Genomic DNA, 251,632 nt, shown 5'->3' on the forward strand with positions numbered 1-251,632 from the left:
AAAAAAAAAAATGAGTGAAAGTGATAGGACGGAGGAAGCAGATTTAGCCGAGATGCGGTGAAGTTCAGCTAAAATAAACAAATGCCATATTGTGTGTAGGAAGCAAATAAAAAAATTAAAAAAACCGTGGACTTTGATGTTTAGTTGCTGGGCAAATACTGAGAATTTTCCTTCTCGTCAGTTTATAACAGATGAATGGCCTTCAATAAAAGTGTTCAGCTGCGAAGCAAAACACAGCAACCCACTGTGTATTTAGAAAGACATAGAAGAGAAGGAGATAAAGTGCCGAGCAACAGGGTGGACCATTTAAAGGGATCGTCTACCTAATAGGGGATATGGAGAAAATAGTGGAGAGAGCCCCCTCTATAGGCCAAAATGAGAACTGCTGAAAAGCAGCTCTTGCTCTCAAGGACCCGATGTGTCCATTAAAATCAATGGATGGTCCATTGATTTTAATGGGACATGACGTAACACTGTGGGGGAGTCTAGCATTCAGTGCCAGGTTTGCTCACCACTAACAGATGATCATGAAGGTTCCCCCTGGGATCTGATAGCCATCAGGCAACCCAGCAAGAGAAAAGGGGTTGCCTGCTTTGCCAAAACTTAAAGGGGGTTGAGGTCTAAAGTTCGGGAAGAACCTCTATTGGGCAGAGGGGAGAGCCACTACAAAGAGCAATCCTCACTATGATGATATCAGCACTGCCAAGATTTACATAAGTGACCCACTGGTTTATTTGGAGACATGCAATGATTTATTTTCGCCTGTGTTTAGTGAATGCATAGCAGGAACTCCCAGCAGTGCACCCCACAATCAGGTCATCCTCTGTGGAAGACGCCGAGTGACATCATTAGCCACCTGTAATAGGTTATATTGTCCAGGAGTGACATCACTACCCACCTTTATAGGTTATATTGTACAGGAGTGACTTCACTACCCACCTTTTATAGTTTATATTGTACAGGAGTGACATCATTAGCCACCTTTTATAGGTTATATTGTACAGGAGTGACATCATTAGCCACCTGTAATAGGTTATATTGTCCAGGAGTGACATCACTACCCACCTTTTATAGGTTATATAGTACAGGAGTGACATCATTATCCACCTTTAATAGATTATATTATAACAGGAGTACCATCTTTACCAGTCATATCTTATAAGATATATATATGACATCATCACTCTTCAGGTATTAGTTATATTTACCAGGAGTTACATTGCTACATATATTGTAATATTGTTCAGGAGTGATGTCAGCAGTCATCTGTTCTAAGACATATGTTAGACGTGACATCACAGTTAGATCCAACAGAAGTGACATCATTACCCACCCTTTACTAAAATATATTATATAAGAGTGACATCATTACCAGTCACCTCTTTTAATATATATGACACCACTGACCTTCAGGTATTAGTTATATTTTACAAGAGTGACATCATTACCAACATCTTATAGGTGGTATTGTACAGAAATGACACCCTTGTCAGTCTTCTCTTATACTATACATGCATCACCCCTCTTCACTCCTCTTCTTGTATTACATTTTATAGGAGCTACCCACATTTAAAGAGGACCTGTCCCCTCTCCTGACATGTCTGCTTTAGTAAATACTTGTACATCTCATGAAATAATAATTCTGGAACATGTTTTTCTAGGACTTTACTTTGTGTTAAATGTATGGTTAAATTGACAACTGGGTGTTACCATTCCCCTTTTAAAAGGGGCGTGTCCCTACACAGTCTCACAATATCAACACTGATTGGACACTTTCAGGCTGTGTAGGGACACACCCCCGACAGGTAACACTTAGTTGTCACTTTATTCATAACTTTCTAGGAGGAATAATAGAGGAACGGCGCAACGTAGAGTTCAAGAATTGTTATTTCATGGGGAATACAATTAATTACTTAAACACATGTCAGAAGAGCTGACATGTCCTCTTTAATAGGTTATATTGTACAGGAGTGACATCATTACCCGTCAGCTCTTATAAGATATATGACATAATTTCTCTTAAGATATTAGCTATATTTTACAGAAGTGACATCATATCTCACCTTTAACAGATGATAACATCACTACCCACCTTTAATTGGTTATATGGTACAGAAGTGACAAAACGACCCATCTTTATATTGTACAGGAGGGACATACTTACACACGTTTAATAGGCTGTGTAGTACAGGAGTGACCTAACTATGATAGGTTATATTGTACAGGAGTGACATCACTACCCACCATTAATAGGTTATAATGTACAGGAGTGACATCACTACCCACCTTTAATTGGTTATATTGTACAGGAGTGAGATCATTAGCCACATTTAATAGGTTATATTGTACAGGAGTGACATCACTACCTACCATTAATAGGTTATATTGTACAGGAATTACATCACTACCCACATTTAATAGGTTATATGGTATAGGAGTAACATCACTACCCACGTTTAATAGGTTATATGGTACAGGAGTGACATCACTGCCCACCTTTAATAGGTTATATGGTACAGGAGTGACATCACTGCCCACCTTTAATAGGTTATATGGTACAGGAGTGACATCACTGCCCACCTTTAATAGGTTATATGGTACAGGAGTAACATCACTACCCACGTTTAATAGGTTATATTGTACAGGAGTGACATCACTACCTACCATTAATAGGTTATATTGTACAGGAGTGACTACACTGCCCACCTTTAATAGGTTATATTGTACAAGAGTGACATCACTACCTACCATTAATAGGTTATATTGTACAGGAGTGACATCACTGCCCACCTTTAATAGGTTATATGGTACAGGAGTGACATCACTGCCCACCTTTAATAGGTTATATGGTACAGGAGTGACATCACTGCCAACCTTTAATAGGTTATATTGTACAGGAGTGACATCACTACCCGCCTTTAATAGGTTATATTGTACAGGAGTGACATCACTACCCACCTTTAATAGGTTATATTGTACAGAAGTGACGTCACTACCCACTTTTAATAGGTTATATTGTACAGGAGTAACATCACTACCCACCTTTAATAGGTTATATTGTACAGGAGTGACATCACTACCCACCTTTAATAGGTTATATGATACAGGAGTGACATCACTACCCACCTTCAATAGGTTATATTGTACAGGAAGGACATCACTGCCTCCCAAATAGTACTGCCAACTATTATTCACCAAAAAGACGGAGTTAGGCTACGACTTCTTTGGACACACCTAGAGGGTGGCGGCACGTTTCCTGCCGTGGTTGACGGTGATTACTATTGACAATGATATTTTCTTGCTATGTTCAGCTATTGAGGGTAATGCACTCAGAGTGCTGTGATCTATACACCGGGCAGATAAGACAGCCAGAATGAATCCTCCGGGAATGAGCAGCTCAAATGGAAGAGAGGAAGTAACTCAGATGAGAATGGTACATTCGGGAACTTGTCTGGATGACTTAATTCACAGTCTGTTCCCTTCTGACACATTGTGTAACAGAACACAGGGGGTTTGTGTAGGAGGCAGAAGAACAGGCCTGATGACTGCAGAATGATCACTGACGTTTGTGTTCTGGAGGACGGGGATTCCTGAATCACAAAATTGTTCCTTTTTTTATTTTTGAAAGTCTTGCGTGGGTGGTAAAGTGACTCAGTGATTTCTATTCAATTCCTACAAGGGGACAGATTGCGGCATTTACAAACGGCACGACTCCCTCAAAGGGTTCATTCACGTTCAGATTGAAAAAAAGCATAAAAGCAAATTGTATTAATCCCGTTAATTAATTCAGTAGCCATAACTAGTACGCATCAGCCCAAGCTGCTGAAAGATTTGCCCAGGATCTCCAATCAGACCCTCAGCAATCAGATATAATCTGGCAGCAAGTATTCAATTTCCCTGCAGCTCCCCCACAGGGGAAATGAAGCATTACACAGCTCCCATTGAAATCAGTGTTCTGTCCGTGTAATGTACAGAGGTGCATGGTCCTCCAGGGAGAGAGAACCTCTCAGTCTCCACTTTCCACTTCTCTGAAGTCTGAAAGGGCACACTTGTCTGAAAGGGCAATTTCACTTTTTAACAAAATTTCACAGTAACTGCATATATTTTACCTTATTTATCTTCCGTACTGATTTTGAGTTACATAATGTTTTCCTCTCCAATCACATCTAAAGTCACAATTCCACTGGCTTCCTGTTGCCAGAATGCAATGCATTGTGGGTGCTCAGTAAAGGAAAATATTAGCAAATTTATTATAATAGGTCCTCTGTTACTGCTCCTGGCATTGTATGAATAAATTGACAATTGGCCATTATAATTCACTCTATAAGCAGGGTGTGTCAGGGTAAGGCCACACAAAGCGTCACTGACCCAGCCGCGCTGGCATCATGTTCGGAGCGGCGGTCAATTTTTCTGTTAATGGCTGCACGGGTAAAACGGTAATTTACCTGCAAAATCATGTGGCCATAAAGGTTGAATTCATTAATAGCCGCACGATTTTGCAGGTAAAGGGCCGTTTTACCCTCAACAACGCGTAACCATTAACAGGCAATTTGTCAGCCGCGCCGAGCAAGGTGCCTGTGCGGCTGTTGGCCTCATGATGTCCGGGTCAGTGCCGCTCCATGTGTCCTTACCCTTATACTGTCAGTACTGATTGGACCGTGTCAGTGCGTAGGGACGGTAACGCCTAGTTGTTACTTTATTAATATATTTCCCAGAATGCTTACCGTAATGTCACAGGAATTAAAGTGAACTTGTACCTGAGAAAGGCCACAGTTTGTGTCGAGCAAACAGGCCTTCTGTGAGAAGCGCTTATCTGTTTTTGTCCCTATGACAACTCTTCCTGCCCTGTGCTCTGGCAGTGTAATCAATAGCACACTGTGTCTCATAGCAATTGGATCTATTTTCTTTTCTCACCTGCAATTAAAAAAAGCTGGATTTTTCAGTGATAACAATCAGCGGCAAGAGTCCAGGGGCAGGTAGTGTTATCTTTGGGGCAAAGAAGTCCTCACAGAAGATTAGATATAATACATTTGAAAATGCAATTTTATATAATTTGGTAGTTCTCCTTTAAATGTGACCATGATCTATAAAAAAAATAATAAGAAAAAGCGAAATGTAGATTTGTCTTTTAGGATTTTAGGAAATAAAAGTGAATTACAGTAAGATCCAAAGCAGTAAAATATAATGGTATTATAAAATCTTATTAAAATAAATATATTATAATCCTACTGAAACTACAGGAATATTAAAGCAAAGGCAGCGAATATATTTAACCCTTTACAGTGCTTGGGGACAGGTTGATTGTCCCTATGGGTAGAAGGCACTTATGACATAAGCATATATAGGTCTGGTCAGGCAATGTGTATGACATTACTTGATGGTGTTATGATTAAACAGAAAAATATCATTAAAATAATATGTTATCGTAAACTTCACACTTCCAGAAACCAATGTGCTGTCAATCTGGCAGCGTACCAGCTGGAAGAGGAGTCATGTCTGCCACAGAAGAAACAGACGTTCACCCCTACATTATATCAATCTAAGACGAAGGCAAATTCACATTGCCCGAGCATTGCCAAAGAATAAAAGTCCTTACACAGGGGTTGTAACGCAGCTTTTCTCACACTCCCCACATGTACATCTGTCTAGTTATGCAATTACTGCCCCGTATCACTTCTAAAATATTGTCCTAATGTGCGAAAGTATTTTATTAATAAACTACTGCCACCTATGGACAACAATGGAACTACTATAATACTGCTCCTATATACAAGAATATAACTACTATAATACTGCCCCTATATACAAGAATATAACTACTATAATACTGCCCCCTATATACAAGAATATAACTACTATAATACTGCCCCATATATACAAGAATATAACTACTATAATACTGCCCCCTATATACAAGAATATAACTACTATAATACTGCCCCCTATATACAAGAATATAACTACTATAATACTGCCCCTATATACAAGAATATGACTATTATAATACTGCCCCTATATACAAGAATATAACTACTATAATACTGCCCCTATGTACAAGAATATAACTTCTATAATACTGCCCCCTATATACAAGAATATAACTACTATAATACTGCCCCCTATATACAAGAATATAATTACTATAATACTGCTCCTATATACAAGAATATAACTACTATAATACTGCCCCCTATATACAAGAATATAACTACTATAATACTGCCCCCTATATACAAGAATATAACTACTATAATATTGCCTCCTATGTACAAGAATATAACTACTGTAATACTGCCCCCTATATACAAGAATATAACTACTATAATACTGCCCCTATATACAAGAATATAACTACTATAATACTGCCCCCTATATACAAGAATAGAACTACTATAATACTGCCCCTATATACAAGAATATAACTACTATAATACTGCCCCCTATATACAAGAATATAACTACTATAATACTGCCCCCTATGTACAAGAATATAACTACTATAATACTGCCCCCTATGTACAAGAATATAACTACTATAATACTGCCCCTATATACAAGAATATAACTACTATAATACTGCTCCTATATACAAGAATATAACTACTATAATACTGCCCCCTATATACAAGAATATAACTACTATAATATTGCCCCTATATACAAGAATATAACTACTATAATACTGCCCCCTATATACAAGAATATAACTACTATAATACTGCTCCTATATACAAGAATATAACTACTATAATACTGCTCCTATATACAAGAATATAACTACTATAATACTGCCTCCTATATACAAGAATATAACTACTATAATACTGCTCCCTATATATAAGAATATAACTACTATAATACTGCCCCCCTATATATAAGAATATAACTACTATAATACTGCTCCTATATACAAGAATATAACTACTATAATACTGCCTCTATATACAAGAATATAACTACTATAATACTGCCCCCTATATACAAGAATATAACCACTATAATACTGCCCCCTATATACAAGAATATAACTACTATAATACTGCTCCCTATATACAAGAATATAACTACTATAATACTGCTCCATATGTACAAGAATATAACTACTATAATACTGCTACCTATATACAAGAATATAACCACTATAATACTGCCCCCTATATACAAGAATATAACTACTATAATACTGCCCCCTATATACAAGAATATAACTACTATAATACTGCCCCCTATATACAAGAATATAACTACTATAATACTGCTCCCTATATACAAGAATATAACTACTATAATACTGCTCCATATGTACAAGAATATAACTACTATAATACTGCCTCCTATATACAAGAATATAACTACTATAATACTGCCCCCTATATACAAGAATAGAACTACTATAATACTGCTCCTATATACAAGAATATAACTACTATAATACTGCCCCCTATATACAAGAATATAACTACTATAATACTGCCCCAATATACAAGAATATAACTACTATAAGGGTATGTTCACACGGCCTAATTACGGACGTAATTCGGGCGTTTTTGCCCCGAATTACGTCTGAAAATAGCGCCTCAATAGCGCTGACAAACATCTGCCCATTGAAAGCAATGGGCAGACGTTTGTCTGTTCACACGAGGCGTATATTTACGCGCCGCTGTCAAATGACGGCGCGTAAATAGACGCCCGCGTCAAAGAAGTGACCTGTCACTTCTTTGGCCGTAATTGGAGCCGCTATTCATTGACTCCAATGAATAGCAGCGCTAATTACGGCCGTAATTGACGCGGCGTTCAAGCGCCTGCACATGCCGGTACGGCTGAAATTACGGGGATGTTTTCAGGCTGAAACATCCCCGTAATTTCAGCCGTTACGGACCCCCGCCGTGTGAACATACCCTTATACTGCCCCTATATATAAGAATATAACTACTATAATACTGCCCCCTATATACAAGAATATAACTACTATAATACTGCCCCTATATACAAGAATATAACTACTATAATACTGCCCCCTATATACAAGAATATAACTACTATAATACTGCTCCTATATACAAGAATATAACTACTATAATGCTGCCCCCTATATACAAGAATATAACTACTATAATACTGCTCCTATATACAAGAATATATCTACTATAATACTGCCTCCTATATACAAGAATATAACTACTATAATACTGCTCCTATATACAAGAATATAACTACTATAATACTGCTACTATATACAAAAATATAACTACTATAATACTGCCCCCTATATATAAGAATATAACTACTATAATACTGCCCCTAGAGTCGGACACTTTGGGTTACTATTAATGTGGGTAATGTAGCCGATACTGTTATGGGGGCTGTGGCTTCACTGATGGGGCACTAGCCAGGAATGTGATCATTTTCTGTAACTTCACTACATTGTTTTCATAATTACTGGTACCTATTCCTTTAAGTGAAGATGTCATTAGTCTCGGCAATTTCCGGCATGTTTCGTCTCCTTTCGTCAATCCGAGGTGATGCCTTCTCGGCTATTGCTTTGAGGCTGGCGACTGACCACGCCCCCTACTCTACAGCTCGCCCAACCAGAATGCAGGAACTAGGGCAGAGTGTGTGTATGTACCGAGAAGAGAGGGGGAGCGGGGGCAGTTGACACATGCGCAGTTCTTCCCTCCCCCGCTCCGTGCTGTGTGTGTGATGTCTGGGCTTGAGAGTGGATTTTAAAGATGGCCGGAGCGGCTCCCGTCTACTGTGTCTGCCGGCAGCCGTACGATGTGAGCCGGTTCATGATCGAATGCGACATCTGCAAGGACTGGTTCCATAGCAGGTATGGGGGCGCCTGTGGAACTGTGGGGGGATCTGAGCCTGTTGTGAGCTGAGGGGACGGCTGGGACAGGGAGGATAATAACAATAAGGTGGTCTCTGAGCTAATGAGAAGTCAGGGCCCAGGCTGGCAGCGGGCACACTGAGACAACCCGACTACATGTGGGCACTGACTACATGAGAGATGTCTATGCTGAAGATTTGGGGGTACAAGAAGCCATGAAACTATCCAGAGTCCCCTAAAACCATGTCACCCCAAAAGTAACTGCATTATAATGCTGAGATTGTTCAGTAGTAGTAAAAGTCATGACATTTGTTTTTATTTCCAGGTAGCCCTAAAAGTATTGTCCTGTGTCTTTATACTGCTCCCCAAAAGTGTCATGTCTACGATTGTGTCCCCCAGTCAGTGTGCTCTCCAAAGTAGTACGCTGTCTAGTTTATAGGGACCCCAAAAAGTTATTGATACCCCCCAAGTAGTGACCTGCGGCCCCCAAAAAGGTCACATTACTGGTGCCCTCAAAAAGTAGCAACTGCTTAAGGTTTTTGGGTCCCCCAACTATTGACATGTGGACCTATCAAGTCTCCCCTAAAATGACAAGGTGCCCCCCAAAAGTAGTGACCGCTATAAGATCCAGCCCCACTTCTCACCTGTATGTGATCTAGATGACCCATTTCTATGCTATAATGAAGAGATGTTATCGGTTGGGGGGCTTAGGGGACCCCTTAAAGTTTGGGTGACTACTTGGCTGTCAGTAATGAGAAGTTGTGAGTGCAGGAGTCGTTACAATGTGACGGCTCCCTGTATGACACGTGCGATGTGACCTTTTATATGACATGTTCTTATTATACTGTGACATCTATAAGATCCGATCTGTGATCGCTTTACTCCACACCCGCCGATATTCCGGTAGACAATGGATCGGTACAACCCGGGTGCACTTGTTTCCTTGTCTGTTATGTAATAAGTTGTGATCACCTTAGAAATGACAGATGGGAACTTTACGGACGATGATCGGGATAGGACTGCACGTCAAACGGGTGGTCTTTAACGTCCCATGTGGGACTGAGTGGCCGGAGCTGAGATCTCGCCTATAGACACACGTGTGTCCGGCCGGTTTATGGTCCTTTAAACAAAGGAAGTAGTTAGTGATCTGTCCCTGTTGTCCCTGCTGTCCGGGTTTCCCTTGGTTATTGCGGCAGCCGGTTGCGTGTCTCTTTATTGTGCGGCTTGTTTTGCTCCGCTCCGCTTTCAGCTTTGTTTTCAGGCATCAGGCCGGGGGTATTTGCTCAGACGCCGGGGGAGGAGGAGGTTGTGATTGTAATGGGAGCCGCTGATTGACAGCATGGCTGTGAGGACATTTAAACAAAACAGAGTGCACTCTGCTGCCCCCGGTGTTTGTAAGCGTCATTGCAGGCCGCTGTGACAATACTGTTGTTGTGGCCTTTTCCTTGGTGTTTGGCTGCTGCCTGTGTCCTGGTGTGTTTTGTTTTGAGCATGAGAAGAATCTGATGTTTCGCAATAAAGAGACACGATTTCTCCACATGGGTTTCTCTATATTTTTTTGTTTTCGCTGTTGGATTATAGACCAGGTTTATACCGATGATTGTGCGGGGCAGGGTCTGGGCGGCTTTGCCTGATCTTAGTTGGATGTTATGACTTTCACTCCACTCCCTGGTAAAGTGACTGTTGTCCTATGGTGGTGGGACTTTGATCTGCTGCCAGACTCCACTTAGGCAGCAGAATGTAAGGGTTAAGGCTAACGTGACGTGCAGGTTGAGAGGGCTTGACAGTGGCATTCAAGGGTTATTGCAATGGATGAACATCTTGCAAAGGTTTTGGCAGTGGTGACAGGGGTCTTTGTAAGAATTGCCAGGGTCACTTGCCAGGGTTCCCAGCGGGGGCCTGTGTCGGGGGTTCCCAACGGGGGCCTGTGTCGGGGGTTCCCAGCGTACTCCTGCCAGGGTTCAGATGTTGGAAGAAATTTCCATTGACATTCCCGACTTTTGTGCTACTTTTCACATTGCCTTTCGCTCGTATCTCATCTCCGTTCTTTGCTGCGGAGGTCGTCGTCTCCGGTTCTACAACGCTCATCCGGCGCTTCCTCTCGTGTTTTTCCTTTTTTTTTGTAGATATTGTAATTTATTCGTTTATGACCGAGCCTGGTAGCAAATTGAGCAGCGTACGCAGCGGCGCTCTGACAGCAGAATCGCTCTGGTGTGACGGGAAGTTTCTTGTGATTTCAGATGTGATGTTGACTCTGCTCCGATCCTTGGCAGGGACTGAGGCAGTGCTTATGATTTAAGACTAAAAAAGTGGATTTTGATGAGAACGCTTTATGGGGCAGTGCCAGGGACACTAATGATAGACGTCTGGACCGTATCGTATATCCTCAGGCCTATAATATTTCCACCACATTGCTAATTTAATGGGAATTTTTGGATGCCTTCTAGGTGGCAATGCCTGGTGTTACCCTCTCTGAGGGCCAAGCCAATTTAAATGGGTTATCCCATCTGTACAACCCCTAATGTAAGTGAGGACTCACTAATGATCGTCTGATCGCTGCAGGTCCAGCAGCTTTAGTCCCCATTCAGATGGCTGCAATGTGGGCGCATTTTAGCCTCTCTGATAAGTTCCCGGGACTTGTAGCCATCTCAATGAGGCCTAAACCCCAGGCGCTTAACTATTACCACCAGGGGGCGCTGTGGCTGTCGTGTTACATGGTGGCAATGAGCCACTCTTTGCTAATGGTATGGACCCCCCCTCTGATGTCCATATGCCTTAATAAGCTGCAGCCGTTTGCCACCAGGACTCCAATTTGGAAGCCGACTTTGCGAAACGACTGTAAAATAGCGCCCTTTATATCGTCTCCAACCTGCAGATTTCTAGCTGCAAAACTACAACTCCCAGCATTCCCTCATACCCGTAGACCGCATTGGATTTGTGTGAATTTGCTCAGGGTAGAGATCAGTGACAACCGCTGAGGGAGCTGCGCTGGCGGCCATATTGGTGGTCAATATAACTAAGAAACATTGGAAAATTGTCCGACTCAAGGACTTATATGTTCCGCAGACTCTTTTTATTGCATTGACTTTGTGCCTCATCACTATCACAGGGAAAGTTGTTCTTCCCTATGATACCCCCCTCCTCCTCCCTGCCGTACCCTGTGCGCCTGTTTTTGGGGCTGACTGGTCGCCCTGCGTATCCATGAAGGTTTTGTTATCGTCGTTTTGTGTGTTGAAGAGATAAAGGGCTTCCTTTTGATCTCGCAGAAGGGGATAATCCGGCATCAGTTGATCCGTGGAATTACAGTAGCTTTCTATTGTCCATTAAAAAAAAATAAAAAATCACAGTAAAACCTCAATCTCCAAATTTAGTGTGGATTGTCCTGTGGCCGAGATAATACAACTCAGGCTATAAAGATGTTTTGTGGAAGTCACTTTAAATATGACACTTTGGCCCATTATAGATCAACACCAGTTTATAGATAATATATAGAATTATGCTTCATAAAAAGTGTGGTCACTGTGTACATACATTACATTACATCACTTATCCTGTACTGATCCTGAGTTACATCCTGTATTATACTCCAGAGCTGCACTCACTATTCTGCTGGTGGGGTCACTGTGTACATACATTACATTACATCACTTATCCTGTACTGATCCTGAGTTACATCCTGTATTATACTCCAGAGCTGCACTCACTATTCTGCTGGTGGAGTCACTGTGTACATACATTACATTACTAATCCTGTACTGATCCTGAGTTGCATCCTGTATTATACTCCAGAGCTGCACTCACTATTCTGCTAGTGGAGTCACTGTGTACATACATTACTTATCCTGCACTGATCTTGAGTTACATCCTGTATTATACTCCAGAGCTGCACTCACTATTCTGCTGGTGGAGTCACTGTGTACATACATTACATTACTTATCCTGTACTGATCCTGAGTTACATCCTGTATTATACTCCAGAGCTGCACTCACTATTCCGCTGGTGTAGTCACTGTGTACATACATTACTTATCCTGTACTGATCCTGAGTTACATCCTGTATTATACTCCAGAGCATCACTCACTTTACACCGGGCAATGTACAGTAATTTAATATAGGAAAATTTTTCCCTATGAATTATAGGATCTCCGCTTCACTGTTCGGAGTATGTCTGACTACCAGTTTGTTGACTGATTCCAGCGGCAACCAACAGAATTGCGAATGCAGCTCTGGGGTGTGATGATTGTTTGCTACATTCAGATGCATAGGTTTTGTGCGATGGAGATGACCAGTGGAGTTGAGACACAGTAAAATGCACTTGGGGCCTCTACTTCCGGTGCAAGGATCATGGGCCATATGGGGGCCGTGTATGAGATTGTTTAGTGTCTGTGACCGCCGGCTATTGAGCTTCAAACGGGGTCGGTATAACTAAATGTAGATTTTCCAATATCCTGCAAACTGTTTTTGCAAGTAGAAAAGGTTTTTGTTTTTTTTGTCCGTCACAGCCCGATGAGACGAGCCCCTTAATATTTACCTGTACGTGGATTAGAACTGGAGTGGTGATCCCACCAATGGTGCAGCGTTGCTAATCAGCGAGTCTCATGTGCGGCGGTTGCCGTGTGTGTATCCGCATTGATTGTCTGTGTAAACGACACTCAGAATCAATTGCTGTGTAAATATTTAGCGCGCTCGCAAAATGACATCTCGCAGCAGTTGTGCTTTTACATAATGTCCCACCTGCTGCCTCAGTTATTATTTTTTATATTTTTTTTTTTTATTTTATTTTTTTTACCCTTTGCAGATTCACGATGAGGTGCCTTGTTAGCAATTTTTTTTAATCCTTTGCTTAAGCGAGTGTTTAATTTCTGTTGATTGGTGTCAGGATTGAAGTGCAGGATCATTTGAAGACGTTTCGTTACATAGTGCAAGTAACACGGACACTCTCTTGGAATACGCTGGGTGAATGGGGCCGTATGGATACTGTACGTTCTGTGCACACGACGGGAGCTTTCCCAGCACATATGTCGAACGTAGGGCTCTGACGTAATGTGAACGGAGCCGTAGAGTGGTGTACAGTCAGGAGCAGACATATTACTGGCCAGTTTGGCTACTCCAGAAGAGCGGCAAGGAGAACTCCATAGACCTCAATACAAAGAAACCCTAAGGGTAGGAACACATACGGCGTGTTCTGGGCGGATACACTGCGTCAAACTTCACAGCGTATCCGCGCTGAACGCTGCAGGGAATGCTGTCCGAAAAATCTCACCACACTACCATATAGCAGCGGAGAAAAAATAAAAAAAAAAGTTAGTACTTTCCCCCTCCCTCTTCTCTGCTCGCAGTCCGGCCTCCAGGGATGTGCAGGTCATGTGACTGCTGCAGCCTGTGATTGTGACTGCATCAGTCACATGGGATGAAACGTCATCCCAGGAGGCCGGACTGGAGAAGAAGCCGGAAACTCTGGGTAAGTATAACTTTACTATTTTTTTATTTTTTTTTCCCTACTTGCGATCTTTGCGACGGAATCGCTGTGATATCGCCGCAAATGTCGCAACACACACCACTTTGTTGCGGGTTTAAGCACCCCATTGAATTTAATGGGAAAACCCACAACAGAAGAGCTGCGATTCCGCAGCATTAGTTGACATGCTGCGGTTGAAGAAACCGCACTGCTGGTCAATTTATGTCTGTTTTGTTTTTTTGGGCGGAATTTGTTGAAATCTCACCCACACTGCTGCTACTGTAATACGCTGCGGTTTTTCCGTTGCAGGAAATCCACAGTTTTTTTTTTTAGTTTTTTTTTTGCAACGGGTGATGAGACCTGCGCCAGACTGACGTCAGACCTCCAGTTGTCAGGTTGCACAGTACTGCAGCTTGCTGCTACTAGTGCACCAGAGATCCTGTACATCATGAGGAATGGGCCTAACCCTGGCTTTCAAGCTCATCTCCATGTGGGCTATGTTTCCATCGTCTTTTGGTTCCTCCAGTGCAGTAATCTCAATCTCCATGCTTTCTGCAGTTCTCCAGGATATTAAAAGCATGTACTAAAGTACTCTGGTACAGAAGCGGGCTGCACAATGCCAGGAGGGAGGCAGCAAAGGATCACCTAGAACTTTGTTTCTAGCGCCTAACTTTTTGGGTTGATATCTGAGGAATTTTTTGCCACTAAAAAAGTACAATTGGATCTTGGGACCACCGTACTTTGTCCATACCTGCTCAGTTGGTTTGTTGTCTAGCATCGGACTGCGGTTTATTGGACTTACCAGCGGGGATGATTCTGAGCACCGCACTCCTTCTATACAGAACATGTACCATCAATTTTTCATTTAGTTGTAATGTGTTATTGTGCACACCGGACATGTTATCAATACGATCTAACAGGTTATCTGTGAATTGACCTAAAAGAAATAGACCCTAGTGGCAAGTGGTTTGGGTTGTCTTCTTTCTGCTGGGGATTTGGGGCTCGGTTTTTAGGGACCCATTATTGTTTCGGAATCGAGGACCCATTGGAGAATCCTCTGGAGGGCCAGTCCAATCCCGTGTCTGACTATTGCAATACTGTACACTGTATCCAAAGTTTGTCACCTTCTACAGGAGATCGCCATTGGCATACCAACCCCAAAAGGTTTTCTCTTGGCCTTGGTTGGTGTTGGTGGTAGGAGTAGGAGCTCCTGAGTAAGGCCCTATGCACACGACCGTAGAATTCATCCGTGATTATGGACCCATTCATTTCTATTGACCACGGACACCTTCCCTTCCCTCTTTCTTCCATCCCTTTGTTGAACTTGATGGACATATGTCTTTTTTTTTTCAACCGTACCAACTGTGTAACCTTCCCGTATATTCACGGACCAGAATAGGGCGTGCATTGAGTTTCTCGCAACGGACACACGCTCTGTCGAAAAAAAAAAAACAACGGATGTTTGGATAGTCCAAGGGACTTGTATGGGTCAGTGCGCTACCTGTTTTTAAAACGGACAAGAAATACATAGGTGTGAATAAGGCCTAATATAGTCACGACCATCCGCAGAATCCGTGTGTAATTGTGCTTGCGGAACGGTTTCCGATTGTTTCCTTCCATCTTTACGAGTACTTCGCCTGTTTTGGCTTCGGAGCAGAGAACAGATTAGATTGTTCCACTTCACAGTCCCTCGTGGAAACTATTAGTGGTAGAGAGCTTGACGGAGTCGGAACAAGACGTACTTGGCGAATGACTTGCACAATTGGTCGAGGCTTTAGGTCTGTGACTCCTGCTGATCGCCAACTTTTGGTCAAGGTATGTTTTATTGGCAATAGTCCCAGGTGCGTGACGGTACCCCCCCCCCCCCCCCACCCAATGCCGGCAGCTCGTCGCTTGGCCTCTCGAGTATCTCGCAGCGAGTTGATGAAGTAATTAATTTTTATTTTACGTTCAATCCCGTGTCACTCGGTGGAGAAAGACGGTGGAGAAGCTGGACTGTGTCAGAGCTTTTGTCTGCGTGACGGATATGATTTGCCATATTGTAAACTCTCCTATTGGGGAATGTTCACATTTTTGGTTTCTTGATCATCCTTATTTACGGTAAAAAATAAAAAAGTTTCGTGTCGTTTTTTATTTTATTTTTCTATTTTATTTTTTTATTCTTTTTGGTTAATATTGTATAGAGTAGTCCCAGGGTCAATCTTCTTATAAAGACCGTACGTTACTTACATGTATAATTTCGCTTGGCTCACATGAATACGTTTTGTCCTCGTGGAGACTTTACGGCTCTTCACCCCCGCTCCACGCTGCCAAGCCGCCCGTACGACCCATTGTAATATAATCCTCCACGCTTTGTTCATGTGTAGCTCAGGATAGGATCCCGGCACCTTGGGGAGGACACGGCACATTCGGCCATGGCCAAGCCTGACTTCCTTAAGGAAAAAAATTAAAAATCTGCTCCTGAAATCTACAATATTTTGTCCACCCCATAATATATATTTACGCTAGAAAACACCGCACCAGACGTGTAAAACCATGGGGAATTCCCGTGTATTGTAGTGATCTGAGTGTTTTGCAGCGTTTTTGTTTGTGTTATGTGAACCTGGTTTTACTTTACAGCTAGATGGCAATTTTTATTATCCCCTCACTTTTCAGGGTTCATTGGTGCCTAATGAAAGTGACTGCGCAAGGACTTTGGCTACGTTCACACTTGCGTGCTGGTTCCCGTTTACGACTACGCATTGCCGGATCCGTTGTAAGATGGATACTAATGGTGCCTGACGGGCTCTATTGATGTACAATAGGTTTTGTTGTCGTGCCCTCGATTTTATTTTTATTTATTTTTTCTGGAAAAATAGAGCTGCATCCAGCGTTCGTTTTCCTGTCTGACGGAACTTCCGACGGATTTGCAGTACAAGTTGTTTCAGGCTGGGTTCACATGGTGCGCTTTTGTTGCACTTTTTTTTGTATGCTTTTTTTTTTTTCTTGAGTTTGGTTGATGAGCTCTCATTAAGGACATGGGAGTCTTTCTAAAAAAAAACAAACACGCATTCTAAAAACCCAACAAAACGCACCATGTGATCCCAGCCTTTGGTTATGTGCACACTACGTTTTCTGCCAAGCAGAAAAATCTGCCTCAGAATTTCCTTCAGGATTTTTGAGTCTGATTTAGGGCGAGTTCACACTGAGTTTTTTTGACGCGGAAAAAGCGCCAAAAAACGGCCAAAAATGCTTCCCATTGATTTCAATGGGAGGCGTTTTTTCCCGCGAGTGGAAAAACCGTCTCGCGGGAAAAAGGGACATGCCCTAACTTTGGCAAAAAACGCCGCGAAAATCGGCGTGTAGGCAGAGCAAAATCTGCCTCAAAATTCCAAACGGAATTTTGAGGCAGATTTTCCTCCTGCAAAAAACTCAGTGTGAACCCGGCCTTAGGCTATGTTCACACGGGGTAATTTGCAGAGTTTTTTGACGCGGAAACCGCGTCGCAAAACTCGGCAAAAACGGCCCGAGAACGCCTCCCATTGATTTCAATGGGAGGCGTCGGCGTCTTTTTCCCGCGAAGCAGTAAAACTGCCTCGCGGGAAAAAGACGCGACATGCCCTATCTTCGGGCGCTTCCGCCTCTGACCTCCCATTGACTTCAATGGGAGACAGGAGAAAGCGTATTCCTCGCTGTTTTATGCCCGCGGCGCTCAATGGCCGCGGGCGAAAAACGGCGCGATAATCGGCGTGCAGGGAGAGGAATATCTGCCTCAAAGTTCCAAACGGAATTTTGAGGCAGATATTCCTCCCCCAAAATACTCCGTGTGAACATAGCCTAATAAATGCAAGCGTTTTTTGCTTTTTTGTTTTGTTTTTAGGCTTTTTGTAATTAAGCAAATGCAATAAGTGTCAAAAACCACTGCAAATGAACAGCTTTTTTTTTTTGCTTTTTTTCTGGCCCCCGTCGATTTTAATTAGAGGTTTAGAGGCAAAAACCGCTCGACGATATGGCATCACACGTTGTTTTTTTGGGTTTTTCTTTCTGCGAGTGGTCAAAAAAAATGCCTCTACCTCCTATTGAAATCAGTGGAGGAAGCGGTTTCAGCGTCCAAAATAAGCGTCAAAATACGCTGTGCGAACAGGGCCCTAGGCTACATGCACATGTTGCGGAATATGGTGCAGAAAATCTGCATCAAATCCGCAGGTAAAATCCACACCTAACAACAGTTTTTTGTTTTTTTTTAATGTTTTTGGGTGCAGTTTTATTTTGATGCGAAAATTGTTTTGTTTTTATGCTGCGGTTTTTGGTGCGTTTTCTTTAAAACGGATCGGATCACAATTTGCAAGCGGAAACGCAAGATAAATTGACATGCTGCGGATTTCCGTGCAGAAGTATCTCCAACGTGTAGATGAGATTTCTTGAAATCGACTATTACGCTGCGGATTTCTCGCTCGAAAATACGCGCTGTATATCCGCACGTAATACGCATCGTGTGCATTTGCCCTTAGGCTGCAGGGTCGCTGATGCTTCTGGTCCGGTCCATCGATCCTCTGCGTAGCACAAGTAGCGGTCCAGCTGTAGAACGCAGATGGAGTGATATATTTTTAGTACGTTTTCCCGGCAGTGCATTAATTGTCGGTAAAGTGCTCATGAATCTCCTGATAAATCTGACTGTCAGCGTGGTCATTGATCTCTGCGAATATTGCACCTTCCTTCCTATCCGCTTAGACCACAGCTGGACCCGGACCACAGTTCAGCCCTGCTGAGAACATTGACAGCCGTGTTTTGTCTACGGCTGATTTATAGCTGATGCCTTTGTGGACAAGGAGGAGAGATTTTTAACCCTTCTTAATTATTTTCCCATATTTTAGGCTCCGGATGGGCTTAAATTAAAGAGCACCTGTCTCTCCTGATGTGTCTGTTTTAGTAAATATTTGTATTCCCTGCATTGTGCCATACCTCCGGTTATTCCTCCTGGAAATGTATGAATGAATTGACAAGTGGGCGTTTTCATTCGCCTGGTCAATAGGCTGTGTTCATACACACTATACTGTCAGCACTGATTTAGACCGTGCCAGAGTATGTTGATTTACATTTCCAGGAGGAATAACAGAGGGGCGTCATAATACAGATTCTTCAGAATTGTTATTTCCTGGGGAATCCAAGTACTGATGGAGGTGTCCGGAGGCATGACAGGTCATCTTTAACACAACTTATTGAATGGTTATACCTGTGTCGACATTACCCCTATGGGTGTTAAAAAATTAGTTTGCCAGGGTGTGATTCTGTGGACAACATGTTATATTCGCGTGTACTATTGAATTATGGGGAAAAATGTAGACGTATACACTAGTCAAGAAGTCAGCATGTGAGACGTATAATCCTACTCGCTGAACCATGGATGAGGTCATCTCCGATACTTGGACAGTACAGTAATCCATGCATATTCGATGACCATAGACCCTCTTTAGCAGAAAGGGGGTCGCAGTATTCATGTCTATGGGTGACATCCGATACCTATGGTCCACACGTGGTGGGGTTTTTTTTTTTCGTCTTTTTTTTTTTTTTCCTCCATATTATTGAGCGTTATGGTTTACCTCAAGATAAGCTTATGCCAGAGCTGTCTTCATACGCTTCCTCCTCCAGTTTATGTTCTTAGAAAGAAGTGACCGCTTCCTTATAGGCTTATCTGGAGATAAACAATAGCGCTCCGATACTTTAAAAAAAACAAAACGGGTCATTATTTAGCCTGAGTCGCAGATCACAGGCACCTCAACATTGCCTATTGAAGAAAGGAAATGTCTTCGTTTTTTAGGAAAACTTCCAAAAATCCCTAACGGGCATGTGTTCTGTTTCTAGGCAGCTACCTAGCGTGTTCTGTCCGTTGCCAAGCAACAGACACAGCTAGTAGCGGGTGACCACCCCAGAGCCTCTGGTTCCCCTGGAGGACAATGTAGTCACCGGGCCATATTGATGATTTTCCACCCGCGTTTCTACCTTCGGGATAAATGACTGCGTTTCACCGTGCTAGTGAGTGGAATGGAAATCCATAGAGTGTGATATACGGAGGATGCCTGAGGGAACGCAAATGTATTCTCTCGGCTTCTTCATTTTACTGAACGGTATTGACAAGGTTTTAGCTGGCCGGACCTGTTGTGAAATATTTGTTATTGCTGCAAAGAGATCCGCACAGCATCCTGGGTAATGGCGCTTGAGACCGTTTGGTTTTACATTGTGTTACTGCCTACAAAATTGTCGTCTGATTTTCTCGGTGACAAAGTGTGACACGTAATGGATCTGGAAACCATCTCTTCTCTTCAGAGCGTCCTGTTTTGCTGTGGTGTATTCATCGTACAGTCTCTAGGAGCGTCCTGTTCTCGATGTCGGGCCGTGTGATACTATTGGCCTAGTCATCTACAACTGCTTGTTCTTCTAAAAAAAAAAAATTGCAAAAAAAATTGAATACTAGTGCTAAGAATCTGAAAGTGTGAATATCAGATACAGAATGGTTGCTAGGGACAATGCAGTGATGGTTTTATACATTTGTCATACGTTTCCAGGAGGAATAAGAGAGGAACATCACAACACCAGAGTTGCATACGCTCTAGAATTATTATCTCATTGGGAATACAAGGATTTACTATGCCAGACATGGTAGGAGAGCTTACAGGTCCTCCTTAAATGCAGTGACTCACAGGTAACGTCTTCTCTGATTTGTAGGTGTTCTTTCCTTGTCTTCTCCATCCAGTCTAGACAATTCTGACGATTTCAGAGTTTGCTGCCAAGACATGTTTAACTGCTCACTTCTGCAGCCACCCCCAGCCTCTACAGCAACACAGATAAATTTAGACCCCCCCCTGGTCCTGAGAATTGGAAAAGCAGCGATCACGCGGCAACGTTCCGCATCTCAGCCGTTGTTGTTAATCAGATTTTTCAAAGACTAAATTGTGATGGGGAATCTCTTTAATGTTTGGTAGAGCTCATTGTACTGTAGGAGCTTATGTAAGCTGTGAAGGTTCTCTCTGTTAGGACAGTCTCTTGAATGATTTTAAATGACAACCGGCAAAATTTCAATTTGCTGCTTTGGATGCGATTGGAGGAGAAAACAAGGGGCCTGCTCTTGTCCCTCAGTATACAGCAGGAGCCATCCTGAAACGTTGCAGCCCATCCGATGCCAACGTTCAATGAGCTCCATATATGAAAACTCTCAGAGAAAAAGTGGCCCTGTTGCCCGTAGCAACCAGAGTTCAACTGCTTTGGAAAAAATTAAACCTGCACTCTGGTTGCGGTTTGTGACAATTAATTTTTCTCTGACATCGATTTTTATGCGTCTCGATAGATCCGATTCAGTCTTTTGCTGAATTAGTAGCTGTTTGTGCCGTCTGCCATCATGGTAGAGGAATAATTGCCCTTGAGGGGCAGGAAAACATCCCAAACTTCTACCATGTAGAGAAAAAGTTGCACGAAGGTTATAACATCGGACCCCATGAAGGCCGGAATGAGCGCGTTCGGCAACCCAAAAACATTTTTATTCCGAATCTCTAATTGTCCTGTTGTGCATGCAGTGTTTTTTTTTTTGTTTTTTTTTATTTCAAACTTTATTTAATATTTAGTGACGATCTAAGGCAAAACAGAAGTTGTCTAATCAGATTTTTAAAAAAAAAATACATCACTAAGTAACAAGTAAAATACTCCTCACGTGACGTTACCTAGCACTACACGCTGCAGTGCAGGAGACTGGCCGCCATTTTCCGTCCTTGGCATCTGGTGACTAAGTGCTTGAGGTGCATAGTATTGGGATGAATTCCTAATACATGGCAAGGCAGTGAAAATCTATCATCTGCACTATATGACCTGAATTAGCATCTCCCTACTTAATCAGATAAACTATAATATGAAATAAAATCATATCCATACAGACAACGTGGATAATTAGAATTCTTAGGCCCTATTCACGTCCCGTTTAGGCCTTCCATCGAAGGTCTGTGTCAGGAAGGAAGACCATCGACGTGTACCTCAGATGAAAGACCCAAACTTATCCCACTGTATGGCATACATGCATATGTCTCCCGTAGACTGGCCCTGGGAAAACTTCTGATGTCACTGTCCATATATGGACAGTGATGTCAGGAGCTCCCAGAGGTATACTTTAACGTATACCTGTGATGTATGGCATACAGTGGCATCTGTCACCCATAGGCGCCCATGTTATAAAATGTATACCGTGTGGTATACTTTTTGTGGGATCCCTCAGGATGGAGAAGCGTAGTCTACTACACTATTCCATTCTTCAAATAAAAAATAAAAAAGGTATACTGACGTAAACAGTCTGACAGAGGCCAAAATAAAATAAAAATCCGTTATCTCCGTGGGGATAATGGAGCCCTATGATCACGTTTATCGTGTACGTCGGTAGCTTTCCTGACGTACACAATAAACGTAGGGCAATAACGTGATGGAATATGTCATGCCCTTCTTATTTTAAAATCTACCCAGCTTTCTCTGTCTCCTGACCGGCAATTATGTCTAGTTATGCTGTGATATGTCACTGCAAGTCTTGGTTTGGGAGAGCTGCGTTCCCAGAAAAAGATAAACTATAGAGCTATAACTTTTTTTCCCCCAATTTAACCGAAGGCGATTTTTAAGGATTTAAAAAAATAAAATAAAATGATCCATACATTTTTTGTATTTTTATTTTTTTGAGGGGTTTTTTTTTGTCCCTTTCAGTAGAGCCCGTAAGAAGGTGTCATTAGGGCCACTCCGACAAGTCTCGTTAAGATACCATAAGGAAGGGCCATGTGTCTTTGCCACTTGATTACACCTGGCACAATGTACGCCCGGCTTGGGCAGCCAGTTGTGATCGACCAGCCGCTACAGAACAACTGGTTCCTCTTCTGCTGTTTGAATAAAGACTTGAAGTAAAAGGAGATCAAAAAAGAAGCTTGAAAGAGCAATTTAGGTCACTGTGCCGGCTCTGCCCACCCTTCCCCCTCCCTCCCACTTTTTTTTTTTTTTTTCTGTGTGGCGCCCACATTTTTCCTGATCACTGTGGGCGCCACTTACTGTATGCACAACCACAGGTTAATGCGATACGCTGCCATATGGATGTTCATAAATTATTAGTAGAGGTCGGTGCCATTTGCTTTTCAAGAGCTGCTGCCATGTATCTATCATAACCGTGTAACACAAACCTCTGAAATGTTAATGTGGGCCTCATGTCTGTATATCGTGGCGGTCGTCGTTTTCTGGTTGTAAATTGCCATTAGTGAGGCTTAACCTCCTAAAAGTGATGCATTTTGTCAGTTGATAAACACCGTGGACATCCCTGAGGCATGAGACACACCGGGGCTCACGTATGTATCAAAATGGCTGCGACGTAACGGCGCCTTGGAATATGGCATTCGAAAACGTCACCGCCATTTTCCTCAGTAAGCTAAAAACATCAGCACGCATCTCTCTCCTGTGCTGGCGGATAACGGGACAATAGATTGATTTCACCTGCAGAAAAAATGGAAACCGGTTGATGTTTCTTTTGCGAAAGTGACTCACGGACGATACAGATAGGTATTTGTAGGTGATTGACACACACCTTGTTGACCTGGTTTATTACTGGGTGATTAAATGATCATAACTGGTAATTCAACCTCTTGAAAGATGCAGCTTATGCGTGGATGATTCACGTATTCGCTCAGTGTTCGGGTGTAGTATGAGTAAGAAGCGGTTTATACGCAGCGACATTGCAAAAATCCGAATTGTTACGATTATTATGGTGGCTGAGAACTGTTTGACAAAATAGGCCTCGTTGCCCATAGCAACCAATCACAGTGCAGCTTTCATTTCTTAAACAGCTCTGCAAAAGTGAAAGCTCAACAGTGATTGGTTGCTATGAGCCTCAGTGTGTTCAGATAGAGCAATTATTATTACTTTTTTTTTTTTCTTTTTTATAACTTTATACGCTGATTACATTCTGACAGTTGGACACCAGTCATTCCTATACTGACAACTGAAAAAATTCACGTATCCAAGTGTTGATCACTATACGATGGCCTGTCTGACAACAACCATTATAAAAAAGGCAATTATCGTCAATGCAACGTTCTATTCCTGCCACATTCGGCCATATGGCTGGGAATAAAATAAATATTGTCAATGTATGCGCGAAGTGACTTACGTGCAGCGACTATCGCTAGAGATGAAGTTACTATTATCGGGGAGCGGACAATCTTTGTCAATTGAGCCTGAGGGTCCTTTTACACGACCTGATATGGGCCAACGAGCGCCGATCGATGAGAGAGCTCGATCAGCGCTTGTTTGCAACTTTCACGAGGAGCCATGATCGGTAATGCATGGGGGCGAGCGATCGTTTATACTGTCTGTCGTCCCCATACGTTTCCGTCATGTCGGCAGCACGTCCTCCGGTTTACACCATTTTTTTTGGGGCTACGTAGACGAGTAGATCAGCCAATGAATGAACACTTACACAGAGCATCGATCGCCTTTTTTTTTTTTTTTTTTTTATCCTTTATAATATAAGCTTCATCTACTTAGTGGTTATTTCACCTGTTAGGGCATATGCACATTATAGGGGGCTGATTGACGGACCATCTTCAATCTGAAAAGGGGGTGTCCTCAAGATGTTTAATTTATTTTATCACTAGGGTCAGTTCACACGTTGCGGAAATTCTGGTTGCAAAACACCACCACAGTTTGGTGCAGTTTTTCGCCCCGGAATTCCCTGCGGCGCACAGGGCGGATATACGCTGCGTGCTGTTACGCAGCGTATCCACCCTGTGTGAACTCTGCCTAAAGACTCGTCCACACACGGCGGAATTGTCGCATTTTTTTTGGCCGGAATTTCAGTCGGAAAAAATGCAGCAGAATACAGTAGCAGCATAGTGGATGAGACTTAACAAATCTTTTTTTTTTTTTTTACTTTTTTGAGGTATATAAAAGGTGGCCGTAGATCAGCACAGGCTTAACATGAGGACCACTAATTGGGCCCAGTTTTTTTTTAGAGAGATTTCTCACTTTTCAGCTTGCTGTAAAATGTCTATCCAGTACTCCGGTCTTCCAGCCATCGGATCCCTACTATATATCCCTGCCCCCAATAAGATAAGTCTCGCCCAAAGATGGGACCATGCCCCAAAATAGCTCCTAACACACAATTGACCGCAAATCTCCTGCAATCTGCGCTGCCTGCCAGGCTTCACTGATGCCATTTTTTTTTTTTTGTGTGTTTTAAAGGGACGTGTCCTAATTACATTGTGCAGCCTGTTTCCTGTAATTAAGATCAAAGCTGCGGTTCCTTCCCAGCTCTCTTTAGGAAGAGTTCACGGAGGCAGCAGCTTCCCTTTGGCTGCATCTTCAGGATTTTGTTGCTATTTTTACCTGATAATAAGTTTCCTTTAAATTGATCAGATATTTCCATATTTTTGCTGATTTGTTGTAGGGACCCGCACGTTGCAGACTTGACTATTTACGATTGAAAATATCTCTTTGCTTACATGCACCCAATATGGTAGCGATATATCACATTTTATCCTGATCAACCTGTTTCATGAATATAATGCCAGAACTATAGTAAAGACTGACACACGTGCAACGTAATATGGAGGATATGGGGTAGGGTATGCAATTTTGCATAATACAGAATTTTACTCTCTCCTCTTTCTCTCTGTCTCGCCCTCTCCCCTTATATCGACACTCTGCTTTGTCGTCTTTTCATCCACCGCAGACATTCACGTTTCCAACCAGTTTCAGTTTATCTGTCAACGCTGTGCTGACAGACACACCCCTTACACCTTTAAGACCTTGTTCACACCGTACAGATTTTTCATGTATTTTTTAAGTCAAAACCAGGAAACGGAACCTAAACAGAAATAATACATAAAGGAAGGCCTTAAAGTGTCGCCTTTCCTGGATCTAATTTTGGTTTTGGATTCATTTTGATGCAACATCTGCCCTGTGTGAACAAGGCCTAGCTGACATCCGGTAATGTACTGTGTTTTCTACATTGCGCTGTTGTATGTGTCCCGTAAACCTTTCATGATGCACCACAGCAGAGCATGCGAGCCCAGAGAAATGTTAGGGCAGGCAGCCAAGCAGCGGAATTTTTCATGCAGCTCTGGAGGTGACTAGAGTATGAGCCATGATTTCAACTCCGTACCCGTATAGTAAGATAATAATGTAGAGTAAAGTGAGATTTTTAAAGCACAAGTGCTTTATGGATATCCTCATTGAAGTGAGAAACTTTTCTTTGCGTCATTTTGGCATTGTTTACGTCTGGCTAGTTGCGAGACGACATCATTTTCTCATCGGCTAAGTGTTGGCAGGTCCATGGCAAAACAATTTTATGCAGCGCTCTGGAAACAGCTGCTGTCACGTCATGTCGAGGTCTTAACATGCGCCGTGTGAAGGAGAGATAGGACCTGTCATCGGCCCAGCGTGAGGCCAATATCTGGTATAGAAAATGTCTTGTCACTTTGCTGCGGGTGTTATGTCGTGGCTGAATTGTTTTCCGAGTGTGAACCTTATCATTTAAACAGCAATTTACGATCGTAAAACGCGTCCATGACGGTAATTTGTTGGGACGTCCCCCGGATCTGTAGGATACGGCTTCACTCCAGGTGAACTCCAGGATCTTCCACATTCCCATACCAGAAAGTGGAGGCCCGGACGTGCGTGTAGAGTTAGGTCCTGTTCACACGGCGGATTTTGCGTGGCGGGTCCTGCCGCAAAATCCGCCATGGAATTATTCCTGCTGTCGGCAGGAAGATTCCTTTTCCCATTGGTTTGGGCGGAATCCACTCGAAGATCGAGCAGGACGCTTCTTTTTCCCGCTAGCTGGAAAAAAATCAGCTAGCGGGAAAAAGAAGTGCCTGACTCCCATTGGTATGAATGGGGGGTGGAATTTTGCAGCGGAATCCGCCGCTAAAAATTCCGCCGTGTGAACAGGGCCTTTTGGGTTTGACTAGCAGGAATAAATCTGCCTCCATTTTCCTTGCAGAATTTAAATTACACGCAACTTTTTTTTTTTTTTAGAAATTTGTCAAATAGAAAAATCGGTGGTCAAAATAACCAGAAATCTTGTCTGCCAGTTGTCACCACTAGGGGGCATATTTGTTTACAGCTGCATTTCAAAGCAATGGGAGCCACAGGAAGCTGTATGCAGATCGCCCTCTGGTGGTGACAACTGGCAGTTGACATCTTTAGTGTGTGTGTGTGGGCAAAACGGAACAAAAAACCTCATGAGCCAACTATTTACACAGATGGTTTCTTAAAATTAAGAACTTATTGTAAAAGTGGAAGAAATTAACTAAAATTCTCAAATAATTCTGATTTACTAATTTTGGACTTTTTTTTTTTTTTAGCTTGAGGATAAATTGAAACTATTTTTTTTTCCCCCTACAGCTGTGTAAAAGTTGAGGAGCATCAGGCGGCTGACATCGACTTCTACCACTGTCCGAACTGTGAAGTGCGTCACGGGTCCTCCCAGTGTAAGTATACGCAGCGACGGAGTCTCTCGGGGTCAGGTCTGCCGCACAAATTGTTGTAAATTGATCTTCATCGAACTGTTGTATTTGGGGGTATTGAAAATAATTGGGGGGGAAAAAAAAGGTAATTTTTTTTTTCCTTACGCCCTCCATTTTGTCATGCGGATATTTGACGTATTATCTCGGGCTAACTATTTTATTTCATTTTTAATTACACAATCAGGAGAGATGAGTTTTTAATCCCTTTTTATTTATTTTTTTTTTACTTTTTTTTTTTTTTTTTTTTACTACTTCCTATGACACATATATGATCCCAGGTTTCTCGGAGACCTTGCGTGGAGAATATATGACAGGCAGCCGCAAGCGTGTTCATTATATAAGTATGTAAACGGCTGTTTTCGGAGTCAGCCTCAGTCGCTCAGTCATGTAGGTGCAAGTCATCCTGCTATAAACCCTTTGCTGATTTTTTTTTCTTTTTTTTTTTTTTTCTCCTATAGAGACGAACAATAGTTCTTTATTTTAAGTCGCTGCAGCTTGAGGCATTTTAGTTAATCTCCTTATTGCATTGGGTCTGCCTGCAGCGCTTCTTTTTTTTTTTTTTATATATATATATAAAAACCAATACAAAATGCTTCTCATTATTCAATAGTTCTATTGTGGCAATTCTTATATCATCGGCTGTTGCAGCTGCCACCTGGTACTGAGTAGGAAGTCTGTCTAGATAGATAGGGTGATGTTTCGGTACATAACTAGCCAGATTTGCTTTTCAGGAACCTGGGAAAGATGGATGACAACCCTTGGGAGAGCGGCTATATTGGTTGTCGAGTAGAAAAGGGCAAATTTTTATTTTAAAAAAATGTAATTTCAGAATTTTTTTATTTTTTTTTACATATATTTTTTTATTTTAGTGACATTTTTCTTTGTTACTTATTTCTGCTTTAAGAAAACCATAATGTTGTTTATACAACAAGCCATTACTCCGCGGTATGATTCATTATTGCTGTGCGGTTAGTGGTAATGAGTTATTTGGGTTCTTATGATTTGCTTTTTTTTTTTTCTTTTTTTCCTCGTGTGATGACAGTAATTATTTTGACCTGACGGGAGAGTCTGTGTTGTGTTTGCCTTGTGGCAGATGAAGGCAAGTGAGGACAATGCGATCTCGCCGCTTACAGGCATCTCTGGTATTTAAATCGCAAACCCGCATGCTCAGTGGGGGCGCTATCTAGGCTATAAGCCGTCTTCCGTGGTAAACGGATTTTAAAACTGGTGCGTGCTGATAAAATGTTCAAATAAAAAAAAAAAGTCAATCCTAATCACCCCGTAATACAAGATCTTAATGGCCTTGGTCACCTAATGTGTATTTCGGTGGTAGAGCCAGACAGTCTGCTTTCTGTAAAAAAAAAAAAAATTTTTTTTTCCCCCGAAGTAAAATTGATTATTGCAGAAGGTTAAGCACTCAGCTCTGAAACCGGGAGTCACTGTAATGGGGAGATAACTGGATCATTGATTTGGTGACATGTCGGCTGTGGCTGTTAATGACCTGCAGTAGTGTGCCCTGAATGAGCCAAGCCGCTGCGTCTGTCTGTTTCATCATATTAGTATTTAGATCCGTTGAAAGTCTCAGCTGCGAATTTCTGCTGTGGATTTGCCTAGTGAAAATCCTCACCGGTCAAACCTGCTGCCTCCACTAGGGGGTGCTCACTGCATACTGAGTTATTATGGAGTTCAATGTATATTCAGTATGCAGTAAGCTCACAAGCTCCCTCTAGTGGTGGCTGCAGACAGACAGAAACTTATCAATGGAGAAAAGAAAAATGCATCTCCGACCCCTATAAAGATATTCAGTGAGACAATCACCAAAATTGCATTAGTGGGGTGGGTCTCTCAAAAAAGTGGTCAATATACATGGGATATAATGGAACTGAAAATCCTTTTCTTCACCTCTTTGCTCTCCGGTCATTCCCATAGACTTTGAATAGAGTGGCAGCGCGCGTGCTTGACTGCCGGTACTTTCATTGTTCTCCTCCGTGCGGTCGAGCAGGAACGATTAGGGTACGGTACCCTTGTTCTCCATGATCGGTGGTGGTCCCAGCAGTCAGGCCCCCAGCAATTAGAAAATTATCACATATCTTGTGGGTAGGTGATAACTTGTGATTATGGGAAAATCTTTTTAAGGGTTTCAGGTTCTCTACATGGGTTTATTAACGTTACAATTACTTTGCTATTTTGTGTGGTTTTCTACGTTTATATTTTTAGCTCTTCCTTTTTTTTTTTTTTTATTTTTTTTTAAATTTTGCTGGTTGCCCCTGGAAACAGACTGCGGTTTTGTTCACTCCAGTGTCAGACATGTGATCTAACGGCTGTAACTGTAAACTGAGCTCCCTCAATGCCAGGGGCACATCTAGGGTGGAGGTGATCGGAGGGCCCACAGCTACACTACACAAGAGCGTCCTTTATTTTATTGTGGAGGGGCCCCCCATCACCTCTCTGGGACTCTGACTCCACCTGACCACCTTTTGCAGCCACGTTTTTGGAGAAGTGGCTTTGCATGTGCTTGGTCTTCCCTACACCGAAGTCTATGGAGTTATGGAGCCAGCAACTCCCTTAGACTTCAATGGATAGTCGCACGCATGCCTGGCCACTTCTCCACCCCTTCTTGGCTGGATAGGATCACTCAACGGCTACGCGGGACCCTGGTTTTATTAAGAGGTAAGGGTCCCAGAGATGGGCAGTGTTCTTACACTACCCATTCAAAAAAAATTACAGCCAGGCCTGCGTAGAATGAGGACGCATTGTAGGCCTCAAGGTAGAATTAGACTGCGGTCTACAAGGAGTATGGCGGGGCATGGAGCCAAAGTCACCAAAGCCCAAACGTGTTTTTTCTTTTTTTATAATGTGTACATTGCGCACACCCTGCCGTTCCTTAGTCTTGATCCCGGGTCTGACAATGAACTGCTTTCCGCTAACTGGAAACCAGCAAAATTCTGAATATAACTTTATGTAACTGAAAAACTGTATACTAGTGAAGCTAATTATTTACAAAATCAAATTTAATCATGGAATGTGGTAAAATGGTAAAAGCTGAGATTTTCATCAAGGACGCCTGTGTTTTTTTTTGTTTTTTTTTTTTGTAAAATGTTCAAAAACAAAATCTGTGAGTCAGCACAAGGTACAGATGTTGTGTAGCTGCTTGTCTCTGCCTGTCACCTCAACACATTCCTATAACTTGCCTACAGTGTTTTGATTGCCCCAGTTACACAAGGATATGAACGTTGCAAGGTACCAGAGAAACTTCCATTTAAAAAAATAATTAAAATTTATATATAGCTATAGAGCTGCACTCACTATTCTGCTGCTGGTGGTCACTGTGTACATACATTACATTACTGATCCTGAGTTACATCCTGTATTATACTCCAGAGCTGCACTCACTATTCTGCTGGTGGAGTCACTGTGTACATGCATTACATTACTTATCCTGTACTGATCCTGAGTTACATCCTGTATTATACTTCAGAGCTGCACTCACTATTCACCGATTTTCGTTGCTGAAACCTCCCCTGCATTCCCTGCTGGTTCAGTGCATGCACAGCGCTTTCTCTGGTTGGCATTCTGGGAAGTGAGGACTTTACACCAGGCACTGTACACTGTTCTAGGAAAAACTAACTGTCCCTGTGCATTATAGGAGCATGGCTAAATTGTGTCTGTCGACAAGCTTGCTGACTGTTTCTAATATCTATCAGAATTGTGAATGCAGCTCTGGACTAGTAACTCGGCCCTGTTCACACTGAGTTTTTGGGTTTTTTTGCGTTGGAAAACGCGCCAAAAAACGTCCGAAAATGCCTCCAATTGATTTCAACAGGAGGCAGATTTTTCCCGTGAGTGGTAAAAAACGCTCGCGGGTAAAAGAAGCTACATGCCCCATCTTCGGGCGTTTACGCCTCTGATCTCCCATTGACATGAATGGGAGGCAGAGAAAGCATATTTTGCTGCTTTTTTGCCCGTGGCACTAAATGGGCGCGAGCGAAAAACGCCACAAACCGTGTGCAGGCACATCAAAATCTGCCTCAAAATTCCAAACGGAATTTTGAGGCAGAATTTTCTGCCTGCAAAAAACTGTGTGAACTCAAATGACTAAACTTTTTATATTGTATTTTTAATCGTGTGTGTGTATGTATGTATATGTGTGTGTGTGTGTGTGTGTGTGTGTGTATATGTGTGTGTGTGTGTGTATATATATATATATATAATTTTCTAGAGATAATCATAAATTGGACATACATCTGAAATATCTATTATTTCTTTGTATTTGAATTTACTGATGGTTTCCATCACTGCTATGAAATGCATGACCTAGGGAATATGTTCTCGGGCAGATAAACAGCTGGTTTGACTGAGATGTGTAGACAGCTGCTTCCCCCTATATCACGGAGTCCTATGTAAGCAGCTCACATATCTGCCCGTATCCTCGGATTATCCGCTGCATCGGGCTTGGTTTATATACGACGTTGACAAAATCATAGAATGGCCACAAATAGAGGATGTTCACCCAATTATTTTATTTTTAGATCTGTTAATAGAACAGGGTGGTGAGCGGGCGGGTAGTTCTCGCACTCCGTACTTTTATGGGACAGGTGCTGGAGCTGCGCTGGCAGCAGCGGCTGACAGCTGTATCATACAGCGGACATCCTGCCTCATTGGCCCGGGATCGGAGTGGACAGGGGCAAAGGCTCTTCCTGTAAGCCCACCCATGCCCCCACAATCGTTTTGTGGGGGTGCGGATGGCCTTTAGGGGTGTATCACGGACAGGCACAATTCACTGCAATACAAAAGTATTACAATATATTATCTGAGCGATCAAAGGATTGCAGTGTAAGGGCCTCTAGTGGGACTTTAAATAAAGAAAAAAAAAAGGTCAAATGAAGTTCACAGAAAAAAAAAAAAAAAAATTATACAATGTTTTATTTATTGAAAAATTTTAAAAAATAGAAAAAAATCCTACGTAATCGGTATCTCGGCCTCCGTAGCGACTCGTACTATAAAATGATCACACTATTTACTCTGCAGTATGAACTGTGTAAAAAATAAAATGGCTGTTTTTGGTTTATCCCGCCGTCCAAAAACAGCAATGAAATGTAATAAAGTCTCGTACCACAAAATGTTACCAAAGAAAAGAACAGGTCCTCTAACAAAAAACAGGACCCCAAATAATGGTGAACGTCCTCATTGTGGTGAATCCAGCATTTTTGCCATGGGTTGTACTTTTTATTAAATTTTTTTTTTTTTTCTTACAGTGTTTTTTATATACTTTGAATTGGTCAAGATGACTATTTCTTCCCCTGTAAGGGTATGTGCACACGGCCTATCTTCAGGTGTAATGGAGGCGTTTTACGCCTCGACTTACGTCTGAGAAGACGGCTCCAATACGTCGGCAAACATCTGCCCATTGCTTGCAATGGGTCTTACGATGTTCTGCGCAGACGAGCTGTCATTTTACGCGTCGCTATTAAAATACGGCGCGTAAAATGACGGCTCGTCGAAAGAAGTCCAGGGCACTTCTTGGGATGTTTTTGGTGCCGTTTTCTCATAGACTCTATTGAAAACCGCTCCAAAAACGGCCGTGAAAAACGCAAGTTGCTCAAAAAACATCTGAAAATCAGGAGCTGTTTTCCCTTGAAAACAGCTCTGTATTTTCAGACGTATTTTGTTAATCGTGTGAACATACCCTAAGGGTATGTTCACGCGCCCTATTTACGGACGTAATTCAGGCGTTTTACGCCTGGAATTACAGCCGAAAAAAAGGCTCCAAACCGTCGGCGGACATCTGCCCATTGAATTCAATGGGTCTTGCGGTGTTCTGTGCAGACGGGCTTTTCTTTTACGCGCCGATGTCAAAAGACGGCCGCTTCAAAGAAGTGCATGTCACTTCTTGGGACGTAATTGGAGCCATTTTTTCATTGACTCCATAGAAAAAACGCTCCAATTCTGTAATGGACGCCGCAAAAAAAGCGTTCACTTGCAAAAACGTCTGAAATTCAGGAGCTGTTTTCGCCTGAAAACAGCTCAGTAATTTCAGGCGTATTTTACGTGTGCGTGTGAACAAACCCTAACACTTCACACTTCGACTTTCACCTGCTCTCGGTGCCGATGTTCCCTCTGTCTGTCCTTGCAGTAAGTGGATTGTTTTCGCAGAGAGCGTGACTCCATTAAATGCCTTGACCTCCAAACACACAACCATGCGAGCCCTGTGCTTATAGTACAGGACTTTGAAATTGGATTAATTCTTCTATATATATATATATATATATATATATATGTGTATGTATGTCTTTCCTTTTGTTTATTATTCTATATATTTTTTGCAGTTTGTGTTTTTTTGTTTTTTTTTTTGTTCTATTTTTTTTTTTTTACTTTTGCTCTATATATTTTTAGCTTTTACTTTGAGATATATATTATAAATTAATATTTTTTTTTTATGTGATTACTTGACTCGTGTGTGTGTGTGTTTTTTTGTTTTTCTTTCTGATTAGTAGCGGAAAGGTGTGATGATGATCTTGAAATCCCTTTTCTTGACTTTTGAGAGTTTAGAAAGAAGGCAGCGAGGCCCCCGGGCACTTGACCTCTAGTATACCTTGACCTGAATTTGCTTCACCAAATGAACTGTTTTAACTTAAAAATCTCTTGTTCTGGGAGCTGCGGTGCAGAGTGACATAGGATTAAATTACCCTCATTTAACTCCTAGGCGCCAGCGTGTTTAAACGCTCGTTGTCGGCTTGGTGCCAAGAAACTGCAAGGTTGTTTTTTGTGTTTTTATATTTTTCCCTTTTTTTTTTTTTTTTTTTCGTTGTCAAATTACATGCCAGGTGGTTTTTATAGAACTACTGGTTTTGGTTCCAAAAGAAAAATAAAGTGAAATACATTTTTTAAAAAATTTTGAGCCATTACCCCCTCCAGTAATCTACTTACATTAACATTTTATTTTTATTTTTGCTACTTGATTTTTGAAATGTTATGACGACACTACACAAAACGAATTCAGTCTATTACAACAAAGTATATCGCTTATCAAAAACAGCCTTGGGTCGAAGTTGTAAAGGGGATGTGACTACTACAGTAAAGCCGGCCGTACACAACAGAGATGTCGGCATAACACATTTTTATTTAAAGAGGACCCATCACCTCTCCTGACACGTCTATTTTAGTAAATAATTGTATTCCCCATGAAATAACAATTCTGGAACAGATTTTCTTAGAACTGTGTTGGGCCGTTCCTCTGTTATTCCTCCTTTTAAATTTTTGAGTAAATTGACAACTGGGTGTTACCATTCCTCTTGTCAAAGGGGTGTGTCCCTACAGTCTCACTTTGTCAGCACTGATTGGACATTGTCAGACTGGGAAGGGACACACCCCTAACTGTTAACACCCAGTTCTTAATTTATGCATACATTTCTAGGAGGAAGAACTGAGGAATGGCACAATGTAGTTCTAAAAAAGATTCTCAAATTGTTATTTCATAGGGATTAGACATTATTTAGGGGTAATAGGTCCTCTTTAATAGTGGGAACCATCTAATGTGTATGGGCGCCCTAACACCATGAAGTTTATAGGTCCAACATTCTGTACTGAGTCATGTCATTATCCTTATAGCATTCAGAGCTCTGTTTTTCTATACAGAGCTCCAAATCTAAAGAGTTATTATCTAATAAAGTGATTGCATATCACTAGGATATACCATCACTTTATCACTGTTGGGGTCAGACCTCTGGCACCCCAGTAATCCTGATAATAAAGGAGCTGCAGCGCTGATATAAGCATTTTTCTAAATATGCTAATTTGGCTGTACTTGCCAAAGAGGAGGTTACTCCTTTCACTCTGGGCGGTGTAATGTTTTCTGTATGACGCTGACCAATCCGCATACAGTTCTCCTCTGCCCAGCCCAGCAACACAGCGTGATCATATAGTATACAGCTTCCATTCCCGAATGTGTATTCAACTGGTGATACCTCAGGTTGTTTCACAGCTAGGACTGCAATGTCATATGAAAGATTAGAATCTCCTCTTTCATATGCCACCATAACCGCTGTTCTAGGTGGTCCACAGCCGGAGATATGGCTATTTGAAGTTCTCCCCCTTCCCTCCAGCCTCAGTCTCTCACACTGTGTGAAGCAGCTGCATGCTGATAGGATGGTGTCAGGGGCTGTGAGGAGGCTCCACCTCCAGAGAATCTCTGCTGTTACCTCCCACTTGTCTAGTATAGCCTCATTTGCATATTTAGAAAAAAAAGCTCTTCACTTTTAAAATAAACTTTTTGTGACACAATTTTCACTAGTATCAGTGTGACAGTGCTGATCAGATTAGGTAGGAGATGGGGCATTACTAAACTTGAGACAGATACTTTTTAAGCAATTGCAATAACCATGGGCGGTATGTGGTAAAAAAAATGCGTTTTTTCAAAGCTGACTCTAACCCAGTTCCTGCTTCAAATTTGATGCCAAATTACGCAGTGTAGACTGGGCCTTACTGAAGCAACCGGTGTCAGGCAGCTGCTGCCAAGGCAAACAAGGTCATGGGGTGCATCAAAAAAGGCAACATGACAAGAACACAGTTCTACTACTTTATAAAGCACTAGTCAGGCCGCACGTGGAATATTGTGTACAGTTTTCGGCACAAGTAAGACCTAGTAGAGCTCGAGCGGGTCCAAAGGCAGGAAACCACAGTCCTAAATGTAATGGGTAGACTGCAGTGCCCAAAATTAGGGTTTTTTAGTTTGGGAAATAATACGGCTGAGGGGTGACCTATAAATATATCAAGGGTCCAATACAGAGATCTCTCTTATAGTTACAGTCCTGGGTATAACTAGATCATAACCAGGGGCATCCACTACATTTAGAGTAAAGAAGCTTCCACATCAACATAGAAGGGATTCTTTACTGTAAGGGCAGTCACACTATGGAACTAGCTGCCAGAGAAATGGGCCCGTATGCCTTGAGTTTAGTGATATTACTAGTTATATGGATTTGATTGCTGGAGATGACCCAGGTATTTATTTTGATCTATCCAATTTTATTTTTTTTATTTTTTGGGGCATATTTTTGCAAAAATAAAAATCCTGTCCCTAAAAAAATATATATTTTGCAGTACTGACAGCTTTTTCTTTCTAGCATTGGAGCACAAGGAATTCCCGGGGTCTGGAGATTTCTGAGAATGAAAAGCCTCTAATTTGTTCTCTATTCTCTCTCTCTCCTAGGTACATAGTGTGTTCTTAACTCTGCAGTGCCCCCTACTGGCTGTCTGGCTGGATTAACTGCTAGCTACTCCCCAACCCTTATCAGTACTGTCCGGAGGTTCTGTGCTGGTGACCAATCTAGTTTATCTTCAATTTGAAGAGGACCAATATAGATATAATAATGGAGATATGGGTGATTAGTTACAATGATCGGAAATATGCAATAACGAAAGCACTTGGGACCGATTTTTGTAAAGTTGACCATATGTGGACCCCCCGCCCTTAAATTACATTACAACTTATTGACAAATCTATTTTAACAGATGTTTATCATTGAAAGTTATTGTCCATAAAAAACTTAAAATTATATCTGTTGTATTCACAGCCCATGACCAGTCACCAGAAAAAAAAGTTTAATAAATATAATTTTGTCATGTATGGCCAACTTTACCGTCCCTTTTAAGAACAATGTTTCAGTATTTGGTTTTATTTTTGTAAAACGTTTTGGTTTTCAGACAAATGGTTATCTGCCATAATATCTTAAACTGGACATGTTTCAATAATAAAACGGAATCTAGTAGCCTTTGATGGTCATCGTGATGGTGATTAAGTAAAGATGTTTCTGAAAATTTTGGAGAAATTTGTTGTGCTGGACATATAATTTTTTTTTAGTTCATAGAACTTTTATGCATTTGTGGAAAAAAATTATCCGTAAGAAGCCTATGAAATTGTTCATCATTATTTACTGGATTGTATGGAATGGTCTCCATAGTTCTTGCCTCTAGGTAAGATGGGCATCAAAAAATTTTCAAAAACATTTCTTCTCATTGACTTTCCTCCAAGTGCTGGAATCCACTACCTGATTAGAAGGAGCCAGGGTTTCCCCTACTTTTTGGAAAGGCCGTAGGGAACCTTGATAAGTCAACAAAAACCATGAAGTCCTCCAAGCTTTATTTTGTGGCAGTAACCCAGTTGGGACAGGCTTTGCTATCGGTAAAAATCTCCAGAGCCAGTAAAATGGTAACCACTGGCCTCACCTCGTAAATGTTGCTTGAATAGACCATGATCAGCCAAGCGGAGGTCTCGAAACTTGGAGAGGGACTTGGTCTTAAAACTTTTGGGTGAAATTTTTATAATTTAGCTATGCAAGTGCCTGACCTCTGCTTGATATACCTGCACACTGCAGGCAGGTCAATGGTGGGGGTCCATCTTGTGTTACAGTGGATAAGCTCTTGCAACACTACCTAGCGTGTTCCTGTTGTGTGCTTCCTGTAATCTAACAGAGACTTGGGCTTAAAGGGGGCTTCCACTATTGACAATCTCTACTTGTAAGAAGAGTCCCTTGGCAATAAGCAGCTTACAAAGCGTCGTCCTGCTGTGATCCCCAGCGATCAGCAGTTTTCTGTGGGCAAACTTGGCAGTAAGTGTTCAATTTCTCAGCAGCGCCACCACAGGGGAAATTAGGCATTAGTGTCCATTCATATCAATATGACTTCTGTGTCAAACCGGACAGGTCCTCCAGAGTGAGAGACACTCTTTGTATCCGCACTCCACAAGAGATGAGGAACCTGAACAGAGGACCACCCCCTTCTATTAACTCAGAATGATCTAATAGGGGTTATAAAAGTGGGTTTTGTAAGCTTTTAAAGAAGGTAATTGTGCCAACCAAAAATGTCTGATGCCTTACAAGATGATGATCATTTGCATACTACTAGTGTAGGGTCTGGAGATCCAATTCTCCAAACCAAGGTAGGTATATACGAGGCTGGACTTCCCAGGTCTTGGGCGACTTACTTTAATAATGCTGAAATGGTCCTTCCATAGTGGATAGTCTTTGATCTTCTCTGTGGGTTCACCATACCCATACTGGCACCTCAAGATCTATAATGAAATCCCACCGTACCCATGTTTTGGTATTCAAGACTGTGCCAGAAGACATGGGACCTTCTATCTGAATGAAATGCTATCGGGCAGCTCTACGCGTACATCCAAGGAGGGTCCTAGTGTACGGAGCCCATTTTATATAGGTTAATTAACCAATCCAGCTTACTACCTATAGTTTCCCATGTCTACAATGTGTAGATATACCCCCCATGTGACCCCCACATATAGGTTCTTTTCAAAACCTGATGTTTGTAGATGGACGGCCCCTTCAAGCTGCCATTTTTTTAAATCCCTATTGTCCTTTTCATGCTCCAAGTTTAGGTAAGTTTTTATTACTTGATTAGGACTCTAATTATAGATGGTTTAACGACTGATTAGGCCAGAGCCACACGACGACTTTAGCCACGTAGATTTGAAGCCGTCATGTAACATTGCAATTAAAGTCAATGTCGTTGCTCTACTTCATGCGATGTGATGCGACCGCAACCCCTGGATTTTTGGACTCAAAGCAAAAATTTCTAGCATAGGGTTCAATATAAGTTGCGTGCTATAGACACCTTTTTTGTATTTTTTTTTTTACTTTAATTGTATGTTTTTAGATGTGTTTTTAAAAAACAAAACAAAACAAACCATTTAAATGGACTTTTATTAAAAAAATTTAATTGTTTTTGAGATGCAGCTTCTATGTATCATCTATACATAGAAGCTGCATCCTTCGCCATCAGCCCATTCGGTCAGTTCAGCTGAGGTCGGGTCCTTTTGTGTGTCTAACACAGAACCATCATAATAAAGATGACATCTAAGCTGATGAATTTAGATGTGATCGCTATTCTGGTGATCCTGAGTGTTAGAGACACCCATGACGCACTCTTAGCCAAGACCTCAGTTTACTGGTGGAATCCGCTGATTGCGAACGATGCTGCTTCTATGTATAGATGATACATAGAAGCTGCAGCTGAAAAACCATTGACTTATTTTATTTTTTTATCAAATTCAGTTTACATTTTTTTTTAAAAAAAAGCCTACAAAGGTGTGCAAAGCATTAAAAGAAAAATGGTGACATTGAAAAGTGTTAAGGGTTAATGGACAGAGCTCTCTCCTTCCGGCCCCTACATTTTCTTAAAGGTTTTATGTACTTTTGCAACCATTGTGCCAATGTATCTAAAATGAAAAATGAAGCAACTTTGCAATAGGTTTTAATTTAAAAATATTCTAGCGCTTTGGTTTCTTATGTATATCTATACGTCACCATGGTAACAGACAACAAACCAACCCTTTTGTAGTCGCATCCTGAAATTCTACTCTCATCTTTCCCTTACTACTTACAGACCTTATGTATGTAAGTTGGCAAGATGTAGAGGACAGATGGAAGGCAATATGACTGCGGAATTGGGCTACACAGAGTGTGTATGTTGTCTGTTACCATGGACACGCATAGGAGCTGTATACACAAAACTGTATAGTCATTTTTTAATTAAGACCTATTGCAAAGTTGCTTCACTTTTTTTAATTTGGGTGCATTGGGAAAATTAAAAAAATAGATACCCCTATAATTGCCTTAGACGGACATTTTAAGTGTTGGGCACAGCTGCCTCGACCATCACGTAGAATATAAATTTTCGGGCACATGCCCACCACTTTGGGGTTCAGCCAAGTGGAAACCGTTCCATCAACATTTGCGCAATCTCCTCCATGAGGGTCGTAGTCATTGGACGCAGCCTGTTGAATACTGATTTGTAAGCAGCCGTATACAAACATTTGCCGTCCTTGTTGATCAATTTTGCTTGAAATCCCACAAGTAATTTTTTTTTAATAATATATTTTATTTTAGAGTAGCCCATAGGTAATTATTTATCTTGATTACACATAATAGGCCGTAGTCAAATGAACATATCCCATTCATTCAGAATCCAATAGTCCCTTTACTTTTTTTTTTTTTTCCACATGCGACTGCCTGATCGATCGTCCAGAATCATGGAGACGAAAAAAACAAAACGGAGATCACCAGCTAGATTAAATAAATTACAATTCGGGCTCACGTACACGGCAGAGCCACGCGTGCGTAGTCTGTATGGTGCCACGTGTATTACGGAGCTATAGGGGAGGATTACTAAGCCAAAATGTGCGAGAATTCTGACGGAAATTGCGCCAGAGAAGTGTCGTACATGGCGTGCCACGAATTTTGGGTTTGACATTTTTTCGACTGTGCCTAAAAAGAGGGCGTGGCTAAGGGGAGTAAAATCTTCCATATTGATTTATGGCGTGCGCCGTTTTTTCTCTGCAAAATATTGGTGGAAAGTACGCCAGCCCAGAGGTGACATAAGAAAGAGAAACGACTCTGACACGTCATTAACTTGCGCAGGTTTTTTGCGTTCTGCTCCGGAGAGTTCGTCCATCACAATCTATTGATGCCGGATTAAAGGAATTTTAATGAGTAACGTTTTAATTTCCATTGAACCTGCATTTATGGGCTGGGATCTCCTCGAACGCGCCTTGAATGGATGTGTTGATCGTCTTAATCTCTATTGATTCTGTTACTGTGCTGGATGACGCCTCCATTTTCGACTTGCACCTCTCATTGTAGAAGACGGCAGAATCCTCTTCTCCCAGGCAGGAATAGCGTGCACCCATGGAGAATCAATTGGCCTGTATAGCTTGACTGCGCACCATATTCACAAAGGATTACTCGTATTATTATTACTCTACACATAACCGAAGAGATTGGTAGAAGAGTACACTGTAACGAGCTATGCCCCGGTGTCCGTAGTTCAGCCTCTCCAGGGAAAAAGATTTGGAATGTTTCAATTCACTGACTGCAAGCAGAGATATTGAAAAACAAAGGATTTGAGGCGCTAAATATGAAAATGTTGCAATACTTTTCATTCTACAATGATTAAGACATCTCTTGGATTTTGCAGCAGCCGTAGATGGATGTGAGGGAGGAAAGTGAGAAATTACTTGTGTGTTTTGCCGTTTTTTTATTGCTTTTACAACAAAATCTTGAAGAATTCTCCGTCTGTGTGACCTGAATATGAAGTCTCCGCTGTAAAATCCATTGGTCCCTATTGTTTTTCCTCCCCGTTTCACCGTTGTTTTCACTAATTGCTGTTATCACTGGCTCCCTCTAGTGAAGAAGAGGAGGAACTGGCATAGACACGACTACACTGAGGCAGATGATGGCACAAAGCCCGTGCAAGCCGGAACGAGGAGCTTTGTGCAGCAACTCCGAGCCCGCTCCTTCCCAAGGTATGTATGGTGACGTCAGGCGGTGCTGTAGCGAACGGGAACAGTTCTCCTATATTAGTAAATTGGTGTTTATTGTATAATATTTACTCAATAATATCTTGACCGGAGCTACACTTTAAAGTGCATGAAGGAGACTACATAGGGTAGTGGTCACCGGTTAAGAGAAGTCCAGGATTAGAAAAACATGGCTACGTTATGGCAAAAACAGTGACACACCTGTCCACAGGTTGTGTGTGCTATTGCAGCTCAGCTTCACTCACTTCAATGGCGCCGAGCTGCAATACCAGACACATCCTATGGATAGGTGTGGCACTGTTTCTGGAAGAAAGCAGCCATGTTGTTCAAATCCTGGACTACCACTTTTCAAGTGGTTTTCAAAATATCTTACATTTTTTTAATTACTTATCGGTTCTCTGCTCCGGTCCCCTCTACTCTGGTGTTGCTAATCCGGAGCAATGACGTGTCACCCTCGTGTGACCGCTGGGGCCAATCATTGCTTCGTGTGACCGCTGGGGCCAATCATTGGCTCGTGTGACCGCTGGGGCCAATCATTGGCTCGTGTGACCGCTGGGGCCAATCATTGGCTCGTGTGACCGGCTGGGGCCAATCATTGGCTCGTGTGACCGGCTGGGGCCAATCATTGGCTCGTGTGACCGGCTGGGGCCAATCATTGGATCGTGTGACCGCCTGGGGCCAATCATTGGATCGTGTGACCGCCTGGGGCCAATCATTGGATCGTGTGACCGCCTGGGGCCAATCATTGGCTCGTGTGACCGCCTGGGGCCAATCATTGGCTCGTGTGACTGCCTGGGGCCAATCCATAACCTCACTATGGACAAGACTGTAAATTGGTCACTGTGGTCACATGACATGATATCACCATGGGCAGCATGGCTATCTTGCCAGATCCGCGTCACTTGAGCAGCTTTGAGACCGCAAGAGAATTTGGAAGCCAAGTACGTTACACATTTTTCTATATTTTATATACTTAAAATTATTTCTAAAAATCCCACTGCCTAAAAGTTGGGAACTCTAAACAAATTCGAACACATCTGGGATGAACATCGGGTTTTTTTGTTTTTCTTCTTGCTCATTAAGAACAAAATGATATGAATCTATCGGCCACCAATTTTCAAAAATGTTGAGTGATTTTTTTTTTTTTTTTTTTTTACAAAATCCCCCCCCCCTTATCTTGTTTATTGCTTATTTTTCAGCGCCGATGATATTATTTTGCGGATGAACGGCAGCCATCTAACACAGCGATACTTGGAGAAACATGGATTTAACAGTCCTGTCATCGTACCACAGATGGACGGCCTAGGTCTCCGACTACCACCGCCCACCTTCTCCGTTCTGGACGTGGAGCGATACGTTGGTAAGAATACAGTTTTTGTCTTTTATCTTCATTAAATCATTAAGAATCTGAATATATACAGACGACTTCGAGTGCTGGATATATGGAAGTACCTGGTGTTTGAACCAGTCACCAGTAATGTAGGTGTAAGGATTATAGGGGTAGCGTTTGCAACCTGGCACCAATGTCTTAGGAGCACATTGGCCACCCTTGCCGAAAAGCGTACATTTTCGCCTTAAACGAGCACTCCATTTTTGAACGATATTTCACCCTTTTAAATCTTCATAAAAAAACTGAATAACATTGTAAAGACTTTATTTATCTTCAAATTCTACTGGTTCCTTGTTGGAGTCAGAATATGGTTTATGTGACCTAACCGCTTGGCTCTAGCTGTGTGATTGTCACCTTTGCTCCCACAATGCACTGCTCTCATGTGACAGGAAACCAGCAGAATTGTTAATCAGGCATTGATGACCCAGGAGTGTTTCCGCTCACTTTTGTAACAGCGCCCTCTACAGGAGAAAGGTATTACACGACCCCCATTCTTATAATATATGGCTGGGCTAAGTCCACCAGAGCAGGAGTCACTTTTACACTGTGACTCTCCTCTCTGGCTCATAGAGAGGGGTCCTAAATGGAGGACTCCCCATCTGACATCCTAATGGGGTAACCCATTTAAGACATCTGATTCCCCACTCTGGCTCTGCTAAATGTGCATGTCAAGTAAAGAGAAGAGGAACGTGAAAAATGAAATTTTCCGAATTTCTATCGTAGCCCTGCTCTCCCCCCTCCACAATGGAGGCTAAAACCTGATTTTTTTAAAATATGAAATAAGGGGAAAGGGATATGATGAGCAGCCGCCTAGATGCCGCTTATCTTGTAGAAAATTTCTCTACAGTCCTCATATCCCTGGGAAGGGACCGGCAGGTCCATAGACATCCATATCTAATGTCTTACATTGCCTCCTAGCCCCAATCTCCGATCTAGACAGTTGTGCGTAGGTTTTCTTTTTTTTTTATGGCCCCCGTCCCCTTATTCCGGATCCTCGCACTCATAAAATATATTGCTAGTAAATGCGTCTGGTGATTGTGTCGCTGCACAGATGTGAGCCGTGGATGTCCTCTAATTTGATGACGGCATCTGAACCATACGTTCTGTGAAGATCGTCTCCGCGCGCCCGTTCAGCGCCGTTGTGGGATTTCCATAGGATTATTCTGCAATATGTTCTTTCTTCGTTCCACGTTTTGGCGAGGTCCAGGAAGCCGGGCTTTTTAATCTATCTTTGGCTGATTTCCCATTTCAATTTGGCCCGCTTCTTACGTCTGGAATAGGATTCTGCCTCTTACTGGTTTATCTGTACTTTATCGTTGCAATTATTCGATACTCCGGAACGCTTCCTGGCAAACTGTGCCGTTAGGACAGCAGATGGCATAATGCCCATGGGTGAAGCAGCGCGCATGTTAATGAGATCAGTCTGAGATGTGTGCAGATCAGGTAGTGCTGTGTGCCAGACGTAGGTAGGAGTGGGCTCCCGGCCCTGGAGACCGTCAAAATTAAAAAGAGGTTGCCTCGGTCATGACGATTCGCTGCTGTATCCACATCCAACTAGTTCATGGAGTTGAATAAATTGTTTTCGGTCACGTTTCGTGCAATTATTTTGAGCTCTAAGTCTGAAGCCGTTTCACGAGATTTCGAGCTAAAATGAAAAATAAAAAAATTACACTTTTTGTCGCTCAAGAGTCTAAAAAAAAAAAGAAAAAGCTGAGCGACTGTAGAAGGTCAATATTACGTGTGCCTATGTCTTATCTACATGAAGGGACCGGTCTCTAAAGTGGGGGAAGCAGTCTCTAGAGTTACCCCATAAACCAGCAGTGTGGACCCTTTCTTTTTCTGCCAAGGGCCATTTGAATATTTATAACATCATTCGCAGGCCATGCAAAAATATCAACTAAAAAAATGAGCCTGGTATATACGGTCAAACATTTTGGTTGCGACGGTGGGTTTGAACTAGCCGTGTGCATAAAGTGACTGTCGGTCCCAACAGCAGCTTCTCTCCTGAGTAGAAAAACTGACCGTGTAGGTTAAAATCTAACTTGCCCAACCCTTCCCTCCCCTGACATCGGTTGACCCCCCCCCCCCCCCCCCCGTATACATCAGATCGTCGGCCGGTATCCAATGATCCCTGTATGGACTTCGTACAACTGTTTAATTTGCTGCGTTCCTCTCTCTTTCAGGTGGGGAGAAGATCATTGATGTCATCGATGTGGCGAGGCAAGCTGACAGCAAAATGAAGCTCCGAAACTTTGTAAAATACTTCATGAACCCCGACCGACCCAAAGTATTAAACGTCATTAGCCTGGAATTCTCTGACACCAAGTAAGTTCTTCACTGGACAAGAATCGTTCTACCCACAGTGCATGTTTTTTTTGTGCATGCTGCTTATAATTCTTCTACTACATGGATGGGCGAAGTCCACCAGAGCAGGAATCACTTTTACGCTGGGACTCTCCTCTCTGGCTCAGGGAGGGGTCCTAAATGGAGGACTCCCTGTCTGACATATCGAAGGGGTTGCCCTAATGGGATAACCCATGTAAGACGTCTGATTCCCCACTCTGGCCGAAATGCGTAAGATTCGACTAATTTAGAAATTGGCTTACGATCGTCTCAACGGCCACAGGCGACCACTTTTGATAGCCGAAATTTCGATCATGAAATTCGCAAATGGCTGTGTGTATACGCACTTGCTTTGATGGTCTACCAATTAATCCACCCATCTAGACCTTGGTGCCCCGACTGTGCCATGGGATACAATTTTATCAAAATACCAGGGACTCGCCAGATGTAAACACACGTCCGTTCAATTCTTTTCAAGACCAGTAGAGCGTTGTTGGGCGAGTGAGATATAGCCGTATTGTCGAAGTGTGTAAGGCGCCCTCACAGACATCACAAGTTGTTCAATTCCTTCTGATTCCTTCCGTTTTCAGATGGCAGACGGGTAATGAGACCGGGACCGATTTCCTATTGCAGACATAGTAGTGGGGGAGGTCTCCTGCTGCAGTTGGTTGCCTTACAGTGAAGATGGGGGAAGAGCTGATCTCCTGGGACTTATATTGAAATTTAATTTTTTTTCTCACCGTTTTAAATGTAAAGTGAGATCGGGATAGGATTGAAGCAGAGGAGGTTATTGAGGAAGGGATTGCCGGGCAGCTCATTTTCTAGTGTGTTCTGTGTAACTTAGTTTCTCTGTTTTGTCATTTCAGGATGTCCGAGTTGGTTAAAGTACCAGACATTGGTAAAAAACTGTCTTGGGTAGAGAATTACTGGCCTGACGACTCCGTCTTTACAAAGCCCTTTGTTCAAAAGTATTGCCTGATGGGAGTGGAGGACAGCTACACTGATTTTCACATAGATTTTGGTGGCACTTCCGTCTGGTATCATGTTCTATGGGTAAGCGGCGTACATCGAGGTATACTTGTGTGTTCACTTCCTTTCATCCCTCCTGGGGAAATAAGAGAGCCGCATATCTTTAATTTTAAGTAAGAAAATAACTCGGGCCAGAAATGTGCTCAGTGCGGTTGTCGGTTCCCTTCCCCCACTCCACAAAGCCGCTCATACAATATGTAAAAGGCAGGGGGTGACACTGAGCACAGGAGAAAGTTCCTCCCAGGGATAAAGAGGTTATGGGATCTGTGCTCTATCCTAAGGCTTCGTTCACATCTGCGTCAGGGCTCCATTCCGACTTTCTGTCGGTGCTTTTCGTCGGAACGGAGCCCTGACTGACACAAACTGAATCCATAGGTTTCCGTTTCCATCACCATTCATTTCAATGGTGACGGATCCGGTGCCAACGGTTTCAGTTTGACTCCGTTGTGCGAGGGTTCCGTCGTTTTGACGCATGAATACCTATCACCAGGATACACACTCTCTCTATTTAATTAAAAAAATCATTGTTATTGAGTTGAATGTGTAATCCGTATGCAGTGAGCGCCCCCTAGTGGTGGCCCGCTAGATAGCAGAATATTATCATTCTACTTTGTAGCGTATTTGGAGCTCTGTTTTAGAAAAGAAAACGGAGCCCTGACCACTATAAAGGTGTATTAAGAAATATGTGTCGACGCCGGTTGGGACCCGTTGGAGGTCCTGTAGGTGAACGGTCACTTTACGTTTTGTTTTCTTGTGATTTTTGGGGACTGATCTTACGTGACGGTGAAATAACTAGAAACCAATTGTGTGTTTTTGTTTCCAGGGGGAAAAGATTTTTTACTTGATAAAGCCCACAGATGAAAACCTGGCACTGTATGAATCGTGGAGCTCTTCAGTTACCCAAAGCGAGGAGTTTTTTGGGGACAAGGTGGATAACTGTTACAAGTGTGTGCTGAAACAGGGGCACACACTCTTTCTCCCAACAGGTAAGTCGAATTTCTGATATTGATGGTCAAACGCATCACCGGGCCGTCTGTCTGGGAGCATAGCTCAGCGCGTGGGGCCGCCATTAGTCGCATGGGCTAGGACTCCATAACAGTCGTCCGCAATTCACGTTAATATCCCTAACTTTTCCCAAAGGTCAACAGGGTCCTTGCAACTTTTTAGAAATTTTCTCTTCGAGTCGCAGTAATGCTTTGGTTTGGTCGTCGGTGACTCCGTTTCACTGTGGAGCTCTAGTCTTAAAGGGTTTTGCCAGCAACACCTGTCCGTATGCCCCCTGTAGGGCATATGGGCGTCAGCGAGTGGGTCCTCCGATAGATCGGCAAACCTGACTTCAAGCTGTTTAGCTCACAGTGGATTGTCTAGACTGGATACGATTGTAGCGAACTCTCAGCTGTGGGAAGTATTAGGTGTAATGTAAACAAGATGTTTTCCATTCACTGACATCAAGCAGAGATCTTGCAAATGGTGAAGAATTGAAATCTAAAGCATATTAGAATGTTGCAGAACTTTTTACAATATAATTCATTGACATTAAATCGAAAAATAACTTCACTCCTCAAAGTATTTGGTAGACACAAATGGGGGGACATTTATATGTATGTCTAGGTTTTTAACCTGTGGTGTGTGTACACGTCATCTGTCTAGGGGGGGTTACTACTTGTACTGTGTCTCGAGGGGGAGTACTTCTTGTACGGTCTCCCTGGGGGGGGGTACTACTTTTACTGTCTCTTGGGGGGGAGGGGGTACTACTTGTGTAGTCCATCCGATTCCATGGGTCAAATTTTAATTACATTTTTTGTGTTTTTTGTTCTTTCATTGCTAAGTTGCCTCCAGGATCTTGTTAATCGATATATCATTTGGTTACAGGCTGGATTCACGCTGTCCTCACGTCTCAGGATTGCATGGCCTATGGTGGGAACTTTCTGCACAACCTAAACATTGGCATGCAGCTCAGGTAAATTTTATTATTTTATTTTTTTGTCCCTATACTTGTGGATAGATTTTGGAGAAGAAAGCAAACCATGCACGGCGCCACATAGCGCAGATCGCCAAAAGTAATGGAATAAAACTGAGGAAAACTGAGCAATTGAGCTCAGGCACAACGCTGTTGTAGGCTTATAATGGAATAGATATCATTAGACCGCTGGGGGCAGTTACTGCTGTAAAGTATTTGCAGGAAGAAACAATTTGGTGGACCGTATACGGCGCTGCTGGTAATAAAGGTAGAAGCCGTTCCAGTGTTTTGAAATCCAAAAATAAATAATAAAGCCGACGCGTTTCAACACTGAACCAGCGTCTTCATCAGGCCAAGTGTCCATCCAACCTTTATTATCAGCAGCGCCGTATATGATCCAGCACATTTTTTCTTCCTGCAAATGTGGATAGAGTTTGTCCACTTTAACCCGTTCGTGACCGCCCCATAGTGGTTTTATGGCGGCCACTAACAGGCTTTATTCCGATGCAATAGCTTTATTACAGCGCTGCGTCGGAATAAATAAACAGAGCAGGGAGCCGTTAGATCTCCCTGCTCTCCGCTACTAGAGGTAGCTGAGGGCTCGGGGCATCCCTGATCGATATCCGTATCGATCTCACCCATTTAACCCTTCAAATGCGGCGCTCAATAGGGGAGTGGTTTTGGAGAGGGGGAGGGAGCTCCCTCTCATCCCATCGGCACCCGGCGATAAGATCCCTGAGTGTCTGTGTCTTCTATGGCAGCCGGGGGCCTAATAAAGGCCCCCAGGTCTGCCTGTAGTGAATGCCTGCTAGGTCATTCCAGTTTTACACGGACAGGCATAATACACTGCATTACAGAAGTATTGCAGTTTATTATGAATGCGATTGGATAATCGCATAGTGAAGTCCCCTAGTGGGACAAGTTAAAAATAAAATAAAAAAAAGTTTAATAAAAAAATGAAAAACCCGCTTTTTCCCCTTACAAACGGCTTTTTTAATGAAAACAAAGTAAAGTTACACATATTTGGTATCGCCGCGTCCGTAACGACCCTGACTATAAAGGTATTACATCATTTAACCCGCACGGTAAACGGCGTAAAAAATAAAATCATGCAAAAATTGCTGTTTTCCTTGAATCCAGCCTTTAAAAAAAATGTGATCAAAAAGTCACCACTACTCCAAAATGGTACCGATAAAAACTACAAGTCGTCCCGCAAAATAAAAAGCCCTCATACAACTGCATCGGTGAAAAAATAAAAAAAGTTACGGCTCTTCAAATACGGAGACACAAGAACAAATAATTTTGAAAAAAAAAAAGAGGTTTTCACTGTGTAAAAGTAGTAAAGCATAAAAAAATCTATTGAAATTTGTTATCGTTGCAATCCCAACAACCCGCTGCATAAAGTTATTATGTTATGTATACCACACGGTAAACAGCGTAAATTTAGGACGCAAAAAAGGGTGGCGAAATTGCAGGGTTTTTTTCTATTCCTCCCCCCCCCCCCCCCCAAAAAAAGTTAATAAAAGTTAATCAATAAATTCTATGTATCCCAAAATGGTGCTATTAAAAATTACAACTTGTCCCGCAAAAAACAAGACCTTATACAGCTGCGTCGATGCAAGCATAAAAAAGTTATAGCTCTTGGCATGAGACTATGGAAAAACGTAAAAAATGGCTTGATCATTAAGGTCTAAAATAGGCTGGTCATTAAGGGGTTAAAGTCGATCTCCACCTTTTTTAAAAACCCAGTGATTTTTAGGTCCATATTCTGTGCTGATTAATTTCCTAATACACCTTTTATAATGTTAGATAATTCAATTCTGACTGCCGCCACTAGATGGAGCATGGGAGCTGACTGCATACCGTTTTTATGATTGACATCAATGTATGTACACTGAGCTCCCCCTAGTGGTACCAGCAGGTAAGCAGAATTTTTATCATTTAACTCTGCCTATGCTGAGGATTTGGAGCTCTGTAACAGAAAAATTAAGCTCCGTCTGCTACAAAGATATATTAAGAAGTTCATCATCACAGAATTCTGCGCCCGTTAACGAAAAGGGTCGATATTCCTTTTTAAGCAAACTGTTTTATAATAAAAATGGGGTCATGTGGACGTCTTAGAGGGTGGGGGGGGGGGGGTGTTCAATCCCTTTGACTATCCGTCTATTAACGCCTCTTCCCAGACCATAACCGCTGGGGATTTCTGAAGCCGGACCCTCTCATCTGCCAATAATTCATTCGTACTATTCTCCTTCACATTCACCTATAAAAATTGCAGCGCCGTGACTAAGTTTGATCGTTTTTACCAGGTGTTACGAGATGGAAAAAAGATTGAAGACCCCAGATCTCTTCAAGTTTCCTTTCTTTGAGGCAATTTGTTGGTTTGTGGCCAAAAACCTACTTGAAACTTTGAAAGGTAAGAGGCCCGCCGCCGCCGCCGCAGCCTCAATCTGACGTTTGACCTTTTGAGAATATTACAAATCTTACCAGAAATAATTGCGAGCTTATCGATTTTCACTTTCTCTCCCTTCTTCAGAGCTCAGAGAAGATGGTTTCCATCCTCCAAATTATTTAAAGCAAGGTGTGAAGGCATTAATTACTGCTCTGAAGAGCTGGATGAAAAAAGAGGTAAGTGACGTTCATGGAGAAGGAGATTCTGGGGAGGGGGGGGGGGTTATTAAGGAGATGCAGATTAGAAATGTATTTGTAAATGTAATGTATTTTACGGAAATGGCGCTACACCTGTTCACAGGTTGTGTCTGGTATTGCAGTTCAGCGCTATTGAAGTGTCTGGGATGCGGCTGCAATACCAGGCACAACCTGTGGACATGTGTGGTGCTGTTTGCAAAAGAAAGCAGCCACATTTTTCTAAGGCCCCATACACACGACCGTAAAAATCCTTCGTAATTGCGGGCCGTAACACGGTCCGCAATTACGAACCCATTAAGTTATATTGGCCGCGGCCACATCTCCGTATCGCTATAGATGGGTGTCCGTGGCGTAGAAATGTTCCGAAAATAATGGAACGTGCCTGTTCTTTTGCATTTTATGTGCCGTGCTCCCATACTTTGTATGGGAGCACGGCCCGAGAATGCGGGGTGCCGTCTGTTCCCGCAATCGCAGGGCCGTGATTACGGGCACGGCCGTGTGCATGGGACCTAAACCTGCACAATCCCTTTAACGCATAATCACGTACATGCGCGACACAGGAAGTGTCCCATTCCCGCATTCTGAATTGCATGTACGTGATTGTGTTCGGTTCCTGCTACAATGGCAGAGATCGACGTATCCTCCGATCCCGGCCGTTTAACCCCTTGTTTTTTGTTTTTTTTTAGTCTCCAGAGGGACTAAGAAAAAAACAATTTAAATAAAATTCATTAAAAAATGTAAAAAAATATTTGCACAGTAAAAATAAAATCCATTTTTATTTTGAAAATAAATACAAAATACGCATATATAAGGTATCGCCGCCATCGTTATGACCCAATCAAGAAAGTTATTAGTTATTTAAATCGCACGATGAACGCCGAAACACAAAAGATGCAAAAAGCAGCGAAATCTGTTTTTTTTGTTTTTTTTCCCCCGTTTTCCTATACAAGCTCAGTTGGGTGATATTTTGGCGGGTGGTCGTTCACTTTAATGTGACCCTTCCTTCTCTGTATGATCGGCCCGCGCTCTCCTGACACTCGTCTCTCTCTCCAGTCTGTAGCAGAACACGCTTTTGAAATCCCAGAAAACATTCGACCCGGGAATCTTGTTAAAGAGCTGTCGAAAGTGATTCGCTCTGTCGAGGTAAGAACCGGATATTCTGTTATTATATATCGGGACATTATACAGGGTGAGGAGAGGAGCAGTTACACTTCTAATCAGACCAATTGTCAGCGCCGTAACTGATGTGTACCGGCATCTTGATCGCAGAGATTTTGATCGCTTTAGTTTTTGGTGATTTGGAAACGTATAAACTGAGTCCTAAACTGTAACATTGTGTAACACAAAAGTTAGATACAAAAGTGCATGAAGGCGCCAATGATTGTAAAGTGTACGTTTCTGTATTTTATAAATCCAGTCTTATTTGCGTAGATCAAAAGTGTGAAAATTGATAAAGCAGCGAAAGGATTCGTTTAGACTTTTCTTAATATTTGAAATGTTGTTTTGGTTTTCTTTGTTATACTTTTTGTTTTTCATTTTGTGTTCTAAGGCCAGACCAAAAAGGTCCAAGACCAAATATAATTTTTTTTAAATTAATATATATATATATATATATATATATATATATATATATATATATATTATTTTTTATTTTTTTATGACAAAATTTTCCGGTAAAAGCTTAGATGCCGCAATTCTATGTAAAAATAAAACCAAACTGTGATTGATACATGATTTGGGATTTGGGGCCATCCCTGTGACTGACCGGCACTCCAGTTATTTTTCTATTCCTTGCCTCGTGTTCGTTGCTGCAGGTTTTTCAGCCCCTGCTGAACCTCTTATATACGATGATGTCTTTTCCTTCGCGTATTGACTTTTCTGCTTCCTGCGTTGCTTGTCTATCAAGGGACTTATAAATTCAATTACCTTCTATTGACGAATACAGAGATCATGCAGGGACCGTGAACTCCCCGCACAATACTGATTGTGAAATCACTTTCATTATGCAACCAAGTCGCTTTATGGAGCACGGTGTTCATCGTTCTGCTCGACAAACACTGTTTATCGTTGTGAAATACTTTGGGGTAATGCCAAAATGCTTTAGGAACAACTTGATAAATGTTGGAGATTCACATCTGACCCCCATCGTCCGTCTTGGGGGGGTTGTACAATTCGATTACATATATAACAATAAGTTTACATTATACACGGTTAATCAAGAATTACCCTTAATTAGGGTGGTCTAGTAAAAGGGTATGTCCACCCTTGAACACAATTGTACACTTTATATAAAATAATTGACATAAAAATAAGTGTCACTATGTACATACATTACAATCCTGTATTATACTCTAGAGCTGCGCTCACTATTTTGCTGGTGGAGTCACTGTGTACATACATGACTTATCCTGTACTGATCCTGAGTTACATCCTGTATTCTACTCCAGAGCTGCACTCACTATTCTGCTGGTGGAGTCACTGTGTATATACATTACATTACTTATCCTGTACTGATCCTGAGTTACATCCTGTATTATACTCCAGAGCTGCACTCACTATTCTGCTGGTGGAGTCACTGTGTATATACATTACATTACTTATCCTGTACTGATCCTGAGTTACATCCTGTATTATACTCCAGAGCTGCACTCACTATTCTGCTGGTGGAGTCACTGTGTACATACATTACATTACTTATCCTGTACTGATCCTGAGTTACATCCTGTATTATACTCCAGAGCTGCACTCACTATTCTGCTGGTAGAGTCACTGTGTACATACATTACATTACTTATCCTGTACTGATCCTGAGTTATATCCTGTATTATACTCCAGAGCTGCACTCACAATTCTGCTGGTGGAGTCGCTGTGTACATACATTACATTACTTATCCTATACTGATCCTGAGTTACATCCTGTATTATTCTCCAGAGCTGCACTCACTATTCTGCTGGTGGAGTCACTGTGTATATACATAACATTACTTATCCTGTACTAATCCTGAGTTACATCCTGTAATATACTCCAGAGCTGCACTCACTATTCTGCTGGTGGAGTCACTGTATAGTTCACTGAAGTAACAATAAAGTAAAAAATACCTTTTAATTAGTAACTAGTTAAAAACAGGGGTAACACACCACTGTGACATAAGCCCCACCGTGATTGTTAAAAAACGTATTAAACAAAAAACACTGAGTCATTGTGATACATCTAACTCGGTGTTTATAACAATATTATGTCTGGAAACAGCATATATCCAGGGCACATCAGTAGTACAATCCCAAAATAAAGCACAGGCGTCCGAATAGATCGGGTCTCCTAGTACTGGGTGTAACACGATATGACTATCCCCAATGCAAACATTCCATAAACAGTACAACGACCCTACGCGTTTCAGGTACTCATCCTCAGGGGTCCGTATAATGGTAACTCTGGCCTTCACACCAGCGATAGAATCCTTTAACAGCAGATATTCTGCTGTGCGTCACGGCAAAGATGCACGTATTGATGTCAACGGCATACTTCATTGCAGGCGCTACGTTACTATAAACGCTAAACTCCACCCCTCGTATTCTAGCGGCAAACATGAACTGACCAATCCCCACACCCTCACGATTAGTGACACCTGCCCATGTGACCCCCCGCCGTCAGCTGACAACCAGGGGTCATCATCGGCCGCATCAAACCGCACGCGCAGGCGCAGTAGAAGTCAGGGACAATTCGCCCAGACTGCCAAAATAGGAGAAGGTAAGCGCTACACGATAATGGATTGTAAGTAAATCTCGCGGGACAGTTAAACACCGCAAGTAGGCTACCTCACAAAGCAACTAAAAATGTAATTAATCACATGTAGGGTGGAAGGAAATACGATCCCTCATGACATGGGGGACCGAGAGACGATCGCCGTTAAAAAACGGCAGACCAATAGGGCCATCTCAAACCTACATGTGTTAGGCAAAAATGAACTCACCCACCCCCTGGGCAACCCAAGGGAGATAGGTCGTCCATACGGAGTGTTAAATAAAACATGTATAATTAGTCTGCTCATTTAAACCTGCTGGATGTATGCATTCCAGTCTGTGGATCCATTGTGCTTCTTTGCGTAAAATCAGGTTATCCCAATCACCTCCTCTTTTGGGGGGTCTAACAAGTTCAATAGCTTGAAACTTTAAACATGCTGCCTGGCCTTGGTGTTTGGCATGCACATGCTTAGATATTGGGGTATCCCTATCATGGACAATATCTCCAACATGCTCCCTAATACGGCGACGAAATTGTCGTGCTGTTTTTCCCACATAGTTAAGGGGGCATGGACATGTGATTAGGTAGACCACTCCCGCAGTCTTGCAATTGACATAATCCCGAATAGTGTATTGTTTCTGTGTGGTGACGCTAGTGAAGCTATTACCTTTAAAAATGAAATCACAGGCTTTACAACTACCACACCTAAAGGTGCCTGGTATTTGTCTGTCCAGCCACGTGCCCCTAGGTGAAATGGGGTCAAAACAGCTGTGCATGACTCTGTCCCTTATATTTTTCCCTCTCCGATAGGTGACAGACGGCCTCTGTGTGATTTGATCTACCAGATCTGTATCAGAACTGAGAATACGCCAATACCTATTCAGTATCTGCATAATATCATTTTGTTTGGAATCATAGGTACCTATGAGTCTTGTGACCTGTTCTTCTTTCCGTTTTTTAGGGACCAGAAGACATTGCCTATCAGCATCCCTTGCTCCCTCATAGGCCTTCCTGATAACCCTCTCGGGGAAACCTCTGTCCTTCAATCTTGTTTTGAGCTCCTTGGCCTGGAACTCAAAATCACCCATAGAACTACAATTCCTACGTACTCTCATAAATTGGCCTTTTGGTATGCCACTTTTGAGGGAATGGGGATGACAGCTATTCCATTGCAGGAAACTATTTGTTGCTGTTTCTTTCCTATGTACCTTAGTGTGGATTGTGCCATCTGATGTTTTTGTGATTTTCAAATCTAAAAAAGACAATTCTTTCTCACTGATCTCACATGTGAATTTAAGTCCTACATCATTCTTGTTGAGGGCTGCTACAAAATTATGGAACTCATCCGCTGTAGAGTTCCAGAGGATCAACACGTCATCAATATATCTAATCCATAATCCAACAGATGAAGTCCAATTGACAAATTTGTCCCCAAAGACAATTGTCTCCTCCCACCAGCCAAGAAATAAATTTGCATAGGTGGGAGCAGCAGGACTCCCCATTGCAGTACCACATTTCTGATGGAAAATTTTGTCTTCAAAAATAAATATATTTCTTTCAAGAACAAACTGTAATAACTGCATGACAAACTGGGTGGGAAACATAAATTTAGGGGAGGAGCAAGAAGTAGAAATAGAGGCCGTGGGAGAGCCTCTTCTAATAGTGGCAATAATTTTTTAGCCAACAATCCTCCCATTTCCCGCTATATGCTGAGGGGTCAAAAGGATTAGTGAAGGGGAATAACATGGATAGGCTTCAAATCATTAACCTTTCTGAATATAATTTGAGTGCATCAGAGATTACACTATTAGAAAAGGGACTTTCCTTTGTCCCTACAGTTAAATTTGACTCATTTTCGTGGATAAAAGATCTCAATTTATTTGCTCGCAAACTTAAATGGATAAAATTTTTTAAACACCATAATAGAAAAAAATGCATGGAATTAGGCCTAGAGGAGTCTGATATGGAAGGTCTTTCGGTCCTTGAGGGGCTATTAGAGGAATCTGGACGCACTCCAGGTATAGGTCCCTTCACCAACCTTAAAATGAAGAGTAGGAAATTGCCACCTATAGGAGACTTTACCAATGTGGATTTATTTGTGGATATGGTGGGAGATGAGATCAAAAGTCTCAGTCAGGATAGCAGGGGAATGGATAATAATTTGTCTTGGTCTGAACGATTAGCTCTGACCACTTTAGAGAAAAAAGAGAATATTGTTCTCAAATCATCCGATAAAGGTGGGAACATTGTGGTCATGAGCAGGGATGGCTATAAGAAGATGTGTGAGGACATTTTATTTAACCATGACTGCTATACCATTTTAAAGGATAACCCCACGGCATTATTCAAGAAAGAGTTGCTGAGCATTTTGAGTGATGCAAAGAGCAGATCTTTGATTAGTGCAGGGGAATTTGGGTTTTTATACCCACAATTTCCTGTTATGGCGTGTTTCTATAGCCTGCCCAAAATCCACAAAGGTTATCCTCCTTTACGTGGCAGACCTATTGTTTCAGGCATAAATAATTTAACTCAAAATGTGAGCACGTATGTTGACCAAGTGTTGCGTCCCTTTGTTTTGAGTCTCACATCATATGTGCGTGACACAATGGATGTCCTGAAACAGATTGATGGCATTTCCCTGGAGAAAGATACAATTTTGGCGAGTCTGGATGTCGAGGCGTTGTATTCATCCATACCGCACAAATGTGGCTATAAAGCGGTCGAGTACTATTTGGGATCTAGAGGTACCCAGTTTGTAGCTCATAACCAGTTTGTCATGCAGTTATTACAGTTTGTTCTTGAAAGAAATATATTTATTTTTGAAGACAAAATTTTCCATCAGAAATGTGGTACTGCAATGGGGAGTCCTGCTGCTCCCACCTATGCAAATTTATTTCTTGGCTGGTGGGAGGAGACAATTGTCTTTGGGGACAAATTTGTCAATTGGACTTCATCTGTTGGATTATGGATTAGATATATTGATGACGTGTTGATCCTCTGGAACTCTACAGCGGATGAGTTCCATAATTTTGTAGCAGCCCTCAACAAGAATGATGTAGGACTTAAATTCACATGTGAAATCAGTGAGAAAGAATTGTCTTTTTTAGATTTGAAAATCACAAAAACATCAGATGGCACAATCCACACTAAGGTACATAGGAAAGAAACAGCAACAAATAGTTTCCTGCAATGGAATAGCTGTCATCCCCATTCCCTCAAAAGTGGCATACCAAAAGGCCAATTTATGAGAGTACGTAGGAATTGTAGTTCTATGGGTGATTTTGAGTTCCAGGCCAAGGAGCTCAAAACAAGATTGAAGGACAGAGGTTTCCCCGAGAGGGTTATCAGGAAGGCCTATGAGGGAGCAAGGGATGCTGATAGGCAATGTCTTCTGGTCCCTAAAAAACGGAAAGAAGAACAGGTCACAAGACTCATAGGTACCTATGATTCCAAACAAAATGATATTATGCAGATACTGAATAGGTATTGGCGTATTCTCAGTTCTGATACAGATCTGGTAGATCAAATCACACAGAGGCCGTCTGTCACCTATCGGAGAGGGAAAAATATAAGGGACAGAGTCATGCACAGCTGTTTTGACCCCATTTCACCTAGGGGCACGTGGCTGGACAGACAAATACCAGGCACCTTTAGGTGTGGTAGTTGTAAAGCCTGTGATTTCATTTTTAAAGGTAATAGCTTCACTAGCGTCACCACACAGAAACAATACACTATTCGGGATTATGTCAATTGCAAGACTGCGGGAGTGGTCTACCTAATCACATGTCCATGCCCCCTTAACTATGTGGGAAAAACAGCACGACAATTTCGTCGCCGTATTAGGGAGCATGTTGGAGATATTGTCCATGATAGGGACACCCCAATATCTAAGCATGTGCATGCCAAACACCAAGGCCAGGCAGCATGTTTAAAGTTTCAAGCTATTGAACTTGTTAGACCCCCCAAAAGAGGAGGTGATTGGGATAACCTGATTTTACGCAAAGAAGCACAATGGATCCACAGACTGGAATGCATACATCCAGCAGGTTTAAATGAGCAGACTAATTATACATGTTTTATTTAACACTCCGTATGGACGACCTATCTCCCTTGGGTTGCCCAGGGGGTGGGTGAGTTCATTTTTGCCTAACACATGTAGGTTTGAGATGGCCCTATTGGTCTGCCGTTTTTTAACGGCGATCGTCTCTCGGTCCCCCATGTCATGAGGGATCGTATTTCCTTCCACCCTACATGTGATTAATTACATTTTTAGTTGCTTTGTGAGGTAGCCTACTTGCGGTGTTTAACTGTCCCGCGAGATTTACTTACAATCCATTATCGTGTAGCGCTTACCTTCTCCTATTTTGGCAGTCTGGGCGAATTGTCCCTGACTTCTACTGCGCCTGCGCGTGCGGTTTGATGCGGCCGATGATGACCCCTGGTTGTCAGCTGACGGCGGGGGGTCACATGGGCAGGTGTCACTAATCGTGAGGGTGTGGGGATTGGTCAGTTCATGTTTGCCGCTAGAATACGAGGGGTGGAGTTTAGCGTTTATAGTAACGTAGCGCCTGCAATGAAGTATGCCGTTGACATCAATACGTGCATCTTTGCCGTGACGCACAGCAGAATATCTGCTGTTAAAGGATTCTATCGCTGGTGTGAAGGCCAGAGTTACCATTATACGGACCCCTGAGGATGAGTACCTGAAACGCGTAGGGTCGTTGTACTGTTTATGGAATGTTTGCATTGGGGATAGTCATATCGTGTTACACCCAGTACTAGGAGACCCGATCTATTCGGACGCCTGTGCTTTATTTTGGGATTGTACTATTGATGTGCCCTGGATATATGCTGTTTCCAGACATAATATTGTTATAAACACCGAGTTAGATGTATCACAATGACTCAGTGTTTTTTGTTTAATACGTTTTTTAACAATCACGGTGGGGCTTATGTCACAGTGGTGTGTTACCCCTGTTTTTAACTAGTTACTAATTAAAAGGTATTTTTTACTTTATTGTTACTTCAGTGAACTATATAATTTACTCATATTGTGGGAGCACAATTAGATTTCTATCAAACTAGACAGTGAAATTTGGAGTCACTGTATACATACATTACTTATCCTGTACTGATCCTGAGTTACAGACTGTATTCTATATACTCCAGAGCTACATTCACAATTCTTCTGGTTGTTGTTGGAAACTGACAACAAGCTTGTTGTCAGACACACCCCTAACAGCTTAGCTAAGCTTCTATAATGCAGGGGCGACAGTTAGCTTTTCCTGCATCAGATTACTGTACAGTGCTTGGTGTAGACAACACTTCCCATAATGCAAATTATCAGAAGTTATGTGCAAACCATTGAACAAGCAGGGAATGCTGGGAGATTCCAGCTCTGAAGCTTGCAGAGTTGTAAATGCAGCTCTGGAGTATAATACAGTATGTAGAATGATGGTAATATAAGCTACGGATAAGTCCTAGTAGAAAGGCTGTAAAATAGACTTGTGCACTTGGTTGCAGGAGGAAGGAAGCAAGCCAGTCAAATCTCAGGGAATCCACGAGCTGTGTCCACTCTCACGATCCTCGCACGAGAAATCATCTCATCATTCCAAGCGACAAGCAAGGCGGCTGCGGGACCATGCCAGCAAAGCCCCCTCGAACCTCGATATTCTGGAACAACACACTAGGGAGGTGTTGAAACGGTTGGAGATGTCTCCATGGGAAGAGGTAAGTGGCCATAGATTCTGATCATGAATCTCACATGTCCTGATGCCGACCGTTACCCTGTCTGATCTACTTGTGAATGGAGAAGATGTTGTTTTTTGTTTTTTTTTAGGGTTAATCTTTTATCCCTTTTTTCAGGACATGGGCACTTACAAATTAAATATGAAGGCATTACAGCCAACTTCAACGGTGCCGGACAAGAAAATGAAAGACAATGACTTCCGTCTGCTGCTTTCTAATGGAAGGATAGTAAGGTGCGCGCGCAAAATCATTCCTTCTCTAGTGGGGAACTGTTTCTATATTGTCAGAGCTAATACAATAAAATTCCTTTAATCCGGCGTAGATGGTTTCTGGATTATCAGACTTTATGAATTTTCAGATGCCAGATCAAGAGTTTCGCTGTGTAGCTTTTTCGATTCTGTACAGTGTACATCTAGTTAGTATTGCAGCGTGCCATAAAGTAACATTTAGCATCCTGGAAGAATAGTATTCATGAAATGATCGGTTACACTTATTGCTATTGATATACAGAGAACACTACGAGGCTTTGCTGTCTATTGCCGGTTATATCCTGTGGGTCGAAATCCTAATTGGGGGACGCCCTTGGCCCTAGTACGGAGGCATGCTACCATTTTGTGCTCCTCCTGGCAACTAACAATAAAACTTACTCACTAGGGTCTTATTTCCATTTTAAAGCATTAATTCCCCTTTAAGCACCGTTCTGCAGTTTGTATATAGGTATGATCTACATATAAAGTTGAGTAGCTTTCCCATAGCGTTAATCATACTTTACTGATACTGAGTTACAGCGAGAGGTGCATTCAGTTTTCTCCAGGTTACTATTGGAATCAGTCGACAGGCTTGTTGACAGACACACCCTTAGGCGTTTAGATGAGTGGGAATAATGCATTTTTCTCTGCTGGGAGAATTGAGATTACTATATTGTAATGATGATAATTACCAGAATGGGAAAAAAATAAACTATGAACAAGCGGGGAATGCTGGGAGATTTCAGCTCTGAAGCCTGCACAATAGTGAATACAGCTCTGGAGTATAACACCGGCTGTAACCCAGGATCAGTACAAGAAAAGTCGAGTCACTTTTTGGTAATCCGTTCCCTTACTTGTATAAGGTGCATACAGAGGGTAACTAAAGGTGACCCTACTAATAATAATCGAGCTCTAGGTTTTCACCCCTAATAAATAAAAAGTTTGTGAATTCAGCAGGATTCCTATCCAACATGACTCTCTTCCTTCTATACAGAGATGAGAGACAGCCATTCACTGACCGGAGTCTCTACACTGCGGATAGCGAGGATGAAGACGATCGGGCCAGGTCGAAAAACACAAAGGACTTCAAATTGGAGAAGCCGTGCTCCAGCTCCGAGGCGGATGATAAAGGCGAAAATCAGAAACCACTAAATAGTACGTGTGACCGCTACATTCCTGGCCGTCCCTCCATCCAGCCATCCGCTTTTATTACCCTCCCCCTGCAGACGCTACAGTGTTGACTGTTTCTAAATTATTTTTTTCATTGTATTTTTTTTAGTGTTTTTTGAAAGTGTCAAGTCAGAGCTCAGGTACGGGACTTCCGAATATTCCGATATTTCTGATTCTGAAGGATCCGAAACCAGTTGCACTAACCAGGTAGGTGTGGATAACAGTTGTTGACTGCATTGTTACGGGGGAAGGGGCGCGCTCTGGCATAAAACCACCAAATCGGTGCTGTGCTCCTTCTGGAGTAGCTGAAGTGGTAGCACTATTATGGGGGTTGGCACAGTTATGGGGGACACTGTGGCCTCCTAGAAGAAATTGCTTCTTTGCTGCTCCAGCAGTAGCCAGTAGTGTATAATACAAAATCCTGTTGCTGCTTCTTTTTTTAGGTCAGGTGGGTGGAGGGATGAGCATCGGTCAGATGACCAGTCTGTAGGCAAAGCGGAACTGAATTGCGCTCCACCAGTGCTATCAAAAATATTCCAGTATCAGTCTGGCTGTTACTTCAAATTCCTGTAGAGCAATTTTGTCTCTAATTAGAGAGGATTCTGGGTAATTATCAGGACGTGAGCTCTGCACTTTCTAGAATGGGAACGGAAAAATCGCTTTTCCGCCATCCACACCACCGCCAACTCCCAGCCGCCCCTGTCAATTACCAGGGTGATGCATAATTCAGAGCCATGTGCGGTTTTTCACTATACGCTTATGTGAAGAAAAAGGATCCTCAGCCGATCAATATATCATTGTTTTATTTTTTTTACATCATTTAAAGGTCATTAGGTTTCATGATCTCAGTTTCCTTTCTCTGCCAATGTCCCATGTTAATGCCATTACGGGAAATGTTCTCGGCTGTTCTGGGAATACCTAGGTTCCAGAAGTGAAATCTACTTAGCGTTGTATATCTGCAATTCCCTCAGCGCCACCTAGTGGATTTATCTTGTTTTTAATGACGAATGTTTTATTCCTGTTTGGTGTTCGGCATTGTCTCAATATTTAAATCCGTTGGTCTCCGCAGAAAAGCGTCTCAGAGGATTCGGACAGCTCAGGTGACGAGCAGCGGCAGGAAGACACCGCGGATGTGAAGGAAGAGGACGCAGAGACCACCTGCGATGAAGATCACTACTGGTCTGCTACGGAAACGCCACGGAAAAGGTAAAAATCTAAATGTTTTTTCTTAAAGGGCCCCTTTGTTTTGGTTCTCCGTGATGTTCTTGCTATTGGTTCCCCCCCGGCAGGAAATGTAGTATTACCCGGCACCCGCTAAAGTTAATGGCCAACCATGTCATGTCCTACATGATCAGTCCGAGTGCTCCAGATCAAGAGCTGCTCTTTGCATTGACTCTCCCCTCAGGCTAATAGAGAGGAGTCCCCCCAACTATAATGTCCATGTGCCATAAACTTGGCATATTGACAAGGGTTGTCCTTAGATTAAAGCGGTTGCCTCCTGTTCCTTAGTTGGTGGGTAAACCCAGATTGTAATTGTGATCGACTCCCATATGTAGAATCTGAATACCGTAATATATATTTTTCGTCTTGCAGTCAATTTCCAAGCTCAACCAGCATGGTGGAGGATGCAGTCGAGGGTATGCTCACAATGGCATCTTTGCACTACCCCTCTCGGTCACCGGCAGAGGCAAAAAGCGCGGGCTGCATAATCGGGCGGGTTTATCCTCAGTTGCACATAAAGTTCTCTCAGGAGACGTCAGACTCGGAAGAGCCGAAGTTGCTGAATAATGGTAAGAAGGGTCAACGTGACACAAACACATCTGATCCCCCTCAGGTAGCAGAAATAATTATCTGCTGGAAGTAAGACGAAGTCCACATCTGCGATAGAGGCTCCGCTAGTTAAACCAAATAAAACTAGTGCCATGAAAATATGGACACCATGACGGAAAACATGACTAAACCTATTAAAGTCAATGGGTTCCGTCAGGTACGGTGGTATCTGTCATGCGATTGATCTGGCACGTCCAGTCCCCCCTCCCCTGTTCCTATGACCAATCAGAAAAATTAATGCAGATGAGAAACCAGCTGAAATATAGGATAGCAGTATAACCGGCTCCCATCAGGAGTGTATACGGGGCATGCTGTTTCTCTGACTTCATAAATGATCGCTACCTGCAGTCACCACTAGGGGGAGCTCACTGCATATGAATGTATACAGCTAGTATTAAACTCAATGGAAGCTCTATAAATCTGTATGCAGAGAACTCCCCCTAGTGTCCACTGTATGTAGATATGTTAGATCAAGAACATCCCTTCTCCACATGAGCTCATCACATGTCCGGAACTAATACGTTTAGTTCTCCGCATCTAAAATTAATAAAGAAACCGTGCAAATTTCCTCTTGTTTTGTGTATTCAGCTCCTATGCTGACCTATGTGTCTCAATCGTTACAGACTATAAACTAGACTGATCCTGTAGTCCTACTCCCTTCTATTTCGTGTGATCAGCCATAACATTAAAACCAGTGACAATCATGGTTACAATGGCGCCTAACAAAGAGGGGGGGTGAATATATATATATTCGTCAGCAAGTGACCAGTCCGTTCTTGAAGTTGATGTTGGAAGCAGGAGAAATGGAAAAAATGTAAGAATCTGAGGGACTGTGACAAGTGCCAAATTGTAATGTATAGACGACTGGGTCAGATCAACTCCAAAACGGCCGGTCTTCTGGGGTTCTCCCGGTATGCAGTGGTTAGTACCTACCGAAAGTGCTCCAAGGAAGGTGAACCGGCACCATGGTCATAGGCGCCATGTGTGAGGAGCGAAGCCTAGCCCATCTGGTTCGATCCCACAGAAGTGTGAATGTAGCACAAATTGCTGAAAAAGTTACCGTTGGCTCTTACAGAAAAGTGTCAGGACACGCAGAGCATCGCAGCTTGCTGTATATGGGGCCGCAGACCCATCGGAGTGCCAATTCTAACCTCTGCCAAAAGTGCCTACAATGGACACGTGAGCATCAGAACTGGAGCAATGGAAGAAGGCGCCTGGTCTGATGAATCACGTTTTCTTTTACATCATGTGGACGGCCGGGTGCGTGTGCGTCGCTTGCCTGGGGAGGAAATGGCACCAGAATGCATTATGGGAAGAAGACAAGTCGGCAGGGGCAGTGTGATGATCTGGAGAATGTTCTACTGGGAAACCTTGTGTCCTGACATTCATGTGGAAGTGACACGTACCCCCGACCTAAACCTTGCTGCAGACAAGTGCCCCCTTCATGGTAACATATTCCCTGATGGCAGCGCCCTCTCATCAGGATAATGCCCCCGCCACACTGCAGACACTGTACAGGAATGATGAGGAACATGAGAAAGACTTCAAGGTGATGACTTGTCTCCAAAATCCCCAGATCTCAATCCGATTGATCATTTGTGGGACGTGCTGGAAAATCAAGTCCAATTCACGGAGGCCGCACCTTACACTTTCAGAACACTTCTAACATCAGACGTTTTGATGGGTGGGGGTCCGAGCACCGGACCCCCACTGATTGCTAAAATGAAGCGGCAGAATCGCTCTGGTGAGCGCTGAGCCGCTTTTGTTTCTGAAAAGCTTTTCTCGGTGTACGGGCTCATAGACTTTCTATTGAGTCTGTACTTCGGCTTTCCGATAAAAAAAACGAAGCGGCACAGCGCTTACCGGAGTGCTCCTGCTGCTTCGTTTTAGCAATCGGTGGGGGTCTCAATGCTCGGACCCCCACTGATCAAATCTGCTGACATGTCACTATGATATGTCAGACGTTTTCTGAAAGTTTAGTTACCCCTTAAAGGAGTCAATGCCTCGATGGGTCAGGGCTGTGCATGTGATCTGGGGATGACTGCACAATATTAGGCGGGTGGGTTTAATGTTATGGCTGATCTGTGTTAGAAGCAGGAAATACACAGAATAGGCCTCGGTAGTATTTACTTTGACTACGTTATTTTACATGTGTTTATTTTCAGGTCACCATGGCAATGAAGACACCGGCCTAGACACTTCAGCTTGGATTAGTCAGATGGATTCGTCCTGCAGGTCGGATGGTCAGGTAAGACACGAGAAGATCTGAAGTTAAGAGTTTGTTTGAAGGCTCAAGTTGCGGCTTATTTACCAAGACTTGTGCTCATCGCAAGCAGTCATGACAGATGGGATCTGATTAGTTACTTTTGGCGGTACATTTTACGACTCTTCCTCGTCTTACCACAGGATTTCTGCCAAGCTGCAAAATCTCACCGGCGCGAGCACTCATCAGAGTCCAGCGGACACCCTCACAAGATTAAACGCTATTCTGAAAGTGAAGGCTGGGACTCTCCAAGATACCACCACGATGAGAAATATGACCAGGAGGGCTGCTTGAGTCCTCGGGACTGTGACTTTAGTGAAGGAAGCCTGAGTCCAGACAGGATATATGGAGACCCCTCACCAACTGTGCCCCTGCACCCAACAAAGAGACCTGCCTCAAACCCACCCCCTATTAGTAACCAGGCAACTAAAGGTATGAAGATCCCACAGGTGTCCTTAACAATGGTCACACGGTTCCGTGGCTTAAAGGGACCGTCTTAGGCCTGATTTACATTGCGTCTGAACAATTCAGTCATTGATATAGATCGGGAGGAGCCTCGACATATACCTCCTTTATAGGCATACGGTGGGATACGTCTCCCAGGCTCCATGGGCACAGCGCTACTTGAAGCCTCTGACAACACTGTCCATATATAGAAGGTGATGTCAGAGGCTTTCGACTATGGAGTCCCCAGCCAGAGCATCGCAAGCACTCTCGCCAGGGGATTCTCACTTGGGAAAGCCCTTGATGTCACTGTCCATGATAAGGGTCGTCTCCAGTCCCCGGGCAGGGCGTTACCGCTGACATCACTGTAAATATATAACACTGACGTCCGTTGCTTCCCCAAGGCTGGAACTCCGAGGCCAAGTGCTGCTTGATTCTCTTCCCGGGGACTCCGGCCCTGGGGAAACTCCCCGAGGTTAATGTTTAAAGGGACGCTGTCACCAGTTTATCCATTCCCTATCTCTCTAATCTAATAGGCGCTATGATGCTGATCACTACAGTGTCATTTGTTTAAAATATATATATATATTTGCAGTTATGAGCATTTTTTCTAAATATGTTAATGTGGCTCTGATAGCCCAACAGGAGGTGACTCTTTCTTGTCACTCTGGGCGGTGTAATGTTTTCTGTATGACGCTGTCCAATCATCATACAGCTTCTCCCCTTCCCTGCCCAGCAACACGGCGGGATCACATAGTATACGGCTGCCATTCCTGATTGTTTTTTTAAACTGCCGATATCTCCGGTTGTTTCACAGCTAGAACTGCGATCCTGGCGTCATATGAAAGATTAGAATCTCCTCTTTCAAATGAACCGCTGTTCTAGGTGTTCCACAGCCGGAGATATGGCTGTTTGAACTGCTCCCCCTTCCCTCCTGCCTCAGTCTCTCACACTGTGTGAAGCAGCTTCATGCTGATTGGACAGCATCAGAGGCTGTGAGGAGGCTCCACCTCCAGAGAATCGCTGCCGTTACCTCCCACTTGTCTAATAAAGGCTCATTTACATATTTAGAAAAATGCTCATAACTTCTACGAACGTACACCAGCCCGACTGGGCCCTAAAGGACACTTTTGTTTTTCTTTACACAGGGCTTCATTAGCCCTGTGGACACTTTATCGTGTGTCGGGGGCTTTCCTGATGTACACGACGAACGTAGGGCACCGACATGATGTGAACTGGGATTTAACTGGACAACCCTCTTCAGATTTCAGCCATCCCAGAAATAATACTCCTCACAGCATGGGGTTTGCTACAGTTTTGTCATCTATAGTATTTTCTGTGTGATAGACGTGCTAGACTGCAGACTGGTACATTCTACCTGCACTGATACACTGTAACAAACAAGACAGGAGAGAGTTTGGTGCTGCCGATGTGTTTTAGATTAGGGGATTGTCTAGAATGGATACATTTTAGGCTGTGAGGAGTATTGCGTCTATATAGGCTTCTTGTGGGGTGGATATGTCTGTCAGGACATTGTCACCAACCTGATCGCACCACGTCACAGACCTTCTAGTGCCCCATCAAAGGCTTGTAGTAGTTAAGGTAGACCTCTACCTGGGGACTACATTTTTTATTTTTTTTTACAGACCTCATTGACCCACCATCACAAATACAAGAACCCAATGGTTCCTAAATTCTGATGAGACCACTCCTTAAATAACCCTTTTCATATGGTAGAGCGACTGATCGACGCATGTCTGGCTTCCGACAGGCAAGCAGTTGATTTTGCCTGCCAGACATCTGCTCTGCAGTGGCCCCTAGAGGGGATATGTAGTATTACATAGCTGCCATTTAGATGAACTGGCGTCTATGTAATACATGGATGGCTCGTGTCTACCAGAGCGGCAGCCACTCGTAAAGCGGTTCTCAAAGAGGGAGTCCTGAACAGGGGGACCCCCTCCTATGAAGGACATGTGCCCTAAAAGGGCATATGGACAGGGGTTGTCTTTGTGAAACAACCCTTTTTGTTATTTTACCGTATTTGGACGGTGTATTGAAATGTATATATTCTACCTAACTTCATGTATTTTTTGTTATACTACTTGCAGGTAAACGGCCAAAGAAGGGCATGGCAACTGCCAAGCAACGCCTGGGTAAAATCCTGAAACTCAATCGGCACGGTCACACACGTTGTTTTGTTTGACGACCGATTTTTTTTATTTTTTTGTTTTGTTGCTATTTTTCATTCATACAACAGTATTGAGGAGCGGAGGCCTGGAGCCTTTTGTCTTTCTCCTACCAAGGGTGGACCTACAAGTACCACACCAAACACTGCCGGATGAACAAAGATGGTTTTAAGATTATTATTGTTTTTACATAATATTTTTTTTTTTTTTTTTTTTGCTTTCACTGTGCCACATCCACTCAGCAATAACCGGAGAATTGACGAATCAGGATTCTTACGTGGTAGTTGGACCGTTCTACCTTTTGGAATTGGAATATAATTTGTTTGCTCTTCTGATTTTTTATTTTCTATGTGCAGCTGGGAATGGATTGGGCGGAGGGCACGCGGGTGCTTGGTGTTCTTCAATAATTTATTGATACAGATTTTTTAGATTTTTTATTTTTTGTTCTCGGTTATTTGTAATTATTATTTATTTCAGAGAATTTCTGAGGGTCGTTTTAATTTTTAGATTTTAAATAATGTGAACTTTTTTCTGTTATGTTTTTTTTTTTTTTTTTTGTGGTTAAAGGGAGGGCCACAAATTGGGGGAGATTTGTTTTCTTTTACTTGATATTCAGGATAGTCTTAAACAGGGATTTGATGCTTTGTTTTCTTTGTAAATGAACATGAAATACTATTTTATTTGCGTTTTTTTTTAATCGTTTTATTTTGCTATCGATTTTTTTTTTTTTTAATTTTTTTTTGTTTGTAAACTTTATGTAAGCTATTGGCAGTGTCGTGGCCAAGCAAAAAGTCAACACTGTATTTTATTAATAGGTGGGAGATGATCTTTTTCTGGAGATCCCTCTATGATCTTCCTGAGAGTTAAGGGCTAAGCTAATTTTGCTGTTTTTAGGTTTTTTACAAGTCATATTTGCATATTTTGAGCTTTTCCTAGTATTCATAGAGTATACAGTCTGGTGCTAGAAAGATTTCTGGGTTTTTGTTATAGAATGTTATTTTTAGTTTGTGGGATTTTATCAATTTAATTTTTTATAGCAATTTTTTTTTATTTTTTATTTAGTGCACCCTTGCAAAAATGTCTCCTTATAATATTGCAGCCTTTTACTGTAAGGAACTGGTGAGCTCACGCTGCTTTATTTGGAGTGTGGTCAGGGGATCTGGATTTACTCATTTTTATTTGAAATATAAAAGCTTTATCGATCTAGACATTGCATCAAACAAGCAGCCTTTCAATAAAACTGCATGGATCTCAGGGTAAAATTAATTTGGAAGTTGGCAGAAAAATGCCAGGTGCCTGTGTTCAGGTTATGTCAGCCCCATCACCAATCTTCCATACCCCACCCCTACTTGGCATTAAGTGTTCCACCATTGGCTCAAGCGGGAAAAAAAAAAAAAGGACTTTCATACATTGAGCCGATCTCATTTGTTGTATATGTTTTTTGTTGTATATGGGTTTTTTTTTCTGTATATGTTTGCATCAACTTGGTCCCTTTTTCTGTGCCAGTCTCCACAATTGAAAACAAATGTGTTTTAATTCACTTGTATATAAAGCCGATTTTAGATTTTGTATTTCTTGTAATATAAAATTAAATATTTAACATTTTCCTCATTTTTTTTAAATTTTATGTCTGTACTATATATTCTTTTCACTGTGTTTGGACAATGGATAGTAATTTGTAAATCCATAAAAAAAAAAAAATCAATGCCACCATTCCCATTATTAATTATACCAGCAAGTTAAAAAGCCATTTAGAGCTTTCATATTTCATGTTTTTACCATTTTCTCACTAAAGGCCTAATTTTTTTTTAAATTTTTTTTTTTACCTAGAATTTTTTATTTTTTTTGCGTTTAGTCAAAAATGTTCTTATTTGACATGAATTTTCTCCATATAACAACATAGCGAACCATCAAAAGATGTAAATCTCTCACCCTTTTTACCCCCACAAAAGAAAAAGTTTAATATTTGCATAAAAAAAAAAGTATCCCCCCCCCCCCCCCTCCCCTTAGGCTATGTTCACACAGAGTTTTTTTGCAGGTGGAATTTCTGCCTCAAAATTCCGTTTGGAAGTTTGAGGCAGATTTTCCTCTCCCTGCACACGTTTTTCGCCCGCGGCCATTGAGCGCCGCAAAATATGCTTTCTCTGCCTCCCATTGAAGTCAATGGGAGGTCAGAGATGGAAACGCCCGAAGATAGGGCATGTTGCTTCTTCCTCCCGCGAGGCTGTGTTACCGCTCGCGGGAGAAAACCGCCCCCGCCTCCCATTGAAATCAACGGGAGGCGTTTTCGGGCCGTTTTTGACGAGTTTTTTTTGCCGCGGTTTCCGCGTAAAAAAACTCAGTGTGAACTTAGCCTTATTGTAATTGGCAGTAGATGGTCTTCTGATTCGAACCTTATTTTATTATCTGTATGAGCTTTTTCAATCCCATCTGTTGTAGGAGCAAAGATGAGATTGGATTTCTTGGATTTCCCACAAAATGAAAGAAAGCAAAAATTCTTTAAAAAAAATTAAAATATAAACCAAAGAAATCTATTCTCAGAGAATTCCCATAGTGTTAAAGGATGTAGACTGGCTTGCTTTACACCATTATCTACACACATCACCCACAGCCGGTGTCCTTTTTGTAGTTGCTTCGTTTATTTATTTTTTAATACCCTAAAAATCATGGCAGGCAAATTATTTACAAAGACAAAAAACAAAACAAAACGTAAGACGACCAATTACAGCAAATTTTTTGGTGGAAAATTGTAAGAAAAAAAAAAGGTCTTCGAGTTCAGGTCTTCTGAATAGATGGATTCACAAAACTATTTATTTTAATTATTTTTTTCATCCTTTCACAATTTTTTTTTTAATTTTTTAGTAGTTGGAGGGGGGTGGGAAACTGCTTTACCGCCAATATTTGACTTACTCTTGTTTGCAGGAGTTATTTGCACTGATCATACAGTAAATAAGAATGGAGGACATTATGGAACTTTTTTTTTTTCTCATGATAATGGGATTCTGAATTTTATACGGAATATACCAAATGTGATTCTACAAACGTTTATAGCGGTGACCGAGATGAACCTTTTTATCCAAGAAAGTAATTTATACTCTAGAATTTCTCCTTTGCCCTTCATATGACTTTCTCTTGAGCGTCAAGGCTACGACAAAGCACCTCAGTTACTTACCTATGCAGCGTAAAAGTGTCTACAAATGCCTACGTATACATTGCTATTGATGAGCCACAAATAAGCAAACTGTGTCCTGAGTTTCTGTATTTTGTAAGCGGGAGAGGATTTTTCTTTTTTTCTTGTATTGTGAAATTTAAAAAAGTTGTTAAAAAAAACAAACAAAAAGGGACTCGCGATGGATTAACCATTAATCTTGCATCGGTCACTCATAGATAGGGTGGGTTTCATGACCAGCTGACTGTGGCTTTGCTATTTACAATACTTTGCGAATTGTAGGTGAACAGGATATTAAGTACCCCCCCCCCCCACCGCAGATCTGCCACCTACATTTATTTTTTAGTTTTTTTTTATATATATACAGTATATAAATTTACACTTTTATATATTGGTCTTAATTTTTTTTACATTGTATATTTATTTTTTAAAATTTTATGTCCTTTAAAAGAACAGGCCTCAAATATCAGTCAAAAATAAAATGAAAAACAAAAAACTAATTCCCATCTCTGAATTTTTTTAATTTAAATTTTTTTTTTAAGTGAAAAAAAACCCCACAGATTTAAAGCGTTAGTCTGCGTAATTAACCACCGTTAGTACCGAATATTAATGTAGTCTATTTTCTCGTCGTCCTTTTTGGAAAGCACCTCCGTATTTCTCCCCAACATATGTTGAACCTACTGATCTTTGTGCTGTAGACATAGGGAAGGGTCTTTATGAATCTAGCTTTAAAGACAAGTATTTAAAGTTGTGTGTTTTATACCTATCCTGTTCACCTGCAGGCAGGAATTAGTGTATATAATATAGAATTTATAGAGCTCTCCTTTTGTATGTTTTTTACAGTGGCTCAATAAGCACACAGTCATGGGTGTGTTGTTTTTTTTTTTTTTTTTTTTGTTAATATCTATTTTCCTCACGTTATATCCGTGTTGATTATGCATTTTCCGTGTTCTATGAATTTCAATGAATTATTGTATTTTTTTTTTATTTATATGTAGCTTACAGTTGTTGTTGTTTTTTTTTTTCCCTCTTTTCACCAGATTTGTGTGCTCTTTTATCTTTGAATGTGTAAATATCAGATTTGTAAATAAGGGCTTGTTTGAGGAAAAAAAAAATTCTGAATCCTAGTTTTTGCTGTGTGTTATTATTTCCTAGTTTTATTATTGCCTTAGGGACTTCTTACACGACCCAACATGGGCTGTAGAAATGAGCGCCGATCAATGAGACAGTTCTTTGATCTGTGCTTGTTTGCGCCTTTCACAAGGAGCCGGTATAGGGGCGAGCACTCGTTACTCCGATCACTCGTCCCCATACATTTCCATCATGTCGGCAGCGCGTCTCCCTGTTTACACACCAGGATCTGCGGCACACAGAGCGGATACGCTGCACGCTTTTATGCAGCGTATCTGCCCCGTGTGAACACTGCTAACTCTTGTTTGGTTGGAGCCTCCACAGTCCTCGATCCAGCCCTAAATGTTAGTCCCATTATCCAAAAAGTTTTGTCTCAAGCCCTCATCCAAAATTGTTGGAAGTGCACAATATTCAGGTGTTGGTAGATAATCCAGTATAGAGCAGTTAATGAATTGAGAACTGTGAACACAACACCGGAGCAAGGTTCATGTCATGACATAAGCGACCACTAAAGTCCATGTCACTACAAGCCTCAATTACCAGTCTGGCAATCAGGACCTCAACCCCTCGGGATGTAATGAACAAACATTCACATTGGACTGGAGGGAACTTTGTAAATCCTCAGTTTACGACAGCCTTGCTTCAGTCCAGTAATTACCAGCAGGGCTGGCCTTAGGGGTGTGCGACCTGTGCCATTGCACAGGTTGCATCACTTCAGCAGGTGGAAGGGGACGCTGTGCTGGCTCGCTTCCCCTGCTCGTTTCAGAAGCGCCCAGGCCCGGCAAATTAGCAGCCACCTCTCCACCCGGGCGCTTCTTCACCTAATGGCATCACTACTGCTGTAGCAGAAATAGCGACTGCTAGCTGCCACACCGGTTTTGAAGGTGCCTGTGCCGCCGTGCACCGCTGTGGACGGGGATTCCACTTCAGGAGTTGCCCCTGATGTCACTGTCCATATATGGACAGAGACATCAAGCGGAGCGCTCCACGAGCAGCTTCCCCGGCCACAGGGGGATTCCGCTCAGGGAGCTACGTTGGTGCCATCTACAGGAAGGGGGGTGGTGCTAACTACAAAGGGGCTGTGTGGCACCATTTACAGGGAGAATCTGAGCGGCGGGCTGATGGTCATTTTACTGTGAATGGCGGGCTGATGGTCTTCAATTAGTTTCCACCACTGAGCTCCAATTCAAATGAATAGGAGGCAGAATACCTGCGGCGCTCGTTTGGAGCTTATTTGCCCGCGTCTTTTGCATTCGCTTCAATGACTTAAAAAAAATGAAAAAACAAAAGGTCAAACAAGGCTGGCATTTTGAAGCAGATTTTTTTTGCCTTTATATAAATAAAAAAAACACTGTGTGAACATACCCTACGAGTGTAATGCTTGTTTTTAGCTGTTTTCTGGGAAAAATTTTGGTAGGAGTGCCCTGAGGAAACTTTATTTTTCCAGTGGTGCCTCTGGTCTGAATAGGTTGGGAACCTCTGTAGTAGGCTACAGGATCACGCTGGCTGACGCAAGGATCTCGTCTTGGAGCAGCTCAGTACGTCGTGGGAACGGGGCCTAGGTGAATAAAATATTTTTTTGTTTGGGGGCACTGTCTACAAGGGGGAGGTGGGGCTGTGTGGCAGCCAGGGGAATTATACTGTGTGGGGGCCACTAAGCGGACATACTATGAAGGAGTACTACAAGGGGTAATATACTATGTGGGCACAATTAGAGGACAAAATACTGTTATAATATATTATTATACTGCATGGAGGGGGTACTAAAGGGGCATTATACTTTTTGGTTTTATGGGGCATTTTTTTTTTTTTTTATCAGGGGGATGGGGCGCTGAAAGATAATTTTACACGAGGCGCCATCTATCTGAAGGCCGGACCTGACTACCAGCACACCGGTTTATTCAAATTTTTACCTTTTGCATTATCTATATTTGTTTTTCTTTTTGCAGCTCTTCCTTCTTGTATTCTGCAGGCTGTGGTACGAGAGGTTACCTGGCAGCAATAGTCTTCATGTCTGGGTGACTAACATTTGAGTACTTGTAACCCTATAATAATCTAAATTTGGATCAATAGAACCAGTTTAAACTCGGTCACTTTGTTTTTTATTCTATATGAGGTTGTATGTTGAGAATAGACCTGGTATCGCTTTTAACAAGATTCAATGACTAGTATGTCTTTATTTCTTGAGGGATAACTTCCATCAGCACTTGCATCTTCAATGTCAGGAGATCTGGAATAGTTTAAAATGTAAAAGCAAGAGAGACTTTTGATTAATAGCAGCGCGTTCCAGCACGTACCTCCCCCCCCCCCTTAGCTCAGCAGGTTATGGATTCAGCAATACAAAACCATGGGAAGCAGGTAAGTCTTTCCTTTCAAAGATATGTCAACCTATGAGTATTACTTAACTTTTCAGGGTTAACCTATGTATAAACTGTAGTCACTCTGTAAAAACATGATTTATCCTGTACTGATCCTGAGTTACATCCTGTATTATACTCCAGAGCTGCACGCACTATTCTGCTGGTGGAGTCACTGTGTACATACATTAGATTACTTATCCTGTACTGATCCTGAGTTACAGCCTGTATTATACTCCAGAGCTGCACTCACTATTCTGCTGGTGGAGTCACTGTATACATACATTACTTATCCTGTACTGATCCTGAGTTACATCCAGTATTATACTCCAGAGCTGCGCTTACTGTTCTGCTGGTGAAGTCACTGTGTACATACATTACATTACTTATCCTGTACTGATCCTGAGTTACATCCAGTATTATACTCCAGAGCTGCACTCACTATTCTGCTGGTTGTCATGGGAAACAATTGAGGCGGTTGCGGTCAGACACATCACTAACAACTGAGCTCCTATAATGAACGGGTGGAAAGGCAATTTTTCCTACGTGAGATTATTGTACAGTGACTAGTATAAAGACAGTCCCACAGAATATACCTTTCTTACGAGGCACTGTGGTCCAATGGCTTCGAAGGTCGTATGATAGGGCAAAAGGGGGCAAATGCCCTATGGCCTCCACCACCCTCCTTAGGACTTCTCACAGCAACTATAAATCTCTCTTACTTGGAAACCTTGGATTGGTAGACTCAGCACTGTTAGGCAGCATACGTTGGTATCATTGTGGCACCATGTAGTTCTGTTATATGGTTGCATTATTTTGTGCATTGTAGGGCAATATTATTTGAACACCAATAAAAAAAAAAAAAAAAAAATCCAGGTACCTTACAGAACCCCTAATCCAGCCAAGGTAAAACTAATTTTCCGCCTTCCCCAAAAATTAGAAAGGGGTCCCATTTATGTTTTTCACGGGGACCACCGCCAATATTAATCCATTTTTGCTTAGAAGACAAAAACAAGAATGTCCAAAAACCATGTCCTACTTACTGAAGATTTTCCTGAAGCTCTGGGGCAGTCGCTGCTTCTGAATAGTTAGGTAATACACTGGTAGGCCACTTAACGTGATGAGGCATCCGATGCCGGTATTCACTGGGTCAGAGTATAGAGACATTGCCACAATGAAGAGGCACATTGTGCTGAACACAATGGGTATGATGAGCGGAACCTTAAAAAAAAAAAAGGGGCACAGATGGTCAACACGTACCCCCCCAAAACCGTTCAAGGTAGAAATACAGCAGTTTGTGGCGTGATGCAACTGACCTTAAAGGGTCGAGGTAGATCAGGATATTTTCGACGATGAAGAATTAGGCCAAAGGTGACTAATCCCATAAAAAGCCAACGGGAAAAGCTGTAGAAGTTCAAGAGTCCATAAAGGTCCCCAATACCAATCATAAGGAAAACCAGCGGCATCTGCAGAAAAAATACAGACTTGTAAAATATTTGGACGTCTGCTGCATAGCTGTAGTAATGCGAAAATATATTTAGGGTCCAGAGGTGTAGCTTCTGGGCCCCAATGCCTAGTCTATAACAGGGCCCCCAAACTAGCACGTCATTTACAGCACTGGTCTCATATGGGAAAGTGGGAACTTTTTGGGCCCAAGTGGAATGGCTACTACCTCTGCACCCCCTATAGCTACGCCCCTCTAAGGGTCAAATGGCCTAGAGGGGAGAGATGACAAGCCAAAAATGCTCCAACTTAGCTCAGCCCAGGGTGTGGAGTGGTGAACAAGTTATTACAACCCCCCCCCCCCCCCAACAAAAAAAAAACATCCTGTATATCATACCATTAATAACAAGGCTGGAAGAGGTGTGTGTCTTCTGACGTGGATCATCGAGAACAACTTAGGCCAATGCCCTTCCCTGGAGGCCGCAAAAAGCATCCTAAAAATGAAACGCAATATGCAATGAGCTTCATCCCTCCAGCACGCAATGTCTGGACTGGGAGGGGACTACATGTGGCCCTCAATGTCTTTCTGTGTGGCCCTCGGCAAGATGTGCACTTACAAAGCCTATGTTTCGCCTGCCCTGCGATGTACACAAAGGCATGCCCAGCCGAGTACAGATAGTTTTGTTTGGAATGTTCCTTCAAAAAGAGATACACTGTGCAGGGGAGGAGCATAGTACTTTTTTTATTCTTTTTTATTTTGTGTGTCATGCTCCGCCCCTACGGGTCCTGCACTAGTCCAAACATAGTGTATCAGTTTGGCTCTGAGTGTTCCTTTAAAGCACATTGACATTCCGCTGTTGAATATAGAAGTAATTAGCGATGTCACGATACCAGAATTTGGACTTGGATACCGATACTTTGTGTAGTATTGCGATTTCGATACCAATTCGATACTTTGCCAACAGTAATAAAAAAAAAAAGTTCTTCCATTTTCTGATGTGAGGCGCGTGGTGTGATGATGAATTTAACCTCCATGTGATTCACATTAATAGTAATTAACCCCATCATGTTTCTCAGTCATAATGGGTTAATTTGTAAGGAACATGATGGAGTTAATTACTATTAATTTGAGGCACATGGATTCATCACACCTCGTGCCTTACATTAATAAGTGAAAGAAAGAAGTATTTATTTAATTTTTTTACAGCGTACAAATCATAAATGACACAAAAAAATTGTTGTGTAGGTTATTACGGCCGCGCCAATACCGAATGCGTATATTTTATGTATTGAGACTTATTTTGAGGTTTATTGTAAAAAAAAAGGTGTATGTGTATTTTTTTAAATTTTAATATTACTTTGTTTTTACTTTTAAACTTTTACGTACTGGCATATATATATATATGCCAGTACTTTGGCCTGTGTACGGATAGTACACAGGCAGATGTTAGGACTTATCTAAGTATGCCCTAACAGGAAATATGGTCAGACAGCTCTGGGGTCCTTCAATGGGCCCTGGGCTGTCTGCCCATATATGGTGTGTCCCTCAATCGCGTCACAGGGATTCCTGACGCGATCCAAGGGACATCCCACCATTCTCATTTTCCTCTTGAACGCTGCAGTCAGCTTTGATCGCAGCATTCAGGAGAATAGCAACTGAGATGAGAGGTTTCTCTGATCTCCACCGCGGGGCTGCGACTGTGTAATACAGCCATTGCCCCACTCTTGACAGGAAGTGTGCGCGCGGTCAGCATGAGGAGATGCGGCCAACGCTGCACTAATGAGCGGCAGTTCAAGCACTGAAGACAGAACATGGGGGTGTTTTGTAGTGCGCCCACCGTGTTCTGTCTTCAGTGCCGCCGCTCATTTGTGCAGCGCCGGCCGCATCGCATCATCCTGACGGCGCGCACATGTCAGGACTCAGGAGCGGGACAGTGGCTGTATTGCAGCCCCTCTCTCATACATTCATGTGTTACTATCGAAATACATGAAATAACGGTATCGGACCGTTTGGGGGTGCACAGTATCGAAACAGTATCGAAGTTTCGATGCATCATGCATCCCTACAAGTAATTACATGGTGTTTTTCCAGAAGATCCCAAAAGTAGATCCGAAGCTTTAAAGTATATGATGAACTAGGATCCTGCACACACACAAGATCTATTCAAAAGTGTGAAACCCTAAAAATTATGTGCACTTGTCCTCGTAAGCCAGCAGTCTGGTCCCAAAATCATGAATGGTTACCAAGTAAAATGCCCAAAATAAAGGACCTTGGCTCTAGTTCACATACCTGGACGAAGCAAAAATTCCACCATTCAGGGCCCCAAAACACGACATGGCCACCAGTATGGAGATCAGAGGGGAGATTTGTTGCAGAGTATGTTCAGCGAAGCTCTTACAGGAGAAAAAGTGGAGTATTAAATACTGCCGATACAGGATGATTCTTCCAGTACAATCTCTTTCCTTTTAACACCAAATCCTTTTTAGGTTAAAAATGATTAACATCATAATATATATGTATAGTGCTCATAGCGCCAGTTTTCTGGTACAGAGTTCCAAATCCCCTGCTTCCCTTCACACAGCCATGGAGTGAAATGATAAAATCACTGGCTTCCTGCAGTCCCCACTAGAGATAGCTCACTGCAGACGGATTGATAATTTACTATGTGATTGATTAAATCTGTATGCAGTAAGCTCCCCCAAGTGGTGGCTGCAGGTAGCCAGAATTTTATCACTTACCTCTGTGTCTATGCAGGGTATTTGGAGCTCTGTATCAGAATAATGGAGCTCCGACTGCTATTAAGATACATTATGAAATTAATCCATACAGAATTTAAAAAAATATTTTATACTATAAGCTGGTCATAGACCATATATTTTATCAAGCTGATCCTATACATTTAGTCATGTGAAGAGGATGGATTTGTCCTGTTGTTTCCCTACAGATAAGTAAAGCCAGAAGTGTCTGGCGGCTGCTGATCTTCCATTGCTCCTTTAATAGGTACATATGGCCAAGCTGGACATGTTAAAACGTACAATGATGGCCGACAGTAATAGTATGGGCAGCGCTGCATCCAGTATGCTTTGCGCTATATCATAATTGACAACACTCACAATGGCCACAGCCTCCGAGGTCAGAACTTCACTGGTTGTCAGGATGGTGTAATAGGAGACATTAGTGAGCAGGTAGCAGATGGTGACGATGATAAGTGACACGATCACAGTGATCGGGATATTCCTGGAAACAAAACATAAGTTAAATGTTGCTCCTATCGATATTTATAAAGTTCGTTCTGTCTCTCGGAAAGTTTTTTTTATAATTCCCCAGTGACTTACCTCTCTGGGTTTATAATTTCTTCTGTAACAAAGGTAATGTAAAACCTGGGGGGGAAAAAGTAATAAAATGTCAAAAATGCCTAGTGTTTGTGGCCAACCTGGAGGAAGAAATAATCCCTTGCAAAAGCATTCACACAGATAGGTGCAGTTCACACTTTGTGGTTTTGAGGCTGTTTTTTTCATGCATTTTGTTTTTCTTTTGGGGCTTATCAGGAGGCGAAGATAAAATTGTTTGTGCTGGTGTAAAGCATTTATTTTGCCATGATCCAGCGCTGTCTGTCCCTGCCGATATGAGTCTCTTGGTGGGATGTCAGGTGGTGCTCACGCTGGGCGCTCTATTTGAATTTCTGGTACACTGGCCTCAGTGGCAGTTCTTACGTTTTTTACCCTCTCCTGGTTGTGTCTCTTCCTGTCCATGGTTTAAGCTTGATCTAGTGTTGACCCGGTATATTCTGGACTACTGTTTGGATTATTCTTTGTACTGCAAACCTGGCTGTGCTACATCTCCTTTGTTGAACCCTAGACTGTCTGGCTACCCTATTGCCTACCGCCTCACTACTTCATGCCCGGCTCTAATGCATCTCTATTGCTGGATCCTGGACTGCCTGGCTACCCTCCTGTTCATAGCACAAGTACTACGTACTCAGCCCTGCTATTCCGCTACATCATACTCCTGGTACGTGTATAGATTATTCTTTGTTGTAAGCAAAAGCAATAATCGTATCTCCAACCTTCCCTACCTGCTCTGGTTCACCTATTGCTAATGCATATCCAGAGATAAGAACTACTGAGTTGCCCAGCAGTTGTATGTCCTGGCGCCAACTGAATACTTTAGACCCTTACTGAAGTCAAGAGAAAAGGGGCGCTAAAGGTGAATTGTGCTGCCCGGTAGGTTCTAGCACTGGATATCATAAGAAATGGATCAGAACAGCTGGACAACAAACCGTTACATGTAACCTCTTTCTGTCCATCATAATGATGTCTGCTGATGTAAATTTTCTTGATTGCGATTCCCATTGAATTCAATAAGAACGGTTTTGATTTCCAGTTCTGACCATCAGTTCTTTTCGGGTGATAAACGCTGGAAATGTTTAGGAGGTTGGAACAGGTCTTTATAATTCTGAAATCAATTATATTCACCACTGGAGCCAATCATCAGCTTTCATTTCACGCTTTGAGTCTATGGCACATTTTGTACATCGTCGATGTACCACACCCATTTACAGATGGCTGTTTAAACACAATGCTAACGCAATGAGAAGAGTTGGGATGGGACAATTGATGGTTTAGCTCAGTAGTCACCCATAGTTAAATTAGCCCTAAAGTATAAGGCTGGGTTCACACGACCTATTTTCAGACGTAAACGAGGCGTATTATGCCTCGTTTTACGTCTGAAAATAGGGCTACAATACGTCGGCAAACATCTGCCCATTAATTTGAATGGGTTTGCCGACGTACTGTGCAGACGACCTGTTATTTACGCGTCGTCGTTTGACAGCTGTCAAACGACGACGCGTAAAAATACAGCCTCGTCAAAAGAAGTGCAGGACACTTCTTTGGAAGTTTTTGGAGCATTTTTCTCATAGACTCCAATGAAAACAGCTCCAAAAACGGACGTAAAAAACGCCGCGAAAAATGCGAGTTGGTCAAAAAACGTCTGAAAAGCAGGGACTGTTTTCCCTTGAAAACAGCTCTGGATTTTCAGACGTTTTTGGTCACTACGTGTGCACATACCCTTACAGAACAGAACCACTTACCAGCCTCCAAAGGCAAACATTCCTGAGTAAAACGCCAGTGGAATTTTGTCGAGAGCCAATGAGCTTGTATCAAACGCATCCTGGAAGTTCTCGGTCTGTCCTGCAAATTTAATATGTCCAACAATATAGAAAAATATTTAATGGTGCAGATTAAAAAAACATGTACCCTCCCCCCTTCAACCCACTGCTCAGTAAGGAAAAATACTACTTCTTCCAGCTCTGAAGATAAGCATCCAACTTATTCTGCACAAAGCAGGGGGCAGTAGTGCTGATGGAGCTTCCTCTGCAGAATAGGACGTGATCATGTTGGGGCCATACAAGAGTATGCAAATTCTTCATGGTCCTCTCTGCCTGATGCTGGGCAGCTGTTTGAACCCATTCATTAGGGAAATTTACAAATCTCCGAGCAGTGCCAAATGCACTCTATTGAGCCTTTTTTCATTTAACTTTTCTAAGGACTTAGATACAATTGAAAGCACTGGCTGCCCCAGGAATGGCCGCAGTAACATAATGGCATAATGTGGGCTTCTGGTTGTGCACCCAATATATAGGTTCTAACAGGATCGGCCTTACATTGGATGGTGCCCTGTGTGGTACCTTCTGTTGGCACCCCCTCCCTCCATATGGTTTGCTGTCATAGGGCGTAGAAAGAACCATACCAAAACAGAGCCTAAGTGCCATACAATATAAAATACTGTATGGCCCAAATAACCGTGTCATATTCTGGCCAAATAACACTTCCATACAGTTGCCTAAATAAAAATGCTATACAGTGCCGATACTACCATGGAGTCTAAAAATAATATACTGTACAATTCCTACGTAAATACCACATACAGTGTTTAAATAATACCGCCATACTGTGAATAAATAACAGCCCCATACATAAAGCAATCTAGTAACGGTACTATACAATGTCGAAATAATACTTCTATACAATTCATATTGAGATTCATAGTGTGCCAAGCCTTATGAGTGGCCACTTTACGCAGGGGCCGTTGATGTGCCTTGTTTGACCACACAGGTCACACACCCCATAGGCCGGCCCTAGGGTTTACCGGCATAGGCAGAGATATGAATTATTAGATTGCCTGTATAGTGTTGTCTAAGGCTTGTGGCTAGCCAACCACTTGCGTAACACACTTCCACATAGCCTTTGTTTAAATTAGTCATACTATGTGATGTTTTTGCAAATAGTTTTTGAAGCCTTTTCCCTAATTTTTTCATATAAAATGAATTTTTGTTGTGCCTTAAAAGGCATGAAAAATGAGTATACATGTGATCTTCCAGATCTTACCACACACCTTTGGGGTTGTCTATGGCTAAGGCCCTGGTTTGTATATACACACATGGCTTACCTCTTGCTAAAGCCATCATTCCAGGTATTATAATCAGTCCAATAGCCACTAACTTTAGAGCTGTAAAAGCGGTCAGGAGATTTGCTGACCAGCTAACGCTCCAGCAGTTCAGCGCAATAATGAATGCTGCAGAGAAAGAGAGGTCATATCATAAAGATGTGTCTGCCCCTTTAAAATGTACCTGCCATACGATTAAAGGGCAATACCAGCCACACATGATATTAGCATCAATGGTGAAGTCAACATTTCTAGTTTCTCCTACGAGTTCATGTTACAAATTAGAAAAGAGAAATAAATCATGTCTCAGGGTGGAGCACAATTTTTATATTATTATTATCATGGGAGGAGCTTTCTCTTCTGCTCATTGTCGCCCTCTGCTGAGAAGAAAAGACAACTGTTCTGTTTCAGATATATTCAGTCAAATTCAGCGATTGGCATGATAAACTGACTAGAATATCCTTACTATAGCACTACTATACTAACATAACTGCTATAGTAAGTTGTAAGCTCATATGGATAGAAATCTCCCTTCTATTATATCTTGCCATAATTTATATATACATATAGTTACTCTATAAATGTTTGTAAATGAACCTGATTTGTGTTTATATATATTTTGTTTTGCACTGTAAAACACCACTAAATGTAATGATGCTACATAAATTACCAAAAATAATTATTACTGCCACAAAGCAAATATTTAACTACTATAATACTGCCCCCTAGGTACAAGAATATAATTAATATAATACTGCCCCCTATATACAAGAATATAACTACTATAATACTGCTCCTATATACAAGAATATAACTACTATAATACTGCCCCCTATATACAAGAATATAACTACTATAATACTGCCCCTATATACAAGAATATAACTACTATAATACTGCCCCTATATACAAGAATATAACTACTATAATACTGCCCCCTATATACAAGAATATAACTACTATAATACTGCCCCCTATATACAAGAATATAACTACTATAATACTGCCCCCTATATACAAGAATAACTACTATAATACTTCCCCTTTATACAAGAATATAACTACTATAATACTGCTCCTATATACAAGAATATAACTACTATAACACTGCTCCTATATACAAGAATATAACTACTATAATACTGCTCCTATATACAAGAATATAACTACTATAATACTGACCCCTATATATAAGAATATAACTACTATAATACTGCCCCTATATACAATAACTACTATAATACTCCCTCCTATATACAAGAATATAACTACTATAATACCGCTCCTGTATACAAGAATATAACTACTATAATACTGCCCCATATATACAAGAATATAACTACTATAATACTGCCCCCTATATACAAGAATATAACTACTATAATACTACCTCCTATATACAAGAATATAACTACTATAATACTGCCCCTATATACAAGAATATAACTACTATAATACTGCTCCTTATATACAAGAATATAACTACTATAATACTACCTCCTATATACAAGAATATAACTACTATAATACTGCCCCTATATACAAGAATATAACTACTATAATACTGCTCCTTATATACAAGAATATAACTACTATAATACTAATCCAATATACAAGAATATAACTACTATAATACTGCCCCAATATACAAGAATATAACTACTATAATACTGCCCCCTATATACAAGAATATAACTACTATAATACTGCTCCTATATACAAGAATATAACTACTATAATACTGCTCCTATATACAAGAATATAACTACTATAATACTGCCCCTATATACAAGAATATAACTACTATAATACTGCCTCCTATATACAAGAATATAACTACTATAATACTGCCTCCTATATACAAGAATATAACTACTATAATACTGCCCCTATATACAAGAATATAACTACTATAATACTGCTCCTATATACAAGAATATAACTACTATAATACTGCCCCTATATACAAGAATATAACTACTATAATACTGCTCCTATATACAAGAATATAACTACTATAATACTGCCCCTATATACAAGAATATAACTACTATAATACTGCCCCTATATACAAGAATATAACTACTATAATACTGCCCTATATACAAGAATATAACTACTATAATACTGCCCCAATATACAAGAATATAACTACTATAATACTGCTCCCTGTACACAAGAATATAACTACTATAATACTGCCCCTATATACAAGAATATAACTACTATACTCCTGCTTGGAAAGAGAATATATACATTACTTACCAATGCCAATAGCACTGATGATCTTGACAGCTATGGCCGGTGCGTTGCAAGGTACAAATAAAGGTTCTATTAAGTAGCGTCCAAATGCTAAACAGACCACGGCGATATTTGCTGGCCTGGAAACCATCACAACAGTAAGACTCGGATCGGGAACAGATATTACATCTCCACAGTTTTATTAGTGATCCACAAATTCATTACAGTGAGCTGAACAAGGACGGTATAATTGGCACCAAGTCAAAGTGCAATCATTACATATTGAAAAGTTCTACAACTTTCTAATTTTTCAGTTCCTCACTATTTTTAGGATCTTTGCTTATTGCCAGTGAGTGGGAACATTCTTGTTTATATTCTGAGCCTGGATATTGGTGCTCTAGATACAACTGTAGCAAAACCTCTGCTGGTCTGTATAATCTTTCGACCTGCGGATGTAATAAAGAATGTTCCCATTCACTCAGAGCAAGCAGAGATCTAGAAAATGGTAATGAATTGATAGTTATTAAACTTTTTTTTGCATAAAAAAGGAGATCTCTGAACATCACAATTCAAATAGTCTAATAACATAATATACATTCACTACCGGACCCTGTACTATCACACCTTTTGTTATCTTAAACCCCGCCCCCTCTTGTAGCCACACCTCTTTACATAAACATAGGAAGAACATGTATGAGAATGAGAAAACACATATGTCTGTGTTAAGAGAGCGTTACCGGATCATGACAAATTCGGCCCATAGTCGTAGGAAGGCTGGGACAGGACCGAGGGTCTCCAGTAAATAGGTGTAGTGCCCACCGGACTTTTTGATAGTGGTGCTCAGGTCTGCATAACACAACGCTCCTAGAACACAAACAGAGAATGAAGGTCATTAGGATCCCATACAACGGTTAGTAGGGTGAAGAAAATGTGTTCTATTATTTTATATTAAATTGTGCTTAAAGGGGTTGACTAGTTTGGATAATCCTTTTTTGGTTAGAAGGGTCCTCCGATAATAAATTGATCACAGGGTGTCCTATTGCTGGGACCTCCAGCGATCAACTGTAAACTATGAGGGATCCTGGCAGCAAGTGTTCAGCTTCCCTGCAGCGCCACCACAGGAGAAATCGAGCATTACATGGTGCTTCTTAATATCAATGGGATGTATGTGTAATGCACTGACATGTTGGGTGATCGGGTAAACGAGCGTTCATTTGAATGCTCAGTCCCGACCATTGTCCTGTGTGACAGCGCAACGATCAGCCGATGAACGAGCAAACGCTCGTTCATCGGCTCATCTGGTCTTTTATGCAGAAATAAAAATCATCGTTGTCGGCAGCACATCTCTGTGTAATCAGGGAGATGCGCTGCTGACATGATGAAAAAACGTATGGGGACAACGATCGGAGTAACGATTGCAAGGTCCCTATATCTAAGCAATCATTGCACCGTGTGAAAGGAGCAAACAAGCGCTGATGAACTAGCTGTCTCGGTGATCGGCGCTCGTTTACATGGCCCATGTCGGGCCGTGTAATAGGACCCTTTACTATTAAATTTGGTCTTTTCAGGGCTGTTTCTTTTGTCAGCACGGCCGATTTGCCATTGGCACCACCCAGCACCTGGGTCACACCCAGTCAGTCCCTCTCTAATTGCGCCCCTGGTGTAGGGCATACAGATTGCTTTCTGGGGCTCTACAACCGTTACCCTTTCAAAAAAAAAAAATAAGCATATAAAATTGCAATCTTCAGGTCTATTGTTGGGTCCAGGAAGTTTTGCAACTGGGGCAAAAGAGTCACCCTGTCAAGAAAGGACCCAAAATAGGGAGGTGGCCAATGCCATTGTTTTGGGTTGGTCATCCGTGGGCCATTACAGACACCTTCAACAGCTCATGGCCAACATGCAGTTTAGCTGGCAGATGCCAAGCCATGAAGCTGTGTGGCCCCCTCGGATCCCATTGTGCAGCTCTTATCCCCATCTGGTCATTATTTACATATCAGGGTCATCTAGAGTTCCCTCCAAAATTATTTTTTAATTTTAATTTATTTTTCCCGTCTTGTACTCTTATTTGCATCGACTTGAGGAGGAGTCCGGTCTGGAGTTCATATAAATTTCAAGCTGAGCGTTTGTTATGAAAACGTTTTGGCAGAAGAAGAAAAGTCGAAGCCGAGAGCAGCTGTCTGACCTGCGAGCGAAGAACAAAAATTTCACAGGGGGGGGCTCAACGAAGTGAAGGCATGATCATTTATCTAACATCACCCCAGAAAGAAAAATCAACAGTATATGACTGCACTTTAAAAACTTTCTGAAAAGTTAAAAAAATTGGTTATTTTTAAGATGTCCCCATACGCTTATCTGCTATTGTTTTCTTCACCGCTCGACTAAATTTTTTTTTTTACGCTCTTCACCTTTAGGGTATGTTCGCACGCGTTTTACGCCTCGAATTACGCCTGAAAAACGCCCCTAATACGCCTACAAACATCTGCCTATTGCTTTCAATGGGAATTACGATGTTCTGTTCCCACGAGCCTTTATTTTATGCGTCGGTCAAAATACGGCGCGTAAAATGACGGTTCGTCAAAAGAAGTGCAGGACACTTCTTGGGAGATTTTTGGAGGCATTTTTCATTGACTCTATAGAAAACGGCTCCAAAAATGGCAGTGAAAAACGCGAGTCGTTAAAAAACAGTCTGAAAATACGGAGCTGTTTTCAAGGGAAAATAGCTCCTGACTTTCAGACGGTTTTTTAAGCCACTCGCGATTTTCGCTGCATATTTTACGGCTGTTTTTGGAGCCGTTTTCTATAGAGTCAATGACAAATGCCTCCAAAAACGTCCCAAGAAGTGTCCTGCACTTCTCTTGACGAGCCGTCCTTTCACGCGCTGTATTTCGACAGCGACGCGTAAAATAAAGGCTCGTGGGAACAGAACATCGTAATTCCCATTGAAAGCAATGGGCAGATGTTTGTAGGCGTATTAGGGGCGTTTTTTTCAGGCGTAAGTCGCCTCGACTTATGCCTGAAAACACTGCGTGTGAACATACCCTCAGGGCACAGCTATGATTTTTAACTTCAGCTTAGCTGCATTGTCTATAGGGAATCTTGGGTAGTCTTAAATTTACTCTCCTGGTTTATCAGAGACTCTGGTTACTGCTTTGTCCATACCCCCATTAAAGTCAATGGGAGGTCAGAGAGACCAAACCGCCTGAAGAAAGGGTAGGACGCTTTTTCCCCCATGAGCGTTTTTTTCTGCTTGCGGGAAAAAACTCCCTTACTGTAATAATTTTCAGCCGTTTTTTTGGCGCGTTTTTTTCCAAAAACAGCGCCAAAAATCTAAGTCTGACAGTGTGAACAGGGCCTTACCGCTAACGGGCAAAATCCACCTGGGAAAAAAAGCAGATCTGCCTCCCATTGAAGTGCGCGATTTTGGCGCTGATTCGGACACGGTTTCTGTGTAAAAAACTCTGTATGAACTGACCCTAACACTTGCACCTAGTCCCTGGTGCCAGAGAGGGCCTAAATACCCTTTTGCCTTATAAGAAACCGGAAGATTTAAAAAATGGCACATGGTAGGTGGGCAGACTACATGAGGGAATGCATGAAGTTGGATGTACTCACCACACATAGAAAGAATACCAGAGGCCACCCAGACCATGAGGGACAGTCCTATATTACCAGAGTTTTTCAGGACCCCCTTAGGAGATATAAAGATGCCACTTCCGATGATTGTCCCAATGGTCAAGGAGATGGCTCGGACCAAGGTAATCTTCTGCCTCAGAAAAACAGCCCCCTCCATCCTCTGGCCCCCATCTCCTGAAGTGTCCCGAGAAGCCCCCATCCTGGCGTATAGCGAGAGCTGCCTGTTCAGCCAGCTCTTCTCTCTCTTTCGATGTGAATGTTCAGTGAAGAGTCAGGGGTGTTTTACAGGAGTTTAAAAACAAGTCTTCCTCTCTGTGTATCCCGGCCCCTGATCACAGCCCCCGTGTTGCAGGAAGCCAAAATAAAAAAAGTCCAAGTCTCGCTGCTGGGTCATTCATAAACAAGACGGGTCCAGACCTACAGTTCAGTCCAGATATGGAGGAACTCTGATGAAGTAACTAAAGATTTTTTTTACATGCTACATACACCCTTAAAGGGGCCTCCGGGAATATTTTTTATTAATTAGTTAATTTATGTTTTGTTTTTGAAAGATTCTTATGAATAGATTAAGATTCAAATGTTTGCTCCTGGCCCCTGCCACCCACTTTTGCCAGGGGTTATGTGACCGCATGGTCTAATGGGTCTAGCACTAAACATGTACAGCATAGAGTGATTGGGTGACACAGCTACGGGACTGATGGACATGAAATGCCATTGGACAACACCTCACCCGCAGGATTTTGTGACTAATGAAATGGGCACGGAGCAAAGTTTTCAAAAACATTAAAGTTTTTAAGCCACAACTTGTCTACAATGAATCTTATGCAAGAAGTTTTTGAAAAATCAAAGCGGGCCGCAGTTTTGAACAGGATTATACAAAGTCAGTATAATGTGACATCACAAATAAAACCAAACCTAAAGGGAAAGAATATAAAAAACCGAGTTACCCATTGAAGTTCTTACCGAACACAAAAGGAGAAGGGGGTTAGGACAGGTCTCAATTAAAATAGTTCGTCCCATCATGTAATTTTGTTATATTGCTGGGATATGCCATAACATTATCAGTGGTGGTCAAGTGAAGAGGGCACAGCGGGCAGCCAGGAGCGTCACTGTGCAGGTAACATCAATGAAGAGGCCGCCGTCTCTTGCAGCCCTTTCCTTCTGAGGATTAGTGGGGGTCCCGACGATCAGACCCCACTGATCAGTAAGCAGCATGCCATCAATTTCTATAACCTTATTATGATACGCCACTTTCTATCGGAAACTAATAAAGGATCTACCACCGGAACCCCCCCCTTTTTTTTTTTTTTTAAATCAACAGGGTCCACGTTCATAAGGTTTGGATGACTGTTTATATATCATTTAAATAAACTTATATGCTGTGCACCTTTAAGGGTACGTTCACACTGAGGTTTTTTTACACTTTTTTTGACGTGGAAACCGCGTCGGAAAACGTACCAAAAAAAGGCCGAAAACTGAGCCGTTTTTTTATTCGCGAGCGGAAAAACGGCCTCGCGAGAAAAAGAAGCGACTCGCCTGATCTTTGGCCATTTAGGTCTCTGAGCGAAAGCGTATTTCGTTGCGTTTTTGCCCATCGGCGCTCAATGATCGCGGGCGAAAAACGCAGAGAAAAACTGCGTGCAGGCAGAGCATAATCTGCCTCAAAATTCCAAACGGAGGCAGATTTTCTGCCTGTAAAAAACTCTGTGAACCCAGCCTAAAGGGTGTGCATACTTTTACAACCATTTTCATTGCTCCAACGCATCTAAAATAATAAATAAAGCAACTTTACAAATAGTCTTCTTTAGAAATCTCTTCTTGTTTTGTGTATACAGCTTCTATGCAGACATGTCTCCATGGTAACAGACTACGACCAAACCCTGTGTAGTCTAACCCTGCAAATGTACTCTCTTCCATGTACTCTCTGTAGGCGATCAGGAGGGGATTGACTGAAGAAAAGCCTTTAAATCTTCCATTCATTTATATTTCTTTCTAGGGAAAGCTGTGTGACAAACAATATGGCTGCCATTGCAATTCATACACGGACTCTCACCCAACTTTCCTGGTGAACTTAATGACAATCGGCTTAGACATGCATCTCCTGTTTAGCTACAATTGCATATCTAGTTAGATTGGCCATTCATTAGCCTGGAAAAGCTGAGTGACAATCCCTGTGGAATCTGTAGTGGCGGCCATATTGGACGTTATCCTGTTTGCCAGATCTTAATGCAAATTTCCGAAAATTTTAGCAATCTCGTGTTCTGGATGCAAAGATTAATTGTGCCTCTGTGATCCCGGGAACAGTGGGGGCCTGAGAGGCTTTGTGCGACGCCGTCCGTCAGTGTTTCCTGGTCACTTTATGTTTGTGCATCTTACTCCAACCATCTGGAAGGAGAGACGCGCAGCCCTGTGTCCACATAGCGGGTTCTGTATTCTGCCAATTATAATCTCCCTGGGGTACAACTGCCCCATACAACAAAACAAGGAGATGTTTGTTACCGGAGACCGAGCGATCTTAATGACCAAGCACAAAAAATACGTTCCCCTCAGACCAAAATGACAAACTCGCTAATCCGCAGGGGGACAAAAATTTTGATTATATAGAATTGTAATAAAAAAAATAAAAACAAACATAAAAAAAAGCCTGCAGTTGTTTTCTTCTATTATTTTGAATAAAAACGTATTGACACAATGCGGTCGAAATGCGCTTTTGACGCGATTTTGATTAGGCTGCCCGTACCCGTAGCAGCGGTAGTGTACCACGATGAGGTTTTAGCCTGCGCGGCTTGTACAGGTGAAGCGTATGAAGCAATGTACTTCATCTGTACAAGGCACACAGTCCAAAACCGCAGCAATTTGTGGTAAAACCGCGGTTCTTGGCCACACAGCACACTATCGCCACACAGTCGCTACTGCACACTTAAAATGATGAAATTTGTAAAAATTAGGTTATGTTCACATGCAAAGTCAAAAACGTCTGATTTTCAGCCGTTTTCGAAGCTGAAAATGTTTTTGGGTTTTTTTTTAGGCGTTTTTTTCTGGACATTTTTAGAGCGGTTTTCCTATTGATACAATGAAAAACCGCTCCAAAAACGGGTCAATAAGTGACATGCTCCTTTTTACGGGCCATTTTTTACAATGGCGGCGCAAAGAAACGCCCCTTCCGATGAAAACGCACTTTTTCCCATTGAATTCAATGGGCAGATATTCGTAGGCGTTTAGCTAACGTTTTTTCAGGCGCATTTCGAGGCGTTTACGCTTGCATGTGAATAAACCCTCATAGCTTAAAATATCGAATTATATATTTATGAATATTAAGTTTTAAGATTTTTAATAATATTTTATTCGAAATTGTAATAATTAAAATAAATGTTCTAAATTACTTGGATATTTATCTTTTGGAAACCTAGTTAATATGGCCGACATTACAGCTCCCACCGCGGTTTTCACCCGGGAGTCATGAATAGCAGCTTTTCCTAATCGGATATCCATATGAGAGATTTGCTATCCAGGAGTTTTGGGAAGTTGGGTGGCGGAACATACGTGGCAATGTAAAAAGTGGTACCGAGGAAAAGTGGTTGCTATGGGCAACTGCTCTAATCAGATTCCAGCTCATTTTTCAGCAGCTGTTTTGAAAGTGAAAGAAGCCATCTGATTGGTAACTATGGGCAACGGCTTCACTTTTGATAAATCTTCCCCAATACGTATCAAGACCTAAAAAACAGATTGCGGGACATTTTAAGCCCCCGCCATTCCGCCGAGGAACAGCCCCCCCCCCACACACGGTCAGAAGCCCCCCATTTAATCATTGTAATAGATTGGTAGACGTTCGTAGTCAACGTAATAAACATAATATATATTAATAGAAACTAAAAAGGGAAAAAAAAACACAAAAAAAACGCAAGAATATATATCCCTATGGCCCTGAAATTTTTGATTTTTTTTAATTTCCTATACAAATACAGTAAAATATCTGAAATGTATCATTACTGTGACCTGATGGGTGCCGGATTATCAGATATTCTGGAGGATTGGACAGTCAGACATCGTATATAAAACTAATTTATAAAGAAAGAATTAAGAAGAAATTAAATTAATAATCCAAAAAAATACAAAAATTTGGTTCCATCCGCTGAACCCTTAGGGCATGTTCAATTGTCTGAAAATACGGAGCGGTTTTCAAAACGGCGGCGTAAAAAAAAACGTCGGAACAGAACACCGTTTTTCCCATTGAAATCAATGGGCATGTTTGGAGGCATTCTGCTTCCGATTTTTCGGCCCGAAAAGCGGACAAAAATAAGCCGTGTGAACATACCCTTAGGCCAAATGAACACGATGCGTATTACGTGCGGATATGCCGCGTGTCTTTTCATGCGGCAAATCCGCATTGTAATACAGTACTAGCAAAGGAAATGAGATTTCAAGAAATCTTATCTATGCGTTTTGGATTTTTTCCGCATGTAAATTGACCTGCGGTGCCTATTATAAAATTTGCAGCGTGTCAATTTATCTTGTGTTTCCGCTTGCGAATTGTATCGGACTTTAAAAAAAAAAAAAAAAGAAACAAAAATCGACAGCATAAAATTGCAACCTATTTCCGCATCAAAATGTAAAAACCACACCCAAAAAAAAACAACGCACTATTAGGTGCGGTTTGGATGCGGATTTTGTGCACCAAATTCCGCAACGTGTGCGTGTAACCCTAGAGATCATCACTGCTCGTGGCGGTATCTTGAAAGTTTTCACATTGGAATTTTTTCCGAATACAAAATGATCCTGTGAGTTTATATCACAAGTGGTATTACAGTATCGCATCCCCCCATTTCGGAGGTCCCCCTTCTGTCCAGACACCTATCAGACGTGTACAGCTGGGGGACGGGTGACCGGCTGTGCGATGTTTTACCAGGTGCACAATGGTGGGAAGAATCCACGTACAAAAGCAGCACCACAGAGGCCGCTATTACCACAGCTGGGAGAGTGTGGTCAGTGACACAGCCGGGCCCCTCAACTATGAACCCTCACATGTGGGGGACAATTGGCTATAGGCCAGAACTGTACTGTAGGAGTCTCAGGATACCTGCTATAATACTATTCGTTTAGGATATACAGTGTGACTCAGTAGCACAATAGTTGCTGCTATGAGAATATGCTCACCTAGGTTGATCCATTGTAACAAATCCAGCAGCTGTGTGGGCAGAACCTGGTCAAGAGGGGGGGGTTTCCAGCCTATAAATTTTTCCAGTCACTGACGGCAAGCAGAGATCCTAAAAAATTTGAAAAATTGAAGCCCAAAGTAGAAGAGCAAGTTGCAGAAATTTCCAGTTAATGTATAGGAGACTGGAGGGCACCCTTATTAGCAGATGTACCTACATTAAAGAGCTGAATAAGGCTTCGTTCACATCTGCGTCAGGGCTTCGTCTGAGCTTTCCATCATGGGAACCCATGAACGGAATCCAAAATGAAACAAACGGAAACCATAGGTTTCTCTTTACATCACCATCGATTTCAAAGGTGACGGATCCGGTGCAAACGGTTTCCATTTGTCACTGTTCTTTAAGGGTTCTGCCATTTGGATGGAATCAATACGGTAGTCGACTGTGGTATTCATTCCGTCAAAACAACGGAACCGTTAAACAACGGTGACGAATGGAAAACATTTGCCCCGGATCCGTCACCATTGGAATCAATAGAGATGCAAACGGAAACCTATGGTGTCCTTTTGTATTCTGTTTACGGGTTCCCCTGACGGAAAGCTCCGACGGAACCCACCCAGAGAGTCCCGACGCAGATGTGAACGAAGCCGAACGTTTTTTTTTCTGCACAGCCAATTACCGCTCGGCAAAGCCACACGCGTTTTACCACAAATTGTCACTGGGTTTTGGCTCACACGGCTTCCACAGGTAAAACAAGTTGAGAACTGATTGCCATAGCGGCTCCTTTCTGAAAGATGGTGAGGGGAATTTATTAAGACTGGGACTTAATATGGCAGTATTAATATAAAAAGCCACGGAAAAAAAATGTGCTGGCGTAGAGTATAAAGTATAGAGCAGGCTGACCTGGGCCGCGGGTGAGCCTGCCTCTCTCAAAAAGCCTCAACTTTTTAGAAAAAGTGCCATTAACAGCGGAAACGGTCAGAAAGGCAAAATTTGAGGCTTTTGATTTTTTTTTTTATAATTTTTATAATTTTCCTAACAACGACTGGACATAAGTGTAACGGATATGTACACTATTTAGTACACGGTTTTTTTTCTCCTGCACAGAACACATGAAAATTTACTATTTGACTGCTACAAAACAAAAATGATCTACGCTAGAGAACTTTTTAGTTTTTCACAATTTTTGCTTTATGGGGAAACAGCACCACCGTGTGGCCATGAAAGGAACAGCTAATTAAAAAAAAATCTCAGAACTACCAGGGTTCTCCAGTTTCTAGTAAATAACCATTATCTTAATAGCAATGACAACTCCCTTATGTACGTTTAGAGAAATAGATATTGTCGTATGATTCATTTTACGAAATGGTTAAAATTGGGCCACATTTCTCAAAATGGCGCACGGTATGATAGAAGGGAAGATTGCTTTCTTCTATTGGTCTTTTCACGCCCGGACGGTGGCTGCCGCTTACTTTCCCATTGCCAGTGTTGGGTGGTCACTGCCCAAAGCCTTCAGTTTCATAGACACATAAATAAACCGGCTCCTGTTGGGGCTCAATGGGGAAGATTTATGAAAACTGGTGCAAAGGAAAAGCAGAGCAGTTGCCGATAGCAACCAGATTATAATACTCATTTTTCAGGCGCCTTTTGGAAAAATAAAACGCAACCTAATTGGTTGCTATGGGCAACTGCTTGACTTTTTCTTTGCACCAGATTTGATAAACCTCTCTCAATGTCTCTTCCAGCTCGTATAAGCGATCCCGGCACCATAAGACCCCGTTCACACAGAGTTTATTGTAAGTGGAAAAATCTGCCTCAAAATTTCTTCAGGAATTTTGAGGCAGATTTTGACCTGCCGGAACTCTCTCTCTGCGGCATTTTTCGGCTTTCTCTGCTTCCAATTGAGGTCAATGGGAAGTCAGAGACGAAAACGTCCGGAGAAAGGGCATGACTATTCTTTTTCACCGTGAGCGGGAAAAAAACCGCCTCTGCCTTCCATCGAAATCAATGGGAAGTTTTTTGGTGCGGTATCCACATAAAAAAAAAACCACTAAAAAACTGTGTGAACAGGGCTTAAGGGAACGTCCAAATACTGCAGAATTTCCATCCGAATTTTCCGTGTGGAAATCCCGCTGCATATTACAGTAGCAGCAAAGTGTAAGTGATTTGAACAAATCTCACCTGCGTGTCGTGGAAAAAACATGCAGAAAATATGTCCGTAAATTGACGTGCGGATTTCTCTTGCGAAAATGCTGCAGAATTACCCCAGTGTTTGAACTCCACGCTGTTATATTAGTTTAGATCCAAAACCCAAATCAGATCCTTCAGTGGATAGCAGGGAATCCTTGCGAAAAAAGGTTTTAATGCCGCGATTTTACCATGACTTCCGGGCGACTAAAAGCCGCCATGCAGCCCAAGCTTAAAAGGAGGTTCTCCGATAATCGATGAATTTTAGGGAGTAACAAACAGACACTACAGTAAAAGTCAAAAGTTTATTACAATGGATTATATAAAAACGGATATAAAAAAAACACATACAAATAAACGCTACAGGTATAATTATTATAAATACAAAAAGCATCAGATACAGATCAGCGTTTCCAGTTCGCCTTATTCACAATAGCTGCCCACAAACTATACAGTTTGCTAGAGGTATCAGAGGATTAGTAAAGCCCGTCTTGTCTGAAGGAGTCCTAGGCCGGGTTCACCAACGGACTCCGATCCAAAAACAAACAAACAAAGCCAAGTATAAAAGAAATGACCACGATCAGCGAACCCGGCCAATAAAGTAATGATGTTCATAAATCTCCCACCCGACACCGCGGTCACCGTTACACAACAGGGGCAGCCATTTTGCGAACCAAATCTTGGAAACGTAATTTTCTTTTGCCCTAACCCTATGTAGCTATGAGCCCGGACCACCAATGATATCCAAAATGGAGGAGCCCGCGACGTTCTTGGCAGGGCCTAAATCCTACTGGAAAGGGTTCAGATTTCAGCACAATAATGGGTAAGGACTCTTTAACCCCTTCCCGACATTTGACGTATAAGTATGGAACATGCCCTCGGAGTGAAACTGCTCCATACTGTATGCTACAGCCGACACTTCACAGTAACGAGCGGGAACGCGCTCGAGCGCAATCCCGATTGTTTAACCCGTTAAAGGCCACGTCAATAGCAACCGCGGCATTTAAATAGTAAGAAAGAGGGCGGCGACCCCCTCTAGCAGTTCATCGTGCCCCCCGCAATGCAGTCGCAGGGTGTCAATGGTTGCTATGGCTGCCTGGGGGCCTAATGAAGGCCCCCAGGTCCGCCATCTTTGTGCTCCTATTAAGCCCTGCCTCCAGCAGGGCTTAATAGAAGCCTGGCAGAATCTATCGTGCTAGCGATCCAACGATCGCTGGTTGAAGTCCCTTAGGGGGACTAATAAAAAAAAAGTAAGAATTTGTAAAATAAAGGGGTTTTTTTTAATGTAAAAAAAATGTAAAAGTTCAAAAAAAAAAAACAACCCCTTTTCCCATTTTGCCCCTAGAGAAGAGTAAAAAAATAAAAAAATAAACATAATTGGTATCGCCGCATCCGTAAAAGTCTGAACTATCACAATATATCATTATTCCACCCGCACAGTGAACGCCGTAAAAGAAAAAAAGATTGTTAATGCCAGAATCTCTATTTTTTGGTCACCTCATCTCCCACAAAAAATGGAATAAAAAGTGATCAAAACGTCGCCCCAAATGGTATTATTAAAAACTACAGCTTATCCCGCAAAAAATAAGCCCTCATACTACTTAATAGGCGGAAAAATAAAAAAGTTCTGGCTCTCGGAATTTGGCAACACAAAATAAATGTTATTTTTTACACTTTTTTACTAGTAAAATATAGAAAAAACTACATATATTTGGTATCGCCGTAATTGTATTGACCCTCAGAACACAGTTAAGGGCCTGTTCACATCACCGTTCATTTCCATTCCAGGGTTCAGTCGGAGGTTTCTGTCACATGAACCCCGCAACGGAAAGTGAAAGCACAGTTTCCGTTTCAGTCACCATTGCTCTCAATGGTGACGGAAACATCGCTAATGGTTTCTGTTCGTCACCATTCCGGCAGGTTTCCGGTTTTCCAACGGAAACCATTAGCGATGTTTCCGTCACCATTCAGATCACTTCATTTCACTTTCCGTTGCAGGGTTCACCCAACGGAAACCTCAGACGGAACCCCGGAACGGAAAGCGAACGGTGATGTGAACAGGCCTTAACATGTTGTTTTAATTGCACAGTGAATTCCGTAAAAACGAAGCGCAAAAAACAATGATGGAATCGCTGTTTTTTTTCATCTTCTACCCCACAAATAATTTTTTCCCCGTTTCCTAGTACATTATACGGCAAAATAAATGGTGCTACGAAAAACTACAACTCGTCCCGCAAAAATCAAGGGATATATCGACAGAAAAATAAAAAAAGTTATGGCTTTAGGAAGATGGGGAGGAAAAAAAACAAATATTAAAATCTGAAAGTTGCTGACGACGGGAAGGGGTTAAAAATGTCTGGATATAGCCCACAAAATGGCTGCCACCACTGTATACAAGTGACCAAAAATGAATGTCCGTAATGGATAAAATATTATTATGTAGCTTACTGACCTGAGGCAGGTCAACATATTGTTCCCACTGAACATCAGGGGTCATCGAAAATAAAAGAGAACACGGTTTTAACCGTCTACATTAAGCATTGCCCATATATGCACTACGGTCGCGGTTAGGCCCCATTCAAACGGCTGTAGCGCCGGCCTCTCCAAAGCTCTTATGAACTGAACTTCAATCACCATCAAACCGTATGGTCACCTAAGTTTCATTTCACTCGACCCATTGGGGGTCCCCGGTCTTATAGTCATAATGCTGACGCGAACATACAGCCGCATTATGGCCGCCTGAACGAGGCCTTACCGATACTGCCATTAAACTGGTGTACGATGAAGAGGTATTGTAGCTATAGAAACGAGCCGAGATTTTGGTTGCTATGGGCAACAACTAGTTCTTCACATGAGGAGACATAACAGCGCAGTAGAGCAACCTATGTCTCGTTCTATAAAAAAAAATCTAAAGGCCCTGTTCACACAGAGGATTTTGACCTGCCTGCACTTTCTTGCTGCGGCCATTGAGCGCCGTGGGCAAAAAAGCAGCAAAACACGCTTTTCTGCCTCCCATTGATTTCAATGGGAGGTCAGAGGCAGAACCGCCATTGTAGCGAATGCAAGGACTGTGGGGAAAAAAACGGCACAAAAAATGCTCCGAAACTGGCACCGCAGATTTTTTTCTGCCTCCAAATTCAATGGTTGGTCAGAGCGGACATGCCGCTTTTTTCCCCCCACGAGACAAGAGCCGCTTGGGATGAAAAAAAAAACCAAAACGGCTCAGCCTTCGATAGAAATCTATGAGGGGGGGCGATTTTCGGACCATTTTTTGGCGACGATTTTGACGCCATTTTCACATCAAAATCAGCGCCAAAAAACTCTGTGTAAACAGGGTCTTAGAAATTTCAAGGGCATGTTCACATGCAGATTTGTTGCAGAAATTTCCATACATCTGATGTACGGTTAAGGATTTTCAGTCGTGCCGCACGTGAATATTCCCTTTTAGGCCGATTATTACATATAGTAAATGAAAAAACAACAACGATTCATTTAGACAAAAATAATCTCACTGTGTTGGGTAATGATCACACAAAAACAATACAAATCTGTTTGAAATGTGGAGACAGACACTGGTTGGCAGTCCAAATTTCCACAATCCAGACTTTGGTTGTCCAAAATGGTGCAAACACTGCACAACATCCCATCCACGGAGTGTAGTGAAAGGTCATTAGGAATGCATAGCCAGCCTAAGGCAACGGGGGGGCAAGGCACGTCCAATGCCGTCCTGAGAAGTCCTGTATACAGGAACGGGCGCTCACCAAAAGTTACATTGTAACATACGGCAACCTCCGGCGAGATTCCAGTCCAGACTATACGTGTTGCTGGTTCCTATACACCTCATCCAGTTCTGAGTTTTCATTATAGTCCATTAAAGATACAGTCGTAAATATCAGAAGTTACATGTGTCCTTGTAGCAGGATAAAAAAAATAAAAAAATAAAAAAAACACAAAAAAATAAAAAATAAAACAAATTTCAAAAGCCACAAGACAAAATAATCTTTTATATCATAAAATGCATAAGGAAAAAAGGAAAAAAAGCGCAATATACATATAAAAATACTACCCAACTTTATACACCAGTTGCGATTCAGCCCATGAATTGGGAGATTGTACAGATTTAGAAGGTAAAGTTCCTTTCTATTATTTTGTATTAATCTGCAGCAAGTGGCAAACCGTTCGATTAAAATGAAAAAAATATATAAAATAGGAAAAAATAAAATGGGGGACAACGGCCTCGTACATATATCATACACGTATTAAATATATTTCATATCTACATACACAAAAACTGCATAAAGTACAATATAAAAAAAGTGGTGCGTTAAAAGTTCATGGCAGAAGAGCCTGCCCCTGAATAGGTAGCGTTACATACTGGAACATCCCATCATCTTGTGTCGCTTTCCTCCGTTTTCTTATTACTGCAGCATGGTTTGTATTGTTGGGCGTCGATAAGAATTTCGCCATAACGACCTTTGTAAATAATCCCACAGCAAACTTTCTGCCTGAAGGGGACGTGGAAAAATAAAAAGTATGAAGACAAATGGTCAGAGAGGATTGTCCTGCTTGGAACCCTCCACTATTAGCCAGAGGGGAGAACCGCTAACAAAGAAAGTCTCTCGTAGACCAGTGATGTTCATTTATTCCGTGGTCGGCCAGTCATTTATAGCAGGAATGTAATATTACATTTCGAGCCGATGCAGGGGAAATGTACGTATGTAAATCGGCTGATTGCCAGGGTTTTTAGAAGCCGAATCTGCAGCGATTAGCTGCTGGCCGGGCCAGCTTCACTTAAAGGATTATCTTGAGAAGACAAGCCCTTTAAGCCTTCGTGGCCAGTGAGTAGCTCAAAAAGAGCTTGTCAGACTCATTCAAATTACTCCGAACAAGTCTAAATGCCTACATGAGACCTCTTAGCACTTTTTAGTTAGCAAAAAGGCTCCATTGCATGCTCGGTCATCTAAAGTTGTGGCAGATTAGAAAAAAAAAAATTCTGCTTTTATTCGTGGCTTCAAGCACCTCTCCGGTCTATTGGTCAAGTCTGGTACTGCAGCTCACGGCTGTGCCTGGATAAACAATGAAGCGGAGCTGGACGTAGCATGCGGACCCCTTTATTTAGTTGATTGGCAGGGGTTCTGACCCCTCGATCAAAATAAAGGATAGGCCATCTATAATACAGTCTCAGAAAACCCCTCATCATAAATACCCCCCTTCCCAATTTGTACAGAGCCGACTAATTAGTGCAATAATACAAGTCTATTACCTTTTCCAGTATGTTGGATCCAGGAAGGAAAAAGTCGAGTTTCTGCTGGGTGCGGTCCGGAGCTCAATGTCAGTGTCTGTGTCCGAGTGGTTACTACAAGAGGAGGAGTGTGTGGGTGAAGCACTGGAAGCCGTGCTGTGGGCCCCAGAATCTGCAAAATCAAAGGAGATCAGTCAGATCTTTTTTTTTTCCAATAGCGCCATCTAGTAGGCCAAATGAAATATCTCTACAGAGAAATCCAGCCGTCACTCTGCGATGGAAGTGTACAATATGGCAGAAAGCACTTGACTGGTTACCATGGACATGCTTTAAAATTCGATGACTTACAAAGGTTTTTCTTCATCTTTAAGACCTGTCTGTTCTTCATCCTCCGTGCTGCCAGAGCCCTGATCCTTTTAGGTCTGATCCGCAGAGCTTTCAGGTTGGGCCCACCACGGGCATCCACAACCTGCAAAAAAAATAAATAATAATAATAATTCACATACATGGTAATGCAATACATACAGGTCGTATCATACTTGCCTACAGTTCAGAATATAAATTTCAAGAAGATTTGAGATGCTATTTTTTTATGCAAAATAAACATCTCATAAATACAGGTCTCACCCCCATAACAAGAGCCAAAGTGCCATTAACAGTGCCCACCCTTCAAACAGTTCCATGATAGTAGTTCCCTCCACATAAGTACTGTATGAAATCAATGATAAACTTCTGGCTGCCTGCAGCCGCCACTAGGGGGAGCTCCCCTTTGGGAAGCAGTATAAATACATATGTGGTGAGCTCCCCCTAGTGGCGGATGGCAGTAGCCTTTTCTGATAAACTTGCAAGTACACATATAAAAAAAGGGAAAAAAAACTAAATAAAAACATACATGATTCCAGTTTTTCTTTGAGCCAGAGGGGAGTTTCTTCCATCTTTTCACCAGCAGGACACAGGCATTGCAGATATCTCCCGCCCGCATCTCATGAAGTCTGTAAACAAAAAAGGGGAAGGAAGATTATTTCTAAATTATAGCACACTTTTTAGAAACTACAACACCCAGAATGCCAATCCAGCCTCTGTTAGGAAACACTGGTGGTCGTAGTTTCACCTCAGTTCATCAATTCTTACCCAAAGCAATTCTGGAAATCGCCCTCATAGCGTTTGCTATCTGTAAATCGGCTGCTCGAGGATTTGGCTTTGCAGATGCAGCAGCCTCTGGAGCTTCTGTACGTCTTTGGTTTGTAAAATCCAATCATTTTTTTCCTTGAATGAGACAAAGCTGAAAAAGGAACAAAAGGTTTAGAGAATTTTTTCAGTAATTCGATCATCACATACACGGCTCTGCTACATAGGAACGCTGTGTGGGTTCTCTCAATGTGATTGGCCGTCAGGGAGTCAGAAAAACTAGTGAGAGACAGGACATTCTGCGTGACCTGCTGACAGGAAACACAGCACCACGAGAACCAATATGGCCGTCAATGGTAGATATCAGTTAGCTACTTCCTATCCTGAAAAAGTCTGGTGTGGGCAGCTTCTCGTGTCAGACAGATTCCTAAAATCCATAAGTACTGGTGTATATATAAAATACTGTTTAGACGGCCAAGTATTTGAGTTTAGCATTGTGTGGTCGGTCACGTGATGTTCTCGGTACATATAAAATATCACACAATGGAAGTTGAAAGCCACAAAAGCCATAAAGGCTCAACAGGGCATCACAGGAGGAGATCAAAGCTTCTTACAGACAACAGTGGATGGGATTAGAGGAGCTGTAAGACAATGAGCCGCCGCGCCTTAAAGGGTTTCAAAGACTAGGAATCTGTGCGTAGAACCTCCGGCCCCGTCTGCGGACCCACTGTTTGTAAGCATATATAAGCGACCGTAGCCATGGCTGCCAGATATCCTCTTCAGCCAGCGCAAGTCACAGCAAAATGGTTCTACAGCACTGAAGACGTAGCGCAATTGCGTTTTTTTTTACTACAACTCTTAAGTGATGCCCCAAGTTTAAAAGGGGTTGCACAGAACGAAGTAAAAAACGTAAAAACGGCGGTTTAAAAAGAAAAAAAAAATAAATAAAAAAAATAAAAAACAACAGCGCCATAGCTGTACAAAGGTTGTGTGTGGTATTGCAGCTCAGAGCCATTCACTTTAATGGAGAGCAGCTGCAATACCAGAAACTACCCATAAAAAGGTATGGCGCTGTTTTTGGAAGAAAGCAGCCATGTTTTCTAATTCTGTACAATGCTTTTTAATAACTGCGCTATTGATTCTGTCAAAAAAAACGGACCACTTTCGCTACGGTGACAAACCTAAACCAGTAGCAAAGTTTCCATCAACATGGAGATCAATGGTGATGCAAACGGAAGCTGTTGTTACAGTTTGCCTTTCCGTTGAGGGGTTCCCCGACGGAAAGCTCAGACGGATCCCCTCAGTGGAAAGCAACGCTGATGTGAACAGGGCCTTAGAAGACGGGTTCTGCAAGGAAGAAGGAACTATATCTTTAGCTGCCAGAGGGGGGTGAAGACTGATTCTGCTCAGTGCCCCATCCCCATCTTTTTTTTTTTTTTAATGCTAGAAACCCCTCAAATTGCTATGAAACAGCGGTTAACGGGATTTCAGGACTTTTGGTATGAAAATGATTCATGGGATAACCCCTTTGAGAAAATCAGACAGATTTGCAAATCTGATGATCTCAGTCGCGTTCACACGTGGTTAGGAGTCCTGAACTAGTCATCTCCCTCACGCGTTTCGAGGCTGGTAAGATTACGGAAGCACTCCGGTCACTAACATTACAGGGGTTTTCCCGATTTATGTAAATAAAGCTTAATCATTGTAAAACAAAAAACTCTACAACTTTCTAATAGGCTTTACGTTTAAAGTCCCCATTTTCAAGATCTCTGCTTGTGGTCAGCGAATGTAAGCATGGTTTTACATTTATTGGCTGAAAATCTGTTTCCGTGCGACCATTGGCTCCTGAAAGTGAGCCAGGCTTCGGGCCCCCTCTATGTGGTAGCGTGCCCTTTGAAAAATAAAAGGAGCATTATGCTACACTTCTCCTGTGCAACAATTTTTAGAAACATCCCCTTAGGTTTGGAGATCACTTCCCTCGATTCATATACTTTAACTTTATATAGAATTGTTTTTAACCAGTCGACCTTATCGCGTGTCTTTTTCCCTCCATTAATTTCAATGAGTAAAAAAAAAAAATCTTACAAAAATTTTTTTTTTTTTTAGGACTTTGTATGAAATTATTTTGGTCAAATAAAAGTTTCATTTTTTCACAATTATAGAATAAATTAAATTAGCAGAACTGTGTGAATTTAGCACCCAGTTTACCACACGTACCCTTTCTGACAGCCTCTTGACACTGAGCGGTTAATGAGTTGACCAGGAGAAGTAATTCATTTGCACTTTGGGTGATCACCATGACCACTGAGAGATAAGATCTGACCAAGATAACCGCAGGTGTCATGACCTGACAGTGTGACGTGTGACCACCATCAATCCCACCCAATAAGAGACTACAACCAACATACAGCTCAGTCAGCGGGACCTGGTTATGTAGTCAGCGGGAGCTGTACCTATAGAAAACAGGTCGTCAATTGTACAGGTGCCTTCAAAAACAAAAAATTCTTAAGAAAATAATAAATAAAAATTAAAATGTGTAACCCTTTAACCACCAAAATCGGCTACGAATACAAGAGGCTGATTCCTTTAATCCAGCATTCAGTTTGTCTGACAATCCAGCACTTGATTCCAAGACAAAACGACAATATAATGAGGAATCTCAGACTTTGCGGAGATAACCAGTTAGGCCTTATTCACAGAAACGGGTGTCAAATCGGCCGTGAAAAACAACCGTTTTTCACCCGTGCGGGACCCGAGTCCGCAAATCCCTCTTAGGCCCCATGCACACGAACGTGCTTTTGCGGCCGCAATTCCCCCGAAAATCCACGGGAGAATTGCGGCCCCATTCATTTCTATGGGGCCATGCACAGGACCGTGGTTTCCACGGTCCGTGCATGGACCCGGAGCCCGGACCGCAGAAAGAACGGGCATGTCTTAATACGGCCGTGTTCTGCGGTCCAGGCTCATAGGAAATAATGCACGCGGCCATGTGCGCAGCCCGCGGGTGACACTCCGTTGCCGGCCGACCCGAAAATCACGCCCGTGCACATGGCTTCGGTCGTGTGCATGAGGCCTTAGACTGGAGTCTATTGAGGGATCCGTGAAAACGGGCAAAAATAGGACCTGTCCTAATTTTTCACTGGTCGTTCACACGGTGCGTAAAAAAATTAAAAAAAACGGCCGTGTGAATAGGCCCATAGAAGTACATTGATTTTAATGCTGCTGTACGACGGCCGTTAAGAAAAAAAAAAAACAAAAAAAAAAACGTCACCGGCCAATTCATTGTGAATAAGCCCTAAGAGTATTTTCTGACGCCCAGTAGTCCAGCACAGTCGATAATCCAGCACCCGATATACTACTACAGGTGAATATGGCCTAGAAATGTGCAATTGACCTAAGTTTTTGCGTTGTATTCATGGCTATGAAAGTTCTTATTGGCCAGAAGTATTAGCCGAAATGTATTCATCGGCTTACGTCAGTTTTTGGCGTACACTATTCCTTAAAAAGTTGCAATTCATTGCGCCCGCCATATTTATGCAAAACATCCTTCACTTTTTTTGGCACTTGCCAGATATGAAAAGTGCTTAAAAAAAATGGGTGTGGTTTTGTAGGAGTGGGTGTGGCCTCAGCGGTTTAAATGAAGCCAGAAAATGGCGCAAATCTACGCCTGCTCATCATGTAGAGGATTAAAATGCCCTATTAAAGAAAGGGGAGTCCATATGCCCTAATAGGTGGTCGCCCCCCATGTGTACGTTACTAACGCCCTCTATTCCAACCAATGCAATAGATACCAACACTGCCCCATCACAGCTTATAGGCCGCGTTCACACAAGTGTTCGACACGCGCAAAACGCACTTTTAAAGCCTCCAATGACCATACGTTCCGTTAGTGAATACAGCGAGTTAATAAGTAAATTACGCTTCGTGTAAAAAATAAAATAAAAAAATGCGTCATGTCAATTTGCGCTGAAGTCCATGGGTTTATTAAAACGCCTGCTTGCTGTTTTAAGCGTCACGCATTTATAGGTCACGCATTTTTAAACACCCCAAAACGTACAGGTATTTAAGAAATTTGCGTAAAAAACACGCTCGCGCAGAAGACGATTTGAGCAGCTTTACATAGAGGCAATCTTTCCGATCGTGGCCATTTTCCACTTTACGCCCGCAAGTCGGATCTGGCATCAAATTGTCCCATCCAAGTCCAGCTACAGAAATCCGGGACATTCCGACAAACACCCCGATACATTGTTGCAGCGCGGATTCCATTGCACCCAGTTAAAGGTCTGATGCTTTATGCACAGACCACATGGACTGGATAGGGGGGGGGGGATATAGGACCCCCAATACGCAGTTATTTGCAGGGGATACGGAGGCGATCTTGCAGCGCATGGCAGGTAATGAGGACATGCTGTGACTGCTGGGTGTCCGCTGCTCTGTGCATGCCTTTGTTTTGCCTACCAGCAACCCAAGCCAAGCAGCCCGGCCACCCACAGGGCCTCCCAACCCCCACCCATCATCCTCCTGCACCCACAAATAACTACACATCTGCAAAGACACCCCCCCAATGCTGGAGAGCGCCCCAAAAGCATAAATCTATGAGACAGGGGTGACTACTGGGGGGCACTTTTACACAATAAAGCTATAACTCCACATCACAAACAATGCAGAGGTGACATCTGTTGCTTTGCAGCCAGGGGATGGTTCGCAATTCAGTTTTGTCCCAGGGGGTGTCAAGAAGTGCCCCCCCAAAATCGTGCAAATCATTCACCTTGCATTATAGAATGCAACCACCACTTGTCAAAGAAACTACATTCTACTCCAACTGCACACCTAAGCAACGATCAGACGAGGCGATACCCCGAGGAGACATGAGGCCCTTCTAGTGACACTGAACAATGGAGGAAACGTGCAGAGCTGACACATGGCACCGACACTGCATTATGTGAGCCAAACAGCCGTGCAGAACTAACAGAGACTTTGTGCGACTACAGCCAAGTGCGACTACAATAAATACATTAATAAAAGCGCTGACAAGTGACAAGACAGGAGCGACACGATGCACGGGGTGCAGAGGCACCGTGCGCGCATGATGCACCGCTACTATCGCCGGAACCAGTCTATTGCACGGTATATCGCGACATATCACGGAGCTGAACATGCACACAGGTTATTACGCTCTTACTTTAACTTATGTTGCAGCGTCCCGGTCACAGTGTTGCAGAAATCAAACTCTTCCAAGATCCCGCTTCTACTGCGCCTGCGCGGTTCCCACGCTCAGATTCTCTTCAATCAAGCTCATTTGCATGAGGGCGGTGACGTCACTCTTCCCGCTTCTCTATTGTCCTTTTATGGGAGAGGGTCTGGGCGGGAAAATGGAAGAGGAGGGATGAGGGGGGAATTGTCAGTGCCACCAAACAAGGAGGAGGGCTCGACGGCTTCACAACAAAAGCAGTGGTTGGTCCAGGCAGGACAGTATTACTGGAGACATGGCTGACAGGGTGGTCTATAGAGCGCTGCATAATAATCACAAGCCACATTCATTGGGCCATTGTACCCATTTCTGGGAAAGCTGAGTGACAACCAATATGGCCGCCATTCTAAATCCCTCAGGGGTTGTCGCCCCACTTTTCCAGACTCCTGAGTGGCACATCTGCCTAGTCATGTAGGGTGGGGGTAATTATTACCACATAACTAAGCAGATTTGTCATTCTGGAGGATAACCAGGGCCAGTTTTAGGTGGTGTCAAACTGGGAAATTGTCTAGGGCCTCCGAAGGACTGGACACCTGGGTGCAACATGTAAACCATCACTACCCTAGACTACCAGGGACTTTATAATTAAACACGTTCATATTGTGCTATAATATGGCAGTTTTATTGGGGCATTGAATGGCAGGATTGTTCGAGAAACATGGCGGTGTTACGTGGGCACTATATGGCAGTGTTTGGATATTGTATGGCGCTACTATAGAATTGGCCCTGGGGATAACGCTCGAGGAGGATGGTTTGTTGACACCCAACATTAATGAAAAGCATCGGAGAAGGACGACTCAAAGGCTTATAACTCTGTGTTGTGCCGTTCCCCCGTTATTCCTCCTTGAAATGTATGAATAAATTGACAACTGGGCGTTGCCATTCCCCTGGTCAATAAGGTGTCCCTACACAGTATGACACTGGCAGCACTGATTGGTCAGAGTGTGTAGGGGCACGCATCTTTGACAGTTGAATCTCTTCATACATTTCCAGGAAGAATAACAGAGGAACGGCACAATGCAGAGAAAGGGGTTGTCCCAAGAGTAAATATTATCCCTTCACCCCAGCATAGGTGATAACATGCTGATCAGTGGGGGTCTGACCGCTGGGACCCCCACCGATCATGAAAATGGTGGTCCCGTTCCTCCAAATGGAGTGCCGCTCCACTCACGGCCTATGGCACTGCTGGAGATAGCCAAGCGCTGTACTCGGCTATCTCCGGTAGTGCCATAGAGAATGAATGGATCGGCAGTGCGCATACGCAACCTGCCGCTCCGTTTGAAGGAACGCGACCCATGTTTTCCCGATAGGTGGGGGACCCAGCGGTCAGACCCCCACGATCAGCATTTTATCACCTATCCTGTGTATAGGGGGATAACATTTAATCTGGGGACGGCCCCTTTAACTCTTCCTTCTCTGCCTTACCGCAGAAATCGCTGTAAAAACCGTAACAAAATGCAGCTTGCGCTTTTTACAACGGATTTAATGCTCCCCATACAAGTCTATGAGGGAAAAAAAACCGCAGAATCTTCGCTCAGAACCCGCAGCACAAATTGACACGCTGCGGATTATAAAGTCGCACCGCAGCGGAATTCCTGCGCGAATGATGTGCACGTCAATCTATTGTGGAAAATCTGCGGCGTATCTGAACATACATTTTATCAGTATAAGGCTACGGGCGGGGAAACACGGACAAATAATCACACCAAATCGTGCTTTGATTTGGTGCGTATATTCGGCCGGATTGAGTGCGGAGGAAAACATCCACCAGAAAGAAAGGTCTTTACTCGCCTCTTAGTGTTGCCATAGCAACGGGTCCCTGCTCTTTCCTGCTGCTCTGTGTCCAGACGGCCTCCAGTGATGGAGTTTCATCACGTGACCTCTGCAGCCTATGATTGGCTGCAGGGGGTCACATGTAATAAAACATCACCACAGGGGGCAGCCTGTACGCAGAGCACCTGGAAGTGCCGGGACGCGTTGCTATGGCATTGCCGCGAGAGGTGAGTATAGGCCTTTTTTTTTTTTTCCCGCAGCAAATTCCGCAAAACAATCACATTCGCTGCAGAATTTGACAATCCCCATTAAACTAAACGGAAATTCTGCAACAAATGTGACATGCTGCAGATTTATCATCCACACTGCAGGTGATTTTATGAAAAATTTCGGCAGCGTGTGGATGAGATTAAAATCTCATGCACTTTACTGCTACTGGAATACGTGGCGGATATTCCACCTGTAAATCCGGAGGGAAAATCTGCAGAGTATACGCTACGTGTAAACATCCCTTTAGAATTAGATAAAGTGTCAGTGGCACACAAGAGCCGCTATCAGCCGAGCCGTCAGTCCAGCTCACCGACGAATTTGGCTGACAGCAGCGTTCTGCAGCTTCTATGGTCAGCGAATACATAGAAGCTGCAGAACAGAAACAAAGGACATTTTTTAAAATAAAAGTATATGAAACAAGTGCTTATTTACTTTAGACAATCCTAAAAGTAACCAGCCACGACACCAGGCTAATATATTATACTCACCCTGATACACTGTAGCAAACTATCAGGGCAGGAGAGAGATTTTTGCTGCTGATGTATTTAGCTCAGACTATCGACTGGACTGGGTGCAATTAAAACAAACCCATAGCCGTGAAAAGTATTAGGTCTGTACAGGTTTTCAGCCCCTTGATGTAAATAAGAATGTTCCCATTCACTGACAGTAAGCATAAGTCTTGAAAATAGCAATGAATTGATGCACAAAGTAGTTTTAGAAAGTTGCCGAATTTTCCTTTTAAACGTTATGTATATTCAGAGGAGATAAATATACTGACCAGCAGATGGAGCTCTGTTCTGAACAACTGCAAAACGGTTGTGCGGGACTGTACCTGGACTACGCGTAGAACGGCTTCTTGGTCTGTATGATAAAGAGGGAAAGAAAATTCATTAAAATACCTTACAATTGATTAAAGGACAGATAAATTGCCCATAAAGAGCACCGATCAATCATATAGCGATTGATCGGCGCCTGTTTACCACATTTATTTGCGGCTATCCCCATAAGGTTCTTCTTACGTGCGATCGTACGTTTATACACTTTACATGATCGTCGACAGCACGTCAGTTTACACGAGGGGATGTTCTGCTGACAAACTACTTTTAGGTCATCAGAAAAGATGCGATCATCGATGAACGAGCAAATTATCGCTCGATATGTTCACGCAGGGCAATGATCGGGTACGATCATTCAGACATTTATGGTCTGGTGTAAAAGACCCTTAAAGGGTAACTAAACCTTCAAACTTCTGACATGTCATAGTGACATGTCAGAAGTTTTGATTGGTGGGGGTCCGAGCACTGAGACCCCCACCAATCGCTAAAACCAAAGCGGCAGAAGCGCTCGTGTGAGTGCTGAGCCGCTTCGTTTCGGCTTTTTCCGGAAAGCCAATGTAGCGGTGTAAGGGCTCATAGACTTTCTATCTAGTCCGTACTCCGCTACATCGATTTCCGGAAAAAGCTGAACAGAAACTAAGCGGCTCAGCGCTCACACGAGCGCTTCATTTTAGCAATTGGTGGGGGTCTCAGTGCTCAGACCCCCACCAATCAAAACTTCTGACATGTCACTATGACGTCAAAAGTTTGTCGAACGTTTAGTTACTCTAAGTATACCTCTGGGAGCTCCCAACATCGTTGTCCATATATGGACAGTGACGTCAGAAGTTTTCCCAGGGCCAGTCTACGGGCGACATTGTGACATGTCAGAAGTTGGTTGAACGTTTAGTTACCCTTTTATTGTGATCAATACAACAGTCACGAGGGCCAGCGGCATTTTCCAGTATGTAAATCGTAATTTTATGTCAAATTGTTAAAAAGATAAATCCGCTACATCTTCATTAGATCTATTACTGAATAAGCAGTGTGACGGCAACAAGCAGCATGACCGCCAATAACGCTCCTACAGAGGTTTCGAGCAGTTTTTCTAAAGCCCTGAATCTTAATGCAGGGGGGGGGGGATGCAGGACAGTATTGGGGTGACCTCCTGTGGGAACTGTCATACTTGTCACCCAGCCTTCCCCAGAAATAAAATCTAGCTAAAAATGATATTTAAAAATAGCTGAATAGAAGTTTCCAAGTAGTATATTTTTATGCTTTTGGACTTCAATATCCTTTTTTGAAACCAGATCCTCATGGCAAAGATTGCAACTGGCTCTGCTAAGGCTCTGCTAAGTGAATATCAGTAATTTAGCTAAATTCTGCAGGCTTTAGAGCTGAAATCTCCCAGCATCCTCTGCTGGTTCAGTGTCTGCAGAGAACTTCCTCTGTTGATTTCTATTCTGAGAAGTATCTTCTTCGCTACCACCCAGCATTAAAGGGACTCCGATAAACTGCTATGGGGGGGGGGGGGTTCTCTACAAGCTTATTGACTGTGGTCAGTGACAACCAGCAGAATTGTGAATGCAGCTCTGGAGTATAACACAGGCTGCAAATTACTCGGCTTTTATAAATACATATCTAATATATCTATCAAGGGAGATGCTTCCAATGTCCCATGATTTGGGATTGATACAAATGTTGGGAGGTATGGTTTACTTCATTGTGTAGTAAGTCATTACAATTATGTCCTACCTACTTAGGACACCCAAGGGTGGCTTATGTGCTCCCAAGAAATCGGGGTCCGGTTGGGACAGCTACTGCCATTGCTACACCACGGACACTGGATTCTCCGGGCTTCCTTCCAAGACATACTGATAGGTTACTTGGCTTCCTGATATATTTGAGATATGCAGGGACATATTTCCCATAAGGCACATGCCTATAGGCGACATTTTGGGTTCAGGAGGGGATTATATTTGATGCAGTAAGAGTTGGTCTAGTAGTTTTTTTTGTTTTTTTTATGGTCAACTTTGCATAATATTTTCTATAGGGGGCATGGTTTTGGTGATGAGTCTATTATTGAGAGAAGCTTAAGACACATAAGCCCATGCCATGGGGACGGTGACTGATGGGACAATCGTTGTAGAGAACAGTGAAATATGTCAGTGCTTGTTGCCCTAGTAATCAAGACTTCAATATTTCCCTATGGGGGGGGTATAGATGTGGAACAATCACAAGAAATCCTATATGGTTGCAACTTGCCATCTGGAAATATTAAGGTCACTGTAACCAGTGATTATAACGGGATCATCGCACAACCAAATAGGGAGTTTCTCTACCGTTATATTAGAAAACTGCGCTCAATGCAATTCCGTAAACGCAGCTTCAACTTAAGTACCGTATAAGAAATAAGGCTGAAGAAAACATGGCCGCCGCGTGGAAGAAACACACTCACTTTATACAGTGACGGCCGTATTTCTCACCCGATTCTCTCCCCATTTCCAGACAAGCATGTGAAGAATGCGGCCTCTCACGTTACACACTTCTCAGGGAGCGGAGGTGCCCCATGTGGAGGTTTCAGTGTAATCCATCAAAGAAAAGTACAACAGACAAAGGAAACAGTCAAAATGATAAGAACATAGAACTTGTAAGTTTGCGGCTGTTCACCCGCAACACCGCACAGCCATTAACAATCAATTTGAAAGAATATTGGCGTACTTTTCGGCCACCGAGTCAATGCCGCCCCCAGGGGCCTTACCCTTACAGGGGTGGATAGTTTTGCGATTATTTTGTGCAATTACTAAATAAACCCATTGTGATTCAATGCTAGGGTATGTTCACACGGCTTATTTTCAGGCGTATTTTGGAGCAGAAAACTCTCGTATTCAAAATACACTTTAAGATACTCCCGCAAACAGTTTCCCATTGATTTCAATAGGAAATACACTGTTGTTCATATGACGCGTATTTTTACGTTGCTGAATTCCAAAAATGCTTTGTAAAAATATGCTGCGTAAAAAGAAGCGGCATGTCACTTCTTGAAACGTTCTACGAGCTGATTTTCTATTAAAAACAGAAAATCAATTAGTCAAAATGATATATATTTATTTGCATTGTGCACAGAGAAATAAGTATTTGATCCCCTACCAACCATTAAGAGTTCAGCCTCCTCCAGACCAGTTACACGCTCCAAATCAACTTGGTGCCTGCATTATAGACAGCTCTTACATGGTCACCTGTATAAAAGCCTCCTGTCCACAGACTCAATGACTCAGTCTGACTCTAACCTCTACAACATGGGCAAGACCAAAGAGCTTTCTAAGGATGTCAGGGACAAGATCATAGACCTGCACAAGGCTGGAATGGGCTACAAAACCATAAGTAAGACGCTGGGTGAGAAGGAGACAACTGTTGGTGCAATAGTAAGAAAATGGAAGACATACAAAATGACTGTCAATCGACATCGATCTGGGGCTCCATGCAAAATCTCACCTTGTGGGGTATCCTTGATCCTGAGGAAGGTGAGAGCTCAGCCGAAAACTACACGGGGGGAACTTGTTAATGATCTCAAGGCAGCTGGGACCGCAGTCACCAAGAAAACCATTGGTAACACATTACGCCGTAATGGATTAAAATACTGCAGTGCCCGCAAGGTCCTCTTGCTCAAGAAGGCACATGTACAGGCCCGTCTGAAGTTTGCAAATGAACATCTGGATGATTCTGAGAGTGATTGGGAGAAGGTGCTGTGGGTGGTTAGATGAGACTAAAATTGAGCTCTTTGGCATTAACTCAACTCGCCGTGTTTGGAGGAAGAGAAATTATGCCTATGACCCAAAGAACACCGTCCCCACTGTCAAGCATGGAGGTGGAAACATTATGTTTTGGGGGTGTTTCTCTGCTAAGGGCACAGGACTACTTCACCGCATCAATGGGAGAATGGATGGAGCCATGTACCGTCAAATCCTGAGTGACAACCTCCTTCCCTCCACCAGGACATTAAAAATGGCTCGTGGCTGGGTCTTCCAGCACGACAATGACCCGAAACATACAACCAAGGCAACAAAGGAGTGGCTCAAAAAGAAGCACATTAAGGTCATGGAGTGGCCTAGCCAGCCTCCAGACCTTAATCCCATCGAAAACTTATGGAGGGAGCTGAAGATCCGAGTTGCCAAGCGACAGCCTCGAAATCGTAATGATTTACAGATGCTCTGCAAAGAGGAGTGGGCCAAAATTCCATCTAACATGTGTGCAAACCTCATCATCAACTACAAAAAACGTCTGACTGCTGTGCTTGCCAACAAGGGTTTTGCCACCAAGTATTAAAGAGGCTCTGTCACCAGATTTTGCAACCCCTATCTGCTATTGCAGCAGATAGGCGCTGCAATGTAGATTACAGTAACGTTTTTAATTTTAAAAAACGAGCATTTTTGGCCAAGTTATGACCATTTTCGTATTTATGCAAATGAGGCTTGCAAAAGTACAACTGGGCGTGTTGAAAAGTAAAAGTACAACTGGGCGTGTATTATGTGCGTACATCGGGGCGTGTTTACTACTTTTACTAGCTGGGCGTTCTGATGAGAAGTATCATCCACTTCTCTTCACAACGCCCAGCTTCTGGCAGTGCAGACACAGAGCGTGTTCTCAAGAGATCACGCTGTGTCGTCACTCACAGGTCCTGCATCGTGTCAGACGAGCGAGGACACATCGGCACCAGAGGCTACAGATGATTCTGCAGCAGCATCGGCGTTTGCAGGTAAGTCGATGTAGCTACTTACCTACAAATGCTGATGCAGCTGCAGAATCATCTGTAGCCTCTGGTGCCGACACGATGCAGGACCTGTGAGTGACGTCACAGATCTGCACTGCCAGAAGCTGGGCGTTCTGAAGAGAAGTGGATGATACTTCTCATCAGAACGCCCAGCTAGTAAAAGTAGTAAACACGCCCCGATGTACGCACATAATACACGCCCAGTTGTACTTTTACTTTTCAACACGCCCAGTTGTACTTTTGCAAGCCTCATTTGCATAAATACGAAAATGGTCATAACTTGGCCAAAAATGCTCGTTTTTTAAAAATAAAAACGTTACTGTAATCTACATTGCAGCGCCGATCTGCTGCAATAGCAGATAGGGGCTGCAAAATCTGGTGACAGAGCCTCTTTAAGTCTTGTTTGCCAAAGGGATCAAATACTTATTTCTCTGTGCACAATGCAAATAAATATATATCATTTTGACAATGTGATTTTCTGTTTTTTTTTTTATATAATCTATCTCTCACTGGTAAAATTAACCTAGACTAAAAATTCTAGACTGTTCATGTCTTTGACAATGGGCAAACTTACAAAATCAGCAAGGGATCAAATACTTATTTCCTTCACTGTAGGTAGATTTTTCCACAACGAAATCCGCATCACAGAAAATAGTCTTGACCTATCTGGACTCGGAATTTGCCCGAAAGTGGGAAGCAGAAAAACGCTGTTTTGTGCGCTTATTTTATAATGTCAGAAGTCCCTCTCATCACCGTCAGGGACTGGCACTTTTCCTTGCAACAGTAGAAAATGCAAGACCTGTACCAACATCTTGTCATCAAACACCATCCACATATCAAACACGCAACAGGCTATAAAATCACTGGCACGTTCTCCTGCACATCCTCCAATGTAGTTTACATGATCCTGTGTACAGTGGCGGATTAAGTAGACCATGGGCCCTGGGCTGTTACCCAAACTTGGGCCCCCCTTCCTCACCGCCGCCCTGCCGCGCCGTAACTATTTTTAACACTACCTTTTTGGGCAAGCATTAACAGTGTTACGATTTCCCTTGTCACAGCGCGGTGTCCCTACATACTGAGAGTATCACACTGTGCAGGGACACAACCTCCTGACAAGGGGAATTGTCTATCAGTCCTGGACTGCAGAAAGACTTTTTGTTAAATACAAGGATTCCTATAATAAACATGTCAGGAAAGGTGACAGATTCTCTTTAAATCTAGTGACTCACAGGTGACGACGTCTCAGATTCTAGTAGTTTTTTTCCTCTTTTCTTCTCCATCCGGTCCAGCGCTCATGACGACTTCTCCCGGCCATGACTCATTTCTGCAGAATTTGCCACTCAGACGTCTCCTCACTTTTCCAACATTTCCACACCTATAAACGAAAATAAAGTTATCATGGTGCCACATACTGTGCCCCTAAATATAATAGCACCAAACACTGCGTGCCTGAATATAATAATACCACACACTGTAAAACACCACATACACACAGCCCCCTGTACATAGTGCCACACACAGCCCCTGTAGATATTACACACCCCCATAGATATCGCCATACACAGCCCCCTCTATATATCACACATCCCCCTCGTAGAGAGCGTTACACACAGCCCCCTATAGATAGTGCCGTACAGCCCCCCTGTAGAGAGCGCCACACAGCCCTCCCCCTCTTGTAAATAGCACCAAAAAGCCCCCCCTATAAAGAGCGCCACACACATACCACTGTGGATAGCACTACACAGCCCCCCTTGTATATAGTGCCACACAGCTCTCCCCCTTGTATATAGTGCCACACAGCGCTCCCCCTTGTATATAGTGCCTCACAGCGCTCCCCCTTGTATATAGTGCCTCACAGCGCTCCCACTTGTATATAGTGCCTCCCAGCGCTCCCACTTGTATATAGTGCCTCCCAGCGCTCCCACTTGTATATAGTGCCTCCCAGCGCTCCTCCTTGTATATAGTACCTCACAGCGCTCACTCTTGTATATAGTGCCTCACAGCGCTCCCCCTTGTATATAGTGCCTCACAGCGCTCCCCCTTGTATATAGTGCCACAAGGTTATGTACACATTTAAAAACTTTATATTATAATTATATATATATATATATATATATATATATATATATATATATATATATATATATAGTGTATGTGTGTGTATCAGTGTGATTTATGAAAAAATATTTTTACTTTTTGAGATACGGCTGCTTTGTATCCTGTATCCGTCAGGTCAGCAGGACTGACAGGATCAGTGACACGCAGGATCCACCTCAAATCTATCACATCTAAGATTATAATTTAGCGCAGGGCCCGTTTCACTGATCCCGTCAGTCCTGCTGACCTGACGGATACAGGATACAAAGCAGCTGTATCTCAAAAAGTTAAAATATTTTTTAATAAAACGTAATTACAAAGTTGCCCCAAACACACATTTTTATTAAAAAAAAATAAAACCGACGTGATTTTTGCGACGTTTTTTCCGTAGATAATGCAGGTTTCGTTTTTTTAGCGTTTTTATACACACCTTTTTTGCTATTTTAGAATTTTTATTCATAAAGTTTGAAAATAATAGTAAAAAAATAAGCTTTTTTACGTTTCAGCTATTTTTTTTTTTTGGTAATAACATAGTTTTACCCTAAAATAGACCTTTTATTTGTAATCGTCATTGTCTACCGTAAATTTTAATATATTACATGTCTATATTAGGGTAATTGGGTCAGCGCTAGCGTTACAACAATGATTGGCGGGGGGGGGGGAGGGCGACGTTTTTATTGGGGTGGGTATTTTATGTGTATTTATTATTACATTTTTTTTTGCACTTTACTTTATTATTTTTTATTACTATGGTCTGTCTCCCAAAGGTCAAAAAAGACCTTTGGGGAACTTTATATATTTTTTTTCTTTGTTTTACACCATCTTTTCCACTGTAACTGGAGCTGCACAGCAGCCCCAGTTACAGGGGAAATCAGCCCTCTCATAGTGACGATTGTCACTAATAGGGCTGTGCTGGGTCTAGTAAGACCCAGCAACAGTCTGCCACTAACGGCACCCGGCGATCATGTGACCAGTCACATGATCACCGGGAGGAATAGAGACAGCGCCGCTGCTGCTGTCTCTATTCCTATACACAGCGTTCATTGAGCGCTGTGTAAAAGAGATCAGAGAAGACAGAAGCAGCGAAAGCTGCTCCTATCTTCTCCTCAGGGTCCCCGGCAGTCACTGACAGCCGGAGACCCGACATTCAGCTGCCCGATCGCGCGGGCAGCAAGTTAAAACCCGAGCCGTAGAAAGTCTATGGCTCGGGTTTTAAGGACCCGTCCCTGACCGCTGGCCGTAAAAATACAGCCAGCGGTCGGGAACCAGTTGGGCAGGAGGATAAGCCTATACTGACCTCAGCGCCGGTGACCGCCCGCCCGGCTCTTCTCCCTCCTGCTGCTTTGGAGTAACAGAACAGCCGTCCGTCGCTGTTCTGTTACTCAATGGCGGCGGCCCGCACTTGTCAGGGAGGCGTGTCCTACCCCTTTCCCGGCCAATTCCCTGCTCCTCCTCATCTTCGGCACTTAGCAGCGCTAGCGCGCTGAATAGATTTAGCAGATGATGTGCGGTTCGGGCTGCCATGGGCCCCCTGGGAGCCTCGGGCCCCGGGCGGCCGCCCGAAACGCCCATATGATAATCCGCCACTGCCTGTGTACAAGGGGCATCAATAAAGGAATTTACATTGGAGAAACAAAACAAAAACTATAAACCAGGGTGAATCTTCAGACCTACAATAAAGAAGCAGCTGGATACACCCGTGGGAAGACACTTCTCTGGACCTGATCACAGTTTGGCAGATTTAAAGGTCCTAATACTGAAGGGTCATTTTAAAAACAGAGAAAGAAAAATGTGGGAATTCAAGCTGATGATAAAATTCCAGTCATTGACACAAGGCCTCAATCTAACACCAGGATTTATGAGCCACTACATGGACAGACGTCACATCCCCCAGACTGACTCCAGATGCCTTAAAGAGGTTCTGTCACCACATTATAAGTGCCCTATCTCCTACATAATGTAATCGGCGCTGTAATGTAGATAAAACAGCAAAGGTTTTTATTGTTAAAAAAACTATCATCATTTTTGAGCAAGTTATGAGCAATTTTAGATTTATGCTAATTAGTTTCTTAATAGACAACTGGGTGTTTTACTTTTTTACCAAGTGGGCGTTGTACAGAGGAGTGGATGACGCTGACCAATCAGTGACCTATCCGCGTCATACACTTCTCTCCATTCATGTCCATTTGTACTCCCAGCACAGGGTGATCTCGTGTGATCACGCTGTGCTGTCACATACACCCACAGTAACTTTACTGAAGTGTCAGGAGTGTGAATAGACATCGCGTCCTGGCTGGAGGTGATGTCTATTCACTCTCAAGACACTTCAGTAACGTTAATGTGGGTGTATGTGACAGCACAGCGTGTTCTCGCTAGATCACGCTGTGCCGAGTACAAATGGACATGAATGAGACAGTGCGTGCTGCGTAGGGTAACCTGATTGGCAAAGGGGAGGATCTTAGTGCTTAATATATCTGTATACCATGGATTTATATAGGTTTTTAACTATATTTGGTGCTGTTTTATGTGCTAATATTGTGTATTCGTAACAATACATACTCTGGAAGAAGAGGGGAGTTTGTATTTGGGTTGTGATGTTGTATCACAAATGTTTTATTTTTTGTTGAAAATGAAAATAAAAAATTACCCAAAAAAAAAAAACCAACAATTGGACATGAATGGAGAGAAGTGCATGACCCTGATTGGTCACTGATTGGTCAGCGTCATACACTCCTCTGTACAACGCCCACTTGGTCAAAAAGTAAAACACGCCCAGTTGTCTATTAAGAAACTAATTAGCATAAATCTAAAATTGCTCATAACTTGCTCAAAAATGATAGTTTTTTCAAAATAAAAACCATTGTTCTCTACATTACAGCGCCGGTCACATCATGTAGGAGATAGGGCACTTATAATATGGGACTTACCGAAACAGCGTAGCAAAGAGAGCAACTCTTTTATCGTAATTCACGGTCGGAAATCACACACTTCAACCACAACACAGAGCAGGAGAACGGGGTTTAGGGGGCCTCGTTATAGAGATGGGACGGACCCGCATCTATCTGACTTTTATGACATATATCCTGTGGATAGGTCATAAATGTCTCATGGGAAAACCCCTTTAAGCTTTGGTGACAGAAATGACATGGTGTCCATTGATTAGAATTTTTTTAAAATCTGTGATCCTCAAAAAAAAAAAAAAAAAGGGAAATAAATTTGAAGCCGTTATATAAGGGAGTACGACAGCTGAGAGATAAAACATTTAATACTGAAAATAACGGTGACAGTGATGTAATAAAATCATACAGTACAGGGAAGTTAATACTGATGTGGAAACAAAAGCAGCGTTACTCAAAGCAACTTTCCCTGGTTACAGAGGAGACTGTTAAGTAAACAGATCCATGATAGATACATTTACTACATGAAAACATAAAAGAAAAAAATAATTAACACTTTCACGGGTCCTGAAGTACATGTAATGCACGAAAAATGCATAATGAATAGTCTTAAATACAGCATATGCATTATTGTATTGCTCAGGCAAAGACACTTTTTGTCGTCTGGAGTCCAAGTGGTTTGACGGTGAAGGATTCCTTTAAGGGGGTGGAAAATGCCGCTGCTTCTTGAGTATCCAGCATTCGTCTATTGCAAATATCGTGCCTCGGAGGCGTTATTGAAGTCCCAGCGTGCCTTACCAGCCATTAAAAGTATCCTAATACACAAAGCTTTTCACGATACAACGCCCCAAAAAAAACCAAAACAGGCCATCTGGATAAAACAGTGTTGCCAAATTTTAACCAGCCTGAACTAATAAATCATAAGCGTCCTAAAAAACATGACAATGACAAAAAATAATGACTGAAAGGCGCAAAAAAAAACAAAAAAAAAAAAACATATACAATTATTGAAAGTTTTACTTTAACACAGTACAACCCCCTTATCAAATGTAACAAGTAGTGCAAAATATCTTATTCAACCCCTTCCCCCAAAATCTCAGTGTATGCAAATAAATAGGTAGATTTACAGCAATATAAAGTTTATGGGACAAAAAAAAAAACCGGACATCCCCCTTACAGTGAACGCACTAAAGTGAAAAGAAAAAAAAAAAAAAAAGCAAAACCAAAAAACACTTGACAAGAAGAATCCCACCATAATGAGTAGTTGCTATAGAATTAGTAATATATGCAATGAATGCATAACTTCGTATTGCAGCTTCTTGCCGTCAGTCTTCCCTCATTACGGGTCTACTGAATTGTATAACAGTTTTCAGTCATACAACGAAATCCGTGAGTAGGACAAGGGGAAGCGGGAATGTTCTAGGTCCCGGATAGGATTTACATTCACGATATAGAAGTACAGACCGGGACAAGGGATGGCCACGTCATAATACTTGCAGTGTTTTGTGTTTTTTTTTTTTTGCAATATAACTAGGAAAATAGTTACTTTAGGATTCTCAAGATATTTACAACTTGCGCCATTTCTTCAAGCATGCGTACGTTTTATCGGCTTGGAACATATAACATGACGTCTGAAACATGTACACGGTAGCTGTAGCCATTTCGACTATAGATATAATTGTGAAAAATTCATCGTGATATGCGAACAGAGACATTTTGAGGATCAAACCCATACCTATGCAATGCCAGTACTAGTTCTAGTGAAGAGATCGGTGTGCCTAGTGATCTAAGTGTCACTTAGTGACATCACTTGTTCTAGTGAAGAGATGGGCTGCGTGCTTAGTGACATCACTGGTTCGAGTGAAGGGATGGGCTGCGTGCTTAGTGACATCACTGGTTCTAGTGAGGGTAAGGCTGAATGCTTAGTGATATCACTGGTTTTAGTCAAAGGATGGGCTGCGTGCTCACTGACATCACTGGTTCTAGTAAAGGCATAGGCTGCCTGCGAAGTGATGTCGCCAGTTCTAATGAAGGTATAGGCTGCAAGCTCAGTGAGGTGATCGGTTCTAGCGAAGGGATGGGCTACGTGCTTAGTGACATCACTGGTTCTAGTGAAGAGATGGGCTGCGTGCTTAGTGACCTCACTGGTTCGAGTGAAGGGATGGGCTGCGTGCTTAGTGACATCACTGGTTCTAGTGAGGGTAAGGCTGAATGCTTAGTGATATCACTGGTTCTAGTCAAGGAATGGGCTGCGTGCTCACCGACATCACTGGTTCTATGAAAGGCATAGGCTGCATGCGAAGTGATGTCACCGGTTCTTTTAAAGGGATAGGCTGTAAGCTCAGTGATGTCACTGGCTCTAGTGAAGGCATAAACTGCATGTTCAGTGATGTCACTGACCAGCAAGCCTATCCCATCACTAGAGGCAGTGACATCGCTGGTTCTAGTGAAGGGATGTCTGAGTGACGTCACTGGCTCCTAGTAAAAATTATTCTACTAAACAGCAGTTCAAGATGGACGCAAAATGAGAGCATCTACCGTGTACATGCGGCAATTATGTTACAGCTCAGAATTTTCTACATAACGGAAACAAATGAGCATCTGCTGAACAAATAATCAAAGCACCGTGTTAGGGAGAATAAATTCTTGAAATCAGTCCAGGAAGAAAACCAGAACTAGAAACGGATAGACGGTAAATCCACCTGAAATATATTCTGTCTCTTTAAAAAACTACAGCAGTATTTACAGACAACAGGAAAATACTCTATTGTACTAAATATCTGATTCAAATTTACTATGCAACAGTGTCGAGACGCCTCGCAGCAAGGCTACGACTCAGGGTCCCGCTGGCATGACGCTGACGCGTTTCGCAAACGGCTTCCAGTGACTTGCTACTATTCAGTGTATTGCACCACAGAACTCTGTAGCACATTATAGAGGTTCAGAGAAAACTCTGAAATGGAAAAAAGAAAATCCAGAAAAAGTGAAATCTATTATTGTACAGTGTCTAAAACGCAGTCCTAAACGTCTACTCCTTTAGTGAGTGACCCTTCCAGAACGATGTTGAAGTCTTGTAGAGTCTGTAGGACCCGCACGAGAGAATTCACCATCATGTTGTCCCTTAGCAGAGCAGTCTCCTCATACATCCGAGTGATGGCCGGACACTCAGCCAGAAGAGGGATCCACTGGGCGAGTAAGTGATCCCTGAAAAATGTGAAGAAGAAAATACAGGATTACAAGTTTAAGACACACGGCTCCAAAGACAAATCTGAATCTCAAAGTGGAACTTTAGGGGATGAATTTAAAGGGGTTCTCTCACGACAGAATACGCTTTAAAACGTCAAATAGATTTCCATAACTTCCAAAGAAGTTACTGAAACAGTGTAGCACAGCGAGCTACGCCGTTTCCGTAAACCCTACCACCTTTTTACAGTCTCCGTCTGGATGCCAGCGGCACCCTAACAAGGTGGGGACGGGGGATCCCCTTTCTCAACATAGGTGCATTTATGGCATATCCTGTCCCCTCCTCAACTATCTGTAGGTTCAGACTACACAGGGTTTGTTTGTAGTCTGTTACCATGGAAACACATAGGCCTACAAAAGGAGCTGTAGACACAAAACTAGTAAAAAAAAAAAATATTTCTATCAAGACTTTGCAAAATTGTTTCACTTTGTTTTAAATGCATCGGGGCAATAAAAAAATTGGTTGTAAAAATGTACATACCCTGTAAAAGGGATCAATTCCCTTGAAAACCAGACTATGTTTAGCCTTTAGGAAAATTTTCATTTTTAGTTTGCCTCTTTGCATTCTGACGGTCATAACTTCTTTTATTTTTTCATCAACGTAACCGCACGAGACCTTTTTTTTTAAATTTTTTGCAGAATGAGTTAGTTGTACTTTATTTACGTCACATCGTTTAATCGTAACAGCGTTTAATTGACATAAATTTCTATTTTGGTAAAAATGTGGGGAAAAAAAGTACTTCTGCTGCAGCTTTTTTTTTTAATTTATTTTTTTAACACTGTATATGATCACAAATGACGCTATAAATTGAACAGGTTGTTACGGTTACGAGGTTACTAAATCTTATAGGTCTTAAAAAGGCAAGTTTATTTTTTTACGGTAATTTTTTTTTTTATATGCCAGTACATTAGCCTATGTACAGGCAGTTGTTAGGGCAGACCTAAGAATGCCTTAACAATAAGGAATATGGTAAGACAGCCCTGGATTCGTTCAATGGACCTGGGCTGTCTGCCCATACAAGGTATGGGCCGATCCCTTCACAGGGATTCCCAGTGATGCGATTAAAGGCTAAATGCGATTAAAGTCTTCTCCTCGGTCTCTCCCGTTGTATGCCCCAATCGTCGATTGTGGCATACAAAGAGATATTACTATCTTATAAAGCAATGGCATATCGCTATAATATGACATCACTTTATGATCGGTTGGGGTCTGACCTCTGGGACCCCCACCAATCCTGAGAATGTTAGCTCCTTTGTCTTTCCTTGCAAAACGGCACCCTGGTCACCCGCTGTGCAGGAACTGCGGCAATAATCAAAGCGATTACATATTTTAGGGATCCTTTAAGTGGTGGAGATCAGTGCCAGAGCGATCAGCACGATGATCATGCTCGTCATATGTCGGCAAGCGGTTAAAGAAACGCAGTTTCTAGGATTTGCCTTGACTGGTGCCCCCTCCTCCACCGGGGCACATGCTTATGGTCTGACTTGTGTAAGAACTATTCAGGAGTCTTGCATAGCTGGGTATATATTGGTTGTTACCCAGCTTTCCCAGAAAAAGATGCTTGGATAGGATTTCTGATAGGATCCCAAGACTATAAACAGCAGCTCACCTTGCTCCGAGGCACACGAGGAGCTGGAACTTCCCGTCCTTGCCAATGTTTCTGGGAGCTGCTACTATGCTGTTGACATAGTGGCTGAAAGTTTTGCAGGATGACCTCAGGATCAGCAGCTGGTCTTCCTCCCCGTCTCCGATCTGATCAGTAGCTTCAAAGTAAACCACAGCTTTTTCTGCAGGGAAGTAACACAGCGGTTAATTTTTTTTTTTGAACAGACCTGATTGGATGAGAAGAACAAGGAGTCTGCTTTTTTTCTGCCCCAGAAACACTGCCACCATGGGCTGTGTCTGGTATTGCAACTCAGCCCTATTTAAATGAAAAATTATGTTCTGAATGCAGCTTTGGCTGTGAATGGAGTATAACCCAGGATGGAACTGAAGATAGTATATGATAAGTAGATTATGATGTTCAGAATTTTTTTTCAGGTGACCTTAAAATACCCACATAAATACCACGCGCCATCTTTCTTGTCACAACAGCAGGTCCCTATGTGCCCGGTTTATTAAATCGCTTACAAAAAACACAATTCATTACCCAAGGGGTGAAAATATATAAAGGCTTGACGCACTCATTGCATGAACTGTCTACAGTATCAGGATGCAATAAAACTCACTTACAATGCATTTTGGGAGAATGTGACATTTAATAAAATGTCAAGCGGAGACTCGGCATTAGTCATCAGAAAATAACCAAGGATGTGACATTTCTGACATTTTAGCTGTTAAAGGGTAGATTCTAAACAGCGTAATGACCAGAGGACGCCTACAGGTGGCAGCACATAGTCATGTGGATGGATGTTCTCCGGTATAAGCACATACATTCACAGTACATTACATGTCTGGGATACAGCAAATGCCTCTCGTCTTCCTTCACGTAGCACTGCTGCCGCGCTGTTGGGGGAAGATACTTTTGATCTTCAGCCACCACTAGAGGGAGCTTAGGCTTCGTTCACATCTTCAGGGTTCCGTCTGAGCTTTCAGTCAGGGGAACCCATGAACGGAACCCTGACAAACAAACAAAAACCATAGGTTTCCGTCTGCATCACCATTGATTTCAATGGTGACAGATCCGGTGCAAATGGTCTCCGTTTGTCACCGCTGTGTAAGGGTTCCGTCAGGTTGACGGAATAAATACCATACTCGACTGCGCTATTCGTTCCGTCAAAACGACAGAACCCGTACACAACGGTGACAAACGGAGACCATTTGCACCGGATCCGTCACCATTGAAATCAATGGGTGATGCAAACGGAAACCTATGAAGTCTGTTTGTTTGTCAGGGTTCCGTTCATGGGTTCCCCTGACGGAAAGGTCCGATGGAACCCATGAACAGAGTCCCGACGCAGATGTGAACGAAGCCTTATTGTACTCAATAACACAGCATGCATTTAGCTCCCCCGGTGGTGGCTACTGGTATACAGAATTTTATCATTTACCTCTACGATGGGGATTTGTAGCTCTGATATTAATTACACAAAAGTTTTTGTATTCGTTTTCAAAAACGACTTTAAATGGGTTTTATTTCTCGGGTCCTGCAAGTACTCTGATGAGTCGCAGTCATTATAAGGAGATAATGGATGACAAGTCTACACACCATTAAATTTGACTGCGCCTGTCTATGCAAAGTTACAGGAAAAGTCGGTTCCAAATCACACGCCTGGACCGAAACAGCAATGATGGCGGTGTCCTGGTGTAGGGGACGTTCAGGACACCAGCCTTTTGATTTTACCTATGAAATCCCAGATGAAGACGCTCTTGTGGAAAATGCGGGCAGATTTAAATCCGTGATGAAAGACTTGCTCCAAGGCTGAGACGAGGCCGTTTTCTCCGCAGAGCAGGATGGTTAAACTTCCTCTCTGCAGGGAAACAAATCGCGTAAGAGGCTTTGAAGAGGCGCCACTAATGTGGATTAGAACTGAAGACCTGCACTGCATATTAACAACCCACGAGGAGGTGGCACTGAACCAGCTCAGCAATGACACAGTAAAGACAGTGAAGCTCATAGAAAATATACACAGCTGGGGGGGGGGCTTTACCAGTATAGGGGGGTTTCTATGAATATCAGCAGCTCTCACTAGTCAATAGTTTCCCTTGGTCATAACCTCTATCTCATACCAGTGGCCACAGATGGGCATTTGTCCCAATGACCCTGAAAGATGAGAAACGGTCATCTTTGGCTCCCCCTAGTGGTCTGATGATGGCCACAGGGAAGTATCAGTTCATCATATGGAATTTTCCCAACAGTTCCTTGTGCAATATCAAAGGCTTCCTTGCCATTTCCCAGCCATAGCCGGTCTGGGAGTTGCAGTTTAGTACCAGGTTGGATAACACTGCTCTTATTAAAGGGCCACTACACATAAACAGCTATATAATCATAGGTTGTGCAGCTGAATACAATCTATTGTTCCCTGTTATCAGAAAAGATCGGGACGTTTAGATTTACAGCTATGAATGATCCTGTGGAAAGTAGGTTAATCCTACTAAAGTAAGATGGCATTTTCAGGTCAGAGAGAAAGCCGTTCTCTGAACTGGGAATTGCTGCAGACAATGCCGCCTCGTTTGCTACATATCAATGCAGAATAAAGATTGCGCATTTATATTGAGAGTTACCTCTTTTTCCGGCTTGTGGAAGTGTTTTACAATATTGTTCACGGCTTCTCCGATACCTTCCTGAATCTGCCCAGCATTTGGTTCTGTAAAGGATCACAAGATGATAGGATTTATACTCACAATCTGTGACAGAGCCCCCCCGTGACAGAGCCCCCCGTGACAGAGCCCCCCCGTGACAGAGCCCCCCCGTGACAGAGCCCCCCCGTGACAGAGCCCACCCAAGGGGAGCCCCCCGTGACAGAGCCCACCCAAGGGGAGCCCCCCGTGACAGAGCCCACCCAAGGGGAGCCCCCCATGACAGAGCCCACCCAAGGGGAGACCCCACACACATTAAAAGGCCGATAGTATCTGCAGTTGGGGAGCCACGAGTAGAGGACCGGAGAGTCCCTTGTTTGGAAGTACTGAATCAGTATTTATGTCCAGAACAGCCGATATTCACTTACTGGAATTCTTCCCAGTTAGGGAGGTAATGCTCAGCCTGCGAGCCATGGTGGGGGATCTCTGCATAGGTGGAGTCCGACTTTGCCTTCCAAGATCATCGTCGGACACTGGTGTTATTAGATCTCCGATTAGGATTCTTTCCAGGCTTCCATCATCTACTCCTTTCCCCAACCAACGTCCACATGGAAACCTAGAGCCAAATGTGAAACATGTCTTAAATTTGTCTAAATTAAAGCACAACTCATAAATGGAGGCAAAATCTCATAATGTGCTGCTGCATTGCATTTTGTGTACCCCCCCCCCTCCTTATTCCTGCATCACCAGGCACTATAGAGTGTTCGGTGTAAATACTACATCTTCCACAATGCAGAACATCCCAGAGCACTCTGTACAGACAGAGGACCAACAGGGAGACGAGAGCTCCTGTGGCCTGAAAGGAACCCAAAGAATTTCAAATGCAGCTCTGGCTGTGACTGGAGAATAGAACATAAGTAAAAAGCGCAGCACAGGATTTGCTCACAATGACACGACGTTGGAGGATTCTTAAGGTGGCCATATACACATTAGATGTTTGTTGGCAGAACTCAGATGGATTCCCACGTGCCCGACCCCTTTGTTTGCAAGGACATAAGCCGTTGCCAGAGAAGTCTTGTAGTGGCTTCACTCCTTTTCCCTATTGAGATCACTCAACCAAGCGTGAATGTGTATGGGGGGGGGGTCGGGAGGAACAGCTGAATGAGTGTTCGGCCAACAGCTATCTGAAATCTATGGCCAGCATTAGTTTTAGTGTAGCAGGGGCTGATGTTACAGCGACTGGTTAACAGATAAGGACTTTGGCCTCTACAGACACCGCAAAGCAGAAACAAATGACCCAAGTCCAAGCGGCCCCAAATCTGAAGAGATACTAAATCTATTTACCATTTCTCTGCATTACACCGGTGTGTCAGATCAAATCCGTAAAGCAATTACTGAACATTAATTTTCATAATGCTCGGAACGATAAAAATAACGTGCAGAACAGTCTGTACTTTACTCTCCCTGCTCTCTTGCCACCAATGCAGCATGAATGAAGTGCCAGTTGCAGGACCTGCAAGTCCTGTATCCTGCGTCTCCCAGGCAGGGCTTCATACCCTCAGAGAATAAATAAATAATTTTTTTAAAACCTCATGTCTAATAGAGAGCACAGTGACACCATGTGGGTAAAGAGATCTTGTTCATGTAACATCACAGATTTTATAGGGTTAGAAACAGACAAGAAGCTGACCCTCCTACAGGCGGAGAAAAGCAGCTGCTGCTCTCAGCATGCAAACATGCGGGTCTCCTTAGGCTGGATTAACCTAGGTATAGGTAAAGATAAACTCAAAGCTTCTGGAAAGACTGGGGTCCAAACACGGAGATCCTTCAACCTCGTTCTTATTCCTTATCTATACTTCTGTGGACAGGGGAAATGCCAGCGTGTTCTGCAGGAAAGCCGTATGGACGACATCATGGATGTCCACAGCTTGGGACTGAAGTCGCTTTTTGGAAATTATTTTATTGCTTGAGAACATTTAATCTTCTAGTATTTTGTATCTACAAGAAAAGAAATCCAATTCCACAGATTGCTTACTTGTACGTGTGCCCAGTTATTTCATTTCTGACCATGACGCAGTCGACCAACCATTTGGCCAGTAGTCCTGAGTTGTCGTGCCCCAGCTGGGCTGTAGTGAGTTTGCCCAGATTCTGACACTGATGTAGAAATGATATAATAAGTAAGAATGTGAGAACACATACAACCCCTTCTAATCATGCATTAATTTAAGCACGATACTGCCAGTAGGGGGAGCAAGCCGAAGACCGATTTATACAGCTCCCATTAAGTGTGTAAAACAATTCATATTCAGTTTGCTCCCCCTAGTGGCAGCCATGTATGAAGTTCTAACACAATTAACAAATGTACCTGATCACATGTTGTGCGGTTATCATGTATCTTGTTTATATTTATAATAAGTGCAACGCAAAAAAAAAAAAAAGTAAACATTATAGGAGACCATGCATAAGCTGCTGTTTACGGACCTAATTGTGTCTTGTGATCCAGCTCATTAACATATACATCTGATACCTATGCATGCATAAAACGGCAATGACTATTTCATGGCTGCAGGGTAGATATTAGCGATTCATGTCCACAGCCCATTTACAGCAGGACACTATAAGGCCCGGTTTACACTGGTTTGACTTCTGTTTTTACAAGGTCCCTGATCGATATAATGGATCAGTGTTTTTTTTTGTACCCCAATTCACTTAAAAAGGGTCTGTTATGTTTCTGTCGGGTATCTATATACAACCTGATCGAATACAGTCGTATGCTAGGACATTCTGACAACCACAAGCAACAAAAAAGAATTCTAGAAAGTGTGAACAAAGCCTTATACACGTAAACTAAAAAAACAAATTTAGCGAATAAGAGATCCGTCAACAGCAGTTTATTGAAGGTTTTTACAGTAAACATAGTAAAAAAGAAAATAAACCAAATTGGAACAATTTGAAAAACAGCAAAAAAAAACACCAAAAACTAGAAACGAAAAATACCACAAAACAGAGGGATTACATCGGTGTAGACTGGTGATGATATATTCAGTAGAGACGCATTATATCCTGAACATAGCCGTTTTAAATTAATAATTAGGATGACAATCTCCTTGAAGATCAGGCAACCGGCATTATCGGAGGTCAAGAAACCAACAGGTTACACTACAAACATAATAACCGTAAGCATAAGTCCCTGTGGAGCCCTAGCCTTAAAGGGGTTGTACAGGGTTAAAAAAACATGGCTGCTTTCGTTTAGCAATAGTGCCACACCTGTCCATGTGTCCAGTATTGTAACTCAGCTCCATTAAAGTAAAAGGGGCTGAGCTGCAATACCACACACAAACTGTTGACAGGTGTGGCGCTGTTTCTGGAAGACAGCAGCCATTTTTTTTTTTTTTAAAGCCTGAATAATCCCTTTAATGTGACAGCTGCGGGTAAGTGACAACACCGTTCCCATGGCAACAAACCTCAAATGTCATCTCCAGTAAGTTCTTCGGGATCTGCATGACTCCGGTGTCCCCCAGCTCTCCGGAGACGCACACCCACGGGTTGGATGTGGTGATTGCATTGCTCAGCTTCTTGATAGGGATAATCAGAGCTCTGTACGGGATCACTGGGGACAAAAAAAAAAAAAAGATACATTATGTCAGATAAAGTGGTCGGACATCCTTTTATGCATAAAAAGTGGGTCAGCGTCCTGGCAGACAAATTATTTCACCAAGTTGTCACTGGCCTAATGAGTGGAAGATATAAAACCCGGGGGGGGGGTGTTCGAAAGACACCACAATCTGTCGGGCCGGCAAAGCTAGAATTTTATACTTCCGTTTAAAGGAGCACTCCGAGCAAAACGGATACACTCTGATATGTCTAGTGAAGGCCTGAGGGGGCGGAGCATGACACAGATTCGAGGCGTACCCGTGTGTCAGGTCCTGCATTTTTCATAATACACCGGCAGCTTTACATGGAGAGTTATTGAAAGTTCAGATATTTTATGTGAAATTCAAAACTTGGCAAATCCGCTGCTGCCCACGGGTGAACTTACTGATGGTGGTGAATACACTGGTAAAGCAGAAGTAGTCCACAGCATTCAACGAGAGGAGATGGTAGAGAAACTGCTCCTTCTCCTCCTCGCAACGCAGGAAAGCGTAACGCTTGTATAACTTCCTGCAAAAGAAAGCGAAGTCAGCACATCTAGAACCAGAAATCAGACAATAGGCCGCACATCTAGAACCGTACATCAGACAATAGGCCGCACATCTAGACCCACATAACCACCTGCAAATCAAAGTCAGCACATCTAGAACCATAAATCAGACAATAGTCCGCACATGTAGACACACATAACCACCTGCAAATCAAATAGTCAGCACATCTAGAACCGTACATCAAATAGTCAGCACATCTAGAACCGTACATCAAATAGTCAGCACATCTAGAACCGTAAATCAAATAGACAGCACATCTAGAACCGTAAATCAGACACAAGTCAGCACATCTAGAACCGCATAACCACCTGTAAATCAGCACATCTTAGAACCATAAGTCAAATAGTCAGCCCATCTAGAACTGTAAATCAGACAATAGTCACTACATCTAGAACCGTATAACCACCTGAATATCAGACAATAGTCCACACAGCTAGAACCGTAAATCAGACAATCGTCCGCACAGCTAGAACCATATAGCCACCTGAATATCAGACAACAGTCAGAATAAGCTAGAACCACACAAGATCAGAACCTAGAACGATAATAACTTTTTGCAAACCAGATAGCAAATCACATGGGGGAACAACGCCCCCCCCCCCCCCCCCGCAATGTTTCCAGCTTCCTACAGGATTACTTGTATCTATATTGTCCGGCACTCCGCGCGGTCTCACTCACTTGGTGAGCATCTGGTTGGTTAGAAGCTGCTTGAGATGCTGGGATAGCAATTTCTTCTCCAGGGAAAGTCGTATCCAGCCCCGAGCTCGGCCCACATCCGTCTTTATAACACTCAAGTTCTGGATATGTCTGGAAATTAGAAATATAAGAGAGAGGTCAATACAGACGGCTGCATTTTATTAGAGTTCCTCCAGCGACGCTTCCAGATGAAGGAGAAGCTCAAGATTTGGCGATTGCATAAATCACCTGATACACAGAGATGCCCATGGTCTCTGACTGACAGTCATCCTCCATGCAGTCACCACTAGGGGGAGCTGAGCCGCTTTTTGCGTACTAATGTATTATTAAATTCAAGAAGAAAATGACAGAAAACATGACAGTTCTCGTCTTCAATAACGTGTATGCCCCTTTAAAGGACAATATGCTGCAGATTGTAGAAGAAGAAAAAATCCCACAAAGCCCTTTGACTTGTCAGTTTTCTGATCAATGCTCAATAGTACCACTATAAATATTTGATGTCTGAAAGAGTGCCAAAATAAATTATTCATACTCCGCTTTCTTAGCCGGTGATGTGAACATTTAGTAGAAAAGATAAAGTACAAGCTGAAACAAGTCTATTAATATCCAGCAGGAGAGCTCCCTCTCTCACCCATCAGCGGCCCGCAAATGTAACCGCAGGCCTCCGGTGGGGTGCCATGGCAGCCGGGGGCCTGATGAAAGCCCCCAGGGCATATGCCTATTAGGTCATGCCGGAGGCATGTCCTAGTAGATTGCCTGTCAGATTTACACAGACAGGCAATAATGCTCTGGTATACGAAGTATACCAAAGAATTATAGCAGCGATCTAAAGATCGCACAGTGAAGTCCCCTAGTGGGACTAATAAAATAAGTAATAAATGAAATATAAATGCTTAATGAAAATGACAGTAAAAAAAAATAAAAAAATGTCGCCATAAAAAGTGGTTTTATTTAGTCAAAATGTAAAGTTTAATAAAACTACACATATATGGCATCGCCGCGAGCGTAATGACCCAAACAAAGTTAATGTAATTTAAACCGCAAGCTGAACACGTTAAAAAAAAAACAAAACGCAAAAATCAATGGCGAAATTGCTATTTTTTTCCATTGCCCCCCAAAAAGTCATAATAAAAGTTAAACAAGTCCAATGTACCCAAAAACAGTACCAACCAAAACTACGTCTTGTCCCACGAAAAACAAGCCCACATATCAGTACATTGACGAAAAAAATAAAATAAATTACGGCTCTTGGAAAGACGATGCAAAAAGCAAAGAATTTTAGTTCAAAATAGTTTTTATTGTGCAAAATTAGTAAAACATAGAAAACCTCTAGATACAATGTATCGCCGTAATCGTTCTGCCTCCTAGAATAAAGGTAACATGTTATTTACGCCGCACAGTGAACGGCATGAATTTAAAACGCATAAAACAATGGCGGAATTTCAGGGTTTTTTCTATCCCCAAAAAAAAAAAAGTTAATAAGAGTTAATAAAAAAATGTATATGTACCCCAAAATGGTGGCATTAAAAAGTACAACAAATCCCGCAAAAAAACAAGTCCTCATACAGCTTTGTCGATGGAAGAATAAAAAAAAATAAAAGTTAGACCTCTTTGAATGCGACTATAGAAGAACGAAAAAAAAATGTGCTTGATTAGGGCCTAAAATAGGCTGGTCACTAAGGGGTTAAAAAAATAATCAGCGCAGAATGTAAGACCTAAAAAAAACATGATGGTAAAAGGCCAAAATTCACTCAAAGTTACAGCAATACACGCTCCGCTCATCTACCATCTGTATGTCCCCCCAACGTACCTCATGTCCTGAATTAGGGACACACGCAGGGACGGCATGGGTGCACCAGTGTCAGATTTTCTCCGTTCAGGTCCCAGGGAAACTGTAAGTTCAGAAAAATAGATCACAGAATGCCAGAACTATGAAAACTGTCACACAGGCAGAGGAGGGGGTTAAAGGTAACACACTGCGGCGTGCCATCTCCTATGGGCACAGTAATGGCTGCCGTTCCACCATCACCCAGAATCGGACCGACCGAACCGGCTGCATAGATAATTATGTATTACAGGTACCCCAGGAATAGCGCTCTCAAGCACCACTTTGATTTTAGAGGGACTCACTTGGTGATTCCAGATTATGCTCACGCCTCTCCTCCCTTTCCTGGTACTTGAGAAGATGAGACCATAAAGCAGATTTCCCCTGAAACCAATGCAGAAATGTATAAAATCAGACCAAACCTGCGTCAATTTTATTATTTCAATTAGTGAATGTCAGAATCCCCCGCTACACATCACTCAGTTAAATGATAACATTTTTACTGCCCGCAGTGGCCACTAGGTGGAGCTTACTGAAGACATTCACTTTAAAGTGTAACTAAATTTTCGACAAACTTCTGACATGTCATAGTGCTCGGACCGCCACCAATGAAAACTTCTGACATGTTACTATGTTGAACGTTCAGTTACCCTTTAAGGTATACAAATAGTGGCTTTCAGATGCCCCCCTTCAACCTCCACTAATCGCCCGTTCAGGGGGACTCTTTTGTGTTGCAGTCCCACTGATTGGAGGGGGACTGATACTTCCTGGGCACTTCACCTTCTCACCTGTGTTCCAGCAGCCCCTCTGCATCACCCTCCCATGTGGCATGTCATTTCCGTTGCTCTCCCGGCATACGCCTGGCGACACGTTAGCTCTAGTAATGGAGTCCGGCTCTCCGTAGATTACCTGTTTGACCTGTAGGCCGTGACTCCAGATTCTCTCCAGCAGGTCACACAGGCTGGCGATCAGAGTGTTCTCTTCTAATCCGGTTATATTTGCATCGGCGTGTCCCAGCTCCACGGCTTCATGTCCCATCTTCTCTACCAGCATGCGCTTTGTCTAATCAGACAGAAGAGACCGTCAGCGTCACTCATCCCAGTAGCGCTGCACACATTATACCCCCCCGATAACCACTCTGCTCAGTGTAAGGTTTACCAGCCGTTACTTTCTAGCATTGACCCAAATAGACATTTAAGATATAGAAGAACATCAATCCGAGTGGAAAGATTGTTTATATCTTAGAAAAAAAAATTCCTGCCAGTGACCAAAATGGGGGTTTTCCTGCCAATATCCATGTACACAGTATAGTGAAAGGACAGATAATGATTGGACGAGATAATTACGTGTCCAACTAACTCTCTGCCTACAGCATTTGCGCGCCCCTTCCCTCTGCCTACAGCATTTGCGCGCCCCTTCCCTCTGCCTACAGCATTTGCGCGCCCCTTCCCTCTGCCTACAGCATTTGCGCGCCCCTTCCCTCTGCCTACAGCATTTGCGCGCCCCTTCCCTCTGCCTACAGCATTTGCGCGCCCCTTCCCTCTGCCTACAGCATTTGCGCGGCCCCTCCCTCTGCCTACAGCATTTGCGCGGCCCCTCCCTCTGCCTACAGCATTTGCGCGGCCCCTCCCTCTGCCTACAGCATTTGCGCGCCCCCTCCCTCTGCCTACAGCATTTGCGCGCCCCCTCCCTCTGCCTACAGCATTTGCGCGCCCCCTCCCTCTGCCTACAGCATTTGCGCGCCCCCTCCCTCTGCCTACAGCATTTGCGCGCCCCTTCCCTCTGCCTACAGCATTTGCGCGCCCCTTCCCTCTGCCTACAGCATTTGCGCGCCCCTTCCCTCTGCCTACAGCATTTGCGCGCCCCTTCCCTCTGCCTACAGCATTTGCGCGCCCCCTCCCTCTGCCTACAGCATTTGCGCGCCCCTTCCCTCTGCCTACAGCGCAGGTGCTCCTACTCTACCTTTTTATTCATAGCATACGCACTCTACACACACACACACAACAGACTCTCCCTCCACTTATAGCACCCCCTGTCTTCCTGCGGCGTGCGTCCCCCTCATGCTTTTTATCCATAGCGTCCGCACTCTGTGGGTGCGCATGCTTTAAGTACTCTCCCTCCACCTATAGCATACACTGTCCCTCTTCACCTATAGGACTTGTTCTTTATCTATAGCGCACGCCGTCTCTCTTCGTCTATGGCATTCTCCCTCTGATAGAGCAATTTCCGGTGCTTAGTGTATGTATATCCATATCTGTGACCCTATAACCCGGAATCTCCGAATACAAACACAGAATAATATCCCTTATAATTAATATCCGGAAAAAGCCTCATTTCTACCCAGAGTTCTTGTCCCAAAGTCATAACAAGCACAGGGTGTATATGGAGGGTGACATAAATAGCAGATCTCACCTTCATCCGGCATTCCTTCAGTAATCCTTCAACAAACTTTGAATTAGTCTGTGCAATCACCGCCGGGGACAGATCGGACAGTTTGGGCTGTCGAACCGTTTTCCCCAAGCTCCGGGCTTCCTGCATATATTTCTGCAATTATTAGAAAACAAAACAATAACTATCGTCTTCACTTATTTATTGTACTCGTTATTTATATACAATAATGGTGGGGGCTGGGAATTCTCCATTTTGGACACGCTGTAGGTAGAGAGGCAGGCGATGGGAGCGCTGTAGGCAGGGAAGGATTCCTGGACAATAAGTAGATCATAAAGTGCCCCCCTGCTGGGACCCCCAGCGATCAACTGTAATCTGTGATTAAACAGGCAGGAAGTGCTTCATTTCCCTGCAGCGCCACCACAGGGGAAATGAAGAATTACACAGTGTCCATTCATATCACGATGTTGTCTGGAGGACCGGACCTGTATTACACAGACGCTCTAGGTAACCGCTCTCCAATCTGGCCAAGAGAGGAGGACCCTGAACAGAGGACCCCCCTCTATTAACCCAGAATTCACTAATAGGGTGTATGTATGAGCATGGGTTTTCTAAACTGGACAACCCCTTTAAATCAAACGAGAACATATAAAATCCTTGAGTTGCCCTCATCTGATATGTTTTGCTAAATCTATTCAGGTTAAAGCTAGATGCCAACCAATATGACAGACATTTTGGTTCCAACATGGTGGTATAACCCAAATTTCAAACACCCGAATGGTAAGTTTGTGTAGTTCTGCAATTATCCAAATATAGCTAAACAAATGTACCATTCAAGAGCAACGGGAAGCAAGTGACAACCACTGTGATGGGAGCATTGGTGGTTGCCACTTTTTGAAAGCAATTAGGGATAAATCTGATATAAGTTAGAAATACTTAAGTACAATTTTTGACAGAGGAAAACAACTCCAGGACTTCTATTATCTGGGTATCCTTTGAAATTAAAGGGGCAAATATTTGAATAATTTTATAATCCGTATTGGAGGAAATTCTGGCTACTTAATTCGCCCACCTGAGGGAGCTAAAGAGCTAACTGCATACTAATTAATTAGAGAGTCGAATGGGAGCTGTATAAATCCGTATGCAGTGAGCTTCCCCTAGTGGTGGCTGCTGGAAGCCAGAATTGTATCATTTAACTCTGTGTGACGTCGAAGCAGAGGATTTGGAGCTCTGTATCAGAAAACGGAGATCTGTCCCCTGTAAAAATATATCATCGAATTAAACAGCACCAAATTTTGGCACCACTTAGGAATATCAGTAAAAATATCATAGTAATAATAACATTGATATCCAGGTCGTTCTGCAGAATATAAATTTTACAATAATGAAATATTGGCCCCGGCATATATCACAGAAATTGACTTGGGGTCCTATACAGACTAGTGATTTTGACTTCTGCTCATCCATCCATGGTTTGTAGGGAGTTGTGGGGGCAGGGTCATTTTTGGCGGTCTTTCATTTAGTAACAATAGAGCAGAAGGCAGCGCTATTGTTCCATAATGAAAGTGAACGACAATAAAGAAACGGCTGCTTTATTCATCCTTTTTCCATCGTCATCTGCACCTTTTTTTTTTCTTAAAGGGACACTGCTAAATATATTCGCAGCATTTACCATGACATCCTCCGCTCTCTTAATCTTGTCCTGTCCCATATTGCAATCCAAAGTGAATGGAGATAAGCTCACGGACAAGCGTCGCACTGTTTGCAGAACCTAATTCTGCTCGACCTGTGTACCACAGATATTACGGTTAACCCCTTCACCACCATAAATCACTAGAGAAATTAGGTATTGACCCCTAAAATAATAAATAATATTACCAAGTGCACTAAATTCTAAAACCCCATCACATCTAAACCCGTACGGGCAAAGAGGGCGGTATTTTACCATCTACCTCGTGGGCACCAATGAAAAGGTGATTTAAGGGAAATTTCCACCTTCGCAATCAATATTTTTTGTATCGTTTCAATCCATCTAAAATGAAGAATAAAATCAACTTTACAAATAATCTTAATTAAAAATTCATCGTTTTGTGTCTACAGCTCCTGCAAAAACCTATGTGACTCCATGGTTACACACTACAAATAATACTCTTACATCTGCAGCCTACTTCTTGCTAACCCACTGAATGTATATTAGCAAAAAGTAGGTGACACATGAAAGGGAGCGACACTGTAGGATCAGACTACACAGGTTTGTTTGTAGTCTGTTACCATGGAGATACATAGGTGTGCATAGGAGCTGTAAACACAGACCGGTATGAAATATTTAATCGAAACTATTTTCAAAGTTGTTTCATTTGACAAACATTGGCACAATATAAAAAAAAATTGGTTGCAAAGGCGGACCTAGTCCTAGTAGAGTGATTAAAAATGAGGAAAAAAAAAAGGACCAACGGCGCTGCTTGGGTAGAGGTATTTAGACGACCATCTCAGTGGGTAAGAGTAGATAAAAGGACTCTATTGTCGATAGGGCTACGCGTTTCGACACCGAACCGCGTCTTCCTCAGGCCCTAGTAGAGCAACCTAAGCCCCTCTCTCTTACCAAAAACGGATACCCCCAGGAACACAGTAATAAGCGGGTTTTTTTTTTTTTGTGTCATGGGGTAGAATAGGATCAAGGAAGAGAAGGATATCATGGCGAGTGCTGCTATATATTCTCTTTTACGTGGTGTCCCTTTAAATATTTACTAGCGCAAATCTTATTTCAGCATGGATTTCTAGAGAGCGTGTAATGAGGAATATCCAGCAAGTGGAAATGTTTCTTTACTATTAGGAACAGTTCCGTGCGTGTGAACATAAATTCTAAAAAAAAAAAGATAATACATTAAAAAAAAAAAAAAAGACCGTAAAATAAACATTGTGCGTCTAATACAAAGGCGGGCAAGGCTCGGATGTGATTGACAAGAGCATCAAAGCGTGGGGAGGGGGTTCTAGACAAAGCAACAAATGCATTTTATAAAATGAAGAGCGGCAGGTTCAAAGCGCTCGACACTACAAAGCGTTTCGGTGGCAGATCTGGGGTCGTAGGCGTCCAACAAGGTGCGAAGCGGGTGTAAGTGAGCAAACAAACAGACGTACCAGGCAGCACTCAGAGAAGGATTTTTTGGGAGGCCGCACTGGAACGGGGGACCCCTGATCCCACTCCCAGAATGCCATAGAGTTCTGACGGAGTATGTTCTCCTCTGATGGCTTATGAGGAGACCCGGGCACAGCGAGAGGGACAGAAAGCAAAGTAAAAGAGGAGACAGGCAGGCATGCACAGACCCGGAGCAAAAGAAAAAAAAAAAAGACAAAGTAAATACAGAATAGCAACAAAAAAAAGCTGCAACAAAAGAGACGCAAATAAACACAACGTGACATCATGTAACAAATCAGGATCCCTTAAAGGGCCACTCCCCACTAAATAATGAAACGGAAAAGTCCTTGAGGTCTAAAGTGGTTAGAAATAATACAAAAATACTTAATTTATCTGTTTCCGGGAAAGCTGGGTGACAACCAATATGGCCTTAAAATACAGCACCAACATGGTTAGCAGTTTTCCCGAGTTTTAAAATAGAAAATCTGCCTCGTTATGCAACAATAAGACAACGGAGTGAATAACAAGGCAGATAGGACATTCAGGAGTCTGGGAAAGTTGGGTAACCATCAATATCTCCTCTATTATAGATACCGCAAGTAGAGTCACCCAGCTTTCCAAGGGTTCCTAAAAGCAAATCTGCCTAGTAATGAGTGTGTGTATAAGTAGTCAGATCTACAATTCAGGAATCTGGGAAAGCTGGGTGACCACACCTGGGAGAGCTGTAATAATGGTTATATCCATTTGTCAGCATCAGATCATTCTTTACATATTGATTGTCACCCAGCTTTTCCACATGACTGAATGGAATTTGTAACTTTTCCTCGTTTTCGCTTACAAATACTGACCAAAATAAACAAGTGTGAATGAGGCTAAAAGCAGCGGCCCCTCTAGTGCTTTATTTTTGGTAGGAACTGGAATTTCAGTCACTTTGTTTAAAGGGTTCTCCCCACTTTAGACACATATGGCATAACCACAGGATATGCCATAAACGTCTGATCGTTGCGGGTCCCAGCACCCAACCCGCCCGCCTCCAGGAAGAAAACAAAGAGGTGGCCGCGCATTTTCACGGCTCTCTCCATTCATTCCCATGGGAGTTACAGAAACAGCCGAGCATGCGTGGTAAGCTGGTACCGTGACTCCCATAGACGTGAACGGAGGAGCTCTCTATTCATTCTCCACCTGCATTCGGCAGCCGCTTCACCAGATGTGGTCACCTGACCCCGTTTTAGAAATCGGTTCAGGTCCCATAGAGGAGACCCGCATCTATCAGGCATTTATAACATATCCTGTATGCCCTATAGGTGGGCATATCCCTTTACGGCACTTGTGCAGTAGCCCCACCCATCAGACAGACTGCTTATCTAATCAATAAACCATCAATGTATATAGGGGGGAAAGCCCCTTTAAGTACTATTGAAATAGGCACTGTTCACATAACGCCTGAGCCTTCCATCAGACGTATACGGACTTATTGCCTGACCTATAACTCTGGTGTATACCACGGTATAGGCATATAGTGGCATACGTCGCCCATTGGCTCCCTTTTAAAAAACGTATACAAGGTATAGTTTTTTCTTTTAGAAAAGCCATGGTCCGCTACGCTTTTCTATAAAGCAAATAAAAAGGTCTATTAACCGGACAGAGGCCGAAGGGACAATCTTTTGGCCTCCGTTAGGTGAATGGAGCCTTCGGGATAAGAGTCTTTTTATACCGGCGTATTAAGGCCGTAAAAATGAGCGCCGATCAACGAGACCGCTCATTGACTGGCGCTCGTTTGCTCCTTTTATAAGGAGCTACGATCAGTAAAGTATGGGGGCGAGCGATCATTACTACGATCGCTCGTCCCCATGCATTTCAATCATGACGGCAGCGCGTCTCCGTTTACACGGAGAGATGCGCCGCCGACAACGATAATATTTTGTGCTGCATAAACGACACGATCAGCCGATGAACGAGCAGTCAATCATCAGCGGATTGTCGTCCTGCCAATGATCGGGAACGAGCGTTCATATGAACATTGCCCGATCATTGGCCCGTGTAAAAGGGCCTTAGGCTTGGTGTATACACCAAAGTAAAGACTGAAACGTGATGTGAACAGAGCCTTAAAGGAGGCTCTGTCACCAGATTCTCAAACCCCTATCTGCTATTGCATGTGATCGGCGCTGCAATGTAGATAACAGTAACGTTTTTGTTTTTTTTAAAAACGTTCATTTTTGGCCAAGTTATGAGCTATTTTATATATATGCAAATGAGGTTTGAAATGGACAACTGGGCGTGTTTTTATTCGTATGTCCAACTGGGCGTGTATTGTGTTTTTAACTGGGCGTGTTTACTTGTTTTACTTACCGGGCGTTGTGAATAGAAGTGTATGATGCTGACGAATCAGTGACCAATCAGCATCATGCAGCCACATACACAAGTGTCCTGATAATGAATACACATGACCTCCAGCCTGGACGTCAGGTGTATTCACAATCCTGACACTTCTGAATCCTTTCTGTGAGATTTCCAGCAAGGGAAACGAAATCTCATTTACCTCGTAATCTCGCGAGATTACGCACGGCTTGCTGGAATCTCACAGACAAGAGTCAGAAGTGTCAGGATTCTGAATACACATGACGTCCAGGCTGGAGGTCATGTGTATTCATTATCAGGGTATGTGCACACACACTAATTACGTCTGTAATTGATGGACGTATTTCGGCCGCAAGTCCCGGACCGAACACAGTGCAGGGAGCCGGGCTCCTAGCATCATACTTATGTACGATGCTAGGAGTCCCTGCCTCGCTGCAGGACAACTGTCCCGTACTGTAATCATGTTTTCAGTACGGGACAGTAGATCCACGGAGAGGCAGGGACTCCTAGCGTCGTACATAAGTATGATGCTAGGAGCCCGGCTCCCTGCACTGTGTTCGGTCCGGTACTTGCGGCCGAAATACGTCCGTCATTTACGGACGTAATTAGTGTGTGTGCACATACCTTTAGGACACTGCAGTAACGTTAATCGCTGTGTATGCGGCTGCACATCGCTGCTGTGTAAATCAATGTAGAGGAGTGTATGACGCTGACTGGTCACTGATTGGTCAGCGTCATACACAAACACGCCCAGTTAAAAACAATACACGCCCAGTTGTCCATTTCAAACCTCATTTGCATATATATAAAATTGCTCATAACTTGGCCAAAAATGAACGTTTTAAAAAAAACAAAAACGTTACTGTTATCTACATTGCAGCGCCGATCACATGCAATAGGAGATAGGGGTTTCAGAATCTGGTGACAGAGCCTCTTTAACATAGACACGTTAAACACCATGCAGTTTTCCTATTGTGCCAAGGTGTAATATAGGTGCGGTGGATGAGGTGCAAGGCACGGGGTGGCACAATGAGGTATGAAGCCCCCTGTGACTCTTCCCTCAGGGTGTTAATAGTCTGCGCGTAGTCCGCCTGCGCTGTGTGACACGTACATTTCCATACAGACACAATTCAGTAAACTATTAGTCGTCACACTGTCAGGCAGCAATTTCCTTGTCGGTCTCTTATAGCAATCAAATTGGATTTAGCAATTTCAATATTCCAGGCATGTCTGCCGACTGTCTGAGGCGAGGGATGGAAACAGATGTTCTGGAGGAGCGCGCGGCGCTATATACACGGATAATACAGACCCCTGAGCTATATATATATATATATATATATATATATCTCTGCCTGGAAAAGCCGGATGACAAACCCCAAATGGTGTGGAGATTAGTTGCCACTCAACTTCCCCAGATACCTGCATGACTAATAAAGCAAAAACAGGCAAGCTCTACAGCTGAGCACGTTTGTCATTCAGGACTCTAGAAAAGCATGGTGCCGATCCTGGAAATGAAGGCCGTGTTTTCTGCCGCCCGCCTTTCCCAAAGACATGACTGAACAGATTTTTATTCAGTTTGACCGAAGAGAACGGCTCTTTATAGGGATTTGCTCTTTCATTTGATGTGGCTTGGCTTCGTATTATGTATGCAGGACAGCTGCGCAATCTTATAATAAACCCGCAGATGATGGAGGAAGGAAATGGAAGGTGAAGCACGGGGAACATGAAATATGGAGAGAACTACAGATCAGAGGAGAGAAATGTCACAGCGGAGAGGACGGATTATCTGGTAATGCAGGAATCTGGGAGAACAATTCCAAGTATGAGGCATGGCCCACTGACACCACACGAGCCTCTCGCCAAGCAGACAATAGACGCCATTCACACCCGGCATGTATCTCAATGTGACTGGATCGGGAATTTATCCCAGGACGGATGCGATGTAATCTCCCCTCCCCCGATCAACGACAAAATCTGCACTGGATGTCAATCATGTGGTGACACTCGCCCAGGATTACACAGGAGAGGCGTGGGCTTCAATATACTCCCCAATGTCGGCCTCTCTACAGCGCCGTTTATTTTTTTCTTCATATAAACAGATCATTTCTTAATATATCTTTATTGCCGTTTTTGTTACGGAGCTTCAAATCCCCTGTATAGGCCTCATTTATCAAAGAAACCGGCCTTGTTGCCCTTAGCAACCGGAGTTTAGCTTTCTTTTCTTGAACTGCTCTGGTAAAATGAAAGCTGAACTGTGATTGGTTGCTGTGGGGAAACCGTTTAATACTAGTTGCCTGCAGCCACCACTAGAGGGCGCTCACTGCATACGATTTATACATTGAACTCAATAATAAAATAGGATACAGTAAGCTCCCTCTGGTGGCGGCTGTAGGAACCACGAATGTTATTTTTTCCCCATGTCGGATATATGGAGCTCTGATCCCTATAACGATATATTAGGAAATGAACATGGACCTAAATCCGACACTTTAAATATGGATTGCATAAATAGAAATTCCCTCATATACACCTCTTATCTATAGCGCCCCCATTACAAGCAGGATAGTCATACTCTCAGCAGCTTTCCCAGTCAGCAGACACAGGCGGTTTACCTAAATCCAGTGCATGCTGTGGCATGGTCGGTATACAGGCTGCCATAAATGGCGGCTGCATACTGCTCACAGACTTGAAAAAGCGGCGCCAGGGAACTTTTCGCTGTAACCACGCAAAGCGGTTCTTAGCGTAAATATATCTATGACTTATTCTACCCGACCCCTTCTCCACCATCTTGAATCTAACTTAAAGGGAACTGGCAGAGTCCGGACGTGACTCATCCAATATATAACATGCGTGCAGTAGACATATTATATTCATGTGAACTCAAAAACACTGAACCGTGCCTTTAAGAGACTCGTAAAATGTATTCATCTATTCCAGCTCATTAAACACGGCGATCAGCATTGATTTTATTAGTGATGAGGCCCAAATTATATTACGTGCTGGTTGTATTGAGGATGTTGTTTGTGAGAAGTATTAATGTCGGAGGAGCAGAAGCCGCAGAATTAATCATTCAATCGCCGTCCGTAATCGGGAACCGGCGCCAGACTGTGACCTAAGCTGAAGTCTGCAGGAGGAGTGACCTCCACCTCCCCAGACAAAAGGGGAATCTCCCAGACGCACGGGGCAGATGGCACTAATGTCTCATGGAGGAGACGCATCTGTCACCGTCATACACGTGGCATGGAAACCAGCGAGATGCTCCCGACCTCAGCACTGGCCCGGGGATCGGGAAAGGGTTAATATACGGAAGCCATGATCACCATCAACAACCGCAGTGACTATGTCTATCTATGAGCATACTGTAAAATTCCTTTAATCCGGAACCGGATGATCAAACATTCTGGATTATTGGACAGTCATAAAAAAAAATGTTAATAAAATTTACCAGTAAGAGTCGAGAATCTCAGGGAACACAAAATAACGAAATACAGTCCAACGCCAAATATGCTGCTCATGCCGATATATTGGTTTTAAATAGTCATCCTCACTTTTTTTTTTTTTATGGTATTTCTGGACTATCAGATACCCGAATCTATGGTCACATCAGTCTTGCTCCTTCGCCCCATACACCAGGAGAGGGGTTACCAAGGATGAGACTGTCCTCTAAGGAAGGAGCCATAGAGCCCAGTCTGGCTGTACCTGGACCACCCGCACATATGAAGCAGAGCCCAACACGTTGTGCCCAAAAATAAATCACTGCATAGACAGATCATGCGGAGGAGCATTAACCCCACAAAGAGAAACAAAATTCTGGGAGTCGTTCTCAAATTAATAAAAAATTTCTCAGTTTCATCGGTCTCTGGAAAAGCTGGGTGGCAAACAGCATGGCTGTTATTTCGCAAAGGTTGTTACCCAGCTTTTCCAGAATCCTGAACAGCAGATCTGCCTAGTTATGGGGGAGTAAAGGAACATTCCAGCTAGGCAGATTTGCCAAGTAGAAAGTCAAGATAAGATGGGTGGAAGAGGGGAAATCAAGGTGGTCACCCAGTTTTTTTGAGACTTCTGAATGACATATCTGCCTAGAAATAAACAGATTCATTGCCAGAACTCATACGTGGGCACAGTGGATGCTTGGACAGCTGGGCTACAACTCCTGGAAGCCATATTAGTGGTCACCCAGCTTTCCCAGGATCAGATGTAAACAAGGAAATTTTTTCTTTTTTCTTATTTGGTGGGAAATGCTCTGCGGGGGTTAAAAGAGGTGAATTTTGGACGTTCACAACTAATTACTGAAGAAGAGGGAGGGCAAACTGATTATCCCATAAAATAAGAGGAGCACTTTGCCATCTGCTGCTTCATATAAAGTTGGCAATCACGCTGTGACCACTAACCTCCCTCAAGTCGTTGTCTAATCCAAGGTGCTCGGAGTGCTGCCGCTGGCGATCCTTCCTCCGCTGTGCCGTGGCGTTACGACTGACCCAGCGACTGTAAACACAAGACAGAGAATAACAGGAGGACATACTAGTGTAATAATAGGGCAGCAGGCATGGCAGAGTCATCACCATACAGCTAGGTATCACATGTCCCCAGCAGCCGGCAATTCATTATGTAAAACGTACTCTACTAAGGGGTAGAAAGTTTATTGGAAAAATTATTATTCATGAGGGTGCAGCATTTACATACAAAGTGCCTCAGTGTCACCACCGTTGTATCGTGCAGCAAAGTGACAATAAGTCGTCATACCTCAAAACGATCTAACTCATTAACTTTATTATAAGAGAAATCAATTTAACTTTAGGGTGTAGTACTCTATTCTTGTATATAGGGAGCAGTATTATAGTCGTTATATTCTTATATATAGAGGCAGTATTATAGTAGTTATATTCTTGTATATAGGGGCAGTATTATAGTAGTTATATTCTTGTATATAGGGGCAGTATTATAGTAGTTATATTCTTGTATATAGGAGCAGTATTATAGTAGTTATATTCTTGTATATAGTAGCAGTATTATAGTAGTTATATTCTTGTATATAGGGGCAGTATTATAGTAGTTATATTCTTGTATATAGGAGCAGTATTATAGTAGTTATATTCTTGTATATAGTAGCAGTATTATAGTAGTTATATTCTTGTATATAGGGGGCAGTATTATAGTAGTTATATTCTTGTATATAGGGGCAGTATTATAGTAGTTATATTCTTGTATATAGGGGGCAGTATTATAGTAGTTATATTCTTGTATATAGGGGGCAGTATTATAGTAGTTATATTCTTATATATAGAGGCAGTATTATAGTAGTTATATTCTTGTATATAGGGAGCAGTATTATAGTCGTTATATTCTTATATATAGAGGCAGTATTATAGTAGTTATATTCTTATATATAGAGGCAGTATTATAGTAGTTATATTCTTGTATATAGGGAGCAGTATTATAGTCGTTATATTCTTGTATATAGGAGCAGTATTATAGTAGTTATATTATTGTATATAGGGGGCAGTATTATAGTAGTTATATTCTTGTATATAGGGGAAGTATTATAGTAGTTATATTCTTGTATATAGGGGGCAGTATTATAGTCGTTATATTCTTATATATAGAGGCAGTATTATAGTAGTTATATTCTTGTATATAGGGAGCAGTATTATAGTCGTTATATTCTTATATATAGAGGCAGTATTATAGTAGGTATATTCTTGTATATAGGGGCAGTATTATAGTCGTTATATTCTTGTATATAGGAGGTAGTATTATAGTAGTTATATTCTTGTATATAGGGGGCAGTATTATAGTCGTTATATTCTTATATATAGAGGCAGTATTATAGTAGTTATATTCTTGTATATAGGAGCAGTATTATAGTAGTTATATTCTTATATATAGAGGCAGTATTATAGTAGGTATATTCTTGTATATAGGGGCAGTATTATAGTCGTTATATTCTTATATATAGAGGCAGTATTATAGTAGTTATATTCTTGTATATAGGGGGCAGTATTATAGTAGTTATATTCTTGTATATAGGGGCAGTATTATAGTAGTTATATTCTTGTATATAGGGGCAGTATTATAGTAGTTATATTCTTGTATATAGGGGGCAGTATTATAGTAGTTATATTCTTGTATATAGGGGCAGTATTATAGTAGTTATATTCTTGTATATAGGGGCAGTATTATAGTAGTTATATTCTTGTATATAGGGAGCAGTATTATAAGCAGTTATATTCTTGTATATAGGGGCAGTATTATAGTAGTTATATTCTTGTATATAGGAGCAGTATTATAGTAGTTATATTCTTATATATAGGGGGCAGTATTATAGTAGTTATATTCTTGTGTATAGGGAGCAGTATTATAGTGGTTATATTCTTGTATATAGGGGGCAGTATTATAGTAGTTATATTCTTGTATATAGGGGGCAGTATTATAGTAGTTATATTCTTGTATATAGGGGCAGTATTATAGTAGTTATATTTTTGTATATAGAGGGCAGTATTATAGTAGTTATATTCTTATATATAGAGGCAGTATTATAGTCGTTATATTCTTGTATATAGGAGGTAGTATTATAGTAGTTATATTCTTGTATATAGGGGGCAGTATTATAGTCGTTATATTCTTATATATAGAGGCAGTATTATAGTAGTTATATTCTTGTATATAGGGAGCAGTATTATAGTCGTTATATTCTTATATATAGAGGCAGTATTATAGTAGTTATATTCTTGTATATAGGGGGCAGTATTATAGTAGTTATATTCTTGTATATAGGGGCAGTATTATAGTAGTTATATTCTTGTATATAGGGGCAGTATTATAGTAGTTATATTCTTGTATATAGGGGGCAGTATTATAGTAGTTATATTCTTGTATATAGGGGCAGTATTATAGTAGTTATATTCTTGTATATAGGGGCAGTATTATAGTAGTTATATTCTTGTATATAGGGAGCAGTATTATAAGCAGTTATATTCTTGTATATAGGGGCAGTATTATAGTAGTTATATTCTTGTATATAGGAGCAGTATTATAGTAGTTATATTCTTATATATAGGGGGCAGTATTATAGTAGTTATATTCTTGTGTATAGGGAGCAGTATTATAGTGGTTATATTCTTGTATATAGGGGGCAGTATTATAGTAGTTATATTCTTGTATATAGGGGGCAGTATTATAGTAGTTATATTCTTGTATATAGGGGCAGTATTATAGTAGTTATATTCTTGTATATAGGGGCAGTATTAGGCTATGTTCACACGGAGTATTTTGGGGGAGGAATATCTGCCTCAAAGCTCCAAACGGAATTTTGAGGCAGATATTCCTCCCCCAAAACACTCCGTGTGAATAGCAATCATCGCGCCGTTTTTCGCCCGCGGCCATTGAGCGCCGCGGGCATAAAACACGCTTTCTCCTGCCTCCCATTGAAGTCAATGGGAGGTCGGACGCGGAAGCGCCCGAAGATAGGGCATGTCGCTTCTTTTTCCCGCGAGGCAGTTTTACTGCTCGCGGGAAAAAAAGACGCCGACGCCTCCCATTGAAATCAATGGGAGGCGTTCTCGGGCCGTTTCTGCCGAGTTTTGCGACGCGGTTTCCGCGTCAATAAACTCGGCAAAAGACCCCGTGTGAACATAGCCTTATAGTAGTTATATTCTTGTATATAGGGAGCAGTATTATAGTAGTTATATTCTTGTATATAGGGGGCAGTATTATAGTAGTTATATTCTTGTATGTAGGGGCAGTATTGTAGTAGTTATATTCTTGTATATAGGGGGCAGTATTATAGTAGTTATATTCTTGTATATAGGGGCAGTATTATAGTAGTTATATTCTTGTATATAGGGGGGCAGTATTATAGTAGTTATATTCCTGTATATAGGGGCAGTATTATAGTAGTTATATTCTTGTATATAGGGGCAGTATTATAGTAGTTATATTCTTGTATATAGAGGGCAGTATTATAGTAGTTATATTCTTGTATATAGGGGGCAGTATTATAGTAGTTATATTCTTGTATATAGGGGGCAGTATTACAGTAGTTATATTCTTGTATATAGGGGGCGGGATTATAGTAGTTATATTCTTGTATATAGGGGGCAGTATTATAGTAGTTATATTCTTGTATATAGGGGCAGTATTATAGTAGTTATATTCTTGTACATAGGGGGCAGTATTATAGTAGTTATATTCTTGTACATAGGGGACAGTATTATAGTAATTATATTCTTGTATATAGGAGCAGTATTATAGTAGTTATATTCTTGTATATAGCGGCAGTATTATAGTAGTTATATTCTTGTATATAGGGGGCAGTATTATAGTAGTTATATTCTTGTACATAGGGGGCAGTATTATAGTAGTTATATTCTTGTAAATAGGGGACAGTATTATAGTAATTATATTCTTGTATATAGGAGCAGTATTATAGTAGTTATATTCTTGTATATAGGAGGCAGTATTATAGTAGTTATATTCTTGTATATAGGGGGCAGTATTATAGTAGTTATATTCTTGTATATAGAGGGCAGTATTATAGTAGTTATATTCTTGTATATAGGGGGCAGTATTATAGTAGTTATATTCTTGTATATAGGGGACAGTATTATAGTAATTATATTCTTGTATATAGGAGCAGTATTATAGTAGTTATATTCTTGTATATAGCGGAAGTATTATAGTAGTTATATTCTTGTATATAGGGGGCAGTATTATAGTAGTTATATTCTTGTACATAGGGGACAGTATTATAGTAATTATATTCTTGTATATAGGAGCAGTATTATAGTAGTTATATTCTTGTATATAGGGAGCAGTATTATAGTAGTTATATTCTTGTATATAGGGGACAGTATTATAGTAGTTATATTCTTGTATATAGGAGGCAGTATTATAGTAGTTATATTCTTGTATATAGGGGGCAGTATTATAGTAGTTATATTCTTGTATATAAGAGGCAGTATTATAGTAGTTATATTCTTGTATATAGGGGGCAGTATTATAGTAGTTATATTCTTGTATATAGGGGGCAGTATTATAGTAGTTATATTCTTGTATATAGGGGCAGTATTATAGTAGTTATATTCTTGTATATAGGGGGCAGTATTATAGTAGTTATATTATTGTATATAGGGGGCAGTATTATAGTAGTTATATTCTTGTATATAGGGGGCAGTATTATAGTAGTTATATTCTTGTATATAGGGGGCAGAATTATAGTAGTTATATTCTTGTATATAGGGGGTAGTATTATAGTAGTTATATTCTTGTATATAGGGGGCAGTATTATAGTAGTTATATTCTTGTATATAGGGGCAGTATTATAGTAGTTATATTCTGGTATATAGGGGGCAGTATTATAGTAGTTATATTCTTGTATATAGGGGGCAGTATTATAGTAGTTATATTCTTGTATATAGGGGGCAGTATTATAGTAGTTATATTCTTGTATATAGGGGGCAGAATTATAGTAGTTATATTCTTGTATATAGGGGGCAGCATTATAGTAGTTATATTCTTGTATATAGGATCAGTATTATAGTAGTTATATTCTTGTATATAGGAGAAGTATTATAGTAGTTATATTCTTGTATATAGGGGGCAGTATAATAGTAGTTATATTCTTGTATATAGGGGGCAGTATTATAGTAATTATATTCTTGTATATAAGAGGCAGTATTATAGTAGTTATATTCTTGTATATAGGGGGCAGTATTATAGTAGTTATATTCTTGTATATAGGGGCAGTATTATAGTAGTTATATTCTTGTATATAGGGGGCAGTATTATAGTAGTTATATTCTTGTATATAGGGGGCAGTATTATAGTAGTTATATTCTTGTATATAGGGGGCAGAATTATAGCAGTTATATTCTTGTATATAGGATCAGTATTATAGCAGTTATATTCTTGTATATAGGAGAAGTATTATAGTAGTTATATTCTTGTATATAGGGGGCAGTATAATAGTAGTTATATTCTTGGATATAGGGGCAGTATTATAGTAGTTATATTCTTGTATATAGGAGCAGTATTATAGTAGTTATATTCTTGTATATAGGGGGCAGTACTATAGTAGTTATATTCTTGTATATAGGGGCAGTATTATAGTAGGTATATTCTTGTATATAGGAGGCAGTATTATAGTAGTTATATTCTTGTATATAGGGGCAGTATTATAGTAGTTATATTCTTGTATATAGTGACAGTATTATAGTAGTTATATTCTTGTATATAGAGGGCAGTATTATAGTAGTTTTATTCTTGTATATAGGGGGCAGTATTATAGTAGTTATATTCTTGTATATAGGAGCAGTATTATAGTGGTTATATTCTTGTATATAGTGGCAGTATTATAGTAGTTATATTCTTGTATATAGGGGGTAGTATTATAGTAGTTATATTCTTGTATATAGGGGCAGTATTATAGTAGTTATATTCTTGTATATAGGGGCAGTATTATAGTAGTTATATTCTTGTATATAGGAGGCAGTATTATAGTAGATATATTCTTGTATATAGGGGCAGTATTATAGTAGTTATATTCTTGTATATAGGAGCACTATTATAGTAGTTATATTCTTGTATATAGGGGGCAGTATTATAGTAGTTATATTCTTGTATATAGGAGCACTATTATAGTAGTTATATTCTTGTATATAGGGGGCAGTATTATAGTAGGTATATTCTTGTATATAGGGGGCAGTATTACTGTAGTTATATTCTTGTATATAGGAGGCAGTATTACTGTAGTTATATTCTTGTATATAGGGGCAGTATTATAGTAGTAATATTCTTGTATATAGGGGGTAGTATTATAGTAGTTATATTCTTGTATATAGGGGACAGTATTACAGTAGTTATATTCTTGTATATAGGGGAGCAGTATTACTGTAGTTATATTCTTGTATATAGTGACAGTATTATAGTAGTTATATTCTTGTATATAGAGGGCAGTATTATAGTAGTTATATTCTTGTACATAGGGGGCAGTATTACTGTAGTTATATACCTGTATATAACTAGCACTGTTAGCAGGTGGTAACTAGCTAATCAAAAGAGAACAATTATAAATTTTTTCCTTTTACATAACAGAACTTTGGTAATTGTTCACATTGACATTAAAACAAGATTTGAAGGTTAATCCGAAACATGAAAGGATTACGCGAATTCTAAGAAATTCTCTGTGTGTTGTGCAGATCAGGCTCTTACTTGTTGTTGATCGGCCCATTCACCAGAACGTCTGATTGCAACTTGGGGAAGAACCCTCGCTCGTATTTTCCTTGTCCGATTTTCATGTCCAGCAGATGAGGGTGGATGGCCGTGTGATCCATCTTTGTCAGACGCTGCTCGATGGAGACAGCTGGAACAATAAAAACACAATTCAATCATCTACAGAATGTAAATGTCCTGCCGCATAGCGATACCAGGGGATCGAACTAAAATAAGCATTGAACCTAAAGTAAAAATGAAAGAACTCCTCATTTGTAAGTATCAGCTGTATACAAATAGCGCCACCTCCTGGCCAGTCACATACACCAAAGAGCTTATATGTCAATGTGTCACCACCCATCATTTGAGACAAAAAGTGGTTCGAAAGGGCGCTTCTGATTGGTTGGGAAGGCGAAGAGGCAGCACACTACGCTTCACTCCCTCAATCCGTCCTCTAGAGGGAGCCGTTTAGCGGGTACGACTGCATCCTCTAGCGTGTAGCTTTGTCATCTTATAGATGCTTTCAGCAATTTTCTATCATTACATATTACTGTATTTTCGCCATATAAGACGGTGGGAAGTAAAATACAGACACGTAGCTATAATCGGAAAATTGTCAATTACAGAACGTGCTAATTTTTCAGGTTTCGCTCGTTTCTAGAGACGACTCCGATACAAGTGAAGTCTGCCAATTGATTCTCAGCCCTCCAATACATCAGATCCCTCAAACACCGCAATCCCGATTGTCATATCAAGAGAACTGCTATTTAAAAAAGACCAATCAAAAGACGAGAAAAAAAGATCCTTTATTTTACATAAAAAGAGTGAAAACGGTTCCTTTATATCTTACTTCAATGCGGAGATACGATGGCTTGAAGTTAAAGGCCCAAAGCCTGAGACTGCACTGAGATTCTGATGACAAAATTTCCTCTTCTGAGGTGTTAGCTGCGATTTTGTCATGGGATCGAAATCACCAATTACACGTATTGACATTATTTGACAAACTGCACCCGACAGAAATCAGAAAGGGATATGATGTCATCGGAATCTCTCAGTAGTGCAGCCTCAGGCTTTGGCTCTAAAACTCCAAATCATCATATCTCAGCACAGAAAACGAATATCCCAAAAATATTTTCACATTTTTAATTCACAGCAAAGGGACTTTTAAATTAACGCCCTAATATAACCCTCCAAGCAGGAGGTTCGCTTTGCTTTACATCATACACAATACACTTTCCTTGACCCGGTTGTTAGAAGTCTGTGTAAAGCTGTAATATAAAGTGACGGTGAAAAACAAACCAACCAAGAAATATAGGAAATGTGAATTTTAGTACTTGTGGGGGAAAAAAACCCAAAACACATTTACGGTCAGTCGGCTTTCCTTCCGCGCACAATGCATGTGGCTTTGGGGCTTCAATGTGAACAGCAGCAAGTCTCTGGAGAACCAAGCAACCTAAAAGGAAGCATTATTTGTAGCGTTGAAGGGCAGGAGCGTGGTATCGAGCGCAGCGACTAACACTGAACACTTCAGCCGACAAACAAGTTATTACACAAACAAGAGCGTCTCCTCCCAAACGGCGAGGACGATAATATGCGGCCCCTGCAGCTATAGAAAATTCCAAGCCGGCTAATGCTTCACTGGAAGTCAATTGTCATCTTGTCCAAACTGCTTACTGAGCAATCTGTTCTGTGTGAGGGGCCGCGTAACCCTCACTTATTCCGATTTCCACTGTAGCGTGAGAAATAATACAGAACAAGTCAACCTTCCATAGTAAAGCCTTATAACCAGGACAGTGCTGTGCGATCACATCATTCTGTGCACTGCAACACCTGCCTATCTGGTATGAAGCTGCAGCACTGTTCATCCTGAGCTTTCTGGTTCATGAATAGAATGCCAGAATTGCAGTTAAGACTGACACATAATAAGGTAAGGTAGTAAGTGGGATCATGTGGAGAAATTAACTCTAAATGGTATGTAGATCTATATTGTGATGCAAAGTCTGTGTGAAGCTGGGTGACCACATCTAGGGCAGAGGTGGGGGAAGGGGTTTAAGCTTTACCATTTAGGTGCTATGCTACAATGGTCCAATCCAAAGCAGAAAATCACACACCAAAGCTGGCTCTATCATCTAAAAGTGGCAGAACCCACCATTTTAGGTGGGATCAGTCGACGATCTAAAGTGAATGATCCACCCCCCATCATCTCCTAAGACTTGGCTGACACTAGATAGAATGTGCCTGGTGCCTGTATCATCCAAATACAGCTGCATGTTGGTGGTGTATAGACGTGTGGTCACATACCGGCTTCTTTCAAGGTGGTACACGACTGGTATGTAGAGGTCCGAATGGCTGGTGCCCTCACGTTGTAAAGCCGGATCTTCTCAATGCGTGAATCAAACACCCGGAGCAAAGGTTCCTTCTCCTCCCACAGAGACATGATTTTATTGTCGATAAACGTGGCGAACATCTGTGTCTCAATAAACCGAGAGAGGAACGGGAGGTATGGCTCAGGCTGATCAGACAGGAACGAGGCCTACAAAAGACAGACACCAATTATTGTCATTCAAATGTATTCTAATCTCCACTAATGCACAAGAGAGACATGTACTGATCCTGAGTTACATCCTGTATTATACTCCAGAGCTGCAGTCACTATTCTGCTGGTGGAGTCACTGTGTACATACATTACTTATCCTGTACTGATCCTAAGTTATATCCTGTATTATACTCCAGAGCTGCACTCACTATTCTGCTGGTGGAGTCACTGTATACATACATTACATTACTTATCCTGTACTGATCCTGAGTTACATCCTGTATTATACTCCAGAGCTGCACTCACTATTCTGCTGGTGGAGTCACTGTGTACAGACATTACATTACTTATCCTGAATTACATCCTGTATTAAACTCCAGAGCTGCAGTCACTATTCTGCTGGTGGAGTCACTGTGTACATACATTACATTACTTATCCTGTACTGATCCTAAGTTATATCCTGTATTATACTCCAGAGCTGCACTCACTATTCTGCTGGTGGAGTCACTGTATACATACATTACATTACTTATCCTGTTCTACTCCAGAGCTGCACTTCTTGCCAAAGTCGCTGTGTAGCCCTAGCCTAAATCAAATAATATTATAGACCTTACCTTGTCAAAGTTCTGCATCTGCTCTCGGTTTGTGAGCCAGGACTCCATATCATGCGCGGCTTGGATGACGAAGGCCTCATAGTCGGCAAACATCTGTGTAAAGCGATTAGCAAAAACTTCCCGGACCTGCACATTGAGTTTGTAGTCCTTCAATTCGGCCTCCGCACACTGGAGCTTGTGGACTTCCTCCGTGTCCGTAAGAGGAACGCTAATACTGATCTTATCCATTTTTATCCCCGTCCTTTTGGTGAGCGCTTCCAGTCGAGCCATGGTCTCGTTACCCTTCAGCAGCTCGTACATGTTTATGTTGTGACTGGAAACGTTTCCGTTCTTTTTGTCGTTCACCAAGTCGTCCAACATCAGGCTCTTCAGTTTGGTGGCGCTCTCGCTGCAATGTAAATTTCCCTCTGGGGGAATCCCATAGTTCAAGAGAACTTCAGAGATTTCCTGGATGAATTCCAATTTATTTGGGAACTGGGGGAATTCCTCTGGTAGTTCAATAAAGTGGTTATCGATATCCACAAAACACAAATTCGCCTGCAAGAAGGTGGAGAAAAAAAATGATTAAGAAAGAACAAAAAGAAAATGCTAATTTGTATCAATTGTCTTGTGTGGGAGGGACCTAAACAAGTCTGTGTCACAAGGAGAGGCAGTCTACTGTATAGAACTTCTTGGTTTTCACCCAGACAGGAATTCAGAAGGCACCCTGATCTGCCGCTACTTACAGCTGAGAAGTTGTTACAGTTGTATCCAGTCCAAACAATGCTCTGTGAGCTAAATACCTCAGCAGCAGCTGCACAACTCTCTCTGGTAGTTTGCTACAATGTATCAGTCTGGAGTCTGAGCTCCCAGAACATTGCCTAGACTGATACAATGGTCTCTACCTCTGAGCTGATGTATCATTTGCCTCTGAATGTTAGCGAGAGTTTTCATTCACTGACAGCAACACATAAGTCATAATTATAACCACGATGCAGAAAGGCCATCTGTCCACAAAGTAGACGGTGGCCCCACCCCGCGCATGCTCGGCTCTGCAGCGCGGTAATCAAACCACTTTTTCCATGCAGTCATATGACGACATTCTCCCGGAGAGCAGCCCCATTGTCATTAGTCGCCCATCTGTTGTCTGTATCAATAATGTATTCAGCATCTGAATCCTCAGTAATACTGGTGCACTAATGTAAATATGAAAGAGGATCAAGAAGGACCCCCTCCTCAATCTTTGTAGAGGTTTTTGCTTTGGAGGGCCCTGTGGATCTGGACTTTACACAGATCGTCCATTGACTGCAATGAGCACCATGTAATGCGGCATCACTGCACGGGAGTGGAAGACTTGCCGACCGCTTCCTATGATGATAGATACTGAAAAAATGAAATATTGCCCCCCCTTCCTCTTAATCATTGAATTCAGGAGTTTCCTTCAGTCCCATTCACCCTGTTGTATAACGTCCAGCACCTCGGCCTGCAGTCACTTTACTACGACCCGTTCTATCACTAATGTCTGTAAAGAGATCACTGAATTCCAGCGCGGTCCTGTAATAGGACGTCACCGCTGTAACAATTCAGATCTGAACATTTCTCCCCTCTTAGATATTCCACCAACACCTGTGAGTGATATTATTGTAAAGTGGAAGAAACCGCTGCAACTCAGCCACGAAGTGCAGACCACGTAACGTTACAGAGCGTAAAACTGTATAGACCAGCCTCTATCAGCACCACTAGAGCTCGTCTATACAGTTTTCCAGCACGGCTCAGTGCCTGATGAAGGTCGCTTAGACCGAAACGTCGCACTCTGCCACTGGCATTAAAAACAAAATAAAAATACCTTTTGTTTCAAAATTGGTGTGCCGGATACTCTTTTATACTCCTCTTCGGTTTGGGCCCCTATCCGTGCAAAACGCCATCCTTCCACATATCTGGTGCTGTCTGAACCCATACACAAAGTGTTCTGTGGAGTGACGCTTCTCTATCTGGCGTGTTCTGTGGAGTGACGCTTCTCTATCTGGTGTGTTCCGTGGTGTGACTCTTCTCTCTGGCGTGTTCTGTGGAGTGACGCTTCTCTATGACGTGTTCTGTGGTGTGACGCTTCTCTATCTGGCGTGTTCCGCGGTGTGACGCTTCTCTCTGGCGTGTTCTGTGGTGTGACGCTTCTCTATCTGGCGTGTTCCGTGGTGTGACGCTTCTCTCTGGCGTGTTCTGTGGTGTGACACTTCTCTATCTGGCGTGTTCCGCGGTGTGACGCTTCTCTCTGGCGTGTTCTGTGGAGTGACGCTTCTCTATCTGGCGTGTTCCGTGGTGTGACGCTTCTCTATCTGGCGTGTTCCGTGGAGTGACGCTTCTCTCTGGCGTGTTCTGTGGAGTGACGCTTCTCTCTGGCGTGTTCTGTGGAGTGACGCTTCTCTATGACGTGTTCCGTGGTGTGACGCTTCTCTATCTGGTGTGTTCCGTGGAGTGACGCTTCTCTATCTGGCGTGTTCTGTGGAGTGATGCTTCTCTATCGGGCGTCTGATGTGGAGTCTGGGTTTGATGAATACCAGGAGAACGTTACCTGCCTGACTGCATTGTGCCAGCTGTAAAGTTTGGTGGGGGACGGTAATGCTATGGGGGTGTTTTTCAGGGGTCGGCTCCTTAGTTCCAGTGAAGTGAAATCCTAATTCTTCATATATCAAGACATTGTGGACAATTGTAGCTCCAACTTTGTAGGAACAGTTTGGGGTTCAGACCTTTTCTGCTTCAACATGACTGCGCCCCAGTGCACAAAGTCCATAAAGGCACGGTTTGTTAGTTGGTTGGTTGGGGGAGTTTGTGGTGGAAGAACTTGACTGGCCGCACAGAGTCCTGACCTCAACCCCATTTAACACCTTTGGGATGAACTAAAATAGAGATTGTGAGCCCGGCCCCCTTCCCCCAACATCAGTGTCTGACCTCACAAATCTTCTGGATGTTTGAGCATAAATTCCCACAGTAAAGGGGGAACCAACTCCATATTAATGTCTACGGATTTAGAATGGGACGTCATAAATGCTGCTGTAGGTGGAATGTGGAGGTGTCCCAATACTTATGTCCATATAGCGTATATAAAACTCGACGGACGTTCTAATCATGTGTCTGGGAAAGCTGGGTGACAACTCCTATAATGAGAGCCCTACTGGTTGTCACCCAACTTTCCAGAATGAAATAGAACTTCAAACCCGCTCATGACATTCGTTTCTTGGGAGGTTGCGGGATCGCCCTATCAACAGGACACGTTACTTAAGATCTCACTTGAAGGACTTATTTTTAACGTCTGGATGGGAGCGTGAAATTTGGAACAGGGATGGGGGTAGGGGCGCACATGGTCTTCCTCATCTGAAGCAGGTGGTGATCCCGGCAGATATCAGAGGGGATAATGGCGGCTGGTGATGTGTCGCTCGCTCACGACACTTATATTTAAATAACACTGATCTTCGGCCTGGATCGTTAGACGCGGTCTGTATGACAAGATAATGAGAACTCATCCGTGAGTCATCAATAAAGTTACATCGGTGGGGGGTCCAGCCGGTTAGACCACCACCATAGAAAAACACACGACGGGCACCTTTTCTGTTGAAATCAATGGGAGTTACTGGAACATAAAGGGCAGGGACCTACATTATGGTGTGGAGTTCAGATTCAATAGTAAAGAACCCAAAAAGTTACGAGCCAGTAGAAAATGACTAGACGCATTGGTTACCCGGTTCCTTGCTGGGATCCTCACCTATCGGGAGAACGGTGGTCTTGCGGGTCATGTTCCCCGATTCACGCCGGCCGCACTTCTCATAGAAGTCAATGGAGACCTGGTCGCCCGGACTTTCACATTGAAATCTATGGGAGTCGCAAAAAAAACTTGCCCTTTAAGGATACAAAAAATGAGTTCCTCCTACCGTTACTATAATATTGGGCTCATACATCACAGGGATTTTCCTGTTTTATCTAAATTAATAAAAATTTTCTGCAACTTTCTAATAGACTTAGTGAGTAATTTTCTCACCATTTTCAAGGTCTCTGCTTGCGGCTAGTGAATGGAAATTTTTTTGTTAAATGTTGTTGTTCTTTCAAGAGACCAGATGAGAGATAAGCGGCTGTCAACCACTATGGCCGCTGCTTATCTCTAAGGTAGACTAAATGAATAACCCGATCAGCCTGCCATCTGGATGAAACTGCGGTCTATGAACAACCTTGGGGTCCCTTTAAAACGCGCATCCTGTGATGTGCACAACGAGAACGGCACGAAACTAGGCCGGGAACTGGCAAGGAGCGGAGATGGCAGGCGCTCAGGGCAGCTGAATCACTTTCTTTTGCATCCACACAATACAAATGAATCCTTGACATAATCTGCCTACTGTATACATACATCATCCCACCAGACAGAGGCGGGCGACGTGACTCACTCGTGCTGATGCCCACATAAGACCGCAGTGCTGGAGCACACAAGACTTAAGAATTTCTAAACCACCACAAGCAAAATATAAAAAAAAAAATTAAAAAATCTGAAGAAAAATTCTACTAAGGTTTAAACAGACAATAGCCTTAAAGGAACACTCCAGATAAAATCGATACATTGTGTTATGCCTAGTACGGGGCCTGAGGGGGCGGAGCATGACACAGGGATTCAAACAAAAGCGAAGGGAAACCCTGTACAGGGGCACACGCAGGGGGCGGTTTCCAGTTGCCCGGAAACCCCCCTGTGACCAGGGCCGGAGGGCTCTTACATATTATATGACTCAATTGTATCCGCGGATACAACGGACAGCACTGGCGAGGCAAGGGAACTATTAGTCTATTTTCTTGTGATGCAGGCTGCGTGATTAAGGGTCATCGCGCCCCCTGCGTCCTTCCGCTGGAGCGGGCCTGATCAGAAGAGCCAAGGCCTGCAACACTAGACGAGAGGATGGCATGAGAATGTGGACACGTGAGTGTGGCGTTATCTACATGGGGGTACTGTGGAACTACCTACAGGGGGCAGTGCGTGGCACAATCTACAATGGGTTCTGTGGCACTACCTACAGGGGGCAGTGCGTGGCACAATCTACAATGGGTTCTGTGGCACTACCTACAGGGGGCAGTGCGTGGCACAATCTACAATGGGTTCTGTGGCACTACCTACAGGGGGCAGTGCGTGGCACAGTCTACAATGGGTTCTGTGGCACTACCTACAGGGGGCAGTGTGTGGCACAATCTACAATGGGTTCTGTGGCACTACCTACAGGGGGCAGTGCGTGGCACAATCTTCAATGGGCTCTGTGGCACTACCTACAGGGGGCAGTGCGTGGCACAATCTACAATGGGTTCTGTGGCACTACCTACAGGGGGCAGTGCGTGGCACAATCTACAATGGGTTCTGTGGCACTACCTACAGGGGGCAGTGCGTGGCACAGTCTACAATGGGTTCTGTGGCACTACCTACAGGGGGCAGTGTGTGGCACAATCTACAATGGGTTCTGTGGCACTACCTACAGGGGGCAGTGCGTGGCACAATCTTCAATGGGCTCTGTGGCACTACCTACAGGGGGCAGTGCGTGGCACAATCTACAATGGGTTCTGTGGCACTATCTACAGGGGGCAGTGTGGGACAATATATATAGGGGGCACTGAGTGTGGCACTATCTACGCTGGTTTTTACGCTACCAGTAATGGTCAGCACTTATCCACTATCTTAGCCCCTTTAGAGCTTGTAATATAAAGGGCTTGGCTGGCATACCAGTGCAGACCACTACTCATAGCGTAAATACGAGAGGGTAGCGGGAATGTGGGGAAAATAACTTGGTTTGAAAAGTATGCGTTTGGAAACCCCCCCTTTAAAAATTGTGTCTGCCCCCACGTTAGTTCCTGCACTAGGCATAACACACTATCAGTTTGGCCCGGAGTGCCCTCTTAAGTTTGCTACAAATATCTGGGTGTTTCCCAATTTATTAGGATTCAAGAAAGTCCCCTGAAATTTGAGGGGCGAGGATGGTGCATGGAAGCAAAGCACAGACACAACTACATGCAGGACACGGATTGGATTGTTGGCGCTCATGTAATGTATAGTAAATGTCCAATAATCCAGAACATGATGATAGGTGGCGGATTATCAAATATTCTGAATTATTGAATGGTCATAGAAGAGTACACAGAAGATAAATAAAATATTGCCGCTACTACAACCACCACTGTGTTCTTTTCTGGCTTCTGCTTGGAAACTCCTCATTATACTGAAGTTCTGGACACAGGTGATTATCAGACTTTCTGGATTATAGGGGACCGGTCACCTCTCCCAAATACTTGCATTCCCCATAAAATAACAATTCTGGAACATATTTTCCTAGAACTCTGCGTTGTGCTGCTCCTCTGTTATTCCTCCTGGTAATTCATAAATAAAATGACAACTGGGTGTTACCAGTTGGGGGCGTGTCCTTACAAAGACTGTCAGCACTGATTGGACAGTGTCAGAGTGAGATTTTGTAGGGAAAGGTAACAACCAGTTGTCAATTTACTCATACATTTCTAGGAAGAATAACAGAGGAACGGCACAATGCAGAGTTATAAGAAAAGATGTTCCAGAATTGTTATTTCATGAGGAATACAAGGATTTATTAAGCCAGATGACATGTCAGGAGAGGGGACAGGTACTATTTAAAGGGAACCTGTCAGTAGGTGCTGGGGGTTTAGTGTTCAAAAGCTGCCTACCTCAAAAACGGGCATAGCTAGTACAGTAAATCACAACTTACCGAGAAAAGACCGGGAGCAGCATTGGGTGCACGCACATTGCACACGTAAAGCAGACGACATTCTTACCTGGACTTTTCGGTAATTTGTCATTTACTTTACTAACTATTCCCTAAATGTTTTGAGGTAGTCGGGTTTGGGACACTAAACCCAACTCCATATCATCATGCTGGTGGTTTAGTGGCTCCAAGCCTACTGAGAGGGTCCCTTAAAAGGGGTTGTCCAGTCAAAGAAATGAATGGCCTTTCCTCAGGATAAGTCATCAACATCTGATCGGTGGGGGTCCGACTTCCGGCACCCACGCCGATCAGCTGTTTTTGAAGGGTCCACGAGTGCTGCTCTAGCTTCATGCCCGTCACTGCTCGTATTGTGAATCGCCGACACACTTGTAGCGGCAGCGATTCACATTACGAGCAGGTAAGGAATTAAGGGGAAGCTGCGCTCGTATGAACGCCGCGGCCCCTTTAAAACAGCTGATCTGCGGGGGGCCATCAATTTCTTATGACTGGACATCTCCTCTAAAGGAATTTCACTAATATGGAACCTAATTTGGTAAACTTATCTTACCCTCCTAAATTAGGTGGCTTTCCCCTTTAAGAGACCGCACCAACAATCATATCATGTATGACCTAAGAGCTTCCCATCCTTGGTTCAATGTCCGCTGAGGAGAGAGAACGTTCTGACTCACAAACTAAGTAGACGACAACTAGGGTAGAGGTCAACACGAAAACACGCCGATCCCGGCCCGGCACAGGACGCCGCTGTGACCTCGTACATCACCGTTGCTTTCTCAATCCTTCCTTCCCCTAACGCACAAGACTCAGCAAGAAACTTGTACATAAGCGTCTCAATCCACACACACCACTTGTCACCCAGCTTTCCTACACTCCTGAACAGCAGATCGGCCCAGTTATAGGAGGATACATCCCTACCGCCTCAATTTTTACATAACCAAGCCGATCTGCCATTCAGGGTCCCGGGAAAGCTGGTTGTGGCTTCATCGTGTGAAGCTTAATAAACCGGGTCACCTACCTCCTGTGGGAGTTCCAGTTTGGAGCGGTCTGTGCCTTCTTTTGACTGCAGGCCCATCAAGTATGGCACGGGGGCATCGAGGAAGTGGAGCAGAGAGGCTGGCAGGATCGGGACGTACACGTGCTGCCACTGGAAGGGGAAAAGGAGCGACGTTATCCCCTCCGCTACCGTCATCAGCCGCTGGTAATCTGGATAGAAGACGACAATATGCAAAAAGCATGACTATATGAAGATCCCATCAGAGTCCTCCATCACCGTCCCCTCTCTTTCTGGGAAAGCTGGATGACATACAAGCAATATGGCCGACATTACAGCTCTCCATGACAGTCTAGATTACTAAACAGTAAATCTTCACAGCTATTCAGTAATGAAAGCGCTGGATATAGTAATGCAAATCTAGACAAACTTGCCTTTCTGGAGTCTGGGAAAGCTGGGTGGGCACCCTTGGGTAGCGGTCACGGTTAATGATATCACCAAGATTTCCCAGAAACAAATAAAACATAGAAGAGGAGGTTGGGGGCAGTGGACGCAGATATTTTTGGGCGCTGAATTTGACGCGGATAAGGTGCTGAAACCAGCTCTAAAAAAAATCCCATGTAGTCCCCTATAGATTTCAATGGGAGGCGGAGACGGGGTAGAAAAGAAACCTGCAGCGCTCGTTTTGAGTCTTTTTGCTGACAAAAAACGCCCCCCCCCCCAAAAAAAAAAGAAAAAAAGAAAAAAGGGCCTAAACTACGCTGGCAAGTCAAAATCTGCCTGAAATTCCTACATGAATTCTGTCTGCAATAAAAGTCTGTGTGAACTAGGTCATAGGCTGGATGCACACCTGATGTATCTTTCCTACGCGGATTGCCCGCAGCAAAATTAGCATAGGTTATATGCGAATTTGCAACGGATTTGAAATCTGCATCGTCAGCCTCATAATCTGCATGCAATACATGCAGATTTTATGGTGGATTTGCTGCGGCCGAAAGCGCAGGGGGAAAATACGCCATGTGTGAACCCAGCATATAAATGTAGGATTTGGATTCGGATTCAGCGTTTTGTTGCATTTCCAACACCCAACTCTGTTCCCTTTCAGACATCCCGGAGCTGTCACTTTCGCAGGACGCTGATGTCATGGCGATGATGCCGGTGAATTAGCCCTGCACGGAGAGCCTCGCAGCTTTCTGTTAACCGCAGATAAACATCTTGAATTGTAGAGAACCTGTCACGTCGCAGCTACAGGACATCTATCATGGAGCCGCCTGCGCTGCGCGTCTGCTGCCAGGTCACAGAACCACATCAGCTAAATACAAATGAGGTGCCACCGTGAATCCTGCATGCCATTAGCAATACATAGGTCTGCTTTCTTCCAGCAGCAGCGCCACTCTTGTACATAGGCCGTGTGTGGTATTGCAGCTCCATCCCAGACAACCCCTCCCAAATTGACATAAAACCAGAAAGCCCCTTTAGTCATTGATCACGTTCTAAAACTTTCTTGTACACTCTGTACGTGCTTTTAATTTCTCACCACTTTCAAGATGTCCGCTTGCTGTCAGTGAATGATTTTTTTCAAAGGTTTACATTGAGAAATTGAAAACCTGTCCTGGTCACACAGCCGAGAGAGCTTGGATACACTGTAATGAGTAATGCACCTGTGTGAGCGGGACTCGATAAGGAGAGGTTTTCAGATTTATTTATTTTTTCCATAAAGCAAACAGGGATCTTTAAAATGTTGAGGAAGGCAGAGGGGGTTGGACTCAGGGGGGCGCTTTTAATTCATGTCTGTGCAGCTCTGAACTACATCACCCAGCAGAGCCTAAAAGTTTTGAGCGAAATAATTATTATTTTTTGGGATCCTATAGTTGGGGCGTTTCTCGCCTTTACTTCCCTATATGAACCGGCCTTACGGTTCAGATAAGCGACGACGTCCGATGCATCCACAGGAATATATTCAGCTGCAATCCGACACTGAATGGGAACCTGCGGTTGTTGGGACATGCTGGGAGTTGTAGTGTCCAGTCAGCCTGGTCTACAGTATATAACACACACCTCCGGCCGGTTGGAACGGTCTGTATAAGGGGTTAATCTCCGACTCTGCTGAACGAGGGAACAGCGTGGCCTAGATTTACTAATGTGCCGACGCTCAGAACTCGCTAATTCCTCCCGACATAAATAAGAGATAAGACGCATTAAACCTTCACCCGTCTGACGCATCTGCTGGAGAAGTTACAAAAGGAGAAGATTTAAAAGGGAAAAACCCGACAGAGCACATTTCACGGATCAGGCCCAGGTCATTATGGGTAATATTGTAATTTCCGACACTTCATTTATAGAACGGGATAAATGAAACATGAACTTCTGTATGAGGGACGGCGGGTTCAGCCATTCTCCAACCTGTTCTAATATCAGATTCGCCCTGGATAATACAGAGAACTGCAGCTGTGGGGAAACCAAACCCCCTGCAGTGTCCCCCAGCCGACATCCCAGTGATGGGCCCCCATCGTTGGTTCTACACTTTACAGACCATGGAACTCCGAGGAGACTCCTAATATTCTTATCATTTATGTTTGGGGTGAAGAAAAAAAGGAAAAGATCCTGTCCACCAGTTACTGATATAAATCCTTTTCAAAAAGGTCTATTAGGAGGTTGTGCAGCAGCTGTGGATTGTATTGTGAGGTTGTGCGGCAGCTGAGGTGTGTATTGTGGGGTTGTGCAGCAGTTGAGGTGTGTATTGAGGTTGTGCAGCAGCTGAGGTGTATATTGTGAGGTTCTGAATCGGCGGAGGTGTGTATTGTGAAGTTCTGCAGCAGCTGAGGTGTGTATTGTGGGGTTGTGCAGCAGCTGAGGTGTGTATTGTGGGGTTGTGCAGCAGCTGAGGGGTGTATTGTGAGGTTGTGCAGCAGCTGAGGGGTGTATTGTGAGGTTGTGCAGCAGCTGAGGTGTATATTGTGAGGTTCTGAATCGGCAGAGGTGTGTATTGTGAAGTTCTGCAGCAGCTGAGGTGTGTATTGTGAAGTTCTGCAGCAGCTGAGGTGTGTATTGTGAGGTTCTGAATCGGCGGAGGTGTGTATTGTGAAGTTCTGCAGCAGCTGTGGAGTGTAATGTAAAGATCTGAAGGGGCTGAGGTGTATTGTGAGGTTCTGCAGCAGCTGAGATCTGCATTGTGAAGTTTCTGCAATAGAAGCGGTGTGTATATTGTGAGGTTCTGCAGCGGCTGGGACATAGTACTGTATAACAGACATAGCAACTGCTGAAGAACCTCGTCTTGAAATAAACAGCATATCAGTCAATCAATTGGGGGGGGGGGGGGTAAAAGAGAAAAACTTCCTGACAGAAGAGATGAGTAGTTCCTATTTAGCGCTGATCATCTCTGTGTAATCATCAGAATTTGATGTGTTGACAAACGGTATTTACAGGCATGTCAAGAGGCTCAATTAGTGCTCTGTCCCTAATGCTTTACACTGCAGCTCTGCTTGCTCAGACTGGCGGTTGTCACCATTGCACAGACTTCCTTTTTAGATGGCTTCCCTTACAGAAGGATACGATTAAAAAACAATAAAAAAATTAGGATCCGCTAACAGGCGCACATCCTGGGGTAGAATAACGGGTTGGACACTCACCCTGAGAGTACAGCAGGATCTGCATCTCCAGTAAAACACAAGTGAAGAGCTGGACGAGGTTCTCCAATCCTAGTAACTCGAAGGTCTCCCTCAGGGGGTAGTCCGACAGGGGCAGCTCATTAGGTCCCGGCCGTTGACAAACAATAGGCTCGTACACACCGTAAAATTTCAGCGACCTCCCCGGAGGCGGCAGCGGCACCTCATAGAGGATATTATGGATGTAACTTTCCAGAGGTAACGGTGGGGGTTGGGGGGACGTAACGGCTTTGTAAAGTTGAGTCAGGAACTTCTTGCAGGACTGCATGAACGGCAGGGGAGTGATCAGACATATACATTTGGACACGTAGAGAGTGTCCCGGTTGATGTCGTAGGAGTTGTAGCGCTGGAGCTTGGCTAGAGACGTGGCGTCGGCATCGTCAACGCTGCTCGCCAAGGAGTCCATGCTGCACGAGGACGACGCGTACACGCCGTTATACTGCTCGGCGTTGTGCATCTGGTATAGAGTCTGCATGGCCGTACAGATCTGCTTGCTGGTCACCTCCTCGAAGAACGTGAGGACAAATCCGTAGGTTCTGGAGCCGTCTTCTCTGGTGATGATGAACGAGTGAAACTGGGGGTCCCGGTTGTCGGTCTGCGTCCTGAAGGACAGGCCTTTGGGCATGCAGAGCTGTGGAAAACAAAAGGCATCTCCGTTCAGTATTCATTATAGAGACCACTCTGGCGTAAGTCAGCAGCTTATAATAGAGCAGTAGCGTTATAAAAGGAGCGGCTGAAAAAAAAATACTCAACGTTTAGTGTCCCTTTAAAGAGTCTCTGTCACCACATTATAAGTGGCCTATCTTGTACATGTGATCGACGCTGTAATGTAGATTACAACAGTGTTTTTTATTTAGAAAAACGATCATTTTTGACAGAGTTATGACCTATATTAGCTTTATGCTAATGAGTTTCTCAATGGACAAGTGGGCGTGTTTTACTATATGGCCAAGTGGGCGTGTTTTACTGTATGACCAAGTGGGCGTGTTTTTCTATATGACCAAGTGGGCGTTGTACAGAGGAGTGGATGACGCTGATCAATCAGTGACCAATCAGCATCATACACTTCTCTCCATTCATTTACACAGCACATAGTGATCTTACTAGATCACTATGTGCTGCCACATACACACACTATAACATTACTGTAGTGTCCTGACAATGAATATACATTACCTCCAGCCAGGACGTGATGTCTATTCACAATCCTGACACTTCGCTAACACAATACCGACACTACAGCACAGGAAGCGTAATCGCGTTTGAAATGACAGTTTACAGCGTAATCTCGCGAGATTACGCTTCCTGTGCTGTGGTGTCGAGATTGTGTCAAGGACGCAGCAACAATAAAAATCAATGAGACGATGCCTGGAGTCTGCAGAGAATTGCACCAGTATATCCCTCCGCGTCTGTAGTGCCTCATCATTTAGTATTATGGACTAGCAATGGGATTAGAGCTTAATCTGCAGCCCAAATTGGCAAGACAAACTAATTTTCTTCCCCTTAAGAAAGTAAATGATTTTCTCGCAATGTTTTAGATTTGATTTCCCAAAATATAATTACCCGAGGTAAAACAACTCATCAGAAGCGGAATACATTAAGGAGATTATCTCCGCTGCATTTTGTCACTTCTTGCCCTCAATGAAATGTGATTTCCAGAGCGTCATTTTACCACGTCAGCCGTTGTAATTAGCGCACAATGATAATTGAGATGACGTCAGCCGGCGACTGCCAACGACTTTAACCAGTGAGAAAACTGAAGGTAAAAGTTCAATAAATCTCTTCAATTATTTAAAGGGCAACTCGTCTTAAAATAAACTCGCCATGAAATAGAAGTCGTCAATTGGTTTACTATTCTATTCTGCCATTCCGGAGTGATCATAGTTTCCACGTAACAGAATCCAGGTGACAACGACTAAAGCAGCCATTACAGTGGCCAAAGAGGTAGTCACCTAGTTCCAGCAGACCCGGACCCCTGGCATATAAATCTGCAATGAACTTGCGAAGTTACACTTTAAAGGGGTGGTATAGGATTAGAAAAACATGGCAACTTTTCTCCAAAAACAGCGCCACACCTGTCCACGGGTCGTGTTTGGTATTGCAGGTCAGCCCATGCTAATTAATAATTTTTTGGGAGGCTTGGCACCGAAGGCTTACCATAAACGTCGAATGTATAAGCACGCAGGACAAAATCTAGGTCGTGCTCTGCCCCCTCAGACCCTGCACTAAGCAAAATGCAGCGTATCAGTTTTACATGCAGTATTCCTTTAAATCTGGGTAAGAAGCAAGTTTCTGATGTGTGCCTTATCCCTAATGAAGCCATCCGGTGCCGAAGGGGCACAGACTTTTTGAAAGTGCCCCCACCCCTTTAGTTTTAGATATAGGCGATGTCATCACCTGGATTCCACCAATGAGAACGTCTAACATATCTCCATGGTGCTTCTCCAGGATGTTATTCTGCATCTGTACGCTTGAGGCGGTGAAGATGGTTAATAGACTACCACCAGACACCAGAACCCGTCCAATCACAGACTGGCTTAGTGACAACCAAGGTTCGGTCTACCATCATTTAGGTCTTACCATGTTGACGGCATCTTGATCAAAGGGATTCCACTCCACGTTCTGAGGGTAGTGGGCGAGGACTTTTGATTTAAAGGTTCTTCTCACAGGGCTCTGGTCAAAGTTTTCACCTAAATCACAAAACAATTAGATATAGTACAGATCATAGTAGTCGTCTCTATAGGTAGACCCAGCCTAAATCTTCAAAAATAAGCCTCGGAGACATTATAGGACCACACATGAAGTCATGTTCTACCATGGTTATAAACCCCATGAGATGTGGCTACAATACAACGTGTTTGACAATGGGATAATTGTACTTAAAGGGGAGTTCCATCATAAATTTTTGATCGTGAAACAGGTCAGAAGATGAGGTGAATGAGATTATGAGCTTAAACCCCAACTCCTAAACCCAAGTGGCTTTGACCACTCAAAATCTGTGACAATGCTCCCAATACAGGGTAATTTGACATGATTGGGGCTCTATTTTTAGAGAGGTTTGTTAGATTTTCAGCTCTGAGCAGTGTTGAAGGGGTTTGTCTTCTCTACAGAGTACAGATGCCACTTGATTTCAGGAATCGGTGAGGGATTTGAGCTCATTGGCTACCACGGATGTCATTTTCTGATATGTGAGAAGCTCAATATAGATGGACTACCCCTTTAAATATCGAGCCATGAAAATTCCCATTAGAATCGAATTGTTGAAGCAGTAAAACATCTCGGCAGCGGAGATCGCACAGCTGCCTGTCCGTACATGCGGTGCTGTGTAGCTCATTTCAAGGCATAGCGCCAGGGCTGACATCAGAGGACAAACGACTTGTACACAGGAGTTTCTGTCCTGTGCTTGGTAGGTTAATAAGAGAAATAATGCAAAAGAGAGAACAAAAAACAAAAATGCACAAAAATTATTGCTGTAAAAATGCAAAAAATATAATTAAAAAAAAGCAAGAATAAAAAATAAAACAATGCAAATATAATTTGATCCAATTTTCCCCTTGTAATCTGTTAGTCTTCTATGTACTTATCACATGTTTGAGAGAAAGAAAAAAAAAGAAAGAAAGAAAAGAAAAAGAAAGAAAGAAAAAGAAAGAAAGAAAGAAAAAGAAAAAGAAAACAAGCACAGACAACTCCGCCTAGATGTATCGGCCACCTCATCTGACAGGGCTGGGTCGGGGGACCCCTGTTCTTGACATAGGTGCAGGTCCTACTTGTGGGGTATACCGTAAATCTTTGAGATGGGAAGACCACTTTAAAAACGTAGAGTGAACACTTTGCTTTAGCTTTTTTGTAAATATTTGAGTTTGGCTCTGTTCAAATCTGCGCACATATTTCCGTTATTCTATCAATCATAGAAAGAGAATAACTGAAGCGCCAAATCCATCAAATGACGGACACCAATGGTACCTGACGGAACCCATTGACTGTAATGCGATCCGTGAAGTTTGAGTAAGGCTACAGGCACACGTTGCATATTTTGCTGCGGAAAATATGCAGCAAAACCGCAGGGAAAAACAACGCACCCGTGTTTTTCGGTGTGCGATGTTTACGTTTTGCTGCGTAAATCGCTGCGTTTTTATGCTGCGGGTTTTGCTGCGTATTTTTGTAGAACTATAGGGATAGAATTCGCAAGCAGTGTCGTGGGATAATTTGACATGCGGCTGTTTCAAAAATACGCACTGCGGGTCAATTTACGTCCCAAAAAATACTGCAGCGTGGACATGCGATTGCCTGGAATCACAGTCTATGCTGGCACTGTATTACGCTGTGGTTTTGCCGCACGTAATACGCATAGTGTGCTTTGACCCTAATGGTTTCTGTTATTTTGCCAAACAAAATAGCGCGCTGCTCTATTTTTTTCGGCTCCGGCGCAGATGTGAACAGAACCTTATATGAGGTTTTCTTCTCCATTCAAGTCTAAAGCTAAATTCAGAATTCTCCTGGCTTCCTGTTAGCAGAGAGCAGTGCATTTTGGGAGATCAGATGATAGTAACATGTATGACAGAGGGGAGGAGCTAAACTGCAGTCTGTTTCCAAGGGCAACCAACCGAATTTTAAAAAGAGCAGCTAAATGAGAAAAACCTGACAAAAAAAATAAAAAAAAATTTGCAGACTTAATCACATTTTAATATGATGAAAACTCAGCATGAACAACAATACTTACCCCATAATAATAAAAACTGTAAATACCTATCAATATTACTGACATGAACATATAAAAATGATAAAACAATCAAACTGGAGATTTTTCTCACGAAGTAAAGACGGTGACTGACAAGTACAATATAATAACCCCCAAAACAGCAATGTGTTAAAGTGAAACTTCAATGTAACGTATTTCTTCACTTAGTTCTACTCTATATCGTAGAAAACAAATCTGTTCCTACCTGGAAACCATCAGCAGGACGAGTATCTACCGCTGACAGATCTGATTATATTCAAGCGTACAGTACACCATTATGTAACCGGATTTCTAAATACAGACCGCTAATAAGATAGCAGCTGACATTCCTGCTGATGGTTTCCAGGTATTAACTGAAAAATCAGTGAAAACTTCATGAAGGACGGAGGTCATCTGGTATGGAAACTAAATGATGGCCAACTCCGACGTTTATCCGGCTGCTTGACCATTAGATCAAACGTGGCAGTATCTGACCGGACACCTGGCCTAATACTTGCCTAAGACCCAAGATGGTCGCCAGCGTAACCAGTATTGGGTCATTAACCCCCAACTCCCTTATGACCAGGCACATTCAGCTTGGCATACTATTTCAATAGGGGAAGAGAGATAAGCGGCTGCCGGCTCTTCTGATGCCAACAGCATAACACAGGCATCGTTTATGGGTACGCCATTGCCCGACACAATAATGAGAAGGCCAGTCACTCTTCATTTGCATATTATTTACGACCACAACGTATATAACGATATAAAGCAAGTTCACTATTACTGGTAAACACCATCTAATCACCACCACCAGATTACTGGTTATGATAGCCACACATGAACTGACGGACTGACTGATTTAATGACCAATATACGGTCAATCTCGTAAAAATAATTGCAGGAATGCAAGGTTATGGGAGAAGGTGGTAATTATGTGCCACATAATTAAATATGGGTGGAGCTGTGACACCCTTCTTGAATGCCCTCCCCTTTTTCATGCTCCACCCACTCTACAGTCGTTTAATTGAACCGCCGATTGAACTGAAAAAAGGCAGAACCGAAGCTTAAAATGTTTATGGAACAGCAATTTAAGCAGTTTCATGACTGGAAATTTCAATTCACATGTGGCTGCCATAAAAACGGAGGCCGAAACAGGCCCAAAATCAACAACTACCTATCAACACCAGACGAGGAGGAGGAACAAGAATTTTGTAACTTTATTTAAAACCCACAGGGAACAATTGAGCAAAACATCTTGACACATGTCAGGAGGATTATATACATCAGTACAGATGTCCAGGTGGAGAACTATAAGTCTCAGCAAGTCCTGCCCGCAAGTAAACGTAGCTCGGGTAGAAAACAAAAGTGATAATGATCTGCCAAAAAAAAAAACACTTGTGAGGGGATGCCCACGATAAAAAGAACATGGCTGCTTTCCTCCAGAAAGAGCACCACACCTGTCCATTGGTAGCGTCTGGTATTGCAGATCAGCTCCACTTAAAAGAAAGCAGCCATTTTTTCCTAATCATGTAAGGGCTCATGCACATGGCCATGCCCGTAATCACAGTCCGCGATTACTGGCACAGACCGCTGCACGCATTTTTGAGCCGTGCTCCCATACAAAGTTTGGGAGCACGGCTCGTAAAAAGCAAGAAGAACAGGCACGTTCCATAATTTTCTGAACGTTTCCACAGCCCGGACACCTTCCCGCAAATATACGGGAAGGCGTCCGTGGTCAATGTGAATGGGTCCGTAATAACGGTCCACAATTACAGGCGATTTTTACTGCCATATCTAAAAGTATTTTCACACGTGACCATTTGCTGAGTTTTTTTGCAGCGATTTAAAGAAATCCGTAAAAAATTAGAATTTTGCTAATTTGTCTATGTGGCGAAAAAAAATCACCAAAAAAACGCCACAAAATTAAAGTCGTCCTCTACTGTCAAGTCGATAAAATTCCTCATCTGTTTCTTAGTTATAGACATTTCTGGGGAAGCTGGGTGACAACCAATATAACGTGCATCAAGGACGCCATATTGGTTGTCATCCAGCTTTTCTGAGACGTAACCAAGAAATGGCCGAATAGAATTCCTTGCCTAAGAAAAACGTGCACAATTTTTTTCATTATTATAACTGGTTGGGACTGATGGTTTTAGTATCACGTTGTAGTTACCAATACTCGACACTGAACATTTTGGATAAAAAAAAATTATTGGTTTCCTTTTCTAAAATGGTCTCCTAGTAGAAACTGGCTTTGTTGCCTATAGCAACCAATCAGCGCTCAGCTTTCATTTTCTAAACTGCTCTGAGGTAGATTAAAGCTGAACTGCCCATAGCAACCAATCACAGTGCAGCTTTCAAGTACCCTAGAGCAGTTAATAAAATGAAAGCAGAGCTCGGATTGGTTGCTATGGACATCAAGGCCATTTTCTTCTATCATTCGGTTTTAATACAAAAAGCCTATTGGGCCTCAATTATCACCATTTTCTGACAGAAACTGGCCTTGTTGCCCATAACAACCAATCACGGTGCAGCTTTCATATTCCACAGTGGAGATTCAGAAATGAAAGCGACGCTCTGATTGGTTGCTATGGGCAACAAGGCTGCTTTTCCTCTCAGACAGAGAGATAGATATATATATATATGAAGAAAAAGTTAAACCATCCACTAATCATTCCTTTAAATGCTTGAGACACTAAGGTTTGCGATGTTTACAAGATGCTTTAGCTCATTTTTAAATACAGCGGCAATTACGCCTGACGAGACAGAATCATGGATGCGGTAAAGAGGCCTCGGGGGTGGGGGAAAGGGGGTGAAGCAAGCGACAGATCAAAAAGTGAACAATCGTGATTCTGAGAGGGATTAAGAGTGCAGAGAGGACTTATCGTGTGGAGCCTAAGGTTACCTGCGCCTTTATTCTCACCATCTTGGCTTCTGCCATGTCGGTCTGCTTCTAGCCACTGGTATAAAACTAAGTGAACAAAAAAATGGACGGATGAATATAGTATGAGCGTCCTGAGTGGTAAGCAAAACAGCAAGGTTAGTAACATGGAGACAAAAAGAAAACAAAAGAAACATAAATATGCAAATATGATATACATGGAACACGCGGCGCCAAACACTAAAAGCTGCAGCTACTCAGACGCTAAGAAAATAAAATAAAAAAAATGCCACAAATGATAAAACGGTAGATATTCACTACTGATCACTCCTTTAAGGAAAGGTTTCCATGGCGATTTTAAGGGGTTGTCCAGGAACGCGACACATTTCGTATAGAGGTGTGGACAGCCGCAGTGCTTATGCAGCCATTTTCCATATAGATGAATCGGAGGGTTAGAAAAAACCTGAGTGAGGGTGCTCGGCTCCGCCTGGCGCTTCCATTATGGAGATGCACATATGCGTTCCTATGGGTGTGACTGTCCCAGGCCTGGCATTACGAACGCATTTAGAGGCTTGTCCCATTACGATACCCAATAGAGCGTCCTAGAGAAGCTTTCACGCTAGAGGACTTGGCACGACCGCGTATTCGTAGTCGCCTTCCTCAATGGGTGTCGTGTACCACTACATGTGGAACGTGGATGCGCCAGAAGCTTTCCACAGCAGTAACCGCTGGTCATCATTGAAGAAAGGGGGTTCTCAGGATGGTTTCCCAGCACGCACAATAATGACACACCAACAGCATATGCCATAAGTGTCGCTATCGGTCGGGGGTCCCAGTGGTCGGACCCTTACTGGTCATATAACGTGAGTCCAGTGCCCTGTATTTGAAGGGGATAGAGGACCACGTACGAGCTGGCACTCGCCATTGACACGGAAACAGGAGGGTGATCTGGTGACAACCAATAAAGGAAGCCACTCTACTCTGATGCCAATAAACGTAGTCACCAATCTTTTTACACACCCTAAATGGCATGCAATTTTTTATTGTTTTGCTCACATATAATCCCTGCAATTTTTTTTCTCCCATTATCCCGACTGTGTAGGTGTCAGTATTTACTGTAATTTCTAGCATTCTATTCTTGAATCATAACACAGAGCTGTAAGTCCCCGCCAAACAGGAAAAAAATCACCGCTGTATCTATATCTATGGGGCCTCCTGGTAGATCTCTCTTCTTGACACAGACCCTAGAAAATTCCTCGCATATTGTAGACCATCACATGCCATCCCAACAAACATTATCGGAATGCGAGAAAAATGCAACAATCTTCACAATGCAACAAACAAACAGCGGATTATGACCTTGCTGAGGAGGAATCTTATCTGTGGTGTAATTTTAGAAGCCCTCACCAACCGTGTCAGCGTCTTTATATAGCCGCGCGCCCAGTAGCGACAGATAATTGATACATTTGCATACGGTACCAACGGCGACGATAAGAAACGATTATAGATGGTGCAAAAAGCTGATGCGCGAACAAAGGGTCAATGTCTCCTGTGAGAGGGAAATAAAAATTCACTGCGTGTTTTTTTTTTTAGAGGGGGGGGGGGAATTCAGTCGAAGTATCCCGGCTGCCGGCGGCGGAACGCATGCGTTGAATAATTCATGAGGAAAGTAAAATAAAACTAGAGTCAGAGGCTATTTTCAGACGTTGGCCGCGGTTGGGTCGGCCTTCATATAAGATTGTGAGCAGTCTCCGCTGGTAAGACGCACAGTGACGGGAATATAAAATACCAATATGGCCACCGATATCTTCCACAGCTTTCCTAAACCTCGCTAAATCGGCCTAGTGACGCAGCAGTGGAAAAGCAGGGAATAACTTTATGCACAACTTGACTACATATTCCGTTCAGGACTCTAGGAAAGCTGGATTAAAACCCGTTTAGGGGCTGTAATGACATGCTGGTGGTCAAGTATAGAGAAGCTCCCACCGGTTTATATTTTTCATCACACGGGTGAGCTAACACATTGGCCGCTTGGTTCCTTGTGTTACACGGCCAGATTCAGGATACTGCTGGGCCGGGAAACCCATAATCTGCTTAAAAGCGGTTGAAACATTTTAAAAGGCATTGGGACAATAAAAATAAAATAAAAAATTTGTTGTGAAATTGGACATAGCTGATCTATAGGAGTTATATGTTGGAATCTTCACTGTCCCTGCTCCTGCTCTTTTAGGGCATATATCACATCACAAACGGGTGCCACACAATTAGGACTCCCTTGTATTAGCCAGAGAGGAGCGGCGCCTGAAGCCTGTCTAAACAAGAACAGCGGATTGCCAGCCGGTCTTCATTTAGAAACTGGGTTGATGATGGGACAAACACTTTAAGGCCTTGTTCACACAGAGTTTTGCAGGCAGAGAATTCTGCCTGGAAAAATCAGCTGTTTTTTTTTACGCGTTTTTTCCCCCTCTCTCAACAGGTAAAAACCGCGAGCGGTTAACAAACCGCGTCGAGAAACGCGTCAGCATTTTTTCTGTCTCCCATTGATTTCAACGCCTCAAGACAGGGCATGTCACTTCATTTTCACACAAGCGTTTTTTTTTTCTGCTCGCGGGGGAAAAGAAAGCCTCCACCTCCCGTTGAAAACAATGGGAGGCAATTTCGGCCGTCTTTTGCAGTGGTTTCCGAGGCAAAAAAAACGTGTAAAAAAAACTGTGTACAGGACCGAATGAAAAAAGCACCCGTTAAACAGGTGCATCTACATGGTCTTTCTAGAGGGTTAATTAATCCAGCGAGCATAATGTCCGCTGTAAAGTTAGGGGGCGGCGATGACTGACACCCCCAGCATCCTACTCTTTTGACCCTTCAACTACATCATATTGTTGTCCCCATTATTAGTCACGGAAAGTAAATTATTCTAAGAATTTACCCTTCAAGTGCCCAAGAGTTTTAGCTCTTATGGTCCTACAAATGTCCCCACTTTCCTGACGTTGTAGGACTTTACCCTTCTCATGCTGCCCGAGTATGAGGGGTCTGAAACAAGTCTGTGCAGCACAACAAGGCAGTCCACTGCACAGCAGATAAATTCCAGAGACCACTTCAGTACAAGTAGATGCATGAACTGAAATGGTGGTCACCCAGACAAGACGACAAGTTGTTGCTAGGAACCCTTAAAGGGGGGGGTGGGGTTCTGTTTTCTTTTTTAATTCTATTATTTTTCTATCTAACCTTCTCATTAATGAAGATTAAGGGGGCTTTCAAATTACATTTAAAAAAAAGTTGCCCTCTCCTCTGTCCCTACGGCGCCGACTGACCCGAGCGCCACTGCCTGTAGAATTGCTGCGACGCTCAGCACTCTGGCCCGTACTTGCCCCCCTCTCACTGTCATTGCACAGAGTGTTCCCCCATTGTGAGCGGCCCATTGCTTAGCAACCAAGACTTCGGCTGGCAGGTGACAACCCCGAACCTCCATGCTGCACAGGTGAGCGGATGTTGGACTTGAGAAATCACGGATGACGATCCGAAACCATAAGTAACCAAGAAATGAAGAAGTGAAAAATGCAAATTCTCAGCTGCCAGGGATCAGCGGCTTCACAAACCACAATTACCCAGCCCCTTCCAGATACGAAGAGCGGCGCAGCTCGCTGTTTCCTCGTCTTTAATTGAATATTTAACATTTCTGACTAAGTAGGTCAAGTCTTTAGCAGAAGAACAAACTTGTTAGCTTTTCTAAATAATTTTTTTTTTTGGGAACCGCTGAATAAAGAATTTGCCTTTTAATTGATACGCTTGTTTTATCCCCCTCCCCTTTTAACACCTTCTAAAAGGGTTCCCTGGACTCGAACATTGACGGGTCTATCCTTAGGATCGGACACTTATGTTTCACCGTTGGGGGTCTGAACTCTGGAACCCCCACCAATCAGCACAATAAAAGGCAGATTATAAAAAGTGGGGGGGGGGGTCCGACCTCCGGGACCTTCACCGTTTCCGAGGTGTCCTGATGCTCAGCCTCTCTCCATAGCCGAAGATGTGTCGGAAATTGCTGAATGAGTGTGTTCGACTATTTCCGTCACCCCTTTTTAGCCTGTGGGTGACAGAGCACACTCGTCCTCCTCTATAGTCAAGAACAGGGACAAATGGCCCCTAGCTCTGGGCAACGCTGGGGGTCCTAAAGGGCACTCCTTTCCCCCCCACTATTACCACCTGTTAGGCCCCGGACTATCAGTATAAGCACTGCCCCGGCGATCACGAGGTCAGGACTGACAGAAGTTAAACAGCAGTGATTGAGCACGGTTGTTAGTACCATCCCTCCTGCGGGTGATCCTGTGGGCACAACTGCTGTGCCCCCATAAGATCACAATCATGTACGCCATTTCAAAGGGTTCCCAACATACATGTACGTGATTCAATATTAGGTCTCAGGACCCCCTTGATTACATTCTCATACCCAAATTGGTCCACTACGGCCTTCCCTTTTAAATACATTTACTTGGACCCATTCCAAACCTTATGTAAATTATAAGGAAAACGATGATCCAATGCTCAATATGAGAAGTATCAGCAGTCAGGCATGCCATGTATTTACACCAGTGCCCACCGCCGCAGGGCAGGATTGTGCAGCGTCTTTATGGCCGATCACTGCTGACAATTACAGCTCAGGTTCCCTGCCAGGCAGGAGGATGAGCGAGATCAATGTGTCCGCGGGGCGAACGACGAGAACAGGGGCTCAGATTTCTCTTTTATTAGAGTCTCTTCCTTGTTTTCGGAGATTAGGCCAAATTAGCGCAGCGTGGGACGGCGAGGAAGCGAAACGCAATTTCTATGGTAATTCAGTGACCGAGAAATGAAGAACCGCGCAGGACGCCTGCTGATCGGGGACAGATATCAGATTTTATATTCTACAACATACAAGACTGTACATCTAAAGTCAGAGTCGTCTTCAGTGAAGTCATCACCCGCCGCCATTGCAGCTCCCACAGGGGTAGACACCCAGCTTTCCCAGGATTCTGAATGGCCAACCATGCAGTGACATTTACCATGTTCCCCTAACCAGGCAATCTCTGAAGAGATTCTGACAATAACACATTAAGGAATAGGTAAGAACTAGAAATACAAGCCACATCCGAGTTGTCCACCATTGACATTGATACGCAGTTATTCTCCGCCCTGCCCGGATACGGTTCTCCCTGTGTGTCAGTCTTTCTTGCATTCTATTCATGAAACATTAGGTTCAGGATGACTATTGATCTAGCTTTCTGCCTGTGTGTCAGTCTTCCTTGCAGTTCTAGCATTCTATTCATGACACAGGATGAACACGGACATCGCTTTCTGCCATTTGTACTTTTAGTTCTTGCATTCTATTCATGAAACAGGGGGCTCAGGATGAACTCAGACTAATTTACAGGTTGTTTTTTTTATTTTAAGGGGAAAAGCCCTTCAATATCGGTTATCTGGCCCTTCCTACTAGTGGGTGTCGGAGCAGTATGAGGTGCACACAGGGCCGCAGCGGTCCCTCTACATGTACCGCAGGACGCTCTATATTACATATCCATACATGAGAGCCACATAATAGAGGGAAGCGGGTGGCCTACGTGAATTATTAATGGCAATAACGATTACCTGGCCTCCCGGCTTCTATAATTAGATGGAGGCAAAAAAGACGGAGATGAGGGGGATATCAAATTGTGAGAGGACAGCGAAACAAAGGATTAGTCCTGTCTGACTCATGCCGAATTGTGTCCATCTTGACTTTTATCTATTGATTTAGCGGGAAAACAAAAAAAAAAAAAAAAAAGTTTTAAATGGATAATAAATCATAAAAAAAGCAAATATAATATAAAATATTCAAATTCATATTCTAACCATCTGTCTTTATTTACTATCGGACGCTTAAAGGGGTACTCCAGCATAGAGGAGCGTCTTACTGGGGTTCCCATCATGACCACCCGTCTTTTTATTCCAGATTAGTAGGAATACTGGTTAATAGAATTCCAAATATACCAAAAAAAAAAATATCTACTCTCAATTGTCCTTACAATCTATTGTTCCCTGTTATCAGCCATTTCATCCTGGGAAGAGGCGAACAAGTCTTGATGATGAGTCAAACCCCCTTCTCCATCACTACATCTTGTCCTGTGCGGATGACGCCCATCTTATATCGCGGCTGCTTATTACAGGTCGTGGCCCCTTTAAGATCGGCAGGCATGCTGACAACACAGGGCAGTGCCCAGCCGCCAAATAACAAGGGACTTTGGGTTTCCTGTATATTACATTTTGCCCGAGCACCTGTGAGTTTCTGGTCTTAGTACGTGGCCTCACAACACTTGGGTGTTTGCTGCTGTCAGTCTCAGCCGCTCGTCATCTACTTGTTGCGCCGCTGATCCTGTACAATTACAGGTTACAGAGCGGTGTGTGGATCAACGCAACGTCTGAGCCTCCGAGTCATCTGTCTCTTCTCATTATACGGAAAGCAATATGCGTCCTGCTGGCGAGCCGCACGTGAGGCTCTGCAGAGAGCGGAGGGCATTGCAAGAGGCAAACACAGTGCTGCAATGCGGACAGAGCACAGGGAAAGCTGGATCAGCACGGAGCGTCCCAAATATATGGATTCCTCCCTTCTGGACTGGACCAGAGTACGAACTTATCTAGATAAGCCAAGTCCAAGGCCGCATTATAGAGCAATAGTCCCTAAAACAAAGAAAAAAAGATCAACAGTATATAGTTCCCAAAATGTCATCACGCTTTCCCAGGATCCTGAATGGCAAACCTGCCTAGTTATACAGTGATAAGGGAACGAGAGCCTATCACAACATTACCAGTGAAGTCTGGCAGAATAATACTCCCATATCTGGTAAGATCACCCAGCTTTTCTATATTCCTGAACGGCAAATCTGCCTAGGTATGTCGTGATACAGCTCTACTTCCATATCACTGCAAGGATATGTCATTCAGGGTGCGGATTTCAGCAGGACCGATAATCTTAAGAGTATATTGTTGGCGCGAGATATCGCCCGATGGCAGGGGACAAAAAGGAAATCCAACATGTCCGATCCTGTCTGGCAGCGGCTTATTCTCCCGTCCCCTTTGAAAAAACACGCACACTCGGCATGTATATAGGAATGTCGTATGAGATGCTTAAGAAAGTAGGTCGACAAGCCCTTGTGGGAGCTTTATTGCAGCCATATTGGTTGCCACCCAGCTTTCCCAGAAACGGATAAGATATAGCTGAATAGAAATTATAGCCCATGCGGATACCAAATATATGAGGGTTACTGTGTTATTATATACGGGTTCTATTAAATAAATTATATTCAAATTTAAAAAAAATTATGAAAAAAATATATAAAAAAAATTGGGAAATATATATATATATATATAAAAAAATAAATAACCTCAACTCAAGTTAATATAAAAACATAGTAAAGAGATCAGTAAACAGAAAAAAAAAATAGTTCTATCCGGCGGCTATTAGAGCCATTGACTCTTTGCGGTGCTTCTAGAAACAGATGGTGACTTGTAAGGCCTGCGCTGCCATTGTGGGAGATGGCGGAATGGAGGTGGCTCTGCCCGTCAGTGTCAGCGGTCTCATTGTGATGCGCTGACCCACACACATCCATTATCCGTTACCTCTTTACCAGCGAAGCTCGTGTGGACAAAAAGCCCTGCAAAAACGCTGCAACGCCAACACAACAGACGTGGCGGCCCTCTCTGCAGCCAGAGAAATCTATAGTCTGCAATAGACTCCTCTCTCACAGCAAGCAGAGATACTTTCCTCTAGGAATTCCCACCATCTGAGTTTGTTTCTCCGCCACGTTTCCGTTTACAACCCTGATCCATGATGTATGGTCCATAGTGACGACACCACAGCGGCCGTCATTGGTTGGCCCGTTCACGTTATGTGTTATATCTATGAACTACTTATCACAGTGGCGGCCATGAAACGGTGGAGTCCTAAAGGCAAGTATACGGGCAGGTTTATTATTTTAACATAGTCTGGTGTCTGCTCCTATGCAGACGTCCATGTGTCTCCATGGTAACAGACTGCAAGCTAACGATGCGTAGTCTGATGCTGCCGTCACATTCAGGACAAGTGACAAGAAGTTGAGGATAGACGAAAGGCAGTATGACTTTCTTTGTATTCTAACCATGGAGACGCATAGGTCTGCAGAGGCGCTGTATACACAAAACGATTCTTGATGAAGACTACTGGCTTTATTTTTAATTTTAAAAGTTGGAGCAATAAAAAAAAAAAATTTAAGGCGCTGTTTATATCGTTTTTATATACTAAGAATAGGGTAACATGGCTGATAACAGAGAACAATAGACATTTAACAACAGCAATTTAAAAAAAAATAAATTCTATTTTAGCTGCAGAAACGAGGAAGGAAACCCCATACAATTACGGGATGAAAATAGATGCCAACGTGGAGAAGACATGGCGTTACTTGATTACTACCGTGTAACTGAGCCGCTACCATTTAAAGGGACAGGTACTGAGAAATGCCAGTTCTCTGTACCCAATAGCCGGATGCAAAGGCAATAGATATTAGTTTATTTTTTAGGATTGCCGGGTAGTGTTTCCCTTTAAATTTTAGCGGATACTTAAAATGAGCGCATCCAGCAGTTGCCCCTATAGGGTTAAACCAGCAGGCGATCACGAGGCCCTTTTGGGCTACACAGCGACTTTTGCTCGCATGCAAATTGACGTAAAATCTTCAAATCTCGAGACTGTCGCAATAAAATGCAACCTGCAACTTTTTATTAAAAAAAGAATAGTATTAAAATGACGGTAATCCCACGATTTGACCGCGTCTCATTGCGCCATGACGCTGTGGAACCCCATATTTCTAGGACCATCTGCTAATCCAGAAAATGTGGTAATCTGGCACCTAGTGAATACCGTTGATATCAGATTAATGACATTTTACTATGTTATTATTGTTGTTACCAGATCTATATACAATACAGAAGTTTGTAAAAACTTGAACTGCATTTATATAATTTGTCCATCCAATAATCTAGAATATTTGATAATCCAGCACTGGATTATAATACAGATCAGGGGTAGACAAGAGGCAAATTTCCTTTAGTGGCTCGGCAATGAGAACGTCCATAACCTCCGGCCCATTGGCCCAGTCCCGTATATATACATACTTACTCTTTTGTGTCAATTCCTCATGTTTTCAATAGCTCTGCTTGCAGTCATTCATTAGGAATTATTATGGTTTACTTTGAGTGGATAAAATCTGTCCTGGTTGGACATACAGCTGTGTATCGATCACATAACCAGGACAGATTATTATCCCCTGGGTGCAAACAATGAAAGACTTTTATTGAAGGACAGCAAGCAGAGCTCTTGAAACCATGAGATTCATACTGACATTAAAAATAGCGCCAGACAACGTTCTGCTTTACAAACAAGCCCTAGAAAGTGTTAATCAAGGAGGACGATAAACAGAGACCACCGGGGGCCGGACTGCTGACCGTCCACCTTCCATTCACTGACCGCAGGCAAACACCCCACAAGCCCCCTCCCCGATTCTATCCATCCGTACATAAAACTCAGATCAGCATTGTGCGAGAAGTCAGCGCCTAATAAATCAGTATGTAACAAGGGGACTGGGGGCTGGAAGACCAACAATGGTCAGCTAGGCAAGGCCCGGGGGCGCTGCAGGAATTTCTATTACATTCACTCAAAGAGGGGGGGGGGGGGAACGACTTTGGCTATTAAATTCTTTATTAAATTCCTCCGATTCCACGAAGGTCAACGGGAAGAGAAAACCTGAAGACAAGGAGTGAAAATGACCAGAAAACCGATCCGAGCAAAAAAAATAATATATATATATCCCTATACCCAACGCCAGAATTATACTTCTAGAACGTACAAATGCTTTGTCGAAAGTAACGTAATGTCACATGACCACGTTGACCAATGGCAGCGGGGACATTAGAAGAATCCCACCAATGAGTATATTAAGGCCTATTCACACTGCGTTCGTAGCGTCCGTCGAAGCTACACCCCCAACATATGCTACTGTGTAAGCTTCCATTGTAAAAAACGTATACCCCACTACCCCTAAATTGCTGAGAGAGGGGCAAATCATGCTTCATCCCACCATCGAGTATCTGATGGGTACAGCCGCATCTTCTAGAATACCACTATTAGGACATCTAACCTAATTTAAAGGGGTTCTCCATATTTAGACAAATCCAGTTAACGCCACAAATGGGAAATGATGGGGTGAAACGACTGCCAAGATTCCTTCCCCCCCCCTTCTCGGATGTCGTCACCGTTCCGATCTAGGTTTGAGTTGAACAGCGATGTCACATCTGACAATATGGTTACTAGGGACACCCTGCCTAACAACCACAGATGTTCTATATTAAAAACAACCCTAGTGACCGGTCTGTCACACCTTACTCCAGGCCGAATGGTCACGGAGCTGGGAGAGGGGGCTTTTTTAAATCAAGGGACCCTCGTTTTATGGTGTATCCTGTGGAAAACTCATTTAACCAGAATGTTGGCAGTCAGTGCGGTGACGAGTTACCTATAAAGGAGTTGGATGGAAGAATTATAACGTTGCCCAAACTTTCGGACACGGAGGAGACCGATCTTTGTTGATCCTCCATCAGACAATTAGAAGGGAAGATAACGAGGGATTCCTGGCAGGAGTCGTAATGAACGGCTCCAGGTTACAGAGCAGATGTTCAGCTCCTTGCCTTGTTGGCCCGTCTCCAGTTTTACACGACCTCCAACAGTGATTTACAACCATATTACCTCGGGGGAACCCCTGACTAATGTTTTCCCACAAGGAGAACCCCAACTTCAGAGGTCAGTGTTGTTCCCTTGATCTGAAACCAGAGCCATGTTTCTCCTGGGTAGCCCCAACTACTTCCGAGAAGTTCAGCGTTGGCGCGGACAGAGTCTTACATAACTCTCAGACCGGCGCCACGTTCCGTACAAGACTGCTGTACCTCCTCCGACACCAAACACCGGTAAAACTCTGTTCACACCTGCATGGTCGCTTGTTTATAATGGAAGCCACAACACCGTGACTAATCCATCGCACGACAGACACATGCAGCGCTATTTTTTCAGTCCGAAAAAGCAGAATCTGCGCCGGAGGCTCCAACGCAGATGTGAACACAGCCTATGTGACGGCTCTCCGACCACGAACCACCCACAGACCCCCGAATGGTGTGGGTGTATGTATATATATATATCTCTATCTCGATGTGTACGTCTTACAGTAGCTCTAGGCATCCTGTATTTGTGGTATTATAGTCATGTACACGGGGGCTCAGGATGAGCAGGACTATAAGGTTCACCCAAAAATATTCAGCACTACATCTATGGTTGCAATGTATAGGGGCCTCCTGTCAAAGATGGCACCTAGAGCCTATATATATATATATATATCTCTATCTTAATTCATCAAAACTGTCTAAAGTAAAAAATAAAAAATAAAAGTCCTTGTTGCCCATAGCAACCAATCAGAGCTCAGATTTCATTTTTCCCGAGCAGTTCAAACAAATGAAAGCGGAGCTCTGATTGGTTGTTATTGGCAACAAGGACAGTTTTGATAAATAAGGGAGAGATAAGATAGATAGATATGAGAGAGATAGATAGATATGAGAGAGATAGATATGAGAGAGATAGATATGAGATAGATATGAGATAGATAGATAGATAGAGAGATATGAGATAGATATGAGATAGATATGAGATAGATATGAGATAGATATGAGATAGATATGAGATAGATATGAGATAGATATGAGATAGATATGAGATAGATATTCTCAGTATGAAACACAGGTCACGCCTCACCAAGCAAAACAGTATTGGGGGGGGGGGGGGGTTTCTGTTCTCTACAGTCTGTGGTGGCGTTTCCGCCGCACCTGGCGCTCTTGTACTGTGGTACGCGCTCTGCTGCCATCATCACTACGTGGCAATCCTGTACATATCCCATGTGGCTGCATGTGGTGGTAAGAAAACGTATCGTTGGATAACAAGGCAGGCATCCCATTCAGGAGCCTCAGAAAGCTGGGTGACAACCTGTGACGCCCCAGTGTATGGTTCGTTGCTGACCATAGTTTACTATCGATTGGAGAACCCAATGGAAAGTACAAAGGTGTCTCTGTGGACTGTGTCACACACCACAGCAGAGCTCGTCACAATGTGTTTGTACACGGTTGACCTTGTCCTTTATATTGTAAACAGCCGCTAGAAACAACCGCAGAGGTTACGCTCCAGTCCGGGCAATAAACGATGACTATGCACGCATCTTACGAGGACACGTCAGACAGTCATTCAGGGTTAGAGGAGAACTCCTCTCCAAAGTAGAAAATGGACCTAGGGTTTGTATCTATTGTTACAGTATGGTTTCTACACAGCAGCAGCTCGCGGCTCATCTGCTTGACACCTTTTTCCCCACAACAGGAATATGGTGTCAGCTATATGCTAATTACCATTCCCTGCACAGGTGTCAAGTTCAGAGTCAGGTGACAACTAAGCTCCACCCAGGGTAGCCGAGAATAGTGCATTATGGGACCTAACCAAAATAAAAAATAAAGGCTATATGTATTTCTACTCTATAATTATCTAGCCAAATCATAACCATTTCCTATACATGTGACTTTATATAATGGCTGAGGTTTTATTTGATATATTTAAAAAGGATAATTCCATCTAAATTGACCTAAGAAAAACTTCCTAGCCTAAAAAAAACTTTTTAGGTGCCCCATTGGTGCTGCTTGGAGATTTCAATGGCTAGAAAATAAAGCAAGCACCATTGGCAGCAGTAGTATAGTACATATATAGGTGTTATTTGTTGTGCTTTATTGGTGTCAACTAGTAGGGTAACTGCATTAGAGTGTACAATGTGTATATACACTCGCCAGTGTTGTAATCCTACCTATCTAGTCTCCAGCAGTACAGTAGATCTGTCAGTGGTGTAATCCTGCTTATCTAGTCTCCAGCAGATCTGTCACTGGTGTAATCTTGCCTATCTAGTCTCCAGCAGTACAGCAGATCTATCAGTGGTGTAATCCTGCCTATCTAGTCTCCAGAAGTACAGTAGAGCCATCAGTGGTGTAATCCTGCCTATCTAGTCTCCAGCAGTACAGCAGATCCATCAGTGGTGTAATCCTGCCTATCTAGTCTCCAGCAGTACAGCAGATCTACAGATCCATCAGTGGTGTAAGCCTGCCTCTCTAGTCTCCAGCAGATCTACAGATCTATCAGTGGTGTAATCCTGCCTGTCTAGTCTCCAGCAGTACAGCAGATCTGTCATTTAGTCTTATCAGTATCATCTAGTGATAACACGATGACCCATCTGATATTAGGAGTCATAGTTGCTGTCCTTGAGCGATCCCTATATTTCTCCTCTGAACCGTTCCCAAGAATTATGCAAATGAGCGCAAACATGACAGGAAACCCCAAGCCACCGGGTCATCTGAGAATCTGATCACTCCTATATCACTCTGCTGGAATACACTTCATCATTATTAATTTATTGCTTAATTAATCTTCCTTTCTGAAGCAAACGATGCAAATGACATATTAAGTGGCTTTAGAAGGATGGCCTCGAAGGGAAGACCGCGGCTGACGGATAGACGAGCCTTTGATGGAGCGCAGAATACTAATACGGGAGCTAACGAAACAAGAAAAATGGGCCGAGAATGGAAATTAGCGAGTTATAGCGGACACGAGATAATTGAAGCCCCCCCTATAGTCTTCCATTAATAGGTAACGATCTTTCCTCCAATAGACTGACTACCAACAATCTGTCCCAAAAACTGACCCGCCATGCCCCACCCCCGACTACCCTCATTAAGTGGGGTAATATATTTTGTCAACCCCTTTTATTAGCCTAGGGCTCCAAGCAATACGACGTCAACATCGACACAGAATTTTTGAGTTGGTCGGAAGGCGACTTTAAACATGAGCCTACGGCAGGCACTCCTGATTTTGTGGGTTCTTGTTGTTGGGACACCCCAAAATCTTAAAGGGAGCCACGAAGAACCTAAAATAAAGCATTACAAGGTGCCCATTAAAATTAATGGGCACCAAAGTGATGAATAAATGCTGGCCGCGCCCCAAAGAAAGAGCTCTTCTCTCCAGTGGCTCCATGATCGGCTAATAATGGGGGGGGGGGGGGTTCTAAAAATGAAATACAACTCCCATCATTCACAGCAAGAGAGCCTGGACGTGTATATATACACTATGGCCATATATCCATGCATCGCCCATAGCATCTGACAGAATAATTCATACCTTTGGGAACGTCACCCAGCTTTTCCAGATGCACGAATGGCAAATATACCCAGAGTATGGCAAATTCAGGGCTCTAAGAAAGCTGGGTGACAATCCGTGTGAGCTCTAATGGCGGCCATAGTGGATGCCATCCGTTGTATAGCGCTGACCCCTGCTTCCACCTAATTAATCAATTGACTGCTGTCTCTAGTAGCAAAGTCGGTTAACTCTCGACCGACCCCAAGAGCTGACACTCTAATTGATAAACAAGAGACTAGAACCACAAGTCGTGCCATCGCAAAGCCTCATTTATAATGTAGATGAAGTGGAACAGAATTGTAAACAGGCCAAACTCATCATTTACCTGCACCTCTAACACATCAATGGCAATTAAATGGTGCCTGTGGATTAATTAGCACGTATATGACGGCGGCGGCACAGCGGTGCGAATACATGAGACGGGAAGTAAAACACAGCACTAAATCAGAGCCGCTGCTATGAATATATATTTACAGGAGGAAAACCAAAAGAAAATGTAAAAAAGATATAGCAGAGCTGAGTTTGTCATTCGGCACCACTTATGGAATTAGTATTTTTACATAAAACTACATAGAAACTGCCCCAGATGCAGCAGAGCTGTCCATCAGATGACTTAGAGCAACGTTTGTAATGTGTGATCTTAAGATACTGCTGTAGGTTTATGTGCAGTCCCATGTAAAAAAAACAACAAAAAAACATGATTTTTGGAACATCTTAATTGTCCCTTGTAGTTGAGGATTAGACCAGAGCTTTGCAGCGGAGGCCGAGCAGCCTGGGAAGCAGAACGTGGGGGGTTGGGATAGAAATATCAGGACATCCCCAGATTATATGTATGATATGGCCGCTGGTTCTCCTCACTACCAGTCACATTTGCTCCAAACCAATACATACGCCTATATAGCCGTCAACGATAGGGGTATGTTCACACGGGCTATTTTCAGCCGTTTTTTGGGCCGTAAACGTCCCTAAAAAAAATCGGAAGCAGAACGCCTACAAACATCTGCCCATTGATTTCAATGGGAAATACGACGTTCTGTTCAGACGCCTCATTTTCAAATAACGGTGCGTAAAAAGAAGAGCATGTCACATCATGAGCCGCTTTTCATTGAAAAACCACTCCGAAAATGGCCGTAAAAAAAGGGGTGAAAATCAGGAGCTGTTTTCTCTTGAAAACAGACCCGTATTTTCAGCCGTATTGTGTTCAGCGTGTGAACATGGCCTTAGTCTCACCAGAACAAGGATATAAAAATAAGGATATGAAGAGTTTTCGCAAAAGTCCTGGTCGTCGCTGGACTAGCTCCCCGAGAAGTTGTCACCCCCATCTGCTGGCTTCATCTCAGTCCAGTCAATCACTAGTTGACTAGGCCAGTTTACCAAGCAGGGTTCTAGGAAAGCTTGGTGGTAACCCACTATGGGAGATGTAATGGCGGCCATATTGGTTGTCACTCATTTCTCAGAGAGACGACCCGAGGACTTCGATTGACTGGTGATTGTGATTGGATAATTCCTGTTCTGACTGATAGATGGAGGTCCAATCTACTAATGTGGTCACTGGAATTTTTATTTTTTTTAAAAGTCCAGATTGGTTGCTATGGCAACTGCGCTGCGTTTATACATGAGGCCTAGATTGTTTTTGAGGTCGCAGGGGGTGGAGCTTAAGTCGCCGTGCTGTTTGTTTTGAGTTGGCGAAAGTTTTATCAGGTGTCGTAAATCATTCATTGATGATCAGGACATTAGAGCTGCAGGAACCTACAAATGTCACATTTTACATCGCAAGCGCCAAACTTCAACCGGATGGTGCACAACAGAGGCAGCCCAAGACAGAGAGCAGTCATTACTCAGGGGACCCCAAAATAATCTGCAGACAAATGCCGGTCACTGCGTTTATCCAGACAACATGGCCCCATCGTATAACGCCTCACGTAACGAAGGGACCTCACAAAACTATCAGAGAACTTATTACCATCAGAACCCACACAATAAACTTGGCACCCCACTAATAACCCTACACCAGCCGGGCACCCCACTGATAACCCTACACCAGCCGGGCACCCCACTGATAACCCTACACCAGCCGGGCACCCCACTGATAACCCTACACCAGCCGGGCACCCCACTGATAACCCTACACCAGCCGGGCACCCCACTGATAATCCCACACCAGCCTGGCACCCCACTGATAATCCCACACCAGCCTGGCACCCCACTAATAATCCCACACCAGCCTGGCACCCCACTGATAATCCCACACCAGCCTGGCACCCCACTAATAATCCCACACCAGCCGGGCAACTCACACCAGCCTGGCACCCCACTGATAATCCTACACCAGCCGGGCACCTCACTGATAACCCTACACCAGCCGGGCACCCCACTGATAACCCTACACCAGCCGGGCACCCCACTGATAATCCCACACCAGCCTGGCACCCCACTGATAATCCCACACCAGCCTGGCACCCCACTAATAATCCCACACCAGCCGGGCAACTCACACCAGCCTGGCACCCCACTGATAATCCTACACCAGCCGGGCACCCCACTGATAATCCTACACCAGCCGGGCACCTCACTGATAAACCTACACCAGCCGGGCACCCTTTACATAGTGCAGCCGGGCACCCCTCTACAGGAGGACTACAGCCGCCCATGTACTGATGACTGCCAGGCTGCGATCACTGCCCTCCGCTCATGCCCAGTCTGATCACAGGAGGACTCCATCCAGCCGCAGCATCCCTCCGCCATGTATCGTCCCCATATCCCTGCGCTCATCTTACCGGCCAGCTCATCAGGCTCCAGCCCGCTGTCCGCATCCGTCCCGCAGATCACGAAGTAATGGGCCAAGCGACAAGGAGCGGCGGCCGAGCCCGAAGCTGAGCTGCCCCCGCTCATCCTGACTACCCGCGTGTAATACGTGTAAATATCCCGGGCCTGCCGCTCTCAGCACCGGCCCCGTCCACAGTCCATGTCCTCCGGCAATGAGCGAGCACCGTCTGTAGCCCCGGACACCTGAATGAGAGAGTGCGAGTCCCCGGGAGATCAATTCTATCTCTGCCCGCTAGGTGGCGACCCAACAAAATAACACCGCCCACCGCCTGGAGCCAAGGATAGCGATCTAAACATCAAAGTGGAGAAAACCACGCCCACTGTCCGTGGCTCTTATCTCCGCCCAAACTATGGAGCAAAGGACAAGGCGCTGCCAATCACTTCGTGAAAGCGACACCCATACAGCGGGAACGGCATAATATGACCCGCCCACATCATGGAGCGAAGGATGTGAAGCTGCCAATCACGGCGATAAAGCCACGCCCATTTGGGCAGCGATATATAAAATAACCCCGCCCACCCGCTGTGATTGACAACTAGAAAGCAAAGGCTTCCCCAGACTGAGAACTAGAAATAATAGGACTAATAATATCATTATAATAATAATAAAATAATAATAATAATAATAAAAATAATATCAGTATATAATAATAATAATATGAATAATAATAATAATAATAATAATAAAAATATCAGTATATAATAGTAATAATAATAATATGACATGGGCTGTGATACATACACATCTCACAACTGTGATGACCACAGCGCCCCCATAGTTCACACTTGGACATGCATTACATGACCCCATAAACTGAGCCAGAGCACCCCCATTATTAGAATCAGACCGCCCCCATTATTATCAGAGTGCCCCCATTATTATCAGAGCACCCCCATTATTAGAATCAGAGTGCCCCCATTATTATCAGAGTGTCCCCATTATTAGAATCAGAGTGCCCCCATTATTATCAGAGTGCCCCCATTATTATCAGAGCGCCCCCATTATTAGTATCAGAGCGCCCCCATTATTAGTATCAGAGCACCCCCATTATTAGTATCAGAGCTCCCCCATTATTATCAGAGCACCCCCATTATTAGAATCAGATCGCCCCCATTATTAGAATCAGACCGCCCCCATTATTAGTATCAGAGCGCCCCCATTATTATCAGAGCACCCCCATTATTAGTATCAGATCGCCCCCATTATTAGAATCAGATCGCCCCCATTATTAGTATCAGTGCCCCCATTAATAGTACTAGAGTGCCCCATTATTAGTATCAAAATGCCCCATTATTATCAGTGTCCCCATTATTAGTATCAGAGTGCCCCGATTATTAGTATGAGAGTGTCCCCATTATTAGTATCAGTGTCCCCATTATTAAAATCAGATCGCCCCCATTATTAGTATCAGAGCGCCCCCATTATTAGTATCAGTGCCCCCATTAATAGTACTAGAGTGCCCCATTATTATTATTATCAGAGTGTCCCCATTATTAGTATAAGAGTGCCCCCATTATTAGTATCAGAGCGCCCCATTATTAATATCAAAGTGCCCCCATTATTAGTATCAGTGTCCCCATTATTAAAATCAGATTGCCCCCATTATTAGTATCAGAGCGCCCCCATTATTAGTATCAGTGCCCCCATTAATAGTACTAGAGTGCCCCCATTATTATTATTATCAGAGTGTCCCCATTATTAGTATAAGAGTGCCCCCATTATTAGTATCAGAGCGCCCCATTATTAATATCAAAGTGCCCCCATTATTAGTATGTGTCCCCATTAATAGTACTAGAGTGCCCCCATTATTAGTATGTGTTCCCATTAATAGCACTAGAGTTCCCCCATTATTAGTATGTGAACCCATTAATAGTACTAGAGTTCCCCCATTATTAGTATGTGAACCCATTAATAGTACTAGAGTACCCCCATTATTAGTATCAGAGTGTCCCCATTAATAGTACTAGAGTGCCCCCATTATTAGTATCAGAGTGTCCCCATTAATAGTACTAGAGTGCCCCCATTATTAGTATCAGAGTGTCCCCATTAATAGTACCTCCATCAAACCATCGCCCCAATAAAAGCCTCTTCATTCAGAGTCGGGCACGGGAAGACGTCTCCTTGGTAGAAGATCTATTGCTGGTTTTTGCCACTTTATATATCATCAGACAGTTGGAAACTAAGGAGGGCCACACACCCCGGATATCTGTCGGCCGACCGCTGGACCCCCATACATCTTCATATGTACTCAATGGGGAGAGGGGAATAAGTCGCTGTCAGGCACATCTTTAGTCGGGGCCCCCCATACACATTAGATGGTCAGCCGGCCGGCCGGCAAAGCTGCACTGACTGTATATTCAGATGTCGCCGGGCAGATCTCCCATCACTTATCTCAGGAGAAACAATAGGATCAGACAGGAACAATCTAATCTGTTCAATTACCCCAACCCCCCCGCCCCATAGACATTACATTGTCAGACATCTGATTGACTGATATCTACACAGTCTGGCAGTGCAATCACTTGGGATCCAGACAACATTGTGGTATCAGGTGAAGATGATGCCCCCTGTAGTCTCTGCATTGTATGTACAGAGGGATTGACAATGAATGGGCTCCATATATATCTCACATTATTACCCAATTTATCAGATAATCACTAAGGACAAGGACAGCAGCTGAAGATTACAGATCGCCTCTCATCACGTGCCCCCTTGTGGTGAACAGATGAACTGCAGGCATTTACTCTACTTCACCTTTATAAGGTTATATGTCAAAACTGGGACTTCAAAGCAAGCTGAGAAAGGTCTTGTGAGAGGACTGAAACGTAGCTTGTTATTGGACATGGAATAATAAACCACATCTTTATTTGAAATCAACCTTTGGAGTGCTGCGATCATTTTTGCATATATCTGTAGGACTGTTTGGATCGAGGTCAGGACCGCATAGCGCCCGCCAATTTACTATGAAGTGCTGCTTTTTTCTACCTAAATCTGTATATATATATATATGACAGCATATCTATAGCACTACAGCCCTATATGGATAGGATTAGATACATTGGCCCAGCAGAGTATCACACATGATAGTATTAGATACAGTGGCTCAGCAGACAGTATCACACATGATAGTATTAGATACAGTGGCTCAGCAGACAGTATCACACATGATAGGATTCGATAGAGTGGCTCAGCAGATAGTATCACACATGATAGGATTAGATACAGTGGCTCTACAGACAGTATCACACATGATAGGATTAGATAAAGGGCCCAGCTCGCTGACATTGCAGCTCCTGCGCTGGACCCAGGAAAGGTAAGTATAAGAATTGCTTTCCTTTTTGATGTGTTAGGCCTCGTTCACACGAACGTAGCCATGTGCACGGCCGTGATTTTCGGGTGTCACCCGCGAGCCGCCCGCAAATCACGGTACGTGCACATGGCCGCGTCCATTATTTTCTATGAGCCTGGACCGCAGAACACGGCCATAATAAGACTTGTCCGTTCTGTCTGTGGTCGAGGCTCCTGGCCATGCACGGGCCGTGGAAACCACGGTCGTGTGCATGGGCCCATAGAAATGAATGGCGTCGTAATTCTTCCGTGGATTTTCGGGGGAACGCCTTACTAATTATTTTTGTGTGCTTGTGTTATTTTACAGGTTCGGTTCTTGGACTACGTCGGATTCGAGGACTTCGATGGGGCTTAATGTTAGACATGAAGAGGCTGACACTAACCCCCATTATTACCCCAGTACCCACCACCACCAGTGGCGCCGGGAAGAGCCTGGTACGATCCAGTACCCGACCATCTGTAGTGACGGAAGGGCAGTGGCGCGGTGGCAGGCGGTTATTATCAGGCTGTGAAAGGCCAAAAACAGTGACCTCCCCACCCTGGTAATGCCAACCTGCTGCTGCTATGTTGTATCTGGCTGGTTATAAAAATGGGGGGACGCGACGTCATTTTTTAAAAATAAATAAATAAATAATTGGAAAGAACGATGTGGGGTTCCATATTTATTTATTTATTTTAAAAAAAATGACGTCGCGTCCCCCCATTTTTATAACCAGCCAGATACAACATAGCAGCAGCAGGTTGGCATTACCAGGGTGGGGAGGTCACTGTTTTTGGCCTTTCACAGCCTGATAATAACCGCCTGCCACCGCGCCACTGCCCCTCCGTCACTACAGATGGTCGGGTACTGGATCGTACCAGGCTCTTCCCGGTGCCACTGGTGGTGGTGGGTACCGGGGTAATAATGGGGGTTAGTGTCAGCCTTTTCACCGGCTAACACTAAGCCCCGCCTTAGTAATGGACGCGGTCAGTCAGCGGCCATTACTAAGGCGGTAGCGATAAAGTTTAAAAAACATACAAAGACATACAAAAAATAGATTTATTGAAATAAAAAAAACACCCCCACACAACCCTCATTAACCATTTTATTGAGAATAAAAAAAGCCGTCATCGAAGTAGTCCTTGAATCCTACGTAGTACCTGTAAAAAAACACAAACCTCACACCGGTGAGGTCAGATGACAGGTCAGGTGACTGGACTGGTCCACTCCCGGGCAGGCATCGATCCCAGTCAGAACACCGCCGCAAGACTCCTGCCTTCTTCTGATCGCTGCTGCAGACGTCTGGCATGCAGGGCGCCTGTCAGCAGCGATCAGCTGTTTCGATGCAGCGCCCAGCGGGACATTTTGCAGACGGCGGGACAGCGGTGAGAAACCGGGACTGTCCCGCCTGATCCGGGACGGTTGGGAGGTATGACATAGGCCCCAGTTACTATACTAACTTTTCATTGATGTGGTGCGGGCGCTGCAGGCCCCCCTGGCTTCGGGGCCCGGTCGCAATTGTGACCGCTGCGACCCCTATAGTTACACCACTGATCACCAGATTACAGGTCCGTACAAGTTCTGAGTTGTACAGAGTTGTGATATGGCACCCAAAGGACTCCCAATCTCATAGACACCCTGGGGTCAATTATATATAAATCCAATTAACACTTGTGTGTCCGACAGTTATTCCTCCCTACCCCCCATACACATGAACACTCCACTGGGCCAGGCAGTAATGTGTATTCAATAGGAAGAGGGAAATAAGCCGCGGCCAGTTCGTTTTTCTTACATCAGATGACTGAACGCGCTGTTTGTAACTATAAGGCCATGTTCACACGCTTAACAGAAAATGGCTGAAAATACGGAGCTGTTTTCAAGGGAAAACAACTTCTGATTTTCAGCAACTTGCGTTTTTTGCGGCGCTTTTTTACGGCCGTTTTCGGAGCGGTTTTTCTATTGTGTCAATGAAAAACGGCTCAAGAAGTGACATGCACTTCTTTGTACGAAGTGTTTTTTTAAGCGGCCGTTTTTAAAAAACGGCCGTGTAAAAAAACGCCCCGTGGCAAAGGAACGCCGTTTTTCCCATTGAATCTATAGGCAGATGTTTGGAGGCGTTCAGCCCCCCCCCCCCGCATTTTTAGCCGTTTACGGCCCGAAAACGGCTGAAAATAGCCCACGTGAACATACCCTGACACTATGCAGACACTGAACAAGCAGGTAAGGCTGGGAGATTTTTAGTCTGAAGCATGCATAATTGTGAGTGCAGCTCTGGAGTATAATACAGGATGTAACTCCGGATCAGTACAGGATAAGTAATGTAATGTATGTACACAGTGACTCCACCAGCAGAATAGTGAGTGCAGCTCTGGAGTATAATACAGGACATAACTCCGGATCAGTACAGGATAAGTAATGTAATGTATGTACACAGTGACTCCACCAGCAGAATAGTGAGTGCAGCTCTGGAGTATAATACAGGATGTAACTCAGGATCAGTACAGGATAAGTAATGTAATGTATGTACACAGTGAGCCCACCAGCAGAATAGTGAGTGCAGCTCTGGAGTATAATACAGGATGTAACTCAGGATCAGTACTGGATAAGTAATGTAATGTATGTACACAGTGACTCCGCTAGCAGAATAGTGAGTGCAGCTCTGGAGTATAATACAGGATGTAACTCAGGATCAGTACAGGATAAGTAATGTCATGTATGTATACAGTGACTCCACCAGCAGAATAGTGAGTGCAGCTCTGGAGTATAATACAGGATGTAACTCAGGATCAGTACAGGATAAGTAATATATGTACACAGTGACTCCACCAGCAGAATAGTGAGTGCAGCTCTGGAGTATAATACAGGATGTAACTCAGGATCAGTACAGGATAAGTAATATATGTACACAGTGACTCCACCAGCAGAATAGTGAGTGCAGCTCTGGAGTATAATACAGGATGTAACTCAGGATCAGTACAGGATAAGTAATATATGTACACAGTGACTATATGACCCACATGACCTCTCTGTATCACGTGACTCGTACGTCACTACCCCTTTACGGTAACCATGCTGCTGCTGCGCAGATCTTTGCCTCGACCCTACACAGTGAAATGCTTATACCGCGCCGCCCAGCACACCAGCGCCACCTACCTGCAGAGCTTCATACTGCACAACACGGAGGTGGTAACGGAGCACCTGACACCGCAGATTAAATTGCTCCTGCTTACCCCACGTTGTAAATACTGGCACCTCCGACCCGAGCACTGGCCCTATGGAGATCCCTACTGGGCTATATACTGGCCGGGAGGACAGGCGCTGGCCAGGTAAGAACGCAGAAAAACATATGGCTGAATGTTTAGTGATGGGAGCGCGCCCTCCTGTGGCCGTATTGTAGAATGACACAATAGCTATTTGCAATTGATTCATCGGACACATTTTAAAACGCATTATTTTGATAGTTAATTATTGTTGCAATTAGTATTTCCACATTATTACTCATGCTCTGTACTGTACTGGAGGGTAAAGGCTGGCTAGATAAAAGCGCAGTAGGAGCCCTACTACTATATAGTGATGCCCTCTTGTGGCCGCATGGCGAATGACATACTGTAGTCTTTGTGCTGTAATATATATATATATATATATATATAGTGAACAATCATATGAAGGATTTTGTCATGAGGGAGGGGTTCACTTACATACACAAAAACAGCCCCCCATAAAAGTGGCGGGTGTGAAGGAAGTGAATGGCGGTGCCGGCGGCTTATCTCCAGTGGGAACAAAGGTTCGGGATGTTAAAATTCAGCATGCCCGATCCTTTTTTTTCCAGGACATCTGTCGAACAAACGTCGGGCGAACATTTAAGGGCTCATTCACACGAACATGAATCTCGTCTGTGTGACGGCCGTTAAAACAACGCCCGTCAAACGGACCCATGCATATCAATGGGGCCGTTCACACGACCGTTGTTTCAGCGGACCATGTGAACTCTCCATTAAAAAATAGGACATGTCCTAATTTATGTCACGCATCCCTCCATAGACTGTAGTCTGTGGGGGATCTGTGACATCGCGGCCCGCACGGGCCCACCTCGGACTTGGAATCGGCAGTTTTTGATGTCCGAGGTGGGCTACGTTCGTGTGAATGTAGCGGCTCTGTTCACATCTGCGTTGGTGAATTCCTTTGTTCGGCTCAGTCATAGGAGAAGAACAACGAAATTGACGGAGTGCCAGGTCCGTCAAACATGGTCTGACAGGCCCCATTGACTTTGATTGAGTTCAGTTGTGTCCGTCGTTGTGACATTAACAATAGCGCTGCGTTCTTCCAGCAAATATGAAGGAGACTCCGAACGCAGATGTGAACGAAGCCTAATACACATTAGTTGGTTGACCGGTCGTGCCTAAATCAGCGGGTTTGGCCGAGGATTGTCTAATGTGTATGTCCGCCTTTATAGTCAGGAAGAGGTGTAGTTAAGACGAAACAGGACTTCTTGTAGCCCCTTGCTTAAAGGGATCCTCCGCTTTGGACAATCCCTACTTCTTAGAAGGGTCCCTTGACAATAAGTAGATGACGATGTGTCCTCCTGCTGGGACCCCCAGCGATCAGCTGTGATCTGTAGGGAAACCTGGCAGGAAGTGTTCAATTTCCCTGCAGCGCCACCACAGGGGAAATTAAGCATTACACAGTGTCCATTTATAAAAATGTTTGTCGTTTGTGTAATGCAGGACCGGAAAGAGCCTCCAAAGTGAGAGATGAGGATCCTGAACAGAGGACCCCCCTCTATTAACTAAGAATTCCCCCAATTGAGTGTGAAAATGGGTTTTCTAAAATGGACAACCCCTTTAAGTGATATATAAATTTGGACGAACTGTTTCAGAACATGCCTATAGCCCCCATATGGTGCCAGTCACAGTGCCACTATATCAGCACCAAGCTCAGCGGCCCCATGTGGCAGCATTTGCAGTGCCCCTAAATCAGGACCAGGCATTGCAGAGGACTCCAGCGTACGGAAGCAATCTGCACTGACGGCTCTGCTGAGATAAATCCGGCGCACCAGTCACGGAGTCAAATTGCTGCAAACTGTTTGGGCCTCTTATCAAAACGATCTAAGGCCCTGTTCACACAGTGTATTTGGTGCGGAATACGCATTTAAACACGCTTGATTAAGCTTCCCATTGACATCAAAGGAAAAACGCGTGGTTAGTACATAGAACACAATTTTTTACGCGAGCCTGTTTAAATGAGAAAAAAAGGGTCATGTCTAGGCATATTTGACACGTTTAGGCCTTGTTCACATCTGCGTTGGAGGATCAGTTAGGGTGCTGCGCTATTGTCTCTGGTAAAATCACGGACACCCCGATGGAGAACCGACGGAACCCATTAAAGTCAATGGGTTCCGCCGGCCATGTCCGTTGCGCAACTGAACCGTTGTTTGTTATTCCCTTGCTCTGCTCCTCTGGGCAGAACAACGGAACGCTCCGATGCAGTTGTGAACATCGCCTAACACGTCGTCTTTTTTTTTTTTCAGCGCCGTGTGAACATCCCCTAACAGTAAAATTGTCTTTGCTGTCCATAGCAACCAATCAGATCTCAGCTTTCACTTCATAAACTGCTCTGGAAAAATGAAAGCTGAGCTCTGATTGGTTGCTATGGACAACAAAGACAGTTCTACTATTAGACAGTTTTAATAAATGAGGCCCAACTGACTAATTTATTAGCAAAATGGAGGTTCATGAAGACTGGCTCTCAGCAAAACTGTCTTTGTTGCCTATAGCAGCCAATCACAACGAAGCCTTCATTTCTCAAAGTGCTTTTGAAAAACGAAAGCTGCACTGTGATTGGTTGATGTGGGCAACAAGGACCGTTTTGCTTTAAGACTATAAAAATGTGATGAAAACGACAGGATAATGCGCTCAGGTCGCAGTCCTGCAGATTTTGGAATTTATCGTACCTCCCAACATTCCCATTCGTACCGACGCCCACTTTCTATGGAAATTTACATAAACTCCACCCACTTTGTGGGACAATCCCACAAAAACCGTGAGGGTTTAGAGGTATGAACATATTAGGTTGTATTATAAATTATTTTCAGTAAAGGTTTTTTTACTTTTGTTACCGTGTGTTTGTAGGTATCTCTTGGATAATCCGGACGTCGCAAGACGCAGGCGCGTTCTAGATCTCGGAAGTGGTTGTGGGGCCGTATCCATTGCTGCTGAGATGGGAGGAGCCTCTTACGTTCTAGCCAATGATATTGACCCAGGTGAGTGGTATTTAGTGGCGCGCTGGCATAAAATCTGTGTGGGGGATTTCCATTCATTCTCTGCCCCGATGCAGCGGCGGCCTCGCAAGGCGGGATGTGCGACCTCTTTCTGGAGATAGGAGCGGATTCCAGAGCTGGGACCCCCATCTGTCTGACTAGCCTGTGGAAATGCCATAAATGTCTGAAGTAGGAATACCCCTTTAACACACAATCGGTCCATACGATTCTCACATAAGAGTTCTTAACCCCTTCAGGACACGGCCAATTTTGGCCTTGAGGCCAGAACAATTTTTGTATATTTCCCTCTTTGCTCTCGACGCTCATCAAATTTTTATTTTTTTGTACGACGTAGTTGTATGAGATTTTGTCTTTTGCGGGACGAGTTGTACTTTATGTAGGCGCCATTTTTTCGTACAAATACATTATCGTTTAATTTATATACATTTTTATTTTTGGCGAAAAGGCAGGAAAAAAAAAAAAGCAGTTCCGCAGCAGTTTATTTATTTTTTTACACCGATCATGATAAATAATGGTATACATTTGTTGTACAGGTTGTTACGGTCGTGGCGATACCAAATATGTCTATATTATTTCATGTTTTGGGACTTATATTTTAAAAAGTTTATTCATTTTAACAAATTTGTGTATTTTTTTTTAATTTTTTTTTTATTTAACATTACTTTTTTTTAAAATTAATTTAACTTTTTTTTAATCCCATAGTGGGATTTTTCATTTTAATTTTTTAACTGTTGTATTGGCATATATCTTCTTTGATGACGATACGGCTCTTTGTCATGTGACCGATCCCGCTGTACTCTATGTACTCACTATATTACTACTGCTTGTGTATAGCGTACAGCGGGCCCGGTCACATGACCGTATCGTCATCAGCGCGAAGGTGACTGGAATGTATATTAGCGAGTGTACTCGCATACTGCAGGGACTACACGGATAATTTTTGGTCCCCCACATAACCCCTTTAAGTCTTTGTTCACGGAACAGAGCCTAAATATTTCAGCCATAAGATTCAGGACCCAAATAATCCAGCGCATATATAATATCGCCATACAATACATAAACAGTCCTGATATAAAATTTCCCAAATAGTGCCGTAAAGTGTCCATATAATCGTTCTAGAAAGTCCATAAACACCACCATACAGGGCTCAAATAATAATACGCGTTTTGTTTTTGGTAATTTTTCCCATTTTTATGTAAATCTCTCATCTCTCCAGTTGCAGGTGCAGCATTTGGTCTGAATTGCCAACTAAATGGAATGAATCATTTGCCCTTTTACCCAGAGAATATAGTGGGGGAAGACGCGGGATTCTGGGATCTGATAGTACTGGGTGACATGTTTTATGACGAGCGGCTGGCCGATTCTCTCCACCGGTGGCTCAGACGTTGTATGGACCGGCATGGGACCACAGTACTTATCGGAGACCCAGGGAGAGGGCATTTTCTGGGGCACCCCATACAGAAACAGCTGCGGAAAGTGGCCGAATATTCATTACCGGAATCGAGTAAGCAAGAAAACTACGGGCTGACCGCCAGTGTGGTGTGGAGATACGAACCGGGATTTTCATGACTGGCACGCAGATGATAGTCTTGAAATTATTTAAAGGAAACCATCACTGATGTATAAGAGGTGCCCTATGGAAGCGATACTAGTGGACGGAACTATATCCCTCCCAAAGGTGTTTAGTCGGGCCAGAAAAAGTGAGCTCCGCCTTCCTGACTTCTTAGACTCAGACTCTTTCGGCTTTGGTAAATGAGAGGTGGATTCTGATTGGTTGTTATGGGAAACTACTTCACTTTGCCTTTACATTACTTTTGATAAATCTCCCCATGTATTTCTTATTCATAAAGTATACCCCAAGATTTCTACATAATACTGGGATGAAGGGTAATCCTATATGTAATGGATGTAAAACTGAGCACGCTGAGTGAACCTTTTATTGGCAGAACATACAACGATACAAAACCAGCAGAGTTACAAGAAAATACCAAAAAGTGCAATTTTTCTAATATAATTTTTCTAAAGCCTGTGCAACGAATTGCAATAAAGAGCAAATATACCCCTCCCCTTTCCTCAAACTCCTCCCATTATTACACATGCACTAGAACAGGAGGGAGGTGGACATATAAGACTGTCAGGGTAAGATTGTCCTTATTTTACCAACTTCGCAAATTCTGCTAATCCTTTGAACGAAAGAATTTCCATCATTTGCGAATAGAAATTTAGATCAGCCTGCAGCCACCACTAGGGGGAGCTCACTGCATACAGATTATACATTGAGCTCAATAGTAAAGCAGTATGCAGTTAGCTCCCCCTAGTGGTAGCTGCATATAGCCAGAATGTTGTAATTTATCACTTTGGCTATACAGGGGTTTTGGAGCTCCGTATCAGGAAAAAAAAGAGCTCGGCCCTCTGGAAAGAAAAGAAATGAATCAGCACAAAATGTGGGATCTAAAATTGACCTAGTGTTAAAAGGGGGAAATTGACTTTAAAGTGTAGCTAAATGTTTAACAAACTTCTGACGTGTCATAGTGACATGTCAGAAGTTTGGTTTGGTGGGGGTCCGAGCATTGAGACCCCGACCGATCGCTAAAACAATGCAGCTAAATCTTGTGTGATCGCTCAGCCGCTTCGGGTTTGTTCGGCTTTCTCCGGAAATAAATGTATCGGAGTACGGGCTCATAGTCTTTCCATGGAGCCTGTACTCTGATACATTCATTTTCGGAAAAACAGACATGAGCGTTTTATTTGCTTTGTTTTAGCGATCAGGTCCAACGTGCGCTATACTTTTATTTTACCATTATGGCTGATATACGTCAGTGTGTGCTATACACTGGCAAACGTCGAAGGTATACGTCAGGGAATACTCCCAATATATACCTCCGAAGTATAGCCCTAGCGTGATGTGAACAGAGCCTTATCAAATAGTGCAACGCTCGCTTCCAGTGCCTAAAATTTGGAGTCCCGCGAGTAAAGTTACCCAAATGCTAAAAGCAAACTGTATACCTGGGCTGCAGCCTGTAACGAGGATCGGATTGTGGATTATTTTTCTTTACTTATCTGATAACCTGGAACTGTTTCTAAGTCTTCACCTACTGGATTAAAGGAACCAATAGCGGACACAGAAGAGAGGGGGCAAAGATCAAAATGGGCTTCCCGTTATGGTGCTTGGTTTTGCCACCCAAGACCGATGAGCCTAAGGGTATGTTCACACGCACTAATTACGGACGTAAATCGGGCGTTTTTGCCCCGAATTACGTCCGAATATAGCGCCTCAATAGCGCTGACAAACATCTGCCCATTGAAAGCAATGGGCAGACGTTTGTCTGTTCACACGAGGCGTAATTTACGCGCCGCTGTCAAATGACGGCGCGTAAATAGACGCCCGCGTCAAAGAATTGACCTGTCACTTCTTTGGCCGTAATTGGAGCCGTTATTCATTGACTCCAATGAATAGCAGCGCCAATTACGTCCGTAATGGACGCGGCGTTCAAGCGCCTGCACATGCCGTTACGGCTGAAATTACGGGGATGTTTTCAGGCTGAAACATCCCCGTAATTTCAGCCGTTACGGACGCCCTCGTGTGAACATACCCTTATTTTTGTTTCCCCCTCAACATCCTCACCAATTTTCCAACCCGCAATGCAATGGAGAGGAAAGTCCTGCACTGGGTCTTGCCATCCAATAGTAAATAGACGGGACCAACCAGGGCTGAACCCCCTCTTCCCCAGGGCCCCGTATGGTCCGGTATATACACCTATAAAGGGAACATGGATATAAGAAGTGACCACTCAGACTGTCCACACACATCACCACCATTATCATTAATGTGCATGAATCTCTATGGAGGGGGAGCGGATGCCCGAAACTAATGAAAATCCACCATCAACCTTATATATCTATGAGCGGCGTCACATATACAGTATACAGGACAGACGTGGAACACAATACAACTGGAGAGTGCTTGTGTGTGCGGCCCCCGGAGCTGACGCTCGTTATACAGTCCATGTGACCTGCTTCAGCTTTTTCGATCCCAATAGCTGTTCTAGGGCGACTGCCGAGCGATCTGGAAACGATAAAGCAGAGAGAATTAAGAAAGTTTTGCACGACGCCGACGCGTTTCATGTTTTCTGCCACGTTCGGCCCATAAAAATTGCTTATATTTTGTTTCTGTGTTTCTCAGCTTTCCCTAAACTAAATCTGCCAGTTCTACCGTCAAATCCTCATAACTATGGAGTGATACATAGACGGCTTCCATATTGTTGAAGAAATAGTCATGCTTGCCATTCAGTAGTCTGGGAAAGCTGAGTGACGCTCCCTGTGGGAGTTGTAATTGCAGCCGTGTTGGCGGTCATCCAGTTATCCCAGCTGAATAGAACTATATGACTGATCTGATGGGGGTGGGGGGCGCTCCTCACCAACCTATCGAGAGAATGGGGAATGTATGGCCGGCCGCGGCTGCCTGTGGCAAAAACAGTTAAGGGAAGCTGCGGCCGACCATACACCCCCCCCCTGCGGTGACCCCCGTCCTCTGACAAATAGGGCTTCCTGAGGTGGGGCGCCACCTATCAGACATTGATGGAGTATTCGGTGAATATGCCATAAATGTGTATGGTGGGAATACCCCTTTAAGGATTAATTTCCCTCTTATTTCAGCACTCAGGGGGTTAAACTCTAATCTCAACAGAAGGGACGATCTCCTCTCCTTTGTCCTTGATCCCGCAATCCGGCAGCTGCGGACATCACAGTCTGTACTTTCTAATCTCTCATTTTCCCCCATTGTCTGCCCTTCATATTTGCAGGCGAGATAATCATTGAATTTTTCTATATTATAGGATTAACCCTGTAGCTGCCTGTACGGAAACAGCTACAGGTTTCAACCAATGGCCTACGTCAGATTTTGAGCTCAGCTCAACTCAGGTGACTGCAATACCAGTCACAGCCTATGGACAAGAGTGGCGCTGTTTCTGGAAGGAACCAGTTATGTTTTTTTGTAATTGAATACAACCCCTTTTAAACTCTTTTCTCCTGACCGGTATGTTCTAGTAATTACTTGTATTCCCCTTAACAATGTTGGAGCAACTTTTCTAAGAACTGTGTTGTGCTGTTCCTCTGTTATCCCTACTGGAAATGTAGTATATGAGTGATTCATCCTCACTACAGGGTTTATAATGATCGTCCTCCACAGGGTTTGATAGATAATCACTGGAATAGGTCTGCGGGGTTTCTTAAAACATAACTTTTACTGTAGAAAAATTACTTAAAAACAATATAAATGGACAAAACATACAAATATTGGTTTTGCATCAATCGCAGTGTTCCCTTAAGGTCCTGTTACCCCGGCCGATAAGCAGCCGGTACAGTGAGCGCCGATCAAGGGAGACATGGTTGATCGGCGCTCGTTTGCTCCGGTCATGCGGAGCTATGTATGGGGACGAGCGGCCGTTACTCCGATCGCTCGTCCTCGTACATTATCATCATGTCGGCAGCGCGTCTCCCCTCTATACAGGGAGATGAACTGCCGACAACGATAATATTTCACTTTTTAAAACGATACGACCAGCAGATGATCGAGGGGATTCATCTGCTGATCGTTCCCTTGTGTAAAACCCCCTTTGTTTTCATGCCATTGTGGTTATGACTTAGATGTCTGGTCGGTGATACGATCGTTCTCTTATTCCCCCTCACAATGATTGATCTCATGAGCGGCGCGCGACATTAATACAGCAGAAGACCGCAGTGCATGTTCCAATATTCCTCTCCATGTAGTACATGTGTTTAAATGTTCATTTGGTTCCCAACATGAGGTACATATATGAATGGAGCTTTTTTTTTTTTTTCGGGGTGCTGCTTACCCTCCTACCCGTTTGGATTTTAATTTTTTTTCTGATTTTGGATTTAGAGATTTCAATGGGATCACTCCTCTGCGGTTTGTTATATCTCTCCCAACACGTTTCCTCGTGTCTACAGATTCCTCAGGGGAGGTGAAGCCCCTTCCCTTTTTTCCCATGTGGAGGGGGATCCTGTATTCTGTGGCTTCTTCATTGTTTAACTTGCAGTGGGAAGGGAGAAGTGAAAACTTTCTGTAGCCACAAGGAAACTATGGTCGGGAGTCACGGAAACAGCGCAGCTCAGCAAGCTAAGCTGTTTTCACCTTCATAGTCGGAAATCAGCCCACACAGAGGTAGAACGGGGTTTAGGTGGCCTCGTTCTAGAGATAGAGGTGGGACCCGCATCTATATGACATCCTGTGGATACATCATAAATGTCCCTCGTGGGAAAACCCCCTTTAAAAATATGTACTACATGGAGGGGACTAAAGGAATATTGGAACATTCACTGCGGTCTTCTGCTGTATTAATGTCGTGTGCCGCTCATGAGGGGGAATAAGAGAACGATAGTATCACCAACTAGACATCCAAGTCATAACCATAATGGCATGAAAATAAGGGGACTCTGCAATTGACTGGCATCTAAAAGATTATATGGCCGGTATGGGTGATAACTCTGCTGATGTCGCGGGCACAGCTCCTGAACCCGTGCCGTTATGGCGTTGTGCGGAGAGGGGTTAACACTCAGTCGGTTCACCTTCACAATAGGACGTTTGTAATATCGGCTGACCTGTGATTTGGGGGCATCCGTGGAAGAGCAGAATGTGGATATTGGGGCAGCAAGTAAGAATGGCCTCCACCGCGTCATCCGTCACGTGCATGCAGCGGTCGATGTGAATTTCCTGCAGGAAATAACGGAAGGCTGTGACTTTATACCTCAATACAGGACGTAATGGGGTCCCGTAAAGCAGATTTAGAGGCTATGACTAGTACTGCACGGTTTATTTAGGATGAGGTGTGCGCATGTACATTTCTGCGGTCTTGGGGTAGGAAAAGAAGCCGAGCCGTACTGAACGTCTAAGCCTGCAAAATCTGCTTGGGGGGGGGGGGCCCAAATAATGGCACATTATCAACCTGACACGGGTACGTGGCTCGATACAAGAGGGAGCTCCGATACAGGTTCACGGTTTGTTACAGTGTATCAGTAAGACATGATCGGGGGCTGACTTTTAGCCACTGGATAGAAACCAGAATGGTTCCATTCACGGTCAGCAAGCAGAGATCTTGAAATGGTGTCAACATGAAATACAAAATATAATAGAAATTTGCAGAACTTTTCATTATACAACGACTAACCTTCATCAGAAATAATAAAAAATAAAAAAACAGTTTCTCCACCCTGCAGGTTCCATATATAGGACAGAGGTGCTGTGTATAGTGTACTGAATTTCTGTGAATTGTTCTCTCTAAGGAGAAGCCCAATGACACCAGTATTCTGATGGCGGCGCCTGCAGGGACATGCCTTGGTTGGACACTATTTGAATGCTTCTGACCTGTACGACTCTTGATAATAAAATTTTAATAGGGAATCCCTCATAATGTAATTCCCTATATTATAGCTAAATGAGTCTGAGATAGGAAAAAAAGGTCTGGTTTCTTTTTCTTCCAGAAACAGCGCCAGACTTGTCCATTGGTTGTGTCTGGTATTGAAGCTCAGCGCCATTCAGTTGAATGTGTCTAAGCTGTAATACCAGACACAGCCTATGATCAGGAGTGGCGCTTTTCCTGGGCAGACCTATTTTTCCACTTTCAGACAACCCATTTAAAGCTTTACTTTTTCACATACCCCGTCCATTGTGCAGATTCAAGACCGGAGATTCTGCAACTATTATATCACATATAGGGAAGCAAATAAAAAAAAAAGGCTTTATAATGCACCTACGGACATAAAGGTCGTGGAATTAAGACGCCACTGGTAACGTGTGACTATACCTTCAAGTTCTGTGAACATTTGCCAGACACAAGAGCAATGACACCGTCATCAGTCACCTGCGGGGAACAATAGTGACATGATAATAGTCGCTTCTTTTACGTCTATAGCCAGTGACAAAACAAATAGGTCTACGTAGCTCTTACCATTGTAGCAGACAAGTCCACGCTGTGCAGCAGAGGACAGTTCTGGCCCAGAGCCCGCAGGGACACATCACCGACTCCTAAGCAGCCGCTCAAATTAACAATCTGCAGTAGAGGACAATTCAGCGAGAGAGCGAGGACTCCGGCGTCAGTCAGATTGCGACATTTTTTAAGAGTGACCTCATGGAGGTATGGACAGGACTGGGCGACCGCTGTGATTCCTGGAAGGAAAGGAGAAGTAAACAACAACATAAAGCCACCACTAGGGGGAGCTCACTGCATATGAACTTATACAGCTTCTATTGAACTCATTGGGAACTGTATAAATCTGTATGTAGTAAGCTCCCCCTAGTGGCAGCTGCAGGAAAACAGTTGAACCCAGTTCCAAATGGCCATTATCTTTTGGCATCACTGTAGAAAAGGCTTATGAGCGATCCTATGAGCTGTTACTAACATCTCCTATACTAAGAGCCGTCTCCTGAATACAGCTGGGATCAGAGGTAACTCCAATAACAGATGTTTAACCCTTTGATCGCCGCGATCTGTGACCGCGGCATGATCAAAGGAGACTCCCCTCTTTGATCGCGTCACCGGAAATCTGGTGACGCGATCGGAGACTGGAGGGAACCCTCTAAAGTCAGCCCGGGGGACCTAGGAAGGACCCCAGGGCTGTCTGTTCAGTTTGCCTGCTGTTAGAGCACATGTGATGTCATAGTGACACAGTATAACGTATTAGTATACAGGAGTATGCGAATACATTATGTATAAAATAAAGTTGTAAATAAAGTTATAAAGTTATACAAGTTTCCACAAAAAAAAAAAATTTTTTTATTTAGTATAAAATATATTTTATTGCCCCTACATTACATAAAACCAAAAAACCTACACATATTAGTGTCTACATGTCCGTAATAATGGGTAGGATTCATTTAACGGGTTATTTAGCATAAATCAGGACCGGTATTCAAAAAAAAAAAAAAAGCCAAAGACGTCAAAATTTAGCTAGTCATTAAGCGGTTAAAAAAAAAGCAAAGAGGAATGTTAAAAAAAGTTAAAAGAAATGAAGGCCAGACTGGAAACTTCCAACAAGGGGAGGTTGTTTGTTTGTATTGTCTCAAGGACTGGGATTTTTTTTTACAGAAAACTCCCCCTGTGAATCTGTCTGTGGGAACATGCCGGGGACTATGACAACACTGCCTTCCCAAACGGCCTCCCACAAATGCAGCGGGCCTCCATATCGGTCCTGCTTGGCCATGAGCGGACACGGTCCCTGGTCACATACATGTTCAGCTCAGCTACATATTTCTCAAAAGAGGTGGAGGGGTAGAATGGTTGTCAGTGAACCTGGACATCTGAGGTCGGGGTGTTTTTCACGTCCGAGTTGCACCCGTGCGTGACCCGTTTTCACGGATCCTTCATAGACTTGAGTCTATTGAGGGATCCGTGAAAACGGAAGAAAATAAGAAATGTCCTATATTTCAACGGACCCTTCACACTGTCCGTTAAAACAACGGCCGTGTGAACGGCCCCATTGAAATACATGCGTCCGTGTGACGTATACTACGGTCGTGTGAATAAGCCCTATGTCTGATAGAACTAAAAAAAATAAAAATAAAATATTTTTTTAAGGAACACTCCAGGATTAACATATACACTGTGTAATGCAGTGCCGGGGGTGGAGCATGACACAATTGTTCAAAGAGCACCAAAAAAAATCCCTGTGTCAGGCTCCGCCTTCTAAGACCTTTGTAGCTTTCTTACTACCAGCACCTTGGCCAGTTCCAAGCAGAAATGGGACATCAGCCAGGTGGCGGAATAGGACGACGATCTAATGAGTATGGGGGGCCCCCGGCTCCCCTGACGGCAGAAGTCAGGGGATAGAAGGGTTGGGCAGGTTTAACATCTCCAAGGGAGATAAGAGTCTGCCAAAAGGTGTCTGGCAGCTGCTTATCCCCATCTCCCCATTGACAAACATTCAATACCCCATGTTTATGGGGGGGGCAGGGAAAATAACGGTCAGCCGAATGAGGGCACAGTTATTAAATGTGTTTGGCCAGTTTAGGAGTCTTTGGTAAGGAATGGGAGACAATAGGTGCGTGTCCCTGACCCCATTCAATCATTAACTGGATGAAGTTCTCTCATGTTTGTAAAGTAAAAGAACATAAAATTCCTTTAATCTGGCATCCAATAATCCGGAACGATTACAGGATGATCTCATGTCTCACTTCTTCTCCCAATCGGGAACGAGCGTTTGTAAGAACACTCGTTGGGGCCGACTATTGGCCGTCTAAATGGGCCTTAAAAGGTTCTCCGGGAATTTTACATTGATGACCCATCCTAAGGAGAGGCCGTCAATACGAAATATCTAGAGAAACTCTCTAAGACCTGGATAAAGGTTTTGATCACATGACGGGCGTTCGGACTTTTACCTTCAGAAGTGACCGAGGTTCTCTCCTCTCCTTTGCTCGAGTTGAGGTTTATTTTCTTCAGTTGCCGGCAGCAGGATATCAGCCTCAGAGCGTTGTCGGACACGTCACAGTCACGGAGGTCGAGTTTTTTCACAGATGGATGCAGGATCTGGGGAAGAGTCATCATCTCAGCACAACATGGCAGTAGATTTAGTGGAGATCACCACCTCTTTTGGTCCGAGGGCCACGTTCTCAGATTGTGCCGCTCCCACGGGCCGCAGTAAAACCTCTGGGGTGTTCCCATCTGAGACGTCTTTGGCAGATCAGGATAGGACTGTAAACGTTTGACATTTATTGTATATCGTGTGGATAAGTCATCAGTGTATCAGATAGGAATAGCGCTTTAAAGGAGAACTCTAGGTAAAAAGTACACTGTGCTATTCCTAGTGCAGGTCCTGAGGGGGCGGAGCATGACACGAGGATTCAGAGAGATATTACCGCTCATGGTCCGCACTAGGCCTAACACAGCAACGGTCTTGCCTGGATTGTAAATGACCTTTGAACGGACTTATATTTTGAGTTTTGCCTCGGAGCCTAGGTCCCCGGTTTTGTCACGCGATTCGCCCGCCTTATCTTCTTCGTGACTGTGACATCACGTACATTGGTTAAATGTCTTTCCCACAGTAATGGAACTGCCCCAATGTACACCACGTCATTACTGGCATACATGGGCAGTGCTATCTTTCTGAGCTACTGCACTTGCACCGTAGTAGCTCCAACGCATGCGCCGTAGTATTCCTGCATGGCTAAGAGGTGTAGTGGGGGGTAATCAGGGTACAGGGAGGTGTAGTGGGGGGTATTCAGGGTACAGGGAGGTGTAGTGGGGGGTATTCAGGGTACAGGGTGGTGTAGTGGGGGGTATTCAGGGTACAGGGTGGTGTAGTGGGGGGTATTCAGGGTACAGGGTGGTGTAGTGGGGGGTATTCGGGGTACAGGGTGGTGTAGTGGGGGGTATTCGGGGTACAGGGAGGTGTAGTGAGGGGGTATTCAGGGTACAGGGAGGTGTAGTGAGGGGGTATTCAGGGTACAGAGAGGTGTAGTGGGGGGTACTCAGGGTACAGGGAGGTGTAGTGGGGGGTATTCAGGGTACAGGGTGGTGTAGTGGGGGGTATTCAGGGTACAGGGTGGTGTAGTGGGGGGGTAATCAGGGTACAGGGAGGTGTAGTGGGGGGGTAATCAGGGTACAGGGAGGTGTAGTGGGGGGTATTCAGGGTACAGAGAGGTGTAGTGGGGGGTATTCAGGGTACAGAGAGGTGTAGTGGGGGGTATTCAGGGTACAGGGTGGTGTAGTGGGGGGTATCCAGGGTACAGGGTGGTGTAGTGGGGGGTATTCAGGGTACAGGGTGGTGTAGTGGGGGGTATTCAGGGTACAGGGAGGTGTAGTGGGGGGTATTCAGGGTACAAGGAGGTGTAGTGGGGGGGTATTCAGGGTACAGAGAGGTGTAGTGGGGGGTATTCAGGGTACAGGGTGGTGTAGTGGGGGGTATTCAGGGTACAGGGAGGTGTAGTGGGGGGTATTCAGGGTACAAGGAGGTGTAGTGGGGGGGTATTCAGGGTACAGGGTGGTGTAGACAGATGAGACTGACAGACATGTTTTTCTGAACCATGAGGACAAAACCGAGCACGTGAGGGTCCTGATGGATGGGACTGTACAGTAGATAAATGACGTAAGGAGCAGCAAGAATTTTTACTTTAGATGTGAATGGAGAAGAAAATGACAGTCAGAACAAGATCAGTAAAGGAAAGTATTTGATCAATGGTGGAGTTCCCCTTTAAATTGACAGGGATTCTGTTAGAAATGACATCTGATTTCCTTACCCGTCCGATGTTGGAGTCTGTGAGGAGCCCCTGGACACACAGAAGTCTTATCAGCCTGTCCTTAAGATGTGGAGGAAGAGGCTCCAGATCGGACTCGTGTATGGAGAGGTTTTTTGATAGACAAACAAGGCACCTGCCAACACAAAACACATGCAGAATAATGAATACAGCTCCGCAGCACACCTGCCAACACAAAACACATGCAGAATAATGAATACAGCTCCGCAGCACACCTGCCAACACAAAACACATGCAGAATAATGAATACAGCTCCGCAGCACACCTGCCAACACAAAGCACATGCAGAATAATGAATAAAGCTCCGCAGCACACCCGCCAAGACAAAACACATGCAGAATAATGAATACAGCTCCGCAGCACACCTGCCAACACAAAGCACATGCAGAATAATGAATAAAGCTCCGCAGCACACCCGCCAAGACAAAACACATGCAGAATAATGAATACAGCTCCGCAGCACACCTGCCAACACAAAACACATGCAGAATAATGAATACAGCTCCGCAGCACACCTGCCAACAGTGCCGAAGCCAAAAAGGGACGCCAAAATTTGTAATTTCTAGGTAGTTTTGGGGCACTCTCGGTGAGAACAGGACGGGGCGTAGATGTACTAAGATTTGGGTTTCAGTGGGGCTGAATTCTCCCTGTAAAAAGTTAATAACGCCTGAAATCTAAACTGTGTGAACCCGGCCTTACAATAGCTTCCTGGTAAACCTGGCGCCGGAGTTACTATTATTGGGCCACCGGTTTGCCCCTGGATTTAAAGGGGTTTTCTAGTCACTGTATAATGAAAAATTCTGCAACTTTCATCATTCTGGCAGTGAATTGTGGCAAAAAAGTATTAGGTCTGTATGCCTCGTGATGGCTCTATTCACTGACAGCAAGTTGGGCTCTTTCAAGATGACACATTTTGGCTCCATTGAAGTTGCAGGACAAAAAAAGAAAAAAGAAAAGTAATAGAACAGGGGAATATAATAGGGGCAGTTTGGCAGTCCACGGCCACCCGAACCGTGCATCATCTTACAGACAAGCGGATTGATTTTACGACCCGCGGCTGCCATTGGAGTCTCGCTGCGATTCACCTTAGCACTATTCAGAGGTAAGGGGGCTGAGGGTCACATGTTCCCGGCAGTCCGGCCTATAGCGCTTCTTATCCAGACAGGCTCCGGCCCTCCACCCCTATGTACTTGATGCCCTGCGGCCCGTGGAGACCGCAGTCCTGCGTTGAGTTTCCCAGAGATAACCCTTATGTTACTGTATTTATCTTTAGATGTAGCAGAGCCGAGTTTGTTAAATGTACATTCACATATAGAACTTGTACTGCGGTTATTATCGAGCAGCCCAGAACCGTGCTGCAAAAAACGTACCTGGTTTACTGCTAATTGGCACGTGCAAGTAAAGCGCGCAAAAAACACGCGCTTCACCTGTACTTGGAAATAGGAAAAACGATCAACCGCGTGCATTTTTTGAGGTTGAAGTGCAATACCAGACACAGCCCATGGACAAGGGTGGCGCTGTTCCCGTAGCGCAACATAGGCCAACTATTGTCGATGACCTGTTGTTCGTGAGCCGGCGATATTTAAAGGGGCACTCCACAAGATGAGCTCAGACTGACTAGCGGAGCGAATACATCCTGGGGTGGGGAGGGCAGAGATTCAAGATAACTGCCGCTACACAGCCAGGGACCCCAAATTCTGCTCCCAGGTACCATATATATTACAAACTGGTTGTTTCAATAAACTTTATTTATACCAAACAGGAGAACCAATGTCAGAGATCACTGCACGGGTTCTTGTAAACACACCCCTCCCCCACCAGCATCCCTCATTGTCATATGTCAGTACTAATATCCTCCTGGTGACATCACGTACAAGTCGTCGTCCCCCACCCTGTGTGACCCCCCAGGACCCTCTCACCTGTCTAGCAGAGGGTCTACCCGGCTGCAGCTCATAGTTACCACAAAACAGTCAGTTCCAGAGTCAGGGACCGTGTACAAAGACCTCACACAGCTACAAAGTGTAACACCGTCCTCGGCTACGCGCTCACTCTCATGCGTTACCTTTGAATGTTACCCCGTATATATTCAGTATCCTTCAGTAGCAGTTAACAGTCACCCTTATGCCCTATAATACAAAATGTGAACAATTTCCATAAAATAAGTGTCAGTTTGTAGACGATCCCTTAATTCAAATGGCTTCTGGGAATTGTAGTTTTACTATGCTCTGACGCAGATTTTGCTGCTAAATGCTCCCCCTAGCGTCCAATGTGGGAATAACTGGTTGAAGATTTCCCATTATTATTATTATTATTATTATAATTATTATATTATTATTATTATTTAGAAGTGACTTTGTGTGATTTTTTTTCATTATCAACTACCTCAATCTGTCACTGTAATTAACCCCTTAATGATTGCCAATACGCCTTTTCGCGGCGGTCGTTAAAGTATAGTTAAACGTTCGACAAACTTCTGACATGTCGTAGTGACATGTCAGAAGTTTGTATTGGTGGGGGTCCGAGCACTGAGACACCCACCGATCGCTAGAACGAAGCAGCCGAAGCACTCATGTGAGCACTTCAGCTAAAAAAGTTAAAAAAAAAAACCTTTCCCACTTTCCCCTGTAAAAGAAATGAACTCACTCACCATTTTGTCTGATTGTTCCATACTTTATTTTAACTTCAATATCAAACTTTTTTGCTGTGTTTAAAGAAAATTTTGCTGAAAACCCAAAAATGACTTGTAAACAGTGGGGCTCGACTGCGCCCTCCACACCCTTCTGTAATGAGAAGATAAGGCGATTACTATGTACAATGTATTTTGCAAACGATGGTCTCCTGACCCTACAACAAACTAAATCCCGGCACGCACAAATGTAGCATGCAATCTAATCTTTCTTTCTTTCTTTTTCAATGACGCGTTTCGGGCCGTACTCCGCCTTTTTCAACAAGTTAATTCATACCTCCCAACTTTCAAGTATCACAAAAAAGGACAACCAATGCAGAGTGTGTAGCCCCCATAGATGCACCGATACAGTATAATGCCCATACAGATGCCCCAATACAGTATATTGCCCATACAGATGCCCCAATACAGTATAGTGCCCAAACAAATTCCCCCACACAGCATAATGTCCCATAGCTGCCCCATACAGTATAATGCCCAATAGCTGCCCCCATTCAGCTTAATACCCCTATAGTTTATTTATACTCATTCTATATTCATGCAATACCATAAGACAATAAATATCATACAAGACAGTATTTTGGCTAACATACAGTAACATAACAGTTGGAGACAATCAATCCTTCACCTTTAGTACAATTCTAAGAACAAATGTTTTTCTTCCTCTTTTTACCCCCCCCCCAGTCTGTATATTCAATCCATCAAATTCTTGCGAAACGATAACTAACTCCTCCCCCCCCTCCTTAAAAACAACATCTGGAGAACCGTTGTCCAGATTAACTCTTAGAATTACTTTAACACCCCCATACAGTATAATGCCCCCTAAAGCTGCTCCTAGTGCCAGAGCCCTTGTAGATAGTACCACAGTGTACATGTTGATAGTGCCACACCACCCTTGAAGAAAGCGCTACCACCCTGTATATAGCGCTACCCCCCCCCCCTGTAGATAGCGCCATTGGGACTCCCTCCAGGAGCAAAATCCCCAGCCAGGGCAGACGAGGGAAGCCCTGATGTCACTGTCCATATATAGACAGTAATGTCAGTGGCTAATCCCTGAGCAGAATCCCCGTTGCCGACTCTGGCAAGTGACCACAGTGGTTTCCTCTAGGAGCGGAATCCCTGGCCAGATCATCGGCCGGGGAGTCTGGATATATGGACAGTGACCTCAAGGGCTTCCCCGAGCACAGCGCTTAAAGTAGCATATTTTTTTCTTTGTAAACGTAGTAAAATATTTAAAAAAACCAATATAAATTTGATATCACCGTGATCATATTGACCCTGAGAATAAAGTTAACATGCCGTTTTTACCACACGTTGAACGACGTAAAAACAAAACCCAAAACACAATGGAGGAATCACAGTTTTTTCCCATTCCACCCCACAAGTTTTTTCCAGTTATATAATACAATAAATGGCGCCATGAAAAACTACAACTCGTCCCACAAAAAAACGAGCCCTCATACGTCTATATATCGACGGGAAAATAAAAAAGTTCTGGCTTTGGGGAGGCCGGGAGGAAAGACAGTGCCGACAAAGTCCATACAAAAACCCTTCTATAAAAACCTAATGCTGACAGCGATCCCCTAATAGTAACATAATCAGAGCACCCCTGACATGAGGAAGGGACGGGCATAAGACAAAATGCGCATATAATTCTGGGCACCCCAGAAACTTGACCTTAAAATACCTTTTATCCTATGCGACTCTGCTGCCTGGCGATGTTCAATCGTGAATGCGCCAGTGGAGCAATTTGCACCCACCATGCCAGAAATAACGTTGGTCTCACTACATCTGTGACCTCCAGGCTTCACCAAAATATTGAGAGTAGTTTTGCATTACAGGAACTTCTCTGCTTCCCTGGCCATACAAAATAATCTTCTCAGGAGAAGGCCCCAAAGTATAATGCTCCCCATAGCTTCCCCCACACAGCATATTGCCTCCATAACTGCCCTCTACACAGCATAATGCCCCCTATAACTGCCCTCTACACAGCATAATGCCCCCACAGTAAAATTGCCCCCCATAGCTGCCCCCATAGTATAATGCCACCCAGAGCTGCCCCATACAGTATAATGCCCCATACAGTATAATGCCGCCCATACAGTATAATGCCCCATACAGTATAATGTCTCTCATACAGTATAATGCCCCATACAGTATAATGCCTTTCATACCGTATAATGCCCCATACAGTATAATGCCCCTACAGCTGCCCCATACAGTATAATGCCCCTACAGCTGCCCCATACAGTATAATGCCCCATACAGTATAATGCCTCCCGCACAGTATAATGCCCCCCATAGCTGCCCCATACAGTATAATGCTCCCGCACAGTATAATGCCCCCCATAGCTGCCCCATACAGTATAATGCCCCATACAGTATAATGCTCCCGCACAGTATAATGCCCCCCATAGCTGCCCCATACAGTATAATGCCAGCCATACAGTATAACACTCCTATAGCTTCCACCATATCAGCCCCCCTCCCATACCAAGTATAATGCCTCCATATGTGCCTAAAAGAAAAATTATAAAATAATTACTTACCTATCCCATTTCCCACGATGACTGTGCTATGAGTGACCTGGCGCAGACCGGTGCGATGACGTCTCGACATCGCGCCTGTCTGCGCCGAGCCGCTCATGGCTCACGGCACAGTGAATGCTGGAGCAAGGAGACGTCAGCTCCTTGTTCCAGCATTGAATTCAACTGTATCTGCGTCTTGAAGATTCAGATACATTTGGGACCAACGCGGTCAGCACTGTGTGGCAACGGGGGCAACTGCGACCATTCCAACCCCTATAACTACGCCACTGCTCCCGGTGTTTGAATACATACGGCCAGCATGTGACTGCTGCAGCCAATTAGAGGACTCAGTGGTCCAGTACTGTATCACTAGCATGAACACTCAGGGATGGGCACCATGATGCCAGGAATATGACACATCACCACTAAGGTGTCTTATGGCTATAGTGGGCACATGCTGGCTGCATGTAAAAAAATATTGGGAGAACCACCGGAGCGTCAGCGCTGGATCGTCGGGCAAAAGAATACAGATTTTTTTTTAATTATTTTACACAGGGAGATGTGCTGCCGACTAGTGACCATTGTATTGGCTGCACAAATGAACCGATCAGCCGATGAAGGAGCGTTTGCTCGTTCATCAGCTGATCGTTGTCCTCTTTACACAATGATCGGGTTCAGGCGATCATATGAATACTCCTTTGCCTGATCATCGGCCCGTGTTTTAGGGCATTACTTCCGGCTGACTCCCATGAAGGCACGATCTCTTTCAGGGTCAGGTGTATGTGTAAGTGGGGTCGGGGTCGCCACATTGAATCCTTTACCCCGGGTGATGGAAAGCTACAGCTCTATTATACGCTTTCTACCAACAGAGGAAATTCGACACAATATAATGGGGTTCATACAAAAGTCACAAGAGCTGCAGGATCCCGGCTGACTCACGCAGACCCTCCTCCATGCACATCCAATTGAAGTAGAGGTTTGTGCCAAATCAATGGAATTAAACCGGACTCCTTATAACGGTAAACGATGTCACAGATAATGCAGAATGAGAAAACTTTTCCATAATGCCTCGCACTAACGAAATGCGGAACTTGTGGTTAAGAGGGACAATCTTTAAATAAAATTAAGAAATACATGCGTGGAGCAATATCTCATTTCTGCTGGACCCGACTTTCTAAAATGTAATCGGGTGCTAGTGCTATATACTAGATGTGATAACATAATACAGATATTACAGTGTGAAAGTGATTAAAATACCTTTATTGATTCCATTTTTGTAAGTATGACTCCATCTTGTATGCTAAAAGTTTCCATTTTATGGTTAAGAAGTCATTTGTTCCTTTAAGGGTAGGGCCACACGGAGCGGCTCTGACACGGTCGCGACGCGGCTGACAACCACGCCGGCACCATGTTTGGTGCGGCTGTCAAATGGCCCGTTAGTTGCCGCAACCATGAATTAATACACCCTTTATGGCCGCGCGATTTTGCAAGTTACAACAAGTTACCCCCTTCATTCTCTATGGAAAAAGCCGAATACTGCACTTTGCTATCTCCGGCGCTCCCGTAAAGAATGAATGTAGCGGCAGTGCGCATGAGCATGTAACTGGAATACCCCTTAACAAGGTATTTGACAGTCGCGCCTACATAGTGCCAGGGTGGTTGTTGGCCGCTTTGCGATCGTGTCAGGGCCGCTCCGTGTGGCTGTACCCCAAGACAAAATATAATTATGCTAGGATTGTTTAAAGGGGTTGTCCACTACTTAACAACTGATCGGTGTATATCATCGGTGCGGATCTGACACCCGGACCCCACACCGTTAAAGTGTAGCTAAACATTTGACAAACTTCTGACATATCATAGTGACATGTCAGAAGTTTTGATTGGTGGAGGTCCGAGCACTGAGACCCCCACCAATCGCTCAAAGAAGCCAGAGAAGCGCTTGTGTGAGCGCTCAGCCACTTCGTGTCTGTTCGGCTTTTTCTGGAAAGCCGATGTATCGGAGTACGGACTCAATAGAAAGTCTATGGGCCCGTACTCCGATACATTGATTTTCCGGAAAAAGCCAAACAGAGACAGAATTCTCTGTCTCTTATCTGAGTCTCCGTTGCAAGAAATGTTATGTTATGACCTTGTATTTGTAACTTGTAAAAGATCTTTCATGAGAGGGAACCGGGCAAGAGATAACATTGTATTCTTGCTTGAAAAATGGTTTTGTTCAAATTGCTGGTGCTAGCCTGATGTAAGTATTTCATGAGAATTGTGATTGGCTCAATATGAAATATTCTCATTGTATGCTATTGGCTGGACCAGAGTCATGTCACATTGTAAATGCTTGGCTGAAATCAAGTCTACACCCTTTTTGAAAGATATTATTGTGGTGACATTTTGGCAATAAACCGGACAAGGATATTTGAGTATACAAGCAGTGTCTCTGTGTCTCTTGCTTCTCTCCGATATATCGATATAACCTATGTTTTGGATCTGGATAACTTTCCTGGGAGGGTATCGGTTGACTTACCCATCTAAAACTTCAGTCTAATATATATTTTGGCCATGATTGCGTCAACATACAGATATTACAGTCAGCACTTATCTCCGAGCCTCTTCTCTTCTACTACTTGTCAGCGTGGAAATGCAGAGCAGGTGTGTAATTACTGGGCATGCTATTCTGGGGGCTCTTTGGAACGGATATTATGACGAGGAGAGCTTTATGGCTGGCACTGTTGTCAGGGTACCATGGCTTTAACTGTTAGGGGCATGCTAATTGCTTTGGGGCAACTTTGGCATTCACTGCTTTGGATGCAGTGTGACGAATACTGTTATTTGGACACTTTGGCAATCACTGTTAAAGGGGGACTGTGGCTGTCACTGTTGTGGTGGAACTACTGGTGTCACTGTTATGGGGGGACTATGGCTGTCACTGTTATGGGGGTCCATTGCTGTCACTGTTGTGGATGGCTATGGCTTGCACTGTTGCTGGGGGACTGTGGCTGTCACTGTTGTGGGAAACTGTGACTGTCAAGACTGTGGCTGTCCCTGTCGTGAGAGGACTGTGGCTGTCAGTCTTGTAGGGGGACTGTGTCTGTCACTGTTGTGGGGAAACTGTGGCTGTAACTGTTGTGGGTGGCTTGCACTGTTTTGGGGGACTGTGGCTGTCAATGTTGTGGGGGACAATGACTGTCACAGTTGTGGGGTGACTATGGCTGTTACTGTTGTGGGGGGGACTATGGTTGTTACTGTTGTGGGGGGGACTGTGGCTTCCCTTCCACATTGTTATGGTGGCATTGTCAATAAATACATATAAAAGCTCGCTCACCGCCGTCTACGAGTATTTCCTGTGCTCATGACTTTACCTTTGGCCCGGCTCGCTTTACAACAGGAAAAGATTTCTCCAACACATTTGATAAAAAACAATAACTCTTTAGAGGATTCCTTTAAAACTTCATTCTAAGGTTACGTTGCAGACTGAAGAAGCTGAGGAGATTATTATTACTCCTTCTTGTTATAGACATTAATGCTCCATCGTGTGACGAGAACTAGAATCCCCAAGAAGGGTTTTTTATATTTGGGAAATCCAGTCACTAAAGGAAATCTTAAAATGTGAAATATGGATGGAACCCCGGGACACTAGAAATATATGGCGCATTATAATCAGATTGCCTTTATTTATATCTCCGTCAGAAACAATATCATGGCCGGGCAATCCTGAGAAATCTGCATAAGGCTATGTTCACACAGAGTTCTTGTCACGTGGATTCTGCACCGAAATCTGCCAGAAATCCACCCGCAAACCGTTTGCCCTTGTTTAAAATTTTCCGCTGCAAATTTTATATCCACGTTGCAAAAATATGACATGTCACTTCTTGATGTAGGCGGATTTCTACACGCGGATTAATCCCATTGAATGGTGCTAATCTGTGTGGGGATCCGCATTGCATGGAACCGGAAATCCGTGTAACTATATCTGGAAGTAATGCATGGATTTCCCTTAAAATCTAATTCGGAATTTTCCTTTTACCATTCCGTCATGTCAACATAGACTAACGGGGGTGACACAGAATCAGAGGGGTATCTAGAAGCCCCAATGCAAAATCTGTAACAGGGTCCCCCAACTATCAAGCATCAAGTGTAGCATCATAGTTGCCAACATTTGAATTTTTTTTCCAGGGACATCTTTCCACTGTAGTGTGCATGAGGCTTTAAAGGGGTGAATTCTGGCAATAACAAATTATCACCTATCCACTGCATAGGAGATAACTGCTAGATTGGTGGGGGTCCGACCGCTGTGATCCTCACCATTGAGCAGAACGTGGGTCACGTGTTCTTCGTCCCCCCCCTAGTCGCAAGACTGTGGCCTTGGGAATTTGAATGGAGCAATGTTCGAGCATGCTCTCTGCTTCTCCATTAAAAGTCTACCGCACTGATGGAAACTGCCTGGCGGCGGTCTTGTGGCTGGCGGGTACGGGGACACAGGACCCTCATTCGGCAATGGGTTTACGGAGAGAGGGCGTCCTCAGTAAAACCACTTAAGTGTTGTGGTTCCTTTTGACAGCGGCATCTAAGGGGTAAAAAGGCTGGGATTGGAGTAATCTCAGATTCCGGCCATTAAAGCAGTGTGTCAGCTGTATATTATACTCCACCTCATAATACAGCGATTCGGAGGACCGACCCGCTTATGCCATGTACTATTATGAAGCAGGGCAGAAAGGGGTTAATATTGCTCTCTTTTTTTTATTATGCAGCTCGGTCTCAACAGGAAACAGCTGCAACCAGAATTAGGAAGGAAGTCAAGCTGATTGTGGTTTATTCTCACTCCAAATATCAAACCCTCTAACTGGCGTAGAAAAGTTGCAAAAGGGCCCAAAACGAATGGCCTTTTTGCGCCACGCGCACCACTTTTGTGGAAAGGGGTCTGGCTTTGGGCCGCCTGACATATTTATTATAATTTGGACTAGAAACCTTGACCCCCTCCTGATCAGAATACCCCCCCCCCTCTCCATTGGATAGTTAAATAAAAAAATTAAATACATTTTTTTTTTACTCACCTTACTGCTCCTCTTCTTCCCTCCGGCTCCCTCATCACTCCAGCGCACTTCACACAATGTAGTTGTTGCGCAGGGCCCGGCCGGAAGATGCGACACATTCATTAAGAGACTTTTGACCTCTTAATAAATGTTTCACATTTTAGCTTTTACTTTACCTTCACTGGTAAAGTAAAAACACCCGCATAGCGTTACCCTCATCCACCAAACTTTATAGCGGGCACAATGCAGTCAGGCAGGTAACATTCTCCTGGTATTCACCAAACCCAGACTCGTCCATTAGACGTCAGATAGAGAAGCGTCACTCTACAGAACACGTTTCCGCTGCTCCAGAGTCCACTGGTTGCGGCTTTACACCCCTCCATCTGACACTGGGCATTGTGCCTGGTGATGTTCGGCTGGCATGCAGCTGCTCGGCCCCCATGCCATGAAGCTCCCGGGCACAGTCTTTGCGCGGATGTCAATACCAGAGGAGGTCTGTACTCTGCAGTTATTGGGTCAGTTGAGCGTTGGTGACTTTTCTGCACTTGCTCCTCAGCACTCGGCGCCCTTCTCTGTAACGTTACGTGGTCTGCACTTCGTGGCTGAGTTGCGGCGGTTTCTTTCACTTAACAATAATATCACCCACAGGTGATGGTGGAATATCGAGGAGGGAAGAAATATCCAGAACTGACTTGTTACACCAGTGGCGTCCTATTACAGGACCGCGCTGGAGGTCAGTGATCTCTTTACCATGACCTGTTCTATCACTAATGTCTGTAAAGGCGACTGCATGGCGAGGTGCACACCTATATACACCTGGGGGAATGGGACTGAAGGAAACTCCTGAATTCAATGATTAAGAGGTGTGTCCCAATACTTGTGTCCATATACTGTCTCTATAATCCACTCCAGGCTGCAGCCAAACCACGGGCCTAATAAACAACAATAACCGTCTCTTTCTGGACATTCTGCCCACAATTTTTGTTGGACTCGTCCCTTCCACGACCCTGAACCATGCCATTGAAACGCTGCCAAAAACCGCTTGCTTGCTATTTTGAGCCGATACATTTTTAAACACCAAAAAACTTGCCAAAAAGGGCAAAAATAAAAATGTGTTAAACTATGTGTGTTTATTAAAAACAGCGTAAAAAAAGGTGCAGTCATATTTGTAAGGGTAGGCTCGGGACAGGGATGTAATATTACCACTTTACAAAGCATTAGTGCCACCTCATCTAGAATATGCAGTCCAGTTCTGGGCTCCAGTTCATAGAAAGGAGGAAAAAATATGTAATGACGGGGTAGGGAGACAGACAGGTGACCCCTAATCTACCCGCCACTCAGTCCCTGCCTACTTGCACGGCCCATCCTAGGCGACGGCGTACAACTGGGCGACGGTCCCTACGCTGAATATGTGCACGACAATTTTGTGTTTTCCATGAAAACTCACACTTATATTTATCAAATGAGTTGCAAAATGACTAGAAAATATAGTCAAGACATTGACAAGGTTAGAAATAATGATTTTTATTTGAAATAATAATTTTCTCCTTCAAACTTTGCTTTCGTCTTGGAATGCTCCATTTGCAGCAATTACAGCATTGCAGACCTTTGGTATTCTAGCTGTTAATTTGCAGAGGTAATCGGGAGAAATTTCACCCCATGCTTCTAGAAGCCCCTCCCACAAGTTGGATTGGCTTGATGGGCACTTCTTGCGTACCATACGGTCAAGCTGCTCCCATAACAGCTCTATTGGGTTGAGATCTGGTGACTGCGCTGGCCACTCCATTACAGATAGAATACCAGCTGCCGGCTTCTTCCCTAAATAGTTCTTGCATAATTTGGAGGTGTGCTTTGGGTCATTGTCCTGTTGTAGGATGAAATTGGCTCCAATCAAGCGCTGTCCACAGGGTATGGCATGGCATTGCAAAATGGAGTGATTGCCTTCCTTATTCAAAATCCCTTTTACCTTGTACAAATCTCCCAATTTACCAGCACCAAAGCAACCCCAGACCATCACATTACCTCCACCATGCTTGACAGATGGCGTCAGGCACTCTTCCAGCATCTTTTCAGTTGTTCTGCGTCTCAAAAATGTTCTTCTGTGTGATCCAAACACCTCAAACTTCGATTCGTCTGTCCATAACACTTTTTTCCAATCTTCCTCTGTCCAATGTCTGTGTGCTTTTGCCCATATTAATCTTTTCCTTTTATTAGCCAGTCTCAGATATGGCTTTTTCTTTGCCACTCTGCCCTGAAGGCCAGCATCCCGGAGTCGCCTCTTCACTGTAGACGATGACCCTGGCGTTTTGCGGGTACAATTTAGTGAAGCTGCCAGTTGAGGACCTGTGAGGCGTCTATTTCTCAAACTAGAGACTCTAATGTACTTGTCTTGTTGTTCAGTTGTGCAGCGGGGCCCCCCACTTCTCTTTCTACTCTAGTTAGAGCCTGTGTGTGCTGTCCTCTGAAGGGAGTAGTACACACCGTTGTAGGAAATCTTCAGTTTCTTGGTAATTTCTCGCATGGAATAGCCTTAATTTCTAAGAGCAAGAATAGACTGTCGAGTTTCACATGAAAGCTCTCTTTTTCTAGCTATTTGGAGAGTTTAATCGAACCCACAAATGTAATGCTCCAGATTCTCAACTAGCTCAAAGGAAGGTCAGTTTTATAGCTCCTCTAAACAGCAAAACTGTTTACAGCGGTACTAACATAATTGCACAAGGGTTTTCAAGTGTTTTCTAATCATCCATTAGCCTTCTAACACAGTTAGCAAACACAATGTACCATTAGAACACTGGAGTGATGGTTGCTAGAAATGGGCCTCTATACACCTATGTAGATATTGCATTAAAAACCAGACGTTTGCAGCTAGAATAGTCATTTACCACATTAACAATGTATAGAGTGTATTTCTGATTAATTTAATGTTATCTTCATTGAAAAAAACTGTGCTTTTCTTGCAAAAATAAGGAAATTTCTAAGTGACCCTAAACTTTTGAACGGCAGTGTATAAATATATGAATGGCACAAACAAGAAATATGGTGAAATCCTGTTCCATGTAAAACCCCTTAAAAAAACAAGGGTGCACTCCCTTCGTCTGGAGAAAAAAAGGTTCAACCTGCAGAGGCGACAAGTCTTCTTTACTGTGAATCTATGGAATAGTCACCGCAGGAGCTGTCACAGCAGGGACAGGAGATGCTGCAAAAAAGGGTTGGATAATTTCCTAGAACGAAAAAATATCAGCTCCGATGTGTAGAAATTTTTTACTTCCCTTTTCCCGTCCCTTGGTTGAACTTGATGGACTATGTAACTATGTAACTTTCATCTCATACACTCCATCACGGAGTGAACCTTCATGGTTTTATATTTTCACCGCCACTGAACATTCGCAGGCTGTGACCGTACAAACAAACGGACGCCCCCAACCTCAAACCTCATCTGACATAACCATGTAAACTATCCTCGAACAGACCGAGTGTGCTCCCAATCTTCTATGATCCTCTCCTGTCCCTTGGATATAGACATATATTTTCAATCCTCCTCAAGTGTTATATTTACGCGCAATATGAGATCTTCCATTACTCCTGGTACCCTTCGATCGACGCCTAAAGGTGTCATCCAGAAACAAGGCAAGGGCAAACCTGGAACCATGGATTCCTCTTTGAGCACAGTAGACCCCCAACCTGGTGCATCCATGGAGACCCCAGGCTCTTCACCTTCGTATTCTCTTCCTCCAAGTCCATCAGAACAGTCTACTTCTGAACGATCACAAGCTGCAGTAGTAGCTCAGGAGGTGTCTCGCCTACTTAGTCCTCTTTTTGATAGGTGCCTAGAAGCCCTACATGCTTCTATAAATAACGCTCTTTCCCAAATCACCTCTAATACCCAACGCCTTGGTGAAGCAGAACTCATCATCAGTACATGTGAAGATAACCTCACCTCGCTACAACAAACTACTACCCAACAGGTGCAACTCCTCCTTAGCCGCCTGGAAGACCTTGAAAACAGGAATAAGATGTGCAACCTAAGCTTCATTGGCATCCCTGAGTCTGTCAAGGTGGAAGTTTTGTTTCCGCTTCTTATCGCATGACCTCACGCAGGCACTCGATTTTCCTGCTGATCATCCTATGCCCCCAATAGAAAGGGCTCATCGTTTTGGCAGGGAATCTGAGAACCAGCAAAAAAAAAACTGCCCGTCCATAGCCAAATCTTTTCTCTTCTTGACCAAAGAAAATATTCTTCAAAACTCCCGGAAGAGGAGGAACTTGGAAGTTAATGGCCACAAGATCCTAATTTTTCAGGACTTCTCCGCATCTGTAGCCCTTAAACGAAGGGCCTTCTCTGAGATCTGCAAACATCTAGTAGAGAAAAATACTCAATTTCAGCTGAGAGTGACTGTGGACGGCCGCTCTCTCTTATTTGAAGACCCATCGCAAGCTAAACAGCACTTCCTCCCAGTGGACTAGTAATTCTACTTTTGGACCACTGTCTAGTCTGATGCTCGCTGCTCCTTGCTACACTGTATGCACTTTTTCCATATAGCGAATTTGTACAATCCACTGTACTGACTATTTTATGTTCTATGTTGTTACCTTTTTTCACCTATTGTTTTCCCTCTTTTAGGTGGACGTGCGTCACCACTACAATTCTTGCGATCGGAGGAGTGAGCTGACTGGGACAAACATCTCAGGTCGTACACATTTTCTTTTCCTCTCTTATACCCATGAACAGGTATTAGTTAATGGTTCCTCCACAACCTATCACACACACAACCACAGCCCAAATATATTTAAAGGTGATTTTCTGGAACGTCGCATTGTTAAACACCCCAATTAAACGAAAAAGAATCGTATCTCATCCTCATAAATTTAAACCCCATGTTGTCTTCCTTCAAGAGACGCAATGGAAAACAGGTGACCAATGTATCTTGAAAGCTCCCTGGATAAAACACAGAATATCGGCCTTATATCACTCTAAATCCAGGGGAGCGGCAATTCTAATTAACAAAAATGTTGACGGTACAATACGCGATACATACCGTGTCCCTGAAGCTAGGTGCATTTATTTGGATGTCACACTAAACTCCCACAGGTATTTACGCTCCAAATCTTCGGACTTCTTCTCACACTTATACCAGTTCCTCATCACAAAACCGCTGAATATGGTAATATGGGGGGAGATTATAATACAGCGATAGACACCTCTCTTGACAGATCGCAACCCCCCACTGTTGATACACCCACTTCTAAAATCCTGCCAACCATGTTAGCCCACCTACAACTTTGCGACCCTTGGAGGCTCAATAACCCAGACACTCGTGACTACACATTTTACTCCATGGTCCACGATTCCCACTCCAGAATAGATAACTTTCTCGTCTCCTCTTCACTTTTTCCTGACATTGTGGATTCCACCATACACAACATAATCATCTCATACCATGTACCCATCTCTATAACTATAGACTTACGATGCACACGAACTACCACAGAAACTGGCGTTTCCCAGAATATTTGCTGGACTCAAAAGACTTTAAAAAATGTTTGACCCGCGAATGGGCAATTTATACAAACGATAATCTACAATACGCTGAGGATGCCAGTCTCTTCTGGAGAACCTCCTAGGCCGTCCTACACGGTCACATTATAGCATATGTATCGCATTAAAAAAAAAGTTTTCAGACAGAAAAATATGACACCCTGTACAAATCCCTCACTGAGGCACATGCCCAACGTATCGCTATACCTACACCAGAAACTAAACAACATTACATAGATTCCCGCCACTTGCTTGACGCAATCCTCTTGGGCCAAGCAAGATGGTCCAATGACTTAAAAACAGGTATTTCAGGTGGGGCAACAAAATGGGACGTTTACTTTCCAACTTTATTAAAGCCCCCAAACCTATCTACAAAATCCTAAAAATTAGACACTCTCCCTCGACCCCACCAGTCACCGACCCCTCTATCATAAAAAATACATTTTTAGTTTATTATAAAACGTTTTATGTCCCCTCCCCCCATGACCCACAACTCACATGGGATTTACTGAATACTGCATCCCTTCCCAAATTATGCTTGGAACAACAAAGCTAATTTCCCAACCAATTACTGAAGATGAAATTCAATTGGTGATTTCACACCTCCCGAACAACAAAACACCGAGCCCGGATGGTTTATCGGGGGAATATTATAGAATGCGCAAACCTCACATTGTACCCGCATTAACATCCCTATTTGACTCAATTTACATTAGACAACATAAAGGTCCCCAGAACAATTTTAAGCCCAAAACCGGCAAAAGACTTATCCTAAGTACAATCCTACAGACCCATATCCCTTCCTAACCAGGACTATAAAATACTCACCAAAATCCTTTCGACTGCAACGAATCCTCCCCTCTATCCTCACTTCCTCACAACTAGGGTTCTTACAAAACCGCCACTCCTCCAAAGTTTGGCAGTAGCAGCCACAATAGCGGCTCAATCCCGATCCTCCCCCAGGCTATGTTTCTTAGCCTTGACGCTGAAAAGGCTTTCGATAAAGTATCCTGGCCGTTTATAAATACATATCTTAGCTTCAGAAATTTTGGATATATTTTAAAAAATTTTATACAATTGATGCAGATAGATTCCTACGCAACCATTACAATAAACGGTCTAAATACAAATCCTATACAACTCCACAGGGGAACACATCAAGGTTGTCCCCTCTCCCCTCCCCTCTTTAGTTTATCCCTAGACCCTCTATTACGAATAATACACTCTAATATTAGCATTCAAGGCATTAAAATCCACTCCCGGGACATACGTGTCTCGGCTTTTGCCGATGACGTCCTATTATTTTTATCTAATCCCAGACAAACGCTCCAATTTACCCTATCACTCATAGAAACATATGGACCACAATCGAGTTAGTTTCACCAATCGCCTAGATAAACCAGAAGCCCTGTTCCTTAGAGGTCCCCCGGCTACTTGACTAGAACTCAAATGGACACGAAGTCACATCACCTATTTGGGGACAATTATCACGAAAAACTCACTTAAAATGTATACAGAAAACATAAAGACCCATATCGCTCAATTAAAACAAATCGTACATACCTAGCAATCCTCTAGTCTCTCTCGTTTTCTGGTAGAGCCAATCTTCTGAAATCGGTAGCTTTCCCCAAATTACTTTACAACAATTACTACCGATCTACCTCAAGCCCAGAGATGAGAGGATTATTAATGCCCTATACAGAAATTGTATTTGCAACAATGCCCGTCTCAGAAAAGCCATGCAAGCCTTACAACAGACCAAATTCCATGGAGGTCTCAACTAACCGAACATATGCAACTATAACCTAGCAGCCCTCCTGGGAAAACAGGTGGACTAGACCCACAACACATCACATTGCTCAGACCCCTCCCTCGAAGCCCAATTTGTCAAACCCTACTCCCTCTTATACATCCTACATGCTCCTACTGAAATGCTGCCAGAGGACGTGCTCCTCAACCCCCTCCTCTCCACTGCCATTAAAGCATGGCACACAATACGTAAATGGGCCAGCCTAGACCCACATGCCTCACTGTTGTTGCCACTACTTGGTAATCCGGGTTTCCAAAATGGACATCCGGCAGCAATCTTTGGTTTGTGGGAGAGGAGTGGTGTGAGGTGTCTATCTGAACTCATGTCGACGGATAACTCCCGTCCATTGACATTCTCGGAAATTCCAAGACAAATTTTACTTCGACTCCCAATCATTATTCCCTTTTTTGCAGGCTTCTAGTTACGTGACAAAAATTATAAACCAAATTCCTCCAAACACCCCACATGAGCTTGTAACCAACTTACTTACCAAATCGAAAAATACATATGGGAAAACATCACTGTATTATAATTTTCTAAGTTCACCTATTGACTATGCCAATCCCCCAACAGGGCTACACTCTTGGTTGCCTTACTTCCCGGACCTAGCCATCAAGGACATCATGGATAGTTTATATTTAGCCTTGAAAATTTCTCCCATCCACATCCTACTGGGATATAGAACTCAAAATTACTCATAGAGCCTATATATCACCATTGAAGAACTACCTTATGGGTAGATTCCCCTCCTCAGCTTACCCGAAATGTGCAACATTGAACGCTGATCTTTACCACTGCTTCTGGAGTTGTCCTTGTATACAGCAGTTCTGGAAACGTGTTGAAACCTTCGTTGCAATGTCACCTACCTGGACCATTTTTGATATGTTAGATCCTAGCGCTCCTCCGTGCTCTCCTATTGCAAAACAAATTACTCTTTATGATTTAGAGCGCGGCACGTAAGGATATTTTACAGGCTCTCACCACAACACCCGTCCTTAAAACTATTTCTACAAAAAATGTCTCATATCTTCAGGATGAACTGGGTGGATGCCACCGTAGATAAAGAGCTTAAAGTTAAAAAAGTCTTTACCGTATGGGAACCATTTATCGATATACTATATACTATCGATATACCGCCACACATAAAACAAAAACTCTACCCATGCTTTCAATATACCACGTGGTATCTTGAACAAACAATCGTAGGAGTCTCACCAAAGACGTGGATTATTTCGGTTGTGTCGATAACACCCGTATATTAATTTCTCTTTCCTCTTCACTTATTTGGGCAAGCTGTGCTCAGCAATTCGTGACTGGCACGTCCTTATCTTGATCCTGAATATCTCACCCCTCCTCCCCCACGTGCTTGACTAGTAGCTTATCGTGACCTTCTCTTATTGAAGCTGACTTTTGCCTAAAACAGTGCCTTGTATAGATCTTATTCAACCCATTGCCCCCCCGCAATCGTATTGTTGGGTGCCGATGGTTGTCATAGGCCCCCAGGTAGGTCTGCCATCTTTGTGCTGCTATTAAGCCCTGCCAGTAAAAAAAAACTGTTAAATAAAGTTTTCTCTATGTACAAAAAAATCTTACAAGTTAAAAAAAAACTTTTCCCATTTTCACTAAAGCAATGTAAAAAAAAAAAGAAAATAAACGTAACTGGTATCGCAACGTCCGTAAATGTCTAAACTATTATAAACCCGTGCATTGAACGCCGTAGAAAAAAAAAATTAAGACGCCAGAATCACAGTTTTTTGGTCACCTGCTCTCCCACATAAAATGGATCAAAAAGTTTCACGTACCCCAAAATGGTACCAATAAAAACTACAGCTCGCCACAAAGAAATAAGCCCTCATACCGCTCAATCGACGGAAAAATAAAAAAGTCACAGCAACAATTATTTCTTTCCTTGTAAAAGTAGTAAAACGTAACAAAAAACATATCAATTTGATATCGCCGTAATCGTATTGACCCGCAGAAAAAAGTTGACTTGTCGTTTTTACCGCCTTGTGAATGTTGTAAAAATAAAACAAAAAAAACGTGGAGGAATCATTGTTTTTTCCCATTTCACCCCACAAAGATTTTTTTCCAGTTTCCCAGTGCATTATATGGTAGAATAAATGGCGCCGTGAAAAACTGCAACTCGTTTTTGCAAAAATCTAGCCCTCATACGGCTTTATTGACGGAAAAATAAAAAAGTTATGGCTTTTGGAAGGTGGGGAGGAAAAAAGCGAAAATGAAAATCCCAAAAATGGTTATGGCGAGAAGGGGTTAATATAACCTTTCTATAATCCTATAGATATCCTTGTCATTTGGTATATTTTATATAAATCTCTATAGTGTAGGGAATAAGATTATATATTAAGAGTTCATATACAACTCTTATAGATGACGTCATTTCTTTAGACTTTGGAAAAAAAATGAACAATTTCTGCCGCAATTCCGCAGGAACTAGCGGACATTCCGCTGCGGAAAAACCGCACCATTTTCTGCATTTTTTACTGCAAAAAATGGTGCAGATTTTGCGGCGTTTTTTTCAATGCTGGGAGATATTCTGTCCGCAATTCCAAATGGAAAATAAGCAGCAATTCCGCCACGTGTGGACGAGCCCTTTATGTTTATTGTAGTAGTGGCCACAGTTTTGTTTGATGTTTTGTGGTGATTTATTGTTTCCTGTACATCTGGGATCCTTGTTTGAGCGCGTTCACCGGGTCACCATAACCTTCACTTATTTCACAGGAATCTATTTACTTATAATGAGGGGATGTTTTGTTAACTGTTTGTGGACCTTCCAACTTATGTAATTTCTTATCTTCCTAATTAGAATTTTTTTTCCGAATATTGGTGCATTGCCAAAATTTGGGGTATAACAAGTATGACGCTGTTTCATAATGTTGTCACTCTGCATATTCCTGCTCCGTGAACCTTTCAATGTATTGATCGCTCAGTAAACTTTACGTCAAGCGAGAATCCTGGTGTTTGTCTCTATTTGGAGTATCGACTTTATACACCAGTCTTAATAAATTGTCTCCTGTTTACCCTGATTCTCAAAATAAAAGGTCTTGGAGTATCCCAGGCACCTCTGACAGATGCTAAATAGGAGTGTAAACAATAAGGGTAATCTTAAGGCCCTTTTACACTGCGACCGCGGCTTATAACCTGTTAGAAATAGGGGGCGGCCCCTGTGACGTTGCAGCCCCTCCACGCGATTGTGGTGTGCCAATGGTTGGCATGGCTGCCTGGGGGCCTGATGAATGCCTGATGAGGGCCCCCAGGTCTGCCATCTTTGTACTCTTATGCCTCCGGCAGGGCTTCATAGCAGACTGTCAGTATAACGATATACTGCAATACATTAGCATTTGCAGAGCCCCAGAGGTATCAAAGCAATGGAAACCCACCAGAAGTGACCCCATTTTGGAAACTACACCCCTCAAGGAATTCATTTATGGGTGTTGTGACCATTTAGACCACACAGTTTCTTTACAGAGCTTATTTGAATTGGGTTGGGAATTAAAACAAAATTAATTTTTTCCAATAATATGTAGTTTTGGCTGAAAATTTCTTATTTTTACAAGAAATAAAATACCCCATTTTGTTGCCCAATTTGTCCTGGGTGCGGCAATACCCCATTTGTGGTGATAAACTGCCGTTTGGGCCCATGGGAGGGCTCAGAAGGAAAGGACCACCATTTGGCCTACTGGGGATTTTCTGGTGCGAAGTCATGTATGCAGAAGCCCCTGAGGTACCAGTACAGTTGAAACCCCCAAGAAGTGACCCCGTTTTAAAACTACACCCCTTAAGGCATTCATCTAGAGGTGTAGTGAGCATTTTTACCGGAGACATACACCCCATAAACTGTAATGTGGGTTCTCCTGGGTATGGCAATACCCTACATGTGGCTGTTATCAGCTGCCTGGGCACACAGCAGGGCTCAGAGGGGAAAGATGAGGGGGGTAAGCTGTGCGGAGTGCATCAGGGTAAGTAAAACTGTGGTAGATTAAAAATCAAGGGATGTATGATACATTTTAAAAGTGTCCTCCCTTATCCCCCTCTTATAGCAGACTTTGCACCTCTTTTGACTTTTTCCCTTCTTGCCAGTTTGGGGAACTTCTCCTGGAAAGTGTTGCCGCCCTGGTACGATGCGTGTAGCCTCGCTTCCAGAAGTACTGGGTGTCCCCCTTCTTGGTCCCTAAAAATTAGTTTCTTGATAACCACCTCTTGAAATTCCAGGAAAGTTCCCCTCTGGCCTGTACATCGATGTAGCACGTACGCATTGTACAATGCCATCTGTATGATGTGCCCGGCCAGCTTCTTATACCACACCACATGGCGCTGTAGGGCTTCGGGACTTGATCTGACAAGTCCATCCCTCCCATGTACCTATTGTAGTCCAGGATGCAGTCTGGTTTGGGGGTCTCTGTACTGGTACCTCGTACAGGTGCATGGGTACTGGTGTGGCATTTCTCTTGTCCTTGTACTTGACACACAATATGTTGCTGCTAGAATGTGCCCTGCTCTCACCCCTTCTGAGTGTTTGCCCTGCAGAGTCTTAGGGAGGCCTCTCAGATTTCTTCTAGCAGTGCCGCATGCCGCAGGACTTCTGGAAGCGTGGCACTTGAAGAGCGGGACGCTGGTATAAAAAATATCCAGGTAGAGGTGGTAACCCTGGTCCAGCAGTGGGTGCACCAAATCCCACACAATTTTTGCATTAACTCCCAGTAAGGGGGGCATTCTGGGGGTTGAATACTGGTGTCCTTCCCTCCATATATCCTAAATTTGTAGGTATACCCTGATGCACTCTCACAGCTTATACATCTTCACGCCATACCTTGCCCTCTTACCCGGCAGGTACTCGCGGAATTGAACCCTCCCTTTAAAACCTACCAAGGACTCATCAATAGAAATACACTTCTCGGGGGTGAATGCTGGGAAAACCGGGCACTGAAATGGTCTAATAGGGGTCTCCGTTTATACAAACGGTTAAAACTGGGGCCATCTCGGGTGGGCACGGCTCATTATCAGTATAATGTAAGAAGCCAAGTATTGCCTCATTTATTTATTTTTTTAGGTTCCAGTTCAGTTCTGAAGTTGCTTTGAGGGGCCCATATATTAGAAACCCCTATCAAATACCCCATTTTAGAAACTAGACCCCTCAAAGTATTCACAACAGCATTTAGAAAGTTTATGAACCCTTTAGGTGTTTCACAGGAATTTAGAGCAAAGTAGACATATTTATTTATTTTTGTCAGAAAATCCTTTTTATACCATTTTTTTCTATAACACAAAAGGTTATACCAGAGAAACGCAACTCAATACTTATTGCCCAGATTCTGCAGTTTAGAGAAATATCCCACATGTGGCCCTCGGGCGGTAATGGACTGAAGCACCGGCCTCCGAAGCAAAGGAGCACCTAGTGGATTTTGAGCCCTCCTTTTTATTAGGCACCATGTCCGGTTTGAAGAGGTCTTGTGGTGCCAAAACAGTGGAAACCCCCCAAAAGTGACCCCATTTTGGAAACTACACCCCTTGAGGAATCCATTGTAGTTTTCTTGGGGTGCATGCGGCTTTTTGATCAGTTTTTATTCTATTTTTAGGTGGCGTGGTGACTAAAAAACAGCAATTCTACTATTGTTTTTTTATTACATTTTTTTTACAGCATTCACCGTGCGCTATAAATGACATATTCACTTTATTCTGCGGGGCGATACGATTACGGCGATACCAGATGTTTATAGTTTTTTTTTATGTCTTATGGCGTTTGCACAATAAAATACGTTTTGTAAAAAATCATTCACTTTTTGTGTTACCTTCTTCTAAGAGCCAGAACGTTTTTATTTTTCCATCAAGAAAGCCGTGCGAGGACTTGTTTTTTGCGTAACGAACTGTAGTTTCGATCAGGACCATTTTTCGGTACATGCAACTTTTTGATCTCTTTTTATTCCATTTTTTGGGAGGTGAAGTGACCAAACAATTGTGATTGTGGTACGGTTTATTGTTATTTTCTTTTACGCCGTTCACCGCGCGGGATAAATAACAAAATAATTTTGTAGTTCAGGCCGTTACGGACGCGGCGATACCAATTATGTATCGTTTATTTGTTTGTTTATATATTTTTATTAATAATAAAGGACTGATAAGGGAAAAAGGGGGATTTTTACTTTTATTACTTTTAAAACTTTTATTTTCTTATTTTTACACATCTTTTTTTAACTTTTTTTTAACTTTATTACTTTGTCCCACTAGGGGACTTGAGGGCAGGAGGCCCTGATCGCTATTCTAATACACTGCACTACATGCGTAGTGCAGTGTATTAGAACTGTCAGCTACTCACTGACAGCAAGCATAGTGGGTCCTCACTTTGTCAGGACCCTCTAGGCTTCCGTCGATGGCATAGCCGGACGCCATTGTTAGGCGTCCGGTTGCCATAGTCACCATCGCTGGTCGCTATCGTGTAGCAAGCCGGCAATGGAAGCTTAACCCCTAAAAAGCCACAATCCCTATTGAACGCGGCTTTTAAGGGGTTAATCAGCAGGGACACTGCTCCTGTATGTGTCGGGAAGACGGGCGAAACGGGCGAAACGGCCGTTACTCCCGTGACATACTATTAGGTCATGGAGCGCGAACGATACAGCTACCATGACCTAATAGTACGTCCAGGAGAGGGAAGGGGTTAATATATAAAAAAATACTAAAAGTAAAAAAAACAATTTTTCCCATTTTCCCCCAAGTACAATGTAAAAAAAAATAGCATAACTGGTATCGCTGCGTTCGTAAAAGTCTGAACTATTACAATATATCAATATTTAACCCGTACGGTGAAAATGCCTGAATCCCTGTTTTTTGGCCACTTTTTCTCCCACAATAAAAGGATCAAAAAGTCTCATGTATCTCAAAATGGTACCAATAGAAACTACAACTCGCCCCGCAAAAACTAAGCCCTCACACCCCTCAATCGACGGAAAAAAAAAAAGTTATGGCTCTCAGAGTATTGCGACAAAACACAAATTTTATTTTTAACAATCAGTTTTTCCTTGTAAATGTAGTAAAACATAAAAAAAGATATAAATTTGGTATCGCCGTAATCGGATTGACCCGCAGAATAATGTCAAAATGTCAATTTTAAAAACGAAACTCCAAAAAACTGGAGGAATTGTTGTTTTTTTCCTATTCCACCCCACTATATATTTTTTTTCTTGTTCCCAATGTTACAACAAATGGTGCTGTGAAAATCTACAACTCGTCCTCATACGGCTATATCAGCAGGAAAAATAAAAAGTTATGGCTTTTGGAAGGTGGGGAGGGGGAAACGAATGTGAAAATCTAGAAAGTGGCGGGAAGGTGTTAAAGAAGGTCACGCGATGTCACGTACTGCCGGCTTTTATCCCTAACAAAGACATTCTTCTTAAAGAGAACCTTTCACCTCCCCATACATGTGAGTGCAGCATGTAATGGGCAGGGCTGTACCAACCCTGGGGCACTTTACATTTTTTTCCTATCTTCCTTGCCAATTACACGCCCCATTGACATTTCAGGGGGTTATTTAAATATCGGGCACCAAATAGAACGGCACCGATATCTAAATAACGGAGGAAGATAGGAAAAAAATGTAAAGTGCCCCAGGGTTTGTACAGCCCTCCCCATTACATGCTGCACGTGTATGGGGAGGTGAAAGGTTCTCTTTAAGACCAGATAGAACCAGCCAGGACAGTCTTATATAATGTCTTTTGCCTCATGACTAATGAAGTGAATCAAAGTTCAGGCTAATATTAACTCACGTATGCATTATACATCAAAAAATACACTAGATATATGTGAATACAATAGAAACAAATTAATATACTATTACAGGGTTTTTCCGAATTCTCCAAAATGATCCGGGACTACCACTGATCAGCAGAATGAGTGGGCACTGGCTGCAGTACCAAACACAGCCACATGCGTATGGACGTCACTGTGTCAGGTTCTCCAAAGAGCGCCGCTGCCTCTTTGCTCTGCTCATCATGGGGGTTAGTACCCCACCAATCATGTATTGATGGCTTATTATATTGACCATACATCCTGGCCTGTGACAAAATTTTCTGTACTGAATGTGGTACCTGTATGGTGAGTGGGCTCTCAAGTACAGCATGTGCTGCTACTCCTCTGATGCATGATGCCCCCCTGATCCCAGGGTCTAGATGTACAGAGTTGTACCCCAATGGTGTTAGTCCCATGTAGTTGTGTAAGGACGCCTTGTGCATGTTCTTATGTCTCATGACAATAGAGGTTAAAGGGTTTTGTGTAGTCTGGTATGCCTATTAGACGGGCCAATGATTGGGCAAATGAACACTCGTTCCCGACCTTTGCCCTATCGTTTTAAATGCTGAAAATATTACTGTTGTCGGCAGAATATCTCCCTGTATAAACATGGAGATGCGCTGCCGACATGATGAAAATGTATGGGGACGAGCGATCGGAGTTAAGAGCGCTCGTCCCCATACATAAGCAATCATTGCTCCGTGTGAAAGGAGCAAACGAGCACCGATCAACGAGCCATCTCTTTGATCGGTGCTCGTTTTCATGGCCTATATCGGCCCGTGTAATAGTATCCTTAGACTGATGCGGCTAAAATTGCTTCCTTGAGCTACTGAAGTATTGCCTATTCCTCAGCTGTCAAGTGAAATTTTTCTGATATTAGTTCTATGGCTACTTCTGCCCTTTTTTAGAACTGTTCTTGCTGCTCCAGTTTCCACTATTCAGCGTAGGACCTTGCCTAGCGGACGCGTTCATTCCACTTGGGCATCGGTCCATGTTCGGCCGGTGAATAACCCAGACCCACATTGCTTAGTGTATCGTGCAGATTCCGCAAAACCATGGACTCCGATTTTATTTATCGATTTGTCAGGGAAAGGGTTAACTGGGCCCAATCGACCCTCGTCCATGTCTCCCGAAGTTCTGATCAGGTGATACAATGTCCTCACAGAGAAATCAGACACAGACACGGATGTGCTATGAAACTGAGATCTGCTTTAGTGGAACTTGGGTCACCTATATATAGGATCACAAACAAAAAAAAAAGGCTTTATGCTATGCGCAGTACAATATATTACACCGCATAACCTTCGGCCTTGTTTATACACGAATCTCATGACTGCGGCAGACGTACATGGGATAAGATAAAGACTTACTTATGTATTTTATTTGCTGAGATGACATTTCTACATCTACGTTAACGCAGCGATTTCAACATCTCCAGTTCTCCGTCAGTATCATTATAGAGAAACTTTGGTTCATTCCTTAACATTCCATTTGTAGATAATTCTATGTTCAATGGGTATATAGGTCGATACTAATTATCGCCTCGTGTCTTTCAATTATTGTCTTCCCCTCAGTTCCCCATAGGTTATCCTACCTCAAAATTCGGACTGTCTCTGGAATGGGTCGTTGCTTGAAGTTTCTCCTGATCTTGCAATATACCCAACAGTTGACCAGAGTCATTAAGGGAAACAAACAAATAATACCACAAGCCGGGAGAATACTCCTTTAACAATTTGATTGAATTTTGGAGAAAAACCTTCAAAGATATCATACCAATGATGAACAGTTATATCTCTTATTTTAGATGCAATATTAACAATTTTATCTTTGACTATCTCTACTAGAGCGTGCTGTAGTGTCAAGTTTTGTGCCTTTATGTGTTATGTTATGCGGTTTTGTCAACATTGCCATCATCCGTCCTCGTGCCATATAATACATGGTGTAACGTCTGTGGTCGCTGACCACAAACTCCTTCCATCCAGTCGACGCCCTTCTCTCCAGAGATGTCTGCACATGCGGCCGTCCTGCTCCACAGTAACCACCAGGGTGCGCTCGTGAGCTCAGTCCAGACTTAAGGAGCCAAAGCGCACACAGGTGGGAGATTGAGCTGATTGCTCCCAGAGCACCATGGGCTGTAAGAAGGGCTGTGCCCCTCCCTGCAATGCCTGAGCGTTGTTGTCGTTATCCTAGTATGTCTATGCAAATGGTCTCCTAAGTGTTTTCCAGTTCTCAGTGTTTCCCGTTTCTGCTACCTGTAACCTGTATCCCGTGCTATCCTGGTCAAGTGCCGTGTTGAGCTGAAGTCGTGCTGTGCTGTGTCCCAGCCGAGCCTGTCTTGCTAATGTCTGAGCTACCATAGGTACACTATACGAACTATAGACTGTGACCTGTGTCCTGTTGGCCAGCTGCCATACCGTCAAGGCGGTACCGCCCAGTGGGTCCACGTACCCAACGTGACACATGGCCAGTCCTCCTGTCCAAGTTATATTAGCTATGTCATACCCCTGATTCGAAACACAGGTGTATTTCCCTTAGGTTGGCTGAGTGGTTGCATTTCACCATCCCCATTGTGCCGTCCTTTGGTTATATGGATATATCCTCTGAGCAGAAGTCGTATCCTTATCGTCCATACAGTCAGTAGAACCCCCAGGGTCTATAAACACGTCATTGTTCCTCTTGCTCCATTTTGCAGTGACTGTTGTGGGTCAAATTGGCCTTTGCTTCAAGTTTGACTGAAGTAGATGTAGTCAACAGAACTTGAAAAGGACCATCAAAAAGGGGTTCAAGAGTTTTCCTCACATGTCCCTTTATCACCACCCAATCACCAGGTTGCAGAGAGTGCGTTCCCTCTACTGAATCAGGATCTGGAAGGGAATCAAAAATGTCTTTATTTATCACATTGACGTTTCTGCAATGCCTGGACCTATTCCGTGAAGGCATTGTGTTGTATTTGCAGCACTTGTGGAAAGTACATGAACACCTAGCTATGGTAGTTGTATGTAGTCAATCTGCAGTCGCTGAAAGGGGTAAAGTGGCCTCGGGGTATGCTTCCTGGGGGCCTTAACCACTTTCCCTACATTGTGTTGAGCACAGGTTAGACAAGCCTGAGTGAATCTGGCAGCCAGAGTACTAAACCCTGGTGCTATCCGCCCTTTCTGTACCAAAGAACACACGGCTGCCTTGGATTGATGAGTCACACCATGAGCTGTTTGTGCCATCATTGGGCATAGACTGCGTGGCAGACAGAATCGGCCACCATTGCTCCACAGACCATCCTCCTTTTGTGTTCCCCTGGCTGTTCCCAACTTACCTGCTCATCCTCTGAGCTTTGTTTCTGCAGGGTTTTCAGTACATCCATTTTTACAGGGCTAGAAGGACTTACCAGCTGTGTTTGGATTGCAGTCGGTCCCCTAGGCTTTTTGGCAGCTTCCTTCGCGGCTTCGTCAGCTCTGTCGTTTCCCCTAGTTTCAGGGGTATCCTGTGAGGAGTCAAGACTTTCTAAGATCACTTACACTTTCTGCATTCTTTATGGGCTTACCAGATGAGGTCATAAAATCCCTTGCCTTCCATATCGGGCCATAGTCGTGTGCTGTGCCGAAGGCATATCTAGAATCTGTATAGATATTTGCGGTCTTACCTTCGGCCACTTTACACGCCTCGGTGAGTGCCATCAACTCCGCCTCTTGCGCTGACTTATGAGGTTCAGCTTTTATTACCTCGTGCTGTGTGACCACCGCATATCCGGTGTAGATGCGTCCATCCTCCTGGTAGCGGGACCCATCTACAAACAACTCAAGATCTGTGTTACCAAGTGACACGTCTTTTACATGCTCAAAACCAGAAGTTTCCTGTTCAGTCATGCGGGTGGAGATTATCCTGCTCATCGATGGTTGTCAAAATTTTTGAAAATAGGATCTTATCATTTACATTTATGTCCTCGTTATTCCCTCCTTTTGAATACAGCGGAAGCAACGTAGCTGGATTCAAAACTGTGCATCTCTTAAAGGGTAACTAAACATTCAACAAACTTCTGACATGTCATAGTGACATGTCAGAAGTTTTGATTGATGGGGGTTCGAGCAATGAGACCCCGACTGATCGCTAGAACGAAACAGCTGAAGCGCCCGTGTGAGCACTGGGCCGCTTCGTTTCTGTTCGGCTTTTTCCGGAAAGCCGATGTATCGGAGGACGGGCTCATAGACTTTCTATTGAGCCCGTCCAACAATACATTGATTTTCAGAAAAAGCCAGACACAAAGCGGCTCAGTGCTTATGTTGCTTCATTTTAAGGATTGGTGGGGGTCTCAGTGCTCGGACCCTCACCAATCAAAACTTCTGACATGTCACTATGACATGTCAGAAGTTTGTCAAACGTTTAATTAACCTTTAAGTTTAACTTTTGGAGGCATTAAAAGAGCATATTGGAACCTCAATTGTCTGGCCAGTGAAATGTGATTGGACTGTACTTGGGACAGAATGCCATGCACGTCATGGACCGTAAACTGATAATCCAAAATTATTTCAGAGGCTTTTATCCAGCATGAACATGACTGCAGCCACTGCTCTTACACAAGAGGGGGCTCCTCTAGCCGCAGGGTCAGGGCCGGCAGAGTAGTATGCTACTGGCCGCTGCTGTTGACCATGAAGCTGAGTGAGGACTGACGTAGCATGACCCATCATTTCTGTAACAGAGACAACAGTTTAGAGTAATCTGGAAGACCCAAAGCAGGTGATGACTCAATTAACTTTTATTCTCTAAAGTTGTTATTTTCTGCTTCTTCTGAAATTGAAAAAGTTTGGCTGGATAGACAATAATACAGGGGCTACGTAAGCTGAGATGCCGACCTTATCCAGGGACGACAGTAGGAGAACAAACCAAAAAAGGTACGTAATTGGGGCGGTCCCTTGGGCAGAGGAACGTCCTGGACTGCCTGTATTCTATCTGGAGTCGGGTGTTTCACTCCGAGAAATACAATGTTCTAAAAAGATAACCGTATTTAAACAATACTGCAATTTTGCTGCTTGAGGCTAGGAAATTGAGGAGCGATATACTAGCCTCTGGACAATCCTGCAGAGTGAGACAACGCAACAAAACGTCGTCCACATACAGCAAGAGAACCACATTATTCAATGGAGGATTCCATTCCTGCCAGACAGATGCCATGGCCTCCGTGTACCGGGTGGGTGAATTTTGTGCTCCTTGAGGTAGTCGTGTCCAAGTATACTGTTTGCCCCTATGGGTAAAGGCAAAAAGATATTGACAATCGGGGTGCAAAGTTACAGAACATAAAGCGTTTGCCAAGTCAATTACTGTGAACACACATGATTCATGAGGTATCTGCGATAACAAAGTGTGTGGATTTGGCACAATAGGCGTAATTAATTCATGAACCATGCTATATACTGCTGGCTGACCTTTCAATGCTCGCTTTGTGACTAGAAACAATCGGGTATTACAAACTGACTTTGTTTCCACGAAGGCGCCAGCTTTTAGTAAGTCTTCAAAATTTTTCAAGATTGCTGTTTCTTGTTGGGGAGTGAGAGGATATTGTCGTTGCATGGGTGGCCTGCCCCCAGGCTTGAGATTGACCATAACCGGGGGAACCGGCAAGGTTCCAAAATCTGTCTTACTTTTTGCCCATAATTGATCATTAATTCTATCTTTGAGGAGCTATTTTCCAAATGTACAATGACATTTATCATACGGACAATATCCTCATCTACTGGTATTGACAAGGTAATATTTCCATCTTCCCCAAATTTTATAGCTGCCTGATGGGCACTAAGTACTTCTGTCCCTATTAAATTCATAGGCGCTGTTTTGCTGACTATAAATCTTGTTAATAGTTGGTGGCCGCGATGTGCGGAGATTGGAATGGGAGTGGACAAGGGGGAATCCACCGTCTGTCCATCCACTCCTACACAAGTCACAAAATCATCAGTTCTTTCATAAGGGAACACCTCAGATGCGTGCACTACTGATTTGGCTGCCCCAGTATCGACTAGAAAATCCAGTTTCCGCCCATTTCCCATTGTCACTTTTATCATTGGGGCAGGCCCTAGGGAATCGGGTGTTACAGAAGTGTGCACGCCAACTGGATTGCCTTTTTCCTATTGGGTAGTGTCAGTTTCGTCAGTATGGTTGGGCGTGTCTGAGTTATAGTTGCCTTGTATGTGTCCCTCCTTTCCACACCCAAAACAAATTATTGGCCCATTATTCCACCCACCTCCTCTACAAGTACCACCTCGTCCACCTCCTCTACCCCGCCCTCTGCTTCTTCCATTATACTGAAGATAGGGCATCAACCCTTTAGGGTGTGATGAAATGGTTTCTTGTTCTACGCCCTTTGCTACTAACAGTAAGTCAGAGGGGTTTTGATGTCTCCATTCGGGGCAGGCAGCTGACACCTGATCCCTTAAGTATTTACGGAGGACATCCATGAATGCCTGAGCTAGAAGTCGGGTGTCTAAATTACTCGTAGGACTATATCCCATATCAGTCCATTTGAGCTGTATCTGAGAAAAAGAAAATTCTACAGTCTCTCCTTTTTCTTGTGTCAAGTCAGACAAATTTACGGAATTCTCCAATTGTCTATTCTGCTCCCAGGACTCTAGCAAATTGCAGTATTCTATACCCGATGGGAGGGTTTTAAAATAGTCTTGTCCGTCCATACCGTTCCTATACATTTTTGTATTATTCGTAGTCTGGTCTATTATATTTGCCATCGGCTCCCCTGACTTAGCATGAACGAAAGCTTCAAGATCCATTCAAGTGGAGTTATATGTCACCTGGACTTGTCTCAGCTGTTTAGAAAACGTCATGGACTGTTGGTCCGGATCAGCTAGCTTCTTAATCATGGCCAGCTGATCACCTAGTTTCCATGGATAAAAGCAGAGGATTGGAGCAGCACTGTGAACAAATGCCTAACTAGGCTGGTGCAAAGCTTCAAAAATAAAGGAGTGACCTCTCCTTATGTGTTAGATATCCAAAAAAGAGAACGTGAAGCAGCACTCAAATAAAGTGAATTTATTCATCCAACCTGTTGGATGAATAAATTCACTTTATTTGAGTGCTGCTTCACATTCTCTTTTTTGGTTTCCATGGATGATACTCCTGGAGTTTCACTATTTTATGTTTTGCGTCCGTCTGGCCTGGCTGATTTTGGGGAGTCAGGAGTGGCGGGGATCGGAGGGTTGTGGGTAGCTCAACTCCCTCAGCATTGGCATAGGCGGGGGTGGAAGCCCTGGATCCGTCAAAAGACATTAGAACCGGGGCTGTCAAGTCAGGGTACAATCGAGAGGAAGTCATTGGTCCTTGAGAGCTGTCCACCACATGAGTAGTGGTAAGGACAGGCATCAGAGGGGCAGTCACTTTTATGGTGCCGGGTCTGAGAGCTCCACATGCACCACACGTATCCCTCCAGTCAGGGTTCTACTATGTCCATGGCTGTCTGTTGTCCAGGAATCCCCTGCCCCCACTTGCCCAGCAGATTTCCCATATCTGCTGGTTTAAATCACTCAGGTCTGGGTCAAGGCTCTTCACACCCCGGTGATTATTTCTCTTAGTGCCGGCACACTTTACGTATTACTCGCTTAGCACCTGTTGTCCCTTATGAGGACTCAAGCTCCTTTGGGGTAATTTATACCAGCCGGGCAGTAGGGTATCCCTTCCTTTGATCCTTAACTATTTTCCTTATTAACCAAATTATGAACAGTAAAAAGAATACTATCCCTAACGTGAGGATGATCACCTCAATCTGCATAATTTTTCCCATAGACACACACAAGAAGGAAAAATATTGGTGAGTTGTTATGCTCGTTGCAATCCGGGCACCCAGAGCCGCTTCACCAAAACACAACTCTAGGATACTGCGTTGGCCATCTGAGATGGCCACAACAGGGGACGTATGAGGACTATCCCAGCCTCATACTATGCAACCAGCAGTAGATAAGAGATCGTATACACGTTCACATACAAACTTCTTCAGAGACATAGGTAAAGCACAGCTCTTGGGACCTGACTTATACGTACAATTGCTTACCCGGAGAGGAAGGAGAGGCACATGAAGGGTGAATTCAGAAAAGGTTCATAAGAAATAATTCTTCTTACCTTTTTATGCTGCCGCTTTTGAGTTCAATGTTGCGTGTGCTCCTGGGCTGCCATCTGGCTCCGGATAAGACAGCTGTGACGTCAGGTCCCGGGTTTCGGCACCACGTTCTGTCAGTGAAAGGGTTAACTGGGCCCAATCGACCCTCGTCTATGTCTCCCGAAATTCTGATCAGGTGATACAATGTGCGCACAGAGAAATCAGACACAGACATGGACGTGCTATGAAGCTGAGATCTGCTTTATTGGAACTTGAGTTCCCAATTTATAGGATCACAAACAAAGAAGGCTTTATGCTAAGAAAGCGTCGGTTGCTCATGCGCAGTACAATATATTACACAGCATAACCTTTGGCCTTGGTTATACACGAATCTCATGACTGGGGCAGACGTGCATCTGATAAGGTCAAGAATTTGTTATTTACTTTATTTGCTGAAGTGGCATCTCTAAGGCTATGATCACACAGAGTTTTTTGCAGGTGGAATTTCTGCCTCAAAATTCCGTTTGGAAGTTTGAGGCAGATTTTCCTCTCCCTGCACGCCGATTTTCGCAGCGTTTTTCGCCCGCGGCCATTGAGCACCGCGTGCATAAAATGCCGCAAAGTACGCTTTCTCTGCCTCCCATTGATGTCAATGGGAGGTCAGAGGCGTAAACGCCTGAAGATAGGGCTTGTCCCTTCTTTCTCCCGCGAGACGGTTTTACCACTCGCGGGAAAAAGACGCCTCCGCCTCCCATTGAAATCAATGGGAGGCAGTTTCGGGCCGTTTTTGACTAGTTTTGCAACGCGGTTTCCGCGTCAAAAAACGCGTAAAAAAACCTCTGCGGGAACATAGCCTAAGTCCTCATTTACACGAGCGTAATATACGCGCGTGCGACGCGCGTGCTTTTCACGCGTGTCGTACGCACCTATATTACTCTATGGGGCAGTGCAGACAATGCGTGAATTTTGCGCAGCGCGAGTGCGTTGCGTAAAACTCACGACATGTTCTATAATCGTGCGTTTTTCGCGCATCACGCACCCATTGAAGTCAATGGGTGCGTGAAAACCACGAAGGTCGCACGGAAGCACTTCCGTGCGAACTGCGTGATTCGCGCAAGAGCTGTCAAACTGAATGTAAACAGAAAAGCACCACGTGCTTTTCTGTTTACAAACATCCGAACGGAGTGTCTTTGCGATGAGCGAAGCCGGACAAGCGAACCGAACTTCACCGGGTTCGGCCGAACTCGTTTTGACCGAACCCGGCAAAAAATGTTGCGGTACGCGACGTCAGGAGACAGTCACTGTCCAGGGTGCTGAAATAGTTAAACTGGTTCAGCACCCTGCACAGTGACTTACGATCACAATATACATGAACGTGTAAAAAAAAAAAATGAAGTTCTGACTTACCGATAACTCCCAGCTTCTTCCTCCAGTCTGACCTCCCGGGATGACAATTCAGTCCAAGTGACAGCTGCAGCCAATCACAGGCCAAGCACAGGCTGCAGCGGTCACATGGACTGCCGCGTCATCCAGGGAGGTGGGGCCGGATGTCAAAAGAGGCGCGTCACCAAGGACGTGTCACCAAGGACGCGTCACCAAGGCAACGGCCGGGAAGTTCTCGGTAAGTACGAACCTCTTTTTTTTTTTAACAGGTTGCTCGATATGGTGATCGGAATTCAATGTCGAGGGTGCTGAAAGAGTTACTGCCGATCAGTTAACTCTTTCAGCACCCTGAACAGTGACTGACGTCGACTAGCCTCATCTCTATGATGGCGGCTGCGCGAAAATCACGCAGCCGCGCATCATACACGGATGACACACGGAGCTGTCAAGTGCCTTTTGCGCACGCAAAACGCTGCGTTTTTTCCGCGCGCAAAACGCACACGCTCGTGTAAATCAGGCCTAAGTCTGCGTGTGAGTTCAGCGTTTTCAACATCTCCAGTTCTCTGTCAGTATTGTAATGGCCACAGTCACGGACCGCAGCCTCCCCTTACCTGCTGACGACCGCAGAACTCCTTCCTGTGGCCGTCGTCTCCTTCCCCAGAGACGTCAGCGCATCTGGCCGCTCTGTCCTGCAATGACAGCTAGGGGGCATGTGCTGGTTCCCAGCCTTAACGGGCCAGCGCGCATATGTAATTAATAAACTAGTTCCAAGACCACCCTGGACTATAAAATGGTCACTCCTTGCCTTAGCGTTGTTGTTGTCTTCCCATGTCTGTATTGCAAATGGTCCCTTAGTGTTTTCTTGCTCCCAGTGTTCCCCTGCCCTGCTACCTGTATCCTGTATCCCATGATGTGTTTCATTCCTGAGCCTGTCTAGTGTCGGAGTCGTGTTGTGCCACCAGCAGGGAAAAACACCACGTCTGGAGTCATCTGCCATCCCTGATATCATCCGACACGTCTGGTGCAACCTGCCACGCCTGCTGGAATACACCACGTCTGGAATCGTCTGCCATTCCTGGTGCCATCCACGATGTCTGGCGCAACCTGCCACATCTAGCCCCCAGAATAACCCAGCCCCACAGGGTTTAGTGTATCGTGCAGATTCTGAAAAACCATGGGCTACGATTTTTTTCATA

At 43.3% G+C, this 251,632-nt stretch overlaps 6 protein-coding genes across 7 annotated transcripts; 2 read left to right on the forward strand and 4 right to left on the reverse strand.

Moving 5' to 3' along the window:
- Window positions 1-8,710: 8,710 nt before the first annotated feature.
- KDM7A (lysine demethylase 7A) lies at window positions 8,711-70,748 on the forward strand. The gene is made up of 20 exons (XM_075859815.1): window positions 8,711-8,830; window positions 27,682-27,767; window positions 42,003-42,120; window positions 43,335-43,495; window positions 45,709-45,850; window positions 46,735-46,921; window positions 47,721-47,883; window positions 48,770-48,857; window positions 51,167-51,273; window positions 51,394-51,485; window positions 52,560-52,649; window positions 60,772-60,978; window positions 61,114-61,229; window positions 62,239-62,399; window positions 62,524-62,621; window positions 63,484-63,620; window positions 64,008-64,204; window positions 66,410-66,492; window positions 66,651-66,939; window positions 69,060-70,748. The coding sequence occupies exons 1-20, from the start codon at window positions 8,730-8,732 to the stop codon at window positions 69,152-69,154; spliced, it is 2,718 nt and encodes a 905-aa protein (XP_075715930.1). The 5' UTR covers window positions 8,711-8,729; the 3' UTR covers window positions 69,155-70,748.
- Window positions 70,749-74,337: 3,589 nt separating this feature from the next.
- Window positions 74,338-89,874, reverse strand: LOC142750840 (cystine/glutamate transporter-like). Its single transcript, XM_075859816.1, has 12 exons — window positions 89,539-89,874; window positions 86,664-86,790; window positions 85,951-86,066; window positions 83,689-83,814; window positions 82,331-82,430; window positions 80,574-80,618; window positions 80,352-80,475; window positions 79,528-79,631; window positions 77,635-77,731; window positions 77,111-77,260; window positions 76,838-77,015; window positions 74,338-75,667 (listed from the first exon to the last, which is right to left on the reverse strand). Exons 1-12 carry the CDS (start codon window positions 89,756-89,758, stop codon window positions 75,603-75,605), a joined length of 1,452 nt encoding a protein of 483 aa, XP_075715931.1. The 5' UTR covers window positions 89,759-89,874; the 3' UTR covers window positions 74,338-75,602.
- Window positions 89,875-97,218: 7,344 nt separating this feature from the next.
- Window positions 97,219-108,534, reverse strand: SINHCAF (SIN3-HDAC complex associated factor). The gene is made up of 6 exons (XM_075859817.1): window positions 108,452-108,534; window positions 103,273-103,423; window positions 103,034-103,133; window positions 102,490-102,610; window positions 102,163-102,313; window positions 97,219-101,404 (listed from the first exon to the last, which is right to left on the reverse strand). Exons 2-6 carry the CDS (start codon window positions 103,398-103,400, stop codon window positions 101,287-101,289), a joined length of 618 nt encoding a protein of 205 aa, XP_075715932.1. The 5' UTR covers window positions 103,401-103,423; window positions 108,452-108,534; the 3' UTR covers window positions 97,219-101,286.
- A 12,962-nt stretch (window positions 108,535-121,496) lies between these two features.
- Window positions 121,497-193,983, reverse strand: DENND5B (DENN domain containing 5B). 2 transcript variants are annotated; one of them, XM_075855912.1, is made up of 22 exons: window positions 193,664-193,983; window positions 176,618-176,683; window positions 171,573-171,682; window positions 168,957-169,623; window positions 165,352-165,539; window positions 157,594-158,130; window positions 156,744-156,975; window positions 154,443-154,593; window positions 147,626-147,719; window positions 137,765-137,896; window positions 136,262-136,414; window positions 135,658-135,736; window positions 135,338-135,419; window positions 133,510-133,638; window positions 132,669-132,790; window positions 132,094-132,239; window positions 130,665-130,783; window positions 129,058-129,245; window positions 128,615-128,697; window positions 127,734-127,860; window positions 126,000-126,177; window positions 121,497-124,350 (listed from the first exon to the last, which is right to left on the reverse strand). In XM_075855912.1, exons 1-22 carry the CDS (start codon window positions 193,776-193,778, stop codon window positions 124,167-124,169), a joined length of 3,882 nt encoding a protein of 1,293 aa, XP_075712027.1. In that variant the 5' UTR covers window positions 193,779-193,983; the 3' UTR covers window positions 121,497-124,166. The 2 variants fall into 2 exon arrangements, with proteins under 2 accessions (XP_075712027.1, XP_075712028.1); XM_075855913.1 differs by lacking the exon at window positions 176,618-176,683 and having other exon boundaries at window positions 193,664-193,982.
- Window positions 193,984-200,110: 6,127 nt separating this feature from the next.
- ETFBKMT (electron transfer flavoprotein subunit beta lysine methyltransferase) lies at window positions 200,111-205,484 on the forward strand. Its single transcript, XM_075855915.1, has 3 exons — window positions 200,111-200,367; window positions 203,170-203,300; window positions 204,535-205,484. The coding sequence occupies exons 1-3, from the start codon at window positions 200,111-200,113 to the stop codon at window positions 204,885-204,887; spliced, it is 741 nt and encodes a 246-aa protein (XP_075712030.1). The 3' UTR covers window positions 204,888-205,484.
- On the reverse strand, window positions 205,238-217,608 carry AMN1 (antagonist of mitotic exit network 1 homolog). The gene is made up of 7 exons (XM_075855914.1): window positions 217,506-217,608; window positions 215,569-215,701; window positions 213,712-213,859; window positions 211,286-211,503; window positions 211,142-211,198; window positions 209,940-210,051; window positions 205,238-207,384 (listed from the first exon to the last, which is right to left on the reverse strand). The coding sequence occupies exons 1-7, from the start codon at window positions 217,538-217,540 to the stop codon at window positions 207,314-207,316; spliced, it is 774 nt and encodes a 257-aa protein (XP_075712029.1). The 5' UTR covers window positions 217,541-217,608; the 3' UTR covers window positions 205,238-207,313.
- Between the last annotated feature and the right edge of the window lie 34,024 nt (window positions 217,609-251,632).

Source organism: Rhinoderma darwinii, chromosome 3 (genome assembly GCF_050947455.1).
Source record: "Rhinoderma darwinii isolate aRhiDar2 chromosome 3, aRhiDar2.hap1, whole genome shotgun sequence".
Classification (NCBI taxonomy): Eukaryota; Metazoa; Chordata; class Amphibia; order Anura; family Rhinodermatidae; genus Rhinoderma; species Rhinoderma darwinii.

Coding starts and splice junctions, on each gene's coding strand:
- KDM7A (XM_075859815.1), top strand. CDS start 8,730: ATGGCCGGAGCGGCTCCCGTCTACTGTGTCTGCCGGCAGCCGTACGAT. Junction 51,486..52,559: donor AGAGCTGGATGAAAAAAGAG/GTAAGTGACGTT, acceptor CTCTCTCTCCAG/TCTGTAGCAGAACACGCTTT. Junction 52,650..60,771: donor AAGTGATTCGCTCTGTCGAG/GTAAGAACCGGA, acceptor ACTTGGTTGCAG/GAGGAAGGAAGCAAGCCAGT.
- DENND5B (XM_075855912.1), bottom strand. CDS start 193,778: ATGAGCGGGGGCAGCTCAGCTTCGGGCTCGGCCGCCGCTCCTTGTCGC. Junction 165,540..168,956: donor GATCCTGCTGTACTCTCAGG/GTGAGTGTCCAA, acceptor TCTTCTATCCAG/ATTACCAGCGGCTGATGACG. Junction 137,897..147,625: donor TAGACAACGACTTGAGGGAG/GTTAGTGGTCAC, acceptor TAATAATTGCAG/AAATATATGCAGGAAGCCCG.
- SINHCAF (XM_075859817.1), bottom strand. CDS start 103,400: ATGATTGGATTTTACAAACCAAAGACGTACAGAAGCTCCAGAGGCTGC. Junction 103,134..103,272: donor GATTTCCAGAATTGCTTTGG/GTAAGAATTGAT, acceptor TTTTGTTTACAG/ACTTCATGAGATGCGGGCGG. Junction 102,314..102,489: donor AAAGATGAAGAAAAACCTTT/GTAAGTCATCGA, acceptor TTGATTTTGCAG/ATTCTGGGGCCCACAGCACG.
- ETFBKMT (XM_075855915.1), top strand. CDS start 200,111: ATGCTGCTGCTGCGCAGATCTTTGCCTCGACCCTACACAGTGAAATGC. Junction 200,368..203,169: donor GGAGGACAGGCGCTGGCCAG/GTAAGAACGCAG, acceptor GTGTGTTTGTAG/GTATCTCTTGGATAATCCGG. Junction 203,301..204,534: donor AGCCAATGATATTGACCCAG/GTGAGTGGTATT, acceptor TCATCTCTCCAG/TTGCAGGTGCAGCATTTGGT.
- AMN1 (XM_075855914.1), bottom strand. CDS start 217,540: ATGAGCTGCAGCCGGGTAGACCCTCTGCTAGACAG. Junction 215,702..217,505: donor GTAGACCCTCTGCTAGACAG/GTGAGAGGGTCC, acceptor TTGTGTTGGCAG/GTGCCTTGTTTGTCTATCAA. Junction 211,199..211,285: donor TGGACTTGTCTGCTACAATG/GTAAGAGCTACG, acceptor TGTTCCCCGCAG/GTGACTGATGACGGTGTCAT.
- LOC142750840 (XM_075859816.1), bottom strand. CDS start 89,758: ATGGGGGCTTCTCGGGACACTTCAGGAGATGGGGGCCAGAGGATGGAG. Junction 82,431..83,688: donor AATGATGGCTTTAGCAAGAG/GTAAGCCATGTG, acceptor TTAAATTTGCAG/GACAGACCGAGAACTTCCAG. Junction 77,732..79,527: donor GGAATTTTTGCTTCGTCCAG/GTATGTGAACTA, acceptor TTTCATTTTTAG/GATGCTTTTTGCGGCCTCCA.